At 41.0% G+C, this 277175-nt stretch overlaps 2 protein-coding genes across 3 annotated transcripts; both read left to right on the top strand.

Moving 5' to 3' along the window:
• Nucleotides 1-30100: 30100 nt before the first annotated feature.
• Nucleotides 30101-166234, top strand: PLCXD3 (phosphatidylinositol specific phospholipase C X domain containing 3). The gene is made up of 3 exons (XM_080677295.1): nucleotides 30101-30449; nucleotides 114403-115111; nucleotides 161545-166234. The coding sequence occupies exons 1-3, from the start codon at nucleotides 30347-30349 to the stop codon at nucleotides 161696-161698; spliced, it is 966 nt and encodes a 321-aa protein (XP_080533421.1). The 5' UTR covers nucleotides 30101-30346; the 3' UTR covers nucleotides 161699-166234.
• Nucleotides 166235-219393: 53159 nt separating this feature from the next.
• Nucleotides 219394-268941, top strand: C6 (complement C6). Of its 2 annotated transcripts, none has more exons than XM_080679927.1 (18): nucleotides 219394-219563; nucleotides 223749-223911; nucleotides 225253-225409; nucleotides 226850-226994; nucleotides 231733-231874; nucleotides 236246-236384; nucleotides 239759-239959; nucleotides 244282-244522; nucleotides 248811-248933; nucleotides 251992-252158; nucleotides 253892-254117; nucleotides 254970-255141; nucleotides 255393-255504; nucleotides 256580-256712; nucleotides 257578-257766; nucleotides 259181-259271; nucleotides 261915-262156; nucleotides 266704-268941. In XM_080679927.1, exons 2-18 carry the CDS (start codon nucleotides 223769-223771, stop codon nucleotides 266883-266885), a joined length of 2805 nt encoding a protein of 934 aa, XP_080536053.1. In that variant the 5' UTR covers nucleotides 219394-219563; nucleotides 223749-223768; the 3' UTR covers nucleotides 266886-268941. The 2 variants fall into 2 exon arrangements, with proteins under 2 accessions (XP_080536053.1, XP_080536052.1); XM_080679926.1 differs by lacking the exon at nucleotides 219394-219563 and adding an exon at nucleotides 219852-220288.
• The last annotated feature ends 8234 nt before the right edge of the window (nucleotides 268942-277175 follow it).

Here is a 277175-nt window from a genome sequence, read left to right on the forward strand (position 1 = left end):
CAACCAGGGCGAGTGCTGCATTGGCAACCATGATCTTGCCCCCCAGGGCCTCATTAACAAGGCCAACTGTGCCGCAATAGAGGAAAACAGGGCCCGCACTTGAAGGAGATCGCAGCATTTGGGGTGAACCCTTTGGCTGGAAGGGGCATGAACTGGGTGGGAAGGAAGCTCCAACAAGTAGCTGGAGGGAAAACCAGCGCCCAAGTGGCCCCTTTCCCATAAGTATCTCTGCGTATTTGGACATGAAGTTGGTGAGTTTTTACAAGTTGACTTTCGCAAGTGTGGCATTTGGGGCACTGACTACAAAGTGCCAGATGTGCTCTCCGGCTGCTCCTGGTTCTGACCTTAGTGGTGGAGGTCATTCTTCACTTCAGCTTTCCCACAGGTGGGATGGGATAGGAGTGTTGGGCAGGCCAGGCGGGGATGAGGTCATTGGAGTGGGCTCTAATTCACATGACTTGTGTCTTTATGAGAGGAGACAGAGACACACAGAGAGAATGCTATGTTGTGACAGAGGCAGAGATGGGAGTGATGTAGCTACAAGCCAAGTGTTGATGTCTACTACCAGATTCAAGGAAGGGTTCTCACCAGAGTTCTAGAGGGAGCATGGACCAACCAACATCTTGACTTTGGACTTCTAGCCTCCAGACTATGAAAAAAAAAATTCTTGTTGTTTTAAGCCACACAGTTTATGGCACATCATTATGGCAACTCTATCAAACTAATGTAGCATGTATCACACTGATGTGATTCTACATATTTATTGTGTTTATTGTCTGTCTCCCCAACACTGTAATGTAAGCTCCAAGAAAGATGGACCAGTCCTGACACTGTTCCACACTGTTCTACCTAATCTGACTTCTGCCTAAAGATTAATTGGCCCTAAAGCATCATGGGTGAACCTGCAAAGGAATCTCATGAAGATAAGAACTGAACTTAAAACAGGAAGTGGAAATCCTAGCTTCTATCTAAAGATAGTAGAAGAGTAATTTGGGATAAGATAGAATTTGGAGACTATACGGGCTATGATGCAACTATGTAGGAAATCATCTAGTTGATCTCCCATCTAATGTTGACCCTGTGTCCAGACTGTGTGATGAAAGGAGTTATGCAAGTGTCTGAATATTAGATGAAAAAAATGCTGGTGGATTGGTTGGACATAGAAGGACAGGTTCCTCAGATAATTCCTGGAAATTATGAAACTATTTTGTCAAATATTTGTCTTTATTTTTCCCTCGTACTGTTAGTTTTAACAGCTTTTAATTTTTTTTCACAGTCCTCAAAATGACTCAGTAACACTTTGCCCCAAAGGAAAATGTGTTACTTTTGGAATACAATATTATATGCATTATTGAATTCTGAAACTAAACATATTAGAAAACAATGCACAATGTACAAAGCATTAGAGCATTCAGACTGACACCAAACAGTTGTCCATCACCAAGAAGATGCCCTATATTTTGTCCCTGGTCTATATATATAAATAGAAAATATTAGGAGGGTAAAAGTAAGGAACTAAAAAAGAAAATGAGGACTCTCAGGGCAATATAGTGCAATAGTTGAGGGAATAGCCTATGGAGTTAGAGCTGGATTTGAATTCTAATTTCAAGACTCAATAGCTGGTCACTAACTATTAATCCTAAATTTCCCAGCAACAGCCCCTGTCTCCAAGTGTTGATTAGGGTTGTAAATAAAATACACATGGAAATTACTTAGCTCAGTTCTCAAAATTGTGCCCATTTTTGTTATGTCTCCCAATGCAATTACTACCTGCAGATGAGATGTATTTTAATATCTTGTGAAAGAATATCAGGTGAGAGAGAGAGCCTCAGCTCACTGATATAGGGAGAGAATCTTCTTCTAGTCAACAATCTGAATGTACTTGCTGACAATGACTATTATTGTGGGAAGGGAATCATTCACAGCCTCCTGATTAACTGCTATATCACCTCCCCTGATTACCCTTTTCATCTCACTTGACTATAAATGTATAATCCAATGATCCTTTCACTTAAATAGCTCCTTTGATGATAGTCTTCTTCAAAGTGCTTTCCAGCTATTCATTAATTAGGCAAATCCACCCATTATTTTCTAGAACCTATCATTGAGACACTTGAAGAACTTTGGGGAATAAGAAATCTCACAGCCGAAACCGGTTTGGCTCAGTGGATAGAGCGTCGGCCTGCGGACTGAAGGGTCCCAGGTTCGATTCCGGTCAAGGGCATGTACCTTGGTTGCGGGCACATCCCCAGTGGGAGGTGTGCAGGAGGCAGCTGATCGATGTTTCTCTCTCATCGATGTTTCTAGCTCTCTATCCCTCTCCCTTCCTCTCTGTAAAATATCAATAAAATATATTAAAAAAAAAAAAAGAAATCTCACAGATTTCACAGCATCATGCAGGAAGAGAAAGGTTATATTCCAATAGCTAACCTTATTACTGTTGCCTTAGTAATTTCGTCACTTTGCAAGTTTCCTTGAAAAGCTTTCACCTTAGGTGTGAATTGACCAGTCCTCCGTGACATGACAGGGCAGTAGGCCCTCCTGCAAACTTTGCCTCTCTAATCACATTCCTCTTGAAAGTCTGATATCAGGAATTCTGATACCCGAGCATTAGCTTCATCTCTCTTATTTCATACCATGGCAGATAAAAATTATACAGTGGTTTGTTCCATTTCCCCCGGGACTGGGTGAAACTGGCTGTTAGATACCGGATTTAAAACTGCCTGGCTAAAGTAATACCTCAAATTGTAAGTGACCCGGGAACCTGATTGGATCTGCGCTTTGGTTGGCCATCTGAGCAGGGAGCTTGGTTGTCAATAAATGAGGCATGTTTTAATTAAGAATTCTTATGTCATTACAGACAGTAACACCAGTGTGGTTCTGAGATTGCACCATAGATGCTTAAGTGGGCTCTCCTGCTGTGAGGCTCTGATCAGAATCTGACCTTTGCTATTCTAGAAGATGATGGAAAAGAAAATGTGCAATTTTCCTAGGCTTGCAAAGTGGTTAAGAAAATAACTAGATTCTTTGAAATTGCAGAAAAAGTGTCTCTCTTCAGAAATACTTATTTTAGAAAAGGAGTGTGAGATTATTACTTGCCCGCTGCAGAGAATCCATTCCCGAGGATTACGTGGAGTGCTCCTCATATTGCTTAGGTCTCTCTACTCAACTATCCCCTCTTTTATATATACTAGGGGCCCAGTGCATGAATTCATGTACCTTGAAAGGAACTGTGGGCTGAGAGGCTGTGGTGGGCACAGGGACGGGTCTCAGTCCATCCTCCAGGCCCCTGCCTGTCTCCTCCTGCTGTGGCCCCTGTTCCCCTCTCTGCCAGCAGCCCCGCTCCCACACGCCAACGGAGGCACTGGCCTCGCTCGCACTTGCTGAAGGCACAGAGCAATTGGGGTGTAAGCGGAGGCTGCTGCCCTGATCACCCCTCAGGAGCAGGGGGAAGTGGACAAGCCCTCAGGGGCGATTGGGGCTGGCAGCCACCTCTTGCACCTGCTGACGATGCTGAGAGATTGGGACCAGCACCGGCAGTGGGTGTGAGCAGCAGCTCTGGCGCCAGCTGTGGGTGCAAGCAGGGAAAGCACCAGCAGTGGGTGTGAGAGGCAGCTGCCAGCCCCAGTTGTCCCTCAGGAGCAGTGTGAGAAGCCCTGAGAGGCGATCGGGGCTGGCAGCTGGTGCAAGCGGGGCTGGCGCATGGGAGCAAAGAATTTTCAGTAACCACCAGAGGCTTGCCCCATGACAGCAACCGGTGCCCCACCTTGGTCTGGCAAACCCACTCACCTGCTCCACCATCCCGCCACAGCTGATGCCCGCGTACACCCCCTTGTGGTCAATGCACATCATAGTGACCAGTTGTTTGATTGTTCTGCCATTCGGTCTATTTGCCTATTAGGGAGATATATATATATATATATATATATATATATATATATATATATACATACACACATACATACATACATACATACATATATCACAACCTTCTCATTACATTTTATCAAAGTCTTTTGACTTTTACTCAACAATTATTGACTGGGATGTACTGGTGACTGACCACCTCCAGTTTCTCCTCTTATAGAATTCATGTTCCAGTGAGGAGACAGACAATTAAAAACCCCTACAAAAATATAAAATACAATGTGCATTCATATAATCTAGGAACTTTATTCTTAGTTACTCAAGGGATAGAAATGTATACATATGTTTACCAAAACCTCTACCAAATGCTAACATTATTATACATAAGAACAAAATGTCTATCTATAGTAGAATGGGTAAACAAGCATGGTGCATTTATACAAGGGAATGCTGCAGGCAATAAAAAAGAATCAACTACTGATTAATGGCATGCATGGATATCAAAATAATTATTCTCTAAGGAGCCAGAAAGAGAAAGAGTACATAGTTATGATTTTATTTAAATGAGTTTCCAGACAGGTAAAACCAATGTGTTTTTAACAGAAGTCGGAATAGTATTTATCTCAGGGGAAGTGTAATTATTGGGAGAAGGTATGAGAGAAATTCCTCATGTGCTGGTAATATTCTATGCCTTGATTCAGTGCTGGTTACACAGGTATATGCATATGTAAAAGGACACCCAGCTGTATGGTCAAAATTGCCGACACATATCCCTCCTTAGTAATATTATCTTACTAGAGGCCGGATGCATGAAATTCGTGTAAGGGGTTCGGCCCTCACAGCCCCAGCTTCATCCAGAAGGCCGTCCAACTGTCCGGTCTAATTAGCATATTATGTTTTTATTATTATAGATATTTATATGAGACTTAACAATTTAAGCATGTGTCTATTGTCTCAGCTGATCTCAATTTTTATAAAATAGGTACTGTGTCCATTGAAGGATCATTCAATGTCACCAAGTAAGGGGCAGAGCTGGGACTAGAACTCATATGTTTTAGTCATTACACGCTCCTTTCTGTGGTTGGCGAGGCAGGACTTGCACAAGTGAAACCTGCTGCTTTTTTTTTTCTGCAAAAAGCTTCATTGTTTAATTTTGTCCAATGCATGGGAGAAGGCTTCAGGGTGGTTAGAAGAATGGCAGTAGTTTGGGGGAGAGGCTCGGGTAAAAGCCAGACCCCAGGGGATGCAGAGGGGCCCCTCAAAGGCCTCTGGGCTCCGAGGGCTCCTGGTCCACTTGAGGGGCGCCTTTGGAAGAGATGCTCGCCCAGCCCAGCCCGGGCTGCAGCCTGCTGGGTGAGGCAGGTGGCGCCCCTCTTCTTGATGAGGGTCACCTGCTGCCCCAGAAGTGGTTCTGCTGGAAGTCACAGCGTGGAGGGCCTGCGCGGGAGAACCAGGGCCTGCAGCTCCGAGAGGGCCTGGGTCAGCTCCTCTCCGAGGCCAGGGCGGCTCCCTCACACCCGCGTTTGGCCCGCTCACCCGGGGAGGCTCAGCACGGCCTGCAGTGAAGGTGGCCACGGCTGCTTTCACCTCCAGGAGCTGCTCAGAACCTTCCAGCGTCTCCTCCAACTCGTGGAAGCAGCGCCCCGCCCCCAGAGCCACATCATCAGGTCCAAGTAGAAGCCCAGAGAGAGGTAGGTGTGGGGGCCGCAGGGGCGGGGGCCAGGCGGTTGACCACAGCCTCCACCCGGTGGTTGGAATAATTCTGACGAATTTGGGAGCTTATGGTTGTTCGGCAATATGGAAGTTAAGGTATAAAAAAAAACCCAAAATTGGTGTGTTGGCTGGTCCCGCAGGTGGTTCTGAAGGTGGTGACAGGATGACACGCAGGAGAGTGGCCTGAGGCTGGAAGAAGGGGCGTCCCTGGGTCTGTTCTGCCCAAACACTGTTGAAGCAGAAGACAGATCCGGCACCACCAAGGGCACTACCAAAACCTGTTGCTTTTGAGCTCTCAAATCTGAGAGCTTGAACCAGCAAGCATCCTTTTCTCCCATTTCGTACGGGCACAAAACTTTGCAATTTTTGACACTTATACAGGAGGTCTTCGTCACACCATGCCCTGAGGTAGGTCGTGCAAGGAACAGGGAGATCTTGTTATAGTTCCTCAAATTAATACATAAAAGTGGGGAGTTTGTTAAGAAAGATAAACAAAGCTCCACATTTTACTTTATGTTTAGAGAATGAGATGGTAACTCATTTCCAACACCTGGGAAGTGACTATAACTTTATAAAGTACAAAATATGGGATTTAAGTCTAAGAAGGAAAATATTTTAAAACACTAAGTTCTCTGTAAGTTCATTGAGCATCTGAAATAATGAATAACAGATATAATTAACTATCACTATTTCCTACACTCTCCACATTATCCTTCTCCATTGTTCTATTAAGACATGATTTATTGTCAGCAAAATTTCTCCTTTTTTAGTGTCCAGTTCTACAAATTTTGGTTAACACAGTTGTGTAACCACCATCCAAATCAAGATATAGATTTGCCCCACTCATCCTGGGATGGCTCCTGCACATCCCGGGAGAGAATGCGGCCACCACACTGGCTTTGTGTTCAGAGCCCTCTCACTTCTTCTCCAACTCCTATATCATCTCCAACTCCTATATCATCTCCAACTCCTATATCATCTATTTTATATGACTTTCTATAATTACCTAAAATGTTGACAGGCCATCACATCCCGGAACATAGAGGTTAAGATATGTATGTATATGCCCAAATATGTCTATATTTTAGCATTATTTGTCCTTAATTTACAGACTGGGAAATCAAGGCCCAGAGAGCTCAATAATTTTCCAAAGTGGTGAAGCTGGAGTTGAAACCGTACTCCCCAATTCACCCCTCTTCCAGGTACACACTTGAGAACTGCATAGACAAGGCTAAGGAGTACCTTAGCATATGTAGACGGACCTAAGAAAGACCCTCCATCAGGGAAGGAGACCTTCTGGAGTGAACTCCAACTTCTTGGCTACTTTGGGGGGGAAAAGTGTTTTTCTCTTGGAGAACAACACAACCTCTCCTTTGTCAATAATTTCTGATTGAGCCCAGTGTGAGACTTTTCTCCCCTGTATGAACACTGCTTGGCTTTTACAGTAGAAATCTGTTAGAGAACAGACTTCACAGGACTGTGCTGTACTTGCAGAAATGCTTCCTTCCGCAATTCTCTGATTCTAGTTGTGTCTTGGCCGTCAGGTAAGGGAGGGCTAGTTTATCAATGGGCAATGTTTCTGGACTGCACCCCCACCCGGAGGAAGGAGGGATGATTGTTCTGACATTAAAAATGTGCTGCTATGGCAGCCTCCAGCTGTGCATGTAGCAAGCATCATTATTTTCTAACATGCTGGGAACACTCGTCTTGATGGAAAGTTAGTCAATCAAAATTCCCTTTTAAGGATCGCTGCTGTGAGGTCTGTTCTTGATTCCTGAAGCGGCAGAGACACACCGAGAATGGAAAGTAAAGCATACTGTACAGTATTTCATAAAGCACTCTGAAGTGCCAAGGAGGCACAGCTCCTTGTCCATCAAAAATGCAGTAAATTTTCTGAAAATTAGATTTAATGTGATGTGTGCTTTTTCCTTCTTGGAACCACAGATGGCTCAAATGTTTCCTTTAGCTCCAAGACAGAGTGACATGAATGAAAAATTATTATCTATTGGCTATCAGAAGGAAAAGGAGCTAGGGAGGTTTATAATAAAAGTAAAACTCAAAGGAATTCAAGCTCATTCCATTTGCAATTAAAGCCCACGTTTACATCATGAAATTATGCAGCCCTGGCAGACTGAGCTGAGCTAATTTATAGGCATTTAATTAACTCCACAGGGGAGAGCCCCCTGTTGTTGCTGTGTGAATGTAATATTTATATTGATAATTATAAAACTAATTTAAAATATATTAAAGGAGACCTAGGTGAATACGGTACAGCCCATTCTCTCTGACACTCCACGTGGCCCATAACAGATGGAGAAAACTGACCCAAGGTCCAGCCATAGCTGTACTTGAGACCTCAGTGGCAGGGGAACAAGGATGAAGAAGGAGAGAAGATATGGCAATGCCACGGAAATGCCGTCTCTAAAAGACAGACCACTGACAAGCCAGTCAATATTTATTCAATGAATTTTTTTTTAAATTTCTCATGCATTTCTCCCACTCTCTACACAGGCAATTTTCTTTTCAAAGTTACAGGTCGTCACATGCCTTTTCCTTCCTCTTTAAGAACTGACTATTCCAGCTTTTGCTCAAGGATCAGCCCACACAAGCTATAGAACTCAGGGCACGGTGGGCATGCCCTGCTCTCTCCACAGCAGGGGACAGCATTGTTGAATTGAGTTTGGTGGGCAGAACTCCTCTGGGAAAAAATCCATTAAACTGCAACTTCTTAGAGGAAGTAATGGAAACGTAAAAAGAGGTATTAGTTGCCAATATTTACTGAGCACTTTATGGAGAGTGCCTTATAATTTTCTCTGAGCTTCTGTCTTTGGAGAGGAGAGTGGGAAGTGTTATTTTCTCAATTGTTTTGAGTTAAAGTTCTGATTGATAACAAAAAAATATTAAAGTGTATAACAAAAATCCAACATTATATCCACTCTGGAGCAGTAACTTTATTTTTAAATTTCTTTATTGATTAAGGTATTACATATGTGTCCTCATCCCTCCATTAACCCCCCAAACCCACCCCCCACCACTCGTGCCCTCACCCCCTGGTGTTCGTGTCCATTGGTTAGGCTTATATTCATGCATACAAGTCCTTTGGTTGATCTCTCCTCCTTTTCCCCACCCTCCCCTACCTTTCCTCTGAGGTCTGGCAGTTTGATCGATGCTTCTCTGCCTCTGGATCTGTCCCTGTTCATCAGTTTACGTTGTTCATTATATTCCACAAATGAGTGAGATCATGTGGTATTTGTCTTTCTCTGACTGGCTTACTTCACTTAGCATAATGCTCTCCAGTTCCATCCATGCTGTTGCAAATGGTAAGAACTCCTTCTTTTTTATTGCAGCGTAGTATTCCATTGTGTAGATGTACCACAGTTTTCTAATCCATTCATCTGCTGATGGGCATTTAGGCTGTTTCCAAATCTTAGCTATGGTGAACTGTGCTGCTATGAACATAGGGGTGCATATATCCTTTCTGATTCGTGTTTCTAGTTTCTTGGGATATATTCCTAGAAGTGGGATCACTGGGTCAAATGGGAGTTCCATTTTTAGTTTTTTGAGGAAACTCCATACCGTTCTCCACAGTGGCTGCACCAGTCTGCATTCCCACCAGCAGTGCAAAAGAGTTCCTTTTTCTCCACATCCTCGCCAACACTTCTTGTTTGTTGATTTGTTGATGATAGCCATTCTGACACGTGTGAGATGATACCGCATTGTTGTTTTGATTTGCATCTCTTGGATAATTAGTGACTTTGAGCATGTTTTCATATGTCTCTTAGCCTTCCTTCTGTCCTCCTTCGAAAAGTGTCTATTTAGGTCTGTTGCCCATTTTTTGATTAGATTGTTTATCTTCCTTTTGTTAAGTTGTATGAGTTCCCTGTAAATGTTGGGAGATTAAACCCTTATCAGTAATGACATTGGCAAATATGTTCTCCCAGGCAATGTGCTTTCTTGTTGTTTTGTTGATGGTTTCTTTTGCTGTGCAAAAGCTTTTTATTTTGATGTAGTCCCATTTGTTTATTTTCTCTTTAGTTTCCATCGTCCTAGGAGCAGTATCAGTGAAGAAGTTCCTTCGGCATATGTCTGAGATTTCTCTGCCTGTGGATTCCTCTAGTATTTTTATGGTTTCCTGTCTCATGTTTAAGTCCTTTATCCATTTTGAGTTTATTTTTGTGTATGGTGTAAGTTGGTGGTCTAGTTTCATTTTTTTGCATGTATCTGTCTAATTTTCCCAACACCATTTGTTGAAGAGACTATCTTGACTCCATTTTATGTTCATGCCTCCTTCATCAAATATTAATTGGGCATAGTGGTTTGGGTCAATTTCTGGGTCTTCTATTCTATTCCATTGATCTATATGTCTGTTCTGGTGCCAGTACCAGGCTGTTTTAAGAATAGTGGCTTTGTAATACAGCTTGATATCTGGTATTGAGATCCCACCTACTTTGTTCTTCTTTCTCAGGATTGCTGCAGCTATTCGGGGTCTTTTTTTATTCCAGATGAATTTTTGGAAAGTTCGTTGTAGGTCTGTGAAATATGCTGTTGGTATTTTAATGGGGATTGCATTGAATCTGTAGATTGCTTTGGGTAGTATGGACATTTTGATGATGTTGATTCTACCAATCCATGAACATGGTATGTTCTTCCATCTATTTATGTCTTCCTCTATCTCTGTTTTCAGTGTCTTGTAGTTTTTCGCATATTGGTCTTTTACCTCCTTAGTTAAGTTTATTCTTAGGTGTCTTAATTTTTTTGGTGTGATGATAAATGAAATTACTTTTTTAGTCTCTCTTTCTATAAGTTCACTATTGGTGTAAAGAAATGCCATAAATTTCTTGGCATTAATTTTGTATCCTGCTACATTGCCAAATTCATTTATTAAGTCTAATAATTTTTTGATGGAGTCTTTAGGGTTTTCTATGTACAGTATCATGTCATCTGCAAATAAGGACAGTTTTACTCCTTCTTTTCCAATTTGGATGCCTTTTATTTCTTCTTCTTGTCTGATCGCAATGGCTAGTACTTCCAGTACTATGTTGAACAGGAGTGGTGAGAGTGGGCATCCCTGTCTTGTTCCTGTTCTTAGGGGAAATGGTTTTCATTTTTGTCCATTGAGTATGATGTTGGCTGTGAGTTTTTCATATATGGCTTTTATTATGTTGAGGTATGATCCTTCTATTCGCACCTTGCTGAGTGTTTTGATCAAGAAGTGGTGTTGGATTTTGTCAAATGCTTTTTCTGCATCAATTGATATGATTATGTGAGTTCTATCTCTCAATTTGTTTATGTGCTGTATCACATTTATTGATTTGCAGATATTGTACCATCCTTGCATCCCTGGGATAAATCCTACTTGGTCATGGTGTATGATCTTTCTGATGTATTGCTGGATCCGATTTGCTAGAATTTTGTTGAGGATTTTGGCATCTATGTTCATGAGGGATATTGGCCTATAATTCTCTTTCATTGTGTTGTCTTTATCTGGTTTTGGTATTAGGGTGGCTGGCTTCACAGAATGAGCTTGGAAGTGTTCCTTCCTCTTGAATTTTTTGGAATAGTCTGAGGAGGATAGGTTTTAGTTCCTCCTTGAATGTTTGGTATAACTCCCCTGTGAAGCCATCTGGCTCAGGCTTTTGTTTTCTGGGAGTTTTTTGATGACTGCTTCAATTTCTTCCATAGTTATCAGCCTATTGAGATTTTTAGAATCTTCCTGATTGAGTTTTGGAAGATTGTATTTTTCTAGGAATATGTCCATTTCCTCTAGGTTGTCTAGTTTGTTGGAGTAGAGTTGTTCATAGTAGTTTTTAATAATCCTTTGTATTTCTGTAGGGTCTGTTGTTATTTTGCCTCTCTCATTTCTGATTTTGTTTATTTGAGTATTCTCACTTTGCTTCTTGGTGAGCCTGGCTAGAAGTTCATCAATCTTGTTTATCCTTTCAAAGAACCAGCTCTTAGTTTCATTGATCTTTTGTATTGTTTTTTTTTTTTTTTTGGTCTCTATATCATTTATTTCTGCTCTGATCTTTATTATCTCCTTCCTTCTGCTCATTCTGGGATTTTCTTGTTGCTCTCTTTCTAATTCTTTGAGTTGTAGAGTTAGATGATTTACTACCATTTTTTCTTGTTTTTTTGAGGTAGGCTTGTAGAGCTATAAACTTCCCTCTCAGGACTGCTTTCATTGTGTCCCATAGATTTTGGATTGTTGTGTTTTTGTTGTCATTAGTTTCCAGGATGCTTTTAATTTCTTCTTTGATCTCTTTGGTTACCCAGTCATTATTTAATAGCATGCTATTCAGCTTCCAAGTGTTTGAGATTTTTGTATTGTTTTTATTGTAGTTGATTTACAGTTTTATGCCACTGTGGTCTGAGAAGATGCTTGGTATGATTTCAATCTTCTTGAATTTGGGGAGACTTCACTTGTGACCCAATATGTGGTCTATTTTTGAACATGTCCCATGTGCACTTGAGAAGAACGTGTATTCCGTGGCTTTGGGGTGAAATGTTCTGAAGATGTCAGTTAAGTCCATCTGATCTAGTGATTCATTTAGGATTGCTGTGTCTTTGCTGATTTTTTGTCTAGAGGATTTATCCAGTGATGTCAGTGGTGTATTAAAGCCCCCTACTATGATTGTATTGTTGTCTATCTCTCCCTTGATATCTTCCAGGAGTTTTGTTATGTATTTGGGTGCTCATTCGTTGGGTACATATATGTTTATCAGGGTTATATCCTCTTGTTATATTGATCCCTTTAGTATTATGAAGTGGCCTTCCTTATCTCTTGTTATGGCATTTACTTTGAGGTCTATTTTGTCAGATATAAGTATTGCTACCCCAGCTTTTTTTTTATTTCCATTTGCCTGAAAGATATTTTCCCATCCCTTCACTTTCAGTCTGTGTGAGTCTCTTGTTCTGAGGTGGGTCTCTTGTAGACAGCATATATATGGGTTGTGTTTTTTTATCCATTCAGCCACTCGATGTCTTTTGATTGGAGCATTTAGTCCGTTTACATTTAAAGTTATTACTGAAAGGTATTTGTTTGTAGTCATATCTATTTTTGTGTCTGTGTTCCTTCTTACCTGTTTATTTCTTCTTTTTACAGTGTTCCCTTTAGCATTTCTTGCATTGCTGGTTTGGTGGTGATAAACTCCCTTAGCCTTTTTTTGTCTGCGAAGCTCCTGATTTCCCCTTCAATTTTGATTGATAGTCTTGCTGGATAGAGTATTCTTGGATTCAGTCCTTTGCTTAGCAACACTTTGTATACCTCCTTCCATTCTGTTCTAGCTCGATGTGTTTCTGTTGAGAAATCATTTGATAATCTGATGGGGGTTCCTTTGTAGGTAACTCTCTGTCTCTCTCTTGCCACCTTTAAGATTCTCTCCTTGTCATTGATATTTGCCATTGAAATTATGACGTGTCTTGTTGTGGGTCTTTTGGGGTTGATCCTGCTTGGGACTCTCTGTACTTGTGTAACTTTTTTCTTCCCCATATCCGGGAAGTTTTCTGTCATTATTTCTTCAAATAGGTTTTCTAATCCTTGCTGCTCTTCTTATCCTTCAGGCAGCCCTATTATACATATGTTACTTCATTTCATGTTGTCCCAAAGCTCCCTTAGGCTTTCCTCCTGCCTTTTAATTTTTTTCTCCAATAGCTGTTCATATTGAGCTTGTTTCTGTATCTGATCTTCTAACTCACTAATTCGGTCCTCTGCTTCTTCTAGTCTACTGTTGAAACTTTCCATGGTGTTTTTGATTGTAGCTATATCACTTTTCATTTCTTCCTGGTTCTTGCGTAGGTTGTTGATTTTCTCATCCATCTGATGTATAAATTCCATGACCATTACTCTGAATTCTTTTTTGGTCATGTTGCATGCTTCAATTTCACTAATTTCCTTTCTTGGCAACTCCTCATTTTCTTTCCTCTGGGGATTGTGTCATCTCCCCATTCTGACTATCACCAGAAAGTTCAAACTTCAAGTTGCGTGGACCTGAGCTGTGTGCCGTGGAAACTTCGAACCACCCGAGTGTCACTGAAGTGCTCTGACACTAGGACATGTGGCTACTGTGGGTTGGTGGGAACCAGGCTTGCCCAGGGTCAGTGTTCCCAGTGTTCAGTGTGGTCTCGTGTGTGCACCTAGAATCAGGGACCCCGCCTGCACTGCCCTGTTGGCGTGTGCCGAAAATGAGTCCCCTAGCACGTGCCAGGAGTCAGAGTTTCCCTGTGTCTGCGCCAAGAATCGAGTATCAGAGTCTCTGTTGCCTTGTGTGTCTTCTCACTGAGAATCAGGGTCCCCGTGTGCGCATGCACCAAGAATTGGAGTCACTGGCTCTTAGTGTTAATGCGCTGTGAGTCAGGGATCCCAGGTGCACACGGTAAGAAACAGTCAAGTCAGTGGTGCTCAGTGCTGCCTCTTGCCAGGAGAATTTTGGTCCCAGTCACCATGGGGGACTGGGTTGCATAATAGCTCTGTGGCATGCCTGCGCTGCAGAAAACTGACTTCCGTGTGTGCTTGCCCAGAATCCAAGTCAGGTGGCACTGCTGCCCTGTGTGGGCTTCGGATTTGGTCGCCCGATTGTGTTGCGGGGAGCAGATTCCAGTCTCTCAAATTCCAGTAGCAGAGCTGCGGCCCGCACGCGCTCTCTCAAGCTCAAATCCCCCATAGGGAAGCTACAGCCTGCTCATGCTCTCTCAAGCTCAAATCCCCCTTAGGGGCACTGTGGCTCGAGCGAGGGGCGGGTCTATCAGTTACTATGGCGAGCCTGTGGGGAGGGGGATAGGCTCTTTGACTCACAAAAATCTGCTGCCAGGAAGTCTGGATTCTTGTTGTCTGTTGGTCTGAAGCTGTGGTTGCAGTTCTCTGTCCCCAGTGGCTGCAGGGTCCTGGTTTGCACCTGAGACGTGACTGGGTGTTGCTGAGGGCAGGATCCTAGTCTCAAGCAGCTCTGTTTCTCAAGATGGCGTGGTCTCCATGCCTGCACCAGCCGCCCAGAAGTGTCCGCTTTGTGCACGGGGCTCCGCCATTTAAGACTGCCCAGTTTGGCAGCCCCTTGGAGGACCTGCAGAATCTAACTGTCCCTAGCTCATACACACACACACCACACACGTCTACACTCTCTTCTATGGGTTCCTTACTCTCTCACACTCTCTCCCTCCCTACCTTCCTGCCAGTCGCCATCTTCTTCGACTCTGGAGCAGTAACTTTAAACCCCTCTCTCTCTTCTCTTCTGTCCCCCCGCCCCCTACTCCTCCCCTGACTCTGACCCTCCTGCCCTCCTTCAGCCTCCCTCTTGTAAAGACTCTAGTAATTCCCTTGGATCCACCCAGATAATTCAGGATGATCTCCCTCTCTTGAGATTCCCTAACATATTTACATCTGAAAAACCTCTTTTTTCCACATAAGGTAATATATATACAACTTTCAGGGATTAGGATGTGGATAACACACAAGCCAGTTGCTAAGCTGTTTTTCCTTGGTGATAAATCCACTTTTCTTTATCTCTGATTTGAGATAAGGAAGTCTGCACAGTTTCTGCTTTAGTAGCTGGTTTTCTGCTAGATGATGCCAATAGGGGGCAGTAAAGGATACTGGAAAGCCGGATGACGTAGAAGGAAGTTAATCCTTTCTGTGCAGCTTGATGCACTTACTGGCATTGCCCTAGCAAGGGTCTTCACTGGCAGCAGGTCCCAGGTTTTTCCCACGTTCCAGAATGGCCACACTTCTGACATCAGTCTCATTGCCCTCAGAGGTACCCTCAACAGGTTGGACAATGGATTTCTTCAGAGGTCCGCATCTCGACTCATCAGAACCCCTGCTCCAAGCACCTGGGATCTGATAACCTCAAATTATTTTCCTTGTTTCTCCAACCCTAGGGATGACAGCAGCTTGTTAAATAATTGCTATAGTGATCATTTTTAGATTTGTCAGTTATGATCAGTTTTTAATTCCCTCAACAAATAAGTAAAAGATTAAAAAGTGATTGATAATACTCTTAGAAGAAATAGATAGGAATTAGTGATGAGGTTAGAGAAATTATCTCAAGCCTGTCTGATGCTGGTTGTTTTGCAGTGAACATGATGGTACAGAAAGACAAGTCTACCTTCCCAACAGAGTCATTTCAAAATTTTTTCTTAATGTGAAGCAACCATAATCCAAAAGACATTCACTGGCTTTGATTTTTTTGAAGCAGAAAATTTATTCAAAGGAATATAATACAGGATTATTAGAAAGTCTTAATCCATCTTAAAGTTAAAACTATTAGTTTGGCCAAGATTAATTCAATACATATATATTTTTTAATGCCAGTCATTTAATAGTCCAACACAGTGAAGATCTTAATAAAATTTTACACACACATAAGTGTGTACATGTGTGCAAGAGAGATAAATATTCAGAGATTTATAAATTTACAGTCTTCAAATAAGCTGCCAAAAGAAACTATCCATTTGAATTTCTAGATGTGTGCTGTAGTGAAACCACACTCGATTTATGACCTCATTAATACATGGTTGAACATTCTTTAGATTACACTCTTGCCAGAGATAAATGCACTTGGCATAATATAATAATGTTTCAATCATGGAAATGTGATCTTGATCACATTTAAATCTGCTCTTTATACTCTGACATTAATTACCAACCCAGAGCCCCTTCTAAAGCTGCACAGCCAGACTTTGAAGAGGTTGTTCATCAGATAGGAATGATGTTTGTCAAGCTGTGCACTCTTCTTAATGGACTTAATGTAATTATTGTTAAATGTCCAGATCCTCTTCCCCCCTCCCCCATCTCCCAGTCTCCCACCTTCTCAACTTAATGGCCTATATGGCTCTTTAAAGTCATTGAGACACTCAGAGGAGCTGATGTGATACAAATCTACCAGAAGTCAAAGCAATAAAGTATATTCTCATTAAAAAGATAACACCTGAGGTTTGAGTGGAAGAAGTTGCGGACACAGAGCAAATCAAACTAAAGCTTATCCTATCTAATAAAGAGGGAATATGCTAATTGACCATCACGCCCTCATAAAGATGACGGTGCCCACAGCCAATAAGGAGGGAATATGCTAATTGACTGTCACGCCCTCAAAGATGGTGGCACCCACAGCCACAAGATGGCGGTGCCCAGTCCCCTCAGCCCTGCTGGGGCGTCAGGCACATGGCATGGCCGGGCCTGCCCCCAGGTGGGCCCGGCCACTCCATGCACCTGCCTCCAGAGTCCCCCAGTCCCCTCAGCCCCCCAGCCGCCCAGGGCAGGCCCGAGGTGCAGGCAGCCTCGGATGGCGGCTGTCCAGCTGCCCAGGGCCGCCCGAGGCTCAGGTAACCAGGGCCAGCGAGGTTTGCACTGCCGGCAGTGGCAGCAGCAGGGCTGTGGTGGGGTGTTGTCTTCCCCTGATCACCAGGTCACCTCCCACCCCTGAGGGCTCCCGGACTGTGAGAGGGGACAGGCCGGGCTGAGGGAACCCCTCTCCAGTGCATGAATTTTCATGCACCGGGCCTCTAGTGATTTATATGTATGTCTGAAATTGGATTATGTAAATAGTGGAGTTTATAGGGGAAAATAATCCACAAAAGGCAAAACTGAAGTGGTGTGTGTGTGTGTGTGTGTGTGTGTGTGTGTGTGTTTAGAGTAGAAAGTGGATATTCTTGCATTCCAGTACAAGGTCTAGTGCTCACAGTAGGGAACCCAGGGAATGTAACAGAGGTTCAAGTGTGTAGATCCTTTTCTGATGGCTGCTTCTCTGAATTATTGCCCATCCTTCAGGGCACCCTGCTCCTCAAAGCACAGAGCCTCAGGATTACCACAGAGCTCTCCCTTTTCCTTAGAAAGGCATGTTTACTGAGAACTTAGTGAGCTCTGATAATGAGATTAGTTATGCCATTGTTTAATATGTTGACCCTTCATAGAAATGACCTGAACAGTCTGAATTATTGTACAATAAAAGAGATTCATAATGTATGCTAGTTAGAAAGGAAAGGAGAACTTCTATGGGAAAATATTAATATTGATTTGAAAATATAGAGGTAAGGACAAGGACTGTCCTTGGAATTTAAATTCTAGAGGGATAACATCAAACTTAAAGATATTTAGATTGAAAGGAAGATCATAGGAGGGATCAAGTGAAAGAAGAGCAAAAGCCACCTACAAGTTAATTTTGTTTATAAATCCGATTCATGATCAAAGCTATGAGCAAAGGGATAACAGACAATGTTGGTGTTATGTCCAGACTCCTATATACCTTCCCTTTAATATCATAGGAAAGTGGGCATGGGAAAAGTTAAATTATTGAAAAAACATAAGAAAGGGATATAGAGAGAAAGTTCGAGTATACTTAGTAAATCAGCAAAAGAAATATGGAATATGGCTACATGAGTCAAATGGCAAATAAGTTCAGGTGGATATATGCCGCAGTCTTTTTGCAGCAAGGGTTCAGGAATCTGGAGAAGGGGCTGACACATAAATATAAATTTGGAAGGCATGGGGGAAAGCCAGGCAGAGGCCTCACCCTCTAGTGAAGTGGGCTCACTCAATCTCTGGATCCATGGCTTTTTATTTACACATTTTTCCCTTTAGCAAAGCAAACATACAAATCAAAGGTAAGGTTTGGTAAACACTAGAAGGATTATCAGGTTAGGGAATTGCTTTCGGCCATTCAGCCAGCAGCAGGTAATAATATGCAGATTTTTAGCCCTGATGAATATCGAAGCCCATCAGCCTTCTGTTGAACTTCTCACATTTATTATGAGCTGCTGGTCTTAGCCTCCAGCAGATATATATCTATTATCATATCTATCATCAGGACCTTTTTCTTTTCCAATGACTCAACTGAAAGTTCAAGCCTGGATAGAGGACCTTGGCCACCAGTGTGTTAATGCATCTTAATTCCAGTGTGAGGTGATAGCATCATAGACCTAAAGGGTTGCTTATCCCAACGCTTACAGTATGTTCTAAGGCAGTGGTTCTCAACCTTTCCAATGCCGCGACCCTTTAATACAGTTCCTCATATTGTGGTGACCCCCAACCATAAAATTATTTTCGTTGCTACTTCATAACTGTAATTTTGCTACTGTTATGAATCATAATGTAAATATCTGTGTTTTCCGATGGTCTTAGGCGACCCACAGGTTGAGAACCGCTGTTCTAAGGACTCAGTAATGGCACCTAATATTATTAGTGGGCCTTCCTTCGTCCTTGGCAGTGCTTTTCAGATAATGTATGGTAGGAAGTCTGAATCACAGAGTGAAATATGGCTGATTAATGTTTCTTTTAATTTGTATGTCAGAAGAAGGTATATTTTCTGACAGTATTTTAAAAAATATTTAAAGTTTAAAAAAATGTTATTTTTTTCACCTTCCTTCAGCATAACATATACCCCTGAAGATCAAAGAAAAATGTATGGCTTGGGTCTAATTTCATTTGAAATTATATCGACTGCCAAAATATCTAAATGCAAAAAAAAAAAAAAAAAATCAAGCTTACTGAGACAGGCAAAACCCTTGAACAATTAATCACCCCATTTTCACCTGGGTGTTTTGTTAAAGGGTAGCTTTAGGCCCAGCTACATAGAAAGTGAAGTGAAGAGGAACAAGCTAATTAGTGATGTCAAATAAACAGGAGTCTAGAGGTGCCAAACTTGGTATCTTGATCCAAATTAGTCAGTCAAATTTTCTAGAGTAATTATAATAAGTGAAAAATTTCCATATTTCAGTTTCTCTTTTTGTTGTAAATATGGTCAAAAAAGCTCATGACGTATTTCATAGTTACTCTGTTTCACCCTTTACTGTGTTTTTCATCTTACTGGTTTTTGTTTCTTTTCTTGGCTCCTCTGACTTTCATTCCACGGTGGTTTTGGCATTTCTTCTCCTTCTGTGTATATTTTCTGCAGTGGAGATTCCACAGACTTTTGTATAGGCTAATCTTAAAGTGGTTGATACTTATCAATGACAGATACTTAAAATTCTCTTTCGTTGATCTGAAGCCATTGTGTCATATTACTAATGAGCTGACCTGCCAATATTTGTTTCACACAAAATCTGTTCACGTAATTTCCAAGTCGTTTGTAATATATTTTAATTACTCCTATAACTATTAACTTCAGCAGATTCCCTGACATCAAATCACATCTTTTTAAACACATTATATGTGGAAATATGCTTATTTTACATAGCCTTATAATTGTTTCCAACAGCTGTTTTGTATAGTTCATTTTAAAATTATTTTTAATTAGGTGATCGCCTCCCAATTCCCTTAGCACCACTGTGGTGAGCTGCAGTCAGTTCAAACCCATTTTTTTCAAACACTGAATGTTCTAAGCCCTCCGTCTCTTAGGTATAAGCCGGTAGCCACATCTCAGTTCTTTCAAGGTTTGTGAAAGAAGAGCTGCATGAATAATCATAATAGATGTATTCTCTCTTAATCTCACTAATCAAAGTTAATAATGAGGTATAATGGCTAATATCTTTATGGAAAATTATACCAACAATTGTCATGGATGAAGAATTCAAGTTTTCTAATTACACAAGGCATATGATAATGATGGATTATAATTATCTTGCTATAAATTATTTTAAATAGAAAATTACTTCCCTGTTATTAGCCAGGGAATACTGGGACATTCTACTGTTGCTCAAAGGTCCATAGATGACCATGTCACTTAACCATAACTTTAAGTACTGCATTTTTGAATTTCCATGTGAAATCAAGATCTGTCTTCTGACCCGCGTGTCTGCAAAGCAGCATCATTATTCACTTTGAGAAGTGTGTCCTTTTCAGCGCCCTGGCCACATTGGGTTTTCTGCCAATCTCATTAAAATGTAGAAGTTGCATGCTTATTAATTTTTCTGTTTTAGAAAGGAAGTTTCATGCTTTCCTAATCCCACAATGAATCTGTTCATGGTCAGTTAGAGTTGTGGGTAGCTACTCTGAGCATCTATAGTTCATGGCTTAGATGCAACATCCCCTAAGTCAGGGCTTGGGAACCTTTTTTTTCTGCCAAGGGCCATTTGAATATTAATAACATCATTCGAGGCCATACAAAATTACCAACTTAAAAATCAGCCTGCTCTATTTGGCCAAACATTTAATGAGCTCACCCCTAATGCCACGGCAGGATCAGACCCAATGATTTCTAGGGTCTTACATGGCTGCTGGGCTGGGCGTCCCCCACCTCTGCCCTAAATTTATGCATTTACTATGATAAATGCAGAGTCTGGACATTTTATTATATCTTTCTTTATTCTTATGTTTTTGAAAACATAAGTGATTCACAGATAACTTTATTCATGAAATGAAAATAAATAAATGCATTCTACTTTGTTTCCCCGCAATCCTATCCTCATCTTTATTTTATTTTATTTTTCTTCTTGTCTAGTGCATGGTTGTGACAGAACAGTGGTGAGCCAGGCTGAGTGGTTGATGAATTATTCTCGATCCCATGGGTTCTGAGGATCACTATTCAGAGAGAAATGAAGGTGGTGGTATTGTTGGTGCCACAGGCTAATTGGGGAAGAGGACAAAGTCAGGTGGCTGTGAGCCTGTGTGGGACTTAGCAGGATGGAGTTGTGCCTCTGCTCAGACCCAAGCCTGTTCCCCTGCTGCCTGAGGTCTATGGAAACCCTGATAGCAGGAGGTAAGGAATGAGGAATAGGGGAGGAGGTTAACATTTACTTAGCAACTCCTATTTGTCAGGCACTGTTAATAATTTTAAAAAGGTATCTTGTCCATAATAACCTTTGGAATACTATGCATTTTGCTTATTTAATGGCTTAAGTCCCAAGGATGAGGAGGGTTAAATAACTCATTCAACTACCCTCATCTTTATAATCTTTTTGACAATAGTGGTGTAGGCAAATATTACAATATTGATTTTAAAAAGTCAAGGCACTATATATGGTGTGAAATAAACCTTTTCAAATAAAGGGTATTTGGTGACATTTCTTATAATGAATGGTCACATTTGAGCCATTGAGCTGAAGCATCTAAGAGTATTTTCAATCTTTTCATTGTTTGTCTATGTGATAAAAACAAAAGGAAAAATTCAGGCTTAAGGAGTAGGGGTTACATAAAGTTGTAAAGAAAGATGTAGCACTGAATGAAGATGGCTGTCCAATCTTTAGAGTAAACATTTATTAGAAAGGTATAGTCTTAAATGCCTCTGGACTGGTAGCTAGGAAAACGAGTAAGTGCCATTTTTGCTGATTCAGTGTTATGCATTGCTTAGTGGTCCCTCAACAGCTAGACACGGGCCTCCTTTCACAGTGCCTAGATTTCTGACTCTTCCACAGCTGATCTGCAGTTCCAGGGCTAGGGTTAGACTGAGAACTCATTATCTGACTCTTCTCTCAGAATCCCTTTCTTTAAGGTGTTAGTGGTGTCCCACAGCATTCATTACCTGTGTCTGTCAGACAGCCCTAGATAGAGACAATTGCCTTTGTGGTTTGCAAGAAGAGACTGGAAAGAAATGCAAATTGAGTGATCCCTGCAGCAGGGATCATCTTTGCTTCTGTGTACCGTGTACCGGAGGTACCATCTGGAAGGGCAGGAGGATACAGCAGGTGTCCCAGGGTATACCTGTGCAGGAACACACATGAGCTTGTTATATATAAATTTGGCTTTATTGCATCAATCTGTCTGTGCCATAAAGCATAAAATCTTACTCGTGGGGAATCCATATCAAAGTTAACAATGACATCTGTCATTGACAGAGGTCTACTAGACAAGGACTTTTGGAACACCAGGTAATTACATTGGGCTTGTCCTTTTATTTACCGGTGAGAAGAGGAAACTAGTCCCTGACATCGAGGAGTTCCTGTGGAACTATCAGCCAGGCCTTGATGTTCACCTGCTGAACACCAGTATGTTCATGGAACATTAGACAAGACCATTCCATGACCTTTATGAATCATAAAAAAAGAACATAAGCCCTCTGTAATCAGGCCTGAAAATAGACAAAACATTAACATTGCCCATGCCCCCAGGTGATCTGACATCCCCCGCTCTCATGAGTAACTGCTGCTTCTTGACTATCACAGCTCTAGCTTTGGCCTAGTCTCTCCTGCTTCCAGATAAGATTTATGAAGATGCTCATTGAATTACCCTCCTCACCACTTCCTCACAGTATTCAAATCAGAACAAAGATCCATTTCCTAACTTCTTTTCGGCTTACCTAACATACCAGTAAGAGCAAATACCGTATGTTCTTACACCCCCAACTGAGATGGGTTTTCATGATATACATTCTCTCTCACTGCAAAAAGAAATAAACCAATTTATGTAATTTCAGGTGTGTTCCTGGTAGTCACTGGCTGGAGGATATAGAATTGCTGAATGGTTATGATGGGGGCTTTATAATTGATAAAATGAGTAGGGTACTTCTGTCAGAGTCATTGGTTATTTCGTTGTTTATACTGTAATAAAATATACACAACATAAAATTACCATTTTAATTTTTTAAGTATAGTTCAGTGGCATTAAGTACATTTACCTTGTTGTGCAGTCTTCACTATCAGTCCTCCTCCAGAACGTTTTCATGACCTTAAACTGAACCTCTGTACCCATTAAGTAAAGTCCTCATTCTCCACTCCCAGTCCGATCACCACTATTCTACTATCCCTATGAATTTGACTATTTAAGGTACCTCATATAAGTGGAATCATATGATATTTTCCTTTGTATCTGATTTTACTGAGCACATTGTCTTCCAAGTTCATCCATGATGTACAGGTATCAGAATTACCTTCCTTTTTAATGCTGAATAATATTCCATTATATGGTTATACCTCATTTTGTGTATTCACTCATCTGTTGATGGATATTTACCTTCTTTCCTTCCCTTCTGTCCTCCCCAAACCCCATGCTTGGAGAAATCAAACTTTTTCTAGGAATCTAGAAAAGCACGACATGATATGTCCAAGTGTCACCACTGACTTATCGACTTAGCCCTAGGGAGGGGGAGAATCATGGAAATATTAAGAGAGGCAAAACAATTCCGAACCAATTTTTCTTTTAAAATATATTTTCAAAACTGAATTATAAGTTTCTTGCTATTTTTTGAAAAGCTAAAAAATAGGCATGTTAAAGGAGAGTTTTGACACTGAAGTGAGAGATATAGCCAGATCATTGGTTTATTCAACCATTAAGCTATCATGTGTTGCTCTCTGCCTGAAACACAAGCCCAGTGAGTTCAGGGACTTACTGCTCCATCTTCTTTCACTGGAATAGGGCACATAATAGACACTCAATAGATATTTATGAACTAAGTAAATAAATTATTATAATAAGCCCTTGTATGTCTTAGATACTGCAAGAGGCATTAGGGGGTATTTACACTATTTCTGTCCACATAATGCTTTAAGACCAGCTAGGAAATTAGAAACATACTACAAGATAGCTATAAAAAAAACTGCAATGGGTGTGCCATGGGTGTACTTTTGGATAGTAAGGAAAATTGCAAAGATGAGTTAGAATAGAAAGAATTTTGATATATGAAAGCATCAAACTGCACTCCATGTGGCGTTAACGGCATAAGAAAAGGTTTGGTGGGAGCACGAAGCATAATGATGAATTGTAGTTTATTGTGCTTCCATTCTGTTCGATAAACTTTAAATTCTTCAATTCATTTAAGCTTCATAGTGCCTTCCATTTTCCCATGCCCATGAAGAAATAATTATTCTTCACACTCCAGTGAAGGGAACAAAAACACACACAGAAATTAACTGGAAAAACCTGGATTTGAATCCAAGTCTTCATATCCCATAACTTGTGATTGCAACCGCTAGATTGTATTCAGTGAGTGTTAGTTAGCTTATTTGGGGCTGGCATATAAGGAGTATATGTAGGAGAAGAGAAGAGGAGAAGGACTGAAAACCCTAAAGGGTTAATATGGTGGTGGGAAGTGGGGATTATCACTTTTAAAAATCTTTAATGTATTTTTGATTTCAGAGAGGAAGGGAGAGGGAAAGAAAGATAGCAACATAAATGATGAGAGAGAATCATTGATGGGCTGCCTCCTGCATGCCCCCCACTGGGGATCAAACCCGCAACCCGGGCATGTGCCCTTGACCTGAATCCTACCCAGGACTCTTCAGCCTGCAGGCTGACACTCTATCCACTGAGGCAAACCAGTTAGGGCTTAAATCTTGAATTTAAGTACAAAACCCATTTTTTATAGTTAAATATAGTACATTTCTTTGAATGAGATATCCAGGTAGAGGTTGTAGAGAATGGTAAAATGCATTAATTATTAATTTTTAATTTTACAAAGGTTCTTTATTGTCCCTCTTTATATATTTTAAGTTTGTGAGAGTATATTTCTGAACATTATATTTTTTTAATGATTTGGCTGAATTGTTTTAAACAAAGTTCCTTTTGTAAAATATTATTCAGCTGACCTGTAAGGAACATTGTTTTTCAGAATATAACTCAGCACAATTTAATTTGGAAAAAATATATATACTAGCTCCAACAATTAAAAAATATTATGAACTAATGAAAGGTAATACATACCAAAGAACCGTGTATTTTTTTTTTTTGAGTGGGAGAATACAAAGTAATAAAATATTCCAAATGAGTAGCAATGTTTATAAACTGCATTGTGTGATGTTGATGGACAGCTGAGGATTACATAAGCTTTAATAACAGCATGAAACCACTGTGATATGTCATTTTTCTCTTTCCATTTATGCTTATCAGAGTCTTTTTAAGAATGGTTGGCTCCTATTGCATCACAATGAAAACTCATTAGTATTTTGTGGTGATAAAACTGTTGATCTATACTTGATTTGGTTGGATAGAATAAAAAAATAAGCTATTTTTTTTTTTTTGCTACTTCCAGCAGCTATATGTGTGAAAAGTCATCACAAAGAAAACAGGATTTTAGAATAATAGAGTCAAAAGGAGCTCTAGAGATCAGTAACAAATTCTAGTTTAGTTTGTCAGTGGGTGTGATGGTTAATTATGTGTGTCAACTTGGCTAGGCTGTGATCCCCAGTAGTTTGGTCAAACACTAGTCTAGATGTTGTTGTGAAGGTATTTGTGGATATGATTAGCATACACAGTCATTTGACTTTGAGTAAAGCAGATTACACTCTTTAATATGGGTGGGCCTCATCCAAGCAGTTGAATGCCTTAGAGAAAAGACAGGTTTTCTGAAGAAGAATTCTGATTCAAGATTGAAACATAGAAATCCTACCTAAGCTACCAGTCTGCTGGCCTGCCATTCAGTTTCCAGTTCTCACAATCTCACAAATCAATTCCATAAAATCTCTCCTTGCTCATATATGTATACACTAGAGACCCGGTGCACGAAATTCGTGCACGGGGGTGTGTGTCCCTCAGCCCAGCCTGCACCCTTTCCAATCTGGGATCCCTCTCACAATCCAGGACTGCTGGCTCCCAACTGCTCACCTGCCTGCCTTCCTGATTGCCCCTAACCACTTCTGCCTGCCGGCCTGATCACCCCCTAACCACTCCCCTGCCAGCCTGATTGATGCCTAACTACTCCCCTGCCAGCCTGTTTGCCCCTAACTGCCCTCCCCTGCAGGCCTGGGCCCCCCCAACTGCCCGTCCCTGCAGGCCCAGTTGCCTCCAACTTCCCTCCTCTGCCAGCCTGGTCAACCCTAACTGCCCTCCCCTGGAGGCTTGATCGTCCCCAACTGCCCTCTCTTGCAGGCCTGGTCCCTCCCAACTGCCCTCCCCTGCTGGCCTGATTGCCCACAACTGCCCTCCCTTGCAGGCCTGGTTCCTCCCAACTGCCCTCCCCTGATGGCCATCTTGTGGCGGCCATCTTGTGTCCACATGGGGGCAGCCATCTTTGACCACATGGGGGCAGCCATCTTGTGTGTTGGAGTGATGGTCAATTTGCATATTACTCTTTTATTATATAGGATAGAGGCCTGGTGCATGGGTGGGGGCCAGCTGGTTTGCCCTGAAGGGTGTCCCAGATCAGGGTGGGGGTCCCCTTGGGGCATGGGGTGGCCTGGGAAAGGGGCCTGTGGTGGTTTGAAGGCCAGCCATGCCCCCTGGTGACCCAAGTGGAGGCCCTGGTATCTGGGATCTATTTATCTTCTATAATTGAAACTTTGTAGCCTTGCGCGGAGCCAAGCCTCCTGCTTGCTCCGTGGCCGCAGCCATTTTTGTTGGGATTTATTTATCTTCTGAAATTGAAACTTTGTAGCCTTGAGTAGAGGCCAAGGCAGGCCAGGGCTGCAGAAGCTTGGCTTCCTCCATCGCTGGGGGCAACTCAAGCCTCCTGCTCTCTCCAGCTCCATGGCTGCAGCCATTTTTGTTGGGATTTATTTATCTTCTATAATTGAAACTTTGTAGCCTTGAGTGCAGGCCTGGGCCCGCCAGGATGTGCGGAAAGCTTGGCTTCCTCCATTGCTGGGGAAACCCAAGCCTCGTGCTCACTCTGTGGCTGCAACCATCTTGGTTGGGTTAATTTGCATACTCGCTCCTGATTGGCTGGTGGGCGTGGCTTGTGGGTGTAGCGGAGTGATGGTTAATTTGCATATTACTCTTTTATTAGATAGGACATACACACACACACACACACACACACACACACACACACACACACACACACACTAGAGGCCCAGTGCATGAAATTCATGCATGGGTAGGGTCCCTAGGCCTGGCTGGCGATCAGGGCTGATCTGAGGAGAGACCAGCGGGGCTATCAGAGGGCAACTGGGGTGATCAGGGGGAGGCACCAGTCTGCTCACTGGCCGGCCCCAACCCCCCACCCCCAATTGCCCCGCCGCCAGTCACCTCCCTCTGTGGGAGGTGACTGGTGGGTGATCAGGGGATGGGGGAGCCCATGCTGGCACCCACCCTGGCTGGCCTGGGGCCTATGCACTGGGGGCAGCTCCTGCATTGAGAATCTGCCCCCTGGGGGTCAGTGTGTATTATAGGGACTAGTTGTTCCACCTGTCTGCCTTTTGGTCGATTTGCATATTAGGCTTTTATTATATAGGATTGCTCTCTCATAAAACTGATTCTGTTTCTCTGAAAAACTCTGATTAATACAGTGGGTAAACTAAAGCCAAGAGAAATTACATGCTTTTCCTAATATCACTTAATAAGTAGTGGCAGAGTTGATAATAGAAAGACTGGGTATTTAGGTCATAAAATTATCTTAAAAGTTGATTATAAGCCTGGCCAGTGTCACTTAGTGGTTGAGTGTCGACCTATGAACCAGGAGGTCATGGTTTGATTCCTGGTCAAGGCACATGCCTGGGTTGCAGGCTCAATACCCAGTGTGGGGTGTGCAGGAGGCAGCCAATCAATGATTCTCTCTCATCATTGATATTTTTGTCTCCCTCTCCCTCTCCCTTCCTCTCTGAAATCAATAAAAATATACTTAAAAATTGATTATAAGCCAAGAAAGAAATTCAGAACTATCGATTTCCAGCCCTCTCTTTTCTAGTGAGTTGCATGCAGAGAAATGTAAGGTTTTATGCAAAATCCAATACATTAAAAATTCTGACACTCAAAGAAGATAAAACAGGGGAGGGATTACTTGTTTTCTTTACCAAAAGTTATAGTTCTTCATAGAGGCAACTTTCCCCATCAGTTAAGGTGGTTTCATTTTTTAAGAAAATGCTTTGTAACCTTTTAGAAATTCCTAAGTTCACTCAAACAAGGTATGACATTAAAATGTCTCTTGAGAAAAATATTTCCAAGATTCAATAATTATTTCATCCTCTTGAAAACAAATATTTTATAAGGATAGAAAAGGCAACAAGAGGAAGAATATGCCTATGTCATTGTCTCAGTAAACATAAGTCTCATACTGTGTGTGATGATTTGCTCATAACAAGCTCTTACATTTTTTCCGGGAAGCATCACTGTGAATCTGAGTTACTATCATCATTCTCTAATGGAGACAACTAGGGCTGACAGAAACTCAAGGACCTGCCCAAACTCCTCAGAGCCAAAGCATTGGATTCCCAGGTCTGAGCTCTCCTCATTGCCCTCTGTGATGCCCACAGAGCACCAGCATTAGCCAGAAGGGTGGTGTTTGTAGGTTTTTTGACCAAGAATCCCACAGTGAGCTAAATTCTCACTCTCATCAAAAGCATATGTGGCTGCTAGCAAGAATATTAAGATTGACCTTAGAAAAAATCCCAGTACATCTCCTTTTCATTCTTAAAGATAACCCTACCATGACCTCTTTAAAAAAAAATTTCTTTATTGATTTCAGAGAGGAAGGGAGAGGGAAAGAGAGATAGAAACATCAACAGTGAGAAAGAATCATTGATTGGCTGCCTCCTGCACGTCTCCTACTGGGGATCAAGCCCACAACCTGGGCATGTGCCCTTGACTGGAACTGAACCTGGGACCCTTCAGTCCACAGGCAGATGCTCTATCCACTGAGCAAAACCAGCTAGGGCTACCATGACCTCCTGAAGCTGATGCTCTATCCACTGAGCAAAACCAGCTAGGGCTGCCATGACCTCTTGAAGCTATGCATTGATTCTATGGGACAATGGAAAATTTGACCACACGCATAAGGCATTAGCTCTCCTTTCTCCATGTTTTCAAAGAGCTCCCGTTGGGAAGTACTCTTTGGGTTCTACATCCGTGTATTATAAGCAAGCTTGAGTTGTTCTTGTTAATGTTAATGGTCTACTGAAGTGAAATAGTCATCCCCATGCTTTAGAGCAGCTCTCGTTCTTACCTTGGCTTTCATGTCCCCATCACATTTGTAAGACTTGATTTCTCTCCTTGTCTTGTCTGAGAGCAGGTGGACCAAGACAGTTCTTTGGAGGCACAGTGAGTGATTTCTCTTGAGAGAGGCACATCTCTCTAGTCTGCCAGGGAATGAAAATCTAGACAGTCACACAGATCATTTTGAATGGTGCCCAATAAATTTCACCAAATGCTCCTGTCAATAATTACAGCATGTCCCTGGGAAATGTGGTCATTTTCTTCTAGCATCTGGCTTTGGGCTTATCCTGGGTGGCTTGACAATGACAGAGAGAGGACACAGGTAGCTTTCTCCATAGAAAGCACAAAGAGGTCTCATGATCAGAGCAATGAAGGGGTCGAAGGGCTTCTTTATCTTGAAATGTTGGGAACAGGATGCCAGGCATTAAGTAGGAACCACCTAGAACTTACTGCCCTTTGCCAACAGCACACGCTCGTCAACTATTCCAAAAATTAGGCCAAGTGGTGATTGCAGACCACCATTTTGTTATAAGCAGACCTGCGGGCTCCATCAGGCTGGGGAAAACATCACCTGTTGTAGCTTACAGAACGGAAAGCTCTTTGGTAAGAATGCGAAGTCCTGAAAGCCGGTGTGTGAAGTCACCTCTTGGGGAGAAGATAGCAGCCCAAAGTCTACCAAGATTTTAGGCTCAACCACAAGACTGCTTTTTATATAAATAGGATCAGGTAGTCACATCAAAGGGCCGAGCAAGACCATGAACCACGATTTAAAAAAAAAAAAAAAGCCAAGAAGAGCTGCAGGATGGCTAGAAAAGGCAGAGACGCAGAGGAGGGACAGGGCGGGAGGAGGGAGCCTGCGAGGGAGGGGAGAGAGGAGAAAGCTGAGCGCGGACGTCAGGAGCCACAGCTTGGGCAGAGTCTGGCGGAGGCACTGGGGAGCATGGGGTGTTTGGAATAATTATTGAAACCCGCGTGTGTCTGCGCCATCCTGTGGGTGTGGCGCAGAGCAGAGTGTAAACTCTAGCGGGGCTGGAGCAAACACTGGATTAGCGGCAGCAGCCTGCCGAGCAGTGCGGGACCCGCAGCGCGCACGCCACCTGCACGATGGCCTCGTCTCAGGGGACAAACGAGCTCAAATTCGCCGACTGGATGGCAACTCTCCCGGAGAGCATCCACAGCATCCCCCTCACCAATTTAGCTATTCCAGGTAGGGCGCAAGGCGCGCGGCGCCGCCACCTGCCCCGCCCTGCTGATCTGCCACTAGGTGCTAAGTTGCCACGGAGCCCGCGGGAGGGAAACTGGTCCCAGGGGTGGGTCTGGGGCCAGGCTAGCGCTGCCCGGGGGCCTCCGGCCTCCTGGCCTTTTCCTGACCTCAGGGGACCCTGGTACGGGGACCAAGGTGACTGCTTTTCCGCTGGGCTTTTGAAGCAGGCTGTGGCAGAGGGCTGGAGCGGGGAAAGGCTCGGCTGTGGGTTGGCCCCTGGTGCCCCTTCCCTCGTTTTTCTCCGCGGACTTGGAGGCGGGGGGCGCATCTGGGTCTGTGGGGGACAGTGCGCGGTGAGCGCGAGCTGGTATCCTGAGGGCTCCGTCCAGCGCCTGGACCTCCGACCCCATCCCTGTCACAGAATCCAGAGGATCTGGTAGATTTCTCCGTTCGAACTACCTGAGCCATTTCTCTATTCGTGGTCCCCCCGTCTCCTTTAAAGAGACAAAGCGCTTCCCCGAGAGGGATGAAAGTTGCGGGACCAGCGGCAGCGTGATCGCTGCCCTTGACCCGAAAGCTGACAGGGACGAGGGGCGGCGGGCGCCGGGGTGTAGTCTGGGAGGACCCGAGGGCCTGGCCGGGTGGCCACCGTGTGCACCGTGATCCCAGCGCTGTTAGCGACAATCAGCTCCCGGGTCATGAAGACAAGCCTTTGCGGACCCTGCGTTGCTGCTCCGGAGGGAGCCCTGAGCGGCGGCGGCGGAGGGGTGGGATTCACAGGAGAGGTGACTGTCCTGGTGCCCGGGTGTCCCCGCAGCCAGGAGAAAGGGAGGGATCCAGAGGCTTCAGCATGGCGCGCGTCTGGGACCAGAGTCTGGGCAGGTCTCCGGTCGGTGCGCGCAGCAACCCCTGGCTCAGGTGTGCAGTGGGGAGGACACTCCAGGACAGTGGGCCACGGCGACAGCCCGGACACGGCCACACTTCCTTACCAATCTGACTTTCCACTTGGGCTGCCGGCGTGGATGCCTAACCCTTGCAGGGTCGGACCAGAGGACAAATTACAAATTACACACAGGTGGTCCACACCTGCCCCTAGTTGAGCCCGATTAGGTTCAACCTCTGTTCTACCTCTTCTTGATTTGCTCCACCCAGCGCCCTCTCAGCCCCTGAGGGGAAACATAATTTAAAACAAACAAACAAAAACAAAAGCAAAAGAAGGGTTCTCTTGAAAATCCCAAGAGGTTCTAACCAGCAGTGCTGGAATTAATGAGCAGCCCAAATCAATGGCCCTTAGTCAAGTGGATGTCTGGCTGCTCTGATAGGCACGGGCCACACTCTTAGCACCACTGGGGCGGGGAGAGTCTGTGTCCTTGTGTCCTTAACACCACTGGGGCGGGGAGAGTCTGTGTCCTTGTGTCCTTTGAGAGGTAGCTTCCCAAGAGCCTAGGCGTCTCCAACTTAAAGAACAACCCAGCCTCGCCACTCTACGGTGCCTGATACCTGGGCGAGCCTAGGGAGTGCTCTTCTGAAGGAAATGGTAGAAAGTACACAACTTTGTTGGCAAAATTCCACTCTCACTTCCACAGGAGTTCCTATCCTCGTTTTTTTTCTTCCTTTTTCTTTGGTTTTAAAGTTACTTTCACATGGCCTCTCCCTGAGCATTCTGCACACATGGAAGGGAAGAGGGGTGAGCAATGCTTGTCTTTGTCCGATGTGTGACTCTCTAGAGACCAAGGGGTTAAAAGCCTAAATTCACAGTGCTGGTTCTGAGGGAAGCTACGACACCCTGTCTGAATCTCTTACATTTCTGTAATACTTGACTTTTCAGAGCCCTGGTATGTATAACAGATCACATAACCCTTCCCCAGACCCCACGAAGCAGGCATTGCTGGGACTGTGAACTCCATTTCACAAATGTAAAGATTGCAGCTCAGTGAAGGCAAATGGCCTAATATCAGTTCAGAGATCTGACCCGAAAGTGGTCCTTAGGGAAGAGCTTCTAGGAATTTTGGAGCAAAATGCTTTGGCGTTTGTATCTGGATAATTCAGCAGCAACAAGTACTGACCGGGTTGAAGGGACAAGGAAACATGCATTAACAAGAACAGGGCAATTTTCCTTTTCTCCCCATGGGACAAAGTCTCTGACTTCGATGTTCTGGTATACTTAGAGACATAAGATGGCATTGGAGGCAATGGGAATGTCCACCCCTTTCCCAATCCCTGTTGATATTATATTCCAAATGGACCCCCTGCAGAGCTTCCCATTCTCATCTCCAATACATCTGAGAACTATTTCTTCAAATCTACCCCCCACCCCACAGTTTCCCATGAGTCTGTAATGTAGATTTGGTAGAACCATACACATAACCCCAGGCCTAAAAATGGATTACGGCACTTTTCTGCATTACTCAACTGTGAGAAGTTTTGGAGGAAAAAAAAAGACATTCAAACTTTGACAGTCAGAAAAGACTAATTGGAGACTATTAAACACTAATGGAATAATTGCCTTAAAATCATGCTAATAGCTTCCTGGCTGCTACATGTTTACTTGGCCGCTTGCTAGAGCTTGAATTAAGTAATTACCTCCACCATTTAAAGCCACTCCTGATGCCCCACACAAGTGTCCCTGTGGAAGGAACTGCTGCTCCGTCATCCTCAAAACTTCAGGTTTTCAGCAGGTGACAGAATTGGAGCGTGAAGAGCTCCCTAATTAGGAGGCCATCACTTGGGGCAGTTAAACCAGAGGACTGGGGAGGGGCCGTGCTAAGAACAGTCTGCGAATGTGAGATACTCCCCAGCATGAGTTCATTGCTGGCCTCTCTAAACATTTCTCAGGGTCTGCATCTGGAATGTTTTCATAACCAAATCCCTCAGTGGCTATTTTGCATCTAAATGGCCTCATGATTTGGTATAGACTGACCTAAGGAATCAAGTTAATAATTGGTGTTAGGAGTTTTACTGTCATGTATCTTTCAAAGGGATGGCACTGTCAGGACACAGGGACAGGTACTCAGATCTCAGTCTCATGTATCACTTATTCTTCTCTCTGATGACACCAAACAAGGTTTTCATTCATTCATACATGTTTGTTTAACAATCCCCTGGCAGTCTGGGTGATGAATGATGCTTCCTCCCACCACAAGCAGGTGAGAGAGGATAAACAGGATGGCAGCAGGAAGACAACGTATAAAATGCAGGTGAAGGGGAGTCAGATGAATTTCTGGTGGACCTCTGGCATCTCTGAAGCAGAATTTTTAATTCTATAGTCACGGTAGCTCCAGAACCATTGAGAAGAGATTCATCATGGGACAAGCAAGCTGCTGACTAAGGTGTTGGTGGTCGGGGTCTGTGACAGGGGGTCATTCTGTCCAAAACCTAAATGATCAGGAAGGGTTTCTTTCCCATGGGAAGGGTCTGTTATGCATTTTCTGATAAGTGCTGAAAGTCTTCTTGTTGTGTTTTCTTGATGTTGAAGGAGTTCATATAGAGGATGTGACTGTCAGTTGACCCATGAGTAGGACTCAGGCAAGGCAATTGGAGTCTCCTCCCCCCTCCCCTGTCCTTGGATATTCGTTCTGCCCATGTTCCGTTCCCACAGCCAGAGCCATTTTCAAGGTCATAGCCTTTGAAGAGCGATGTGTTGTTGGGCCGTCTGGATGGTATATGTGGCTGAACCCAGTTAAGTCCTCTGTACAAGCTTTTAAGAGTCTGGCAGGCTAGTGTGGAGACCTCACCATGTGGCTGCCCAAGACAAGCCTGGTCTATAAGTTCCTTGCTAATGAAAGCTGCCACCTACCAATCTGGAGTGACCTGCCTCTCTCTTCACTCTCTCCTTGCCCTCTGGGTTCCTTGGCCAATTTGTGAACCAGCATTTGAACAGGAATTATTGATTATACTTTACATAGAAACACAGAAACACTCCAGAAATCAATAATTGTACCTGTCAATTTTATTCATTTCTTACAGAAAATGCCAGCACTGATGAAAAAAGAACAGTGATACTTAGGCAGGGAAATTAGACATCCCTACAGCTTTGATTTCTATGTTCTTATGTTTGCTTTTATTAGCTTTAATTTCTTCCCTTGCAGCAATCTCTTCTCATCGTCAGTTTTCCTGGAGCCAACTGTCTTCTTCCTTTTCCGTGTAATTCACTATTTCTATTTTGATTGGAGTGAGACCATCTACAGACAAATCTGGAACTGGATCTGATTGTGCAAATTTCTTTTAAAAAGTCGGGTTTTGTGTTTTTTTTTCTTCCATCTTTTTCGTTAAGATGGTTATATGGAAGTTAATTTTTCAAAGCACTCACTAAGAAACAAAAATGTTTAGGATGAATACCTTTCTTCTTGGCCTTTCCAATTCCCAGTTTTGCTTTTGTTAAAGAGGAAAATTAGAAGAATATCCGGAACATAATTTATTCTACTAGGACTTTTTCCCTGAGCGGTTGAATTGAATCACCAACTATTTTTAATCAATGTAATAAGGTGATGCTTATGTCATTTTACATACAGCTCATGAGGAGTTTTCTCATGTACACATGTGCTTTGCTCATGTTCCGTCAATAATCAAAGGCCTTTGCTACTCAGATTTGGGCCAGGGCCAGCAGCATGGGAGCTTGGTAGAAATGCAGCCCCTTAGACCCCCTCCCCGCAGGATGATTTAATCATGATCTGCCTTCTAACAAGATCACCAGGTGATTTACATACACATTTAACATTCGGGAACTGCAGCTTTGAGGGATCTCTCAGGGAATCCTTGTTGTAAGTGGCAGAGCCAAATTTAAATATGCATCTTTGACGAAGCTCTTCCTGTTGGACCATGCAGTCTCTCTGTGAGTGTTCAAATTCACCACCAGGCTTAGAGCCAGAGCCCTCTGTTTGCTCAAGGCTAATGGCCCAGGTTGGGAACACTTCTGTTAACTGACATTACAGTTTATCATGAACCTTGAACAATAGATGTGATTCAGTTGCTACTTAAGTGTTCAAATTAGGTCCTGTGATAAATGTAAAACATTTCCCTTCATTTCCTTAGAGTCCTGCTGCTCATTGACATCAGCCATCAGCAGCACTTAAATCCTCCCACCTGGTGATGCTAGTGGTCACTAATGACATTTCAGAAAACATCTCAGATGGTTCTTCATCCATTTGGTTTCATTTTTTGTTGTGATACTTGAATTATATTTATAGGGTGCAGATTCAGTCACTTTATCTGTAAGCTAGAACTTCTCACTATTGCTCTTAAGCAATAGTGGCACCATGAATACAAAAGTTAATAATAAGTAAGCCATCAAAAACAATTAGTACATTTTGATGGAAAGAAAATGATCAATCTCATTTGTATTTGTCAACTGTGCCTCATTTATTTCAAGCATGGTGTACATGGAATGGAAAGATGCTTAAATATGGCTATAACTATAACTCACTTGTTTAAATTGTAATTATTTGTCATAATCAGTGTTCTAAAATAGTTTAAAAATTTTAAAAGTCATTTCAAATTGCTAAAATGGATATTGCCATGTTTATATGTTAAAGCTCACAGGCTTTGCTCATAGTAAAGTTTCTCATATTCTTACTTTGAGTTTATTTTCTCTTATTTAATTCCAATACCACCCAAACAAAATAGAAAGAGTAAGTTACAAATAAGATTGTTGAGTGCCATACATCAGCAATAACAACAGGGACTATTTGTGAAGACTAACCAATGAAAACACAAAATGTAAAATCTTCTAAATCCTGACAGCCCAAAGGTAAAATCAAAGTCATATTGTCAGTTTCCGCTACTCCGAGGCACCTTCTTAATGGACTTCCAAATAGTTCTAGAAATCTCTGGATAAATTCTTCAGTCTTTTATAAGCCAGTTGTGGGGGCTACCACATGGTATCTAGCATTTTCCTTCTTTCCTGTTTTGGACGGTTGTCACGTTTGCTCCTTTGACCTCCAGAGGGACTGTGCTTCCATAGTTTTATACCCAAAACATTACTGCTGCTGGCAGTCCCACCGGGGCCTGTACTGTGTCTGCAGATGCCCAACATTGTGGATGTTAATGTGTAACAAGGCCCTGCACTCCACTGTGGTCAGAAGGTCCCAGAGCTGGGTCCCTCACTGTAGAAGCTGCTGATGCAGCTCCTACTCCTGCTGACCCTATGTGTGTGCCATCACCACTGAGCCAGGAGTGCCAACAATGCCAAACTTGTAATCTATTGCCAAGCATAGATGCCAACAGAAGAACTCTTAGAACTTACATTGATTATTTTGTTGTTGGCCCCTTGCCCTAAGACTCAAGTATGAGTTTATGAGAGCTGGGTAGAGGTCAGTATATTGGATAGATTTTATTCTATACTCTGCATCATTCTCAATGTTAGCTCTGTGTGTATGTATGCTGACTTTCTCGTAAGATAACTCCTTTTCCCAAGAAGCTTCTTGATTTTTCCTGTAAGTAGACCTCTGGTGGGTGCTACCTCATTACTTCTCCAGACAGATCCAGAAGTAGGGATACAGCTGGGGTCCCTATTGTTCCCAGTGAGCCGCCTTGGAAAATGTAAATAGAGCCAACTAATCTGATATACTTAAAGTCATTCCTAATAGCTCCATTTTTTTTTAAAGCACATTAGTAGAGTAATTGCTCTGAGCCTTCAAGAAAAGGTTAAATTTTACACACATGTGCACACATATGCACACATTTTAATTGTTGTTGGTTAAAGGTGTCAGCTCTGATATAATGGAAATTTTACCAATTACCACCAATGAGGCTGGCCTCTTATCCACAAGCCTTAGCTTTTGGAAACAGAGGGCATGTCTCCTTGATTGGCACTCAAGGAACTCCTTGAACTCAAATCATGGGATTCATATCCTCAAGAATCCTATATATTCTCTCAGATCTCCTTGTCTAGGTAGCATTAGGATCAGTCTCAGAAGATGGGAGACTGAAAAAGTATCTAAATTATATATTCCAGAAGGCAGAGAAAAGTGAGAGAGAAATTTGCCATGGTTTAGACAGAATCAGAATTCTGCTACCAGAAGCTTTCTTCAGCACCATATGCTTTTATTATGCTCTATTAAGAGAGGAAGCCAGGTCAGGAAGAGGGGCAGGAGGCAATGATTAAGCATTCTTGAGAAGCAGCCAGGATTAGTCACCTCCAGGGATCAGGTACTGAAACAGATGGGCAGTGACTTGCTAGCTGTGCTCTTATGTCCCCATGTTCCATTACAGATCCTGGGAGTGGACAGCCTTATACCACTCTATCCTAAATACCAGCTAATAACCATGTTTCCCATAGAATTCGTTTTTATGAAGCAGCCATGTTTATCCTTAGTCAACATTATAAAGGATGGTTGGGTTCCTTCATTCACTTGGAGAATTTTTATTTCATGAAGGATTGCTGTGATGAATGGCAATCCTAGCTGCCTGCTAGGCTTTCCTGGAGCCCCTCTCTGGCTTGTTGGGGGTTGAAGTAGACACACTTGAAGGAGTCCTGATGGGCAAATGGGAACTTATCTCAATGCACATCTCAAGTCATACTTCCCTGTAGTCATAAGGAGGAGGGGGAGGGGGAGGACTGCCTTAGCACAGTTATTCCTAAACACATTCTTGCCAGGACCTGCCCTGAGTTTCTCCCAGAAAAGAAAGGTGGTCAGGGGATGTAAAGGTCCTACCTTAAAAGTTGCTAGAAGGGCCCTAACCGGTTTGGCTTAGTGGATAGAGCGTCAGCCTGCGGACTGAGGGGTCCCGGGTTCGATTCCGGTCAAGGGCATGTACCTTGGTTCCGGGCACATACCTTGGTTGCGGGCACATCCCCGGTGAAGGCTGTGCAGGAGGCAGCTGATTGATGTCTCTCTCTCATCGATGTTTCTGGCTCTCTATCCCTCTCCCTTCCTCTCTGTAAAAAATCAATAAAATATATTTTAAAAAAAAGTTGCTAGAAGGGAAGGCTGCAATTGTGAAATTTTGTTCAGTTTTTATTATTCACATCTTCCTTTCTCTTTATATCAGCTCAGATTCCTTGGGTCCAGCAGAAGAGTCTTACTTCTGAAAATGTCCTTAATTCTCTTGTCTCACTCTTTCTTCTTCTACTTACCTGGAAAAACTCCAACTCAGTCAAATTCAATTTTCTATCTATCCCAATCCCAGACAACTTCGGTGGCCAAACATTTCTGGAAAACATTACACAGCTGGATACCTTGGACTCACTAGAAATTTCTGATCATGAATCTTACTGCACATCCCTAGTAAATTTATTTTCCTATTTTCTGAGATGATAATTCCGTACCTCTTTTTGCTCCTTAAATCAACATCTTCTTCCCACCTCACTCTAAACTTATGACCTCACTTCTTATTTTATGTGGATGCAAATAGATAAGAACTTCCTGTTTCTCATCATTAACTCATCAATGCTCCTGCACCTGGATATTCTGCTTTATTTTATTTTATTTTATTTTTATTGTGCATTTTTTAAAAGCCTCCTTTGACTGCATAATGGCTCCCTATACATTGCACTATTTCTCTGAATTTTGTAGAACTATCTCCTCTCTTCAGGTTGTTATTCCCCTTTCGATCCCTAGCCCATGCTAATTACATTATTTTTTCACCACTGCACTAAAATTTTTTTTATCGAGGCTGCCAACGATCTATATTTTGCCAAAGCTAATGGCTCATTCTCTATTATTTTATTTCACCTTTCAGCATCATTTGATGTGGCTGACCACACTTCTTGAAACATGTTCTTCTTCTACCTCCTTAATGCACTTTTAATTTATTAGATAAAAAAAAAAATAACATGAGATTAATCCTCATAGCAATTTTTGAAGTGTATAGTATTGTTAGCTGTAAGCATAATGGTGTCAGCAGTTCTCTAGAGCTTTTCATCTTGGATGACTTAAACCTCATACCCATTAAATAGCCACTCATCATTTCCCTTTCCCATGAGCTCCTGGCAACCACCCTTCGACTTTTTAGTTTGATAAGTTTGACTACTTTAGATACCTCATATAAGTGGAATAATGAAGAATTTGTCCTTTTGTGACTAGTTCCATGTCCTCAAGTTTCATTCATGTTGTAGCATAAGACAATTTCCTTCTTTTTTTCGGGGATGTATAATATTCCATAAAAGCTTAAAACAGTAAAGTAGGAATAATTTATCCTCAGAGGTGAAAGATCTGTACACTGAAAACTACAAAGCTTTGATGAAAAATTTTAAAGAAGACATGAATAAATGTAAAGGTATCTTAAGTTTATGGATCAGAAGAATTAGTATTATTAAAATATTCATACTACCCAAAGCCATTGATAGATTCAGTGTAATCCCTATCAAAATTCTAATGACATTTTACACAGAAATAGAAAAAACAATCCCAAATTTTGTATGAAACCACAAAAGACCCTGAATAGCTAAAGCAATTTTGAGAAAGAAAAAGCTGTGATATCATAATTTGATTACAGTAGATTCATAATAACCATTAGAATGGTTATTATGAATCTATGGTAATCAAAATAGTGTGGTACTTGCATTAAAATAGGTACATTGACCAGTAGAACAGAACCAAGAACCCAGAAATAAGCCCATGTGTATATGGTCAAGTAATATTTGAGAAGGGAGCCAAGAATTCTCAGTGGGGATAAGACAGTCTTTTCAATAAATGGTGCTGGGAAAACTGGTTATTCACATGCAAAAGGATGAAATTGGGTCCATAGCTTATACCATATACAAATATCAGCTCAAAATGGATTTTCTTAAATATAGATCTGAAACTATAAAACTCCTAGGAGAAAACATAGGAAAAAAAGCTTCTCAATATTGGTTTTGGTAGTGACTTTTTGGATATGACACCAAAAGCACAAGCAACAAAAGCAGAAATAAATAAGTGGGACTATATCAGATTAAAAAAATTCTTGCACAGCAAAAATAAATAAATAGGTCAACAAAATGAAGAAGCAACTTAAAGAATGGTAGAAAAGATTTGCAAATCTGATAAGGTGTTAATTTCCAAAATATATGAGGAACTCCAACAACTTAACAGCAAAAAATTAATAATAGTAATCAGATTTTAAAATTGGCAAAGAGGACCTGAATAGACATTTCCCAAAGAACATATACAAAGAACAAATAAGTATATGAGAAGATGCACAAAATCACTCACCAGGGAAGTATAAATCAAAACCACAATGAGATACCACCTCACACATATTAGAGTGGTTATTATCAAAATGACATGATTGACCTGGCTACAGATTCTGGGGTCATCTCAAACCCCTGCTGGACTTGTGCGGGTGGACTCCTAATTAGAGGGCGTGGCCAGTTATTTCTTTAGGATCTTATAGCCTCTCACTCCCTCTGGTGTCTATCATCATGCCACGCATTTATGTTTGTTCTCAGCAGTTTCGTGGCATCGATGCCAGGTCTCATCAGAGCTCCAACACAGCAAGACTGCAGCCAGTTCCTTGGGCAGCCCCTGAAAAGCCAGAATGTTGGACACATGCCCTACTCTCTCTCCCCACCAAGGGACAGGCTGCCAAGCTCTACTGGCCTGTGTCTGGGGTACGGCAGGTCCTCTGGAGAAGCAACAGGCCACTCAGCGTTTCTGTCCCCCGTGGCCCCTGTCATCTGGAGGATGCTTGGTTTCATGTGTGCTCTAGACAGGCAAGACAGAAGCCAGTTCCTCAGGCAGTGCCACCCTCCCCTCCCCCTGCCAAATCACAGTATTACTAATATGGCCCAATCTTCCTCTCCAAAAAAGAAGCTGGGAGCTGGCACTGGGAGTTTCCTCCCAATCGTGTGGCTCTGGGCCAGGGGGAGGAACTCTGATGAGATCGTGCTGCAGGTTTTCCTCTCGGCTTCAATGTGGCTGGCTTCACACTTGTGTGGGTTTCTGGATCTCTCCTAAAAGGAAAGGTTCGTGTATTGTTGAAGCCGTGTCTCCGAGGGAGGAAGAAGGGTTTGGGGCGTTCTAGTCTGCCATCTTGCTAATGTCACTCCTTACTGAACTCTCTTGTGTTTCCAGCTTCACGTGTTGTTTCCTTTAGGCCATCTGTGCTAAGTATGTCTTCTTATCTTTACATATGAAGACATGTGGAGGACCCAGGGCTCAGGCCATGATCCCTTTTTCCTATAACTATACTTTTCCCTTAAGGGACAACATCTAAACCTATGGCTTGACATGATATCTCTATGTCCATGATTCCCAAGAGTATGCCATTGGCCAGACCTCTCTGCTGCACTCTATCCTCATATATCCCACTGCCTCCCCATCATTTGCATGTGGATGCCCTATAGAAATATCAGCTTTAACAGGACCCAAAAACTACTGAGTTCACCATTCATTGTCAAGTTTGTTTCTAATCAAGTTTCCCTCATCTAAGTATTTCGTATCACTATCCCTCAGTCTTTCAAGCCTGCGAATCCTTGGAGCCATTCTTCATTTCTTTATCCCCCCATCAGGCCTTCTAAAATCACCCTATCAGTAAATCTTATTGGATCTTTTTCCAAAATGTATACTAAATCCTTTTATTTCTCACTACTCCTCCATGACAACCCTAATCTAGTTACTGTCATCTCCCACATACATTACTCCAAAAGCATAGATTAGGGACATCACTCACCTGTTTAAACCCTCTGCATTTAGTCACTGAAATCGCTGTCTATCTCTGACCACAGCTCCTTCCCCCTTTTCTCACTCACTAATCGTAGCCATGCTTTCTGGCTTTCACACCCTCCATCCAGACTTCTAGGCTCACAGATCTGCTTGGACTCTTCCTCCAGAGCTTCGGCCGTCAGTCTCCCCCTCCTTCTGGCCTCCACTCTGATGCCTTCTCCTTGGGAGACACTCCCTGACTCTGTTAACCAGTGCAGTGTACGTTCATCTTCATCACTCCTTCTAACAATTGCTTCATTTATCTTCTTCATGGTGCTGGAGGAAGTAGCAACAACATTGTTTATATATTTATTATCTGTCAACTGAATAGACCATAAGCACCTTGAGTGCAGGACCTGGTCCCAGAATATGTGTCCTATAGTCAATGACTAACAGATGACAAGGCCCGTATAGAAGGACTCTGGTCTTGCTCAAAGGCCTTTCTTCTGTTGACTGAAAACAAGGCAATCCAAAGAAAGTGTTCCAAATCAGCTCCATTGTTTGATTTTTTAAAACAAGTCCTGACCAAAACCAAACTAATTTTAGCGAAGGGATGATCTCAAGGAGTTTTGATAGAGTAAACTGGACCCAATGTTTTTTGAATGAGACACGTGACAATTGAACAAAGTAAAACAGGAATATGTTTTATATAGCCGTTGTCATTATGGCACTACATGTTCAACCAATTTTCTTATAAATTCTTTATTTATATGCTTAATGGTTATTGATCATAGTAACAGCTTTGAAGAACTATCAGATTGGACTGTGTCTTCCAAAAAAAAATAATGATGCTATCTTTAACACTGCTTTATTTTTTAAAGTGTGTATTCTAATAATTTGTAAGCTGGTAATTCAACTTGGTGACTTATTTAGCCAAAATATTCAACCCAGCAATTATATTGAATAATGCTTTATTATTTTGTTAGCCTATGTATTGGAATATGGGAAATTCTGTTAAAATAGAACAAAACTGTACATGATAGCCAACAGGCAAAAAAAAAGATGATTTGTCTAAAGAAACCAATATAGTAGCTTTAAAGTGCCATTTACAAAAGATCCAAGAACTGGCATTTAATTTCAGAAATGTGTCAAGATGGCCGAAGTCAAGAAAGGGCTGGGGCTACAGCTAGGAAGAAAGTACCAAGGTCTCTCTCTTCACTCTGCTGGGAGCTAGTACAAGGAAGGGCTAGCACATGACCTGGAGCAGGTGGTGTGAAATTAATGGATGAGAAAAAGAAATAAGTACTCTCTAATTCAGGCAGAGGAGGCATAGTTTAAAAATGCAGGCTCTGGTTTCAGATACTGGAGCTTGAAGCCCGTTTTTGCCATTTGTTAGCTCTGTGACTCAGGGGAAATTACTGAACTCTCTCTGCGCTTCAGTTTTCTCAGCTGAAATGTGGGGATAATAATAGTACTTCTTAGGTGGTTGTGAGGATTAAACGAGGATACACGCCAAATGCCGAGCAGTGCCTGGCAGACACGATGCTCCCTATTCATATTTTATCTGTGATTTTTTTTATCAGGATGGATAATCTTTAGTAGAAAAGTGAGCTGATAGTAAGGAAGAATGTTTTCAAATGTGGTCAAACTTTCATGCCAAGGCAATATATATATCTTCAAATACTAAAGGAAAAAACTGATAAAATATCACAGAACCAAACAGCCATTTCTAGAGATTGTAAAAACAGATGTAAAGATATGTAAATATCACAAGGTCCAAAACAGGATACATGAATGCCAGCAACTTTATAAGAAGAAACATGAATGGTTTGTGAGTAATTATAAAAGGAAGTAAAGGTAATCTACATCCTTAGTAAGGGATCACCTTTTATTGTGAAAAGGATACAAGATATTCTTGGAAGATACAAGACCCCAATTGCAGTCCTGGATCTGCAACCAAGTCTTGAGCAAGTTACTTAATACACCAGTTCTCTGATGTTACATCTGAAAAACAGCTTAGCACTGGATGTTGTGGACAAATTTGGTTCAAGCCATGGTTCTGCTATCTACCAGCTGACTCAGGGGAGCCAAAAAACAAACAAATAAACACACAGAAAACCCCTCCCTGGGCTCAATTACCCCTCTCTAAAATGGAGATAGACAGTACCAACCTCACATCCTTTGCTAAGAGTACTCAATAGGATAGTATACCTGTCACAGAGTGAGTGGTCAATAAAAGTAGCTCTTCTCATCATTCCATCCTATCTAATTGGTCTCATTTACTTTGCCCCTGTTTTCTGCCTCTCTAAGCTCCTTTTTCCTTCATACTTTCAGTTAAAGCCTCTTAACTTTTCTCTCTTCCATTTTCAGACTCAGTACTGCCTTAGGCCCCAGAACCAGTCCAACCATAATCAAGAGAACGCGAAGAGGGCTATGCTAACAGTTCCCTTCCTGTGTCTAGCACTTGGCTCTCTGAAGCATCTGGGTACAGAAAGATGGGCTATCTTGCTACAGTGAGAGGGATGGATGTGAGTGGCCCAAAGAGGGAATGGATCTTCTTGTTGGTGGAGAAGATGCTGGCCAGGTAGACACAGTGATTTGGAGAATATCCATATTCATACAGGACAGTGACCAGCAATAATTCTGGTTCAGTAGAGGGAACAAGGTTCATTATATGGACAGAAATAATAGGAAATCTACAAGCAGATTTCCCAGAAACACAGGGAGCCTTCCACCATTTTGAACTTCCTTGTATGAAGTCTACTTGTCCAAGTCTGAGCTTTGGACACCACTTTAGATGACCAGACTTTTCTCTCTAAGATTAAGTTCTTCTGCCTGGACTATACCCACATCCTAGGATGAGAAGAGTTCTGTGAGATCCCTCCTGCACAGTCCCAGAATGCCTAACTGAATGCTCTCTCACTGTGATTTATGAGAAAACTCCAGTTTGTTACATTACTGATTGATTATGCTAACTACCTGCTTTCCAGGTTCTCTTCTAATGCCCAGGTTTTGAGATTTGTGGGTTGTGTTTTTTTTGTGTGTGTGTGTGTGTGCTTTCTTGATGGGGTCATATCAGGTTCCCTTTAATTGGAATCCTTTATGCTTTGAATGATATATGTAGAAACCGATCTTAAAATGAACTTGCCTAGTGGAGGAACCTTGAGATCATTAGGCTAAATGAAATAAACCAGTCACAAAAGGACAAATACTGCATGATTCCACTTATGTGATGTACCTACAGTCATTGAACTCATAGAGAGTGGAAATGGTGTATAGTTTCAGTTCTGCAAGATGAAAATGTTTTGTTGCACAGCAGTGTGAAACACTTAACACATTGAACTGTACACTTAAAAGTGGTTAAGGTGGTACATTTTTTGTTATGTTTGCCATTTTTTGTGTTGTTTTTTTTAAAAAATATATTTTATTGATTTTTTACAGAGAGGAAGGGAGAGGGATAGAGAGTTAGAAACATCGATGAGAGAGAAACATCGATCAGCTGCCGCCTGCACACCCGCCACCGGGGATGTGCCCGCAACCAAGGTACATGCCCTTGACTGGAATCGAACCCAGGACCCTTCAGTCTGCAGGCCGACGCTCTAAACACTGAGCCAAACTGGTCAGGGCTTGTTTTTGTTTTTAACCACAATTGAAAAAACAAACTTGCTCAGTCAGATCAATGTTTATGTCTTTAAAAAAAAAAAAAATATATATATATATATATGTATATATTTATGTAGAGAGTGAAAGAGGGAGAGAGAGAAACATTGATTTGTTGTTCCACTTATTTATGCATTCATGGGTTGATTCTTGTATGTGCCCTGACCATAGGATTGAACCCACAACCTTTGTATAACAGAAGGATGCTCTAATCAACTGACCTACCCAGCTAGAGCCTTTTTTTTTTTTTTTAAGATTTATGGTTTTTGACATAAGCACCTGGAGGCTTGCTTGTAGTTTTCCGTAGTGTTTGAATCCTTTGAGGCTCTAACGCTAAGAAAGGGCTGCTTCTTTAGCTTTACTCCCAGCTATCAGGCTAACAATCTTGTATTTCCTTCTTCTTACTTCATTCATGATCTTACTCATTGAAGATGGCAAAATCACATTACCTTCTTAGGTTTCTGTTTCTTTAATGTGACATCACTAACGTTCTTTGTCCTCTTAAGTATCCTGCTGGTAAGGGTTAATGCACTAATATGTGGAAGCTTTCAAATTCTTTATATTGGAAACATCTTCTGGGTTTGGATACATTTAGGATTCACATTGCCCATAATTACGTCCCAAAAAGACTTTCTTTTCTTGGGTGGAGTTGGTGGCACCCTACTGCAACTTGGACAAGATCAGAATTCATTCATTCAGAAATTACATACTAAACACTAAATATATTTCAGGCCGTCCTAGGGGTTGGGTGGAGGTAAAACAAGCTACATTAGACAATTTCTGTCACTAGCAGGAAGGAAACCATAAATAACTACGGAAAAACTACAACACAAACCTTTGGAAGAATTCACCTAAATCAGAGGGTCATGTTGATTTTCATTGAAATACCTGCGCTTCAGGTAAAACAAGTCCTTTGCATGGCTTTTCATTTCACATTCACATTTCGAACATGGGCACAGAGGCTGGGGCCTGGCACTCTTAAGTCGGTATCCATGTGGCTTGGGACCTGAATAGCCAATGAAACAGTGAAAATTGCAGTCTTTAGTCCCAATAATCCAGATGAAGGGCCTACCCTTCCACTTTCCCAGGGGAGTGTCTGTGGGCTCACTTCCTCTTCTTCCTGAAGGAAATTGGGAGAAGGGGAGCAGTGGCAGAGGTGCCAGCACTATCCCAGAAGCCTCCCGACCTTCTGCTGACCTTGTTCCACACATGACCTAGTTTCTTTCACAGTCTCCTCCCAGGCCCATTGACAGTTGCATGAAATCATAGGATACTCTTTGTCTACCTGCATCCTCAACTTCAGACCTGAGCCACGGTGATACCAAAAGCAAGTGTCTCTTCTTTTGCCTGGCCTTTTCAGAAGCTATCGATCTAGTTGGAGAGCACTTGCTGAGCTTTGTAGTTTTAAAGAGAGGGGGAGGGCTAAAAATAGCACTCTACTTCTAAATCATTTGAGTTACTTTTGGAAAAAGTGGTTTAATTCATAAGCAAATGGGCTTCTTAATAACAGACCTAGCATTCCACTGCCTTACCTTAGGGACTCTAATTGTCACCACCTGGCCTAGAGGAAAGCAAACAACACATTCTCTGGTGGGGCAGGATGCCTCTGAAGAGAGAGGCAAGTGATTCATTTTATAAAGTCATTCCTACACCCTTAGTGGAAAGAACCAAGGAAGTTGGCAGGGAGAGGCTAGGGACCTTAGAAGTAAGGAAGGAATTTTCTCCCCTCAGACACTCTCTACTCAAGTTTCTACAGGACTTCAGCTTTGTCTTTTTCCATAATCCTCTGAAGTACTTAAGTTATGCCTTGAGTCATAGTTCCCATGATCAATTCTACCATCTAATTGGACACAAGGATACTGCCCCTCCTCTCCTCTCTCCTCTCCTCTCCTATCCTCTCCTTCTCCCTTTCCTTCTCTCTCTCTTTTCCTTCCTTCCTTCCTTCCTTCCTTCCTTCCTTCCTTCCTTCCTTCCTTTCTCTCTCTCTCTTTCTTTCCCATCTCCTTCCTCCCTCCCTCCCTCCCTCCCTCCCTTCCTTCTTTCCTTCCTTCCTTCCTTCCTTCCTTTCTCTCTCTCTCTCTTTCTCTCCCATCTCCTTCCTCCCTCCCTCCCTCCCTTCCTTCTTTCCTTCCTTCCTTCCTTCCTTCCTTCCTTCCTTCCTTCCTTCCTTCCTTTCTCTCTCTCTCTCTCTCTCTCTCTCTCTCTCTCTCTCTCTCTCTCTCCCATCTCCTTCCTCCCTCCCTCCCTTCCTTCCTTCCTTCCTTCCTTCCTCTCTCTCTCTCTCTCTCTCTCTCTCTCTCTCTCTCTCTCTCTCCCATCTCCTTCCTCCCTCCCTCCCTCCCTTCCTTCCTTCCTTCCTTCCTTCCTTCCTTCCTTCCTTCCTTCCTTTCTCTCTCTCTCTCTTTCTTTCCCATCTCCTTCCTCCCTCCCTCCCTCCCTCCCTCCCTTCCTTCTTTCCTTCCTTCCTTCCTTCCTTCCTTTCTCTCTCTCTCTCTTTCTCTCCCATCTCCTTCCTCCCTCCCTCCCTCCCTTCCTTCTTTCCTTCCTTCCTTCCTTCCTTCCTTCCTTCCTTCCTTCCTTCCTTCCTTTCTCTCTCTCTCTCTCTCTCTCTCTCTCTCTCTCTCTCTCTCCCATCTCCTTCCTCCCTCCCTCCCTTCCTTCCTTCCTTCCTTCCTTCCTCTCTCTCTCTCTCTCTCTCTCTCTCTCTCTCTCTCTCTCTCTCTCCCATCTCCTTCCTCCCTCCCTCCCTTCCTTCCTTCCTTCCTTCCTTCCTTCCTTCCTTCCTTCCTTCCTTCCTTCCTTCCTTCCTTCCTTCAATTTAAACTATCTCTAATTGCCTTCTGGGTTTGTCTCAGCCCCATACCCTGTCAACAAAACTTCACAGCCAAGTATTATTTATGATGGGTAATTTCACTCAATATGTCTAAGCTCCTGTTCCTTTAGAGGGCCCATCATGGTGTATGTGACTCATCATGGTACAAAAATGGTTTTCTCTAGCTAGTTGTCATTTAACTTTTCTGGTACTCAGAGTCCTTTTCTTTAAAATTAAGGGATTGAACTGGTTGATCCCTGGATTCCTCTCTTACCCTATGACTCTGTAGTAAATTGAGATATTGGCCTGCATTATTTACCTCTTTATACATCCACTTGGCATACCCTCATGCTGACCAAAGGATACGTCTCTACTTCTTGACTTCGGAATTGGCCATATGACTTTCTGAGAATAGGACAGAAGGTCGAGTATGCCAGTTCTGAGCCTACGCCTTAAAGAGGCCGCCCTCTTATACTTCAGCCATTACTATTTGAGCAGCTTTCCCTGGGTATCCTGCCAGTCTAAGAGGTGGATGAGAGACATGTGGAGCAGAGCCATGCAAGTCACTGCTGCCTGAAGTCGGCTTTCTCCGCCTCTCAGATTCGTATGGTTGTTGTCACTGAGATTTTGAAGTTCTTTGTCTACCACATCATTATGGAAATACCTAACCGATATAGTCTCCATAGCGGGAGTGTTTTGCACTTCATAACACTTGATAAACATTGGTTGAATGATTTTATTATTGAACATTGTTTCACTGTACTGCTTTTGCATGAAGCACAATGGTCAAAATAAAATAATCCTCTGAATTTCTTGTCTTATTAATCGAAAGTACAGTGACTAGGGATGCTTAAAAAACTTTCTGTAAGGGAAAGGGGAGTTACCTAGTGTTATATTTTTCAGGCATTTCTTAAAGTACTTTCACCCCTACAACTATACCTAACCCCACTCCTAGCCAGGACATGCCTGCCACCAATCCTTAGAGACTCCACTCCCTGCGAGTTCCCTTGAGAAGGTTCTTGAGTGACTTTGTAATTTTGCCAGCTGGTTTTTTTTGAGCCATTCTGACCTAGATCATTTGGGGTAGAAAAGAGAGGCTGCTAAAGAAATGAAGACTTTTGATGAGACTATTTTCACTGGATTCTTTACAAATTAGGTCAGTTATAATCAGATAAGAGCAGGAGACTCTGTAGTGGATAAGTAGAAAATTAGGCTGTGATATAGAACAGCCTTTTCAAAATAACTTCTAATACCTAGATAAGTTTTTCTGGAGCAAGCCGCAATGCTGAGAAATCCAGACTTTGGAAGTGAATTATGATACAAGAGGGTTGGATCTTAAGGATCATGGAAGAGATATCTTGATCCTGAGTAGCACTGTAGACCAGCCATCTGAGAAAAGATGGACCTGATCCTTTGAAGTGCCTTTCAAGTAGAATCAGGTAATGAGGTTGCTGAAACTCAGAGAAGGTATGAAATTGGCCCAAATTTTCTCACCCACCCAGTGACATCCTAGTCAATGTCTATAATGCTGTGCTAATAAAGTATTTTTTTAATTGATCTGCCATAAGCTCTTCAGTGTATTAAGAGATACAAAAACAAAACAAAGCAAAACAGAAACGGTCTGACTGGTGTAGCTCAGTGGTTGATTCCTGATCAGGCCACATGCAAAGGTTGCGGACTCGATTCCCAGTGGGGGCCATGCAGGTGGCAGCCGATCAATGAGTCTCTCTCATCATTGATGTTTCTCTCTCTCTCTCTCCCTTCCTCTCTGAAACCAATAAAAATATTTTTATGGAAAAGAGATTTAAAAAGATAATCAGATATTATAGAAATGAGTTACTAGTAGTACAATTGCCATTTCCTGGGTTCCTACTTTGGACTAAATTATTTTTATCTATATAATTTAATTTTCATAATTATACTATAAAGTTAGTAATGTTATTCCCATTTTTCAGATGAGGAAACTGAAGCTTAGAGGAAAGAAGTGAATTTTTTTCTCTAAGTACATAGGATCAGATATATGAAACATGGACTCTGGCTTTGCGGAGGTTGAGGGAGTTTGCTCAGGATGACAGGTCTAGGAAAGTGAAGTGGGGGGGGGGGAGGGTATGAGCAGTACCAGTGACATGAGGTTGTCTAAGAGAGAAGGCCTTGAACATGAAAGATGTAGAGATGGGGTCTCAAGCTTGTCTGTAGATGGCTTTGAGGTCCATATAGTCTTTGCATCTGCTCAACTCTGCTGTTTTACATGAAAACAACCATGGAAATTGGTAGCTAATGAACATGGATGTGTTCCAATAAAGCATCATATAAGGTCACTGAAATTTGAATTTCTCAAAAATGTAAAGTCACAACGTATTCTTCTTTTGCCTTTTTTTCAGCTATCTAAGAATATAAATTCATTCTTAGCATGTAGATTGCCTAAAAACAGATGGTAGAGTGAATTTGGCTTGTGGTCTGTAGTTTGCTGACCCCTGGTCTAGTGTCCAGCAGGGCATTTTTGTAGCAGGAAATGGGAAGAGCATTGTCATTGAATACTATACAACAGGGAAATCTCTGGAAACTATATTGTATAATCTCAAAACAGTGGAAGACCGGAGAGTTAAACACTGCTGTGTCACCTAGAATAATGTTTTATCCTTTAAAAAGCCTGGATGAAAACTTTGGGATCTTTTAAACTTTCTGCCCTTCAGTTTCCTCCTCAGTGAAATGTGACCAATAAGACTGTTTATTCTCTGTGTCTGGTTTCCCAAGTTCAGCAATTCACCAGGCGGAATCCCAGCATTCAGCACATGGTCCTACTCAGAGTTATGACTTACCACAGTGAAAGGACACAAACCAAGACCAGTAAAGGGAAGAGGCACATGGGCCAAGTCTAGGAAAGTCAGGACAAGTTCCAATGGTCCTCTCCCAGGAACTCACATGGGATGTGCTCAATTCTCTTAGCAATGAGCATGACAACACATTTGAAATGTTGTACCTAGAGAAGCACATTACAGATTCAACACCTAGGCTTTCTATTGGGGGCAGATCACACAGGCATCCTCTGCCTGGCATGTATCAAATTCCAGATATAACACATAAACCACATGTCTGTACAAGTAGTTTAGGCAGAGTAAGCCACTCATCAGCTGAATTCTGCAAATGGTGGAAACCTTCCTGAAATCCAAGTTCCTAGATGCCAGCCATGAGGGAAACTTGTAAGAAGGTCTTTTAAAGGATAGCAGATAACACTTTTCTGCACACTCTCCCAAAGTGGTGAGGATTTAAGGGGATACCATATTATGCTTAATGCCTGGCAGAGAATGAACCCACAAAACTGTACATGTTACTCTCAGCAGACTAACCAAGAGGCAAGGAGGGATAAAGAGAAAATCTCAGAGGGCTGCAGATACGATGCATTATTTGGTAGATATATTTGTGTTATAAGTCTTCACACACTCATATAACTACCTGGTAAAATGTTATTATTTCACATGTCAAGCTGTGGCAATTAAGAATATGGTCTCTCTAGTAATTTCCTGAGTGTTCTGCCTTATTGGCCCAACAGATACTTAGAGCCACACACAGGGGACAATGATGGTCAGAATTCCCGTGATAAAGGAAGGATTCTCATGCTTATGGACTCCTGAAGATCTATTATTTCAAACCATCTATTATTGTTTGAAATTAGCAAAGAAGGGACCTTTTGCTGTAAGTTTCCAATGAAGGACCTGAGGAGACATCCAAGTCATTGTGCAATAGTAGTTGTTACCTCTGTGGACTGTTCCCCTATGTGTGTTTCTCTGTACTAAGGAAGCCCAAATATGGAATGGTTTGCCAGTTCAGTCATTGTAGTGCTCACAATTGGCACCAAGAAAGGAGAATAAATGTACTATCATTTTATATGAGGGAACAAGTCATTACTTGGCTTTGTGCTGTAAAAATCCCAGTGATCATAAATTGATTCATTAAAGGCCAAATATGTCAGAGTTCCTCTTTTATTCTGTTGAGATACTGTTAATCCTCAATTACCCATGAATGCATTTTCTACTTCATGGCTAATTTAGATGCTAATTTTTAATACCAGGCAGAATTTCCCCTGCCCTCTAGCATATTTTTCTTCATGTGCAGATTTTATTTTTACACAATAAAAAAATGCCTTATAAAGTGAAGTATTTCAAATAAATCTGCTGCATAAAGTATCATGTGAAATATTAAGGAGATAGGAGTAGCTTATAATTGTATTTAATATTTTAGATTATCCACCATCTTGATGCTGACTTTTGAGTTAACCACGAGTTTTCTTTTTCTAAAAAAAATGTGTTCTTAAATGGAAACCAAACATATTTTGTTATTTATGCATAATAAAAAAATTATTCTTTTGTAATGGAGATGTAATTTAAGATTTATATTAGTATCTACAAGGAGAACTTTTTTCCTTCTCTGGTCAGCTAATGAATCTCCTGAGTACTAAGAAATTAATACCAAGCTAGCCGAAACCGGTTTGGCTCAGTGGATAGAGCGTCAGCCTGCGGACTGAAAGGTCACGGGTTCGATTCTGGTCAAGGGCATGTACCTTGGTTGCGGGCACATCCCCAGTAGGAGGTGTGCAGGAGGCAGCTGATGGATGTTTCTCTCTCATTGATGTTTCTAACTCTCTATCCCTCTCCTTTCCTCTCTGTAAAATATCAATAAAATATATTTAAAAAAAATTAATACCAAGCTAAAGATAGTCCATTCTCTAATAATTCTGTGCCTTTTTGGCAAAACTATAACCTCAAACCATAAACACTTGCCCAACACTTAAGCCATTACAATGTCATCTCTGAATTCAGGCAACCTGGCGTGCTTATTCTGAGTTTCATGTTATCTTACTATATAGAAATTATGGTCTAGATTGTTTAATTATTTTCTTTTTATTGAATTTATTGGGGTGACATTGGTTAGTGAAATTATACAAGTTTCAGGGGTACAATTTTATAATACATTATCTGCATATTGTGTATTTACCACCCCAAGTCAATCTCCTTCGATTACCATTTATCCCCCATTTATCCTTTAATTTTTTAAGGGCCTGCTTTCATTATTCAAGGACTTTAACAGAAATCCACTTGGTTGAAAACTTAATAGTGCAGCCATCTTCAATTCTATCATGTGCAATTTAATATAGTTAAATTGTATGCTTCTTCATCACCTTGAATCCATTACTGAGTTTTGTAGTCCAGGACATCTTAAGTCATGAGAAAATGGTATTAAGGTAGACAATGAAGAGAAAGAATGGTTTACCAATTCTTAGTCTATAGTCTACTTAACAAATGGTCCAGAGACCAGGGGGGCAGATTGGATACAGCTACTGATGTTTACAGAATAAACAGCCTGTCCTGAAATGCATGAAATGGGAGAAGCATTGCAGTTTGAAAAATTAAGAAACACACTGCCTCAACAAAAACATTTTGTAACCACATTGAAAACAACCTAAATATCTATGAGTAGGAGTCTCGTGCAATGTAATACTTTATCAATTTGAAACTTTAAATTGTGAACTCATTACATTTAGCAACTTACCTTTTAAGTAAAAAATAGATCTAGATTTTAATTCTGTAGATTGTTCTGAGACTGGGGCAGAGGCTTAGAGTCTTCATTGTGTGAAGGAAATGTGATCATCATTAAAACCCAGCTACACAGAGAGGGCAACAGGAAGTAAAGCAGTATGTAAAGGGTAGTGTTGGATGTAAGCAAATAAATTACAGTCATTCCACATCATGTATTTATAAATGATGCCTTGGCTAGGAAAGCATTGGGCGGAGCTGAGGGTCTGGACCACACCAATGACGACTTTATTGAGCTCTTTCTAAACTTGCTCTTGTGGGCCCATTATCACCTTTGGTCCCACCATTCTCATTCTCTCTCTCATTCTCACCAAGAGAAACAAGATGTTTAAGAAGATAGAAACTGTGGATAAGCTCTGTTGGTATCTAAAACCTTTTGTTAGGGTAAAAAATACAGCCAGATGAATTTATGACTCACACCACTAAGAAAAGTAGTGAAAACAGCATATGTGCTGATACAGAAAGAACATTTTCCTACCAAAATGATATAAAAAAGCCACCCTTTTTTCTCATTCATTATTTCATTGATGGTAAGTTTAAAAAACAAAAGACTATTTCTGTCTTGCCCTGGCTGGGTGGCTCAATTGGAGCATTGTCCTGTATACCAAAAGGTTGCGGGTTCGATTTTAGGTGAGGGCATATACCTGGGTTGCAGGTTTGATCCCTAGTTAGGAGCACGTTCATGAGGCAACCAATCAATGTTTCTCTCTTCCTCTCTCTCCTTTTCACTTTCACTAAAATCAATAGAAACATATTCTTGGGTGAGGATTAAATAAATAGTAAATAAATTACTGCTGTCTTATATAAATGTTACCATGATATAATTTTTATAGTATCTGTGATTTTTCTCCCCATGTCACTAGGTTCAATGATTGACTTTATAAGCATTTTTAGACGTACTTTTTCTGTCCAGTGCTCAAATTTCTCACCATTTAAAGATAGTTTTCAATGAAATCTTAAAACAATTTCGTGACCCTTAACATTTGTTTTTATTAAGCACTTACATAGTATTTTAAGGTCAGATTCTTATCAGAATTATATTTGGGGACTCCAACACTTTCAGAGATTAGATACTATTTTTTAAGTGTTGGTTAATGAAATCTAAGGAGAAAGGAAGGTTTCCTTTTGTGCCTGCAGAAGGATAAGGGGGATAAAAAAAGACTTAATTGGGTAGGTTTTTTTTTTCTTATTCAAAATCTTGTTTTTGTCGGTTAGAAAAATTTGGGACTTAAAAACTCTCAGCTAATGTCATAGCAGAAGTTTATTTTCAAATTGAATTGAGGGGAATTCAATTTGAGAATAAATCTTTTGAGGTTAGTAAGAAGCGGGAGCTGAGACAGCAGCTTTTTCCTCAGACTATTTCAAAAGTCAAGCGCAGAGCTAAGAATAGATGTTTGCACTGGTCAGTCCAGTTTTCAGACCACAGACACATGTTTTCTGGTCCTCAGGCTTGCTTAGAGCATCAGTTTGGAATATGCACTGGTTGGCTATCTCTAAAGAGACTCTGAGTCACTTTCCTACTCAACCTCAATTTTTAAAAGACATTCTCCTGGTTGATTGTTGGATTGAAAGCAAAGGTGAGACAAGGACCAAGGACAAGGCTTCTGATTCCAGAGAATTCATTGAGATAGAGCACATGCTAAAGCCTCTCCCATCTGCTCCAAACTCATTTTAAAAAAACACTGGGTAAATACCTACACAAGAAAACACAAATATTTCAAATGATAGAAAAGGGGAATCTCTGGGGACCACAAATGAAAATGCTTTAGCCTGGCCAGTGTGGCTCAGTGGTTGAGCATTGACCTATGAATCAGGAGGTCACGACTCAAATCCCTGTCAGGGCACATGCCAGGATTGCAGCCTCCATCCCTAGTAGGGGCATGCAGGAGGCAGCCGATCAATGATTCTCTCTCATCATTGGTGTTTCTATCTTTTTCTCCCGTTCTCTTCCTTTCTGAAATTATATATATATATATATATATATATATATATATATATATATATATATATATATATATATATATTATATATATATATGCTTTAAAAAACAATCAAACAAACCAAAAACAAGAATCCACAGGGATAAGTAGGAACTGAAGATTAGGAATGTTCTTAAGTTGAGTTTCCTTAACAGGGTTTAAATTCTGGGCACGACACAATCAGTGCTGGAGGTCCTCCATGACACTACCATGGATTTACACAAAAGATGATCTCCCTAAGTATATGAGAAAGTCAACACCATGAAAAGCATGCAGTAAATTCAACAAGCTTGGGAATCTCCATCCCCCAAAATAGGGATCATTAAACAATCTGAAAATAATTTAAAATAAATACTTTTATATCCTTTAAGAGATAAAGAATGAAATGAAAACACCAATAAAAAATTATAGGGGATAATACAACAAGTGATCATAAAACAAGAAGTCACTGAAATAAAAAGGAAACATAATTTCATACATTGACTAGGAGACAGGAAAGAGCTGAGGAGAGAATAATGTACTAGAAGAACACAGCACAAAGATAAAGAAATGGAAAATATGAAAAAAGAGTTGGGAGACATGGAAGATTTAGAAAGTCCAACACTCCTGTGTTACAGACTCAGAAAGAAGAAAAGAGAATGGTATAGAAACAATGTTTAAAGACGATGGTTGAGAATTCCCCAGAATATAAAACATGTCTTCAATTTAGAAACACCTTTTGACTTTCTATTCATGTCCCTACTCAAATCTTTCTGACTGCTCACCATTCTACCAAAAATTCACCAATAACCTTAGGGTGGCGAAGCCAATGAATACTTTTTACCATCATTTCAGCATCACTTCACAGAGTTGAGCACATCCTTTCTTTCAGAAAATACTTCATCCTCAGGCTCTGGCACCCTCATGGATTATCCTTCCACCACTTGAGTCGCTTCCCCTCAGCCCTTCTCTATCAGATTTCTAAACATTTGATTTAGGCTCCTCTTCTCACTCCATATTCTCACTCTAGATCACTGAACACCACCTATATGCAAGTAACTCCCAAATTTATATTTCCAGTCAAGATCTCTCCTCTGAATTCTAGGACCACCCAGCTGACCACATGCCATCCCCATAGGACTGTCTCACATATGCAAATATATTCAAAACTGCACCTCTGCCCATACCCCATTTCCCTTGGTGTCAGAATCTGACCTTTGGTTAACCTGCCAGCTCTGTTGCCCTGGTAACCTGATCAGAGTAAAATATCAACCCTATTTTTAGGCAAAATTGCTCATGATGAAATGACCTGCATTTCTAAGCTGAATCGTGACTGGGAGCAACCCTATGTACCTGGGTGGACAGAATGGCTTGGGCTCTCCTGAAAACGGTGACTTTTGTAATTGAACCTGTCCATTGTGGGGGTGTGACAGCTACTTCCGGGCTGAATGTCCTGCTGAGGAACTAGCCTGAGTGCTTGTGTGACCCCGAGGTCCTCTTAGGCTACTGGGTGCAGGTTTGTAGACTTAGTTTCTCAGGGCTGCGGATAGGACAAAGTTGTTGATTATGAGCAACTTGCTTTCTCAACGGATTTTATACCTAAATTAAAATTGAGCTTGTTAATGGAAAACAGAAATATGGGATTATATTATCACAACTGAATTTCTAAAGAGTTATCCCTGTGGTCAGAGAGGGAGGCTGACATGTTGGTGTGGAACCAAGTTGGGTTCTGATCACTGCACTGACTGGTCTGCTGTGATTCCAGGGAGGAATAAGCTCCTTCATTCTCCCACATCCCAGCAATCGTGTGACTGGAGGTACCATCCCTTCCTCTTTCTCAATTGTCTTATCTCTTAATCATCTGAAAGATGATCAGACACCTCTGAAATACTGTAAAAAAGGCTGAAAGTAGAAGTATCAGTGTAGGTGTTTCAGTGAGTCAGTGATGGAAAATTCTCCTGTAATTCGTGTCTTAGGAAGAAAGCACCCCAGTTTTGCAGCATGCTTTATGGAAGAGGGAAAACAAAATTCTCAAGTGCATGTGAGACAGACTGCAGTGACTTGGTTGAGACTTATTACTTAAAAAAAAAATAATAATCACATGATTTCTTCCCTTTCGCAGGTTTTTGAGGTGGGAGGGATAATTTCCTGATCTTTTGTAGGCTACCAGGAAGAAAAGGAAATTGTTTTAGTCATGTGGTATCCACTGTTCCTGTAAGCTTCTCTAATTTAGGATTCCGTTCCCTTCATTCTCAATACATAACATACTAATGTACCCTTTTGGTTTTGTTTGTTGAGGAAGCTAATGGCTTATACAGGAAAGTCTGTTTCAATATCCAGAAGGAATATTTCGCTTCAGCTTATTTACCAATAAGCCAATATAATATCAAAGTGAATTGTGTAAGTGGATTATCCATTTCAGTTTCTAGATGTGGTCCAGATAACTTCTGGTCCTTTTCAGAAAATAACAAACTGATTGTTAGAGGATCAAGATTTGATGCTACAGGAATATTCTTAATGTATTTTCTAATAACATAGAAATAATTAACTTTGTGCCAAATTCAGAAGCTACAACTTATTATAATCCCTTTGATAAAAGACAAAATATTTAGGCAAGGGCAACAACAACACAAGAAAAAAACTGACAATTCCTAAACAATCAAGAATAGTTCTAATAACTTTACACATTCACAAACAAGAATTTGAAATTACTTACAGAATGCAAACTGTAAGCCACTTGTTAATGATTATACATGACATCTAATTTTCAAAGATTTCAAATGAAATTTCATTATATAAGTAGGTAACCTAGCTGTCATAAATAGAACAACGAGATCCTTCAATTCTTGCAGGGTGGTGAGGACCCACTAGGTAAAATTATTTGTGTGGAAACATGTTGAATTTCTTGGTTACCGAGTACAGTGGCACTAAAGTAGAAGTATATGTGAAGAGCTTGGTTTTTTAAAGAGTGCCAGGCACTCTGTTCTAAGTATTGATGAGCTGCAATGAACCCTGGAATTTGTACTCTGGGATTTGACAGCTTTTACCCCAAAATTTCTTTAACTTTAAAAAACCCCTGTAAATCTGATGATGTACATGTCTTAGTCTGTTGGGTTGCTCTAGACTGGGTGGCTTATAGACAACAGACATTTATTTCTCAGAGTTCTGGAGGTTGAGAAGTCCAAGATCAAGGTGATGGCAGATGGATGTCTGGTGAGAACCAGCTTCCTGGTTCATAGGTGCGTGTCTTTTCAGTGTCCTCACATGGAAGAAAGGGAAGGGAGCTCTCTGGGGCCTCTCTTGTAAGGGCACTAATCCCATTCATGGAGGCTCTGCACCTCCCCAATGTCCTATATGCAAGTGCTTCTCATTGGGGATTAGTTTTCAACATGTGAATTTTCGGGGGACACAAACAGTGGTCTATAGCAGCACAGATACCAACAGAAGATGAGGAACACATTTGTATTCCTTGTGCCTCTGAGCACTTCTATTAATCCACATTTTGAATGGTTTAATTACAGCTGAACAGGAGCAAAGACGAGGTATATTAAAATTTAGCCCATATGGTTGAGAACTAATAGTGTGGTCATTATTGCGGTAGGCACTGAAGTGCTAAAACTAAAAATTCCCTGTCTGTAAAGGTTTACCACCCAAGTGGGAATATAGAGCACCCATAAAAAGCACCTTTTAGAGGAGACTGGGGACCATTACATTATATTTTATACACATATATCTTTATGGAAAATCTAGGTTAAGTCTTCTGAATTGTAGTTCCTTTTTCTCTTTGCACTGCATAGTGAAGCTCTTACATCCTTGACCTGGGACTGTTTCCTGAAGCTATACCTTGACCTTGAGCATTAGCTCCTTGTAAGATTTGTGTGTATGTACAGTAGGTTCTCAGGTTACATCAGAGATCCATTCCTACAGCATGACGTAACGTGATTTTCGCCGTAAGTAGGAACCCTCCTACTTAAGCACCCACGTCACTCACATGGAGCACATACAGCAGTAATGAAGTGAAACAATAAAAAAAAAAAAAAAATTAAGAGATAACAATTCCTGACCTTTACTTGTGGTAAATACAGTAAATAATAAAAAACATAAAGCACATATGTACATATGTCAAAATGACGAAACTTTTTTTTAATAAATAAATGGGAGATGGCAATGTAACCACAAAACAATGTACGTCGAGTCCAACATAACCCAAGGACTGCGTGTATCTAATTATTCCTCCTTCCCTGCTCCTCCATGATACCTTAGCTTTAAAATAAACACAGGAAGGAAGGGAATAATGGCGGCGGAATAGACAGACGTGTTCCGAGCCTTGTCCCGGAGCAGAAAGAAAGAACAGCTGAGGGTCGCACAAGGAGTGTTTGTTGGCCGGTTGGGAGACAGCTGAATTCCAGAAGGAGGTGGGGGACTGCTGAACGGGGTTCCCCTGACCTGGCAGCACCAACTGCGGCTGGATCCCCTCCCGGAGCTGCGGGCTGGGACGCGGAGTCTGCGCCATCTTGATCTGGAAAGTGGAGCTTATCTGAAGCCTGAGAATCCACAACGGCGGCACCCCAGGAACAGCTGCAAGCCCCAGAACAACGCTCCCCAACTGGCGCAAGCACACGGGTTCAGAGGAGCTCTACACTCCACCATGGAAAGGTCAGATTTCGCCTGGGATAAGGTGAGGTCTCTGGTCCCGGAGGGAGAGAGGAACGCGCGTTTTGCGGGAGCTGGAGGACCAGGGAAGTCTGTGCCTAGAAAAATCCGTGGCTGTAGGGGCTGGCGTGATCTGTGATTGTGGAAAGGGGTCCTCAGAGCTGCTAAGAGAAGGGCACTCTAAAAAGCAACCCATTTTGATCTGAAGTGCAGGGACACCCTAAGAATTTCAGGCAGTCCAGACTTACGCGCAGCCCCCTGCGTTCCCTGGGTGCCTGGGCTTACGCGGAGTCCCGGAGTTCGCACAACTGAGCTTTTTCCTCTTGAAATTCTGGCCTCTGATTACTTAGCCCAATACATAGGATCACCCAGTTGGGGACACCCTGGGAGACTGCAGGGGAAGGTTGTTTTTCTGGAACCTGGGGATCGGAGCTGGGCGTGACCATCAGAGAGTCAGCTCTGAGGCAGACCACTCCCACAGGCCAGTGGCGAGTGCGGGAAAGAAGGCTCTAACACTGCCTAGAGAGGCCATAGATAGACCCGGAAGTTAATCCAGAAACACTGCCACCCAGGGGCTGAATCACAAATTGACTCTTGAGTAATCAAAAATAAAGGAATACGAGAAATTAAGACACACCGCCTGCTTAAAATCAGGACTGGCTTACAACACCGAAGAGCAGTGGATCACAGGGAACTGCAATACTGTCTGGACTGAGAAACAGGCGTGCCAAACAGTAAAACAGAGGAAGTGAATGACCTTCACTACTTCACATTTTATTTTTACCTTTTATTTTTTTATTCTTTTTTATTTTCATTTTTTGCATCTTTTAATCAAGAAATTTTTTTTTCTCTTTTTTCATCACTTGATTTTACCTTTTTAATTATTACATTTTTATTTTCAATCCGTATTATTACTACTGCTATTTTATCTTTTTTTTTTTTTTTTTTTAAGTGTCATTTTATTTTCTCTTCATTTTATTTTGGGATTAGGGTTCTACATTCTATTTTTATCTTTCCTTTAGCATCGTTTTACTCTATCTCAACTCTACCTTTAGGCCATCACTCTCTTCCTAACCTCCCCCTTTTCAGTGTCCTGTTTATCTTACCCTTTTACTGCTTTAGATTCTCCCTATTCTTTCTGTTTACCCCTTGTTAAAATTTCACCCTACTTACATATCTAATCTCCAATCCCCTGCTCCAAGTCCACATACACCTCTCCCTTCGCTGTCTGAGCTATCCATAAACTTGTCCTTCTCTCTGTCCTTTTGTTGTTGTTTGCTTTGAATGTAGATTATATCCAATTTTTATGCTTTTTTGTGAGATTGTTTTGCTTATTCTTCTTTTGTTTATTTTTTTGTTTGTTTTGTGCTTCAGCTTTCCCTTGCCTCACTCCATATTAGTTGGTGTTGTAGTTTGTACTAATCCCCAGGCACTTGTTGCTGGCATTTGCTGGGATTAGTGATTGTTCTATTGGAGTTTTATCCCCAATATATATAGTCTGTTCCCCTATCTCTCTTAGTCACTTTCTTGTCTCTCTTACTTTTTTTTTTTTCTTTTTTTTCTTCTCTTTACTTTCCCTTTTCCCAATTTCATTTTCACACTCCTTTTTCCTTATTTTCTTTCTTTCTTTCTTTTTTCCTCTTCTTCTTTCTCTCCTATCACCTAATTTGCCTTTTTCTGGTGGTCACCTTTATTGGAGGTTATTAATATCGTGAATACATTCCTGTTCAGTGCCTTGTGAGTTGTACCTGGTAGTGCTGTATTTTGTGCCTTTAAATCAACCCAGGAGAGAAAGAACTACATAACCAGACACCCAGAGAAGAGAGACCATGGGGAGACAAAGAGGCAGCCCGCATATGAAAGAAAAGCAGGCATCACCAGAAAAGGAAGTAAACGAAATGGAGGCAAGCAACCTTCCAGAAAAAGAATTCAGAGAAATGGTCATAAGGTGGCTGAAAAGAATGGAAGACAAATTCGACAATATGAGCAAGAACCAAGAGGAAATGAAGAAGAATCAAGAAGAAATGAAAAATGACATCGCTGCTGTAAAGAACTCAATAGAAAGCATCAAGAGTAGACTAGAAGAAGCAGAGGACCGCATCAGTGAGCTAGAAGACAAGATGGAAAAAAATACCCAAGAAAAGCAACTTCTAGAAAAAAAAATTAAAAGGCAAGAGGAGAGTCTAAGGGAACTTTGGGACAACACGAAACAAAACAACATCCGCATAATAGGGGTCCCAGAAGGAAAGGAAGCTGAGCAAGGAATAGAAAACCTCTTTGAAGAAATAATGACAGAAAATTTCCCAGATATAGGGAAGAAAAAACACACACAAATCCAAGAAGCTCACAGAGTCCCAAGCAAAATGAACCCCAAAAGACCGACGCCAAGGCACATTATAATTAAATTGGCAAACAACAACGACAAAGTAAGAATCTTAAAAGCAGCAAGAGAGAGACAGAAAGTTACATACAAAGGAACCCCCATCAGACTAGCAACTGATTTCTCAACAGAAACTCATCAAGCCAGAAGGGAATGGAATGAAATATACAAAGTCATGCAAAGGAAGGGGCTGAATCCAAGAATACTGTACCCAGCAAGGCTGTCAATCAAAATTGAAGGTGAAATCAGGAGCTTCACAGACAAAAAAGGACTAAGGGAATTTATTACCACCAAACCAGCAATGCAAGAAATGCTAAAGGGTCTGCTGTAAAAAAAAAGAAATAGGAAGTGAAGAAGTAACACAGGGGTAAAGAATAGGAATGGCGACAAATAAGTACCTATCAATAATAACTTTAAATGTAAATGGATTAAATGCCCCAATCAAAAGACATAGGGTAACGGATTGGATAAGAAAACACGACCCATATATCTGCTGTCTACAAGAAACCCACCTCAGAAAAAAAGACGCACACAGACTGAGGGTGAAGGGATGGAAAAAGGTTTTCCAGGCAAATGGAACTGAAAAAAAAGCTGGGGTAGCAATACTTATTTCTGACAAATTAGATCTCAAACTGAAGGACATAACAAGAGATAAGGAAGGCCATTTCATAATACTAAAGGGAGCAATCCAACAAGAAGAAATAACTCTGGTAAACATATATGCACCCAATACAGGAGCACCCAAATACATAAAAAAACTCCTGGAGGATATCAAGGGAGACATTGACAGCAATACAATCATAGTAGGAGACTTTAATACCCCACTATCACCATTGGACAAATCCTCTAAACAAAACATCAGCAAAGAAACATCAATCCCAAATGACTCACTAGACCAGATGGAATTAATTGACATCTTCAGAACATTTCACCCCAAAGCCACAGAATATACATTCTTCTCAAGTGCACATGGGTCATTTTCAAAGATAGACCATATGTTGGGACACAGGCAAAGTCTCTTCAAATTCAAGAAGATAGAAATCATATCAAGCATCTTCTCAGACCACAGTGGCATAAAACTGGAAATCAACTACAATAAAAACAACCCAAAGAAATCAAACACATGGAGACTAAACAGCATGCTATTAAACCATGACTGGGTTACCAGAGAGATCAAAGAAGAAATAAAAAACATCATGACAACAAATGACAATGAAAACACTATAATCCAAAATCTATGGGACACAGCGAAAGCAGTCTTGAGAGGGAAGTTCATAGCTCTACAAGCCTACTGCAAAAAACAAGAAACAGGGGTAATAAATTACCTAACCCAACAACTCAAAGAGTTAGAAAAAGAGCAACAAGAAAAGCCCAGGGTAAGCAGAAGGAAGGAAATAATAAAGATCAGAGCACAGATAAACGACATAGAGACCAAAGAAACAATTCAAAAGATCAACAAGACCAAGAGCTGGTTCTTTGAAAGGATAAACAAGATTGATGAACCTCTAGCCAGGCTCACCAAGAAGCAAAGAGAGAGGACCCAAATAAACAAGATCAGAAATGAAAGAGGTGAAATAACAACAGATCCCGCTGAAATACAAAGGATTGTTAAAAAATACTACGAACAACTCTATTCCAACAAACTGGACAATCTGGAGGAAATGGACATATTCCTAGAAAAATATAACCTTCCAAAACTCAATCAGGAAGAATCTAAACAGCTCAACATGCCAGTAACTATGGAAGAAATTGAAGCAGTCATCAAAGAGCTTCCGGCAAACAAAAGCCCGGGGCCAGACGGCTTCACAGGAGAGTTCTACCAAACATTCAAGGAAGAACTAAAACCTATCCTCCTCAGACTATTCCAAAAAATTCAAGAGGAAGGAACACTTCCAAGCTCCTTCTATGAAGCCAGCATCACCCTAATACCAAAACCAGATAAAGACAACACAATGAAGGAGAATTACAGGCCAATATCCCTCATGAATGTAGATGCCAAAATCCTCAATAAAATTCTAGCAAATAGGATCCAGCAGTACATCAGAAAGATCATACACCATGACCAAGTAGGATTTATCCCAGGAATGCAAGGATGGTTCAATATCCGCAAATCAATAAATGTGATACATCACATAAACAAATTGAGAGATAAAAATCACATAGTCATATCAATTGATGCAGAAAAAGCATTTGACAAAATCCAACACCCTTTCTTGATAAAAACTCTCAACAAGGTGGGAATAGAAGGATCATACCTCAACATAATAAAAGCTATATATGATAAACCCACAGCTAACATCATACTCAATGGGCAAAAACTAAAACCATTTCCCCTAAGAACAGGAACAAGACAGGGATGCCCACTCTCACCACTCCTGTTTGACATAGTACTGGAAGTATTAGCCACTGCAATTAGACAAGAAGAAGAAATAAAAGGCATCCAAATTGGAAAAGAAGAAGTAAAGCTGTCCTTATTTGCAGATGACATGATATTGTACATAAAAAACCCGAAAGACTCCATAAAAAAACTAACAGACTTAATAAATGAATTCGGCAATGTAGCAGGATACAAAATTAATGCCAAGAAATCTATGGCATTTCTATACACCAACAATGAACTTACAGAAAGAGAGACTAAAAAAGCAATCCCATTTTCCATTGCACCAAAAAAATTAAGATACTTAGGAATAAACCTAACCAAGGAGGTAAAAGACCTATATGCGGAAAACTACAGGACACTGAAAAAAGAGATAGAGGAAGATGTAAACAGATGGAAGAACATACCATGTTCATGGATTGGTAGAATCAACATCATTAAAATGTCCATACTACCCAAAGCAATCTATAGATTCAATGCACTCCCCATTAAAATACCAACGGCGTATTTCACAGACCTAGAAAGAACTCTCCAAAAATTCATCTGGAATAAAAAAAGACCCCGAATAGCCACAGCAATCCTGAGAAAGAAGAATAAAGTAGGAGGGATCTCAATACCAGATTTCAAGCTGTATTACAAAGCCACTGTCCTCAAAACAGCCTGGTACTGGCACAAGAACAGACATATAGATCAATGGAACAGAATAGAGAATCCAGATATCGATCCAAACCAATATGCGCATTTAATATTTGACAAAGGAGGCATGAGCATACAATGGAGTCAAGACAGTCTCTTTAATAAATGGTGTTGGGAAAATTGGACAGATACATGCAAAAAAATGAAACTAGATCACCAACTTACACCATACACAAAAATAAACTCAAAATGGGTACAGGACTTAAATATAAGACGGGAAACCATAAAAATACTAGAGGAATCCACAGGCAGCAAAATCTCAGACATATGCCAAAAGAACTTTTTCAGTGATACTGCCCCTAGGGCAATGGAAGCCAAACAGAAAATAAACAAATGGGACTACATCAAAATAAAAAGCTTTTGCACAGCAAAAGAAACCATCAACAAAACAACAAGAAACCCCACTGTATGGGAGAACATATTTGCAAATGGTATCACTGATAAAGGTTTAATTTCCAACATCTACAGGCAGCTTATACAACTTAATAAAAGGAAGATAAAGGATCCAATAAAAAAATGGGCAACGGACCTAAATAGAATCTTTTCGAAAGAAGACAGAAGGAAGGCCAAGAGACACATGAAAACATGCTCAAAGTCACTAATTATCCGAGAGATGCAAATCAAAACAACAATGCGATACCATCTCACACCTGTCAGAATGGCTATCATCAACAAATCAACAAACGACAAGTGTTGGCGAGGATGCGGAGAAAAAGGAACCCTCGTGCACTGCTGGTGGGAATGCAGACTGGTGCAGCCACTGTGGAGAACAGTATGGAGTTTCCTCAAAAAACTGAAAATGGAACTCCCATTTGACCCAGTAATCCCACTCCTAGGAATATATCCTAAGAAACCAGAAACACCAATCAGGAAGGATATATGCACCCCTATGTTCATAGCAGCACAATTTACAATAGCTAAGATTTGGAAACAGCCTAGGTGCCCATCAGCAGATGACTGGATCAGAAAACTATGGTACATCTACACAGTGGAATACTATGCTGCCGTAAAAAAGAAGGAATTACTACCATTTGTAGGCACTTGGATGGAATTAGAGAACATTATGCTAAGTGAAATAAGCCAGTCAATGAAAGAAAGGTACCACATGATCCCACTCATTTGGGGATAATGAAAAACATTATAAACTGATGAACAAAAAAATAGTTACAGAGGCAGTAAAGCATCAAACAGACTGTCAAATTACAGTGGTAAGGTTAGGGAGAGGTGGGGGAAATAAGAGATCAACTGAAGGACTTATATGCATGTATATAAGAGTAAGCAACGGATACAAAACATTGGGGGGTGAGGGCATGTATGGGAGTGGGGTGGGGGTGGTGGGCAATGGTAAGATATGTACACATATAATACCTTAATAAAAATTTGAAAAAAAAAAAAAAAAAAAATAAACACAGGATAGCCAGTTAATACTTGTCACTTGTTTGATTGTATGCGTGATAGAGGTAAACCTTTTGAGGCACAAAAGAAGTTGGTAAGAAGAGATCAGAGTCTGACAGGTAGATTGAGAGTGTTGACTAAAGATGTCAGCAGAGAAAGAACATAATGATAGACTGAGAAATTGTAGGGAAGTGTTTCTGATGAAATGAAGTGGACTGTGTTAGGAAGCAGTAAGAAGAGATAAGGCCATCTAACCAGTTGGCAGTCTTGAAGCCAGAGCTATGAAATGTTGTTATTGACCTTACAAATGTGGTATTTTAGGAATATTAATTTGACTAAGGGTGCCTAAAGGGACTTCAGAAGTGTGATCTTAGTTGGACATGCCCCAGTTATTCAAATGAGTTTACCATTCTTTCAAAATTATAGAGATTAAGCTGGACTTAGTGTATTTATTCATTGTGGTATTATTATTTTTCAAATACTAACTATAATTTATTATACAGTTCAAAGTCTATTACTTTTTAAAAAATTAATGAGAGAGAGAGAGAGAAACATTGATGTGAGAGAGAAACATCTATCGATTGGGCCTACCATAACCACCTCAACTAGGATCAAACCTACAACCTGACTGGGAATCGAACCCACCACCTTTTGGAGTACGGGGTGACACTTCACCAACTGAGCCACACCGACCAGGGTCTGTGGCACTATTTTTTGGTCCTGGGTTGTGATGATTGATTTGTCACCTCCACTTATAGCAATGGAATCTACTGGTAGGGCTTGGAAGCAAGCTACTCTGCCACAGTGATGTGGGTGATTTTTATAGCATTTCCGAAATCCTGGAGACTAATGGTTTTCCTTTTGTCTAGTCTGAATGCCATTTACATTGGGGAGAAGCAAGACATGAAACCCTCCTAACATGCTCAAACATGAAAGTGGCTAAAAACATATTTTTGTCATTTGTCTTCTTAAGCCACCTTTGTCTCTATAGTCTTGAACCTGAAGTGACTCAAAAAGAGAAGAGAATGTTTAATCAATAACTTTATTCTTTTATTTAATCATTTAAAAAGGTATTTAGTATTTAAGGGACATATTTTCCTTAGAAAACATAGATTAGAAAGAAAAAAAAGCACTATATTGAAATGGCTAAACAAAAAATGTTTTTCATAAAGAAATAAGTTGTAGGAACAGACACTATGAAAAAAATATATTTTTTTAAATATGAAAATTTACAGCTAAAATGTAGCATACGTTGCAAATGTTTGCAAAACACCACCCAATGTTTCTTTGTAAATTATCTAATAGGAAATTTCCTCATTAAATGTGAATGTAGTTCCTGAAATAAATGCAATTTCTGTAGATGTTTTTGAATGTTTTTTGCGAAATCTTTGTTTTTCACTTCACCCTGTTCTTCCTGCTTTAGCTTTCTTGGGCCTCACAGTGCAAAGACAAGCATTCAGATTTCCGGGAAATTTCACATCACTGTGAAATGGCCCAACCCTGCGCCCTAGCCCTTTGCTTTCAATCTACTGTTTTGTCCATCCTTTGTTCCCAGCACTTGGCACAGTGCCTGGCATAGGACTGGCATTCAATTAATGCTTATTGAATGAAATGCCTGAACTTCCTTTTATTTGCCTCAACTTTCCATGTCATTGATAAACGTTTGCTCTTCAAGGTAAATGATGGTTTATATTTCTTATTCTCCCTGGTCACGATTCTCCTTCCCTCTCGGGAATTATCTATATTTTTACTTCTGGGCTCATTTTGGGTTGTTTGTTTTCTTTCCGAGTTCATTTTGAACCTTTCCATTTCAGTGCCTAACCTTTCATTTCCACCGGAGATGCTCAGGCTGCAGGTCAGTGTGTTCTCTGTTCCTTCTCACTCCTTTAAACAGTAAAGCCCTAAAGCTTCATCCATTTGGGTCACACCTGAATATGTTTTCTAAAGCATGACACTGACCACCCTCTACCCTCTCACCTCTGACCCACTCATCATGGACATTATCTAGAATGGGGAGAGGGAGGAGGAGAAACAATGTACTAGTATGTGTGCTGGTTAAACATCTTCCCAGTGACAGCTCACATTTGTTCTATCCCTTTTAAAATGGTTGCATTTTAAACATTCTGTATAATGATGGTTGATTCTCCTGATTAAACGTGCTACTCCTATTGGTTATTTCCAGTCATATCTGCACACATTTTCTTTGCAGCCATCTACAAACAGCCCTATGTCTCTGTGGTTTATGAACTGTTTTCTTTCTTAGAATTAGAGAACATCATTTGTGGTGGGTGGGGGAGAGTGAGCTGGAACACAGTGGTCTGTGGAGGATGGGGGAAGACTAGTCTTCATCCATTTCCTCTGTGTTCTCCACCCACTGCCCTGTCCCAGTGGGTGACTTCTTCTAGTATGAGCGTTCATGCACCTTCAAAAAGACCTGGTCCCATGGGAATATCCTGAAACCAACGTAAGCAAAGGGAGTTTCCTTGTAAGACTGTAAAGGACAGCATTTTGAATACAGTCACACTTTCCTGGGAGCGAAGGTCACCTGAACACAGCCACCTGGGCATAAATGTCTTGCCAGCATCATATCTAAGGCAGTGGTCATAAGGTCAGGTTCCTCAGGAGTAGGTGGTGCTGGGAAAGGGGGCGCTTCTGGAGCCAACTACCTGAGAGGACAGTGACCCTCCCTGGACCAAGGCTAAGCACTGGAGTCTGTTTCTCTTAGTGACCTGCAGTCTCCAAGCTACGTGAGCTTCATGTAGAGAACTGACTGTGTCTACCCCAGTCACTTTAATGTGTGAATATCTCCCTCTATTATTAGTAGGCTCTTGTCACAGTTGTACTTAATTTTCTTATAATTTAAAATAAAACACAGTGTTTTGAGACAAAGATTTATGCCATTCACTGTTCAGTGGCTATCGATGGAGAGACAGGATGGCTATCAGGTGCTTAAATTGGTTATTCAATGCCATGAATTCTATGTTTCACGTGTTTGTGTTAGCTTGACTTTCTTTCATATTTATGATACAACAAAAGCATTCCTAAAACATGTTTTTGCAGAAAGCTCTTCCCATCAGGGCACATGTGTTCTCATAATACACCCAACACTAAACGAGAAAGTGAGCTTCCTTAATAAAACAGTAACTCCAGAGATTGAGAACGTGTATCCTTTTTTTCAACATGAATAGCCATTTTATTTTTTGTTCATTCTTATAAAGATGTTTTCATCTTGAACTTATCTGCCTTAGAAAAAAAATCAGTCATTGTATATACATATTTCATACTTAGAAACACATAGAATATTTTGGAACAACAGGTTTTAATGAAGTATGGTGGATATCTATATATTTGTGATGTGGTTTTACGAAAATCATATACAGGATTCAGGTAGCTTCCACAGAACTGGACAGAATTTGGGGTTCCAGAAGAATTCCAAAATTATCGAGGGTAACAATTGCCTATTATCTGTCTACATGAATAAATCCACACTTCCTTCAGATCTCTGCTCAAATGTCACTTTCATTAGAAGGCCTCTCTGACCTTCCCTTATGAAATTGAGCCACTCCCACTCAGCACTTACCAATCCCATTTGTCCTATTCTACATACCTTAGCAAGTGGACAGTAGGATTTGAATCTTGATTTCCCTGACTCCAGATTCCATGTACCATTTGCCATGCTGTCTGGTTACCTAGTGATACAGACTGGACAGTAGCAGTAGTAACATCTTATATTTTCAATCTCTTTATAGTTTGCAACACATTTTCACATTTCAGTAAGGAATGTAATTCTTATGAGAGGAAAGCAAGACTTGGCTGATGGTGTGGCATCCAAAATATCACTGTTTCTCAACACAGCCACACAATTGTCTTTCCGTGAGAGTTGGGTAAATATTATACTCCAAGTATCAGGCAGGCCTTGGGAAGCCTCCAAACCCACAAGAAAATGATATTTCATCTTACTGTTCAGTGAGTCAGTTGATTATATTGTTTACAGAAAATGACTACCTGAAAGCTCTAGAATAAAGTGACAAATGTGAAAAACGGAAGAGCCCCGGGGAGAGCAGGTTCTTAGGTCATAGTCTCTCTCCAGTGTCTTCCATTAGGTGAGTTCATCTGGTCCTTTGCTGATAACAAGGAGTAGGGGGTAGACGCCCAATGGGAAATAAGCAGAGCTCAGCTCGACTCTACAAAACAGTCACGGTCCCTCTTCGGAGGTGTTTCTCTCAAATGTTCTTGGCGGAGCAGTGCTTTTTCTCCCTGTGTAAGCATCTGGGGCACGTGACCTTTTTTTAAGTCATTGTGGTCTTTACACATCTTTCCTGCTAGACTGCGGCCTTGTTGACATCAGTGACAGTCTTGGGATCACAAATGTTGATCAAATTGAATTGTAAATACAATTGTGCCATTTCCCTCCTCAAGCGGAGATCCTTTATAACATTCCCCAAAGATTATCACATGGCAAATAGTCTATACATTACTTCTATCAAGGAATTTACTGGCTTATACAATATTCCACATGTGTATCTCAGGAACCAAAAATTACAACAAAACAAATTTAGATGTACATGTCTGCACTTACTTGAGATGTGTCAGGGTGCCTAAAGGTGGTTGGAACCCCTGAGCCTGCAATATCTTATGAAGTCTCCTCTTTGATCAACATGTCCCCAAAGAACAGCGTTTCCCAGATGCCATGTATTCCACTTGAAGTGTACCCCAGGAGAACCTGCTCCTGACTTGGAGGCTCCTGCAGTCCAGAGCTGCGGACCCAGTGCTGCACCCTGGGGTCTTATTCATTTGGCACAGAGACAGCAGTAGGATCCAGCTCCAGCTCCAGCTTCAACTCTAGCTCCAGGCCTGCTACTCCTCTTCTTTCATTTTTCGGCTTCTGTCCTTCCCACTTCCTATGCTGCAACCCATCTCCTCCTTTTCCCCTTCCTACCACCCCTCTTCTTTTTGTTATTCGCTGTCTGGGAAATCCATTGAAAGGAGAGGAGAGAAGGAGTTGATGCTGCTCCTCACATCCCTCAAGGAGGAGGACCAGCGTGTAGGTATTAGAGGCTGCCCAAGGATTCAGGAGACCTGCATTTAGAAAGTGTACCTCTGAAAAGGAACATCTAGAGAAAGTCTTACAAAGTAAAGCGTTCTTCCGAAGTTGTGAGTTAAATGTGGAAACAGTCAATTAGCTTCTCTCTTTGTTGCTGGAGAGACCTGAAGTCAGCTGTGTCTTTGCAAAAGACTGTCAACCTACTTGTGTGGATGGTGACAGTCTTGTAAATTGCGTGTAAACTATCAGCAGCTCTCACACGGCCACTTTTCCCAGGAAGTGCCCAGAACTTCCTCTTTAAAGTATTGATGAATAGGAGGTTGAATTTTAATTCTCTGTCAGTTGAAACTTGCTAATTAAAATTCCATGGTTCTTTTATCATAGAGACCTTTGAAAAATGGAGTATAGAAGCTTGTCTAGAGAGGACATAAGTACCACCTGGCTCGAAGCTTTGGTACCTAAAATGTTTTAGATATTAATTTCCTATCCATGGCAAGAAAATCTTCAGTTTTCTGCTTTGCTTGCCTCGGTCTTCTAGACAGCGTCTTCCCAGGCCTATCCTCTGCCCTCACCTTTACTGAGCTCCTCAAAATCTTGAGGCTGGGAGGGTAATCTTGGGAAGCTTGGAAGATGGAATAGAGAAGCAAGTCACTTTCTTTTCTTCAGTTTGTTTGCAGGGGACCATTTCTGTATGTAGACGTATTTACTGTACTATTGATCTCTTGTGTATTCCTCTAAAGAATGCCATTGGTATCTCCTTTAGAATTACATTTATCAAGTATTTGGTGTCAATACCATTTCTCTGGTAAGACTTATGCTTTAAGAATATGATCTAGCCAAAACCGGTTTGGCTCAGTGGATAGAGCGTCAGCCTGCGGACTGAAAGGTCCCAGGTTCGATTCCGGTCAAGGGCATGTAACTTGGTTGTGGGCACATCCCCAGTAGGAGGTGTGCAGGAGGCAGTTGATCGATGTTTCTCTCTCATCGATGTTTCTGACTATCTATCCCTCTTCCTTCCTCTCTGTAAAAAATCAATAAAATATATATAAAAAAATATTAAAAAAAAAAGAATATGATCTAGCAGAAATTATTTGTGTTCTGCCTTTATCCCCTTGGCACCCCCATTCTTGTGGCTTCCACATGCAAAGCTTCTTAATGCAAGGTGGATTGGAGGTGGGGTGCAGGCAGAGCCTTAACTGATGACAAAAGGAAGTTGGTAAATAGCCCAGCCTCCTGAACCCCCTAGTGAGACAGCTCTGAGGCATGTTATATTATATCCCAGACGTTCCTAGGTATTAAAATCCTAGGCTTAGCATCTGCTTTTGCACAATCCAAACTAAGCTACAAACTGAGGTTGTATTTTATTCTCTGAACATGAAAATCAGTGGTGTCACAGACAATAGTAGACAAATATGTAGTTCATTCATAAAATTAGGATGTTATCTTGAAATTATACCCGGGTCTATGTGCTAAGATTTCTGCTTTACAATCTCAGCACAATCATTAGTTACTCATTTAAAAAAGTTTTTCTGAGCCCTGATATAAAAGGCATTAATGCAAATTGCTAGGAGGACATCAATAAGTATTTCTGTTCCTGTTTATAAGAATATTAGATAGTACACTGGAGGAGAATAGGGGAAAACATAACAAGTTAAAAGATAATAGATAAAATAATATGCAGAATGTGAACGTGCGAATGTTAAAAGTAACATGAAAATTGAGACCAGGGTCCTCAAACTTTTTAAACAGGGGGCCAGTTCACTGTCTCTCAGACCGTTGGAGGGTCAGACTATAGTTTAAAAAAAACAACTATGAACAAATTCCTATGCGCACTGCGGGTCTGGGACGAGTCGGCTGCTAAGCAGGACAGGCAGTGGCACCCGGCGAGCCGGATAAATGTCCTCGGCGGGCCACATGTGGCCCGCGGGCCATAGTTTGAGGATGCCTGATTGAGACCCTACATCCTTCAGGAGTTCAGAGAGGAAGGCAAATGTAAGGTGGGAGATCTTCTGGAAAATACCATGGAAGAGAATCCCTGATGGGCTAGAGGATTTATAGGTAAGGAAGGAAAGTGCACGTGTGGCACTCTGGGTCTGGCTGAAATGGAAGGTTCTTTTAGGGAAGCGATGAAGTTAAAGATACATAGGTACATTGTCTCTTAAGTTATGAAGAACATGCATGTCAGGCTAGGAGTTTGGGAAGTGAATACAATGTTTGTTTTTCTTTGTTGTGGTGTTTGTGTGTTTTTGTTTTTTTTTTTTGAACAAAGTACAAGCATTCATTCATTTTCTCATTCATCTTTTCATTAAACAAATACTGAAGTTCTGCTCTACTTAAAGGCATACACTGGGTTTTGTTACCTGGTGAAAAGAAGAAGAGGCAGTAGAAAAGGGGATCAGAGCTTGGGTGCTTGGGAAGTTAGGAAAATTAAGGGAGAATTGAGTTTGGTTTTAGACAAGTTTTGTATTTATTTAGTTATTCACTAATTTTTCCAGATAGATTCAATGTAGGCCACACTGAACCTATGTACCAGTCCGGTGTGTTTTTGCAATGTGAAAAGCCTTGCCTATTTATCTTACTTTCTTATTCTACCCATTTTCTCAGTTACTTTTGGAAGACCTAATTGGCACCAATTCTCAAGGCACTTTTCAAAGGATTAAAGTGTTGGCTGGTGGCCAGTTTAGGATGTGGGAAGTAGGAAGGCTCCATCCAAAGTAAATCTGCCCTCAGCTTGACCCCAGACCTCTCCTCTTCAAGAGTAGGTGGCTTTCTCATCTTTCTCAGCTTGTTGAAGTCAACAGGGGTCCTGGCTTGGATCAGGTCTGCAGGCTCCAGGAGTAATGGGAGAAATGGGCTCCAGATACCAGTCAAGAGCACCTTATCAAATGCATTGATTTCACAAAGATTTTGATGTCCATTTGGTCTTGGAGATCTGGAGAAATATGATCTATGGAGTCGATGTTGCAATTCTTTATGGCATTTTAAGAGCTGTTATGAGGTTATCAGTTACAGCTGCACCAGCATCTGAGGGTAGGCTTCTCTCCTCCTTCTTTATCCCTCATAATGTTGGTGTGTGAATGCCGGGTGGTGTTTGTACTGTTGTATTGCATGTGAACCAACAGCAGCCATAATGCGTCTGAATCTGCATTTAATTTATCCACAGCACAGTGTGCAGCCAGATGATGATGGCAAGTTAATGGGCTTTGACTTAATGAGATAAATGTTAGCCTCCCAGGTTTGGAGATTTATGCTACTTTTATTTGTCAGCCTTACCTAAGTGGATACAAGAAGAGGTTATAGCTTTATGCTGACATATTATCAGGTCCATTTGCAGAGAGAGACAGATGTGATGACCTCCTCCTGCTGGTCTTTGAGCCATTTCAAGTCCCCCACTATTCTAGGAAATTATATGGGGCTCACCATGTCACTTAGATGGAGAAGCTATTCAAGTTCCACATTCCATGTAGTTGCATCTTAATTCCAATATGCTGTTACCACACAGGGTATATAAATGTACTGTCTTTCTCTTCCTCTTTGCTTCCTCCTTTCCTCTCTTTTAATCCAGCAGGATCTTGGATCCTGGAAATAACCTATATATATAAAAGGCTAAGTGTCCGTCGGTCTGTCTGACTGGTAGTTATGACACGCACTGATCACCAGGGGGCAGATGCTCAATGCAGGAGCTGCCATGATGCACACTGGCCATTTAAAAATAAATGGCATCACAGACCTGGTGCCAACAAACCAACACTCAGTTTCCCCCAAGTGGGACACAGGCCCCGCTACCACCCCAGAACAACACCCCACCAAATGGCAGCCAACACTGCCAAGACCCCATGGCGCAAAATGTGGCCAACAGCTCAGCCCAGCCTGGAAATGGTCGCTGTGGGCTCTGGATAATGATGTCATGTAGCAACGCCCAGCTTCCTCTCCCTAGCGACTAGCCTCCTTGGAGTTTCTTCAGCCCAGGAACTCAACTTGCTTTATTGCCAGGTGCAAACATTTCACAGATTTGTTTGTAAAGCGTTTTCCTGTGCCTCATCTTACTTGATCCTCACAGAAATCCTGGAGTAGGTAGATAGGAGACTCAGTAGAATCGTATTTTCTGTTCATTAGCAAGACATGAATAGCGATATTAAAATATTTCTTCTAATTAATCTCCTTTCAATGTGCATGAATCTGTGCACTGGGACACTAGTATTATATGAAGACCTAACACCTCCCAAGGGAAGAGAAATTGATGAGATTCTTGGCCTTAGCTTTTTCAATATTTTGGCCTTGTCCCTTTTTTCTCAAATTCTTTTTCTCCATTAATTGTAATTACTGAGTCTTTAACTCTACTAATGACCACATCTTGCCCATCCTGCCTTTTTGGTAATTTATTAATGTTTAGCAATGAGAAGAAAAGGGCAACAGCTCTGTTAACCCAACCAAATTGATTCATGGTCAGACATGAACGAGGAACTGGGCAGGAGTTTTATAAGCATTAAAGGTTAATGGCATAGTTCTCTAGCCTATTTTTCAAACCAACCTTCCTGAGTTTTTCTGACCTCCACCCCCTGTCACACAGCCATTGCATAAGAGCTTTTGGCGTGGGTGGCATGTAGGTGGAAGTTACTTATGAACATTAATAGCTTTTTCAACTATTGAACAATTATTAGAGTGCCCCTACAAGTAGCCTTAGTTAGGTTTAAAATAAAGCAATTTTATAGTTAATTTAGCATTTGTCTGAAAGAGTGGCTTCCAAATTAAAAAGCTTGTTCAATTGAAACCAGCACTTATTCATTCCATGGGGATTTTTAAGCAGGCTCTATTTGCCAGTATGAAACACTCATGCGAACCTTCTTTCAAATTGACTAGTTGAGTCAGATCACAGCCCAATCAATTTCAGAATGAACAGCCCACTGGATAGAAGCCATACTTTCCATTACTGGTTAATTGCTTTGGTATGGATGTGATTGACTAATCCATCCTCCAAAGCCAAAGAGGCTTTAAAATAGTTTGTATGTGGTAATTCACTGGTAGGAAGCCACCAACCAATGACACTCCTCCTCAACATTCCCCCATACATTGTTATCGGCTGGGTCTAAAAAATAGTTTCACTTTCCCCTCTCTCTCCCAAAATATGTTTTGTATTGCATTTTGGTTTTAGGAGACAAAATTTCATTGGTCTTTTCCCCAAAGAAGACTCTGCTACAGTTTCAGAGAGGGTCTCATGGATGTCTTTCCTCCCTGAATTTAATTCTCGCTTCCTCATGAGAGTCAGTGGTGTCATTGCCATATCCCCATTGAAGGAGTCTTGAAGACATTCATAATTCTTTACCTGCTTGGTGATGCTCTGGTTGAAATTCTGCCATGCATTTGAGATGTGCTATTAGTTTTCCTTTGACTCACTGTGTAAAAGGTGGCATAATAAGGACACCCTGGTCATCATAATTCCTGTATTGGGAGCCTGATGATCTGATTTATGTACGCTTCCTTAACAAGAGACCCTGAATACTTGGATATAAATAAATTGGTACTTAAAAATAGTCTGTCACCAGGAATTACTCCCCACAATGCCATATATCAGCTTTGTTATTAATTTTGTTGGCAGGATCCTCAAAGTCACAAATCAAAATTGACCTTACCTGGGTTGACTGTGCTCAGCACATTATTAGAAAGAAATAGATTTCTCCTCAGGGCCATGGACTTAGATTCTCATCAGTGGAGAATTTTTTCCTGAGCTGGGTCCAGGGAGAGCATGCTACATATTTGCACATTGTTATTAGCTGTCTATGTCACAAAAGCTTATTGGATAAACTCTTTTTCTTCCTTTACTTCAAGAATAGGAACCAATTATTACTTCCTTCTCTCCGTTTTCCTTTTCAAAAATATAATACCCAAAGCTACTCTAGTAATCCTATTGCCAAAATGAATACCCATAGTAACAGCAGACTCTTATATAGAGCTTACTCTCTGCTACCATAACCAGAAAGCTTACCAGGTGCTAATAAAATAATGTGCAGTTTTGCAATGAGTCATTTACTTGTGCCTGTTTGTTTAGATGCACAGTTATTGGGCATCAGCCTATTGTACGTATTTAAAATTGAATTGACCATTTGATGATTCATTTTTATTAATATGATTATCTGCAGCTATAAAACCATTGTTTAAAACATGTCCTCCTTTATTAATTCATGTGTTATTAATCACCCAGTGTGTATTGCAGCTTAACTGGTATTATAGGACCTGAGTCATTTGATTAAGTAATGAGGACAGAAAAAATTAGGCTTATATTTTAGCAGGAAGAATTTAGTTCAGTTATAGAAAAACTGGCTATTCTTGGCAAAGTGTATATGACTGCCCAGGTGGAAGCTATTGGCGAATGCTACCTGAGAAGCGCTGAATGAGGCCTTCTGACCCCACCCAAAACGAGACCCTTCTGTTTCTGCTGACACCGAAGTGCTGTCATTAGTATTTATTCCCTCTGCTTCTAACTCTGACATCCTCAGACAGAATGGCTACAGCATCGCCACTCCTTAGGAAGTTTGAGGAGTCTTGGGGACACATATGAAGAAACCTTAATCTTATTCATGGGTAGACGAGGGGACATAATATTTAAAATACCAGATAAATAACCAAATTGCTGTTATGTGAGAAATATGGTTGTCACCACTGTTCACTTTTTCTTAAGGCCATCAATTACAGGATGAAACTTTATTAAAGATTCTGGCCTAGAGACGAGTAACAAAACCTGAGAAGGAAAATATCCATGGGCTGAATTGTACCTCACTAATTTTCCCGTTTTACAGAATGGCTAAAATAATTTAACTAGGGGGAAAAAGCAGATTCCAGTTTTTACCAATAAAATAGTTCAGGAAAAGTATCAAGACAGAACAGGGTTTAAAAAACCAAAAGGTACGAAATAGTGTACATGGATTCTCAGACAAATTTGTTATTTTTTAGCACAATCATAGGCTGTCCTAGTACACCTAAGTCTGGTCTGTGTGTGCTTTACCCAGCCTGCCCTGAAATAATGTACAGTTTTACAATGTTATCGTATTTTATGTTATGTTATCATATGTTAACATATTTTATTGTTATGTTATCATATTTCTCACATAACAACAATTTGGTTATTTATCTGTGCCCTGAAATACTTGTCAAAAAAGGTAATCATTTTGTTTCATCAACACATCCCAAGTTTCCTAAGGGAAGACTCAGTTCAGATTTCTTCCTTCAGACTGCTAACTATTTCAGCATTCTTGGAAAAGGTCTGTACAACCTTACCACCCTCCACAACAATATCCTGAATGCTTACTAAGTCCAAGTAAGGGATGACTGCTTCTATCTATCTATCTATCTATCATCCACCTATCTATCCTGACAAATATTTATGTGTGTGGGTTCCCTGGACCTCCTCCTTCTTCACCTCCTCCTCCTCACAATAAGGAGAATTCTGTCTTTGCTTGTCTTTATTTTGTCACTTGTGCAGCTTGGAGTAAAGGGTGAAGGGACGGACTAAAACAAATCATGACAAGTTGATTGTCACATTGGATGATATAGAGAAGGTGAAAGAAGGAGGGACAAGAAAGAAAAGAGTCATGGGGTCAGGTTGGATTTGAGGTGTTTGAGTGCGGGAGGGGCAGCTGATAAGATTGTGAAAAATATGCAATTTTCTCCTGTGCAGTGAATGGATCTTCCCTTTGGCATTGTTTTGCCACTGCAAGACAGTTTTTAAAGTTTGCTTAATTATTTTTGGATGTTGAAAAAGTGTTACTTCTCAATGTGACTTTGTGCTCAGGCAAACCATAAAACCCTGCAATGATATACACTGAGTGGCCAGATTATTATGATCTCTGAACACATAATAATTTGGCTACTCAGTGCATATATATATATATATATATATATATATATATATATATATATGTGTGTGTGTGTGTATATATATATATGTGTGTGTATATATATATATATATATATATATATATATATATATTAGAGGCCCAGTGCATGAATTCGTGCATGGGTGGGATCCGGCCACCTGGCCAGAGGGAGGGGACATTGGCGGTTGGCTGGCCTGCCTGCTGGTCAAACTCCTGGTTGAGGGGACAATTTGCATATTAGCCTTTTATTATATAGGATATACACTGAGTGGCCAGATTATTATGCGTTCAGAGATCATAATAATCTGGCCACTCAGTGTATATGGTTTTCATATTCATGATCTCATTGAACCTTCACAATGTTGACTTGTTTTCCTTACACTTAACAGATGAGAAAACTGTGGCTTAGAAAGATGCTGACTTGGGCAGGTTGGCAATAGCTTAGTTCTCATGTATATTTATCATTATTTTAATGTGTGTCATGATATGTAAAGGGTTGAGATTCACTGACATACTAGAACATGCTTTGAACTATCTTAAGCAAAAAACAAAAGAAAGAGACAAAGGGAGGGAGGGAGGGAGGGAGAGAGGGAGGGAAGAAGGGAAGGAGTGAGGGAGGGCAAACCAATGAATAGAAAGATGGACAGAATTTAGCTAGTAAGTGGTGGAACTAGGACCTGGACCCAGGTGGTCTGGCTCCTAAATCCATACCTTAATCATCATCCTCAACTACTCTTTATAAATGGTCATCATGCAAGCCAAGCCCATGTCTCACCTGTGTATGAATCCTTCTTCTATCCCTGTCCCAATTGACTTCTCCTTTCTACTTCTGAAAAGCCATAGTCACTTCTATCCAATTTAACTAGTTACTGTTATTTTTAAAATCTTTTTTCCCCTCTAAATTCTGCCTGCCCAACTAGCCAGTCTGAATTTATGAAGAGAGATAATGTTTTATATTTTTTTGTGTGTGTCTTCATGGAGAATGTAGTACTTAATAAAGAACCAATGTACAGGTCAGTGTAAACTTGAGATACTGAAGGTTTTAGAAATTAGGTTTCAATATATGGGAGAATGTCAATTTAGGAGTAAGTTTCATCTCATATAACAGGGGAAAAATCCAAATAATAGTAGCTTAAACAAGTTTATTTTTGTTTCACCTGAAGGGAGTTTGGAGGAAGCTGTTCTAGGACTAAAATGGTAGCTCTAGGATATCTTCAGGGACCCAGGCTCCTATCTTTGTGCTCTGCCATCCTTAGTACTTGGTGCCCATCCTCAAGGCCACCTCTTGGTCAAATATTACAAATGTGTTACAGATTGCGGAGAAGAGGAAGAGTACTCCCTGGTGGGAAAACCTCTTTTAAGGGAACTTTCTGAAGGTCTCAAATAATATTTTAGCTTACATCATTGGATGAAACTCTTCATATGGCTACTACTAGCTGCAAGGGAGGCTGGGAAATGTAGTCTTTCATTTAGCCCATCAATATACTCACCTACAAATCAAGGTTTTAGTAATGAGTTGGAAGGAGAGAATGGGTGTTAATTAGTAAACTAGTAAGTTTTGCCACAAGAATAAAAACAATCTATCAGTTACTTCTTAGTTGCTTTTATGGAAAAATTTTCCACTCATGACCCATATAAGAAATTAAAGTGTATTCCCAGTGGCTACCGGGAGGTGCAGGAACCTGGAAAGCAGAACGGTCTCCTTTCTATGGAAATGGTATACCAGGAAGTATCCCTGAGCACCACTGTGGCTCACCAGCGATGCTGTTTTTGTTTGCTTAGCTTGTTAGAAACAGGGGTTTTCCTGCATTAAAACAAACAAAAAGCCTTGATATTTACTTTGATAAATGTACTTTTATAGTTTTAGGAATAAACACATGTAATGCTTGTTTTCTTTGGCTCTGTTCCAAGGAGAAAAACATTTGGCTGATCACTTAGATTTTTTATGCTCTGATTCCAGTTGATAAAAATAGCTTGTAAAGTTGCTTTTTCTAATCACAGGTTCAATACTAAACAGTCATTTCCAAAGCACGCGGCCCAGGTTAACAGCCTTGGCAATTTCTAATGGAGAGACTCTCTCATGTGTCAGTGGCTGCTCTCATTGCCTTGTGCATTAATTAAGTTAAAATGATTAAGCTGCTGAAATAAGCCCACCAATACCCTGAATTAAAAATGAGAAATTTAATTTCCCTCTCACATGAAAGCTGAATGTGATGGTTCTAAATTGGCGGCAGCTTTGCTCCATGTAGTCATTCAGGGACTCAGCAATGATTTGTCTAGTAGTCCCTTTCCCAGTCAACTTCAGGCAGAACAAACAGAAGCCTAGAACTAGGGGCTTCTTCCCAAACAAGTTATTTTCCTTACATTTCAATGATAAGCATTGCCCATGGCTTCAGAGAAGCTGGCAAATGTCCTACAGTCTGTGTCCAGGAAGAAGGAAAGACAGGATCTGGGTGCATGGCTAGCAGGATTTTTCAGACCTCAATGGACAGTCGTCTTCCTTCTTCTACTCTGAACCTCGTAAACCAGTTTTCCCCAATACCAAAGAGGGCTTTTGAAAAAGTAAATTATACCATACTCTTCTGATCCAATCTCCCCAATAACGGCTCTAACAAAAAGTCCAAACTTTTTGCCAATATCTACGAGACATGATATCACAGGGTCGACGACTCTTATTGACCCCATCCTTTCCATGTTTGCATCAGTTGGGTCACAACTTGGCCACATTGGCTTCTTTCTATTTTTGGACCTCACCAATCTCTTCCCACATTGAAGCTTGTGAGTGTTCTGTGTTGTGGGTCTGAGATGGAGCACCCTGAGAGGCTCACATTGCTGCTTCCTTTCATCACTCCAGCTTCTCTTCAAATGTCACCTCTGCAAGAAGGCCTTCCCCAACCACGTCCCACTGCCACCAGTTACCATCACAAGACTCTGTCATTATGGTCTTCTTTAATAAATATTTTCTGAAATTGTCTTCTTTTATGCATTTACTTATTTGTAGTATTTGTTTATTTGTGAAGTGTTTACCACCACTTAGTAGAATAGAAAGTTCACTGTGGCCAGAGTAGAATAGAAAATTTACTGTGTCTGTCTCATAGCCCTTTCCAGTGGGCCTGATGTTGCAGTTTCTCACATTTCTATTAGTTTCATGTATTCTGTGTTGTCATTGTAGTTAGATTATAAGCTCCATAGAGACAGGGGTGATAACTCCTGACTTAATTGTGTCTTTAAATTCCCACTGGAGTAAGTTTAGTAAATGAAAGATAAAAGGGTGAAAATACAAGGTGTTTGTTTGTTTTTTGTTTTTTGTTTTGTTTTGTTGTTTTTTTAAAGAAAATAAGCCGGGGCATAAGATTTCAATCAGAAGGTAAGAGTTAACCTATCTCCCCTTTCTAACCTCATGAAATTCTGTGCCAAGGCTGGCCCATATAATGCTTTAGTAAAAGAGCTTTCAGAAAGATTTAACGAGCCACTTTCTTTTAAATTCATACTTTTTTGGACTATGCTAAACATACAAAGGCACAGAATCCAGGAAATAAAAGAACTGAACTTTAGTTGAATTCTACAGATAAATTATTTTACTTTTCAGTACTTTAAGTTTGGTTTTGGAAAATCTGTTTTGAAGTAGGTTTTTATCTCTTGTCCATTGCAACCAACAGAAATGTGAAGTAGTTTGTTTTCTGCAAGTTCTGGATTTGACCCTCTGTACCCCCTTGCTGTGCACCTTCAAAGTAAGTGCTTAGGAAGTGGTGGTGGTGTTGAACTCAAAGGTTTCCTGGCTGCTTGTCATAATATTCGAGAGTCACAACTTTTGACACTTGAAATTTCTTAGCAGAGTGCCTGCTGGTGCTATTACAAAGAGATGCCTCATAAGAATTTTTCCATATAGCACAGCAAAAGTAATAGCTAACATTTATTGAACATATAAAGTAGCGAACTCTGAACTTGTGAGTGTAATTAACTGTTTAACCAAGTCTCTGCTTAGAGATGAGTCAGCCAAGGTTTAGAGACATTAAGTAACTTGCAAATGATCACACAGATGGTAAGAGATGAAGTCAGGATTTGAGTCCAACTTCATCTAATAACCAATTCCATTCTTTTAAACAAAGCGAACTTGCCTTGTATTTATGGGCATAGTGTTCAGTGATATATTTCTTAGGACATGCTATACTAGATCATTGCTAAGGCAGCTTTCAAGGTTGATATTTATGAGTCTCAGCAGTTGTAATGTTTAATATATGTATCAGGCATCCATTCAGAATGGATATCCAACTAATCTGAGTGGATGCCAGCACATCTTATCTGGTGAATGCTTCCTGACCGTCATTGCTGTTCCAACCACTCTTTCAATATCTACACCCTCCTCAGGAGAAACACCAACAACCTCTCATCCATGTGAGCCTCCAGCCAATGTGTTATGTTAGGACTCAGTGGTTTCCATAGCCCGGCTGCCAGGTGCAGAGATGCCATCCAACAGGTAGCACGGAGTGACTTCAAGGACCATGAGACCACAAGGTTCCTGTGCTGCATGATGCTGAATGGTGGTTCCTGTTTTTTCATGGGAGAGTTTCCTTTCTCTCCTAAATTCTAAATAAGGACCTCTACTCCTTTAACCAGTCTTCATAAATCTCATTTTCCCAGCTTTGTCCAGTATTTTGAAACTTATTTTACAATGGAACCACAATGTTTACCAAAGAACACCTATTGACTTTGCTCAGAATTAGTATTTTGGGAAGTTCTATATAAATGTCTTCTCCCACTACACATGCCCTCCCACCCCAACCACCCTCTGTCTCATTTACTTATGAAAATTTCAAATTCAGATAGGCCAGGGTGCTTTTCTAAGATTTCTCAGGCAAGAACTGAGACTTGAGTTATCAAAATATTTACCATCTAGTTCAGTGCACTTTCCACTATCTCTCTGCCTGCACAGCATAGCTGACCAGTGTTCATGTGAGTAACACCCAATGAAGCTCAACTATCTATATTATAAAAAGCCAGTGACCATAACACCGTAATGACCAAATGACTGGTCACCAGGAGGTACATTGATGGGTCTCGCAGCGCAGAGGGTCTGGGTCCCGCACGCGAAATCGCGTGCTGGGCCTCTAGTCTACACTAACAAAAGAGAAACATGCAAATTAACCATCACTCTGCTATGCCAAGCCACGCCCACCAGCCAATCAGGAGTGAGTATGGAAATTAACCCAACCAAGATGGCAGCCAGCCACAGAGCTAGAGCAAGCAGGAGGCTTGGTTTGCCTTGGCAATGGAGGAAGCCAAGCCTCCCGCCTGCCCTGGCTGGCCCTGGCCTCTGCTCAAGGCTACAAATTTCAATTATAGAAGATAAATAAATCCTAGATACTTGCTTCCAGCCAGCCCTGGCCTCTGCTCAAGGAGGCGCTGAAAAAAATTTTAAAAAAGAAAAAGAAAAAACGGAGAGGCTGGGACCTTGGGTTGCTGGGGGGTGATCAGGCCAGGATGGGATGGGAGGGGCTGTTGGGGGTAAGCAGACCAGCAGGAGGGCCAGTTGGGGGTGAGCAGGCTGTCAGTGGGGGTCAGTTGGAGGTGATCAGGACAACGGGGGGGGGCAGTTTGGAGTGAGCAGGCCAGCAGGGGAGCAGTTGGGGGTGAGCAGGCCAGTGGGGAGGGGAGGTGGGGGTGATCAGGCTGGCGGGGGGGCATTTGGGGGCAAGCAGACTGGTGGTGGGGGGCAGTTGGGGGTGAGCAGGCTGGCAGGCAGAGTGGTTAGGGGCAATCAGGCAGGCAGGCAGGCAGGTAAGCGGCTGGAGCCAGCAGTCCCGGATTGTGAGAAGGATGTCTGACTGCCAGTTTAGGCCCGATCCCTGTAAACCAGCAGTAGGACATCCTTTGAGGGGTCCCAGATTGGAGAGGGTACAGGCCGGGCTGAGGAAATCCCCCCCCCCGCATGCATGAATTTCGTGCACCGAGCCACTAGTTAGATAATAAAGACACTAATCTGGGTTTTCAAAGGCAAGTTGACTTTTTTTTGTTGCATATTCTGTCTTCTCTAAGGATACTTATCAGAAGGTTATTTACAATAGTCAAAACTTGGAAAATAATATCCTTCAACATGGGACTAGTTGTGTGCATTGCCATACAATCATATAGTGGCATCTACCATCTTCATAAAAATGATGAGAAAGTTATATATCTGCTGAATTAAAGAAATGCCCCGGACATATAAAAAAAGTGAAAAAGGCAGTTTACAAATTAGTATTCTCAATATGAGACCGTTTAAAATCATATGAGCCTTGTCTGTATGTATTGATACACATGTTTATGAAAAGAAATTATCTAAAATTCTATATGCCAAAATACTAATAGGCAATTCTTTGAATAGTAGAATTATATGTAATTTTTGTTTTCATGTACTTTTTGCACACCTGGACCTGTTTTATAATGAGTGTGTACTGCCATTACAATTAAGAGGAAAAAGCTATGAAGACATTGCCATTAAAAAAAAACAAGACCTACGACCCCTTGCCTCCCCTGTCTATCAATTCCAGCCTACCTGCTTTTTCCTAATCCTCCACTGGACCTGCGAATACCAGCAACAGGCACACCCCAGGGGCCTCCCCAGACAATTCCTCTGACTTCACTCTCTCTGGGCTCACTTCCACCAGGTTCTTAATAATTCGTTTTCCACTATTTTTTTTTTTTTTACACAATGCCCGTCTTTTCCCCTTTCACCATAATATCCCCATCCACCAAAATTCTATGTACCTTTCAAAGCCCATTTCAAGATTCACCTCTGGATAATTCGGACTCTTGGTGCCTTTGAAATCATTGCATCAATTGTTTTCTTATTCTGCTTTGAGAAGATTTGGTCTCACAGGTCTGGGTAGAGGGCCTGTGGGTTCACTGTACCCTGCAGAAACGCACATGACTGAGTGGAGAACAAAATCCAGGCAGCAGTCATATCACCTGGCTGGGCTCTCTGACCTCTTAACCAGGTCAGATCCTTCTGTCATTAACCATTGTCTCCACTGCAATTATGAATTATCAATACCCATCTCTTCATGACTTGGTGAGAAGAGGTTCACCGTGTCAAGTGACTTGTCCAAAATCACACACAGAAATCAAACGTGGAATGCTTTGTAATATAGTACCTTGGATAGCAGCCACCAGGGCTCCTGGAGGTAAGCAAAGAAAGATAATTAGAAAATCAACCCAGGACCTTCCTCAAGGGCTGTGTGAGCGCCCCCTGCTGGCTCCTGTGCAGTGGGAGAGGAGTCAATGGCTCTGGTGCTGCTGCTGTTTGCAATGTGTGCCCTCACCCTACCCCCCTGCCCCCCATACAAACGCTCTATCCAATGGCTCCAGTCAGATCCTATCACATCACAGCTACATCAGTGACCCATCCTCTTCCCCTTTTCACCTCGGGCTTGTGATGGAAGGAGATTAGAAGACATAGAAAATGATTTCACCTCAAGGGAGAGGAGTCATTTTATGTTTTGTTTCTGTGCATGAAAGAATTCTCAAGGCTTGAATGCATGATCTGATATCGCGACAATGTTCTCCCCTACTGTGAGCGCACCTGTTAGATCATCTGAGACAGCAAGGCTGCGTTCACACCCCTTCAATCATTCTTAGGAGGAGCATTTTATGTCCTAATTCCTACTGTCATCTCTGTGCGTCAGTAATCGAAGAAAAACACCTCGGCACTGGGAGCTCAGGTCTCATCTCTCCTGCATCTGAGCAAACATGGAAAAATCTATAACCTTGTCCTCAGAGGTTACTGAGAAATGAATCTGGCTGCCTCTGCCTGGGGACTGAGGAAAGGGGTGTGTTTGGCTATGGTAGAGTGGGGTGCTTTGCAATTGGGAGGTTTTTGATAGCCAACATCAATCCATTTTTTGACTTTCTTAAACCAGCAGTAGGACATCCTTTGAGGGGATGTCCTACTGCTGGTTTAAGAAAGTCAAAAAAATGGATTGCACTTCTTTAACCCCCTACTCTGCACTTCTTAGAACAGAGTAGGGGATTAAAGGGAGCAAACGAAGAGAGGTGTCTCACTTCCAGACCACTGGGCATGTCCCGGGTTATGAGCATGAGGGACAGACTATCATGCAATCCTCCACAGGACGATGAGGCCGGTTGGATGAGGGAGTGGATTCTGAGGCTCAGAGAGGCAAAGATCTGCCCAAGGTTACCCGGCTGGGAAGTAGCAGCGTCCAAATTCTCATCCTGGGCTGATTCTAGCGGAGGAGCAGCCGCAGAGAAGGCAGGTTGGCATGTGCCCTTCACTTCCAAACTCCAGGTCAGTGAAGGGGAGAGCTCTGCTATGGACACTGGGCAGAGCAGGCCAGGCTGGCCCAGAGTGCCCTCAGCACCAGCTCACTGCCTTGGACTTTGAAAACAAGGTCAAGTTCCATGACATAAAAAACAAACAAACAGTTTTGGGCTAAAAGAGAACTACAGGCAAGACAACTGTGCTGTGGACAGAGTAGGCAGAGCCCTTTCTTCTTTCACTGGCAAAGAAAAGCAGCATCCACTCCACCTGTGAGCAGGTCGGCTCCGCAAAAATATCAAGAAAGCCACTGGAGCCCGGGCAGCTATTTGTTTGAGACAAAACAACTGGTTGATGGCATTTTTTCCTCCTTTTCTCTGTTCATTGCATTTATATGAAAATAAACAGGATCTTCTTGCCCCCATTGATTTACTCAGCAGAGGTTGGTTATGACCGTTGCCCATTCTGCTGGGTGCTCAGGCTTCACAGACACGGTCCCGACCCTGTGGAACTGGGCTCTCTCACTTGCTTTTCTCAGGTAGGCTGGGCTTGGAAAGGGGCTGTTTTAAAGTATTTTCTGGAGTAGACATTTAAAAGATGGCATGCACAGAAAACTGTGGTACATCTACACAATGGAATACTATGCTGCCATAAAAAAGAAGGAATTACTACCATTTGTAGGCACCTGGATGGAATTAGAGAACATTATGCTAAGTGAAATAAGCCAGTCAATGAAAGAAAAATACCACATGATCTCACTCATTTAGGGATAATGAAAAACATTATAAACTGATGAACAAAAAGATAGTTACAGAGGCAGTAAAGCATCAAACAGACTGTCTAATTACAGCGGTAAGGTTAGGGAGAGGTGGGGGAAATAAGAGATCAACTGAAGGACTTGTATGCATGCATATAAGAGTAACCAATGGATGCAAGACATTGGGGGGTGAGGGCATGTATGGGAGTGAGGTGGGGGGGGCAATGGTAAGATATGTACACATATAATACCTTAATAAAAATTTGAAAAAAAAATTAAAAAAATAAAAGATGGCATGCAGTTTATCACTGAAAATTTTAAGACCTCCTCAAATAGGTAAGGAATAAGCAATCTCAGTTCAGGTCATCTTCCTCATCTTCCTTCTGTTCCTCCCCTCCTCTCCTCTCCTCTTCCCTCCCGTGCCCACCCCTCCCCTCCCTTCTCTCCTTCTTACTTCCCTTCATCTTTTGAATAAATCCATGACAGCCACCAGAAAAGCAGCTGGAGCAAAGAGAGTTTTCAGCTTTGATAAACGTATTCAAATTTCACAACTGGAACATTTAGAAAGAAACTCCTCAACTTTAAGCACCAGCATGAAAATTGCAATTTGTACATTAAAATTGTTTTTGTTTTGAGTGACATAGTAGGGGGAGAGGGACTTGTAATATTGTTCAGGCTGTGGGGGATTGCTCTAAAAGTGGTAATCTGCTCTGGAGTATGAAGTCAATACAAACAATTTTACAGCCTCCAAAGACAGGAAACCAGGGAACATTGGGTCCTTCCTGGGTGGACACTGGCTTGTTGGGAGAAGTCCCTATTGTCTGCCCCACAGGAATCAGTCAGCTCTGCTTGTCTTTCTGTCCCCTCCCATCTCCTCCTCCCCTGACCAGATCCTCTTCTCACTCATCCTGCTCCACGTCCCATGTGACTGCCTTGGGTTCCTCATGCACAACAAACCTCATGGACCCCACACCCATCAGGCCACTTAGAAGACAGTGATTTGAAATTGGAGGTAATCATATTACTTTTCCCCTCCTAAATTTCTGAAAACAGTGTCCTCTGAATTCTGAAACTATCTGCTTCTCACCATCAAAAACCTTGTTTCTATTAGAGATTTGTAAGTCTCAGCCAGTTAGCCAGGTCAATGAGACCTCCCTCCGTGGATAAAGTACTCCACACGTTGTCTGAAAAACAATCTAACAAAAAGGATGATTGGATTTTGCTCTGCTAGTTTTCTTTCTGCGTGGAGAATACGAAGGTGAAATATAAAGGCAGGCAGCCATTTAATGCAATGCCTAGTGAATAGTTCCCTCCTAATTCATGTTGTATAATTTCTAGGACCTCCCATTAAAATTATCCATCTTGACAATGAAATTTAGGGTACACTTGTTAGGAAAATGATGGTGAGATATGAATAAATCTGTAACTTAATACAAAGTTACCACCAAGTAATGTATGAGAATTTATAAGTCTAAATATCAAAAAATGTTATGGATATGCTTATGGCATAGATTGTGGTGATGGTTTCATGGATGTATCCTGATCTCCAAACTCATCTGGTTGTATACATTAAATATGGATGGCATTTTGTATGTCAATCAGACCTTAATAAAATGGTATGAAAAAGATACATTAAGAATTTTATATACCTTTACAAACTCTCAGTGAAGTGTCTCATATACTCACAGGAATATACATAAATAATGATTTTTCTCATTCCTATTCTACTCAGAGACTAAGCCAGTAGTTCCATCTATGGCTACTTTTTAATTCAATAAACATTTTTGTAATAACTCCAAATCTACCCAATCAAAAAATGGGCAAAGGACCTAAATAGACACTTTTCAAAAGAGGACATACAGAAGGCCAAGAGACATATGAAAACATGCTCAAAGTCACTAATCCTTCAAGAGATGCAAATCAAAACAACAATGAGGTACCATCTCACGCCTGTCAGAATAGCTATCACCAACAAATCAACAAATGACAAGTGCTGGTGAGGATGTGGAGAAAAAGGAACCCTCATGCACTGCTGGTGGGAATGCAGACTGGTGCAGCTACTGTGGAGAACAGTATGGAGTTTCCTCAAAAAATTAAAAATGGAACTTCCATTCAACCCAGTAATCCAACTTCTAGGAATACATCTTAAGAAATCAGAAACTTGCCCTAACTGGTTTGGCTCAGTGGATAGAGCGTCGGCCTGCGGACTGAAGGGTCCCAGGTTCGATTCCAGTCGGGGGCATGTACCTTGGTTGCGGGCACATCCCCAGTGGGGGGTGTGCAGGAGGCAGCTGATCGATGTTCCTCTCTCATCGATGTTTCTAACTCTCTCTCTCTCTCTCCCTTCCTCTCTGTAAAAATCAATAAAATATATATTAAAAAAAAAAAGAAATCAGAAACACCAATAAGAAAGGACATATGCACCCCTATGTTCATAGCAGCACAATTGACAATAGCTATGATTTGGAAACAGCCTAAGTGCCCAACAGCAGATGAGTAGATTAGAAAACTGTGGTACATCTACACAATGGAATACTATGCTGCTATAAAAAAGAAGGAACTTTTACCATTTGCAACAACATGGAGAGCATTATGCTAAGCGAAATAAGCCAGTCCAAGAAAGTTGAATATCACATGATCTCACTCATTTGTGGAATATAATAAACAACATAAACTGATGAACAAAAACAGATCCAGAGACAGAGAAACACCAAACGGACTGTCAAACCTCAGAGGGAAGGCAGGGGAGGGCATGGGGGGGAGGGTGTAAGAGATCAACCAAAGGACTTGTATGCATGTACATTAGCATAACCAATGGACAGGGACACTGGGGCGGTGAGGGCTTGTCCTGGGGAGTGGCCAGGGAGGGCTTGATGGGGGGAAAAAAGAGACATATGTAATACTTTAAACCAGGCGTCCTCAAACTACGGCCCGCGGGCCACATGCGGCCTGCTGAGGACATTTATCCAGCCCGCCGGGTGCCGCTGCCTGTCCTGCTTAGCAGCTGACTCATCCCAGGCCCGCAGTGCGCATAGGAATTTGTTCATAGTTATTTTTTTAAACTATAGTCCGGCCCTCCAACAGTCTGAGGGACAGTGAACTGGCCCCCTGTTTAAAAAGTTTGAGGACCCCTGCAAGTTTAAACAATAAAAAAAAGAAAAAAATTAAATAAAAAAATAAATAACCCCAAATCTAGTGCTTGGAACTCAACATCTTGCCAGGAGAGATGAAATTTCTACATGGAAATAGATGGGTGATTTCCAGCCGGGAGCTGGCGTGGGTTTCCTCTCGCTGTTGTTTCTGTGCACCTGCTCGCTGATTCTTGCCCACGGTCTAATGAGCTCCTCAGTAGAGAATGCCTTTTTTGCTTAGTTCCAAGTGAAGGCAATTTGGTCAAATACCCATCAGAGGACACCCAACTGGTGAGCCAAAGCTGAGGGGAAGAGAATTGTCCCTAGAGCCAGCTTGGATAAGCAGCAGATGGGAACTGTGTGTTGGGCTGGGGGACAGGCTCAGAGGTGCCAACATTTCCTCCATCTTTCATGATAACTTCTATTTCCTTTACACTAGACAACACTATTTTAAGGCTGATTTCATTTAAACATCTTATTTCCCCTTCCAAAGCTTTTGGGTAATTTATAGCTTCAAATTATGTGAGCCCCACATACTGTGAGCACCCTTGAAGGCATCGTAAAGAGAAACAAGCGTAGGTCACTCAACAAATACCTGAGTCTTTGCCTCCACATGCAGCACGCACCAGGCCAGACGATTCTCTCGCTGGCTGGCCAAGGTAATTTTGGACAAGTGATGGCCCCAGCAGAGAGGCAGGTGAAAAGCCAGCCATGCTTGTGAAGCATTTTTTATCTTTCCTAAATATTCCTGCCTCACAAAATCCCATTATCAGAGGAGGATGTGGAAATTTTTGCTGCTTCAAGCTGCAGCTATTTTCAATAAATTGAATTACTGCTGTTTCCATATTTAACCTTGGAAAACTACAGACAGTCCAATTCTTTATGAGTTCACTATTTGGGTTTTATAATCTAATCCCACTGGAGTTCCAAGCAACTGTTTGGTTCACTTCAATTCAGCAAAACTTCCTTGGGTTTATTGCTTTCTTATGGAAAACAAATTAATTAAATATGTGTACTTACTTTATTGACAAGCATGTATACAGCATTTGCTGTATGCGTGGAACTGCTAAAGTCCTTTATAAATATTAACTCATTTAATTCATAACAACTCTATAAGGTAAGTACTATTATTATTCCTATAATGTAAATGAGGCAACTAAAGCACAGGCAGGTTAAGGAACATGCTCAAGGCTGCACAGCTAGCAAGTGGCAAAGCTAGGATTCAAACTCAGACTTGCTTGCTCTAGAGTTTGCTCCCTTGCTTTGAGTCACTGTCACTGGGAGGTGCCTTGCCAAATTGGCATTAGGCCCCATCTTGACATTTGCTTTCTTCTGCTATATAAAAGTGTTTCCAGAGGCATCAAGGTTACTGAGAAGCTAAATATTTTTCTAACATTATGATACTTGTAATTAATTGGTGCTGAATAAGGACATTGAGCAGAAGTTAACTTTAATAGATTTTTGGATCAATTTGGATATGAATAGATGTTATCTATTACAGAAAGGTCTCAGAACTTCTTCCTTCCTCAATTTCTTTTTTTCCATCCTCCCTCCTTATCACATTTTCTGTTTCTCTTTTTCAAGGACATTTATTTTCCAAAGCACCCACATAGTCACGGCATCCATTCACAATAATGTGCTTCCTTTTATTTGAAGTCATATTAACACATTCATGTTCAAAATGGTTGGGAGCCCAAATTCAGTGCAATAGAAGTACCAGTCCTGTAAGATATAAGTCCACATACTCTTTCTTAAGTCATTTGGCATATATTACCATTAAATCAATCTGCAATTCAATTTGACCAAGTAGTTGCTAAGGTCACACAAGATAAATCATTAATGTTTTCTCTCATTCTCCCTTCCTCCCTCCCCCTTTTATGCCTCCTGGTAGATTATCTTCAGATATTAAATGTGTCCATTCCCCCAAACACACATACCCAGTAGGAGTGTCTTCTTTGTCCTATTCCACTGAGATTTCAGTGTCATCCATTCCTGACTTCATTGGAGGATCACTTGGTCTTTCTTAAACAAGTCCTAGTAGAAAACAGGCCCTATGTCCAGTGGCTTCTCTGAGTGGTGAAAGTTTTCACTAGATAACCTTGCAAGTTTTATTTTGGTAATTGACAGTATACCTAATGTGATAGACAGAATGAGTTATTTCCCCATTGAGGAAAATCCCATTTGGGCTGATTTGAGAGAGAGAGAAACATCAATGATGAGAGAGAATCACTGATCAGCTGCTTCCTGCAGGCCCCACATTGGGGATCAAGCCCACAACCCGGGTATGTGCCCCGACCAGGAATCAAACCGTGACCTCCTGGTTCATAGGTTGATGTTCAACCACTGAGCCATGCCAGCCTGGCAGCCAAGGCAATTTAACAAAGAAAGGGTAGACAGGTGAGACCCATCCTACCCAGATATGCAAAGAAAGTAGTTGATAAAATTGGCAAGGCCCTGGAGTTTAGTAAAAGGCAAGTGCTAGGGTTAAACGCTGGTCCATACTGCTGCCAAGTTCACACTCTGACCTTCACATAGTGCTCCTCAAGGACATTTAAGTCATAATTTAAAGCCATTTCTGGGATTGATAAAATGGAAGGTGGGCCAATAAAGGAACAATCAGGGACAGGCAATTGTTTATAAGAAAGAGCAAGCTGATAAATTTGGCTGTTAACCAGATTGAACCTACATTATGAATAATAATTCTGAGGTGGAGTTCTAAAAGTCTTTAAATAAAAATATGTGCTTTCTTATGGAATAAGAATAAAAATACTATATGCATGTTAAAAAGAATACATATATAAGTAACTCTTAAAGCAAGGTTGGTAACTTTTATGTGCATTAGGAAAATATATTTGAAACATATATTAGAAAATAACATAAAATATATTGTGTATTTCTTCATGAGTGATACTGAGAATGACAGTAAATATGTGAAGAAAAGTATGTCATTACATCAAACTTGTTTTATTAATGGGTAGCTAGGACATGAGAACTCAGTGCCAGGACACCTGAGTTGACTTGAGTCTGAATTTTTGTTAAAGTCAGGTGACATTAGTATGTGCATACACAGGGTGTCCCCAAAAATGTATATACACTTTGAATAATTATTAATTCCAATGGGTTAAATCTGGAAAGAAAGAAACATCAACTGATCTATCAGATGTTAAGTGTTAAGTGTGTATATACATTTTGGGGGGGAATACCCTATATTTAAGTTTTTCTTCCATCTGGTTTCTGCCAACTAGTTTTTGTTTTAAATATCTGCTAAACATCCCACCCTATAAATCCCTAGACCAGTGGTTGGCAAACTCATTAGTCAACAGAGCCAAATATCAACAGTACAACGATTGAAATTTCTTTTGAGAGCCAAATTTTTTAAACTTAAACTTCTTCCAATGCCACTTCTTCAAAATAGACTAGCCCAGGCCATGGTATTTTGTGGAAGAGCCACACTCAAGAGGCCAGAGAGGATATATACAGAGAATGCAGGGGAAATGTCTCAATCTGTGAACTTAATGGCTAGTATGACTTGATTACCTGTAGCCTCACATAATGGACTTAAATGGTCACATGATTGCAGAGAAGCTGCCTGAGTTAATATAGTGGAAACAACCAATAACTTGCTGACAATGTAGAGGTGGTGTGACAAAATTAGGGGGTGGGGGCAAGACTAACAAGACAAATAATGTCATTTTGTATCTGGGTTCCATGGCCTGGCCTGTTGTCTGTAGTTATCCTGCTGTGTAAATATAAATTCTCTCCTGAGAACTGCAGGGGCCGCTTGCCACAGAGGAGCAGCAGGGATTGGATTGCTAAGCACTGTAGGTTTGGCAGAAGCCCAGCCCAAGAGATCTAACCTGTTGGCTGACTAGCAAGGGAAGGAATTTGGTAGGTAGGCACAGCCAAGTTAATTCCTTTGCATCTTTTCTTGTTACCCTTTACGTTCTAAAAGAAAATGTGATTATCATAACCTTGAAGTTGGCTGTTTAAGAGGATGAGGAACACTGAATTTGTGCCAATAGATCTGTAGATTGTTGCATAGCTTGGGCTAGGATTTCCATAGTAGCTATACCACTCTAAAAGATGTGTACATTTTCCTTGGCTGGTGTGGCTCAGTTGGTTGGAGCATTGTCCTGTACACCAAAAGGTGCTGGGTTCCATCCCCAGTTGGATCATGTGCAGGAGGCAACCAACTAATGTTTCTCTCCCTTTCTCCTTTCCTTTTTCTAAAAATCAATTAAAAACATAAATAAAAGATGTGTACGTTGGGGCTGAGGAAGACTCAAACAGACAATGGATTAAGTATGTCACATTTAGTGATGCACATGTTTTCTTCTATTCCCTTTTGTTATAACCTCTAATTAATATACATCCAAAAGTTTCTTCTTGTTCTGTGGATAGGAATTAGATATAAAGAGAAGTCCATTTAAAAGCTCACAAATGAAATAATCTACACTAATAAAAGAGTAAGATGCAAATTGACTGTACCTTCACAATGCCACCAGCCAATCAGGAGTGAGTATGCAAATTAACCCAACAAAGCTGTTGGGTTAATTTGCATACGCAGGCACTGCGCGGCTGGGGGCGGGACGGGATGCTTGCATCATCGCCATGGTGATGATGCAGGCTTTCCGCACCGCCCCAGGCGCTCCCAACCTCTGGGCAGTGTGGGAAGGCAGAAAGGCAGCTCCAGCCAGAGCAAAGGCGGTGCCCGGCAGCCAGGGGAAGGAAGGCCCATTCTTGCGTGAATCTTCGTGCATCGGGCCTCTAGTATAGGCATAATCATAGTCTTTATTTTTATTTATAATTTATACCCCCCACACTTTTTGAAAAAATTTGAGCATATTATAGCAACTACACATTTGACACAGAATAATTAAAAGAAATAATTAAGGGAACAATAAAAAAGGAAGAACAGTTCCAGGTACCACTAACTTGGAATATTTAGCTTCTAAAGGGGTGTGCTAAGGAAGAGCAGAGAAATAATTTCCTGACTATAATCACAATAGTGGATTCTTTTGGCATGTTAGCACTGTGCCACATACTTTATAAGCATTACCACATTTAATTGAGTGAGGTTGGTTAATGGTATCTTCCCCATTTCACAGCGAAGGAAACTGAGGCACAACACGATGAAGTCATTTAACCTGTTGTTACTTAGCTGAGAAGTAGTGGAACAGGGCAATTGAATTCAGGAATCCATGTCATTCTCTCCAGATGACTGTCGATGTTGAATGATTTTGTGGGTAATAAGATTATATTATTTTTTAAAAAAAGTGAGGATTTTGCTCTGGCTCTTTGATTCTAATATTCTAGGAAATTATTCTAAACAATGAATGCACTGTATAGGACATAGGCCCTAATTTTTTGTGTTATTCTTTTGTTATCATTAAACCTGACAGTAGGGAATTTTATCCCTGAGGACAGGGAGTTTTATCTGATTTGGGGGAGACTTGTGGCTATAGAATCTTGAGCAGACTCTGGCAGGGAGGGACCCTTGCTGCCAGCTGCATTTCCCCATTGTTTCTCTCCCTGAGGACCCATCAGGGCATTTCTCTCAAAATGGTTACTTCCCAACTCTTCTCCTGCCAAACTTCCAACTTTTCTGTTTCTAGTCTACACAGGAGAGAAGAAGGAACTGATCATGACATTAAGATCTACTGTCCACCCATCAAGGACTGCAGCCTGAGTCATTCCTCTGAGGCAGCAGGACCTAGAACTCTGTTGCCTGTGGCTCAACCTTGGCCTCCTTCTGACTCTATTGCTCTCCTCACAGAAGGAGTCTTTTATGACAAACAAACAGTGTAATCTTTGGGGGTGTAATGGTTTACTGTTTCATGATGAATCATAGGGAATGACAAAATATTTGGGGGTCATATGCTTTTAGAAAAGGATGGCTGATTCATTGTCACTGCTGGAGTAACAAAAGGTTCGGATAATTTATGAGGGGATGGTTTTTAGTTGGAAGCTGGGGTGGAAGATGTGTTTGGAGGGGAGGGGTGGCAGGAAGAACAAGGGGAATAAGAAGATATTGCTTCTACTTTAGGAACCATTAATCTAGTTTAATTCATAACATGGAGGACTTGTGAATGAGGTTATGTAGTATTCAACTTTGTGTTTGGCTCTGTGTCTAGGATGTTGCCTGGCGCATGTTAAATATTGAGTAAATTTTACCAAAAAAAAAAAATTAATGTAACACATGTATTTTTTGTCTTCAGCTTCTAGGTTTATAAAAGACCTTCCAAGTTCTTTTCACTGCCTGCTCCTTTGCTTCCACATAGGGCTGTACATAACCAGAATTCCTTAGAATTTTCTACCCAAGTAATAATAATGACTGTTTTTGCAGCACCCAAGCAGGGGTGCATGGGTCTGTCCAGAGTCGCTTGCCACAGGGAGAAAGTCTTTGACTCCTCATGTTTTATCTTAAAATCAAAAGAAAAATTTGTCCTCTTCTCCTTTGTGTGTGTGGTACAAAAATAATTTCTTCCTCCTTCATATATCAAATAAAATTGATGTCCTAGAAACACATACCGTGCTTAAGAATTGGCTTGTAGAACACCACACTGTCATCTACCTACATTTCAGTTTGAAAAAGACTATTTCAAGCCATTCTGGACAATTTTCTTTTTTCATAATAAAGAGGCAATTACATTTATTGTCTAATTGTTTGATAGGGCTTAGATTCGGACACCTTACCGTGCCATTTGAATTCTGAAAACCAATACACAGATATAGCAAACTATTAGTAAGCAGTGAGCTGAAACAACACCTGAGGATATTCTCTTTCCTCAGTCCCACATATCCTGATCTCCAAAAACCTTCTCAGCCTGCTCAGCCAGTCTGACGTGTGCACAAGATGAGGCTGCACTGTGCGCACGTTTCCTTGGCTGTGCTTTCCAAGTATCCATGGTTACCTTACCCAGGTAGCCATGGCCTCCTCGGAGAAGTCCAGTCATTGCAGGCTTATACAGTACAGGTCTGTTCCACAGCCTGACAGTTCCCCTAACTGTCAGGGAAAAGGTCGGTAAACTCTTTTGCAACAATTAGCTGCTAATTAGAGAATAGTTCATATTAATGTGTTACTCTATTCCAAGATTTTTTTTCCCCCCTTCTCTTGGGATGTCTCCAAGGATTTCTCAGAGACCTGATTGCCCCTCTCCTATTGATTCTTCAGCCACCAGCTCTGTCTTCTTGCCTCACCAGATAGAACAAAAGACAAGGGAGTACTTTTTCACAGTCTGATCAAACAGTACCCTGAGCCCCTCGCTTGGTATTGAGCCAAGTGTCATCACCAGGTTTTAGGTACTGTTTCCTGGTTTGGGAAGGAGGAACCTGACCCAGGAATTCAGTGGGAGGTCTTGAGAAGACACACTCTATGACCTTATCCACTCACTGCAACGGGAAACTCTTTTTGTAATGCAGGCATAAGCCATGAAACCATCTCCCTGGATGGTAACCACCCTAAGTGGTGGAAATGGGTATTTCTTCCTGGGACCCTTAGGTAGCCCACGGTGGGTAATAATAACTGCCATATGTAGAGAGCCCTAGAGTTTATAAAGTGCCATTTCACTGTTTCACTTGATTATCATAATTGCCCAGCAAGGTATATCCACAAAGGAAAATGGACACCATTAGTGTTAACTACAGATTTGAGAAGGAAAGAGAGAAGTCTAGAAAACATCTCCTATGTCATCCTGAAATGTCCCCACCTTTGTTCTTGTCCTGTACATGCATGTCAGTGTTCTCTGTCTGATGATTGGTCCAAGGAAGTGGCAGTTGTTCATATTGGATTAATTGGTATTTGGGGGATTTTGCTATAGTGAAGATTTAGAAGAGCTGCCTTCAAGCCCACAAAGAGGTGTGCATCTACTCTTTTCTTCTAGAGTTCAGTTCTACCGCTTACTGAGGCAGGGATCTTAGGTATGGACCAAAATACACCAACAGTTCTTGAACTTCTTCACCTACCAGATATCGCCTGACATGGAGATATGCTTCACAGAGTTAACTAAAAAATTCTGAAAATTAGCACGTCTCTTTTAAACAAGACCAAATCTGCCTTTGGCTATGGTCCTACACTTCACAGAGTATCTGGTCTGCCATATGCTTGGTCATGTCACTGTTTAGCAAAAGAGGATGCTGAATGGATCTTGTTGTTTGGAACATTCTACTCACTTGGCCCTGGGCACTACTCTGGCTTCCCATCTGCTTCTGAGTACAGCTCTTGGATCTGATTCTAATTCTGAAAGGTCTGAGAACCACCCTCTTTGGGCCCTGACTCAACATTAGGTGCCCAGAGATTCCTTCTTGTTGAGGAGTTTTCATTCAATTCAGTTAAACTCAACTCATTAGGTGTTTTGAGCAATATGAGAAGAGTTATATTTTGGTTGATAGTGGACTTAGAAACAGGAGAACTCAACTCCAGCCAAAGCTATATGTCCTAGATATTATTTCTTTTCCCTCCATATTTTCCCACTGTCCTTTACCTTGCCCTTGGCTCCAGGTGGCTGACTATTATAGAATTCACTAACGGGGTTCTGTGTTCTCAAACTTACAAATGGGTTTGACCAATGGAGGTACCTTGAGTGGATATAGGAAAGTGATGTTGGAGTATATTGCCCGGGATCTCTCTCTGAGCTTGTTTTGGGATGGGTGAGTCCTTTCACAGAAGCTTCTTTCTGTATCCTTATCCTTTGTTGTTACTGGGCTTGAGACACTGTATTATAATTTATGGTCCCTCTATACCCCATCCACATGGTCTCATTAGAAATAAACTCTCCTTGAATTATCCCAATTGGATTGTGACAATGGTTTTCTGTTGATACTCTGACAGATAGTCACTTCATATGACTAGTTGCCTCAAATGTAAACTGACAGCTTTAAAGCAGATAATATTCCTTCCAGCTGCAAATGTGCTTGACAGTGTAGCGACTGCAAAAACAAATCTCTTCTTTGGAAGCTTTGGGTCTCGTTGAAGTGCTACTCTACATACCTATCAAATGCAGAATAGAAATAAGTGTGTGATTACGGAGTATACATGCTCTAAGAATTCAGAGATGGGCATGGTCAGTACGAATGGAATGGTCGAAGGAAATATGGATCTGCCAATAAGTTCTGCCCCAACTCCAAAGAACCACTTGTTGATGGGTTTTCTGATTTTAGATCCCAGATGGATGTTGTCTTCAAGGTTGTATCAAGTGGTCGGCATGGCTCAGTGGTTGAGCATCGACCTATGAATCAGGAGTTCATGGTGGTTTGATTCCCGGTCAGGGCACATGCCTGGGTTGCAGGCTCAATCCCCAGTGTGGGGTGTACAGGAGGCAGCCAATCAATGATACTCTCTCATCATTGATGTTTCTATCTCTCTCTCCCTCTCCCTTCCTCTCTGAAATCAATAAAAATATATTTTTAAAAAATGAAGAACATTTTTAAAAAAAGGCTTATTAAGTGGAAAGCCTGCTTTGGAGGTATTCCAAGGAGCCACACAATATTGGTTAATCTTAGGCAAAGCATCCTGGGAATGATTTTCTGAACTCAGCCACCTGCCATGATGAAATATATAACTTCTAGGATTTCTTGAATTGAAATATTCTTTTTTTTAAGTGTAGAAAAAACAGGATTATAGTTCAATATGAGAGGTTGGAGATCTTAATTGGCATTAATTAGCCATACCTTAAATGTTTTATAATCTGAAGGTAAATATTTTATTTGTTATAGGCTACTTCTGTTTTTTCCCTTTGACTCAGAAATGTGAAGGACATAAACACTGACAGAATAAAAATATAACAATCACCCTCATAACCACCATACAGATTTCTTAAATCCGCCAAACAATTGAGTCACAGTGCACCCTTTCCCAGTTGGATACTTCTTTCCCCACCAAAGGTAATTCCTACTCCCTCTTTCTACCTACCAGCCCCAATCTAGAGCCAGGCCAAGACAGAAAAATTGCTTTCCAACTCCCTTGGTGTAGAGAAGCTTCACTTTTATTGAGAGTAGGAGGTTATACTATAGCCCTTGGGGAGGTCTTAGCTTTATGTGAACACTGCTTGTTCAGGCCGAAAAAATCCAAAGCCCTAGGTTTTTATATTGTTTACTATCCTCATGACATCCAAGGTTTCAGGGCTAACTTAGCATACTGGATTCTGTCTGCTCTTTGGTTAGGTTTTGCATGTTGGAGATCTTCCTTATATTCTTACTAGCTCATCTGTGCATTTTTTAAATAAAATATTTTAAAGATATATGTTCATGTATTTTTTTTGTAGCAGGAGACTTTTTAAAAAAAATCTGTTTACCGTGTTGTGAAGTGCAGAAGCAAATGCACTCTACTTAGACTCAAAGACTACTCATAGTGATGCTTATATTCTCCCACCCCAAAGGCAAGATGACTATTGCCTGAACTAATTATAAAAATAGAAAGACTTTTATAGCCAAGAAGCTAATTCAGCTGGCCCACTAAGAATTTTTTAAAGAAGTAAAACTGCGTTGCTGCCCGAGCACAAGAGTCAGTCCAGCTGCGGCTCTTCCAACAGACAATAGTGTCATCACATTTAATAGAGCAGTTGCCACCCCTGTGAGGAAGGGGCACAGCCTTGACCCCGCCAGCTGACCTCACCATGAGCAGCAACAATGGCAATGATCCTGGCAATGGGGGGAAAGGGAGGGGCTGAAACAGCTCTGTTACTCATCCTCTATCCACTTGGAGACACAGAGAAGATTCTTTTGGATGCACAACAAGAATCAGGAAGATTAGTTCACAAGACAGTTCTCACGGCGACAGCCCTTCCCCAGAGGAGCATGGCAAATTATGTTTGATGTGGAAATGCACAGTAGCAGGGACCACAGCTCCATCAGAAGACATTCCAGAAGGAGAGAAAGAAGATGATGCTTTGAAGAAAAGTGTAGACAGGGTGTCTGACGGGTCCAGTGAGCCTGGATATGTTCTACCTAAGGAGTTCCACTGCAGGCCCCCTCAATGTTATTTCTTTCAGCCCGAGCAAAAGAGGAGCCATGAGAAAGGGGATTTTCTCTGCAGAATTGCTTAAGGTTTCCTCTATCTCTCTTCCTCTCATGTTCTGGCTCTGGGAATAGGCATCTACTTTGGAAAATGATGGCATGCACTTCTGTTAGCACCTACTGAAGGAACGAGAGTCCCTGGAAGAGCATGTGACCCTAGAAGTGGTGTGCTGTCATTGTAGTTGATTTAAACTTGGGACCATTGTAAGCATGATCCACCGTACAACACTATTTTTACATATCCAAGTTCCAGTAACTCAAATCCAGGACTTTATTCAAACCTCATTCCCTTTTTGGCCTATAAGACACTTTAACAGAATTTAGTGTTGTTTAGACATTTGCAAGGGCTTCTTCTCAGCAAATGGCACCAGCAGATAATAATTCTTCCCACAATGCTATTGTCTCCTTTTACTCTCACCAGATTTAGACCTGCACCATTCATGGTATAACTATTGCTCTTGCAAGATAACTACATCTCTGTCTTAAAACAAGGTCAGGTTAGCAAATGATATGAAAACTTTGCTATTTTGTTTTGTTTTTCAAGACAAAGGCAAGCTTCCCTAAGCTTAAATCTATAGTTATTAAAAAATAAAACAAGGAAAAAAACATAAGACACAACAATGGAATCATTGAAGAATTTATTAGCCTATACAATATAATGCAGTCATTTAAACTGCAGACTGTAATATTATAGAAAATCATTGATGATATAATTTAATGTGTTTGGTATATACTGATCTAACTATGTAAAATATGAGTGCATATGGACCCAAACTCAAAGGATGTGTGGGTAAATGGATAGAGGGTATGAAAATTGCACATTTTTTATTTTTAAACTATCCCTTAATATTATCACATTTGTTTTGCAGCTAATAAAAACAACATATATTTTGTCGTGTAGAAAAGGGGGTAGGGTAAAGTTGGTGGAGAGCAAGACCACCAGCCCTGAATGAGTCTGTGGTATCATTGCTCCCAACATTTCCTTTGCTGTCTTGTTTGTACCATGAGAGACTAAAGAATGTCTTAAATATCAGAGAATCACTGTCTTCTCTAACATCCAGGACTAGCATAGGGCAGGACATCAACTAGGTACTATTAAATACTTAATTAATTCTTACTCAAGTATTCAATTAATATATTTTAATGTCAACGCATAACTTTTTATTTTCACAAACAACAGCCATTACCCCTTCTAGATACAATGTAGATGCATGTGTTTTTCATTTTAAAGTAAGAGAAATGAGAGAGAGAGAGAGAGAGAACCTCCATGATTGATGCTCTGTATCACCAACATAACTGCAAGAAGCAATGCTTTATATAAATGTGTACTTTGAGGTGAGTGGTTTGGGAATGTTTGTTTGGAATGTAATACATGTGCATGTTCTTGGATTTATGGGACACAATTTCCTGTAGTGTTAAGGTGATGCTATTCAGAATCTTTTTAGGTCTAATAATTCTATTTTTTAGAAATGAGTCTGTATATGTGCCCCTGATCCACAGATATTGCTTATTATCCCAGCTTTGCCATGAGATTGAAAGCAAGAGGAGATAAGCTGTTCTCAACATATACAGATCTCAAGTCCCAAGGCTGGAGGAAGTGAAAGAGAGATTGGAAGAAAGACCAAAGGGAGAAATAATCCCCATGCTGCAAACATTTGTTTGATAAAAAAAAGATCCAGCTGTTGGCAAGAAGTGGTGTTTTGTGAGGGCATCATAGAATCAAAGGCTTATATTTCAAGTAGATGTTCTTTCTGTAGCACAAACATGATTAAGGGTAATGTAGTGTTATTTCAGATTTTCATTATTTATAAAAGGAAAGCCAATAGTGCCAGACATGCAAGAACAAAGCTAAATCGGCTTCTGAAGCCTTCTGGCTCTTGAATTTAAAAGAATATAATAATTGGACTGTTTATTTGCCATGTTTCATATGTTTCCTTCTTAGAGGAAAAACACAATAGAGGTTTTCTTTTCTTCTTTCAGAATAGTTGGTTTTAGTGATATGGATTTGGTTTTATCTAAGCTGCTCCTTCTCTTCCGCAGGCCATTCATTCTGTCTGCCCAGAGAATCAGAGCTGCTCCTGTTTTTACAGATATTCAAGGCTGCCCCAAGCTTTGCATGCTGCCCCTACAGAGAGGTTCTAGTGGAGAAACCAGGGGAAGGAGGTGACATTTACAAAATAATAAAATATATCAGCACCTTAAATACCATGTGATTTTACTTACATGTGAAATCTAAAGAATAAATGAACAGAAAAAATAGAAACAGATTCATAATACAAAGAACAGATTGATGGATGCCAAAGGGAAAGGAGGTTGGGGGCTGGATGGAAAAGGTGAAGGAATAAAGAAGTACAAATTAGCAGTTACAAAACAGTCACAGGGATGTAAAGTACAGCATAGGCAATCCTATATAATAAAAGCCTAGTGACCAAAACAGTGGAATGACCAGAAAGACCAGAGACCAGAATGACCACGGCCCCTCACCCTGGCCAGCTGTCCCCCTCCCCCAGTGAGTTGTTAGGGGCAATCAGTCAGGCAGACAAGCAGTTAGGAATGATCAGGGAGGCAGGCAGATACGGTTAGGGGCAATCAGACAGGCAGGCAGAGTGGTTAGGGGTGATCAGGCAAGCAGGCAAGCAGTTAGGGGCCAGTGGTCCTGGATTGTGAGAGGGATGTCCGATTGCCGATTTAGGCCTGATCTTCAATGTGCTCAGGCCTAAACCGGCAGTCAGACATCCCCCGAGGGGTCCCGGATTTCAAGAGGGTGCAGGCTGGGCTGAGGGGACCCCCCCCTTTTGGTGCACAAATTTCATGCACCGGGCCTCTAGTATAGTCAATAATATTGTAATAACTATGTGTGTTGCCAGGTGGGTACTGGATATATTAAAGGGAACACCTTGTAACCTATATGATTGTCTATCCACTGTGTGTTACACCTGAAAGTAATACAAAATAGTGTTGAATGCAAACTGTAATACTAATAATAAAATATCAGAGTCTTAAACCACAAGCTTCTAAAGAGGGGTAGGAAAGAATGGGCTGTGTGAAAACCACATCTCTTTAGTCAACTTTTTTCCTTTCTCTCTGAGGTACATTGCCTCGACATGATTGAGTCTACTTGGCTTGTCACTGGCTGCCCTTGATGCTCACTTTTAAGTAACCTGTCCCAGGTATAAAACTACCAAGGGAAGAGCTGTCCTACACTTTCACCCCCTACAGGTGTCCTGGGTTGAGGGAAAGCTGTGGTAGTCTGTCTGTCTCTGGATATCAGGACACCCTATACTTGTGCTAAGAATCTGGAGTGACATGTGCATAAGGAGCAAAGCCTTCCAGAGATGGTGGGTCTTGGTGTTGTTGCATCTGGTACAGAAGAGGCAACTTAGAGCCAGGGAATCAAAAAGAAAGAGACTTCAAAACACTTTATCTATCTAAAGCACTGTTGGATACTATGGCAATATTTTCACTGAGTAATTCTCAGAAATTATGGAAACTATAGTGTTTATAACTTTCATTAATTCATTCAGCCAATATTTGGTGATAACCTACTTTGTGTCAGGCAATTAGTTCTCAGAGTTAATAATGCAAAAATAATAATAGTGATAATAAAAGCTAATATTTATCAAGTATTTTCTGTGAAACTTGTTTAGTGTTTATTATAGATTTTATTTTATAATCTTTATATGTAGATAGCATTATCACACCCATTTACAGATGAGGATATTGAGGTTTAGAGAGATGAAAAGATATTATGTCCTACAGCAATATTTATTGAGCATCTTTTATATGCCAATCATTGTGCCTTTTGTTGGGAGTATGGTGGGGAGCAATAATTTGATTCTCATTCTCATGGAATTTAAATTCTAGTGAGAATAGATAGACAATAAGCAAATAAGCAATTCAATAAAATGAAAGTTGAAGCTAGAGATACATACCATGAAAAAAAATAAAACTTGATCATGTGATAGGGACTGATAGACAGCCAGGGAGGGTGGGATGGATTAGCTACTTTAGCTACAGGGAGATTTACTTAAGAAGGTGACATTCAAGCTGACACTTGAACGAAAAGCTGCCAGCCATGCAAACCACTAGGGGCAGAGCGTTGCTGGCAATGGGAATAGCAAGCACAGGGCTGTGTTGGGGTGAGCTTGGTGTATTTGATAAGCAGAAAGAAGGCTGGTGTAGCTGCAGTCCAGCAAGCAAAGGGAGAGTGATACATTTTGAGCAGCTGTAGGACCCTGGGCCACACGCTACTAAAGACTCTGGCGAGTCCTCTTCTTTCAAGCTCATTGAGCATCTTTGGGGGCAGCAAATGGGGAAGAACCAGACAGTCTGCTGTGCACATCAGATTCTTTTGTTTTCTCCTATACAAAGCACAATTCTCTCTTAGGTCCAGACTTGTCCTTTGCGTCTTGGGCTGTCCTGGGCCATTGGAAGTTGAGGCAGAGCCGAGTACCAGGAGGAGCATGGTCTTCTTCTGGTTCTCTTCTGGATTATTCGTCAATACACATGTCCCTTTTGAGTTTCTCTCTAGGCTCTACTGAAACAGCCCAGGCCAACGTCGCTGACAAAATATGGCATCTTCTCCCTAATCTTTGCCACATTGCTTTCAGGGGCACCACCTTTCATTTTTCTTACTCAGCCATCCTTGATTCATCTTCTCTCTGACTCACTGCCTTTGGTAGAATGGTCATTACGAATATGGAAACACAGAGATCTGAAAGGTCCTCAAGTGATCCATAGGCACCTTCACATTAAAAAGGAATAAACAAACGTAATGATTACATGTGTTTGGGCTTTTATTCTTGCTCTTCAGCTTTGGTTATTGATGATCGCTAGATCTTATAGCGCAGGACTGAACTACTGTTTTATCAAAAGGTATCACATACAATTTATCATAGCATTTACCACGCGTTCTGAGAGTGGTGGTTTTTCTTGCCTATTTTTCTCCACTATGATATGAACTCCACAACGACAGAGCCTAGATGAGTCTTGTATACTGTTTTGTTTCCATATTCCTGACCCATATAATAGATACTCCATAAATACTTACCAAATGCTTATTACTACAGAGAAGGAGGTAAGGCCTAAGAAATATTGACAGAAGGAACCCACCTTCCCTTCCCTTACCTGGTAAGTGCTGTTATCTCAACCTCCCTAACCCCCATCTCTTCTCACCATATACACATCTTTCATCACAGTCCTTTGCACACAGTCAGTTTATTTAATAAATGAAAGCTAGATAAATCTTGTCCCCGTAAAACCTGTGCCACACAGGGGCTTCTGGAGTAGAGTGGGAGATCAATGAATAGAAGGTACCTATCTGGATGGTTTAATTTTAGCCTGAAAGATTTATCTTGAGAACTTCTTAGAACCAATGAAAGACATTTTAAAGTGAAAATAAAGAGATTAGTAAAAACCAGTACCAAAGCCACATATTCCGTTGGGTTTCAAGCAAACTCAGAAGCAGTGCTTCATGTGTGATAATTTTCAGCTGCTATAAGTGTTTAAAACAGCTTCAGAGGAGAATGGCGCCATGGGAAGTGTGAGAGGTGATTATAGGTGTGAGAAATGTGTGTACTACAGGCAGAGGGCGGCAATTCAGAGTGTGTGGTTTCTACCTTTGGAAATGACTTTATCTGCCTGCATAGTTTCCACTAGAACAGACTTTCTCAACCTTGTTCCCATGGATATTTGGGGCCGGTTGGCTCTTCACTGTGGGAGCTGCCTGGTGCATTGTAGGATATTCACCAGCATCCCTGGCCTCTACCCACTAGCTGCCAGCAGCCATTCAGTGATAACAACACAAACAGTGTCCATATGTTGTCAAATGTCCCCTGGGTCAGAATTACCACTGGTTCAGTACCCCTGCTCTAGGGAAGCAGCGGGGTTTGCTGCTCTTTCTAATTACCCGACAACTGTTGCTGACCAACCGATGGTCCTCTTAAATCTTCACATTTTGGATATAGATTCTTCCTAGTTTCAGAACCTTTTGTTTTTGGAAGCTGCCCTCTCTGATGTTGTGTTGCCATCAGAAGGCTCTGATGGTGCTGTCGTTGGTTTAGCAGCATGGTGTGTACAATCTCAGATTCCACGTGACTATGCTGAGAAGGGTCCAATCGGACAGATGCTCAGAGGAGAGGGAGAATGCACAGTGAGCTGGTTTATACAGTCATTTAGGACTGCTCCACTTCTTGGGGTCTCTTTTAATTATTATTTTTTTTCTGGCATGCATATTGATCATCCTTGAAAAGAAGGCTTAATAGTTTCAACAAGGGTGGCCCTTGGAGTGAGCTCTCTTTTCTGCCCTCCTTGATGGGAACACCCATCGCTGCTCTTAAACTATTCACTGACAGCTTATCCATTGGTCTAAGGAATCCACCCAGGAAATTTAAAGAAATTGTGGTGAATATTGAGCTTCTATACCCCTGGGATGCATCGATGTAATAGGGCTTCTCAAATTTAGCCTCTGGGATCCCTGATCAAAAGACTTAAGCAAGGAAACCAACCTGCTTTCCTTCCTCTCACTGCTTCTGAGATGGGCTGAGGGAGAAGGTTATTTATAATATGAAAGACACAGATTTACCCAAAGAGAAACCACAGCATGACTATTTTGACTTTTTTCTTTACAAAAGGATTCATCTCAGTGCTCCAATATAGTGAAGTATATTGGGATTATTTAATATTTGATAATGTATTTTCTACATGTTTTTTATGTCAAGAGAAGTATACACATTAAATTACAAGTGTGTGGTTTTTAATGATCTGTTCAATTCTACAAGTGTTTTGGCTTGTGGTGCATTGCGTGCATTTTCTCTGATGACACAAAATTTTCTTTTTTTTAAGTTCTTTTTAAAAATATATATTTTCTTATTGATTTTAGAGAGAAAGGGAGAGGGATATAGAGATAGAAACATCAATGATGAGAGAGAATCATTGATTGGCTGCCTCCTGCATGCCTCCTACTGGGGATCAAGCCACAACCCAGGCATGTGCCCTTGGCCGGAATCAAACCTGGGACCCTTCAGTCCACAGGCCGACACTCTAGCCACTGAGCCAAACTGGCTAGGGCCACAAAATTTCTTATATTGTCCATAAAGACACGGTCATGCCCTGGAGACTGAGGCAAGATTATGTACAAGGAATAAGGTTTGGTCTTTGTCTCAAAAAAAAATCCAAATAGCTGATCAGTTTAGTCAGTGGGGTAAACAAAAATTAATGAGATTAATTGTATATTGTCACGTAAGAACTAAGTAATTAATTTTAAAGTTTTTTTTCCCTGTCAGATTCAACACTATGTGTTTACAATTAGAAAGAACTTATTGACTTCCAAACCAAATAAAAGTGATTTGATAGGTCATTTCAAAGACGGCTGTGGGACTAAAGCCAGTAGCTCTCAATGCTATGACCTAAGATTGACCTAGGATGTAATAGACACTCAATTGTGCTGTGCTTTCCCAAAAAGATATAAGATTTAGCTACTCATATCAGTGATTGGTAATGTGGAAAAGTAAATAAAATGTTTCCTAAGTCTTTTAAAAAAGTGATTTGAGAATTAATACTGTTTCCATAATTTGGGTATTTTCTCTCCTCCATGACAGTTAGAAACTAAGAGTGGATTTCATTTATTTTCAGTGTGATCTGGAATGGGCCTGTTGGACTGAGGCCTCAGTTCCTAGCTTGCTGGTGGTGGGACGCCATTCCCAGTTCTTTGCTACATGGGCCTCGCCAACATGGCACTTTGCTTTGTCAAAGCCAGCAAGGCAGCCTTAGCCCATTTGGCTCAGTGGATAGAGCATAAGCCTGTGGACCAAAAGGTCCCAGGTTGGATTCCGGTCAAGGGTACGAACCTTGGTTGCAGGCTCCTCCCCAGCCTGGGCCCTGGTCAGGGTACGTGCAGAAGGCAACCAATCTATGTGATCTGTGTTTCTCTCACTTCGATATTTCTCTTTGTCTTTCCCTCGCCCACAAAAACAAAACAAAACAAAACAAAAAAACAGCAAGGCAGAGAGTAGCAAGATGGAGGCGACAATCATTTGTTATTTAATCTCAGAAATGGTGTCCCATTGTGTTGGTGTTATTTAATTCATTAGAAGCAAGCCACTAGATTGAGCCCACACTCCAGGAGGGATTGAATGCCAGGAGGCAAGATTGTTGGGGTCCATCTTAGATGTGTGCCTGTTGCCTCAGTGAGGGAAGAATCTAGCATACTGAGAAGAAACTAATAAAAGTGCCTGTTTCTAAGAAATGAAAGACAAGAACCTTCTCCATTCCATTTGGTCATTCAGAGCCAAAACAAATGAACTTGATTGGGCTGGGTTCACAAGGGGAGTGGTCAGCTCTATTCTGAGCAGAGGTGCAAATCAAGCTCAAAGTTGAGAGGCTCAGTTCAGAATCAGAGGAACAACATTAAGTAGTGGGTCCAAGGTATGCCTTTGGGGCTATGGATAAGAGAAGGATAAGAGGTCAGAAGCCCAGTAATACTCAACCAGTGTAGAAGCAAAATATTAGGCCAGATAATCAGAGAGGTTGTGGATGTAGCAAAGAACAGTAAAAATGATACTTAGCACTGTCTTGCTGGTGGTCAGGGCTCCATGGTTTTAAGGACACAGGGCTGGACCAGACTTTTTCTCTCTGTTATTGAAAGGTCATAAAGTACTGCTGTATTTTTGGTTTAAGTTCAAATAGAAAATTTAATGTTTTAGTAAAAATGATAAAATTAGGGAGGAAGTACTATTTCAAATGAAATTAAAAGTCATGAAAATACTACTTTTTGGGCCAACATTAGATATGTATTTTGTCCTAAAATGCATAGTGTTTTGTATTGATTGATGATTTAATGTTCCTCTCCAAATACTGTTTGTATCTGGATACATAATATTGCCCCAAACACTGTACATGCACCTCAGAGTCATCTAGCTTAGAACAAATATTGATGGGGATACCAATGTCTTCTCCTGACCATTGGTTATTTTTAATTTTTATTTTGACACTACCTTATTTTGACCTTAATAACAACACATTTTCCTTAAATGTCAACAAGTAATTTAATTTAGAAACTATAATATCCTTTTACAGGATTTTCAAGTGATGAATTTCCTAGGCTTTGAAAAAATTGTCATATAGCCATATGATAGAATGTTGAAATTAAAGTCATATAGAAACAAAAACCCACTCATTTATGGAAAAAGAAATCTAGTTATATTTAATTCCATATCTACTTGCTTCCAGTGATATCTTCTATTAGATTACAGAAGTAACCAATTACTCTCAAACACCCTTTTTCACATACCTGGAAATTAACTTAAATTTAAATTTTTTTAAATTAGCTCTTATATTGAGTGTTCATTTATTTATTTATACCTAGATTATTTAGTTATAACACTTCTTAAACTCACCTTTGTATTCCTTTCTTTACACAGACTCTCTTTTATATTTAGCCATAGTACAGATTGTTTAGTTTCTCAATTTATATTAGCAATTAACTGAATAGCAAATATTAATATATAGCAATTTCAACCCCTATTAAAATTTGCCAATGCCAGATCCAAACTGCCAGTTTTGCATATTTAGAAAGTGCTGACATTTTCTCCCCATACCATCTACTAAAGATAACTGTATCAGACAGTTCCAGATTAAATTAAACATGACATTTCTGTATTTGGGGGTTACCTTTCATTATTTGAAAAAATCTTATAATTCTAAGGAGTTATCTGTTCCAAATCTTAAAGGTTATGATTGGCAAGGCATCAAACTATTTTTCAAAATATTTTCTCTAACAACCTACCATGGTGCCTAAAATCCATATTCTTATGATTTCTATGGACCATTTAATGCTTGACATAGGTATATACATATATAGATATAGATATAAATTAACATAGATATGGAATAAAATCAAAGGTAAATATTGCATCATTGAAAAAATCACTTCATATAGCTTATCAGACAAAAGCCATAAGGTGATAGATGATAAATTTAAAGGGCCATGAGTGTGCATGTGTGTGTGTATTTCTGCCAGAAATAAATAAATAGGTTGTCCTTGTTCTTCCTAGGAAGAAATTCTTTTAAATTGGGAAGCCAACTCCCAAAAGAGACTTTGCTGTTAAGAGGAAGTATCTGAAGAAAATGGCCTCTTAGTTAATTTTTTAATATGCTCAGTTGTGGTAACTTGCAGCCTTATCTAAGATGACAGGTGCCCAAATGCAGGGTCAGAAATGATGTTAAACATGTCAGCATTGGACTGTCCTCTTCCCTTATTTCTCCATTCTTCTGCCCTTTGACCTCTTGTGTTTTCCAAAGGGTATGAGGTTGCCATTCTCTCACTGACCATCTGTTGGTGGAAAGGGCTTCTTTATTCATTGAAATAAGCAGAGCTTCTTTATTCATTGAAACAAGGCTTCTAGGCTTCAAAACAACCCAAAATGAAGAACAGGGGCAACATTATAGTCAAAGTATTTGGGAACTGGTAGGTCCCCATAAATCCCATGTTTGAATGGTCAGTATATGGAAAACCAATCCTAATGAATACATTAAATTCTTTGTTGACAGAAGTAGAAGATGATGGTTTGAATTTTAAAACGTTGATCAGAAGGAATTTTTTATCACTTCACAACCAATTTGCTCTGTTATTATACTAGGCTATAAAAAAACTCCCCAAGGCATGAGAATGAACTTAGTAAATATTGCTTAGTGCTTCCTTTGGCTCATTTGAGGGAGAGATATAGACATTGCAAGAGGGAAAGAGGTTGGGGAGGATGAAGGACTGAAATGTAACCACACTGTGCCTTGTTGTTCTTCTAGGATCTCATGATTCTTTCAGCTTCTACATCGACGAAGCCTCTCCAGTAGGGCCTGAACAGCCAGAAACTGTCCAGAATTTTGTCTCTGTTTTTGGAACTGTGGCCAAAAAGCTGATGCGGAAATGGTTAGCCACTCAAACGATGAACTTTACTGGTCAGCTAGGAGCTGGGATCCGTTATTTTGATCTTCGAATTTCCACCAAGCCCAGAGACCCCGACAATGAACTCTACTTTGCTCATGGTTTGTTCAGTGCCAAAGTCAATGAGGGCCTTGAGGAGATCAACGCATTCCTCACAGATCACCATAAGGAGGTCGTGTTCTTGGACTTCAATCATTTTTATGGAATGCAGAAATATCACCATGAAAAATTGGTCCAAATGCTGAAAGACATCTATGGAAATAAAATGTGCCCAGCGATTTTTGCGCAGGAAGTGAGTCTAAAGTACCTGTGGGAGAAGGACTACCAGGTGCTCGTCTTCTACCACAGTCCCGTGGCTCTGGAGGTGCCCTTCCTCTGGCCTGGGCAGATGATGCCAGCACCCTGGGCCAACACCACAGACCCGGAAAAACTGATTCAGTTCCTTCAGGCGTCCATCACTGAGAGAAGAAAGAAGGGCTCGTTTTTTATATCTCAGGTGGTGCTGACGCCCAAAGCCAGCACTGTGGTCAAAGGGGTGGCCAGTGGCCTCAGAGAAACAATCACAGAAAGGTAAGTGCCCTTAAAGTATCAGGGGGAGAATATTTAAATAATTCATAGAGTTAGTAAGTGACAGAGCTAAAATTCACATCTAGATTTATTAATGTCCTGCAGCCACCATAACTAAGTACCACAAATTGAGTGGCTTAAAACTTATGCTCTAGTAGGACTAAAGTAGGACTTGCGGAGGAAAAATCAAATAAGTTAGGGAAGTGTGGAAAATGTTTTTATATATTATATTTACACAGCTCTGCCAAGAGATTCACATTGCACATTAGCATATAAAAGGCACTAACAAGTATTTTAATGGTGAATCTTGTTTAAAGTTAACTAATTTAATGTTTTCTAAGCACATAATTTTTTTAGACCACACTTATTAACAGCCCATGAAATTAATTTTGAAAACTGTCCTCAGCCCTAGCCAGTTTGACTCAGTGGATAGAATGTCAGCCTGGGGACTGAAAGGTACCAGGTTTAATTCCCATCAAGGGCACATGCCCAGGTTGTGGGTTCCATCACTAGGAGGCGCGTGTAGGAGGCAGCCAATCAGTGATTTTCTCTCATCATTGATGTTTCTCTCTCTCTCTCCCTCTCCCTGCCTCTCTGAAATCAATAGAAGTGTATTAAAAAAACAAAAAACAAAAACCATCCTCAGCCATCTGCTCTCATTGAGAACTTCCCACTGGCCTCTGGCTTTTATAGCTGGAATAGCAGAGCTATATCACTGAAAAGAGAAAGAGAAGTGGGTAACAAGAAAATGTTAAAAGCAGAAACAAAGACCCTCTCTGTAGAATCAACTTTCTTCTCTCTAGGCTTATGTGAAATCCTTCCAGATATATCTAAATATGGCCGTGATGCTTGTGCTATAAGCATTCTAGAATGAAGTTTAGTCTCAGAAGAACTAGAAAGACCTCTTTTTAAACCTGTTGCAAAGCCTATATCTGAGTAGAGTGTTGATGTGAAACTCAAAGGTGTTGTTTCGTCCTGTGTCCATGTATTTCAGCTTTCTGGATGAGGTCTAGAGGGAAAGATCATCGTTAGTGTTGCCTAGTGTTTTGCAAAGGTAATCAACTTACCTCTGAGACAGTCAGTGAAAGAACTTTTATTTCCCCAAGACCACATTACCTCTCTTCCCTCCTCAAGTGAAGAGGCCCACAAAGGAGACTCTGCCATTTTCCTCCTGAGGTTGTCCCACAGCTACCCATTCAGAAATCCTATGTTAACACCAAAGAGTGTCATGAAATTCTCCTTTGCTACCAAAGGAGAAGCTGCTGGGCAATATGAAGTCCTTTCTGGGCCTTAAGAATTTTCATCTGCAAAACTGGAAGTTTGAACTAGATCATTTCCAAGGTCCTTTTCTGTTCCTAATTCCTACAGTCCTAAAATCCTGCATTTGACTAGCTTCTCTATAATTGTTTGATGATGTCTAACAGGGTTAGGAAAATTCTGAGGGCATGCATTTAGAAAACAGTGTTTGCAGGTGTGGGTGGCTCTCAGGGAAACTGATTTAGGTACCATAGCTTTCAATCTGGCCACTAGTTCCAAATACTGCAGATGCGTTTTCTACATTTGAGCAATGCCAAAAGACACATGATTTTATTTCCTAAAGACCTATTTTTAATTTCTTTTTCATACACCAGTTTTTGCACCTCACCCCCACAGAATTCACACATTCTTAAAAAGAAGGTGTGCAACTTGAGTCAAGTCCTTCCCCAATTTCTGGAAGTTTATACATTATAGGTGTTTGAGTGGGCTTTTTGTTGTTGTTGTTGTTGTTGTTTAAAAAAATTGTCAACCCACCTGTCAGAATTTTTAAGGAGCAATGCATCTTTGCAAATAAATTGATATTAAATTAATCTAGACAATATTTATATAGGTCAACAATGTAGATGATGATGATGATAACAACAACGAGCTATTTTAAAGTGTTCTCTATCTGTTCAATTCTGTGCTAACTGCTTTATATGCATTGATTGATTTAATATTCCCAAAACTCCCCCCAAATAGCATTGCCATCCCTTCATAAATGAAAATATGGACCCTTAGGAATTTAAGCAATTTACCCAGATAACACAGTTCAGGAAAGGTGAATTCAAGATTTAAATCCAGGTTGCTCCATTTTGTGTTTATTTATAAAACAAACATGTCTGGATGCCTACTCTTTTCAACACCCTGTATTCAGTGGTGCTTCACCATGTGACTTTGGATATGGAGTTTTAAAACCATCGCATCATTCTATCTCCCAGCTACCTGTGAGCACCTCTATTGGTGACTGCACATTTGTTTTCATCTTATTATATGACAACATCTAGATCAATGGTTCCCAACCTTCTTTTGGCCATGCCCCACCTAACCATTCTAAAATCCTGATGCCCCTTTTCCCCCGTGATATATACTTATTATTTGAAAAGTGAACTGCTATTAACATAGAGGAAGCCTAAAAGGCCATTAACTTGGTCTAAACAAGCTTCCAAAGAACATGTCATCCATGAGAGAGAAAAATAAAAGAACGAAAGGACAGTTGTACTGAGAAAGAAATCACTAAGGAGGAGAAACCAAGATGGCGGCATAGGTAAACACCTAAACTGCTGCCTCACACAACAATTTCAAAACTACAGCTAAAAGACAAAACAGTCATCATCCAGAACCACAGGAAGGCTGGCTGAGTGGAAATTCTACAATTAGAAGGAAAGAGAAAAGCACACTGAGACTCAGAGAAGCTGCAGAAGGCAGAGGTACTAAGGCGCAGTGCGGAGAGGGCTGGCAACTGAGTACGCGGCTGGCTTTCTCAAGCGGGAGGGAGACAAAAGCTCCTGACTGCTCTGAACTCCAGTTCCAGGCAAGACTCTGGGGACTCAGACTCATTGGGGAGAAACTGGACTGTCTGGCAGCAGGCGGAATTTGAGGGCAGCTTTCTCTCAGAGGTGCTTGCAGCAATTACCATGCGACACTGAGACACAGGGGCCTATTAGGACAGGGCTGACAGGGAAACCAATGCTGTCTGCTCCGCCCTGAGACTCTGCCCCATCCAAGCTGAGTACAGAGGCTTTTGCAAGTCTTGTCTCATAGGAGTGTCTCCAACACAGAAGTTCTCCTAGCATAGACACAGCTGATCTTCCCAGCCAATTGGCCTGGAGCTCAATTCCTCCCAGTGATACCAACAACAATTAAGGCTTAACTACAACAAGACTGTGCACACAGCCCACAAAGGTGTGCACCAAGAGTGTCCACCTCAGGTAACTAGGGAGGCTTAGCCACTGGGACCTATAGGACACCTAGCACACAAAGCCACTCTATCAACTCAGGGAAGCAGCCAAAATGCGGAGACAAAGAAACAGATCACAAATGAAAGAAATGGAGGGAAGCAAATGACTGGATATAGAGTTCAAAACCACGGTTAAAAGGTTTTTCAAGAATTTTCTAGAAAAGGCCGATAAATTTAGCGAGACCCTCAAGGATATGAAAAAGGACCAACTAGAAATTAAGCATACACTGACTGAAATAAAAAATACTGTACAGGATCTAACAGCAGACTAGAGGATCACAAGAATCAAATCAAAGATTTGAAATACAAAGAAGCAAAAAACAACTGGAAAAGCAAAAAGAAAAAAAGAATCCAAAAATATGAAGATAGTGTAAGGAGCCTCTGGCACAACTTCAAGCGTACCAACATCAGAATTATGGGGGTGCCAGAAGAAGAGAGAGAGCAAGATACTGAAAACCTATTGGAAGAAATAATGACCGAAAACTTCCCCCACCTGGTGAAAGAAATAGACTTACAAGTCCAGGAAGCGCACAGAACCCCAAACAAAAGGAATCCAAAGAGGAGGACCACACCAAGACACATCATAATTAAAATGCCAAGAGCAAAAGACAAAGAGAGAATATTAAAAGCAGCAAGAGAAAAACAGTTAGTTACCTACAAGGGAGCACCCATACGACTGTCAGCTGATTTCTCATCAGAAACTATGCAGGCCAAATGGGAGTGGCAAGAAATATTCAAAGTGATGAATAGCAAGAACCTACAACCAAGATTACTCTACCCAGCAAAGCTATCATTCAGAATTGAAGGTCAGATAAAGAGCTTCACAGATAAGAAAAAGCTAAAGGAGTTCATCACCACCAAACCAGTATTATATGAAATGCTGAAGGGTATTCTTTAAGAAGAGGAAGAAGAAAAAGGTAAAGATAAAAATTATGAACAGCAAATACCTATCTATCAACAAGTGAATCTAAAAATCAAGTGAATAAAAAAATCTGATGAACAGAATAAACTGGTGAATATAATAGAATCAGGGGCGTAGAAAGGGAGTGGACTGACAATTCTCAGGGGGAAAGGGGTGTGGGGGGTGTAGGAAGAGACTGGACAAAAATCATACACCTATGGATGAGGACAGTGGAGGGGGGGATAAGGACAGAGGGTGGGGTGGGAACCAGGTGGAGGGGAGCTATGGGGGAAAAAAGAGGAACAATTGTAATAATCTGAACAATAAAGATTTATTAAATTAAAAAAAAATAAAAATTATATTCATTTCTTTGATGCAATAAATTCACAAAAATTAGAAAAAAAAGAAATCACTAAGAAATTGTTAAAAATAATAATATGAAGTGATATGAAAAATAGCAAATAAAGTTTCAAAACATAATAGAGAACTGAAATGCATAAATATGCCACAATGTATATTTATATACTGTATATGAGGCCCCTAGAACAATAAGAAATGCAAAAAAATTCACTGTTAATAACTCATTCTCGAATTGCCCCCCTTAAAAATCAAATTGCCCCCCTGTGGGGTGTGTGCCCACGTTGGGAACCACTGATCTAGGTGAAGTTGGCAGTATATTCAGCTAGAGGGTTTGATTTAGTATGCACCTGTCGAGTAGCTCCTGTGAGTGGAGCTCTTTATTAAGTGCTGTGAACATATTAAAATTAGTAAGATGCTATTGTTCTCCTCAGGCATCAAGGATGTTTGAAAAGACAAGATCATATATGACCTAAATACAAATTGAAAAAAAAAAGAGAAACATTAAAGGCCAACATCCATAGTGATTTAAAAGCAAGAGATACCTGGAAAGATTTTGGTCAGCTTTGAAGAGAGGACAGGCTTGTGATGGGCAGAAATGGGCAGTGTGGCTTCCCACACTGAGGGAACAGCAAGAGAAAAACATGGAATTAGGAAATCTGGAGGAACGGAAGTCAGGGTTGGCCAGAGCAGAGTGAGATGTAAAGGAACATGAGAGATGAGCTTAGGAAAGGCCAAGGGGAAGATTATGCAGGACTTTAAATGTAGTCTAGGGACTGTGAGTTTAAGTGCATATGTGCTAGATGTACTAGGAAGCTATTGAAGGGGACCAATCAGAACTGGACCTCAGGGAATGACACTGAACAGACTGCATAGGTCGAATAAGGATAGAAGATATAGAAGATAACTCACCAGTCCAAGGTTGAAAACAAAGTGAGACATCAGGAAGTGGTTGGGAGGCGTGAAAGGTAGAAGATGTGGACATCTCAGCACCACTGACACGCTCCCCATTGGAGCCCTGGGGGTACATTCTGTTGAATGACATCCTTGGAGGTGAACAATATGCAGCTTTACCCATTGACTCTCAGGACTAGTCACTGCCTTGGAGGAAAGGCAGAATTTTCAGGGTGTGATTGGTTGTAAAGAAGCACCAATATGACCCAGATGGGAAAGGAAGGCAACCACAGTTGTCGAGCTCACATTATGTGCCAGGCACTGTGCTTTATAGGAGCTGTGTTCGTTTAATCCTCCCCACAGCCTGACAAAGTGGGTATTAGCAGATCCATTGTAGGTGGAAATGGATCTGATAATACTAGAAGTTGAACATATCTAGTACCCTGCTCAAAATAAAACCATGTTAATTTAGCAAAGCCAAGATTATAATTTGGGTCTGTTTGACTCCATGTCTCATGCTTACTCCTGCAAATTAGGGAAAAATTTACATTTTCTAGGAGTGGGTGCATGTTAAACAGTATCTCTCATCTTAGAGGGGAGAGTCACTCTAAGGATTTGGGAAGGTAAGTATGCTGGGCTGGGCGGGGTGCAGGGGGGGGGCGAGTTAGGGGATCTGGGGAGTGGGAAGGCTGTGAGAAGAGCAGGTCATGGAGTGTATGGCTTTGTCTCAAGAAAGCAAACCAAGGTAGGATGCTGGCATGGGGCCCCCAGGGCAGCACTGCCACAGAATATGGATAGGAAGGGAACTTAGAGGTGATGGGGCTCAATTCCCCCCACCGTGTGCTTGTTGCCCATTTAACTATTTTTTATTTAGTAAGAAAATTGGGCCAAAGGAATGCTAAATGATCACCCAAGTTACAGAGCTAACTGGCAGCAAAAATGGGATTAAAATCTAAGTCTCCTGGCGTAAAGCCAGAATTTTGTCCTCCACACCCCAGGGAGGGATGAGGACAGAGGACAGGATGGACAGGAAGACCAAACAGGGTCATAGAATAGGCTCAGAGACAAATATGGAAGGTCTGCACCGTGCACAACATACCGTGGTACCTGGGGCCCTGACTGAGGGTCAGAGGTCAGGCCTGGGGTTGGGCCATGGATTTTGTGCAGGGCCAACCTTCTCTGGGTTGTCTCTCTTTCTGCCTCACAAACACAATGGACTCTATTTTTTTCCATTTAATCAGGATACACCGCAGCTCACACCAACACCCCAAACAACATCACTGCTGCCCAATTTACCTGTCATTGCCTGGGCCCAGCCGGTACGGGGCTGGCCTCTGGGAAGTTGTTTACCTGCAACATCAGTCATCTCAACAGCTGTGGGGAGCCAAGAGCAACTCACTGAGAGGTGGGTTGAAAGGCAGGGTGACATGAGAGAGTGCCAGTCTCCACGACCAGCGGCTTTCTGCCTGTGTCCTCCCAGGCCCTGTCCCCAGGGACGTCAGCACTAGAGCAGCTGATTGTGGACCAGCCTATTCAGTAAAATGGGAGGCTGTCTCCTTGGGCTCCATATGCCTGTAGAGAAACCAGCATTAGAATAATCATTGTTTACCAGGCACTTACATCGTAAGATTGTTTCTTCAGCATATGTTTATCTGAGGCCTCGTTTGTTCAATAGGTGTTATTTCTAATATGCAGTTTAAGAAACTGACGATCAGAAAAGCTAAATAATGTGTTTAGTGGTGCTATGAGCCAGTGCTGGGATCAATTCAGAATCTAGGTTTTGGAACCTCTAGAAAGAGGAGTCTGGCTTGGAAATGGAAAGGAAACTCCAGAAAGCAACCCTTTTCCTAGCCCGAGGCTTGGCCAGGTGGAAAGTGCGTATGGAGACTTTGTTAAAATGTGAGTTCCTAAATGCTGCTCCCCAGAGGTTCTGATTCAGGAGTCTGTGGCAGTAGTGCACATAAAAGCGTTCTCTCTCCTTGATTGTGCTGAAGTTGTAAGGTTAAAGTGCAGGCAAATCCTGGTAGGTACCTTTTATTATCTACATCAGGAGAATTGAAGATTGGAGAGAGTTCTAAGCTGTTGGGAGGTCAGATACCCATTCAGTTCGAGAGAGAGAGAGAGAGAGAGAGAGAGAGAGAGAGAGAGAGAGAGAGAGAATGAATGCCTATTTTAGTGACTCTGGGTATCAGTTGTCTTTTGTGGAATTACTGGGCAGATTGAATTTAATGTCTGGAAAGGAACTAGCCTAGTCTGTAGCCAGCACTCACAGAAAGATGAGAGCAGGTGGTTGATGGGGGTGGGAGGAGACAGAGAGAATAAGGATGGAGTGCCCATGAAGCAGGGATGTTTAGTCAATCAGGTTGCGGCACAATAGTCTGGGGGCATCAGCCAGCAAGTGAGGGGAGAAGAGGCTTGTTTGGGGTTGGAAATGAGCCAAAACATGAATTGTCAGTAGATACGTAAGAGGTATCTGAGTCTAGAAGTAAAATGGGCCGGATCTGGACAGCTCAGGCCTTGTGCCATCCACCCTCTGTAGACAGGGCTCCTTGGCGTGGAGAGCAAGGACATTTATCCAAGGAGGAATAGCTCCACTCTGCAGAGACCCTCTGACTTTACAGTGGGGAGAAGGGTATAAATGTTCTGTGGCCGCCAAATCATCAGACACAAGTGTATAATTGAACACCCTGAGTTTATTACCTGCTGCAGTGAGGTTGGACCCACACCATGGGAACCATGAGACGCCTAGTGAGCAGGTGATGGAAAGGACCTCTTGTGGAACTGGGGCTTGGGGGACCACTTGGGGAGGCTCAAGGAGGCAGAGATTCTCTGTAGATTGGATGTAGTCAGAAAGCAAGGACAATTCTATAACTGGGTCTCTCAACGGGTCTTACCTATAGGGCTTAAGGGAGAATCCTATATAATAAAAGGCTAATATGCAAATAGACCAAATGGTGGAAAGACCGGTCGTTATGACATGCACTGGCCACCAGGGAGCAGACACTCAACACAGGAGCTGCCCCATGGTAGTCAGAGCGCTCCCACAGGGGGAGCACTGGTCAGCCAGAAGCCGGGCTCAAGGCTGGGGAGTGCAGCGGCGGAGACAGGAGCCTCTCCTGCCTCCGTGGCAGCTGGACAGGCCCCCAAGGGCTCCCGGACTGCAAGAGGGCACAGGCCAGGCTGAGGGGACCCCCCCCCCCAAGTGCATGAATTTCATGCACAGGGACTCTAGTAAACTATAATTGGTTAAAAAAAAAAAAGTCCCAGTCATTCATTTAGTCTAGACAGATAAATGTTTGGCTATTCTGAGGGTGATTTTGTTGCTGTGCCTAGACAAAATTACCAAGTTTTTGTTTTTATCTTACTTTCCCCATGATTTTGAGTAACCTCATAGGAAGGTTGGTGTTCTGGGAGATTATTTATCTGCAACCAGAGAATAACATGGCCTATTTGTGAGTGTCAGGGTAGCTTCCAGATGTCAGGGGTTGCTTTTTAATTTCTTTCCCCCCTTTCAGTGCAATGTGAAGGAAGAAATAGCACTTATTTCCATTTGGTTTGAAAGCCTCTGATGTGAATTAAGCTTTCCATATGCTTTTTCTTTGTGATTCTTTTTCTCATTGAAACAGTAGAGGCTATGCCGAAGCCCAGACCATTGTGATAATGAGGCAAATCAAAGAGTTGGTGATACCCTAGTTCAGGGCTTGTCTACTGAAAATGTAGTCTTCCAATTGAGTCACATTGATCATTAGCTTCACATTTTTTTTCTCTGTGATCCTAAGTTTCTTCCTGTGTCATGGGGCAAGGATTGGACGTGACTAACAAGTATAAAGAATCCCTGGTGGTGGAGGCTGAAAGGGTTGAAGGTGTGAGAGAAATGTGAGAACACAGCATTTTGTAAAGGGAATTAATTGCTTATTCTTTAATATCTGTGAGCATCCCGACATCTTTCCCAAGGTCTTACAACTCAGGGCACAGAGGAGCAGAAGGTGAGATGGCCAGTGGTCCCACTTGCAACTGAATTGTTCTCTTGCCCTTTGTGTCAGGGGAGGCATTTTTTTCTTGGCTTTGTTTGAACGGGCACCTTGAATGCTATTTGTGTGGGGTGTACTTGGTAGACACGGCTTTGGGTGACTGACCTATTGATTAACAAAGTTGACTCTGACCGGTATAAATGCTTATTTAACTGAGATGATGTAAGCCAAACCCTCTCTATCAAAGGATAAAAGGGCAAGGAGTTGCTTTCAGTGTGCCCCACCTAACAACATTGTAACAAAAATCTTCAATAATGTACACGCACCGCTCTAGATCATGACATTTCAGCTTTTAATATATCACATTCAGTTGATAAAAAATGTTTGCTTCCATAACATTTTCAGTATAACAACAACAATAACAAAAGCTGTGAATATGACATTTTCTCTGAATATCTGGCCTTGGAGGATTTCAGAAGGAAATACTACATGCCCTGCCTGATATCTGGCTTCACTGTGCAGGGCACAGGTCTCCTGGCTCTTGCTCTATTGTCTAGGATTGTAGCCTTTTGCTAATGAACTTATTGGAAAGTACGAAATATAATTAGACAGGAATAGCTAGAGACTTGCCTGTCATCATTGATTTTTATCTGCAGAAATCACAAGTGTAGCTGGAATTTTTTGTTTTAAAGTATCCCTGCCTCTCACCCCCTCATCACTCACTTTCCTGTGACCTCGGCTATTAAGAGAAGAATCTTGTGAGCTGTTTCTGGATCTGTGACATCCTGTCCCGATGTCTGTGGCAGTGAGACAGGAATGTGTGACTTCATTAGTGAAGGCTAAAAGCACAGGCTGCCCTTTGGAAATGTATGTGAGATTTGGCCAGGAGAAAACTGAGTGAATTCACCATGGAGTGACTGCTTATCTGAATACTAAACAGAAAAGCCAATGTGATTTAGCTCAGGTTCAAAAGTGAACCAGTCATGACATAATTAACACAATAATGATATAAAGGGTTACTTGTGAAAAGGCATCCTTAAGATTTGGGGGGTATATTTTTGGAGGGTTTAATTTATATTGCCTATTTCTCCCAATAAACTACTTGTAATTTGGATAGCTTATCATGAATAGATGTAAAGAAACTTGGTTGAGTATATAGTTTAGTCTAAGTTTGTCTGTTAACAGAGACTATACATGGATTCAGAGGAGACATGCTTAATCTATGGCTAAAAAGCAAAACCTGGAAACTTTGTTTTATTCTAGTCTCCATTATACATTTACTGGTGAGCAGTTAAGGGCTATTGAATAAACTTGACTCATGGTCATTCACAAGGAGAGCAGGCTGCCACATGCATTTCTACATGGTTTTCTATGACATAAGGAGAATTGAACACTTTTGCAATAACACATAGCTTGTTGCTGCTGGCTATGTGCTTACACTTCACCCCTGTGTTCCAGCAACCCCCAAACAGGACATGGCAGAGGATCTTGTATCTGAGAGGCTCCTTGATGCCACAAATCATGAGCAGGGACATTTCAATGTCTCCATAGCATGGGCTGTGCATATAAAGGTTGTTTCAATGGTCCACCATTTCTGCTCCAAAGGAGCCAGCTTTAAATTGAAAATGTATATGTGGCCGAAACCAGTTTGGCTCAGTGGATAGAGCGTCGGCCTGCGGACTGAAAGGTCCCGGGTTCGATTCTGGTCAAGGGCATGTAACTTGGTTGTGGGCACATCCCCAGTAGGAGGTGAGCAGGAGGCAGCTGATCGATGTCTCTCTCTCATCAATGTTTCTGACTATCTATCCTTCTTCCTTCCTCTCTGTAAAAAATAAATAAAATATATTAAAAAAAAAAGAAAATGTATATGTGCCTGCCTGCTGTGTGTGTGTGTGTGTGTGTGTGTGTGTGTGTGTGTGTGTGTGTTTGAAAGGGGTGGAAGAAGTAAAGAAGTTAAGTAGGAACCTAGTCTTCACTCAGTGCCTGGGAGAGTACATTGTTTTGCTCCTGCTCATGAAGGAGTGTGTCTTTATCTTCCAATTGAGGGTAGAGGAAAAAGTGCTCATCTACCCAATGTGGTACTTTCTCACCTAGTTTCATGCATTTACTTTCTTTTTGCTTTCTCTAGACCTCATACTTTCTTTGGTGTTTTTCTTGAGGCCATTGTAGTTATGAAAGTGATGTGTGTGTGTGTGTGTGTGTGTGTGTGTGTGTGTGTTTTCTGTCCCAATGTTGCATGACTTATCTCTGAGATATTTTGGGCTTTTGTCCCTCTGTAGCTCTTGATAAAAATTCAGACAGAACTTAGATATGATGGGGTGGAGAGAGGAAGAAAGGAATATAACCCACTTTGTGTCTAGGATGTCACTTATGTTATAACTTCAGAGAATTTTAATTTCTCTTCAACAAAGTAGACCAAAGTAGTTTTCCCCAGTGTCTCATCATGAGAATTCATCCATGTATTGAGTCAGCCAGTCCCTCAATCATGAGACTCTGAAGACCATGCTGTGGGCTTTGAGTGGGGACAGGAGAGGGATGGTGTAGTGTCTTACAAGATCTTGCCTCATGACCCTTGTCCTGGGGTTATAGGGCAGTCTCCCTGAAATGTGAGGTTTATGTATGAGACAGGAATGGTACAAGATGGAATTTTTAACTGAGCAGTAACATGTTGACCCATAGTGGCTCAAAGGAAAGAAAGATGACAAAAGTTACTTCTCCAATATCTCAGGACAACAATGCACTCATCTTGGCCACCCTTTCTTTCCTCACTACATTGTAATGTTTGGCTCAAATATCAAGAGCACGTCTTATTTTCTCTACTCAAACAAGATCTATTTTTGTGGTTGTCCAACCATTGGCCACTGAAAATGATAAACAGCATATTTGCTAAGGTAGAAAATTATGCTTGGTTTGGGGAAGCTTTCCAGACAATCAGGTTCAGATGAGGCCAACAAGTGAGAGTTCCGTGGAGGTTTGAAGGACCAGCCACAGACACTCCACACTCTATGAGCTTATTGGTATTGTTGATAGCTATTTAGGTGGGGGGCAAAACCATTATGTGAAAGGGTTCTCTTTTGAACACAAAATTCAGCAAGTCCTCTGAGAAAATTTAATAACTGCATGGTACATATATTATTTTAAAAGTTTGAGGTGGAAAAGAAATGCTTTTAGGCTTGACATTCTCTCCTACACAGTTTATATGCCAAGATCTATTCCTCTATTATCAAAAGTGCATATCGAATGAAGTACATTCCTTCCTTTATTGAATTAACTTCACAACAAGGGAGCCATGTTGGGGGCTCCTGAAGGACATGGAGGAGCAGCAACCTTTAGACAAGTGTAGTTGGCCTTGATACTGTTTTTCCCTCTCTTCTTTCTCAGTTTTGTAGTGAGAAGGGACAAATTTATAGCAACATGCCAAAACGATAATGCAGGAAGTCCCAGCTGCTCTCGCCCCAGCTGTCTCTGTGATATAATAATATGGAGTGGGAATAGCACATCGCCCCGAAGAGCACACACATTTTAAGTTGCTTTAATTTTCCTGCTAATTAGACTTTTAAGATGCCAAATGCATCTCCAGGCAACCTCTGTGACCGTTTAGTATCCTTTGGTAAAGGAGCCTAGGGCAAAGGGAGATATTCAAGTGGCAAAAATAGCATGGAAAAACTTTACTCTTTCATTCCCAAAGAAAAATACATGTGGAAGCATTTACTTTCGGAAACGCAAGGACACAGGGATAGTCACACTGACCTGAGTGAGGGCAACTAAACACACTGGGAGTCAGAATTCTCAGCCTAGGACAGAGTTTCTCACCTCAGAATAACTGGCATTTTGGACAGGATATTTCCTCATTGTTGGACGTTGCCCTGTACATGGTAGGATGTTCAGCAGCATCCCTGGTCTCTACCACATAATTCCAGTAGCACGTACCCCTCCTTGAGTCCTGACAGTCAAAAGTGTCTCCAGCCTAACTGATGTGACTCAGTGGTTGAGTGTCAACCTATGAACCAGGAGGTCAGGGTTCAATTCCCAGTCAGGGCACATGTCTGGGTTGTGTGCAAGAGGCAGCCAATCAATGATTCTCTTTCATCATTGATGTTTCTATCTCTCTCTCCCTCTCACTTCCTCTCTAAAATCAATAAAAATATATATTTTTAAAAAGTGTCTCCAGATATTGTCAAATTGTCACCCCTGGGTGTGTGTGTGTGAGAGAGAGAGAGAGAAAAAAAAAATGCCCCTGGTTGAAAACCACTGGCCTAGGGCAGCCACTGCATAGAAGATCCCGTGACAGTTGCTTTTCCTGGATCCTCATTTGTTTTCTTGTTAAACAGATGATACCAACTGCCCAGGGATTAGGAAAACATGAAATGTTTAGTTATAGGGCTTGTTTTTTGGTTTAAATGAAGATGCCAAAATGTATACATTCCAGTGTCTGCTGCCTTCAGATTAGTCTCTTTGGGGATTTCTTTATCTAGCCAAGTGATGCTGAAGCAATTGTAGGATAATTTGAACAACCTGCACTCATTCAGAGCCAAGTTTAGTAAACAAGGTGGGGGAGCCAAGCTTATGAATGTTGTTTTGGAGTCAAAATCCAACTGGAACGATAATGAGATCGCTTTTCTTATGTGTCTCATGAGCATGCTCTGAAGGCAGTTTCAATAGAGGAGCCCTACAGAGATTTGGAGTCAGCCTACCATTGACGGGATGAGTGGACAGTCATCCCCACAGCAACAGTTCTGAGGGATAGCGCACTTTCAGCTTCTAAGTCCTGGGATGTTTGTTATAAAAAGAACCCCCCCTACTTTAGAGTCATAGAATAACATAATCTATGAGAAAATATTATTGACTAGAGGCCCAGTGAACAAATTCGTGCATGGGTGGGTTCCCTCCGGGTGGCCTGCGGAAATCCGGCCCCAGCTTGTGCCCCCAGCCTCGCAACCCCACAGCCCTGCCTGGCCCTCTGCCTTGGCCTGGCGCCGCCCGCTCACATGTTCCACCATTCAGCCTGTGGGGCGATTGATCGGGGCTGGGGCGGGAGGGCCCGCCTGGCTCCCTCAGCACCTGGGAGCCAGGAGGCAGCCTCACCCCCCACCGCCACTGCTGGGCGCCATGTGCAGGGCAATCGAGCCCCCACTCACACCTGCCTTGGCCTGGCGCCATCCACTCACCTGCTCCACCATCCCGCTGTGGTCCCACTCTTGTCGGGGCCTATTGGGGCCCATCAGGGCCAACAGTGCCTCCACTGCCACCCACGACATAGTGAATGGTCGAACTCTCAGTCTCCCAGTCGAACTCCTGGTCAGACGACTGACTGAGGGGACAATTTGCATATTAGGCTTCTATTACATAGGATTCTTGGAAAAACACGGGATATTTTCACTTCTATTTTATATGTAGAAAAACTGGTTAACAAAGGAAACCCACTGGCTCAGATTTACACAGCTTCTATGGTTTCTAGCGTCTAGTTTCAGAGTGTGTTGCTTTTTCTTACCCCCTACACATCGCCCCTCCTTTAGAGTTGTATATGGTTAAGTTCTGAAATTAGATGATTCTTTTCAAAGCTAACCCAAAGCAGTAATATAAAAGTATCACATATTTACGAACATCTGCAAAATCAAAGAGAAGAAAATGTTTATATCTACTTCCAAATTGAGGGATTTTAAATGACAAACAACTTCAGCTTCTATCAGAAGAGCAGCTTTCCCCAAAGTGTGAAGACAGCTTCCAAGGCCTGTCACTGATTCTCACCCAGAATATTTTCATTCCCAGCATTTCAGTGATGGAGGAAAAGGCAATCCCATTTTCAGACAATCGCCCTTGTTGAGGCACTAACATGCTAACATAAAAATAAGTGTGGTGTTTGGTGGCTGGACCAAAGAGCAGCCTCCTTCATCCAGCTTTTAAACTTCAGCTGGGAGAGCTTTGGTGATTCAAGGGTTTGCATATTATAATTGTGACTAGAGGCCCAGTGCATGAAAATTCATGCACTGGAAGAGGGGGTCCCTCAGCCCAGCCTGCCCCCTCTCACAGTCCAGGAGCCCTCAGGGGCTGAGGCGACCCAGTGATCAGGGGAAGGTGACACCCCATCACACTTCTGCTGCTGCCACTGCCGGCAGCGCAAGCCTCAGCCAGCCCTGGTTACCTGAGCATTGGGCGGCTCTGGGCGGCTGGGCAGCCACCATCTGAGGATTGCCTGCACCTCGGGCCGGCCCTGGGCAGCTGGGCAGCTGACATCTGAGGCTTGCCTGCACCTCAGGCCGGCCCTGGGTGGCTGGGGGGCTGAGGGGACTGGGGACTCCAGAGGCAGGTGCACAGAGCAGCTGGGCCCACCTGGGGGTGGGCCTGGCCTTGCCACATGTCTGCTGCCTTGGCAGGGCTGAGGGGACTGGGTGCCACCATCTTGTGGCTGTGGGCACCGCCATATTTAAGGGTGGGCCAGTCAATTAGTATATTCCCTCATTATTGGCTGTAGGTGCCGCCATCTTTGAGGGCAGGGCAGTCAACTAGCATATTCCCTCCTTATTGGCTATAAGGGCACTGCCATCTTTGTGATGGCATGAGGGTCAATTAGCATATTCCCTCTTTATTAGATAGGATAATTAGTTTAATATTAAAACAGCCAATTAATGCCAAAACCGGTTTGGCTCAGTGGATAGAGCGTCGGCCTGCGGACTGAAAGGTCCCAGGTTCGATTCCGGTCAAGGGCATGTACCTTGGTTGCGGGCATGTCCCCAGTGGGGGGTGTGCAGGAGGCAGCTGATCGATGTTTCTCTCTCTCATCGATGTTTCTAACTCTCTATCCCTCTTCCTTCCTCTCTGTAAAAAATCAATAAAATATATAAAAAAAAATAAAAATAAAACAGCCAATTAAGTGAAATATCCATTTTAACTGTATTACTTTTGTATCTTGTAGTTCTTTTAAACAAAATTGTAGTGAATCATAGAGCTAAAATGAACAGCTGAGATGTGGCCTCCAGCAGAGTGGTAAAGCAGTCTCTCCACTCATTTCTTCATTCCTTTACTTAGTCACCATCCTGGGTGTGAATGAGGTAGATCCTCTTATTCAGAATCTGTTAGGCATCTTGTTCATGATTCTAGTAGAGTTTTAGTGGCTCAAGCATTCACTTTGGAGACAGAGCTGGGCTTGTCCTGATTCTGCCACTGGCCATTGTGTGATCTTGGGCAAGTTCCTTAAACTCTCTGAGCTTCAGTTCCTCCTCCATAAAATGCGAATAAAAATGCACGGATAGGGCTGCTGTGAAGCATAAGTGTGATAGTCACACAAGGTGTTTAGCTTGGTGTTTGGTCCATAGTGAATGATCAATAAATGTTGACTTTCATTATTATTATTAACAACAACCATTTTGTGAAGACACTCAATGGTACTCTGTAAAATTAAAAGAGTAAATAATCCTCTTCAATAAACTAATTTCCTAGGAAATTATTGAGACCAATTACATTTACTTTACATAGAACCCTATTGTAATAAAGCTTATTATGATAATTTAAATTTTTTAATAGATGTAGTCACACATAACCATTCCATACACTAATTGCCAAAAGTTATATGGCCATCTTGCAACAGATATCTTGGGGTTTTGTTTTTCCTATAACACTAATATTATAGATTTCTATTGTGTTTACTGTTATTTTCATTTTGTTGTAATCATTTTTAGAACTAAGCTTAAATTGGTTACAATGATTCTGGGCATCAGAATTATGAGGGGAACTTTACAATCGACATGTATTCAAGCCCCATCTCTGGATCCCAAGGTTATTTTGGTGTTGGGTCAGGATTGAAAACCACTGATTGACTTATACCACAAGCTCTTTGCAAACAAGGACCACCAGCTCTTCAGTTTTGTATCCACTAAAATGCCTTATAATAGCTTGTAAGTATTTACTGAGTAGTTTTGGGAGTCAGATACCCTGGAAGATAATAAAAGAAAAATAAATTCCCTATTCAAACAGAAATCAAGTCTTGCATGTTTTAAGAAATGAATTCATATCAGACAATTTCATAATTGGCCAATGCCACCTTAAAATATGACAATAACAATTTTTAAATAAGATTGTTTTCTAAAATTCAACCTCTAGTATTTTTCTGACATCTATATTGGTTTATACCAAGGAGCAAAGACTAGCCACAATTAACAAATAGTTTAAATACTGTCCCTCAGGGATCTATCAACAAGATAGGCTACCTGGATAAGGTTAGCAAGGCACTGTTCTGAGATAGACGTGTGGTTGTCATTATTCACATTTTCATTATTTGAATACATCAACGAACCCAGCAGATTTTGTTGCAAATAAACATGTATCCATCTCAGGGTGAGGTCATGCATGTCTGTATATGCATGGTTGTTGTAGTAAAACTAAAAATGGTTCATTAAGTTGCTTCTAGGATCTCTGTCATCCTTATTGTGACTGGGGTAATTGTGCAGCTAACTGCAGGAACTAATGGTGACCCCTGGGACGCAAGTTTCCCACACCCCATGCAGCCCTCCTTGTTTGCCAGATAACTTGTGATAACAACATGCAAACCTCCAGATGGGCATGGCCTACTGAATCTTTCCCACTTTGGCTCCATCAGCAGAGAGAAAGGAAGGGAGAAAGCAAGGGTTCCTAGCATATGTTTCAAAATCTTATATAATAAAAGCCTAATATGCTAAGTGTCTGGTCATCCAGTTGACTATTCAACCAATCAAAGCATAATATGCTAATGATATGCTAAGGCTGCTCAACTGCTCACTATGACGAGCACTGACTACCAGGGGGCAGACGCTCCAATTGGTAGGTTAGCTTGCTGCTGGGGTCCAGCCAATTGGGATTGAGTGAGACGGGCCAGAAATGCCCTGGAGCCCTCCTGCAGCCCCTCCCCAGCTAGCCAAACTCTGGCATCCCTCCCCGGCCCCATGCAAGAGCTGCCTCCTGGTGGTCAGTGCACTCCCACGAGGGAGCACCACTTAGCCAGGAGCCGGGCTCACGGCTGGCAAGCACAGCGGCAGTGGCAGGAACCTCTCCTGCCTCAGCTGCAGGCAGGTGGTAAGGAGCAAGGGGTCCCAGACTTCGAGAGCCCAGGACCGCAAGAGGGATGTCTGACTGCCGGCTTAGGCCTGATGCCCAGAAGTATCAGGCATAAACCAGCAGGTGGACATCCCCCGAGGGGTTCTGGACCGGGAGAGGGAGCAGGCCAGGCTGAGGGATGTGAATTTCCCACGTCCCACGTGGTTCAGGGTTCTGGCTCTGGAAGAGGGGCCGCACGCAAATGAAAGAGATGAGACAAGAAACAATAATTGGGAAATATTGGGGGACCAGGCGGGAGCCCAGCTCAAGAGGAAGGACTTCACTTGGGCTCCAGTCTTGCCATCCTTTTATTCAATTTGGGTTACACCTATAGCCCTTAGGCAATTTCCAGTAACAGGCAGAGACTATATTATCAGTAAGGATTTACATGACTGTCTGGTAGGGAAGTTGCTTCAGCTACCATTGTCTGGACTAAACAGTGGGTGTACAGCCCTGACCTTTGCCAGAGCTCAAGGGTCACCAGCCTTCCGAGTTCCTTGTCTACACCTCTCTGATAGTGAAGACAATGGGCGGCTTCTTGCAGAGGGACCGCCCCCCCCTCCCCCCCTAGTACATCATTTTCATGCACCGGGCTCTAGTAGCTTAATAACAGAAAGGTTTGGTCAGGCATGGTACTCTGTAAACTGGGCTATATGTAAGCTGAATTAAAATGAGAGGCCATTTTCATTTTTAAAATCAGGGATCAACATAGTTTGGGAGTTGCTGTTACTCCTGATGATAATAAGCTTAACGCTTGTATTAATGAGGGAACAATGACAAGGAGTCACCCAAAAGTGAGTTGATAATCATAGCATTCTACAATTTCTGGTGCCTATGCTCTTATATCCACACACCTGAAATGACTTGCCCAAAATCACTAGCTGATTTTTACCCAGGTCAAAATCTCCTATTATCATGCCAGTTCTCTCTCCACTAATGTAAGGCCATCTCTGGGTGGTAATGCTCATCACTGTAGTAAGTTTCTCAGGAGCATCAAGCTGCTCAGTAATTTTTGAAGGAGAAGGGGCTGGGTAGTAAAAATAAATGGCCTGGTTTTGCAAACAGTCATTTCATATAAGTTAAAAATTGAAGCCAAAGGAAACCACTTGGTGTCCAGAGGAAAAAGAGACACCAGTGGGAAGGAAATAAATTCTGAAGCATAGTGAGCAGGGGTTATTTTCTTCTCCTCCTGATATTATCCTCACTTATCCCAATCCAAACTTAAGCTTGACCAACACTCTGCCATGCCCACTCTCCATGTCTTACATACAACCTACTCTTGTGGCTAGGGCAACGTGGATAGGGAGACTCATTTGGTGAATGAAAACAACTCAAAGATACCCATTTCCTTTAAATGTACATAATATGTCTCAAAGCAATTATAGATAAATCCCTAGGTACATTCTTCTAGCCGGAATCAACATCCTCTCCAGGGGAGGCAGGGAAAGAGTTTGGAAGAAGTGTTAAATGGACATTGACAGTCATGGCTCTGGTAAGAGTTCAGAATAAGGTGGGGCTTCCAGCTGAAGCAGGAGCATGTAGGTTGAAGGAGATGTGGATTGTGATGTTATTACTGCAGACAAGTACCTTGCTGCCTAGAAAGATTATTATGCAACTGAAAAGTGTTCGAGAGAGCATCTTTCCTGTTCTGGTTTGGAAAGTGTTGCTACAGGTGATATGTGGCTCTTTGTAGCTCTGTAGCTTTTAAAATATGATCTCCAAAGACAGAAGAATCATTGGCATCACATAAGCAAATGTTGGGTTAGGAGCTGTGGTACCTAGAACTCCAAGGGCATTTTCTAGGTCTAAGGGGCTGCCTTTTTGTACACTGTTAGTAGATGGATGCCTGGTGCCAGTGTTAGGGGAGGGAAGAAATGATAGTACAATGAGGTTTGTCTTGGAGTAAATATGGACACAGTTGGGGTATCAGAAGCTTGGTATGTGTCTGTCTATATTTCGTTGGGAGATTTTTCTTTAGACACATTGAACTGCATGCTTCTGGATGTAAGAGAAAATACACACTGCATTAGGGAAATTGCAAGGGGTTCTGTGTGCTGTAATACAGCATTTGGAAATAGAGTAAGAGATAAATCTGGGAAAGAAAAACAGTGCCCCTTACGAAGGACATTCCTTGTATTTCATGCTAAGAAATTTGAGGGATCTTTGAGAACTGATTGAACTAAGGGAAGTAATATGATCAGAATTGGATTTAGACAAATCACTCTCTCTACAGCAGAGGAAACGGATGTGAGTGGGACAATACTATAGGCAGGGAGGCCAGAGAGGAGTTACAAGACCATAATTACAATGGAGCAGGGACTTTGTCTATTTTTGCTCCTCAGGATCTAGGTATATAATAGGTACTCAATAAATGTTTGTTGTTGAAGCTATAGTAGGAATTTAGATACTTATGGTGATGGACTAATCTGATGGCTGTAGGGAATAAAAGAGAAGAGGTGGACAGAGATTCTAAAAGTGTTAGTGAGGTAGAATCTACAGGATTTGGACAACTGACTTATCATAGGGAGAGAAGGGAGGGGAGTTGGAGGAATAAAAATAAAAACACAGGGTTCTTGGCTTGCGTCACTCAGGATCCCATTCAGTGAGGTCCAAAACATTGGATGTAGAACAGGCAGAAGAAGGGACAATGACAGTTTGTTTCAAATGTGTAGACTTTGAGAGGTCTGTGTCCAGCTGACCGAAAGGCAGCCTGGATTGAAGGGTCTAGCGCTTTGAAGAGTGATCTGGGTGCAAAAGTATTTGGGAGGTTACCATCATATTGGAAATAAAGCTATGGAAATAATGAATCATTGAGAGACGGGATGAAAACCCAAAAGAACTGGGCAAAACTCTTAAGAACCACCAACATTTTAGGCTTGGGCAGAAAAAAAGTGGTTGCAGGAAAACTGAAGAAGGACCAAAAGTTGGAAAAGAAGACCTCATAGGGTAGAGCATCCAGAGGCTGAACAAGGAAATTTCCAGTAGGAGGGCACATATTCTAGCACTGAAGACACGAGGATAGAAAACAAAACAAACATTCTTCTTTGGACAACTTCAAATTCTGGTGAAGGAGGAGACAATTAAGTAGATAATTCAGAGCCACTAATCCTCACAGTAGAGAAATAGGAGCCCAGAGGAAAGTTCTTCCACCAATCTCTTTGCTCCTAAGTCTACAACCAAAACAGACCCAGAAACAGAAGAATCATGAACAATTGCTCACCTGGTGCGTGGTTTCATAGCACAGCATAACTCTATACGTTACCTAATAATTTTCAGTAAAATTGAAACTCAACAAAGGCATGGATTCTTATTTCTTTTGCTCACTTCTGTGTCCCCAGCATCTAGAACAGTGACTGGCATGTAGTAGATGCTCAATAAATATTTGTTGAATAAATAAAATGTCTATCATATATATGAACCAGATGTGTACTGACCTAGACCATATCCAGGAAAGCCTATTTATATAGAGTTCCCAGTATGAATTCATTTTCTTGTGTTTGGCTTTTTCTCTTAAAAGCTAAGACTCAAAATATTGGTTCTGGCTGAAGTTTTCAGTGTGCCGTGGTTCAGTTAACCAAGAAATCACTGTCATAAGAACTAGTAAACACTGCTAGTAAAATTCCTTAGCGTGATGTGCACAGTCTTTGATTCACATGAGAAAATCCTCATTATTTTCTTGTTCTTTACAGGTGTTTTTGTTTGTTTGTTTGTTTTTGTTTTTTTCTGAGAGGTTCTCTTACAGATAGGTTCAACTCTGGGAAGTATTCTCTGGCCGGTGATGAGTATGGGGACTTTTTTTCAAATTAATTTCATTTACGTAGAAGTGAAATTAGAAAATTACCTGAAACCTAAAAAAAATTCTCATGGCTCCAAAAGAATGACTTGCTACAAAACCATTTGTCTCATTTTAAGCTCTCTCTCTTAAAAAAAGGGGGGGAGGGCTTAAAAAAAAAAGACAACAGCAAAACAATAACAAAAAAAGCATTTTTTAGCTGTTAAGAATTGTTCAGATGTATGTTTGCTTTTTGCTTGAATAACTGAAAGAAAACTAGGTCTTAAAATTTTCAGACTTCCTAGTGCAGAATGCTGAGTAGAGAAAGGGGGTTTGTATAATAGATTGCTACCTTCATTTCAACCAAGTACATGAAGAAAAACAGGTAGAGATTTAAGAGTAGGCTAATCAGCATTCATTCATATCTCAAGCACCTGCTTTTGCCAGCATTTGCTCACTATTGTTCATTTAAAGTTAAATAAGATGCTGTCACTGCCCTCATGAACCCAGAGGTTTCCAGGTAAACTACAGAGAAAGTGATTTTTGATCTTAGCATTATAATGAGTAGGAATTTGCCAGATGAGTCTGGAGAGAAAGAACTTTTGAGGCAGGAGGAATACTAATACAAATCATGGGAGGTGTAAAATAGGCAAGGATGTTTATGTTCAAGATGGACAAGGTCTTTAATGGGTCTTGAACCTGAGTTCATGTGGGAGAGAGCCAGAGAAAATAACCCAGAGGCCAGACAATGGGGTGAGTCCCTTATGTGCAGAGCCTTTTAATTGATAAAGGAGACAGGGTCCTTTATTTTATAATTTTAAGCACATATATGTGTAGGGAGACTGTATGGCTACAGTCCACACTGTGACCAGTTTTATCATCAGCCAAGCTCATTGGTTAAAATTATCAGGATCTGGCCATTCTTGGGAACAGGCTATTTCTGGCCTCATTAAGCCCACATGACTTAATGCTGCAGTAAATAGGTTAGGAAAAAATGACCGAGTTCTGAAATATAATAATCACCATGAAATTTAATATTCACCAGGCCAGAATGCTGCATTTATTTTGTTCGCTTTTTCAAGTACCTTCAAAAAATAATAAATGACATATTTTCACGTTTCAAAGCAACCAAGTGAAGCGAGGAAGTTGAGTGATATAATTTAAATGAAAAATAATATAGACTCAACATCTTGAGACCAAGATCTGTTTAGTCCTTCAAGTGTAATGGGCAGTAGTAACATTGACATTGTTTATTCATTGAATGAATGAAGAACCATTTATTACGCGGGCAGCAGTGAGAACCTGGAATTTAAAAACTGGAAGGATCTTTACCGTTCTCCTTATCTCAGCTTCACTTCAAATATGAAAACGGAGGGCTACAAGTCAAAGAGAGTTGGGTTTGACTCAGAGTTGGCCCTAAAATCCAGGCTCTTGGGCTGGGAGTCCAGTGGTTCCTTTATACTATTTGTGTCCCCTCATCACCGAGGTGATGTTTGACCTGTCTCTGTTCTGCAAGGGGCCCATGTAGGAAGCTGGGTGAGAACCTCACTTCCCTCGTATGCTTTGAAGTCCATGCTATGCTCAGACCTCTTGCCAGGTGCTGGGGAAACAGGATGGGTAAGAGGAAACAGGGTCCCTACTAGTCCATAGCTCATGCTTCAGTGAGAATAAATATTAGTGTGGTATTAATCAAGTCACATTGGTGTGAAATGACATGCTGGAAGGAATGCTAAGTGGGAAGGTATATGGTCCAATGTAAGCACAATATCAGAGGGACCTAGTGATCAGGGTATTTGCTGATATTTTTATTTCTTAAAAATCCTAGCAATCCAGCTCAGTCCATTGAGCATCATTGACCTATGAAGTCCGAGGTCATGGTTCGAGTCCCTGTCTGGGAACATGCCTAGGTTGCAGGCTCAACTCTCCCCAGAAGGGGGCGTGCAGGAGGTAGCTGATCAATGATTCTCATCATGATGTTTCCCTCTCACCCTCTCCCTTCCTCTCTGAAATCAATAAAAATAAATTATTTTTTAAATTCTAGCAAAGGTTAGAGCAAGTTTGCCTCGAAAAAGTATCTGCTCTGAGGACTTGGAATTTCTTTTATAGTGATGAAACAGATCATCACTTAATTTAAAATTTTTCTAGTCCTTGCCATAATGTTATGAAGTGTAGTCTGGTGAACTCTGTCCACTGTAAGAACAGAAACCAGTTCTTTGCAGAGCTTTTTATTTCAAGGTGCTGGTAAAGGCATAAAATTGTCTAAACTAGTCACCAGTCCCAAATTCCAAAACCCAAAAAGCAAAGAAGATCTAACAAGAACTTCTAGTAACAAATAAGAGATTTTTATTTGTTTGTACAATATAGTTGTCAGATTTTAAGAGGCAATTTTCTGGCTGAAATAATATTGTCTATAATTGATCTGCTTTATGAATATCCGGGAAAATTTTCTTGACCTTGTTTTGGGATAAGATTGTGCACCTGATTTTTCTGATCTATGTTACCTGCTTAGATCAGCCTTATTGTGTCTCTTTAAGCATGGTTTAAGAGAGAAGAGCTTTTATCTTAGTTACCCAGTTCTCCATTCCCTGACAGTGCTTCTAATGGAATGCATATGTAAGTCCTAAGATGAGAGATGGAAACGCATGAAAATTCATAGTACCCTCTGCATAATGGAGATAGGACCTAATATGCTGAGATTCATTCCCTTACTTAAGCATCAGGTGCAGATAAAGAGAAAAATGGAGTAAAAGAGCAAGTGAAGAGGGAGTCTCAAAAAGAGATGGGGTGAGCAGTGGCCGAGGGGTCAGGTGGTGGGAACCGTAGCAAAGAGAGCTCACCCAGGGCTTCTGTTATGAAGTCTGCTGTTGATTGGGCTGAAGTCAAACACACCCCCTTCATTTTCAGTGAGCAAACAGAGAGAAGAAACTAAAAAGTCAAGAGAATTGGGCTCTTGCTGGTTGGGGGGCAGTGGGGGAGAGCCTCGGCCAGGTTTAGGATGCTTCAAGCGCAGTCATTTCTAGGATCCTCACTGTGGAAATGACCTTGAATCTTTTAAAGCAAGGGTACTCAACCAGCATGTTGCAAACTGCACACTGAGCTGTCAAATTGTGATCAATGTGCAGAATGCATTTAGACTTTGTTGGGAACACGAAGAAGCAGGCTGCCCGGGATGTTTACCACATGAAGAAAAGACGGCGGGTATTTAGCTCAGAGGAGAATGATTCGGCTCCCCCAGCTTTTTGGTCCCTTGAGGTTAAAGCTGTTCTATGCGACCACTGCCTTAGACCATTTATGTAGGAAAGGTGACAACCCCTCACCTCCATCTATCCTCCCACCCCCAGGGACTCAGGACATGCTCTAGTTGTCACAGTTTAAGGGAATGTTGATTGCTCAGGTATAATGTACTTTTAACACCCTCTGTGGCAGAATTTAATATAAAGACTGCGTACACTTTCCCCAACATGAGTACTTGACTTCCCTGAATTTGGGAGGAGTTATTTGCCTGAGAATGACAGTCCTTCATAGAATAGAAGCTCTTTGATTATCAGGTTGACATTTTTCATCCAGACCTAGCACTTTGAACTTCTGATTGCTCCTTTGTTGCTGGCGTCATGCTTAGTACCCTAACAGTCTCCAGTGAGCCCAGCCATCCTTTTAAAAAGTAGATCTTGAATTGCAGACAAAAGAACAAACATGAGAACAATGTTCTGGGCACACGAACAATTCCTGGGTAGAACTTGGGACTTCATCTCACACATGTAGAACTGGTACATATCGGTGTGCAAATGAAATCTTTCTCATATTTTTGCACTAATAGCCATCATGGATGTTGTTAATAAATCATAGGAAAGATTAGCAAATCATGTTACAATCAGCCTAGGGATTTTGCATTATGTGTTTTAGATAAAGTTACTGGATAATTCAAGCAAGTCCTGGGATGTATGATTAGTACTTGACCTTGTTCATTACCCTTGGCTCAGTATGTCCATATCTCTCTGGCAGTGGTGGCCTGTTCTCATTCTCAGGCAGTTTAAAAGTCACCCTTCTTCTTTGGTAAGTGTCATGGGCCACCACAGGTCTTGCTCTTTCCCAAAGCCGTTTACTTAGCGAGCCTGCATTTTCGAGCTGGCCAAGCACCGAATGTATTCAGTGTTGCCTCTGGCCCAGTGCTCTGGGGATCTAACACAAAACCAAGACCCCAGTCATTTGCTCTATTTGTAAGTTGTCATTTTGTATGATGGTTATGGCATTTCTGAGGGACTATCTGTTACAAAGTTGGAAGACCTTTTGCCATAATATTTGCAAAAGCCTCTTTGTCTTGCCCTGGCCAGTTTCTCAGTGGTTAGAGCGTCGGCCCTCAGACCAAAGGGTCTCAGGTTTGATTCTTGTCAAGGGCACATACCTCAGTTGCAGGTTCAATCCCTGCCCCAGTCAGGATGCAAGTCAGGGCACAAGTGGGAGGCAACTAATGGATGTGTCTCTCTCACATCGATGTCTCTTTCTCTCTCTCTCTCTCTCTCTCTCTCTCTCTCTCTCTCTCTCTCTTTCTCTCTTCTCTCTCTCTCCCCCTCCCCTTCTTTTCCACTCTCTCTAAAAAGCAATGGAAAAATATCCTCACTTTTTTTTAAAGCCTCTTTGTCTTGTTAATTAACTAATTAAACTATAGGGATAGATGGTGACATTGCAAAAGATTCCCAGGAATGGCTGGATCCCACTCTTCCCCGGTTTCTCACACCAACTCATTCTTGTGACAACAGATGAAAAGATACAAAAAGCTGAGTTTCCGGTAGGATTTCTTAGCCATCCTGTGATTAGATTATTATCTCTTTTCATCCTCCTGCGTGTATTTAAGGTGATGGGACACCGGGGTCCCTTTGGCACCCTCATTAGGCCATAATATCACACAAGCAGTCGTGCCTTTGTTTTGAAAATGGTACCCACAACAGCAGCTCCCTTAACTCATTTAGGAAATGAGGCTGATGCTATTAAGGTACCTCGCAAAGAGAGAAGCACTTTACAATAGAGAATCCCATGACGTGTTAAACAGCCATTTGGGGAAAGTATTTGTTTCTCCAAATACCCAACCGAGCTGCCAGAGAGCATTTCTAAATATCTCCAGGGCACGAGTTCTGCTTAGGGCTTCCGGGGAACTCTGCATAGTACTGGCAGGGTCCCCACCGGCAGGGTCCCCACCATCCCTGACAGGGCGATGTCCACAACAGAGGCTGTGTCCTCACCACCAGGGGGTGGAAGCAAAGAGTGATAAAGCCAGCTACTTCCATTTTTATGGACTAGTTACTCATTTGGGGACGATTTGTTTTTCTCTCTCAGTGTTTTCTTTCTTGCCCCTACTTGGTGATTCTTTCAGTCGATGTGATGTTAGAACAGGGAAAGCCTGGGATGACTGCAGCTCAGGGTAAGATGAGTAGAGAGAACACAGTGAACCTGAGGCCAGGATGACTTTGAGGTGGTCTCGCATGTCCTCTACCCACACCTGTCCTAACCAGGAGCGACTCTCAGCTGCTCACTGGTCACTGCTGCATAGACTCTGTGCTAGGCCCAGGATGTAGGGCCAGAGACATTGAGCTTCCTGCCTTTAGGACCTCGAAGTCCAATGAGAAAGCCTGGCAGAGCAGTAAACTGTTAGAGTGATACGTAAGCAATATAAATATGATCAATAATGTTGCCTTGGAGTGAACAGTTCAACTATGCAGAGCACAGGGCAAGCTTTGCTAACAGTGGACCAGAGATCATTGGAATAGTGAAGCTTTTCTTTTCCTGTGCTGAGGCACCTCTTCAACCTTTTAATTTGGAAAGTTCTGGAATACCCATTCAGTAACACAATGAGATACCACTACTCACATATTGGAATGACTAAAATCCGAAACAATGACACCACCAAATGTCCCACCAAATATCCCACCAAATATAAAGCAACAGGAACCCTCCTTCTTTCCTGGTGGGAATGCAAAATGGAACGGCTATTTGGAAAGAGAGTTTGGCCGTTTCTTAGAAAGCTAGACCTTGTCTTAATGTATGATCCATCAGTCTCACTCTTAGATAGTTACTTAAATGAGTGGAAAGCTTATGTTCACACAAAAACCTGCACACGGATATTTATAGAAGTTTTATTCATAATTGGCAACCACCAGCAGAATGCCCTTCAATAGGGGAATGGATAAGCAATTTGTAATTATACTTGCTTTTATAATTACCTTGATACATCCATACCAGGTAATATTATTCAGAGATAAAAAGGAATGAGCCCTGAAAAGGAATGGAGGAAGCATGCATGCATGTTTATACGTGAAAGAGGCCATTCTGAAAAGGCTGCATATTCTATAATTTCAACAACACGACATTCTGGGAAAGGCCAAACTATAGACAGTTGGATAGTAGTGATGGTTGCATAACTATGTGAAGGTATTAATGTCCACTGAGCTGTACACTTAAAATGATTAAAATTGAAAATGTTATGGTATGCGTATTTTCACACACACACAACTATAGGGACAGTAAAAGATCAGTGGTTGCACGGGGTTTAGGGGAAAGAAAGGTGGGTTGAATAGGTGGAGCACAGAGCATGTTTAGGGCAGTGAAACTGTAACTATGACATTGTAATGATGGCTTCAGGACATTGCGCATTAGTCAAAACCCATAGAACTGTACAGCACAAAGAATGGGTCAATGTAAACTATGGACTTGAGTCAGTAATAATGTATCACTATTGGTTCAATGATTATAACAAACGTACCATGCTCATTTAAGATGTTAATAATAAGATAATCTGTATGTGGGAAGGTAGGAAAGAGTGCATATATGGGGACTCTGTCCTTTCTGTGTAATTTTTCTGTAAACTTAAAGCTTCTCTAAAAAATAGTCATTAGAAAATATTTCACATGGATAAAGTCAAATATAAGTATACAGCAAAAATTAAATATGGAGTTGGCCATGAGTTGAAGGCAATTTTGATTTAAACGAAAGTGTCGAAATCTATAAAAGTTAGTGTCTTTAAAACTGAGTATATGTTCACTACTCATATACAGTTGAGGGAAAATAATGAAACATGGTATTTGGTGTGTGCATTGTTATTTTTTTCTTTCACAAGTGACTTGAGCTGAATGTCAGGTTGTGTTTGGAAAACAATAGTTGCTTTATGAATATTCTCATTCTCTAGTGCATCAGAGTAGATAACATCAGATAAAGCAGGCCCAGATGGTATGGTGAGAGGCATGCACTGTGGACAGGATTTTAGCATCACGGGGCTACCATTTCATCTCTGCTGCTGAGTGGGAACAATGCAAGGGCAGGCTGCTCCCCCTCCGCCTGCTACGTTTCCAATAGCAGGGTTGACCTATGCAATGTCCAAGCTTCATTCTTTCTGGCAAGTTCTTTTGTCTTGTCTGATTAAATTGAAAGAAGACATAATTTGGAAAATCTCAAAGAAAACCTATGTCTAGAGAGATCACTTTATTTTGAAACAAATCTAACATTAACTTACTTCATCAATTACTATCTAAACTTCTAAAAAGAAATTTCCCACATTGGTACATTGACTACCCTGATTGGGTCACTATATACTTTTATAGGACCATTTAACTTCCTTTCGTATCTATCACTGACTTGTAATTACACTTATTTTTATGATTACCTTGTTAATTGCTGAGTGTGCGTACACACACACACACACACACACAAACACACAAACACACACACATCACTACATTGTGAGCTATGTGAGAGCAGGGGATGCATTTATTTTATTCACCATTAACTCTCCAGTAACTATAGCCCAGAGTAGGTGGGCAATACATGTGTCTTGAATTGAATGAATGAATTAATTATTACATTAATTTAATGCAACACAAATGTAATTTTAATATGAAGTAAAAGAGAATGTGTGGCTTACTCTGCATGAATCAGAAAGTTTTTCCTAAATGATAGCTAACATAGGTTGCAATTGAGCTGAAATTTTTCTAATAGAAACTTAGGAAGTTTAAGTTTTAGTAATCAATACTAATTTCTTTTACATAAATGACCTGCTATTAATGGATGTGACCCACAGGCATCAGTCGCATTTACATATTTCTCATCTAAAATAATTTCTAGGCAAACTAATGAATTTAAATAAACTTACAAGAGAAAATTAACAGGAGCTATGCTGAGCATGAAACTTGTAACAAAAATAGCTATTTCCTTAAGTGGCAAAATGGAAATAGATTTTTCAGTTTAGATTCAAGTATTTCTTCAATTAATCATTTGGAGTTCGTATTTTCATTTTGCTGTGGAAAAAGAAACAAAAATGTAAAATATTTTACATATTCAATCAAAAGCTGAAGAAATCTGAAGCCTTCATTATTGAGCCTATTCTTTTTAAAAATAAGTTACATTTCTGGATAGTTGACTTGGCATTTATTTTTTTAGTCAAATATGTCCATAAACTATTGGGCACATTTGCCTTCTTCTATCCTTGTTCATGGAGATGATTCTAAATGCCAGCTTAATGCTTGTCCTTTATGACCAATTTATTATTCATGTTTTAGAAGTCCATCTGAAATCATTCCTTTTAAACATGCCCATTAATTCAGAGCATCAGTTTAGAAAGATTATTTCTTCAGTCCAAGATAATGTTTTATGGCAAATGGAGAATCATAGAAGCCATTTAAGACTTAGAGCAAATACAAGATGGTGAAAAAGCAATAGTTTTTTTGTTACTTATATGATATTGAAAGATTTGCCTAAGGTGTAAAGGAGAAATTTTCTTTTCAAACAAATGAGCCATCCAGTTCAGCTTAAGCAAGTAAATAACACAATTCATGAAAATGTTTGCCTTGTATATAGCAAATATATGGTTGGGCTTTAGGGGAAAATGTTTTAACATGACTGTAACTTGACATTGAAAAACATTTTCATTAAGATCAAGAAAATGTCAGAATTCACTATTAGCTGATGTCATTCTTTATTTTCTCCAGGTTTAAGCATATTGGATTTTCATTGTGACTAAAAATATTCTTAGTCTAGACTTGTGTTATGTTTTTAAATTATTTAAATCCAGTGCTCAGGGTTGTAGATACATACCGAGTTTAGTGATATTTGAGATTTTACAAACATGAAGCCTCCTACTGGGATTAGAAATTTTGACTTTAGAACTGAATTGACCATTTATTTCAGCCAAAAGGAAGGCATGTACTTTGCATATAAACAAAACTAATTTTCCTTTTGCCTAATAGCAATTCATTTTTAAAATATTCATTGGGTACTTGGAAATATTTTGTTTGGGCTTTGAACTGCTTTTTCTATTTATGTAAAAGATTTTGAACCAAAATAACTAGTAAACAAAAATGTTCAGATTGTGTAATAAAGGATGATTCCTTTATGTGAAGGGGAAAACGTGCTCTTAATATCTTTAGTTCAATTTCCCTATATCACTGTGGTATATAAAATGGTCTCCACATACTCATACCCTTAGAGGCCAGTTAGTAGGTAAGGATAGGGAAGGTAGAGCTACCTGGGCCTGAGGACCCTATGGTTTGTGTGAAGTGGGAGTGGCTTGGACAGTACTGGTGTGTTGAAGGTAATGAATTCATTATCATTAAACTTTTCCATGCTTCTGATGAAGAGAAAATCTATCCTCAGTCTGTAATTACATTCAGGTAAATATAGCTTTTTGAAGCTGCTGATTTTTCACTTTTGAGGACATGCAGACTTCTAGGACCCATCCAGCCATCCACCATTACTTTTACTTTTTGTCCAGAAATCATCCTTCTTAGTAAAAAACAAAAACGGAAGCACCATTGCTCATGATTTTCTATATCTGAAGCAAGGATTTTAGCTTATTGAAATAGCTAAGTACATTACAAAATCTTGTATATTCGAATTTTAAAATCAATCATCTCCTTTTTTTCTATTGATTTACATTTATTTTTATGCCACACTTGGGAGTTTTGCTTCTGCTTTGAAATTTTTCCTACAACAGTTGCTATTGATATATTAAGTCAATATAGAGAATGAAATGCTAGAGCTGATAATAGAATATCCACATTAAATATTCAAACACAAAGCATTCTGGACATCTTATTTTGTATGTTCAATAAGACAGAGTGAGTGAACCTTTATCTTAATCATCAAACAGCCTTTTGGCATCAGCTCTTTGGGGCCCAAACATCCTATACCATTGATAAGAGCGTTTGGTGGACAGAGTCAATAACATCTAGCTACGGCACACCTGGTGAAACTGAGGGCATTTCCTGAGTACATGCTTAGGTTTTCTGGTTTAAACTAGAAACTTTAAGGTCTCATTTTTACATACTTTTCTGAGCTCTCTGTTCACACCTGGGACAGCGCCTCCATTGCCTAGCACAGTGCCTGACACACAGTAGTGTTTGGTTTAACGGGATCAAATGGAAGCTACGGCATCACTCACCAGAAGGATTCCAGAGTAGGATGCTCTGCGTGAGCTGTTGCTACCATGGCTTGATTCATTTGAGAATGTATGCAACACCCTGTCGGGGACAGTGCTCTCAAAATCACAGCCACATGCTGCTGTGCTCATTTCCAAAAGGGGCAGGTCCCTTGTTGGCTTCCCAGATTTATTACTGAGTAGATAGATGAGAAGACCAGGGCTCACCAGACCTCAGCCCATAATCAAGTCCCTTTTACTACAGTGATTGGAACAAAGCCCTCTTGTGGATGGTGGAAACGCCAACCAGAGAGGGCTGTGAACTCTCTTGGTCAAGAAAACATGTCTAAAATCAGCTCCTTTGCAACTTAGTCAAGCTGTTTGGTCCCAAAGCAGTATGCTGGCATCTCAATTCATAATCTACTAGATTATAAATGGGCAGTCGGACATCCCTCTCACAATCCAGAACTGCTGGCTCCCAACTGCTCACCTGCCTGCCTTCCTGATTGCTCCTAACCGCTTCTGCCTGCCAGCCTGATCACTCCCTTGCCAGCCTGATTGATGCCTAACTGCTCCCCTGCCAGCCCAATTGCCCCTAACTGCCCTCCCCTGCCGGCCTGGTCACCCCTAATTGCCCTCCCCTGCTGGCCTGGTCCCCCTCCAACTGTCCTCCCCTGCAGGCCTGGTCCCCCCCAACTGCCCTTCCCTGCAGGCCCGGTTGCCCCCAACTTCCCTCCTCTGCTGGCCTGGTCACCCCTAATTGCCCTCCCCTGCAGGCTTGATCACCCCTAACTGCCCTCCCTTGCAAGCCTGGTCCCTCTCAACTGCCCTTCCCTGCTGGCCTGATTGCCCACAACTGCCCTCCCTTGAAGGCCTAGTCCCTCCCAACTGCCCTCTCCTGCTGGCCATCTTGTGGCAGCCATCTTGTGTCCAAATGGGGGCAGCCATCTTGTGTGTTGGAGTGACAGTCAATTTACATATTACTCTTTTATTAGATAGGATAGGTGCATAGTAACTAGATGGCTTCCATTAATTTTAGATTCAAGTTATTGGAGATTAGTAACATGCAGGAGATTCTAAAAGAAATGGAAACAGAAAGTGTGCTAGAAACTCTTTTCTACCATGACCTTGACTCTTTCTCCACCACCCTCCCTGGCCTCAGAATAAGGTCAGAGAACTGGTGCTCAGCCAAGGCAGGTTGCGTACACAAACATGGAAAAGCCAAAGGCAGTCCAACCCTTTTACAAGTGAAGAGTTCAGCTGAGGGCCAGGAGGAGTTCCAGTTTACATAATTCCAAATAATTTATTTAACAACTCAAATTGGCAGGGCACTTTGCAATTCTCAAGGGTGTTCACAGTCGTGATTGTATCGGAGCTTCCTAATAACCCTGAGTGGGAGTAATGCGTTTTCATCCTGCACTTTGCACAGAGCCAGTGCCTTGCAGACATGGTTCAAGTGGGGTCACAGTACGGTTTCAAGAATGACTATAGTCATGAAGGAAGCTGCTCGTTTGGATGTAGCCATGTAGAAATGGGGTATCGATGGTCTTGTCCTCTATGGACAGCTTGTTAGGAGCAGAGCCAGCTGGAGAGTCAAGGATTCATGATTCTGAAGCCAACCTTACTGATTCTGTTGTCCATGCAGTTCCACTAGATGTAACAGTATAATGTTGCTAAGAAAAGCACTATGAACCTTTCTTTATTTGCCAACAGAAGTAGTAACGAGCCACATTCAAACATGGTATTTTCACAGCAACATCTTTTACATGTACTTAAAATACTTTACTTCAGTGGCATGTTCCCAAGATTTTTGTTTGTTTGTTTAATGCCAAACCCTTTTTACCCCCTTAAAATGAAACTGTGCACCAGGAATAAGACCTATTATAAAACACATGCTATTACCAGTAGCTAAGAGAGCCACACTTTCAAACGATTTCTGGTTAACGACTTCCAGTGGGACACGGGTTCCTAATAAAATGAGCAGTAGCGTTGTTGAAGTTCCCTCTGGCTGAGTAGTTGAAAAGAGCACTGTCCCTCTGAAACAGGGCCCTGTCTGCGACTGGCACCTGGGAGAAGCTTCCTCCGTGGCCTCACCTCTCCCAGGAGCATCGGCCCGCACCGTCCAGAGATGGTGCCCATCACCAGTGCTACTGTCTGATTCACCAGCCACTTCCCTTTGTCAGTTCCTTTTCAAATGTGAACTGGGCTTGTTTGAGGTTTTCCAGTCCACAATGATGAAGGAGAGATGAGATCTCTGTCATTGTACTTCTGGTCTAGAGCAGAGGAACTGCGAACCCCTGGCCTTCATGTCATTTAACAACTTTGGTTTAATGAACATAGTGTGTCAATTATATTGAAAATACATTTTGTTGCCTCTAGGATAGTTTTGATATGTTAGTATTTTAGTTATTTCCTTTCTTAGTGTCATATTCCAAGTTTTTCAGAGACACTGTGTGCAGTCAAGTTCAAATTCAGTTATAGACAAGTGCGCTGGTATAAGGCAGATTGTGGTGTGCACTGGTCACCCCATCCCCTGCATGAAACTGCGGCTTCATTGTCTCACAGCGGTGCTGTGGAGGGAAGGGCCCAGGAGAGCAGCATCTCTGTAAAACCAGGCAGTTAATGCGATTGTAGGTGTGACTATGGAACTCTGGGAGTTAATTAAGATTCCAACACACACACACACACACACACACACACACACACGACCCTCTTTTCTGAATTTTCAACAACTCTTTATGTCACCACCAGAAGGCTCCTCTGCCTTCTCTATGCCAGTGTCTTCTTCCAGCTTGAATAAATTCTGTAACAACTTTCAAACACTCAGCCCTGCAGACCTCCCCTGAGATAGCCCAGAACTGGTCTCTCACGAGAAAGCATTTTATTTTACATTTTTTTGTTCTGTGGTGGAGCAATTATTTTTCTTTTTACTTAATTTATTGGTGTGACACTGATTAACAAAATTATACAGGTTGCAGGTGCACAGTTCTACAACATATCATCTATACACTGTATTGTGTGTTCACCACCCCAAGTCTAGTCTCCACCCATCACCATTTATTCCCCCAATACCCTCCTCCACCTCCTCCTACCCCAGCAATCACCACACTGTTGTCCATGTCTGTGAGTTTTTTCTCCTTTTTCCCTTTTTTCCTCAATCTCTATACCCACCCCCCATGGAGGGACACTTTTATAGCATTATAGATTAATGTAAAGGAGGTTGGGTGAAAAACATGAAGAGATTAAGCAAAACAAAAAACAAAAACTAAAAGACAAAAGTATGGTGATTGGCAGAGGGAAAGGGGAGGGAGAGGAAGAAAAGGGGAAAGGGGGATGAAAGGTGACAGAAGGAGACTTGACTTTGGGTGGTGAATGCACGATGCAGTACACATATGATGTATTATAGAGCTGGACACTTGAAACCTGTATAATTTTAGTAACCAATGTCATCCCAATAAACTCAACAATAGAGAGATAAATAAATAGAAAAAAGTGTAGCAAGGGTTCTTTTAGGACCACATTTTCAAACCCTTCCCTAAAACACAACCAGACACAGTTACTAACAATGCTCCTCTTTCATATAGCACATTCTAGGTTCAGGGACTCTTAGACTCAATAGCTAGTTAATTAATGACTTAATTAAAGCCAGAGTGAGCACCAGCCCTGAGGAAGGACAGCATTATTGTCATTATGTCACCTCACCAAACCCTGCTTCTGCAACATGCTAAGTGCAAACTCAATCAAGTCGGCAGATAATTCACATGACCAAGTATTCACATGCATATGAGATTACAGATGTTGAGGGGGGAATTATATTACTTAAAACATTTCTTTGTATCTGCACAGTTGTTCTGATGTTAAGATCTTAACTCTAAAACAACCCAGCAGAGACTTACCTGAATGGCTAACATCCCCTGACAATACCGTTGCTTTGCCTCCTGAAGCATCAAAACTTCCATGTTTCTCATCTGCTCCCACTTCCCAATCTTCAGCCCCTCTCCAGCCTCAGGCCACTCTCAAGAGCTGTGCTACACGGAGCATGCAGGGACCTCAGCTCCTGCATGCTCTGTGTCTTCTTGGGCAGCAGAGAGAAGATTCCCTAAGCTGGAAGGAAAAGACAAGTGTGTTGACTCTTGTAGAAATAGACTTGCTTTTCCTCCACGGCTCCTGCTTCCTTCAGAAGAAGCTGTTAAAGAATTTCAGGGGAAAGGTGACGATGGAATGACTTTGGTGGTAACAACAGAGAAATAGTCAGAATGCTCTTTGGCCATAATAAGAGAACAACAGTATCCAGAATGAGGGTGGAGATACTCTTATACTCTGCACCCAGGTTAGAAAAGTGCATTATTTTTCAGGCACTCTTTTGGAAGAAGCATAGACAAAGTGGAGTGTTTAGAAGAGAGTGACAAGGACAGTAAGAGGGTTCCAAACAGAATGATCTAAGGAAAGGAAATGGGTATTTGAGATGGAGAAGGGGTGATGCAGATGGTGGGGTAGGAGAGTCCCAATTATTGTCAAATATTTAAGGGAATATCATGTTGAAGAGGGATAGACTAGTGTGTGGTCAGAAAACTTCTAGTAGTGGGGACAGTTCAAAGATGAGAGGGTCTGCCTCACGGGGCTTGTGAGAACTTCAAATCCCTGAAACAAATGGCAGAGTTGACCCCTTGAAAAGGTCCCTGAATGACAATAGTTCCAGACAGCATTCTGTAGAACATTAGGTCCTCCACATATCTATTGGTCTCTAAGAAGAAATAAGAAGGGTGTGTGTGTGTGTGTGTGTGTGTGTGTGTGTGTGTGTGTGTTTACATGTGTTGGTGGTTGTGAGACTATTCTTGGGAACAGGTAAGTTTTAACTCAGGGAAATACTAGTAAGTTCTTAACTTATTCCAATAACATCTCAATGTCCTTAATATGATAATATGCTATCATAAATATTGTGAACATCAAAGAGGCTTCAACATTACCTAAATGTATTTGACCAAAGGAATATTTATTTGTTTTGAGAATATCTTCCAATATCCCATGTGGTATTATTCCATGGAAACATTTTTACATAGAATGTGATGACTATTTATAAACATCTGAAGGGCATTTTCAAACATGATGTCCTTTGACACTTTTGTAAAGGTGGCAAGGAGGACACATACAAGGAAGAGGGAGGATGTATTAACAAATAAGATACACACAGGGCACCTATATGGTTTGGCAATATATGTTGCATGTTATTAAGTTCCTAGGAATTTTCTCTGTTGTCAAAGCATGCTGAAGTGGGCAATTTAAATAAGTGTCAGGTAACATGATTTCCCAAAGATAAAAGCAACAGATAACACAATGGAAAACACTCTTCTCAGACTAATTGACTTAAAATTTTGTACTCTTTTAGGACTAATAAAAGACGCTGGCTTTGTAAGACCACTGTCAGGAGGAAATTACAGAATTAAGAGCTTAATGAGTATTATCATCTTACAGAGCAGATGTCATACTCCTCTACCCTTTGCACCTGCTGTTGTCACTGATTAAAGGGGAAAAGGCCAAAGAAATCACCTCTGATGACTCTGCAGGATTACTTTGGCCCACAGACACAGGCACACATTCGCACCTGGGATACTGTGATCAAATTAAATTCTGTTTGTGTTCATTCTGCCTGTTAGCATTTTCTCTAAGAAATGTGAAATTTCTGAATCTGGCTCTTTGGAAATTGAACATCTACTTTGGATGCTATAGCCACACTCTCTTTGAAAGCACACGTCACAGACATGGAAGTGCGCAAAGTACTATACGCCAAAGGCTGCTATGAGAAAATACATACCCGCAGCTTCTGCGGGGCAGCTGGGACTGGAAAAGTCTCCCATCAGAGTGACCATGATTTCTTTAGAAGTAGGTGTAGGCCTTCGTGAGCCTCTGATCCATGATTCAAAGCCTCCTTATGGAGGAAGACTGTGTGGTCACTGTTTCTAGGTAGTCCTGTTTGGGTGGCCTTTCTGCTTTGCCAGAGGAGGTGGAGGCCCCCAGTGAGTCTGCACAGTGCATAGCACTGAACATAAGTGCGGTTTTTCTCAGGTGATTCCTCTCTCCACCCTTAACAGCAACAAGGAAAACACCCTCAAACCAGCCTACAACCTACCTTACATTTTTGAAATGGAAATATGGTTTTAGTTTTCTAATCTCATTAAGGTTGCCAAAGGCCACTTTTGATTTTCAGGGCAGGGAGAGGGAGGCAGGTGGGGTGGGGGGTGGACATAGAGGGTGGGGCTGGGGGATAAAAGAGAATCTACTGATCATAATTTCCTGCCATCAGATAATAAACTTGGCCCAGCCGGTGTGGCTCAGAGGTTAAGGGGCAACCTATAACCAAGAAGTCATGGTTTGATTCCCAATCAGGCCACATGCCTCATTGTGGGCTCGATCCCCAGTAGGGGGTGTGCAGAAGGTAGCCAACCAATGATTCTCTCTCATCATTGATGTTTCTATCTCTCTCTTCCTCTTCTTTCCTTTCCTCTCTGAAATCAATAAAAATATATTTTTTAAATGGTACACTTGTAGGTTGGGTTTCCCCAAAAGCAGACTCTGGGATGCTGAGATTTGTATGCAGAGTTTTATTCTGAGTTCCCTTGGGATCAGGGTCTAACGGGAGAGAGAAGAAAACAGGGCAACAGGCTGCAATACAGTCACTACAAAGGTTTTGCCCAGGCCTACAGGACTAACTTTGTAGTCACTTAAAGTAATAGAAAACTAGGAAAAATGAAGGCAACTAACATTTACTGTCTACTATATGATAATCACTTTAAGCATTAACACTAAAAAGAGAGTAGCAGCTAGGATCTATTGAGTTCTTATCTCTCAGGTAGTGTGTTACATTTTATATGCATGTTATTCCATTTAATCTTCACATGAATTTACTCTTTTTATTCTCTTTCACGAGTAAGGAAACTGAATCTAAAAGAAGTTAAGTGACTTCCTAAAGTCACACAGGTCCATAGAACTGAGTGCAGGGATCTGAACTCCAACAGTCTGCCCCAAAGTCCTTATTCCTAACTTTTATGTTGTACTACCTACCTCTGCGTGCTGTTCTATTTCATTCTTGCAAGAACACTATGAAACGTATACCATTATCATCCCCATTTACAATGAGGAAAATGAGCAGCAAGGGGGAGAAGTACCCTTCCGGGGATCACACATTGTTAGTATCCCAAACAAGGCCCTCCCACTGCTCCTGTATCGATTGTAGACAGTCCATTAAAACCAATAAACACTCATTAACTTAAGAGTCCTTGGAGAATAGACTTTATTTAGCCTCATGAATTTATAAAAGTCCATGGAATCTTTCCATAGGAATTGGAGCGTATGCTAGGAAAGAGGCCAGCACCTAGTGCATGACCCAAAGGAGGCTTCATGGACATCATTTTTCAATGTTTCCAGGCAAAGCTATTCTGAGCAGTCCAGCAGTTTCTATTTGCAACAGTTCAGGTAATTCTGGAATTAGTCCCATCATCAAGGCAATAACCATGTCTGATTCATCTCTGTGTCTGCCCCAGCCACTGCCCCCTGGTAGGTGCTCAGTAAATATTTGTTGACATTATGAGGGAACAGATGAATGTGATAGAGAACAATAGTTCCCAGGATTTCACCATCCAGGACCATTTTTCTTACACCATTTCCCCTCACAGAGCCCTTCTCCTCTTCATAAATGTACATAAGCAATAACTCATTTCCCCGTGGTTACAGTTAAAGGCATACAGAATTCCACTTGAACCTCACATAAGCAATAGGTAGTCAGCACTAAAACTGAACTGATAAAATGATCCTGCCAGCTGTAAACAAAAGTGGCATTTCAGTTAACTGGTGTGACCACACTTCATGGGTGACTGATTTCTGTAGTGGCTTCCAACACGACTACCTCTGACAGCCAGGTCCAGGGCCCCCAAGCTGGGAACCACTGCAAGCCAAGGGACACAGCTCGATTGTCCTCCAGATGTTCGTCCCACGCAGAAACAGATGTGCAAACTTTCAGCCCAGTTTAGCAGCAGCTCCAAAGAGGAGGAGGGCAGGGCCGGTGCCAGCAGACAGAAACTTTAGGATTTAAATAAAGTAAATTGCTTCTGAACTTTAAATACCCAAACTCCCTGAGCATCTGTGCTGAGTGGGGGCTATTTTACTGAGGAAGAGACTGAGGTAGGGATCCCTGATCTCACACCGGAAGTGTTCATTGTATTGAGACTTGACTCTGGAGAAAACCCATTGACTGCCTCCAGGAAATCTAAATCCGAATGTACTGAAGGGTCTCTTTGTCTAGAATTTGCAAAGCTTCCTTTCTTCCTGGGTTCCCTTAGAAATTAGCAGACAGAACTGTCTGCACTGCTGGAGGCCGTGGGAGGGCTGGCTCAGCACACAGACCGTCTCCTCGTCTCCTCACCGTTCTGCAGCCTTGGCTGGGAGCACAGGATGTGCGCTAGGACACAGGACATCTCATGAACTCTAAACACCATTTTTCCTGGAGGTGATCTTATTTTAATTGAAAGTGGATTTTTAACGGTTTTCTTCCATGCCTCAGTCAAAAGGGCTCGTGTTGCCAACACCAAAGGAAAGGGACAGTGTCTTTTGCTTCCGTTTTGATTTGACTGCATTGCTTTTTGTTAAACAAACACAGAAATAAAATAGGCTAACAGCCTGCCAGGCATGGGAAGGAGGTGAAGCAACTCCTGTGGACTCCTGAGGACTTGATATGTATCCCTTTGACAACTTAAAGCAGCTGGCATGGTGAGGGTGATGGCGAAGGTTAGTCATTCCCGTGCCCAGTATTCCTGGTGGGACAGCAGCTCCTGTGACTCCCGGGCGTTTCTGCACTCATGGCTGTGGCCAATATGGTGAACTCCGGACCCCACATGTGAATAATACCCAGAATACCCAGGTATCAGTGCCTTCTGTGCGGCCATGTCCACCTCTGAGTGTTTATTCCTAATTTTACCGTTAGGGGACATTGGGACTCAGGATTACAAATAAAACCCATTGCTACAGTCGGGACCAGATTCTCCCTCAGTGCCAATAAAGTTGAAGTGATCGTTTTGGTTTTAATAAATTCCTCTCTCCCCTCCTGGACTGCAGGTACCAGGAGGGCAAGGGCTTCATCCGTTTCTGAGCTCCATTGTGTCCTCAGCACACAGATTACTGTGCAGCACAGAGAGGTGCCTTACACATACGTGTTAAATAGATGTCTCTATCAAGCTACACATGGAGTTTGAACTTCATTTGAGCAGAGAATCTGGGAAAGTCAAGCAGAGAAAGATTTCTTTCTCTCACAGCTACAGAGTGAAAATTCAGATTGACTGCAGGGTCACCGGTGCCTTTAATTCTTTTCTGTTTTACACCTAAATAGTTGTAGTGATTTAGTTTTGAAAGCATACGGCACAGGTTATAGGCAGTCTTGGGAGGGCTTTAGTGTCCTTTCAGGAGAGCGCAGGTCTTCTAAAATCTCCACAGTTGCTGATTAAGCCATTGTTTTGCAGATATTTCATGACTTAATTCTTTGTCTAAGTGCAATTTGAGAGGAAAATATATATTTTTTAAATGAGCTTTTTTTTTCATCAGACATGAATCAGATATGCTGCTTTCTGAACAGAAACAGTGTTAGCAAAACTTGATAGGCTATGACCATGGTCGGCAAACTGCGGCTCGTGAGCCACATGCGACTCTTTGGCCCCTTGAGTGTGGCTCTTCCACAAAATACCACGGCCTGGGCGAGTCTATTTTGAAGAAGTGGCGTTAGAAGAAGTTTAAGTTTAAAAAATTTGGCTCTCAAAAAAAATTTCAATCGTTGTCCTGTTGATATTTGGCTGTGTTGACTAATGAGTTTGCTGACCAATGGGCTATGTTTACAGAAGTTATGATTTATGACATACCTGTGCCTGTCTGTCTACCTGAGGTTATTGTGAAGCCCCTCCTGGGGTTTCAACCTACAGGTGCAAAGGCGCTGCTTTTTGTTGCTGGGTGCGTCAGTGCATGAAATGCCAATCTTTGGTGCAAGAGTTCCTCCTTTTCATCTTGTCTTTTTCTTCATTTTCTGGTGAAAGTTCCCATCTTTCAGAAATGGCCAGATTGACAGGAAATCACATTTTAAAATATGTCAGATTTGATTTCAATTAGTTGCTCCTGGCTGACTCAGTTGTTCAGGGTAAGAAAGATCTGTTGTCATTATTTTAAACTTTGTTGATCAATGAAGTCTCCATTTCTCAGGAGAGGCTGGGTTCAGGACAAGCAGTAATAAGGCTCGGATGCTTTCATAGTCATCTTTATCCCCAGTGCATCAAAGAGGTCGGTAAAAATTAATGCGTTGGTTTTGAAGATTCTATTTCATTCACTAAAAAAAAATCCATTTCAATTAAAAAAAAAAAAAAAAGAATGCGTTCAGCCCGGGTGTGGCTCAGTGGTTGAGTGTCAACCTATGAACCAAGAGGTCACTGGTTCAATTCCCTGTCAGGGCATATGCCTGGATTTTGAGCTCGATCCCCAGTAGGGGGTGTGTAGGAGGCAGCAAATCAATGTTCCCCTCTTGCATCAATGTTTCTATCTCTCTCTCCTTCTCCTTCCCCTCTCTATCTCTCAAAAAATCAATTTTAAAAACAAAGAAGTGTGTTCAAATAAAACTTGCTAAAAGATGTTTTATTATCTACAATTGTTTATTTATTACTATGAAACACAAGTGTAAGGAAGTTAGAAAGGTAGCACATATAAAATGCATTCATTGTAAAAGTGTTATGTATATACACAGGCACACCTAAATATGAATTTCACATGGATTCCTCATTAATGTCTAATACATGTAAATATTAAATTATGTAATGATATTTAATAATTAAAATTAATAATACATTGATAACAACTAAATTAAATAATTCTGATGAATTAAGTTTAATTCTAATAAACTTTATTTTTATGAAGGTGATGAAAATGCTATCATTATCATTAACACATAATCTCATAGCACTAGATGTATAATGTGGGGAAAGTTGCTTTGCAAATTGTTTGGTGAATTCAAAAATTTGCAAGTGAGACCTGCCGAATATAGAAAGTTAAAGTTCTTCAAGTTAGTTTAAGAAAAACTTTTTTTTTTTTCCAAACAAATAGCAGTGAATTCACAAACAGAAATCTATGGCAGTAGCCAAAGTAAGGAAAACAGAGTAGCCTTTTCATGAATTATATTACTGCATATATTCTATTTTAAAAATAAAGTTTTTGTCTCTAAAAGTAAACCCTATTCATGTATTCAACATGTATTTATTGAGTGCATAGTCTATGAGGCACTACGCTAAGGACTGGGAAACCCTGTTCATGTATTCAACATGTATTTATTGAGTACTAAGTCTGCCAGGCACTATGCTAAGGACTGGGAAACCCTGTTCATGTATTCAACATGTATTTATTGAGTACTAAGTCTGCCAGGCACTGTGCTAAGGACTGGGAATACACCAGTGAGAAAGTACACAGCCTGGTGCTCAAAGAGATTGCAATCTAGTTGAGGAACAGATATCTGTCAAACACATCAATATAATTATAATTCTGACTAGTGTTTTGAAGAAGTGACATTTAAAATATCACCTGAAAGATGAGTGAGTGGTCCAGTGAAGGGGCGGGAAAGAAAACCACTCTTTATAAATAAACAAAAAGCAAAGCAAACAAATAACAGCAGCATTTACAAAGTTCCCTGAGGAAAATTAGGCTGCTCCAGAGGAGCAAGATTGGGGTGTGACTAGAACTTGGTGATGGAGAGAGTGACTGGAGATGACATGACACAAGAGAAGCCCCTGGTAGCCATTGTTCAGGGCCCTATAGGTTAGTTAACACTTTTTGTTTTCATCCTAAAAGCACTGAGAGGTGATTGAAGTATTCTGGGTAGGAGACTGAATTAATCTCATGACCCTGACATGAATTAATCAGTCAAGGTCAGCACACTGAGGGCTACTGATCTCAGCACTTCCAACTCCTAAATCTTTTCAAAGCCAGTTCTCAAAGCCAGAACATTGAAAGTTCTCTGGCTTCCACCTCTCTCACCTCCTGTTGCTTTCTTGGAAGGAGATTTTCTGACTCCTGTAGACTTACTTGTTTCTCTTCTAAGAGACCTGGAATCTATTTGAAGATGCCTTTCCTCAGGAGAGTTCCACATTCCAGAGGAGGGCTTTGAGGCTTTGTGTACCAAGTTTATTCCCCAGCCCCCTTTCTGACTTTGATTGGAATTGTGAAAGCTGGATAGAAAAACATCACAACTAAGTATAATTTCAACTTGTCAGTTTGCTATAAATCATGCATTCTCAATGTCAATGTTGCCCCCAAGAGGGCAAAACTTGTGAGGGCAAATAAAAAATTTACATTCAGCCAGCATGGCTCAGTGGTTGAACATCAACCTATGAACCAGGGAACATGCCCAGGTTGTAGGCTCCATCCCCTGTTGTGGGGCATGCAGGAGGAAGCCGGTCAATGATTCTTATCATTGATGTTTTTATTTTCCTCTCCCTCTCCCTCTCCCTCTCCCTTCCTCTCTGAAATCAATAGCCATTGTTCAGGGCCCTATAAGTTAATTAAGGATTTTTATTTTCATCTTAAAAGCACTGAGAGGTGATTGAAGCATTCTTGGTAGGAGATATTTTATTGCTGATATTACAGATGTCTCCCACCCCCACCCCCCTTTACCCTCTTCCAAAATAAGATCTGAAGCAAGGAGGCATGGAACAGACCGACATACCTTGATGTGGGGTAGAGGGAATGAGAAGAGATAAACCAAATAACTTATATACTTATATGCATAGCCCATGGACACGGGCAATAGGGTGGTGAAGAGAAATGGTATTTTAAATGTAATACTTGTATTTCATGTGAGGACTACAAGCTATTCCAAAAGGATGTTTTATCAATCCTCAAAGCAATTTATTTTATCCAGAAACACAGACAAGCACTCTTGTGTTCTCCTAATATCTCTTCATGGGGATAACAATTAGTTGTTTTCAATCCAGGCCCAGGAACCCTAATCTTTGAGTAGCAGAGAAATCTGAGGTGTTTCTGTGATGATCATGGTTCTAAGGTGGGAGTGTGGTTGCTCAGGAACCTCCCATGGCCTGGTACCCCAGAACCTAAGGAACTGATGAGCCAGACACTCAGTTAAGGTTAATACAGAATCAGCATTGGCCTCAGCATCACTCCTATCCACCCCTTCCTCTCACCTCTCAACCTGAGCATATCTATTGAACAACCATCCTTCCCAGGAAATGCACTGGTTCTTTCCAAAACTATCTGCCTTTCCTAAAACACCAACATCATGCTACATTGGCAATAGGAATATGTCATCTGCTCTAGCAAATCCAGAAAGTAATGGACTTCAAACCCAAGTGGCTGCACACACATTGCCACAACATCTGTCTTTCTAATGACTTGAATATGCTTGTGTCTCTGCTCTAAGGATCCAGATTTTTCATTTTAATAGAATTCTCTTCTGAAACTATTGCCATGAGGGACCAAATTTCTCCACCTGCCAGTCTATTTTCTGAAGGCATTGAACACTTTAGATCCATTATATGCTCCTTTAGAAGGAGCTGGATCCTTCTCTATGTGTATAACAGAAAAAATGTGTATGCTGAAAAATATGGATCAGAATTTTTATGGTATTTTACTCATAAGATTAATGTAGTTCAAGGCCGTTGACCCACTTTTGCCTCAGTGGGTTGAGTTTATAGACTAGATATACTTTCTGAGACCCAGGGAAATACACATGTATTTCATTCCATGCTTTAACTTCAAGAACCCACAACTTCTTTTTTTCTTTCCTTTCTCAGGGCTCTTCCCGCCATGATGCAGTGGGTCAGCACGCAGAAACCAGGAGAGAGCGGCATCAATATTGTCACTGCCGATTTTGTAGAACTTGGTGATTTCATCAGCACTGTCATAAAGCTCAACTATGTCTTTGATGAAGGAGAAGCCAACACTTGATAGTACCATTTTGAGCATTCATGAATAAGATAGAGAAGACTCATTGTATTAGGCATATTATCTAGAAACACTCTGATCTTCCTATTCCACTGAGTCTCTGAGGGAATTAGGGCTGGCAGTGGGTGGGAAAAGGGGAAATCCAATTCTTGAGTGGTTATTATCATAGTCTGCATTAGTATAAATATTTCATTTCCCATTTGATGAGCAAAATCTTCTTCTAGTGTTAGAGATTTTAAAAAAGACCAGTGAAATTTGTTTTTCAGAATTAGTCTTTGTAATATATAACTCACAAGTGTTTACTTGATTGTGTTTCTGATTTCAACCTAGATCTGCTATGCTCTCTGTATCCTCTAACTGAACCTTTCACCCTGCCCCCTTCGCTCGCTCTTCTTAATCAGATGCTGTATGGGACTCAAAACAATTGACTGTCCCAACAGAATGTGTATTACATTGTTGTAGTGAAATTTATTTGTTGTGTGGGACATGGTATAATATTCTGTTGTCATCTGCAATTGGGCAATCATTGCTAACTCTTTGTCATAGAAAATATGCATTAAAACAGTTTCCCTGCATCAGTAATATTGAAGGCCATAATCAGTGATTTTTTGTGTCATACAAAAATAATAGTGTTTCACTGTATTTCTATTTAAGGCAGCTATAAATATAGAGTAAACAATTCTTTGGAAGAATTACTTGTGCCAACTTTAAATGGGGGGACTGGAAGAGATGGATGCTAATTTAATTCAAGAATCTCCTAATAACATTGCCCTACAAATGCCCAGTAAATGAAAAATTATGACTGAAGAGTGTGTTAAAATCAGAGAACTCTGCAAAGAACTCTTACAAAAGCTCTCCTAACAATTCTCTTGATTGAAAAGGGGTTGGGGGGTGAGGGGGAAGAAAAGAAAAAAGAAAGAAATGAAAGATGGTGCAAGCTTTTGATAGGATTTGATAGGATTTCTAATTTGATACGATTTCTAAACATGTAATTTTAAATCCCAGATTTTGAGGAACATATTTCAAGAAGCTTTACTTGGAGTTTTTTTTACTTAAAGTTGAAAAAGGAGGAAGGGTGGCAGAAGGAGTCAAAGCAATGCTTTTGAAACTCTGTCCATGAAGTTTCAAGAATCCATTAACCATCTTTAGCAGATGCTCAAATATGTGTGACCTGAGCAGACTCTACTGAAAACTGACACAGACTTACCCCTCTGGGTCCCATCTTCCCAAGGGTCAAAAATGAGACAGAGGTGAAAGTTTCTGTGTCCAGCATTTGACTGTCCATGTCTACAGTGAAGAAAAAAGATAATGCAACTATGAGTATTGCTTCCTCCTTGTTGTCTTTATGATATTTGACAACACTAAAATAGTCTTAAAAGAGCACAATAATCTTTACCTATATGCCTCACAGGAATATAGTGAGGCATTTATAAAAAATTATAAAATTTGCTGAAATTCTTAAGAATTATTGTATCTTAATGTTTAGAAATAATCATGCATCAATCATTTCCTGGGAAAACACAGCCCACAGAAATAGAAGCGTGCTCTCAGCTTCTAATTAATCTAAATGTAGGGCATGTGGTTAAATCTCTGAGACCTAGGTAAGGGAGTTGATTCTAGGATTATGTGTGTCCAGATTATAAATAATCAAGAGTTGTTTACATGGTTATAAATAATCATTATCAGAAAATAGTATTTATTGGCAATTGCAGGAAAGATAAATTGTTTGTACTGAAGAGAATGATTATGAAAAGTATATAAGTAGATCTGATAGACCAAGTACCATGCAAATACACGCAGCAGATCTGATCTACATTCCACTTGTGTATGTTTTGCCCTACACAATATATCAATACATACCCACTCCTATGCAGAGAGATTAAAATACACACAAACACAGACATGGACAGACACAATCCAATTCTTTTTTTTTTTCAAGTGAAAATATTGATAATATAAAATAATTTAAAGACTGTGAAACCCTTAACAATGTATAAAAAAGAATGATAAGACCTTTGAAAGTAGAGTAGCTGATCATATCCAAATATTTTTGTAAAGATAATCCAGCTTGGGACTTAATCATTTGCAAATATGGTTTGCTGTCTGCTTTGCAGTTGTATTGTCTTCCTGTGTCTTTCACGTGTTCCTTACGTGCAATTGAATATGAATCCTTTTTAAAGGACTATGGATTATTGAAATTTATGTCCTGTAAATTCGCTTTTTGGGCAAGTTTTCTTGCTGACTATCCATTGTTCATCCCTCAGGAAGATCTTTAGCCAAGCACACTTGAAATGACACAGGATTTAACTTATCAATATGACAGGAAACAGATCTTTCAACATATTCATGAAAATTAGTGAAATAGAGGTAACTATGTTGTATTTTCTTGAATTTAGAAGCTTTCCTATAAAGTTTGCTTAGAGTATTGCTTTGCTGTATTTGTCCTTTCAGTGCTGGGAAAAAAAAAAAAAAACCTGCTGAAGGATTAGACTAATTGTGCAATTTCTTAACTAGAGAAAGTTTTCTATTGCTACTAATGATATACTTGACAGAAGGTCTCTTCAAGCCACTGTTACTGTTTCCACGTGGACACAATGCTATGTAGCAGGCACTGAGAGAAAAGGGACTTGCCTTAATTTCTAATGGAGAGAGCAGATAGAAGTGAACTGTGGGTCTTCCAACTAGGTAGAGAGTCCACTAGAAGGGATTCCTTTGAAAGGGGAGAAAAGAGAAGGTGCCTTTGGCTGTCTTCCCTTTGTTGGCCCTGCCCTGAGCACTTAGGGAGCATGCTGGGCGGTGGGGGGTGGACAGGCGGTGAGGGCTAGTAATATGCAATCAGAACTTACCCTCAGCCTGTGCTTCTTTGTCTTAGCTGGGCAGTGTCTTTCCAGACAAGCTAGGAGTAAAGGGCTACAAAGAGGCCCCAAGAGGGTAGAAGATACATCTTGGTGTACTTTTTGTTCTGCTTGTTTCTTAAGACTTTATGTCACAAATTCTGCAAGGCAAAAAATAAAGAAACAAATGCAACTTCCATCTAATCTACAGCAGGAAGTCAAAGGGGTAGGTGGGATGGATGAGGGAACTTAGGCAAAGAGAGTCATTTTTGGTTTGCTGTCCTGTCTGTAATTTTGAAGGACTCAAATGGAATGCTCCTGCCATTATCATTTATGTCTCCCTTATTACTACACAATCATGTGAATGCAGAGAATGAGGAGGCATTGTTTCAAGGCCTTAGGATATTCTGTATGATGACCTCAATATTCACTTTCAGCCATATTGGGAAAAGTCACTTTCATGAAGTGCCACCTAACAGTGAATGTATTAGCGCATAAAACGTTTGGCATGTATATGCTGTGTGTCTTCACACATGCAAACACACACACAAACACACGCACACACACACACACACACGTTATTCAAATTGAAACTGTACTCTAATCACTCAACCTAATTCTGTTGCCATTTTAACTCTTAAAATCAATATTTCCTATGTGAGTAGGCATAAACATAATTCAAATATTTAAATATTCAAGAGAAAAATCACTAGGAAACCAATGAAAAATGAGAAGATCATAAATAAGAAATGCCCAGCAGTCATAGTCTAACTACACTGTCAATTATACTTCAAGCTAGAGAATGGAACAGGAATTTGAATATAAATTACAAACAAGTCCTCATCTTCACTTAAAGTTGTTTTGAGCTCTTTGAGGTTCTGATCTGTTCAGGTTCTCCCCTGTTAGAATTTTAGTCTGGAAAGTTGGAAGCCTCAGGAAATGCATGTTTTCGTGAGTTTTTCAGTTCTACAGTTTTTCGGATCCAATGACACAATCTTCTAACCTTTGGCCACTCAACTCAATAAGAGCTCCGTAGGTAGAATGCTCGCCCTCTGAACTGCTCATAGAAAATGATGCACAGTGTCCCTCAGGATATGCTAAACAAGGTTTTTAAAAAGTATTTTATTTCACAGCATTTTAGTCTTTTCAACTAGACTTCAGTGACACAATGGTGTAAATGCTCTATTTGCCATAACTCATTGGTGGCTCCTGTGTTACATGCGGTTTTAAATAATGCTCTAAATTGTTTGTTTCCCCAATGACAATGATAAAGTGTTCTGTAGAATTTGTAAAATGTGTTGATTGAGTCTGTTGATAATTGTGTAATTTTTATTTCATTTGTGGGACTATTTTTAGGTATTAGTTCTAAATATATATTTGTATGAGTCAAAAGTATTTGCTGGTATGTGGTATGTGTGTGGAAGTGTATTATTATATCTTATTTAAAAAAAATCAAAGTTATCCTGAAGAAAAGGGCGCATTATGACCAGCCTTAATCCATTGCCATTTTGTTGTTGTTGTTGTTGCAATTTGGGATTAAAATTTAAAGAGAAATTATGTCTTTGTTAAAAATGGCTTTTTAACAAAATGATACGAGAAATGTACTTTAGAACTCACCTGAGTTCCCGCCACTTGTGGAACACCTGATGCTTCTCAAGAGTTGCAAACGTCCATTAACTTATTAAACTCATAGTCATACAATGAGACTAAATTCCCATTTGTTTCTATCACCAACAGAACCGGTTCACCTCTAAAGCTGTTCTATGCATCGAACCCATTTTGCTTATACGTTTCCCATGAAAAAATGTTTCTCCAAAGCTTTACTTTTTAAAATGGGAGCTATGGGGGGGGGAAAGGAGAAACAATTGTAATAATCTGAATAAAGATTTATTTAAAAATAAATAAATAAAAGATATCGGTATAAAATGGGATCTTCTCAAGTAAGATGAACTGCCTTGGCTCCCTGAGGGTCGCTCAAGACCCATCAGCATTCAGTGATCCCAACGTGGTTTCCTTTTCAAAAAACAAGCATGCGACACTCTCACCCTTTTGCTATCTACCTACGTGTGGTCTCACAATAGGAAACTCATGTCTAATCCCAGAATCTGCACAGGTTCTCATGCTCAAAGCAAAAAATTCCTAATCTTCCTTTGGCTGGGATATGGATATGGAATATTAATCTTCTTATTTCCTCTCTTTCTTCATCCTCAATTACCTTTATTTTTCATATTTAGGGTTGCCAGATAAAATGCAGAACACCCAAAGTTTCTTTATAGCCAGTGGAAAACCCAATAAAGTTCTGGTACCAGGACGTAGGAGATAGTGATTTTCAGATAAACAATAATTATTTTTAGTATAAGAATGTCCCAAATATTTCATGAGACATACTTAAAAATTATTCACTGTTTATCTGAAATTGAAATTTAACTGGGTGTCCTGTAATTTTTTCCCCCTTATCTAGTAACACCATCTATCCTGGCTCTCTTTTTCAGCTGGGCTACCTAAAAGGGGTGAGATCCTACCTCCTTCCACACCCCCATGTTAAGATACCTCATGAAAATCAGTAGTCCTAATGCCCTCCATTAAGGAAAATCTTGATTCATGCCAAGTCCCACAAATACTTCATGAAGGACCAACTCAAAAATAGATAAAATAATCAAGTATGTACCTTTATAAGTTTAATCCCACCACATTCAAAATTTCCCTTCACTGGCCTGTTGTGAGGTGCAGAGTGTCCCCTTAAATAACATTCCCCAGTAATTGGGATAACAACACCCACACAGGAAAATGCCTCTGGAAAGTGGTGTCATCTTCTAACTCAGTATCAGGATTTCTTTGAAAATTCAATCTCTCACTCCTCTTTTTTTTTTTTTTAAAGATAGAGAGAGGTAACACTTTCTTGACTGTTGGAAGAAGAGAGAGGGTCTGAGAGATGGACACAGTCCTGTTGGCGCCTCCTCGGGAGATTGGGTGGGAGTTGGGCAGCAGATGGGTGACCAGGACAATGAAGTTAGCACTCAACAAAGAGACTTGCCAAACCAAAGTATAACAACCAGCACTTTTTTTCTGAGGAATTGAAAACCCAAGACACTTCAGAGTAAGAACAGGGAGATCTTGGGCCCATTGCAGAGAATAAAACCATGGTGGAATTCCTAAAATAGAATTTTCAAATACTGTTGTATCCAACAGCAAATCTTTGACATGTTCTGAAAGTGGATGGAATTTTGGAACAGTTTTAGTACCTACCTCCTCTCTTGAAATTCCCATAAGTGGTAAGAAAATTCCAATCCTATAATACAACATTTGCACCCCATGGCCCCACTTGCACACCTTTGTGTGGGTTTGCTTCATTTCCAAAGGACGGAGATTTGCAGAGCTGGTGACATTTCCTTCACTGGATACCGGAAATTCACCAGAGGGAGACGGATCTGTGCCTTCTCTTTTTAGGATCTGGTCATTGATACTTTGATAAATGTGGTATAAAGAAACTACATGCCAACAATTCTGTTTAGCAAATGTGATTTTTAAAAATAAGATCATGTTCTTAATGTAAGAAAAAGTTTCTTTGTATCTAGTGAAATGCTGAATAAAGTCCTGGTACCAGTTCTACTTATATTTTTATTTCATATTGATCAGTGCTTCATCATAAGCACAAGTGTGATCTCTTAGGTAAGACATGACTCAGAACAGAAAATATAATCCTGTTTTAGAAATTATGAGTCACTGTACTAGGATTTCCTCAGTGAAAGAATACATTCTCCACCAACAGAAGCAAGGCCATGAGCATTTTCATTACATCAAAGTCAGGTGTGTCTGAACTCTGATGCTCTTAGATTCTAACATTGCCACAAGAAAGCCAATGTCAATATAGCAATATTATATTTATACTAGAGCCCGGTGAACAGATTCGTGCACATTGAAAGGAAATGAATTAGAAGGTGGCTGGTGAGATGGGACTGGATGAGATGGGCCCGACACGCCCTGTAGCCAAACTCCCGCAGTCCCTCCCCAGCCGGCAGCACCTGGGGCGGCACCACGGCTCGGTTAGAAGGGCATCTGCGGGGTCCCTCTGAGCAGGTGGGGTCCCTCGGCCTGGCCTGCGGGGATCAGGCCAAAACCAGCTCTCTGACATCCCCAAAGGGTCCCGGATTACAAGAGGGTGGTTCTCGGATGATGCACCCCGGAATCAGGCTCCCTCCTCTCTGTTTCTGGGGTGCATCACTCAAGAACTGCCGCTGCCAAGTCACCACAGCTTTGCAGCTCCTGCGTTGAGCGTCTGCCCCCTAGTGGTCAGTGTGCATCATAGCTACCAGTTGGATGGTTGGACAGTCGCTTAGCCATAGATAGATAGATAGATAGATAGATAGATAGATAGATAGATAGATAGTCTTGATATTATAAAACACCATCTTGAGGAAAAGCTTAAGGTGAAGAAGTCAACTTTTGCTGAACCTCAATCATGCCCAGTACATGAGACTTCTCAGGAGTAAAGTTGCCTCTGTATTTCACCAAATAAGTCCTATGTTCAAATCATTCTTAAAACAAGCAAAAGCATTGTGATAGTATTATAAAAATAATCCAACAAGAAAAGGTGTGGTCCAAGGTTATATTTGAAGTTGAACTTGGACATAAATCCTCCAAAAGGCTTTGTTTATTATATGCACTAGTAGGTTTATGACATTAGAGGATTTTTATTTATAAAGCTGTAATGATCTTACATTTATGAAAAAGTCTATATCTATAAATAATGCTCCACATAATCATATTTTTCCTTAAGATAACATTGCTATCATTTCTTCAGAGCTATTATGTATTTCTTCATTCATTCAGCAAAAATTTGTCGAATGCCTGCTAAGTACTACAGATATTTCTAAAATGGTTGAAGTTTCTCACTAGAGCTAATAGTTGGCACCATTTTGTCCTCAACCAAATAAACATAAATTCATTCTCAATGACCTTTATCCCCAGATAGTAAAACTGAACAGTTTTCCCAAAAGCCTGAGAAGGAAGGAACAATTTCTACTGTTTGAAGAATAATTGGGAAAAGTTTGTTCGTGGCCACATAATGGTATAATGCAGAGTAGGTCCCGCCCCTCTTCAGGCCACAATCCGGGCACTGTAGGCAGGACACGAGTGAAGGACACTGTGCAAGCTCAGATGCCACATGCTATTGGAGCTCACCTCCAGGGCTTCTGATGAAACTGCTTTTCCTTGACAGGAAAGGCTGCCCTCACACAGGAAAGCAGACCCCATACAATAGAGCAGAGTCTCCCCGACCCAGGGTAAACATGATCCAATTGGGCATCCCAGATTGAGAGGGAAAACATCATCTGGAACTGGAGGAAATAGTTCTTTTGAAGTGAAAGTGATACTGTGGCTTACTGTGATGTGATGGGAGGTTTTGACATTGGCTCTCTACATGTGGGCCAATACATGACCTTGGTAATGTACCCTAATATTGGCTGCACTGGAGTCAAGAGGCAGAAAGTGAACTTAAATGTAACGAGGCACCTTCTACCATATTCAGCCTTTAGTCCTGTGGATAGAAGTGTTTCTAGAACCATGTGGAGCCATTTAGCAAGGTGAACCACATCACATTCTAGAATCTAGATGGTGGGATTGAGTGCCCTCAGTGCCAGGGAGACGGGGTGAGAGTTTCAGGTTGGCAGTGCCTGAAACATTTCTTGGAAGAGTGCTATTCTCCACTCACACTCTCTTCCCCATAGGAATGTGTAAGCTTGACCGCCTGGGGTTTGCTGAGAAATAATTAAAAAGAAAATCTTTGCCTCAACACAAATGCTCACTACTGTTAAATTGTATTCTTTTATTTAGGGGAAAATGTGCCTACAGACTGGTCTCTATTTTGGCATGGGGAAAAGGCAGAAAATAATAATTTAGAACCAATGATTATTTTTTAATTGGACTATAAGATTACTCAACTCTTAAGCTTTGAAGGTAAGAAGCACATCTTAGCAATTTCTATATTCCTGGGGCATGGCAATTATTAAAACATGTTCAGAAACAATGAAATGCAAGTGTGACTGCTTGTGACTCAATCAAATGGTAGACAAGGGCTTAATAAGGGCCATGAATATGGTAAGCACCAGGTGGTGATGAAGGTTCAGAAAGTCCCCAGTCCTCCACCTCCTGTGTTCCGTGGAGAAATACAACACCGAGAGAATTAAGGGGAAATGCACTGCATGATGTTCTCCCCAAGAGCAGAAAGACCCGGTTTCTTAGCTATAAAATCAACACAAACTCTGCAAAGAGTATTTACCCAGGGGAACTTGGCTTCTGGTGCTACTTAAAAGGAGCTGAGAAAGGGAGTGGGAAGGTATTATAGTTTGAGATTCAACACAATCTCTTGTTGAATTTTTCATTCCTCATCTACTCCACGGCCCTGCCCACTGGCTACTGTTATTTTCTCATGTCGATGTCCACACAGTCTCCGGCCTGGGTACCCCTTCTCCATCAGACTCAGCTGCCGGCCCAGTTGGCACTGCTCATCCCAGCTCAGCATCACTGCAAAGGGCAATCCTCATGAAAGGGGTAAGTGTTCTGTGGGCACGTGAAGGTGCGGAGGAAATGTTTCTCCTCCCTCCATGATACATTCTAATAGAAGGGCTCTTGGGTCCCAATAATTACCCAAGATCAAGGGCTAAAACTAAGTCAACTTTTAAATACAGCCCCGTCCCCTTCCTATCTCTCTCTCTCTCTTATCTATGAGCTCAGGGCAGAAGTTAATTCCAGGGAAAGCCACCATGTTGTCCTCAGAGTCACTGCTCCCCTCTAAAGACTGAGGCTTTCTTCCTGGTCAAATTTATCTTCCTGAATTTTTCTTCTTTCATGAAATTATCAAATAGGCCTCTGATGGACCCACCTCTAATTTTGTTACTGAGGCCCATTCTAGAATCCCAGATGCATGGGCCTAAAGGAATGAGCATCCCCTGCCAGCAGCCATCTTCACGCATGGACAAATGACAAAACTGGGGAGGGGACTTTGTGTTCAAGTTTCCAACTTCTCCTTAGTAGGAGTCTCCCTTCCCCTACCCACCCCAAATAAAACCTGATCCCTCACAAACAATGGGATGAGCTTAGTCACAATGAAGTACTCATGGGGCTATGATAGTGGTTTTCCAATGTTTCTTCCTTTAAAGGAGCATTTGCAGAAAACTGAAACTCACAGAACAATATATTACAGGAAGGCTTTCATAAGGGGAAAGCCAGTAGCTTTGTGTCCCCCTTCCCTACCGTGACACTTTCCTGGGGAGCCCTATGGAAACACCTTGGACTTCCTGGAGCTCACTTTTTAAACTTATTGTGAACACAGTTATCAGAATCTACTAAAATGCAGATTCTGATCCGGCAAGTCAGGGATGAGGCCCCACATTCTGCCTTTCAGACAAGCTCCCAAATGATGCTACTGCTTGCTGCACAGGCTTCCCACTCTGCGTAGCTAGGCTACACAGCCCCGCCTTAATGCAACTGCTTCAAACTACTGACTTTCCCACGAGACATTTGGTAGGGGAAAGAGAATAAATGAGAAGATCTCTCATTATGAACCAATTTGCGTGGTGGGGTTATTATAGGAAAGAAAGCTATAATAATTAAAACATTTTTGTTTCCCGAACCTCGTCGACCTAAAACCACCAGCAACTACTCGTGGCCTGATGAAGTCAGGTGTATGAGAGGTCACCCAGCAGATGAAATGCAGGTCACCTCACCAAACAAAGGAAAGCCTAGAGTCGCCATTGAGTTCTGTGAACAGGTAAGTCTGGATGAAATGCAATCTCAACGCTGTTTTGATGGGCTCGAAGCAAGCTAGGACTGTCAGGGTCTGGACTGCAAAGCAGGCCCAAGGGCCTGTTTCCTTTGGCCCCACAAAGTTGACGCAGCTGTGGAGGGCTGCAGGCAGAGACCCCTCATCTGAAGCTCTGCTGCCGGGTTGTGAATTGAGGCTGCTTTCCTGGGTCAAAGTGACTTAGATCCTGTGTGTAGAGTGGAATGTCTCCTTCTTACCCGTCTCCTTTCAAACAGCCGTAGCCACTCAAGACAGGGTTATGATGACACAGAGCTGCAGCGCGTCCTTGGGAGAAAGAGCGTTTCCTGTTCACTGTGCAGAGCTGCCTTTGTTTGTGCTGTTATTCCAGCCTGGTGCATGGCCAGGCAGATTTCACTCTCTCAGTCCAGGTTCACTTTACCTTCTTAGTAAGTGATAGAAATCCAACCCAAATTAATTTAAGCCCAACATTGGCGACATATTTTACAAGCTGATTGAATCTAAAAAAGAAGTAGCTTTGGGGATGACAGGATCTGGGATCTCACATAATATCATCGGGGCTGGATTTCCGCCATCTCTCAGTTTTACTCTCTTCTGTGGGGAGTATATGTAAGTAGGATTTTCCCACACTGAGTCAAGATGACCAAAGAGTACTTCTTTTCCCAATAGTTTCAACCAAGAAAAAAGATTTGAGTCTCTGTGATCTGAGTTGGGCCTGAACTCAATTTCCCAAGCAAACACCGCCCCCATGAGAATGGCCTGAGAATGGGGAATGGTGATTTACAAGGAGAAGCAAAGCTCTGCTATTGAAAGATGTAAGAAGGTGCACAAGTACAGATGTCCGCCACAAAGGCTTCCCAACACCCCTGAATTCGCACCCTGGAGGGCCATTGCCTTTATTTACCCATCAGGTTGGCTTGACTGCTTTGACGTCAGTTCTGAATCCCAAGGATGAGAAAGAATTCAGGGAGGGGCATCACAGTGGGCAGAACCTGGTGAGGTGAGCCACTCTGCCTGGTCAGTTCCTCTATTTTCCCTGGGTCCCTTGGGAGGGGGCTAAGAGTGGGATCTGTCTTTATCACTTAAAATCTTTTTAGCAACAATTCCTCCATCTTCATGTCCAGTCCCTGGTCCAGATCAGTTCTGTGTGTGAGTCAGGCAAACCTTCTTTTCTTACTTAGCATGCCTGTCTGAGAAAAAGTGGGACCAATTTGCTCTGGTAGGCATCAGGAGATTCTGGATATTTCCATGATGCAGGAGGAGTCCAAGGAGTTCTTCCTCCCCTCCAGGGCACCTACCAGAAAAGTATGGTTAGAACTTCTATGCCCCAGGAAATCCTAAGGCTTGAACAAATATTGATCTCTCTCCCCTCCCTCTGCTTCCATGGGCTGGCCTTCACGACATTCTTTCCCAGATACACAGTCTGTACCTCTTCCGCGGGTGCCAAAGAAGGCCTTCTATTGGGAACCACACTTTGCCTTCTCTTATGAAAAAAAACAAAAACAAAACAAACAAAAAAAAACACACTTACAATGCTTTCCCTGTTAAATAAACTTTACACATGCTTGCTCTCATTTAATACGCACAAAACCCTACCAGAAAATATCTCATTTTATAAATGAAGGAAGTGGATTCAGAGATGTTAAATGACCTATTCAGGTTTACATGGCTGTTGAGCAGAGGATGATTCTTACCCATATTCTCTTACTACAGATCTCATGGTTTTTCACTAGACTATGTTTACTTTCTGGCATTTACTTTCCTCCCTACCACAATTATACCAACTATACCAACCCAATGAGGTTCTAGGTGAACTCAGCTAATTTAAGCTGACACTCCCCAACAATAAATTGATTAACTGTGGACATAGCACATCGTGAAGAAAAATCCTAAACTCTTCAGTCGATGTAAACAGATACTTTGTCAGAAAAAATGGAGAAGTAGAATTTTTCACTAGTTACCAAATGTGCTTAAGGAAGGCTTAAATTTCCCTAAACTCACAGGATTCTGGAGACTCTGAAAGCTAATATTCTAGCTAGCCAATATCCTGGAGATTAAAGAAAGTCACCATGCCTGGTTGGTATGGCTCAGTGGGTGAGCATTGACTTAAGCACCAAGAGGTACTGGTTCGATCCCCAATGAGGGTACATGTCCCGGTTGTGAAAGAGAGAAAGACTTCACTGAAGGTCTGAACTAGGGCCATGTCCATGGGCTGGAGTAGTTTAATCAAGAAAGGGGGAAGATGATATGATGCCAGTGTGGTTGAGCGAAATGACAGGGTCATTTGCAGGACGGGTAAAATTTAGCTTGATGGTGAGGAATAGGGAAGGGACTCTAGATTGGTGAAAGGGCAGCAGATTTGGCAAACTCCCGAGCCTGAACCCATCTGGTACTTTGCTACTCACCCCTGGTGCCGGGTATTAGTTCCACCTCCTGGAAAGAATTATAAGTGAGCCTCAGCACCAGATTACTTACTATCCTGTGTTTCCTATGTCAGTGCCTTCCAGAAGTTTCAGCACAAATGCCTATAGTTGGAAACAAAAACAATCAGAGCTAGTCCGTGGGCTTGCATTTGTTTGCGTCTACTGAGAAATTTCCAAAGGCCCTCCACTGTCCATTCCCACCACGTTCACAGGATATGAACGCTCCTCAGATGTGGCTGACCTTTGAAACAGGGTTATGTGCCATGATTTAGTGAAAGAAAACCTTGAGCCTTGGCCCCATATTAGCTAAACGATTGATGAAAATTACCTTTCAATAGAAAAAGATGGCTGTCTGTCAAAAAGAAAAATGATATGTCTTTAGTATCTGCACATTGAGCTTCAACCGCTTCCCCGGAGACATTCTGCAGACCGGTCACTGCTTTTTAATGATTCCATTGACGTCAGACAGTGTCTAGTGCAACCAGCTATTTTTATATATCAATTGAAAATGCAGCAGCTATCTCTCCTCAGAATTAAATCACAGAGCAGCAATGAAGCATGGGCCTCAGCCACAAGGTAGATGAACAGGCACTTCTGGGTTATGTTAGAGAGAATATGAGTTTTTCTCAATCTGCCCTGAAGCCATGGCTGCACTTGTCAATTGTACAAATCACTGGGTGCTTTTCCTTGAAGTGTCTATAAGGAAGGAAGAAAGGGAATGTTTTGCTCTGCTGATCATCTGCAAGAAAGTTGAGCACAGTACACCGAGGAAACCAGCTGCAAGATTTTCAGGACGAGACAAGGAGAGGAGAGAGCATAAAATGGGTGGTGTACTTTGCTCCATCTTAATGGTGATTCCTTTCATGAAAAAGAAAGTGGCTACTTAGGTACAGGGCCAGGGAGATTATCTGGGCCTCGGGGCACCTTCTGTGACATTTGAGGCTATGGTTGCCTAAGAATGTCTCCAACTGGATGTATTCTGATGCAGATGTTACTGAAAATACTTCCTGATGTTACCAGAAAGAAATCTCTGGACTAGAAAACCTTATGCATAAGCACACAACAGCATCAAGACTGTGATTGATATTCTGAGCAGAATCCCCAGAGTAGCTTTGAAAACATTTTCACGTGCTTTCACATTTTGATTAAAAATAAAGCAAACAAATGATCAACCAACAGCACATGATACACGTTCAAGAAACATTTCCTAACTGTGATGGCAAAGGCCATTTCGTAGATTTTTAAATCCCCCTATATAAAGTCAGTTTCTTGTACATACAATTTTGTTTGCTGCAAATTCAAAACCATCAGCTCTTTGTGACTCCCTGTTGTCTTCCCAGGTAAGTACAGAGGTTTCAGCGCGACCCTTTGTTTGCTGGGCTGTGTTATGTGACTGCACTTTATAAATTCTGAATTTTAAATCGCAGACAATATCAGCTCCCAAATGTCATATCATAATGAATTGGCGTTTCAGCTTTTCAAGACATTTGCTTTCCTTGCTTTTGAAATGTCAAAGGTAAGGCTCCTGATAACAAAGCTGTGCAAACCGTGTTATATTTTTTTGCAACAATCATAATACTTAATGGACAATTCTTCCGAAGCTTGTTTGGTATGTAAAAGCCTGTGTTCTTTGTTTGATATTCTAATTGTTCAGACCGAATTAGCTTTTAAGTAATTAATCAATTAAATCAAAACCTCCCAGTATAGCACATTTGACATGATTGATTTCACTACTTCTAGTACTGAAATTTGTGGTTTTAAAAAAATATCAATTTAATGCTTAATTAATCTCTTATTTTTAATTTGTCTTTTGTTCCAGACACACAGCTGTACAGTTGCCCTTTTGAAAGTGAAGGTTCAGTAGCTAAAAAAAGCATTTCAAGGCTCATTGAATTTTTCTTCATTAACATCTTAATCTAGCACAACTGACATAAGAATTGCACCTTGTGTCTCATGCAATGTTGCTATAAAGCAGTATTAAAAATGGACTGTTATGCCTTTTTTCTATGTTCATCAACACTCAAATGGAAATACTCATTATTGAAAGTACAGAAATTAAACCATAGATTGTTTAATGGCTTGGTTGGTTTATTTATACATGTACTCACTTACTCACTTATTCACTACATATTTATAGAGTACCTACCTGGTAAGACCAAGCTTGGTAGGAAATAAAAGAATAAATAAAGCTCAGTTTCTGGCTTCAAACGATTAGAATTTAAGGTGGGAAGAGACTATACCATAGCCATAGATAATAATTCAATAGGCCAAAGACTATTCATTTCTTCTTTCTGGACATGCCTTTGAAGTTAAGTTTCTAAAATTCTGAAAATGAATATTACAGGGTAATTCTTGAAAAACTTATCTAAACTATGATCTAACATAGATCTACCAGGATATGCCTCCTTTGCTCAGGTCACCTTACCATTCAGCTTTCATCCTGTAGCCCACCGTCTCCTCTATTGTAATGTATGTCCAATAACATGAGGCAGGCACAATGCCTTAATATGTCCCATAATACACACAAATACAGATTTCTAAGTGACCGTCATCAAAATAGCTGTATGTATTGCTCTATTTTTAGCAAATTATTTATCAGTTTTCTTTTTTATCTCTCAGGAAAGCGAGTTGGCTTCTAGTGCATTCTGATGACCATGAGCTAGCCTTCTATTACAGAGGAACACATAGTTTTCAGGTGGCTTAACTGATAATCAACGCTGTTCACTCAGACTCAAAACCCCTTCCTCCATATTGACAAAGGAAGTCAGTAAATATAGTCATGGGACACAGGCAACAAATATCCCTGGAAGGATGCTCAAGAAGCTGGTCACCTTGGTTGCCTCCCAGATTGAGCTATGGGTGGCTTAGAGAAAGTGATTGCCGGAACATTTTCACTGTATGTCTTTGTGAGCCTTTTGAACATCTATAATGTGCATATATTACCTATTTAAGCACACATATGCACATATACTTATGCAACTATGCTTGAGATTTGAAACTTCTCAGACCCACTAAATAGTAGACTCACACTTTGCTTCAAGTCCCTTCCATGATCTGCTCTTCTATAAACCAGAGGTCCTGAAATTCTATTTCCCCTCCCCATCTATTCCTCATTTTATTTATTTATTTATTTTTATTTTTTTTTCACCATTTTTCTCAGCATCTTTTTTTTATTAATTTCTTTATTGATTAAGGTATCACATATTTGTCCTCATCCCCCCATTCTCATCCCAAACCCCTCCCCACGCATGCCCCCACCCCCCTGTTGTCCATGACCACTGGTTAGGCTTATATGCATGCATACAAGTCCTTTGGTTGATCTCTCCCGCTTACCCACACCCTCCCCTACCTTCGCTCTGAGGTTACCACCTCCAGCTCTCCATTTACCTCACCCTACTGCTTCCCTCTCTCCTTATGGTCAAGGTAGCTCAAAGTCTCTGGAAAACTACCTTTGTTAAGTAAGTCAGAGGAACAATCTTTTTGAGAACCTGCAGGTTAGGGCCACGAACATTGATTTCCCCTACCCTGTACTTCTGCCCCTGCTCACCATGAAGAAATAAATCTTTTTATAAAATTAATGAATATCCAAGTGAATATCCAAAAACCATATGAAACATGATCTATTCCTATCTGTCTCTCTCCACACTGACCTGTGATCTCAGGTGAGGCCAGATCCGTGAGTGTCTCAGATGCAAAGATGACATTAAAAACACATATTGTTGCCCTAGCTGGTTTGGCTCAGTGAATAGACCATCGGCCTGCAGACTGAAGGGTCCCAGGTTTGATTCCAGTCAAGGGCACATGCCCAAGTTATAGGTTTGATCCATAGTGGAGCGTATGCAGGAGGCAGCCAATCAATGATTCTCTCTCATCATTGACTAGAGGCCTGGTGCACGAATTTGTGCATGGGTAGGATTACTCAGCCTGGCTGGTGATTGGGGCTGATTGGGGCTGATCTGGCTGATCGAGGCCAGCCTGCTGTGGGGGAAGGACCGTGGGAGGTTGGCCAGCCAGCCCCAATCAGGGCCCATTGGGGCCAGCCGGCCTGGGAGAGGGACAGGGGGAGGTTGGCCAGCCACAGGAGGTTGGCTGTGGGAGTGAACTGACCACCAGGGGGCAGCTCCTGCATTGAGCGTCTGCCCCCTGGTGGTCAGTGCACATCATAGCGACCAGTTGACCAGTCATTCGGTTGTTCTGTTGCTTAGGCTTTTATATATATATGTTTCTATCTCTCTCTCCCTCTCCCTTCTGCTCTGAAATCAATAAAAATATATTTAAAAAAAAATAATAAAAACACATATTGTCTTAGCACTGAAGATGGTCAGCCTCTCTCACCTGTCCCAGAGATGTCAATAAGAAAGGATCTCTCTTTTTCCTGGTTAAGGACTTCTTGGACCACACAGTTTCTTCCCCATCTCAGACAATCAGTAAGTAATCTAAGAAAGTATTTTTTTCCTTCTGACTTTAAAAAAAAGTAGCTACTTTTTTTTTTTTTTTTTTTACCTGAAATTTCTTTCATAGAGAATGCTGCTATCTTTGCCTGATTGAGTCCAGGGACTGAACTATTACATCTAAAATGACGTTTTAAATGAAATATTAGTCATATATTTTAGGAGAGAAGTGCCTTTCTTTTAAGTGGTACTCTATTTTGAGTGAGTTCCAGAGATAATGATTCTAGGATATGGAGTAAATCTATTGTAATAATCTTAGGAAAGATAAAATAACACTGCTTAATAGAATCCATGACTGTATTACCTTTTCAGATCTCATTCTAAAAGAAAATAAGCATACTTATTTATTTCCTTTAAAAGAGATTTGGGAGATGTCTTTTATTAGGAACTAATCTGCTGCTAGGAAATTAAGAACAATATCATTATATCATTAAATTGGGTCTGTTGTATTTGACTTTTAAACCTCTCCACAGAACACACAGTAGGAACTCACTTGAATTATATATTGTGTAGCTTTATGTCTTGTCTTTTCAAATACAATGCTTGATCTTTGAGAAAAGGAACCAAATATTATTTAATCCACAGCATCAGTCTCCGTGTTTGACAGATGCTAAATCTGCAAGAAATGGTTGTTAAATAACTTGACTAGAGTTCAGAAGCTGTAGGGAGTTAGCAATAGATATAGCCTGGAGGAGAAACAGTGGGACCAGTAAGAATAAGCCATTTCCTTAAGGAGTAGTATTTGTCAAAGAAAATCAATTGAGTGTAAAAAAATAACAAGGTTTGCTTTGTTTACAAAGGAAAATATTCAATCTACAAGCTTTAAAAGTGAAAATGGTTATTTATTAAATGTGTAATACACTCTAAGGAAAAGTAAGCTACTATATATAATTCTCAAAACATGATCAATTAAAGCAAGAGGTCTAGGGAAGCAGAAGAATAAAAAAAAAATAGAAGATGGGGAAAAGTAGGGCAGGTTAAGGGAGGAAATTAATGATGAAAGTAAGAGGCAGGAGTGTGCAGGGCAGAAATCATGGTACAAAGAGATGGAGATTTCCAAGATGTTGGTTGATTGCACATTTTTATTGTTTATTTGGGTTGTGAAGCTCAGAAGAACTATCATTAATCAGCTTAGTCGAGTACTTAATATTTTACAAAATAGTTATTACATCTCCTTATTGAAGAATTAGTTAATTAACCACTGTTCAGCACTCACTTACTTGAATCTGGAATAACTGTCTGCTGCATTCCACCACTGCATTAGGGTAATAGAGAAATAGCAGCCCGTGTTCCCACTAAATCGCCCTAGAACCAACCTTTCCTGAGAACTGGCTGGCCATCACCCCTGACTCATTCCCCAAATTCAGATTCTGGAGGCCTCTCTAAACTATTCTGCACCAGAAGAACAGAAAGACTCAACATTTTCCTCAGTGAGAATAGCAGTATCAGTCGAAGATTGTTAGTCTGATAGTTACCACTCATTAAATGATGACCAGATTACAATGTACTTACTTCCAGGTTCTGTGATTTGCCTTTTGCATTCATCATCTAATTTCATCCTCAGAAGGGCTCTCATTTTCATTGCTACAATGCTAAACATAATGCCATGGGCCAAAGGTGCCGGATGAAGGTATGCCGTCCACAAAGCTGTTAAATGTAGTCCTTGTGGGAAGTAATGACTCTTGCCCTTGGCTGGTGATATAATTATTTCCATCCCTTCCCCCACCCCCAACCTGACCCATTCCCACATCTTCTGGTAGGTTACCTCCATTTGAATAGTCCCATTCCAGAAAGCATACATATCCATCCATGGGATTTAGTATAATCTGCTAATTAGGGGATTTATTGCATTTTAGAAAAAAATAGTACAGAAAAAGGGAACTGTGACTTAAATCACTGACATTTACATCCTACAATGGCTAGTCCCCCTTCATGGAAGGAGAGTCTGCTCATCAAACAAAGTCAAATGAGGCCCATGTACATTCATAAAAACAGTTCAGATCACAAATCAATAGAGTTCTTGTGCTGTTGCTTCCTTTATATACACAGAACTCGGGAACCTAAAACATGACTATTTACAGGGACAAATTAATCGGTTTTGGATAATGACTTTTTTATGATAACAGCAAGTGGCAGAGTCAGGATACTGACTCTGAGATGCAGAAAATAATTATTTATAAAGCACAGTCAAAATAAAACAAACAAAACAAAACAAAAAGCTAATCTGCTAACAGCCATTATCTCCTCTCCCCTTCAGATATTTTTTAATTAGAAAGAATAGATAACATAAAATAAATTTATACAAGTTCTACAGTTGCACCTCCCCCTCCTGGTCTCAGGTGCTGGCATCTTGAAATCCGTGACCTCATATTGATTTGCCTCCCCTACCTGTTCTCCTTTTGATTCCTCCAAGACTGGAAGCTTCCCAGGTCTTCAGGGACTTGCTATAGGTGTAAGTATATTAGAGAAGAGTGTGGGGTGATTTTTACCATCTTATACAAATATTTGTGATCTCTGTGAGTGGATAAAGTTGTGCTCACAGGAGAGGATTTTGCTAAACCTGCTGCCAATAGAAGAATAAATTTCTATTTCCTTCAGGCAATCTCCTACTTAAACACAAAGATTTTCTTAAGCAGATTATTTGGAAAACAAAACTCAATAGAGCAATGAAGAATATTTTTTCCCTAAGAAATATCCTCAAAGCCCAGAGTGAGAAATGGCCTAACTTTTGGACATAGTTCCAGTTTCCAGAACTGTGTTGGCCCCTCTGCCCACGTCTCAGGCAGCACTTGCCTTGGGTGATGATGTTACGTTTGTATCAGTATCCCCCACTGTTGACTCTCTAGGGTAGGAACTGCAGCCCAGTGCCAGGGCACACATGTATAGAGAGGACTCAGCAAATGCCAAAATGACACGAGTTTCTAATTTAAGTCCCTCTTGCCAGTTCCCCGTTCTTCACAGAGAGAGCTCTTGTACCTATACTAAATCTATTCTATTACTTGAAGATTTACAATCCCATGTGCATTCTCCTCTCCTAGCCGCTCATGTTTATTTAATTATGTTATACTATCCTAGTTTGATGTGGTTCTTGGTTTTTGATTGCCCCCCTCCCTTTGTATGAGTGGGAAACTAAATTACTCCTTTATTGACAAACTAAAAGTAGTTCCAACAGCAATAAAAATAGGGCATGCTACCATGAATACAGACAATAGAGTGGTGAAGGCCTGGGAGGGGTGTATGGGGGTAGAGGGAGTCAATGGGGAAAACAAACAAAGGGGACATCTGTAATACTTCCAATAATAAAGATAATTTTATTTAAAAAAAATAGGGCATGTTAATTAAATATTGAAGATTCCACAGGCTGGTGTGAATGGCTGTCTCCCATAAGACCTGGTCTCATCACTGAGCCTTCAGGGCCTAAAAAATCAATTCATGAGTTTTTGTTATTAATCTATTATTCTAATTAAGAAAGATTAGTCTAATTAGTCTTTAAATAGATTGCCAATTTCAAAAGAATTTAAACACAATAAAAAATACATTGTGCAAATATTTTCTTCAAAATTTGGAAAGTATTTCCTGATTGCATGTAGATCATTTTGCCCATCCCTGGAACATAATATTTTCAACTTTAACTGGAATCACTTTTACATTATAATGAGAATTATGTTCAGACGAACCAGTAAACAAAGACATACAGATAAAGAACTCAATGTATTTATCCAGTCTTAAAAAATGTAAATATAAGTATATATATGTAAGGAAGAGGCTGAGGAATGAATGACTAAAGCATGATGAGGTAGGTATCTATGTTTAAGGCCTTCATTCAATAACAATTTATTCATAATAAACTATTAGGACACCCAAGTAGAGGCTCTGCAGGAACAACAAGATATAATATCTAAATTCTACCCTAAAAAGTCTTGAGTGATAAGCAACTTACAAAAGAACAGTTAATTATCAAAATAAGACAAAACATACAAGCAAAATTATAGCAACAACCAGAAACTCTGTAGTTCAGATGCAGGAGAGGCTTCTTCTCAGAGCAAAGCTCATAGGCCACCAAGGAAGATTAAATAATTCTCACTAAAGCCAAAGCTTCGAGGAGTCAGTCCATCCTCTAACTCAAGTTACAGTTCCCACCTCCATCCCCAAATCCAATCTTACTCCCTTACTGTGCTCACTAGACCAACCACATTTAATTTCCCAAGTACTATCCAGAACCCAGTGGATAACAGAGCAATCAAATTGATTTCCCAGCCTGATATAGAGGGCTTATGCCACAGAATCTGAGATGAGATTAATAGGTTGGAAGTTTATTAGGGAGTGTTCCTGGGATCAACAGTGGGAGAAGGAATCAGTATTGGATAGAGGGAGAATTGGGGCCCTGATACATTCAATTCAAGGTCTCGGCCAGTTCAATTTAGCTAGGAGTCCTTAAGAGTTATTTCAAGTTGGTTCAAAAAGCCTGGGCCATTCTTTCCCAATTCAACTAGTCAGTGGGTCAAGCTGCCCTGGGAAAGGGCTGTCACCTTGGGTGAGGTTGGCTCTCTTGAGTCAAGGGCAGACAGCTCTCCACATCTGGGGTATTACCAAACCAAAGTCCATGTGCCCAGCACTTCAAAAGGCCAGGACTCAAAACATTGGGGTTTGAAATAAGGAAATGATTATTGATGGAGAAGGCACCAATTGAGAATATGGGAGACCTAATGGTGCCTCAGATCTATCTTGCTTGCTGGACCAGGCCAAGAGTTTTAAAGGGGCTGCGGGAACAGGTATGCGGAAGTGCTGGTGGGCAAGTTTTATTTTTATTTTTTTATTGTTTAAAGTATTACATGTAGTAGTACATATATCTCCTTTCTTTTCCCCCATAGAACTTCCCCCAGCCTCCCCTACCCCCTGTCACATGCCCTCATCCCACCCCCCCCAGTGTCTTGTGTCCATTGGTTGTGCTTATATGCATGCATACAAGTCCTTTGGTTGATCTTTCCCCCCTTCCCCAACACTCCCCAGCTTTCCCGCTGTAATTTGACAGTCTGTTCGGTGCTTTACTGTCTCTGTGTCTATCTCTTTGTTCATCAGGTTATAATGTTCTTTATTTTCCATAAATGAGTGAGATCATGTGGTATTTTTCTTATATTGCCTGGCTTATTTCACTTAACATAATGCTCTCCAGGTCCATCCATGCTGCTGCAAATGGTAAGAATTCCTTCTTTTTTATAGCAGCATATTTTAATTGGAGGATCTTGGAACTAGGCTATATATGGCAAAGGGACATCAACACCAGATCTTCCTAGACAAGACAAGAGGCCCTTGGCTTCTAAAAGGGTTCCAGTGTTCAAGTTCCAGTTATGTCCTGGTTCCTTGGTTCCCTGGGGTTGGAGGTGTGGGCTAGGGCGAGACTTTAGTTCTGATGCAGCTGGAGGTCAAAGTTCTCTCCTCTGGGTATGCTTTGGCTGCATGACTTACGGTTGGGTCTGTGGTCTTTGGAAATCAATTCAGCATTTCATCAAACTGAACTGGTTTTGCAGTTACAGGGGGAATCAGTCTTTTATTCCTGGAGGGGGATCAGTGTGGCACAGACCAACATTCAAATCAGTTACACATTTTTCCATTTAAGTTTCCCCAAGTTGATCAGTACTTTTAGAATTGTCTTTACTCACTTTATGCTCAATATATTGATGTCTCCTAATCCTATATAATAAAGGGCTAATATGCAAATTGTCCCCACAGGAAGGCGTTCCACCGACTGAGAGTTAGACATGCGCTGACCACCATGGGTTGGAAGGGAGGCCCCGGCTGGCAGCCAGGAGCTGCTAGGGACCCTACCCATGCACAAATTTTGTGCACTGGGCCTCTAGTTAGTATTATAATTAACAATTCTAAGTAATAAAGAAATACTATAACTTTGTAGATGATAAAACTTGAAAGCACTGAATTGTTATGCTCAGACCTTCTTTTTTTCCAATAGAATAGCTCTTCCTTCTCTGTTGCCCAGCTGTTGTTAAGTAATTTACAACTAAAGGCTAATGGTGGTATAAACAATGCACAGATGTCTCTGATTCCTTTATTGTGCTCCTCTGGGAGATGTTATGAAAATCATTCCTCAGCTTTGCCAGAGTTCCTGGAGGAGGTGGATGGTGATGGAAATGAACAAGCTCGTGGGAACAGAGAGCAGTCCTGCCCTTCCCGCCAGGGAAGGCGATCAGAGGTGCTATGCCCAGATGCCATCAGAAGCTGACTTCTAGAAAATTGTCTCATAGAGAATTTAACTGTGACATATAAGCAACCATTTGTACCATAGAATACGCAGAAATATGAGAGTAGCTGGTTGAGTTTCTCACTTACTAGCTTTATTCTTTCATCAACAGTTTGACTAAGAAAATACAAGTGAGTCCAAAGTGTCACAGGAGCATATGCAGAGCTTCTAATTTCCAAAGGAAATGACATTTACTAATAAACTGAAACCTGAAAAATGAGTTGGATTTCGACCTTCAAAGAGGTCAGGGGAAAATGCTCTACGTGTGCAAAGGTCAGAGGAAACAATGAGGACAGTATAGTTTAAAAAATGACCAAGAGAACATTGCTTGTCCAAGGACAACAGTGGAGGGGGGAGGAGTTGGAAGTCAATGGGGAGAGAGGGATAAATCATGAAGGACACTCCAAACCATAGTAAGGGATCTGGACTTTATTGTCTGAGGAACAGAGAAAAGCCATCAAAAGAATTAAAGCAGAGAAAAGACGTAACCATACTTTAATTTTATAAAAATTACTTTGGTACCAGTGTAGAGAGTAAACTAGGGAGAGCAAAACCATGAGTAGAAATCAGGAAGGAGGAAAGAGATGATGATGGACTTTACTAGGGTAGGATATTGGAGATGGAGAGGAATGATTATAGTTAAGAGATATCTGGCAATTGCAATCATGAGTGCTTAATGATTGATGGAATGGTGAGGAGAAAGGGAGGGAAGTGAGGGTGCGCTCCGGGTTTTGATGAGGTAATTTGGTGGAGATTAGTGCCTGCTGCTGTGTCAGGGAAGGCTGCAAAGAGAAAGGATGCAGGATGGAGCTGACAAGTTCACTTTTGACATTTGAGGCTGAGATACCTTGAGACATCGAGGGGTAGCTTTTCAGTAGCAATTGGACATTGCTTTGGGGACTCCCTGGACTAAAGATGCACAGGAAGACCATGTGAAAGAATGAAACTGACCAGGGAAAGTTTGAAAACCAAAAAGAGTAGCAGACTTAGAACAGATCCATGAAGAAAACCAATGTTCTAAGATTAGGTAGAGAACCAAGAGTCACAAATGCAACTGAGAAAGAGCATGCAAAGAGGTAGGAAGAACATGAGGAGAGTTAATTTGGCAGACATTATTAGCTGAGCACCAACCTGCTTCTTTTTTTCTAATTTTTTTCCAACCTCTCAGGCAGTTCAGTATTGCCTAATGACTGAGTTCTAACTAATGCAATGGGAGCAAAAGTGATGAAGGCCGCTTTCAAAGCTGACACATAAAAATCTCCCATAATGATCTGTCTCTTTTCCATCAAGTGGCTCAGTGCTAACTCTTAGAGGAAGCCAGAAACCTTCCTCACCCCCTGGGAGAAAACATTGGACTTTACATGAGTGAGAAATCAACTTTTGTGTTAAGCCACCAAGATTTGGGGGGTTATCTGCTACAAGAAAAACAACCTTCATTTATACAGTGTGGAATCACAGAAGACAAGAAAAGAGACTATTTCAAAAAGGAGGAAGTATTCAACAATCAAATGACTGCTGAGAAGTCAAGCAATTGAGTACCGAGAAGAGTCTCTTAGGTTTAGCAACACATAGGTCCTGAGTGACCTGCATGTATCAATATTTGCAACTGAAGAATTTTAGGATAAACTGAAACATTTCTATGATCTTGATGGTGGTGGTTGTTTTAAGGCTGTTTCTGCATTCGTAAATTAGTTTGACTATTTTGACAAACTTTGTGTATGGGATGATTTAAATGTCATCTTTCAGTCAAATAAGACTTCTGAGATTGGTTACCCAACTGGATTTCTGTTCATTGACTTGGTCCTCAGTTTTTTACTGACCAAGTATATTATTTAACTCTTTTGAGTCAACTGGATGGAAGAAACAAAGCCTATTCAATCTGGCAGAGAAAACTCTGAAATCTATAGTAATTGATCAATCAATCAATCAATGGCTGGTGTGCCTGACTACAACCACCACACCTATTGTGGATTCTCTGAATTTTCTAAATCAGTGATTTAAACCTAAATTTAACACACACCAAACCTTAGTGTGTTTAGCAGACATAGGGACCTGTTAAAAATGTAGAGAACTAGACTCCCACATCCAAATATTCTAATTCAATAAATAGACCTGGGTTTGAGAATTCACATTTTTTAACAAGCACTTCAGCTCATTCTGATTGGCATAGGCCTTAGCCCCCGCTTTGCTAATCACTGATCTGCATCTATTGGAATGCTTTAAAATCCAAATTTGTTCTCAAAAGAGAAACTATCACTAAGCCTCAGGTACCTGGCACCAAAATGGAAAATTTGAAAAAAAAAAATCAGAAAAGCATTTTTGTTATAATAAATGGAAGGGAGAATTGTAAAAGGCAATGTCACATCTTCTGCCCTTATGCATTCACAGCATTATTTTCTCCATTCTTATACATCATTCCCTCATTGTAAAATTGTAAAGTGTTAATTCCATGATGACACTTCCTTTTTTCAGAGTCCAGAGTACAATTAGCAGGTGATGCAACAAGCTTCTTATTACTTGATGCACTATGTGCTCAGTGTGAAAACAAGGATGGGTTTTACTAATCTTCAGATGTACAGAAAGGCAGCTGAGGACAATATCCCCTATCACGTACTCCTGGTGCAAGAAGCCTGTGCCTTAGGCAACTCACGCAATGCCTGTTTACCATGAAAGCTTCATTTATTCCCATTAAATCAATTTCTGAAAGAATTTCTCTACCCACAGAAATGTCATAGGTAGAGAAGTAAGCAACTGAGCCTTTTAGAATCTTGTATACAAAAGGTTTATGCAAAAAGTGTCCATAGTCCATGCCTGGCCTGATTTTGTGCAGAATTTAGCTCAATAGCTAATCCAATCTGGAAAAGAAAGGAAGGCAGGAAGTGAAGAGAGGGAGGAAGGGAGGGAGGTTTCAGTTAATCAATTTCAAGTGACCAGAATAACCAGGTTTAGTGACATGAATCAGTGCAATGACTACAATGCATCACATTCAGCCTTGCTTCATAGACTATCTATTGACGACTTCAACAAATGCTTGAAAATAGTATAAGTACCTGATTAAATTGGAAAGGGGAATTGGCCATGAATTTAAACGTATGTGGCAAAACCTGAAATCCAGTTTTTATCAAGTGAAGTCATATGCTCCCTTTTACATGATAGCCTCATTCTTTTTTTAAATTAAATCTTTGTTGTTGAAAGTACTACATAGGTCCCCCTATTTCCCTTATTGACCCCTTCTAGCCTGCCCCCCGCCCCCCCCCTCTTCCCCAACCCATCCTGCCCCAGGCCTTCACCACCCTATTGTCTGTGCCCATGGGTTATGCATATATGCATACAAGTTCTTTGGTTGATCTATGATAGCCTCATTCGAACAGAATCTTACTTCTCAGCAAACTCGCCTTTTAAGATAGTCCTCGCTCTGGTATGACTTAGGGTAGGACCTCCCCCTCCCACACCATCCAAATGGGTCTCCCCTTGAAGCCCTGCTGCCCTGCTCTCCATTAGTCTCTCTGGCTCCTGGTTCCCTCGTTTGTAAAACGGGATAGGAATAGAACCAACTTTCACTAAGTTCTGAGAATTAAATGAGACGATGTATGTAAAATGTGTAGGAAAGTGCCTGGCAATCTGTAAGTCTCACACAATTGTTGCTCAAGAGAAATAAATCCTAGGCATGGGGGTTTCTGCCTACCACTGTGCGGATGCGCATTCTTAACTGTTTGCAAAATCATACACTGAACACAACAGCACTCATGGGGAAAACAGCGTCAGGAGCAGATCCCTCAAAACCTATGGCACCTTTTAACCAGGGCACTAACAAAGCAATGAGAACCCCGAAGACGATGCTAGCAGAATGAATCTCCGCTGGCCTTTGCCCTGAGAACCTGAGTTTTCTACCCTGGGATGTCTCACAGCCTGAGACTCACTCAGACTCCCCCTTTGGAGATAGAGGTCTTTAGCATCAGTCACTTTAATAAAGACAGTTACATCCAGAATAAAAATAGAATTCAGAAGTTTGTTCTTTTTTGTTGTTATTGTCATCCCCTAATTACCAATTGTATATGAGTTGATTTGCATTTAAAATACATGCAAATAGTGGAACAGACTGTAGGCGTAATGTTAAAAATACAGAGGACGTGAGAATTGTGCTACAATAAACAGTGTATCAGAGGTCCAAGCCTCCCCTCTCCCCCGTGCCATCAGTATTCTTTTAAAAGTGACTTGGTTGAGCTCCATTATTAAGTGCTAAAAACGCTGATCTTGTTAGGCGTTTGGAATAGTGTGTGTATGAGTGCACCCTGGTGGTAAGCAAATGACGGTCAGACTTGATGTATTTGGCAAATACATTAACCAGAGAAAGCAGCTCTATTGTTTTAGCTCCCTTGACTTCTCAGCCAGTAATACAGTAATAAACACAGGAAACTCAGCTCTGAGCTTTCTCAAAGGACATTCTTTCACTGTTGTGGGTTTTTTCTTTTCCTTTGGTCCTCACTCGTTGCCTGTTTTTTTCTCTTTTCATTTCTCCTATAAAACTGGGTAAATAAACAAATAAAGATTTCTACTGTTTTAAAAGCAAGAGCTGTTTCCTGAAAGATTTTACGTCCAAGATACTTTGAGGGAACCAGTGGGAATGTGATAATACAACAAACAACAGTTTCAAGTAGCTTGTAGTCCCTCTCTTTTTTTTTTTTTTTTTAAGTCAACTTTTTTTAATCTTCACTGGAGACCCGGATGGAACCCACAAGCTTTTTGGTGTACAGGACGACACTCAACCAACTGAGCCACCTAGCCAGGCTTCAGTTAAATTTTTATTGAAGCATAACATACATATAAAAAAGTGCACATATCCAATGAGTATAACTCCATACATTTCCACAAGCTAAATGCACCTGCATAACCAGCGCCCAGAGGAAGACATAGAATATTACCAGCTCTCAGAGCTCCCTAGGCCCCCTACCAGCCACTCCCACACCCTAAATGTGATGACATTCTGACTTCTCACAGCACACCATGAGTGTAATTGTTAGTGCCTTTGCATAGTCTATGAATAGACCATATTTTATGCAACCACTCCCCATCTTTCTAATATAGGACCTTGAAGATGCTTTTATATTTCTAACTGTGAAACCTTTTGCTCATATATCTTTGTTGTGGACTCTCTTAAACATAACGGATGCGCCTATAGACCACTTGTCATTTCCACGCTTCCTGCTCTTCATTGGGAAGTCATATCACCAAATAAAAGAGAAACCAAGGACTGCTGTGAGTAAGGCCTCAACTGCTGCTAAAATAGGTCTCGTTATGTTTTTGATGTTTTTTTCTGCTTCCTGTGCAGCCACAGCCTACATGGAGCTTAGCCACACTCTGAGGGTCCCATGGTAGAAAAGTCGCAATGCAAAACCTAGCTCACCTCACTCCCTCCATCTCTCCTCAGCCGGAGGCTACACACGTTTCTTTGAAAGGGACAGTTTTCTGAGGTCCTGCATCCAATCTTTCAGTATGCAGGGCGGGGCAAAAGTAGGTTTGCAGTTGTTAATATGGAAAATAAAACAATAATTAATAAATAATAGTACAACAATAAACTCTGCTTTGTGAACTCACAACTGTAAACCTACTTTTGCCCCACCCTGTGTGAATAGTATGTAGTTAGATTAAGTGGGGACTTGCTGAGTTGTACGTGGGTGAACTCGATGGGACATTACCAATGTTAGTTGTGATCATTAATGAAAGGGAAGGTAACAGATCTCAAAAGGATACAGAGTTCAATTCCTCCTCAAATTAGGGGAAATCGAGGAAAGGAGAGATCATCCCGCCTTAATATCATAATATACTCAGAGGGGGATGGCCCGTTTGAACACGTTTTGAATCCTCTCATCCTTGCAACCATTTGCTATGGCCTCACCACTTGACAGGCAAAGTCGTCACATCCAGATTTCATTTGCCTTTTGTCACAGACACTCAAGTGCACTCAGACTCCGAATAATCGTGTCAAGACTCTGGCCACATGTGCCCCAAGACTGCATTCTTTTTGAGGTCACTTATAATTGTAAGATCTAATGGATTAGACCAAGTCCTCATCCTCATCTAGCTGATGGCTCTACTACATTTGGCCTAATTGTCTACTCGCACACGCTCCTCTCAGAAACAATCCCCTTGCATTTCTTTCTGTGGCTCTCCATCTACACTTCTCTCTCTCTCTCTCTCTCTCTCTCTCTCTCTCTCTCTCTCTCACACACACACACACACACACACATTTGCACTCTGATTTTGTGTTCCTTCATTGCTGCTTCTCTCAGCACAACAGCTCTGTTTTCTTGTCCACAGACTGCAAGGCCCATAGCATTTCTGCTGCTCTGTAGCATTCACTTGCTTGTGGCTTTGGCCTGCCATGAGGTCAGAGTTGACCCCATGTTGGCATGACCATGTGGTCCAGCCTACAATACTATGTGGTCAGACAGTCACCAACCATACCTCTTAAGGCAACCATACCTCTTAAGATAGAAAATCTGGCTGTTCACAATCAAACCAAAAGATGGGGTGACTTTGGGCCAGGTATACACCTCTGGTCTAATCAGTTGTAGATGGCGGGGGGCATGCTACCCAATCAGTATGCCCCACGGGGAGCATTGAGAGAAGGCCAATTGACTGTAAGCTTATGGTAGAGTTCTTCCCTCTGTGCCCCCAACCCCATCTCTACCATAACCATTATTTATCCCTTGTTAGTCTCCTGTCCTTCCCTTTGCTACGTCCACAATGGAAGTTTTGCCATTTTTTCCCTTACCTTTTAATGTCTTTGCTAATGTCCTTCTCTCTGTCTGAAGTGTCCTTTACCATGTCTTTGTCTGCAAAATTTATCTGTTAAGATCTAACTTCACCTTCTCTGGAATAACTTTCCCTACTTTTATAAGCACAGTTTGCTCACCTCTAAGTTCCCATTCTCCTTTGTACTCACTTTCATTCTAGTAGTTACTACACCCTATGGGCCCTATCTTTTCATACAGCTACCACAGACATATGATTTTGTCACTTTTAAGAAGAAAATTTGATTCAGGTTTAAGTCAACTGCTGAACAGTTATTGAGTATTTCCTGGGTGCTTCACTGTCTGCTCAGTTGTATTTGCCTGCCTTAACATCCTCCGAAGCCTGTGTGCATGAGAAAGATGCCCTTGCTGATGACTTTTTTTACTGAAAAATGATCTCAATGTGGCCTTAAAGAAGAACCATCCCTCCCTGGTTGGGGTTCCTGGTGGGGGAGTGGGGGGTGGGGGGCAAAAGCTCCATTCCAGCTGCTTGTATGGCTTTGAGCAGCTTAGCTGGCCTTCTCAGGGTTTTTGTTTTTTTAGCTGCAACATTTATTGAGTTCATGTTTACTTAATACCTACTCTATATCTGCACTGGTCTGAGTACTATGATTCAAAAGCACAGAAGACTGTTTATGCCCTGAAAGAACTCACAAATAAAAGGGGACATTCACAAGTAACTAGGATGCAGTTTTATAACAGTTAGTACTGATTGCTAAGGTCTCTTTCATGTCTAAAGATATTCGACTCGGTGAGTTTTAATTAACTTATAAATAATTGATATGTAAATGAGTGTCTTTGAAGAACTTATTCTCTTAAGGATTTAAAATATGCATCTGTACAATTTGTTTACATTTTCAATTTGTAATTGACTGTATTAGAATTTCTTCTTACAGAGTCATAAGGCTCCAAAACTGTAAGTGATTAGGAATGCATCCACTCCAATCCCTTCTTCTACAGACAAGGAAACTGAGACACAGAGAAGCTAAGGGACCCGCCTTATACCACACAGCTTGTTACTGGCAAGTCAGACCAGGCTGAGGTGTCCCTCACCTCAACACACAGGTTTGCCTATAAAGACATTTAGTCCAATGTCTCTTTGCCCACTGAGGTGCTCAATTCCTGAGCCCTGTCAGTTCTGTTGCATCTTGTTTGCCTTCTCCAGAATTATTGTGCTGTTCTGAGGGATAGAACTTTCAGCCCAGCCGGTGGGGGTCAGCAGTTGAGCATAGACCTATAAACCAGAAGGTCACAGTTCAGTTCCTGGTCAGGGCACATTCCCAGGCTTCAGGCTCGATCCCCAGTAGAGGGTGTGCAGGAGGCAGCCAATCAATGATTCTCTCTCATCATTGATGTTTCTCTCTCTCTCTCCTTCCTTTCTGAAATTAATAAAAATATATTTAAAAGAAAAAAAGAACTCTTTCATCTCTCTACTTCCCAACCTTAGAAAATTATATAGTGATATGTTGACACATACTTCTTTAGCTATGGAGGAAGGTCCGCAACTATATACACACTGAGACATACAGTTACAAATTCCATTTCCATTGGCTCTATAATTCCTCATTGGAGTGAGCTTAGAAAACATGGTTATTCCCAAATACAAAAATTTCTTTGTTACTCAACCCATAGTGTTAGCCTAATTTTTTTATTCCTCATAATCAAGGCGTACTAGAGACATAGTTTCCATGAGTCCTTTTTCTGAGCTGTCAGGGAGAAGTGTAGATTTCCGGAGTATTGGCACTGGAAGGGATCTTAGAAAACAATGTAGGTTAATCTCCATATTTTACAGATGTGAAAGCTGCAGCCAGGGGGTCAGCAGCCTTCTCTAAGCTCCCATAGACAATCACCAAAGCTTAAGCCAGAGCCCAGTTTTCTGATTCCCAGGCAGAGCCCGTGTCTGAATGGAAGAGTGCTGCTGGAACCCTCTCAGAAAACTGTGTTCTCATTTTGGATGAATGCAAACATGCAATTAAAGCTATTTTCTCCAGCAGCAACACAAGTGCTCCTATCTGCTATGCATCAGAGACAAGCTTTGGAAAGAAACCTCTCCTGCCCTCTCAGTCACAGCCATTTCCTTCCCAAGTGCTTCAGTTGGTCAATATAGACTTGCCCTGGATAACAGATAAACACTCCATGGGCCTTGATGAAAGTAGGAGAAAAAGGATGGAACTTCCACTTGCCTGAAAGATTGTTTTTGTTGATATCGAAATGGTTTGTTGTAGGAAATTCCTTGAGCCATTGTTTTCTGCCCACAGATGGTTTCCTCAAATTTTCCCACACGAAGGAATTGTTGACAGCGTATCTTAAGGATAAATATTTGTACAAATTAGATCTTCCGTTAACTTCAGCCAAGACCCGTGAGGACATGCCATGAACCAGAGCAGTCTCGTGGGAGACAGCCCTCATCCCAGTAGGTGTGAGTACTTTTGTGCTCAGACCTGGCCTATTTGGTCTTTTTGCTGTTTCTCTTCATTTAGCCCCAAAAGACCATCACATCTGCCTATCTAAGTTTTCTTCCTCTTGTTCACTCTTCTCTGTAACATCTTCCCCTCATCCTACTGTGGTCTTTCTCATGTTCTCTTTTTCACAGGTATCAGCACATACCTATCCCCCAAGTATTTATGTCACATAAACGAATCATCTCTATGTATTAATGTTAGACATAACCTGGATGTCCCTGTATTTTGAGTTGGATAGTAAGCCTTTATTTTAAAAAGAGGATCCCAGCTCAGCTGGTGTTGCTCAGTGATTGTCAATCCATGAACCAGTAGGGCAGGGTTTGATTTCTGGTCTGGACACATGCCTGGGTTGCGGGCTCATTTCCCAGTGGGGGGCATGCAGAAGGCAGCCAAATGATGATTCTCTCTCATCATTTGTTTCTAACTCTCTCTCCCTCCCTTCCTCTCTCTGAAATCAATAAAAAATCATCTTATAAAAAAAAAAAAGAGGGTTCCAGCGGCCCTGACCAGGTGTTCAGTGGTTACAGCATCATCCTGCTAAGCCAAGGTTGCAGGTTTGATCCCAGGTTTCGGTCAGGGCACATGTAGGAAGCTACCAATGAATGCATAAATATGCGGAACAACAAATCGATGTTTCTCTCTCCCTGCCTCTCTCTCTCTAAGTAAGCAATAATCATTTAAAAAGTTAAAAATCGGCTCTCTGTGAGTGGGCTTTTTTCTTTAGACCTAACCATGAAGAAAACACCTAGCCCTTCCAACAATATCCTGCTTCTGACTCCCAGACAGAAATGCTATTGGCTTCGATCCGATCTTTGGGCACAAACCCCTGAGGCTGTTCACTTAGTCTCCTCGGTGGGATTTTATTTGCTGATATTTTCCTCTGGTTCTGATGTAGCCTGAAGTCCTACCTTTAAGACAGCTCTTAAAACATTAGAGACAGAAAGCAAAAAGCTAGCCTGTAGGACACAGGCAAACAGAGGCCAGACCCCCTGCTGGCAGGCTGAGGAGTCTCCACTTGGTTGTGGCAGCAAGCCTAATGAGAAGAAAACCTTTAAGGAAATAAAACACTTCTGCTTGACCAGGGGAGGCAATATGGGCAGCAGCACATTCGCCAACTCCTGGCCCTTTTCTAGAAGAGAACTACATGTGTTCCAAGGAGTTGGTTTGGTTTGATCTACTTATGATCCCTTCCAGAAAAAGCACTTCAGGGTATATGCCCATGAACGTCAAGTTCATCCTGCATTTTGCCTTTACCTTAGAGGTTCAAAAGTAACTCGACTATCTTGGTTGCATCCCTCCCACGTGAGGAGAGACTAAAAGACAGACCAATCCCAGTTTTCAGGTGTTAGGAGATACCTGAGCCAGCAAGTTATTGTGCTTCTTTTCTTAGATAACTTCACTTGCTGGCTCCCATACCCCGGGTGTCCCAGGACCGACCTTGGGAAGTTGGGACCACCTCACTTTGGCTCCTATCTTCTCTCCACTGCACTATTCCTGGTGGAGATGGATGGTGTGAAAAGCCCCGAGTGCTGTTCTTTGTCTAGTCTCTGGTCCCGAGCACAGCTGTGGTACCTCACTGGAACCTGGCCTAATGGTTTTATGCAGTCAGATAATCACTCACCGCCTATCTTCATTGAGCACATGCTGGGGAGAAAAATAATAGCAGGATACAGAAAACATTATCCGCTCAGATTCAAAATTGGCTTCCAACGACGTGGTTCTGGTTCATGTTATGAAAGGAAAATGAATAGTCTGCCTTTTATTGCTGTGAATGCTTTTGCTGAGCCCTTCCCCCATAACTTCACAATCACACATCAGAGAATGCAGGTGTTTTATGGTCTTTTCCAGGAATGAGGGCGGATAATAGAACCATCTGTATTGCTTCTGTTGGCCCTTGTTGAGACCAATAACATGTATTGTGCCATGATATTGGAAGAGAGGAGTCCCATCTGTATTTGAGTTTCTGTGTCACGGCTCCAGGTAACTTTTGTTAAGACATAGGAATGACACCTGGAAAATGATGCAGATCCACTGAGCACTTTAGCAGGATTGGTTAAGATTAAGTAGCTTAAGCCCAGCCTGTGTGGCTCAGTGGTTGCGCGTTGGCCCATGTACCAAGAGGTTGCTGGTTCTATTCCAGGTCAGGGCACATGCCCAGGCTGTGGGCTCACTCCCCAGTAGGGGGCATGTAGGAGGTAGCCAATCAATGATTTTCTCATCATTTATGTTTCTCTCTCTCTCTCTCTGTCTCTCTGTCTCTCTCTCTCTCTCTCTCTCTCTCCCCCCTCCCTTCCTCTCTGAAATTAATAAAAACATATTTTTAATAAAAGATTAGGTAGGTTGAATATTCAAAGCTCTAAAAAGAAGCAAGATTTTATGAGAGAGGAGGAAGTTAAAAGATTTCTTGGAAGTTTAGATCTTCATAGGTTGTAAAAATAAGGACACTATACACTAAGTGGCCAGATTATTATGATCTCTGAACACATAATAATCTGGCCACTCAGTGTATATCCTATATAATAAAAGGCTAAAATGCAAATTGTCCCCTCAACCAGGAGTTCGACCAGTAGGCAAGCCGGCCAACCGCCCATGTCCCCTCCCCCTGGCCAGGCTGGCCGGACCCCACCCATGCACGAATTCATGCACCAGGCCTCGAATATATATATATACTGAGTGGCCAGATTATTATGCATTCAGAGATCATAATAATCTGGCCACTCAGTTTATATCTAGGGGCCAACACACAAGGTCTGGGCACCTAGGCAATTTTTAGAGAGAACAACTGAGAGGTCCAGGAGGAGGGATACTGTGGGGAAAGTTGGAAGGGATGGTGGTGATGAGAGAGAAGGTAAAATAGCCCCAAAGGAAAGTCCTGAGGAAGCTCACCTTTTATTGAATATGAACTTTGAGGAGTAAATATTATTCAGGTATACTACTTGAAATTTGTAGTTAGACTTTTTTAAAATGCCAAATAAACTTAGAACAGCAAATACCTTGGCAGCCGACTTGCCTGAAGCTTCGATTCATCCTTTTCACATGAAACAGTAGGTCTGTTGGCCATGAATGACCAGCACGTGGCCGCTTCGATTGGTCACTATGAGAAATGTCAGCACTTCCCATGGTCGATGTTGGCGAGCCACCTCCCTTGAAGAGCCTCCTGCTGCACTGCTAACTGTCCAGACTGGTCACTGTGCACCCTTAGTCATGATTTCATGCCTCAGTCCAATCCCCATTATAAAAACAAAAGCAAAAGACCCACCAACAATGACTCATATACTCTGGCATTTTATATTGCAACTAGAGGCCCAGTGCATGAATTTGTGCACGGGTGGGTCCCTCGGCCTGGCCAGTGATCGAGGCCTATTGGGGGGCTGGCTGGCCAGGGGAAGGGGCCGAGGGTGGTTGGCAGGCCAGCCCTGCCCCCAATTGGGGTGGGGCAGCCTGATCGGGAGTGGGGACAGCCTGGGGTTGGGGGGAGCTGATCTGGCCCAGATCCGCCAGTTGGCAGCCACAGTGCAGTCATAGGGACAGGTCGAGCTCCCAGGCTGTGGAACTCCCACCTGGGGAACAATTTGCATATTAGCCTTTGATTATATAGGATCACGTCTTCCTGAGGAGCCAAGAAAGGATGAAGACACTTTAGCCAACGTGATCTGAAGAGTAAAACCTGTTCTTTTGCCTCCTGATCCCTGGGTAAAGGTTTACGAACTCAGCAAATCCCTCTGTTTGAAGGGAGGCTTTTGAGATAGCAAGTTAAACTAAATTGCTTTGTGTTTGTACCTGCTACTGGAGGTTCAAACACATTACCCAGTTAATTAAGTCTTTTCATAATATTCTAATGGCTGTTTTCAGAGTGACTCCAAACAGCAGGCACATGAGAGGCTCAGTCATGACCGTACACAGAAAAGTGAAATTTCTAATAACCTCCATTTTCTTAAATCCAAGAATGCCTTCCAACCCTTTTGGTGATTACTAAGAATGGAAAAATTTTAAAAATAAATTTTTATCTTCACACCGGCACATGCGTTATGCAGGCCCTATCCACACACATGCACAGTCTTAAATGGTGTTTTACACGATCCTAGGAAAACAAGAACTTCCCTGCCGGCTCTCCCCGCCTAGAAGGCCTCCAGGGGAGGGAAGTAATGGACAGAGCCCCTCCCTGCTCGGAACTAGCCCGAAGCAGAATGTGGGAGGGGAAGGCCAATTGGCTTCAGGTGGCGATTTCTCCCCACCCTCACACCACACTGTGCGCCTGAGCTCCGGCTTCCTTTTAAATGGCTTTCAGCAGCTTCTCCCTCCTGGAGTTGACTATGGACTTTGTAAATTGTCTGTTGGCTACAATTTTATCTCTGTATTTTCTGTTTGAATTTTCCCCCTCCTCCCTGCCCACCTTAGTTCTTCAGTTCCAATTTTGAGAAGAAAACAAAAGTGGATTTTGCAAGGAAGGAAGGATAAAAGAAGAAAAAAAGGAAGGGAGGAAAGAAGAAAAGAGGTACTGAGGGAGGAAGGGGTGGAGGGAGGGAAAGAAAAAGAAAAGGGAGGGAAAGAAAGAATTTACTTGCTCACTTACATAGTGACAAGATGTTTTAATCACAAGTTTTTCTCCCTACAAAAGAATGTCCATATTGGCCACTGTACACCCTTGTACAGCATTGAGCTTATTTCATTCAATAGAAGGTTTTTAATTCCATTCCTGTGTATTCTAAAAGCCTGTCAGAAACGTAGAATTTGAAACGTATTTTGAAAGCAGGAAAAACCACCTTCTGGTGTAGGGATATTGCTATTTTTAAAATCTCATTAAATATGAAATGAGTACACATATAATACCTTAATTAAAAAAATCTAAAAAAAAAACTAAAAAAATATGAAATGAAAGATGATAATTTGTGGGTTGACGAATGATCATTAAGCAATGTAAAAATGACTGCTTTCGCCAGTTGAATGTTTTATTAAATTTATTGGGGTGACATTGTTCAAATGAACATATAAGTTGCAGGTGTGGATTTCTGTTACAAGATCTGTATATTGCACCACAACTCAAAGTAAAATCTCCTGTCACCATATATTAGGACCATCACCCCCCCCACCCTTCCATCTGGCAACCCTTAATGGTAGATTTTAAATGTTCAGATGCAACTCCAATATTATTTTTCCTGGATTCGTGATTTTTAAAAATAAAAAATAGAAAGTTATTTCATTTTTAATTGATACTTTATTTTAAAATAATGGGAAGAAGAAACTTAACAACATAGTTATGTCTCTGTTTTGCTCTGCCAATTTCTTTTGGGGGGAAAAATGTAAAAATTTAGTTTAAATTCAATTTAGAATATATAGAAATTTCTCCCTAAAATATATTTGAGTTTCTCTTCATTTTATCTGCAGTTTAACACTTACTAAATTTTATTCTGAAACTAAGACTTAAAATCTAGAATGCTTTTGCAATGCTCCTGACCTCAATATTTCAGTACAGGCTGAGATTCCTGGGGGGAGCCCATAAGAAGAAATACGCAGTCAGCTACTCTGGGCCTGGCTGGTGTGCTGCAGTGACTGCTGGGATTTCTTCCAGTCAGAGGTATGTTTTCCACTTTTTTATTATTTTCTTTCCTTTGTTGGTGAGCATGCTTGTGAGGTTTGTGTTTCTGGTTTTGAAAAGATTTCTAGATGAAAGTTGGCTAAGTTGTATAGACCATGTTTTATAAATACAAAGTATCCTGTATGATATGTGATTGCTAGGTGACAAGGTCAGTGTGAGGTGATGGATATTTCATTTGCTCATTTGAAAAGCAAACTTCTGTGTAGTGTGTTACTAATTGAAGTGCAACCTTGTCAGATCTAACTGGTTAATGTTTCCATTTATTAATTCTGTTCTTCCTACTCAATCTTCATCTTTAAGACTAGCGTTTGAGCCCTAACCAGTGTGCTCAATGGTTAGAGCGTTGGCCCGAGGACTGAAGGGTTGTGGGTTCGATTCCAATCAAGGGCACGTGTCCTTCGTTTTCAGGCTTAATCCACGGCCCTGGTCGGGGCATGTGCAGGAAGCAACTAATCAATGTGTCTCTCTCACATTGATGTTTCTCTCTTTCCCCTTCTCTCCCCGCTCCTTCCCTTCTACTCTCTCTAAAAAAAAAAAAAATCAATGGGGAAAAAAATCTCCTGTGAGGATTAACCAAAAAACAAACAAACAGGACTAGTGTTTGAGTGTCCCAAGTGGATCCTGGGAAAGGATCTGGGGTGTTTATCTAAGGCGTCCCTTGAGATAAACTTTAACAGTGCAGGTGTTGCTAGCAAAGAGGCTACTCTACACAAGCAGGACCACGGGTAGGCTGAGGACCAAAAAGACCAGAAGCTTTAATTTAAATTTTAAGCCTACGCAAAATAATTCGATTAACTGCTGGAGGAATTACATCACATGAAACATATACAGTTGCAAATCACACAGCACTTTATTACTCACACAATTCCTGGTGCTGTGGGTACAGGCTTATTGGGGATCCTGGTGGTGCGACAGCTGGGCTGGTCTGATCCAGATGCAGGGGGCCCGTGTTCCTCACCCGAGAGCTCGGTCGCCTCTCAATCTGGAGTTACTAGCCATTCTTCTTCTTCTGTCGTCTGACAGGAGAGGAGCATGGAGCAGCATCACTTGCCAGACTGACAAAAGGATGTGCCTTTGTGGCTGTCTTGACAGGTGAGCCCTGGGCTGGTCAGGATCTCAATTTTTAAAGCCTGTACCCCATTTGCAGCCGTCCAGGTGGCTATCGATGAATTACGTCAATGCACACATGTTTATCTCAAACAGGGCGAGGGGCTACATGTGGTTATCTAGAGAGAGTACATCACTCACCCAAATGGTTATCTTGACAAGTCACTTTGAGTTATTTACTGAATTTCAAATACTTATCTATGAGGTACACACGATTCAGGGCAGTGGGGAATGTGTCCTTAATATCACACTTTAAGTTTCAAGGAAAGTTAAACATTTTAAAACCTTCTTAATACTTTTTAGGCATTTTTAAAGCACTTTTAAACATTTCTATATATTACTACAACATTGAGACTAGAGAAGTTGTGGGATTATTGCTTCGTTTTAGGGAAGAACTCGGGAAGTCTAGAAGTACTGTTGAGGTTAGACATTTTATGTTTGAAACTCAGCTTCTCCACAGTTTGCAGTGTGTGCTTTCCCTGCTCAGTTATGCAGCTGAATCACAGCTGCTCTGAGCGTCTGCCAGCTCAGTTCACCACTAGGCAACCACTTCATTTGCCCAGACTGAGGAGTTAAAAGATATTTGAGTTTTGGAGCTTATATGAAGTTGGTGGTGGAATAAAAACGAAATGTGGGCCTGAATAACTTTTGAAAAAAATTGGCCGATAGGAAACTTTGGCTATAATTGGTGAATAATCTAGAAGTCATTATCTGCACATGAATAATAAACACATACATTAAAAAATAAATGAGTTCTTCCTGCTCTGCGGTTTAGCATTCCAGCTGGGGGTGGTTTGCTCCCGAGGGGACTTTTGGAAAGGTGAGGAGGAGGTTTTAGATTGTCACAATGACTGGGGACAGCCCCAGGCAGTTAGTGTGCAGGTGGAAATACCAAGAAACCCTCCATGCACACAAGGCGTTCTGGCTTCATGAAGAACTGTCACAGCCTAACACCAAGCACCCCTGTTGAGGACTGATGGTGGCCCTAGTCTTAACAGGTATCACATGTGAGGAGACACTAGGAAACGAGAATGGATCTTATCCTCTTTCTTCTTCTCCTTCTTTTTTTTTTTTTAATATATTTTATTGATATTTTACAGAGAGGAAGGAAGAGGGATAGAGAGCCAGAAACATCGATGAGAGAGAAACATCGATCAGCCGCCTCCTGCACACCTCCCACTGGGGATGTGCCTGCAACTAATGTACATGCCCTTGACCGGAATCGAACCGGGACCCCTCAGTCCGCAGGCCGACGCTCTATCCACTGAGCCAAACCGGTTTTGGCTCCTTCTTCTTTTTCAGTGCAGCCTCAGGCCAACAATATAAACTAATCAGGAAACAAAAACTCCCCTCTCCCAGTTAACATCCACTGTAAGCAATTGGCAATTGAAATTCTCAGTGGTTGTGCCAAGGGGGTTGATGGTTTTATGTAAGGTGGTAATGTGCTGGAAAGGGTTTAAATCTCACTATAGAAGAATAGTGCTATTGTCTCAGAAAACAAAAGATTTCCTGTCATTTCAAGTGCTCAAAATTGGGACAACTGTGGAGGTTTGATAGCATTGGACCTGAAAAACAGGATTTAAAATTCAAGTGAGCCCTTTTAAGAGCGCAGACATCATTGCTTACATTGACATGAAAGAAACAAGAGACTCTAGAAACCCACCCGTATATCCAGGACCTGAGGGTAAAATAAGCTATGTATTTGGTTCATCCTTGGCCAATTAACATTTTTTTAAATTTTTATCTTTATTGTTGGAAGTTACACAGATATACTCTTTTTTCCCCCCCCATTTACCCCCTCCCGCCCCCAGGCCTTCACCACACTATTGTCTGTGTCCATGGTTTATGTATATATGCATACAAGTTCTTTGGCTAATCTCTTTTCTCCCAACCACCCACGCCTTCCCTTTGAGATTCATCGGTCTGTTCCATGTTTCTATGTTTTTTTTATTTATGTTCTTTTTTTATTTTATTGATTTTTTTACAGAGAGGAAGGGAGAAGGACAGAGAGTCAGAAACATCGATGAGAGAGAAACATCAATCAGCTGCCTCCTGCACACCCCCTACTGGGGATGTGCCCGCAGCCAAGGCACATGCCCTTGACTGGAATCGAACCTGGGACCTTCCAGTCCGCAGGCCGACGCTCTATCCACTGAGCCAAACCAGTTAGGGCTGTTACTATGTTTTTATAATGCTCATCAAATGTTTGACTATAGTGATTTTTAAGTTGAGGAAATATTTCTTTCAAGTCCATTAGACTAGAGCAATATCCCCTAAAGATAACACCAACTTATCACATCAGTTTTAATTAAGCTCTTAAGATGTGACTTCGCATCTGTGCTTGTGACCCAGAGTTCAGTTCTTTGTAACTGAACTCTGAGTAGCTCTGGGTCACATGGACATCTTGATTAATCTCATTGTATACATGGAGATGCAGTTACTTTCATTCAACAAGTCTCTGCCTTTAAAACCCGTTTACTATAAAGAGATCCCCTGTGAGCTCCCAAAACCATTTTTGTAATCTTTTATAGTAAAGTTGAGTTTCAGCTATGTATATCTCTGTTCTCCATTTTTTGAGCTATTGCTGAAAAATAAAGTGGATAATAAAAAAATCATTTGACTTGGAACTGAGTTTAGGCTGTTACATTACAATTAGTTGAACTGTGCTTTAGTTGTATGTTAGAAAACTGCCATTATCCTAAATCAGTGGTCGGCAAACTCATTAGCCAACAGAGCCAAATATCAACAGTACAACGACTGAAATTTCTTTTGAGAGCCCAATTTTTTAAACTTAAACTTCTTCTAACGCCACTTCTTCAAAATAGACTCTCCCAGGCCATGGTATTTTGTGGAAGCGCCACACTCAAGGGGCCAAAGAGCCGCATGTGGCTCGCGAGCCGCAGTTTGCCGACCACGGGCCTAAATTATCTTCACAACAACCATCCGGGTTCAGTGGTATTACCACCAAACCACCGCATCAGAGCACCTAAGTGACTGGGTCCTGAGGTGTGAGGTTTGGAAAGGGGCAGATCAGCCTTCCAGCTTGCGGCTTTTCCTGTAATATTATATAACCTTCCCATTTTTATTTAAGTGAGATTGCCTAATGATTTAGCTAATAAAAACGTGCAATAAAACCATGAAAGTACTACAGTGCAGGCACCTCAACCTAAAAAGGAAATTATCTTTGTTGTCTTCCATGTGGCTAAGCCTGAGAGAACACTGGTTTTATTCAAATAGACCACTTCAGCCTACCTATCAGAGAAGTCTGAGCCAACGCAGTCACACAAAAGGTCAATGCGGTATCTTCTATGGTGTCAAGAAAGGGTATTTTGAGCTTTCTTTTCCTGAAGGGTAGGGCTATGGAAGTACCATGTCCATGCCACCTTGAGTGTTTTGCTTGGTGACTTGGCATCTGAGGTTGCTCATTCACCCAACCTGTTGTGTAATTGTTGTTCCCCACTGATTTTCTCTACAATCACGGAAAAATAGAGCAGGAAAAGCACTTGAATTCAAGCACAGTTTCATTCAATCATCTAGTCCCTTGTAGAATAATGAATTCATCACAATTTCATGACTAATTCGCTGCTGCTCTATTTGTTTTCTTGCCTCCTCTGATATGTATTTCCCAAGTACCCTTTTGGAGTAACAATACCTATTAATTCAAATGTCAGAAATAGGACAAACCATAAAAATCAAAGCTTTTGTTTATTTCAATAGTACCTGAGGCAAGTTCAGCTTTGAGCTGAATATACATCTCTCCCTCTCATTCTCATGAATGATATTCTTTATATCTGTGGTAGAAATGGATCAAAAAGCACAATTTTCAATAGAATACCAAAAGGACTTATGCATATTCAAGTTTCTGAAGATGAGGGGAAATAATAGGGAAAGTAACTAATTAAATGAATATGGTTAAGAGATTAAGTTTATTCCCATTTAAAAGGCTACATGAATTTCAATTGAACAAAGCCACTGGTCATAATGGGGTCATTTCAACAATCTCTCATTATAATAGGAAAGAAATAAAGTGTTGTAAACCCAAAAAGGACAAGGAGACTAGAGGAGGTGTCAGTAGACATACTGGGTATTTGAACAAGGTTTGGAAGACAGAAAGCAGGGGGAGCCATGTGTTGAAAGGCACACGGAGGTGAATAACAGGGAAGAGAGTGGGTTTCCATCTGCAGCCCCTGTGCAGGCAAAGGACTTCGAGGCATCCGGTCACCTCTCTCAGGATAAGCAACCACCTCCCACTTTTCCCCAGAGAGAGACTCTTCCACATGGAATGGAGAACGTCAGAAGTAACACATATGTGGACATACGTAAACATAAACTCTTTCTTTCTCTTCAATTCTCTGAAATACATGTGATAGTTTAAAGTACGTTTTCAAACTTTTTTTCATAATCTCCCCCTAAAACCTTTTTAGACTTTTTTCTCCCTAACCACTCACTCCCAAACCAAATAAAATTTTAATATTTGAGATATATTGAATATTTGCTTATATGTTGTATGTATATCTGTCCTTTATACATAAAAAGAAAAAATATAGTTTATTCTTTTTGCTTAATGCCGTGTTCAGAGTTACTAAACTTTTGCAAATTAAAAGTTAAATTTAAAAATTAAAAGGCTATTAATATGTAATTTTACAACTGCGTGAATTTTGCTAAGTAATTTTTCATGTAATTATTTAGTTCTTTAAATTGTAATTTATAAAGTTAGTAGCAAATTAGCAACAGAGGTAATAAATAGCAAGAAGAGCTTATTTAACTATTAATTGTTGAGAAAGTAATATAATTTAAACATTAGATTCTTAAAATTTATTTTTAATGAACTTAATTTTTAACCTTGGATTGATATGAGAAAATAAATAGCTAAAGATGTTCATTTGGATACAGTCAACATTTTTTTCAGCACTTGATCTGATGGCTTGAATCATTTTTATAGAATTAATAATAAAATATGAATTATTTTGATTTAATTCTCAAAGTCTAAGTCACAAACAAAAAACAATGAGGACCAAGCAAACAATATCTATGAGGCAGCCAACAGCAGCCAATAGACATGAGTAGGTCACCTCTTGCCTCAAAATAGACCAATCAAAAGAAAGAAACCATCTACTCACCAGAGTTAATTAGCACTGATCTTGTATACATTATGTCTATCTTCCACGAACTCAGTGTCAGTGCTGCTTATGTGACATGCAAGAAAACCCCAGAAAATAAATTAAATTCTTAGGAAAAAGGTTCTGTTGGGTAGCATTAAGCTTTGTAGGGCCACAGACTACTGTAATACTTAAGAATCTTTCATCACCCAGCAACAGCTAGTTTTCATCCTCATGAGGGCGATGTTATCCCTATGGTAAATGCATAGTTTAAAGCCAATAGAACAGTATATTATGGGGTTTACATGAAAACTATAGCATAAAGACCTGGGATCAGGATAAATGGAGTTACAGAGGTACTAGTACTAAGAAATATGGAGATAAAAACAGAACAAAACAAAACCCCCGCTCTAAATTGAAGTTGACTGGTACTGGAGAGAAGACTGAAGAAGTGGGAAAAGGTGAAGTCATGGCTTTGGTTTCTCAGTTTAAGACTTTTGTTTCTATTTTTCAATGATGTAAATTATAAAATGTTCAAATTAAACTACCAAGAATGTTTATTATATCCTTGCCCTTTTTTAAAAATTTAGTTTATGAAAATGTCTTTTTTTTCCTATTTACACTCAACACATAAGTCTATTAGAGGTAAAAAGGCATAGCAGAATGATTCGGCTGGCCATGGGAATATTGAAGGACAACAGAAAACAAAGTAAACCAAGTTCCACTAGAGAGCAGCAGACCTCTAATTCCCCTTCCACCATTTAATTTTTGCATTAACTTGGATAATCACTAAAGTACCCAGTTCTCCTTTATTAATAATACTTTACTTGCATAAAAATGAGGGCTATCCAAATGGCCAACAGGCACAGGAAAAGGTGCTCCGTATCACTAATCATAAGTAACAGGTGAATTGAAACCACAGTGAGATATCACCTCACGCCCGTTAGAATGGCTGTCATAAAGAAAGTGAGATAGCAAGTGTTGACAAGAATGTGGAGAAAGCACTGTTGGTGGGGAAGGTAAACTGGAGCAGCATTATGAAAAACAATATGGAGGTTCCTCAAAAAATTAAAAATAGAATTACCATATAATCCAACAGTCTCACTTCTGGATTTATCCAAGAGAAATGAAAGCAGGATATTGAAGAGATAGATGCATTCTCATGTTCATTGCAGCATTATTCACGACAGCCAATACATGGAAACAATTTGTGTCCCTCAAAGGATGAATGGACAAAGATGTAGTATAGATGCAATGGAATTATTAATCAGCTGTGAGAAAGAAGGGAAACCTGCCATTTGTAACAACATAGATGAACCCTGAAGGCATTGTGCAAGTGAAATAAGCCAAAGAGAAGTACTGTATGAGGGTGTCACTTATCTAAAGTAGATCTAAAAATAAAAAAATAATAATAGAGTCTAACTCTTAGAAACAGAAAGTAGAAGAGTGTAGCTTGGAGCTGGGGGGTTAGGGAAATATGGAGAGATTGGTAAAAGGGTACAAACTTCCAGCTAGAAGATGAATAAGGCCTGAGGATCTAAGGTAAAATATGCTAACTACAGTTGATAACACTGAATTATATAACTGAAATTTCCTAAGAGAGGAAATGCCTCACCAAAAAAAATAAATATAGGAGGTGATGAATGTGTTCATTAACTAGATGTTGGGAATCCTTTCACGATGTATATGTATATCATCAAACCACCATAATTAATACTTAAAATAGCTTACAATTTAATTTGTTGGTTGTACCTCAGTAAGGCTGATAAAAAGAGGGCTGATACAGTGAAGATTACAACCTCTTTTTAAGTCTGAAGGAAAAAAATTCTGCAACTCTTTCTCTGTTTTTCTCTGTTCTACTTACTAAATTCTTTTCATCTAATAAAATCTCAGCTCAAATGTTTGTCCTCCATCCTTTCCTGACCTCCAAATCTAAATTCCATATTCTTTATATTTTCTTATAACATCCCATTATTTTTATGGCTCTTACCATATTTTATTATATACTTTTAAAGTTATTACTTAAAAGTTATATACTTCAAGATATTATATACTTTTTGTGTGTGTTCATTTTTTATATCACTTTTACTTAATATACTATAAGTAAGTTCATGAGAGCAAGGATCATATCTGTTTTATTCATAGTTAATTGGAATTCACACTAAATTAAGGATTTAATCAAGTCCTTCATGTAGAGGAGAACCTCCATGAATATTTCAAAAATGAACCTGGAGCCAGCCAGCATGTCCCAGGGGTTGAGTGTCGACCAGGAGGTCATGGTTCAACTCTTGGTCAGGGCACATGCCTGGGTTGCAGGCTCAATCCCCAGTGGGGGGCATGAAGGAGTCAGCCAATCAATGATTCTCTCTCATCACTGATATTTCTATCTCTCCGTCTCCCTTCCTCTCCAAAATCAATAAAAATATTTTGTTTTTAAAAATGAACCTGGAACAGGCTTTTAAAATAATTTCAACTAAAGGGTGGGTTGGGAAATGGTTTGAGTTCATTACGAACTCTCTTAAGAAAACATTTTTATAGATTTATAAGAAAAAGTAGCTTTTTATCAAGTCATAAAAAGAATAAACACAGCTAAATAATCAATCCCATTTTTTGCAAATGTTTAAAAAACATGTCAAGAAATCAAGAAACTCTGTCCATGTCAACAGAAGTTGAGTTTTTCATTAACTGTAAGACTGTCTCATCATCATTTATAGAAAATACAGCTATTCATCAGAGTTTGGTTATTTTAAAATGTGACCTCACCAAACACTTCAATTTGTTCCATTCCTTCTGTTTTTCTCTGTGTTGGCCACAGACCTAGGGGTACATAGAGGATGATTGGGAACTTCTGTCTTCCACTGTGGGTTAAATAGGCTGGCCATGTGCTGTTCATCGGCTTGTTAGGCTTCCAAGAATTTAACTGAAACAACTTTCTCCTTGCAGAACTTGGAAAAAATTGATATTTATGTATGTAAGCCAAGTCTCACTGCCTTTTAGTCTCAGACTGTTGTTAAAACTTGGACTTGTTTACATGCTTCAGCACAGCATTTCCTTCTTTGCCTCCTAGCCACAAACCTACCCATGACCCCAGTGATATCGGACCTGGACCTATTTCTCCCTTTGTTCCATGCTTCAGGTAGTGCCCTTTGCCCAGAGGATCAAATCACTGTTATCGTTAGCTTTGCAGTAGTTTCCCCCAGCCTAGAATTCAGAATAAATGTTTTTCCTCCAGGTGCTTTGCCAGACCTATCTCAAGGACCTCCCAGCTGCCTTCATTGCTTTATTGCCTCATGTATTACCTATTCACATCCCAGAAAATAAACAGAGCTTAATGCAGCCCACTCAAAGCTCTCTCAACGGCCATACCTGAACTTGGGATGACCTTCCTTTCCCAACCTCTTCCCATCCATCTTATCAACTGATCTCAATGACCTACCTCCAGGAAGCTGTCCTGAAGTGGAAGCACGATTTCTACCTTCCACTTTCCACGCTGTCTTAGGAGACAGGATAAAGCATTTTCAGTCAATATTTAACTGATTTATTCATTTTTACAATTGCTGGTGGTTGCATGTAGCTCAGAGAAAGCAGGCACTATGCACCATTCACTTCATTGTGGACAGGGCTTAGGGCTGACATCAGCTGGGACACAGGGCTTGGATGAATTGGAGAGCCTCATTCTGATTGAGCAGTGTCGTATCATACCACTGTGAAGGTGTTTGAATATCTCATTTGAAATTGTTTGAAATTGCAACTATTTGAAAATCACAAAATGTATCTTAGTTAAGGATCATTTGTTTGTAAGTAACATTCAAAGTATCATAAGCAAAAAAAGAAGAAGAAAATTTATCCACAGGAAGTGGTGTACTTTATGAAAATCAAGGAAAGTGCACTGGGTCTTATGAGGAACAACATTGACACTCTCTGGGGCCACATGACCTCACATCTATACATTTCTTTAAGTTTCCAGCTTGCTCTTCTTTCTGCAGAAAGGCATCCCCCCCTTTGCCTGGCATATAAGTAAGCTTCACATCAAATCTAACTAGAACCTCTGAGTCCCCATCCCCAGCCTTGGCACATGCAATCCAATTGGCTCATATCCAATCCTGGCCCACAGCCTTGTCCAACAGGCAGAATCATGAGACCTGCAGCCAACTCAGCAGGCTCCATAGGATTAGATTTTCTGAGACAAGACTGGACACATTTTTCTCCAAGAAAGCCAAGGAGCATGAAAAAATAGAGACAAAAAGAACGACCTGAATTTTTAGAAGATACAATATTTTAATAAATATTAAATAAATGCTCCTAAAAAGCTATGTAACTTGCATATTTATTTTGTTTTCTCTCTCCTATGTCCAATAGATTGTAAATTCCACAAAGGCAGGCTATTTTTCTCTGCTTTATTCACTGTTCAAGTGCCTAGAACAGTGCCTTGCAGTAAACTTTTGCTGAATGAGTGAATAAAAGGCCTTGGGTAATGATACTGGTGGTAGTTATAGTGAAGATGACCCAAAGACAAGAGAGTAAGTGACTGCATACACAAGAGAGCTTATGATTTCTGTGATAGACATAATTTTCAGTTCTTCTCATATTCACTTTTTTCTTTCTATCAATCATTACCTTTTAAATAAAGTTCTCAAAAGAACTAACCAAACTTATTTATCTTTTTATCTTTAAGTTTCAACATAATGTCTGATGCTCAGTGAATAATTACAAATTGATCAGAATGGGTAAATATATACTATTGCTCCTTTGAACAGTATATTGCATGCCATAAAATGCTACCCAAATATTAAATTGTCATCATAGTGAGTTTAGGAAAATGCTATATGTTAAATGTTTATGTCCCCTCAAAATGTAAATGTTGAAACTAGTCCCCAGTGTGATGGTACTTGGAAGTGATTAGCTGGTGAGAGTGGAGCCCTCATGAATGGGATTTGTGCCTTTTCATAAAATAGACCTCAGAGAGCACTCTGGCCCTTTCCACCATGTGAAGTTATAGAGAGAAAACAGCTGTCTATGAATGAGGGGGTGGGCTCTCACCCAACACTGAATCTGCCAGCACCTTGATCTTGGACTTCCTAGCCTCCAAGACTGTGAGAAATAAATTTCTGTTGTTGATAGGCCACCCAGTTTATGGAACTTCTGATTCAGCAGCCTGAGTGAGACAGAAAATTACCTTGGTAACAGTGGTCAAGATGCATGGGACAATTAGAGGTTCAAAAGCAAACTAGGAATTTGACTCAAGAGTTTAGGTAAGCCCTAGTTGGTTTGGATCAGTGGACAGAGTGTTGGCCTGGGGACTGATGGGTCCCCGGTCCGATTCCAGTCAAGGCACATGCCCAGGTTGTGGGCTTGATCCCCAGTAGGGGCCATGCAGGAGGCAGCCAATCAATGATTCTCATCATTGATGTTTCTATCTCTCTCTCCCTCTGCCTTCCCCTCTGAAATCAATACATATATATATTTTTAAAAAAGAGTTTAGGTAAGACCCATTTGACCTCAATCAATGTGGTTTTGTTTGTTTTTGTTGTTGCTTTTTCCTAGAAGGCCCTTAGTTACAATCTCATCCAGGTTTCTCTATCATCTTAGAAGGGGCAAAACCTTGCAGCAGTTGGACTTGTTTTTATCACAGAGTAGATTGTTATGGCACAGATGTTTCTGTTAACTCAGTTTTAGATCAGGAGCCTAAGTACCAGAGCATTCTCTTTTCCTTACAATCACCAAAGGGTTTATTCAATTTAATATCATCTTTATGCATTACTCAACAATTCAGCTAATATCTAAATATAAACAATTCTTGGAGCACTTTGCTAAAGGAAAAATTGTTGCCTCTTATGCCAAATTAGTGAGAAACTACATGAAATTTTAGCTACGGGCATGTGTGTAAAGGCATATGTAAAATTCAGCAATTTTCTTGTAAATTTATCATGTGTACACAACTCAATTCAATCACCATTTATTTAACTTCTATGTTAATTAATTATAAAAATGAATATTATTTAGGTTCTGTCATTAGGAACTTTGAATATATTAAATATAGTAAGAGATAGTAGGTAATAATATAACATACCAATAATCATAATACATGGCAATTTCATGTGAGCTCCATGTAAGAGGTAAAAGCTATGTAAGCTTCAAGGATGGGTGAATCATATAGTGTCTGATCTTAAGAGTGAAAGTGTTTGTTTATAAAATACAGGGAGATTTAAGAAGGAAATACATTTGGAATGGCCCTTGAAGAACAGATATACAATGCACTAATATTTCCAAATCTGAAATTAGGGGAGAAGCAGTTTTAGGAAAGAAATACATTGGCAGGAGAAACAGTAGCCCATTTTGATGAACAGCAAGTTGTCCAATTTGGCTGGATGATGAATTATGCAAAAGGAAGGAGAGAAAATAAGTGTCAAGAGGTCATATAGGATCAGATTGCTCAGTTTCAAATATCAGATAATTGAATTCTGGTCCTAATTGGATGGTGTTCTGAAAAGAGCAACATTGAGATTTTGAGTAAAGTTATATCACTGAGAAGTAAGCTCTAGAAGGAGTAACCTGACAGAATATTTCAGGAGGAATTCTAGGACTGGTGAAGTCATTGATGCAATCTTTAACTTGTGAGTTCATTGGGGCTGGAAAGGGAGCTGTAGCTGTAGACGGGGTGAAGAGGTGGAGAAGATGAGACATACAGAGGCAAGAGACACTTCAGAGATAAGAGCCACAGGATGTAGCAGCTAGGAGAATAGAGGACATGTGGGAGAGAGTATGCCACCACTGGAGATGGTGTTCTATTTGGACCCTATTAATAAACAATGAAGATAGGGGTTGGTGGAGTAGGAAACAATGAACACAAATGTGATGGATAAGTCCATGGTAGTAGATAAAATATCTGATGAAAGGAAAGAGGCCGAGGATAGACTTTCAGATGGGAAGAGAATCGTAGTGGGAGAAAAGAGAAATTTCCTGAGAGCCCTAGCTGGTTTGGCTCAGTGGATAGAGCATCAGCCTGCAGACTCAAGGGTCCTGGGTTTGATTCTGGTCAAGGTCACATGCCCGGGTTGCAGGCTAGCTCCCCAGTGGGATACGTGTAGGAGGCAGCTGATCAATGATTCTCTCTCACCATTAATGTTTCTATCTCTCTCTCTCCCTCTCCTTTTTTCTCTGAAATCAATAAAAATATGTATTTTTTAAAATTTTCCTGAGAGTTCAGGAAAAAGAAACAAAAGCATGCTTCCTCTGTGCAAGAAGCCAATAGTGGATTGAGAAGAAGCCATTCCATTTGGTAATTAAATCATTGGTGGTCATTGAGAAAATAGGGCTCATAGGCTGGTTGTATTTATAACCCAGATGGCAAAGAGTGATGTTAATGAGGAGTGGATTGTAAGAAATCAAATGCAGCCAATTTAGACTATCCTAACAATTTTAGTAGTAAAAGAAAAGGGGAACAGAGCATGATATCCTGAGATCCAATGCAACCTTCTATTTCCTCCATTTGAGAGTTTTGATCTATGAATCACCATGTGAAAAAATTCAATTTGCAATTTGATCTACTCACCCATTGACAAAGTACACGCTAAAGGACTTGTAAAATAGATGGGGTCATTAGCCTTGGCTCTAATGAGAAATACAGTATTTTTGCTGTAATGATCAGTTGGCATGTGAATACTTAAGCATATGAAAAAGCCTTCAGGTAATCAGCAGCTTCCACTATTCATTATCTTATGTTTGGGGTCGTTTTCTTGGCAGAAAATACCATTTAGCTGTAAATCTATCATCATTCGGAGAGGAATAAAGATTTTGAACAAAATACATATTCTCCTTATGGAAAAATTATAATTGCTCCATCTTAACTTTCCATGTCCTAGCTCTAATTGCCTCCTACACCCTTCTGTTCCTTTGCAATAAAGGCTCTTTTCTACTGGTCAGTCTACATGTAAGCTCACTAGAAGCTTTCTACATTATGAAAATGTAGAGCATTTTGTGTAAAAATTGCATTGCATGTCACCAGCCAAGGTTTTAGAAGGCCTGCCATTGCTGAAACAGCTCAGCTGGTGAACTTCATAGTATGCTTTGTTTCTCAGTGGCATGCATCCAAATATTACTTAGGGAGCTTCATCTTCTTGCCCAGAGGCATACCTGAGCATAACTGCACACAAGCCTTCGATTGCTAGCTCTGCAACAATCACCCATTCATCCGTCCCAAGTAAGACTACTTTTACCTCCTAGAACTGGACACGGGTTATATTGCTTAGAGAATCTCCCCTCTATGTTGCAGGGTTAAGAAAATTTTTCCTTTAAAGAGCCAAATAGTAAATATTTTTGCCTTTGCAGGCCATACAATCTCTGTTACAACTACTCAACTCTACTGTCCTATAAAATAAAGGGCTAATATGCAAATCGAGCAAACAGTGGAACAACCGGTTGCTATGATGCACACTGACCACCAGGGGGCAGATGCTCAATGCAGGAGCTGGCCCTTGGTGGTCACTGTGCTCCCACAGGGGGAGCGCCGCTCAGCCAGAAGCCCTGAGCCGGGCTCATGGCTGGCGAGTGCAGCGGTGGTGGCGGGAGCCTCTCCCGACTCTGCGGCAGCACTAAGGACCCCTCTGGGGATGTCTGACTGTCAGCTTAGGCCTGCTCCCCTGGCCTCTAGATGTAATATAAAAGCTGTAGTTTGCCAACCCCTGCTCTAGAAAAGGACCCTGAGTGGATATGTTGTTTGATCATCCATAAGGACCCAAAATGGGGAACCCAAACATACATGATTGAAAAGATGCTCGATTCTCAGTTGATACCAGATCAGTTCTGGTATTTGGATCGCAGACATTTGCACTCCATCTAAAGATTTCCTCCATACCACCTTCACCTCTCTCCACCTGTGTTCTTCCTGTGCCATGGCACATGGCCTTCTCACTCTGTCCTGTAGTCCATATTGCTTAACAATCCTATTTAAGTTAACTTATTGGCTCCTGACTTTTATCTCTTTAGGTATGACTTCTAAGAATTTGCCTTTAGTTCCAAACACCATGACCTATAAAAAATGTATTTAATTTTAGGGCCTCAAACAACCAACTAAAAAAGAAGTGTAGCCCTAACCGGCTTGGCTCAGTGGATAGAGCGTCTGCCTGCGGACTGAAAGGTTCAGTTCCGGTCAAGGACATGTACCTTGGTTGCAGGCACATCCCCAGTAGCGGGTGTGCAGGAGGCAGCTGATTGATATTTCTCTCACATCGATGTTTCTAACTCTCTATCCCTCCCCCTTCCTCTCTGTAAAAATCAATAAAATATATTTTAGAAAGAAAGAAAGAAAGAAAGAAAGAGAGAGAGAGAGAGAGAGAGAGAGAGAGAGAGAGAGAGAGGGAGGGAGGGAGGGAGGGAGGGAGGGAGGGAGGGAGGAAAGAAAAGAAAGAAAGAAAGAAAGAAAGAAAGAAAGAAAGAAAGAAAGAAAGAAAGAAAGAAAGAGAAAGAAAGAAAGAAAGAAAGAAAGAAAGAAAGAAAGAAAGAAAGAAAGAAAGAGTATATGTTTAAATGATGTATTTTATTTCTAGTCACCAAATATTTTCCCTTCTATTTATCATGTCATACACTCACGGTGACACTGCTACACCAGCCTAAAGTATCTTCAACACACCGCTCGCTCTGCTTTCCTTCTTGGCCTGAAATTTCAATCTTTAAAGTTTCCATGTAGTGTAGGAGAAAGAAAACATACTAAAATCAGACACCTGTTTTCTGGTTCTGACTTACACTGGTTTGGGGCACATTACTACCCCGCATGTGAAGTGTGTTGCTTCAGAGGATCTGCTGAGATCATCGTTCCCCTCCACATGGTAAACATGTAAGTTATTTGAGGAATATTTTTAGCTCTATTCCATATTGAGAATATAATTAATATTTTTAAAGAAGCTTTCTACTGTTTTGAAAAAAGTGTGAAAAACATTTATTTTACAAACGAGGAAACTGTTTCAATGAAGTAAAGTGACTTATTGAAGATCACATAACTGGTTATTGCAGAATCAAAAGTAAAATATAAGCCTTCATGTTCTCAATCCCTATAGTTTGTTTTTTCTATTGTATTATTTTGTTCCACTTTACCTTAGTGTAATATCTATGTTAGCCAGTCTCAAGCTATACTGTGAGCCTTTCATAGAAGCATAATCATCATTAGATGTTAAAAAACACCTGCTTTACCATTATTTAAACCTTTCCAAATTAAACAGCCTATTTGGTTTTGCTGGTATGTAGAAACAAATTTTTCTACAATAAACTTATATCCAGCCATCTTACTAAAATCTTACTAAATTAATTTATAATTGTAATATGTGTCTGTGAATTCTTTGGGATTTTCTACATACACAATCTAGTTGTCTCCAAGAAATATCACTTCCTTTCTTTTCAGTGCTATGCCTTTTATTTCTCTTCTTTCCTATTGCACTGGATAGGAACTCCAGTACAGGACTGAATAAAAAGGGAGATAGCAGGCATTCTTATCTCTCTTCTGATCTTAAGAGGAAAGGGCTCAATTTTTTCCATTAACTATGAGGGTAGCCTCAAATTTTGGGTAGATAATCTGTCAGATTAAAAAAGTTGTCATCTATTCCTAATTTGATGAAAGGTCTTATCAGGAATACGTGTTGAGTTTTAATAAATGCCTTCCTGCATTTATTAATTGATAGGTTTTGGAGTTTTATTTACTTTGTTCTACCTCACACCATTTATAAAACAGTATAACAGCCAAGGATTAAAGAACACCTTATAAAATATGAAACGATAATTTCTTAAACAAAATAATTTCATAAGGAAAAGAAAAACTATCCAAAGCAAAAACTATCAGAGGAAAATAAACATATTAGATTACATTAAAATTAAGATTTTTCTCTTCAGTCATAGACACCACAGATGAAATTAACACATGGGTAAGAAAAGAAATCTGCAAAATCCAAAGCTTATAAGACATTAGCATCTAGAATGTATGGGGCATACCTGAAAATCAGATAACAAAAATAAGAAATACAGTAGAAAACTAATCAGGAAATATGAGTTCTTAATTTACAGATAGAAAATTAGAATGTCTGGAGAGAATAAAAGGATGCTGAAGTTCACTACTGATCACAGACAAGCTATTTAAACAACCATGAGATACCACTTTGCACAGATGTAACATCAGTAGGTTGGCTAACAGCAAAGGCTACTAAGAACTCACTAGTGAGAAGCCCCCATAGGTGCTGGTAAGAGTGTAAAGGTATGTAGTTTTCTAGAGCAACCCGGAAGTCTTTAGACATTTTCTCACAGGTCCATAAGGAAAGGGTTTCTGGTTGCGGGAGCTGAACGCAAGAGAAGTGCACACTAAGAGAGTGGGTGAGTAAAATATGGTTGGCACGATGAATATCTGTGCTCCTGTAGGTTTACATCCCCTAAGGCTCAGAATCATAACGTGGAATGAAGAAAGAAATCGAATAAGACTTTTAGCAAAATGCCATTTCTGTAAATTATAAAATATACGCATGGGAAATGAGACTTTGTAGTTCTGAAGGATACACATATATCTAACCATGTGAGGACAAACACCAAATACATTAATACATGTAACTAATCTGGGGAAAGAAATGACACAAAATCTTGGAGATAAATAGTGAAATAAAATAAAATAGAAGATTTTGCACAGGCCAATGATGATGGTTCTATAAGCTGTGAAATGGGATCAATTCTGTACATTTAAATCTTTAAATAAGTGTGTGATTGCATTTAAAAATTATATATGTGTATTCATGTGTATACTTATACAGAGACACATACACTTACACTTTATATGGCCAGAAATATATATATATACTAGAGGCCTGGTGCATGAAATTCATGTGGCGGGGGGGAGGGGTGGTGTCCCTCAGCCCAGCCTGCACCCTCTCCAATCTGGGACCCCTCGAGGGATGTCCGACTGCCCGTTTAGGCCCGATCCCACCGGGATCCCTCTCACAATCCAGGACTGCTGGCTCCCAACCACTCGCCTGCCTACCTGACTGATTGCCCCTAACCACTTCTGCCTGCCAGCCTGATCACCCCCTAACCACTCCCCCTGCCAGCCTGATCAACACCTAACTGCTCCCCTGCCGGCCCGATTGCCCCTAACTGCCCTCCCCTGCCAGCCTGGTCACCCCTAACTGCCCTCCCCTGCTGGCCTGGTCACCCCTAACTGTCCTCCCCTGCAGCCTGGTTGCCCCTAACTGCCCTCCCCTGCTGGTCCAGTCACCCCTAACTTCCCTCCCCTGCCAGCCTGGTCACCCCCAACTTCCCTCCCCTGCAGGCCCAGTCACCCCCCACTGCCATCCCCTGCCGGCCATCTTGTGGCAACCATCTTGTGTCCACATGGGAGCAGCAATCTTTGACCACATGGGGGCGGCCATCTTGTGTGATGGTCAATTTGCATATTACCTCTTTATTATATAGGATATATATATATGCTCATGTGTATACTTCCATAGAGAGAGAATACACTTATACATTATATATGACCAGAAATATTTATTTCAAATATTAATAGTGGTTTTGTCTAGTTATTAAAAATGATTTTCCTTTTCACTCTTTTTCATGTTTTCTAAATCTCCCTCAACAAATATTCTATAATCAGAAAAAAAGTAAAAATCTATACATATTTTAGTGAAATGAACATTCCTAAAGGAGAAGGGAAAGGAAATTTTAAGCAATTTATTCTCAAGAGTTTTTAAAATAGAGTCAGAGATTTCTTTTCTCTGCAGTAGCAATACTTACTGCAATATCCCTTGACTGGGAAAACCATTGAAAATTCAAGTCCCTGTGGGATATCTCACTCTTAAGTTTCCAGGTAACTGCTGACTGAAGCAATCATTTACAAAGTCCAGAGTCTCCACGGGATGTTTGTGTAACACACTGTAGGTGAGTTAGGTCCCTGTGATATGACGGCATTCCCTCCTACTGGCTGGCACTCGGCGGGAAAGGCTTGTCTGGATTACCATTTCAACCCTTTTTGTTGTGAGCACCTATTGTCTCCTCGGGCAATTAAGATTCGATCCCTGGCCACCACAAACTCTGTTTAAAGGTGAGTGCTATAATGACTTTATTTGTAATCTTAATATTTCAGCATTGTAGATTGTGTTTCCAACAAACTTATCCTTTCATGTGTAAAAATTACATAAATCAGATTGTGGGCATTTCTCTTTCTTTTTAAAGCATAAGCAATAGCTACTTTGCTTAAATATCAAAAGAACCAAAGGTTCGTGTTTCTTAAGGAAATTTTCTTCCAGAAACTACCTTGTGGTTTGCGATTAAAAGCAAAGCAAACATACCCTTTGGCTGAATGATCAGTCTTGTGCCTGGACTCCCGGGTCTGCACTAGTGATGGTAAATAGCATGTCTTGAGCCCCTGCGGTACACACAGAAGAAAGAAAAACAAGAAATAAGAGATTTTAAAAGTTTACATGGAGCTGGAAAGGAAGAAGCTGTACTTGAGAGCAAACTAGCTCATCCTCTGAACCTGTTGGGTAAGATGCACTGAGCTGCCTCACAGACAAATCAGTCAAGGGAGGGTCAACAGGTCAAAATCAGATGGACTTCACGCTACACTAAAATGCTCACAAAGCCATTTCCATGGATGCAATGGGATCACAGATTTTGAGAGTTCAGGCGTGGATGCCAGTTGTGAGAAACCTGTGGAATCGCTGCCCTTCTCCCAGGGTCCTGCAGTGGAAGATTTTTCCTCACTGTCTTCCTCTGCCTCTGAGCATTCTTTTGTTCTGTGTTTATATGACCATCGTGTGGTAATGGGTAAGTGAAATGTCCTTATATCATTTTAGTTAGCCCCCAAGTGCCTAGAGGTATTGAAAGTTAACAAATAAGGAAGCATTGGATATTATATGCTGGGCCATAAATAAAAATAATTCGTAAAATAATTTTCTTTCTTTGAATCAAAAGGATATTTTTAACATAAAGTAATTTCTCTTCATAACAGTAGAATGTTATAAAAGGAGATACTACCAATTAGCTCTTTTATGAGCATCTCCTCAAATAAGAAGCTCTTTTTTAAAAAATCCTCATCCAAAGAGTGAGGATATTTTTTTCATTAATTTTTAGAGAGAGTGGAAGGGAAGGAGGAGAGGGAGAAAAAGAATGAGTCATTCATGTGAGAGACTCATCGATTGGTTGCCTCCCACATGTGCCCTGACTGGGGGGTAGGAATCGAACCTGCAACCCAGATAGGTGACATTGATCGGGAATCGAATCCACAAGCCGTGCAGAGGCCAATGCTCTAACCACTGAGCTTGCCGGCCAGGGCTCAAATAAGAGGCTTTGACATACCATCTTAATTTAGAGCAGTTTCCAAATTGCTTCAGAACCGTTACAGCCAAAGAGGAGATAAGAATATTTTTTTATCTTTGTGCAGCTTTCAATGAGAATTGACATGAAATCCACCTATACTTTTCCAGCTTTGGAAAGTTCAAACAGTGGGTGCTGCAGATGGAGAATTGGAAACCTCTTGTACATCAGCTTCTCCCAATCACGCGCTGATCACACAAAATGCTTTAAGAAGCTCCCCTCTGTACAGTTAAGAGAATTATTCTGGAAGAAATTTATTTCTTCCAAATCCAGTAAGAAAAACAAATAAAAAACCACAGCAACAGCAGCCAACCCCTGTGTGTAGGTTTCCGTGTTGAAGCAGTCCTGTGTAAGAAGACCCCAAACTGGGGATGGGCTGGGGATGGGGTGGTGGTCTGTCGAGTGGTTACACAGGGAAACTTCATATTGTTTAGAAACCTCAGCTCCCCAGAGCCTTTATTTATTTATTTTAAAACATTTCTCTTTATTGTTGAAAGTATTACAGATGTCCTCTTTCCTCCCCCCATTGGCCCCTCCGCCTGGCACCCGGTCTGGAGCTCGGGCTGATGTGTAGGCCTCACACCATTCTGTCTGATCACAGCCTAAATTCTGTCTGAGCACTCCACTGTCCCCTGGTTCTGTGCTGCTGAGGAAAACCAGGAAAGCCGAGCTACTTACTCTACCAGTGAACTAAAGTTGGCAGGCAAGTGCAGGGACCAGCTTAGTTATCGACATCCTGGGCCTGCAGCCCCTTCCCTAAGAGTTAGATACAAAAGCTTAGGTAAAAATCGTGGGAAGCATCTCCAATCCCTGTCTACTGTACCCAGACAGTGACCGTGAATTCTATTTCTTTGTCTCTCATTCAGAGCCCAGCAGCACACAATGGATACTCAAATGTGCGCAGATTCCATTTGAAATTGAAGGACGTATTTAGTCACACGCCAGTGAATTTGGTTGTTTTTATTCCAGCATTCTTCTCTGAGCTTGCAGGAAAGTTCAAAAGCTTACTGATACATTAAGAAGAAATGTTCTCATTTTTTAACATATTGGAGACACAATTTTTTTATATCTGATCTCAAGCTTTTGGCTTGAACAAAATTTATAAAGTGACGAGCCCCATTTTTTTTAACTGACACATGCTTTCATCACAACTAAGAAAGATAAAATAACCTGGCTAATGTGGCTCAGTGGCTGAGCATCGGCCTATGAACCAGGATGCCATGGTTCGATTCCTAATCAGGGCACATGCCCAGGTTGGGGGCTCAGTCCCCAGTAGGAGGCATATAGGAGGCAGCTGCTCTCATCATTGATGTTTATATCTCTCTATCCTTCTCCCTTCCTCTCTCTGAAATCAACAAAAACAATTTTTAAAAATTGGAGTTAAAAACAAACTAATGTCTAAATCACTTTGAATATTTAATATCAAAACATATTTTAATCTTCACATGATCCTTGATGTAATTCAAAGAGCCCCTAGTTTTGAAAAATACATGACTAACAGCTACAATAAAATTTGCAACACTCGTAAGTATTATTACTAATTTTAAAAGGCAATACTGAGTGGTGATCCTATGCCAAGGGTTGTTTGAAGCACTTTACATTAATTTCCTTACTGAATCCTAACAAAAGCCTTATGAAGAAGGTAAAAATATTATTTCTATTTTCTAGATAATAAAACTAAGGCAGAGAAATGAAGTGAAGGGGATTTTATTTCTTTAAATGCGAGTCACTATATTAATTACAGCAGTATTTTCTCTATATTTAATCATGTTGCATGTTTTGTTAGAGATATAGATGGCAATATTGGAGGACAGAAATGGTTTTCAATAATTCACAGATCCTCAGCACACTGGTGGGAACTACTGGTCAAGGTTTTCTCCGACATTCAGCCACATCTGGATTCATCCTCTCATGGTCTGGGTGGTAGAGCTCCAGGCATCAAGAGATGCTCCAGTAACACAATGATTAGCGTTACTACAAATTCAGTGAGGAATGCATCTCATTGAAGAATGAAGAGTTTTGGGCTCTTACTTGTCATGTAGCCTCAATGTTAATGCACCTCTTTAAGCTTCAGTTTCATCACCTATAAAATGAGGGTGTTTAAGCTGCAGATTTCAAAGATCTGTTTCCGCTCTAACTTCTATGGCTCTAAGGGTAGAGGTAATTGGACAGTGAACTCTCTCTCTTAATATCTCTAGCTATTCTTATTGAATATATTGGGGTGACATTGGTTAATAAAATTATATAGGTTTCAGACGTACAATTATATAACACATCATCTGTATTTGTATTGTATTCACCACCCCAAGTCAAGCCTCCTTCCATCACCATTTATCCCCACTTTACTCTCTTCTACTTCCCCCACCCCCTTTCCCTCTGGTAATTAACATACTGTTGTCTGTGTCTATGAGATTTTTTGTGGGTTTTCCTTAAGGGGGGACTTGCTTTAGCAGGTTTCCAGGATGTCAGGAAACTGAATAGAACTTCCAGCAGAAAGGTCCTAACTCATTCCCCAGATCCAGAAAAGTAGGAAAAACTGAAATGTACTTGAGGGTCCTGCCCACACAACATGAGCAGTTGTTTTGAAAAGGTTAAGTTTTAAACAAGAATTCCCATTTTGGAATGGGAATAGGTTACAGATATATACTACATACTTTGCTTTGTAGCCTACCACTAACAATTCAGAGAAACTTCCTCCTATTGGGGATTGTAACCACAGGACTATATACCTTAAAAATCTTTAGAAATAGGATTTATACTCATGAACATGTAAATTTATGTGTTAACTTGCCTAAAGCAAGACAGGGAGACACCAGTGTTTTCTAAGATAATATCTGAGTCTCTAACAGAATGATTTGTAAAGGTTTGCCTCCAACAAGTCTTTGATGTGCATCCTATCGCTGCTTTCCAGGGCCTGGAGGCTCTCGGAGCATGGCCAGACACTCCGTGTTGTGTTTCGTCCTGCTAAGTGCCCTGATTGACAAGAGCCACGCCTGCTTCTGTGATCATTTCCCATGGATGGAGTGGTCCAGCTGCACCAAAACCTGCAATACTGGAATCCAAACCAGATCAAGGTGGGTGTGAGCTGTGCAGCTTTGCTGTGTGCCCTGGGAAACCTCGAGGGCAGACTTAGCAATAGCCAAAAGGGCCACACTAAGCAATGGGACAAAACAAGATGTCTCAAAGTAAGAACTCGTGAACTTGGAAGGAGCTTGCGGTCTTTTCCACATAAGGTTGAATGGAAGTCTACTTTAGTTCTCTCCATAATATCAGGAGTTTCAAAGAAATTTAATTAAGAATCTGTGGAATATTTTCAGTTGACTATTTACTTAGAATCGCTACTCAAGCTTTTTATTCAATCAGCATATAACTGCTCACCACCAGTCAGTTAATTACAGAGAATTTCCTGCTCATTAAACGGTCTACCAGGAGCTCAACTGCACAGCGAAGCTAGCTGCTGCCTTGATTGTTGGCGTGTACAAGAAGCAAGAGAACTGTGTCACATTTGGTAATTCAGTCTTTCACCAATTCAGACTACTTGTCCCAGTGGTTTTTTAAAAATCTAGGTGTTTCTGTTCCATGCCGATGCTCACGTGACTTGAGGGAGAAAGGCATGTGTTTAATGTGCTTTAGTTATGATAACACTTTTTAGAAACTTACTTTAGAAAGTGTGAATCTCATTAAAAATAACCAGTTGGCTTCCACAATAAACCATCCACCAAGTATGTAAAAACAGATTGGTTTAGAATATTCTTCTACGGAAGAGTCCCTCGGTAGCTCTCTCACTGTCCACCTGGTAAAGTTCAACAATAAATCCCGTTCTCCCCAACTGTGCCCTTCTCAAGCCTGTGTCACAGGCTCCTCCATCTGTTCTCTTTGCACAGCCCTTCCCTCCACATGCTCTTCCCTTCGTTGCCAGGAGAATTCACATGAGCTTTTCAAGATGTCTCTCTCCTGTCCCTTCCTCTTTGACTGATTGGCCCCACACCACTCTGATTCCACCTCGATCATTGTACTTATTACATTGAGATCTTTTAAGCAATTTTCAGGAACTTTCTCTTTTCCTTTCTTTCCCAATCAGTCTCTTCCAGGAATCCCATCAGGGCCAGCTCCATAGTGAGTGACCTAACACTTAAAAGGACTTCGTGTTTGGCTTAATGCTCTATCATCACTGTTTTAAATTCTTAATTTTTTAATAAGAGCAGTCTCCTCCGCCCCGGGCCCCATAAATTATGTACCTGGTCCTGAGTTCCCTGAAGTGGTAAGAACTGTACTTATGCCAGCTTACCTGAGTTTTCATGAAAACTTTCTTCTCTTCTATCCACTGCAGTCATTTCTCAGTGATATTTTCCTTATTGGGCTGGAGCCACCGTGATTATACCCATTTTAAGCAGGTTTTTCCCTCACTATTACAGACAAGTAGTAATAAATGAATACTATCTGAAGAACTCCTGTAAGCAGCTTTGTACCTTCGTGGAGATCAGAGAGTGTAACTGGCAAGCTTGTCCGATCAACTGCCTCCTGGGGGATTATGGACCATGGTCAGACTGTGACCCTTGTGCCAAAAAGCAGGTAGGTGACACGTGAACATATACGGGAAATCGGAATCACAATAAAACGACTCGGGTTCCCAAAGGCTCAACCATCGCAGAAATGCTGAATTTCTTCAAATAAACTTTCCCACCTTCTATTGAGGAAAACATTTCATTGAGCAATTTTTAAGGGCCAGGGGGTTCATTTTACATGTTTCACTGTTGTATGACCACCAGAAGGAAACTCTGGCCCCAGTACCTGTGTCACAACTGCCCAGTTCTGTGCCTTCTGAGAACACGGGAAGCAAAAGCAGGCTCTAGAAAATGAGGATTTCAGTCCAAGGTTTAAAATCAGACCGAAATCTGGAACATTAGCCAGAAGCCTGGTTCCTTGCCCTTCCTCTTAATTGCCTCTCCCTATGGGAAAGTCCCTCCATTTGTTTACTGTTCCTGCTGCAATATTTACCCTCCATGAGCTTGTTCCTGTAAGGACATTGCCCGTGTGGACCCGTCAGGACAGATGCTGAGCATTCACATGTTAGGGAAGAAAAAGAAACTCAGCCCCCTCTCTGAGCTGAACTGTTCTAGGTCCTTTCCATGGATCACCCTATTCAAACTCCACACCACATTGTGCTTTTCTGCCCATGTTACAGATGAGGAAGTTGTGGCTCATTAGGAGCTAAGTAATTTGCTGAAGAACACATCACTAATGGATATAGGAGCCGCATTCTGAACTCAAACTTTTCTGACATCAAAGTCAGTACTTTTCAATGCTGTCATAATTCTGTCCTTCCCTGACTCTGTTCTACTACTCACCATTTAAAATTGTTTAAAGTGTAGCCCAGCCAGTGTGGCTCAGTTGGTTGAATGCATCTCATGCTCAGGAGTTTGCCAGTTTGATTTCGGGTCAGGGCATATGCCCAGGTTGCAGGCTCAGTCCCTAGTAGGGGTCTTGCAAGAGGCAGCTGATTGATGTTTCTATCTTTCCCTCTCCCTTCCTCTCTCTGAAATCAATAAAACATCTATCTACTTTAAATCTTTTAAAGTGTAGAGAATGTGTCACCCTTGGTTTCCATGGTGACTTCCTTGTGCAAAAGAACCCCCAAATCCTTTCTCATTTATCACTCACGTCACACTGTCTTTGAGATATTGAAGGACTATTATTATTTCCTGGGAGAATCTGCTCTCAGGAGACACTCAGTAAATATTTGTGCATTGAGTTTCTATTTAACTTAGAATCATATGACTTTAGAGTTAGAAGTCTTAGAAACCTTTTTGCCCACTTCCTCCTTTTAGGAAACTGGGGCCCAGAGACTTCCTGAAGGACACACAATAATGGAATAAGAAAAATCATTAGCTAATTCGGGCAGCACCACCATAATAACAATCACTACTGTGATTGAGAAGCCTAGATTTCTGAGATACATTTTGGCTTCAACCCTGCCTCATAATTACTTAGCCTTCTCTCCTTTTCTTTCAGTTTAAGGTTAGATCTGTTTTGCGCCCCAGTCAGTTTGGAGGACAAAAGTGTACGGAGCCCCTGGTGAATTTTCAACCATGCATTCCAACTAAACTCTGCAAAATCGAAGAGATTGACTGCAAGAATAAATTCCGTTGTGACAGTGGTAATGTACTTTTGGAAATATGTTCCTCTTCCTCTAAAAATGACTTGACTAGCACAAAATCATCCCAATTGACTCCAGTAAATGCCGTGATAGAGGAATCCCACCATATTTTAAGCATGGGGAGATGGAGGGGTTATGCTACCAATTACCAAGCTATTTACATGTGAAGTTATTGCTCTTAAACTATAACCATCTTGACCACCTACCTGATTCATTTGCTTATCAAGTATTCATGCCCTGTTATAAAGGATGAGGAAGAAAAAGAAGGATGAGGAAAAGAGAAGGAGACAGATACTTTTAAAAGTTAACTATTAATAAGCACAAGTCTATAATCAGAATAAGCAATAGAAAAGGAGCAATAGATTTAAAAGGTTTTCATATAGTTTATTACACCAAGAATATTAATATTAAGATATGTCAGGGAGGGGGATGATTAGAGATAATGTGACAAATTTTCTGGGTGGTCCATTGATTGCCTCCAAAGGAAATTCCAAAAGAGGCAACTCAAAATGATTTAAACAATGGTAACATTCTCTCCAAGCCCAGTACTCATTCAGATTTATAAATTTGGTTAAATTTCACTAGGTATAATCAAGCCTTGGATTATTTAATCTGTGTATTGTCTTGCATAATTAATAGCTCTTCAACACTCAACCATTTTTGAATAGTCTAGATCAGATTTCTGCTAACTTTTTTCAGTAAAATTCCAGATAGTAAATACCTTAGGCTTTGCAGGTCATGGGTCTATGTTGTAACTAATCAGCTCTGGCATCTTAGCATCAAAACTGCCATAGATATATCAATATAGACAAATGAGCATGGCAGTGTTCCAATACAGTTTTATTTATGAAAACAAGCAGCAGGTCAGTTTTAGTCCAAGGGCCATCATTCACTAAATAGTTTATCTAAATCGTCCATTTGAAGTTAAATTTAGAGTTCAGATGAATACAACTTACATCATTTCTGTGTACTCTGGAATGCACTGGAAAGTAAAGTATTTATAACTAGATAGCAGATTTCAAATTCCATAGAAAATTGACCCCAGACCTTGGACCTAAGATTTTTCTCCTTTTAATCCTTGCTTCCTGCCTTTAGCTTTGCCAATCTTTTCCAAGTGTCAGACAGAATTGTTGGTGTCAGGGTTTTCCCACTGCGCCCTGCTCCCCAAACCTGGAATAAGAGGGTGGGATGCGGGCAGGTAGATACACAGCATACCTATATGAATAAGGTCCTGTGAGCTATTGACAAAGGAGGGAGTAGGAGAAAAATCTAAGCATTATATCCAGAATATTAAGATAAAGATTTTGAAGTGAAGTGTAATTATATGAAGCTTGAAGGAGAGCTTTCATAACAAATTACCAGAAAAAAAACCTCCTATTTAATAGATGATAAATTCTATAAAATTTATTACAAAGAGATTTCTTTAGGCCAAAAATATTCACAAGTTTAAGAGGTCTTTAAATACATCTATAGGCCACCAATTCATAATGAGTGATTTCAGGAAAGTTAGTGGTATTAGACATAGCTGATCACTAGTTCATCAGCAATATGGCCACAGCCATTGATAAAATCTAAACTATTAAAATGCATCTGCAATGGTTAGTAAGCAGCTACTTCATGAGTGCCCCCTGCCCTGTTGTCCATATTCCTTTACAGGAAACCCTAGATTTTCCCAAGATTCAGCCATTCACTGGTTAATCCCTGGCATGGATTTGGTTGGCAACCATTTTGATTGGGTAGTGCCATGGCCTATTGGTTAAATATTCTACCAAAGATGCTATACTACTATGGTCTCCTAAAAACATCCACTAGTGTCACTCTCGAAGAGAATAAAATGTTGGATGGATCATCTTTTGTCTGACTTAGGATGATATTTGGCCCTCAGTTATCAAAGAACTGTCTATCCTAAAGAGAGCTTCCTTCTTTTCTTCCTCCCTCATAGTTTCTGTTCAGAGTCCCCCAAGAGTCCCCAAGACTAAGTATATTCATTTAATGAGTCTTTGAGAATTACCCATGAGGCTAACCTTCATGCACTGTGCCAACTCCTCTATCAAAGTCCTCATTTTAAGCATAGAAGACTAAAGAATTTGCAGCTGGTTATAAAAATAAATAGAGGCCCGGCAGTGGTGGGGTCCCTCAGCCTGGCCTGCACCCTCTCGCAATCCAGGACCCATTGGGGGATGTCGGACTGCTGGTTTCGGCCCAATCCCCTCAGGCCAGGCCGAGGGAACCCACTGGTGCATGAATCTGTGCACTGGGCCTCTAGTATGCATATAAGATCTTTGGTTAATCTCTTCCCGCCCTCCCTCTCCCACCTTTCCTCTGAGATTCGTCAGTCTGTTCCATGCCTGTGTGTTGAGCATCTGACCCCTGGTGGCCCTCTGGTGGTCAGTGCACATCATAACTACTGGTCAAATGGTTGAATGGTCGCTTAGGCCATATATATAGTAGATATGTCATTGCAATATATACAGTAGATATGTCATTGCAATAACAAAAATCAGTTCAAGTACATAGGAAAAACATGTACAATTTCTAAATGACTACATGGCTTCAGGTGTGAGTGTATATGTATTATGTATATGTGCTGGCTAGTTGCTGACTTCTGCAAAGTCTGCACTATCCAAATTGCCCTTCATTTTCCCCACCCCTTCTTTAGTAGAGGATATACAGTGTGTGTGGCTTAGTAGAGGATATACAGTGTGTGTGGCTCCTCTGGTGCTTCCTACTCCATTGAGTTTTTGTGGCCTGGAACCATGTGACTTAGCTGTGTCTCATCAGAGCTATATTGCACCTGCCACTCACTCCTAAACATCACTCGAGGGATGTCCTTTTGCTTTCATTCCTACCCTTGTTAATAGTCTTCTCCAATATCCCTAGAAGTACATATGGATAGAATTTCTTGTGTTCTAATAAATCTGGTACCCTGCTCACAACTAATAAGAACTGTATCCTGCATGTGTAGCCTTACCTCGGTTCAATAAAATAGAATTTTTTAGTGTAACCATGCCAAAAATTAGCGTTTACTCAAATTTGTAAGTACCAGGTTCAAAACATTAAAAAATATAATATTTGGGGGGTTTTCCTTTAGTAAAAGCATATCTATTTAAAACTAAATTACCTACTCTGTTCTGCCCTAAAAATAAACAAACAAATAAAAAACTAGAAATGTGCTCTTTTAAAACCAGAGTATCTGTCAAGTTATATCCTGGGGTTAATAGAAATTCTGTTCTCTCTATATTTTCACTCTTGTATGATGCTGGGGTGTGTAGCCATAATTCTTTATAATGTTGGTCTAGATATAATACAGGGTTTTGAATAATCAAAGAAGGACTTAATTACTTTCTCACATTCTACCTTCTAGTGAAACTCTCCATTAATAACAAAAAAAATATATATATTCAGCAGAATACCCAATTTCCCCAAGCATTTCAGTGAGTCCAAATAGTCACACATAGCAATGGTGAGATGCTGATCACAACCTAGAATAGTTAACTAGGTAACCTTGAGTAAAACAATGAATCGTTGTCAGTGAGCCTGTAGGACGCCAGTGCCCCTGGTTATAGGCAAGAGGGAGAGGGCAGGAGAGGGGCTGTGTATAAGACATTTCAATTTCTGTAATATATGCTTCCAGAAATTGAAATGCCTTATGTATAAGGATCCTCATGAAATTCAGCTAGTTTAAAAGGGAAAGGAAGTACATGAAGCTTGTCCCATTTCCTAAGCTCACTAATTTAACCTGCTACCGAATGCTATAGCACCTAGCCATTTAACTTGTCCAAAAATAATTAGATTGAATAAATTATATGTAGTAAAGCAATTAAATTATGTAGTTATATATACTACATAATAAAAATATACTACTTATGTATAGCAAAATAATTACATAGTGTAAAATGCACAGTTAATAGGTGTGTAATTTTATTTTGATGAGTGTATACATACATGTACATGACCCCCAATCAACATATAGAAAATATCCATAAACCTGAAGGAGTTTCTATTCTCCTCTTTCCAGTTAATTCCTATCCTTATTTTTCTTCTTTTTTTTAGTTTGTTTTTCCTCTCCTTATTCTTGAATATAATGTGAAGGAATCCCACTCTTGTGTGTCTGGCTTTGTTTGCTCAACAAATAAAATTTTGGAGATTCAGCCATGTTACCATACTTACGTGTGTGTGTGTATAATTAGTTTTTAACAATAAAACAGTGACCTTGGGTCTGCTATCCTGAGTCAGAACAAAATTCTAAACCTACAATTCATTTTCTGCTACAGAGCAGGATTTCTGTAGAAAGCTTACTGAAATGGGAATGGGATTCTAGATCTCATTATCTTATTTAAGCCAATCAGCCCCATGGTGACTAAATAATCTATGGTGAGTATTTTAATCCTAAAAAGAAATGGGAGAAAATATGTTTATCATCCTATTCCCATATGTTCCTAAATCTTTATTAAAAAAATAATGAAAACTTAGGTGGGTACTAGACTTATTGGGCAATCACTTCGTGAATTATATAAATGTGTAACCACTATGCTGTATACCTAAAACTAATATAATATTAAATATCACTGTAATTGAAAATTTTTTAAAATTTAAAAGAGTAAAACATGATCTTGGATGAGTCATTGTTAGAAAACCTGCCGTTAACTTTTTCTTGAGATTTAAATCACAAGCGTTTCAGATTAATAAATACCTTAAATAATCATCTGTGGTCAATGTTGTTTGCTTTCCTTGATAGGTCGTTGTATTGCCAGAAAATTAGAATGCAATGGAGAAAATGACTGTGGAGACAACTCAGATGAAAGGGATTGTGGGAGGAAAAAATCTGTATGCTTACGGAAGTACAACCCCATCCCTAATGTAAACAGAATGAGCACTGGGTATGTAACAGCTTTTTATCATTTGGGGGAAGAACAGCGTCTCAGAACTGAGTTGGAAGCAGCGATGAAGCAATGATACACCTTGTCTGCTTCCTCATTCACCTCTTTCTACTCTTACCAGCCCTGCCTCTGGCCCTTGGCTACCATTCTCAGGTAGCATGTGGCCACGATCATCACTCCTAGGGAATGAAATTATTTAGCGTTTTCACATTTACCTTGTGCCAGGCAATGTTATGGGCCCTTCATACTTGTGGTTTGCTTTCATTCTCATACATCCTTTCGACAGTTCTGGAGCAGATCAGGGCAAGCTGGTGGGAGGCCAACCACGCTGGGTGGTGCTGAGGTGGATTTGGGGGGCTAGGTCTTGAGTGGGTGAGTAACCACTAAGAAATGCCAGGAGCAAATGGAGAATGAGGGTATCAGAACAGTATGCCCACGACTATGTCGAAAAAGAGAATACTAGAGAATTAAAACCAGTCTTCAAAGGTTATAGTCAAGCCCTGAGTCAATAATAGGAGACCAAGCTGGAGGAAAGGGCTTAGCCAAACATAGAAAAAAGGGGTGATAAAAACAATGGTGGGGAAAAGTTAAGAGAGTTAGAGGTGAAATGAACATGACTAGGGTGTCCAAACTTTTCTCACATAAACTATATGATGCATGGGAAGGCCAGTACAGTTTAAAAGCCAAAGGTCAGACCTGCATTAATAGGTGGTTCGTGTTCAAGTCATGAGGTCATTGGAGGTTTGGCAAGGGATTCTAAATTCATGACACTGAGCCAATGACTTAGAAAACTTTAGAAAATGTAAGTGAAGTCAGTGGAAAGAGAAGAACTGAGCCTTAGTTAGAAGTGTAAGAAAACTCAGTACAGATAATCTCCTGTTCCCATAATAAAGAAATCTCCCTTCAATTTTTTTGGCCAGAAGGCAAATAGTTTGCTATAGACTTTTATTGCTTTGTATTGAACTTTTTTTTTAAGTTTTCACTTACACTGCCAGACTTACATAATATGAAGCCTTGAGGCATCAAAGACAAACAGCAGTCACTGCAAATACAACCTCATTTGATTAGAATGGATACCAGAAGCTATTGAGCCGGACTCAAGGACAGCAGTGAAATGGAACGGCCATTAGCTTGGAAGTCAGGGAGCCCGATGCAGGACGGCGTTCTGCATTGACTCGCTACACCGTAGCCAAGTTATTGAATGTCTCTCGGCGGCAGTTTTCTCACTGGTGTGTCCAATGACTACAGGCTTTTCTGAGGTTCTGTCCTAAGAATTTCTAACTTGAGTTGATTTCAATGAGAGCATTTCAACAGCATCTTCTTATCCATGTGCAAAAATGGTTTCCTTTTTAATTTTCCTCTCCCTGGGAGAAAAACCTCAGCCAAAACTCCCACTTAGTAATCATGTTTTCTAATGTTCTGATTGATGAAGGGTGACATTCCAGTCTCACCCCTGGCTCAGTTGGTCTTGATCTCGAGTGCAGATGGGGAGGGCCACACGCTATGTGTGCTTTGACAGAAGGCCTATGTGGCCTCTGCCAAGCACAGCTGCTGTCCTAAGGATTCTCAGAAAACAGCCAGTCCTCTTCTCGCTCCCCAAAAACTGAGAGTTTTGAGAGCTGCTTATTGGAATCTCGTTCTGCTGGCCTGAGAATCTCTGCCCCCTCTCTCACACATTTCTCCCCACAAAAAGTAGCTTCCTGGATGCCTGGACCTCTTTTTAAATGGCATCTCCCCAAGGAAGAATTTAGCAAGACAGAACAACATCCTGTCATTGCTAACATCAGTCACCCGGTCTTAAACCTGAAGCAAGAATCAGACAATATTATCATGCTATTTATTTCTTTCATAGGTTCAGCCAAGGCACAAATACACACGCACATGCACACACGCATGCACGCACGTACGCACACATGCCCATATAAGCATATATACATAATTTTAAAATATTAAAAGTTACAAAATATGACACACTAATCCAAGTAAGATAAAATTCCTTTAAGTAACTACAATATAAGACCCCGTGACATATTTGAAACACCAAAATAGTTAAAGTCAATTTAAATACCACAGAGGGGAGGAGAAAGGATAGGGCTGAAAATGGCTGCACAGTTGACTTAACTCATAAAAGGTTCCTCAAGCCTGAGAGAGTCACCTCCATGGAAGTCCTATCTTCAGGCTCTCTGCAAGCAGCGGCCATCTTCAGAGCTTCCTCGTGACTTAGGAGCCACTTTTGTTAAGCCCTTTGTGACAAACTTACAAGTACATAGCATAAGGCATTATAAGGTGAGCAGTTCCTTTTTCCTCCTTGATCCCTCTTAAGTCAGAAACTGAAAATGAATGAGTCTCAAACACCTATGTTTGTCATGCTAACTTGAGTAGTTCAGAAATTTCTTCCCAGACCAGCTCCTCATACTTCCTCCCTCAAGTACCCATTTTGATAGAACTTCAAATATGAATGAGGGCACACCTCAAATTGTGCTCACAGCTATTGGGGTATGAGAAGCCATAGGAACCACTCCATTTTTTTAACAACTTCATGTACCAGCCCTCCTCCTGTGTACCTGCTTTACTCTCACGCCACTACCACACTCACACTTCTGACACCAGATGTGTGGGTGCTCTCCCCCATGAAGCAATTCTCTGTGACACCAGTTGGGTGACCTACAATTTAATTCAATTATGACACTATCTACCTGGATTTAGTGCCGATGCCACAGGTTAAGGACTCAGTCCCACAAGACTGCCCCCCTCTTCCCATGCCACTTTACCCATGCTTCTGATACACTGAAGGTTCCCACTGATCCACTCCTTGGGTTTGATTAATTTGCTGGAGGGGCTCGCAGAACCCAGGAAAACAATCTAGTTACTGTTTACCAGCTTATTATAAGCGCACATCTTAAAAGATGCAGATGAACATCCACTTGGGAGGCATGAGTAGAGCAAGGTATGTGGGAAGGGGCTCTGAGCTCTCATGTCCTGTCTGGGTGCACCACTCTACCTGCAACTACATGTATTCACCAAAACGGGAGCTCTCTGAACCCTATCCTTTGGGGAGTTTTTGTGGGGAAGCTTCATCATGTAGGCATGATTGATCCTTAACTCCATTCCCAGCCCCTCTCCTCTCTCTGGAGAATGAAAGGTGAAGCTAAAAATTCTAAGTTTCTAATAAAGGTTTGATTTTTTGGTTACCAGTCCCCATTCAGGTGCCCACCAAGATTTACCCAGTTAGAAAAAAAGACACTGCACAAATAGATACCAGAGTTGTTGGGGTGATCACTTTGTAAGTTTTATAAACGCCTAATCACTATGTTGTATGCCTGAAACTAATATAATATTGTATGTCAACTGTAATTGAAACATAAATATTGAAACAAGAAAACAGTCAAAAAACACCGCTATCACCCAGGAAATGCTAAGGGATTTGGGAGCCCTGTGTCATAATCAGGGGTCAAAGACTAAATACTAGAACAAAAGATGCTTTTAGTGCTCTTATCACTTAGGAGATTACAAGGACTTTAGGAGCCCTGTGCCAGGAATCAGGGACAAAGACCATTATATATATTTTCTATTATTTCACCATATGTAATCCATAAATACCAAACTTTTTGACACAAAGCTTCTTCTTTTCCCACAAAACACATATTAATATCTATAAGAATTTGGAAAACTATTAGCACCTTGGAGGACTTTTTCATCTCCCAGAAAACTATTTCTTAAATACTTGATTTGTGCTAAACTAACTAATCTCTATGTTTCAATTTCTTCATTTGTAAAATGGTTATAATAATTATATCCATATCACATGCTTATCGTAAGTATTAAATAAATATAATATTAAACATAGATCAAACAGTGCTTGACTTATAGTACATAATATGCAAGCATTTGTTAAATAAATTTTAAATATTATTGCTTGATAAAACAATGTTACTAGAATTCTATTAAAATATTGCTATTACTATTTTAGTATTTAACTCTCTGTAAGAATTCCTTTACTGTATCCTTCTGAAAGAAGTGGCCCTAGATTGGCATTAGTTATGTAATAATTTATCTCATAATCGGCTTCTAAAATTTGTGCTGGTTTCCTAAGTCATGAAATAATTATCAACCCGAATTTTATTTCATGTTGAAAGCCCAAAACAACTATGTGAGTAGAATAAGGAAACCCTGACAGAACCCGAGGGGCTGAGTCTTGGTTTCTAGCCCTTTCTGGATGTTTCACCACAGACTAGAAAAAAATGGGCTTTCCTTCAAGTCATTTGTCATGAGTCAAAAATGTCCACGAGAGGAATTTCTTTCATATAAGTAAGGTAAATTTTCAAGATTGCTCTGCATCTATTGAATTCTTGAAAACTACTTTATTTCTAGGTTTAATTTTCTGGCAGGAGAACCCAGAGGAGAAGTCCTTGATAACTCTTTCACTGGAGGAATATGTAAAACTGTCAAAAGCATTAATGCAAGTAATCCTTACCGGGTTCCAGCCAATCTGGAAGATGTCAACTTTGAGGTATGACAGCCTATCATAGTGGCAGGCCAGTGCCAAAGGTGATTTAAATAAATTCCCAATGAAAGATTAGTGACGAATGAAGGGACAGAATAAAAAGGTAATGAACATTTTTAATGACCTGTTAGGTGTTAGTGTTTAATCCTTCCACAACCCAGTAAGGTCAGTGTTATTATCATCAATTTATAGATTTTAAAAAAAAACTAAGGTAATTAATTTGCCCAAAGTCAAACAGCTAGTATGTGGCAGATTAGAGATTTGATCCCAGGTTTCCCAAACTCCAGAGTTCATGCTGTCCCCAATGAACATACAGCTGTAACATATCCCCACACAGCAAAGTGGCGATTTATTCAGAATTTTCTCCTACCATAGTTCTCTCCTTCAAGTAACCACAAAATTTAGACATAAAAAAGTGATTGCCTCCTGAAAAAAAATCAAATAAACCTAAGTATAATAGGGGCAGATCTGCTCCTTTCTTTTCTATGTTATTAGTTGATTTGGTTTTCTGTGTGTGTCCCTAAGTGGTAATGAACATCATACTACATACTCCCAGAATCTGGCCCAGTGCCTTACACATGATAAGTGCTCCATACTTGTTAAACAAAATAATCTATTTCTTTTAATTTATGATAAGAGAAACAGAAAAGACATTTTTTTAATGGTAACATCCACTTTCTTGGAGTTGTGCGGCAAGTAAAAGGCAGAGCAAATTAGAATCCTGGCTCCTGCTTCAGTGCTGCCTGTACTAGATGAGACCTTGATGGTTATATCAAGAAAGACATTAATAGCCTAGCCAGTGTTGCTCAATGGTTAAGTGTCGACCTAGGAACCAAGAGCTCACAGTTCAATTCCTGGTCAGAGCTCCATCCCCAGTAGGGGGCATGTAGAAGGCAGCCAATCAATGATTCTCATCATTGATGTTTCTCTCTCTCCCTCTCGCTTCCTTTCTCTGAAATCAATGAAATCATATTTTAAAATAAACCAGAATTTAGTTAACATCTCTTCCTGGGAAGATGTAGAAAAATAAAGTTTATCAGAGCCTACCCAGCTGTTCCTCACACACCACTAAAAGAACTCATCTTCCTCCTTCCAAAAGCTGCTTTGGCTTTCTACATTCCCTTCTATATTCCCTTTCCCAGAACAGCATTCCTGTTCTCCCCCCACCCTCCCATCAGCTTGGTCTACAATTTCTGTTGACATACATACTACATATCTTTTCAATCCACCAGTTTTCCTCTACCCAACCACCACTCACCTAGACCTGGCCATTATCCTATCCCACTTGGCTTATTATAATAGTTTTTAAACCACTCTCCTTGCCTCCACTTTAGTTAACTATAGTTCATATGATCTTGGCAAAACACAAATGTGATGGTAACACGCCCAATGTTTCATTCATTTGGTTAATATTTTTAAAGATCTTACATGCAAAAGCTTGCCTTTAGAATCTAATCCAAGTATTTTAGCAGGGCCTACAAGATCTGGCTGTTTCCCAGTTCCATCTAATTTTTCAGCACTGCTTGTCTGTGAGCCTACCCTCCCCTCAAGCCAGGGGTGGGCAAACTTTTTGACTCGAGGGCCACAATGGGTTCTTAAACTGGACCGGAGGGCCGGAACAAAAGCATGTTTGGAGTGTTTGTGTGAACTAATATAAATTCAAAGTAAAGGAGCGGAGGAGAGAGCAAGAGAACCGGATAGAACAGCCGGATCCGGCCCTCGGGCCGTAGTTTGCCCAAGGCTGCCTCAAGCTAATGAATGTGGTCAGATTTTCTCTGAACTTCTGCCAGGATACCCACGGCCCCTTCCTTACCTGACAATATCTTTTTCTTTAAGCTGACACATCTTTTCTTGTGTGAGAGCTAGTTCATGAAATAAAATATTTGTGATCTAAGTTTTTTAGAGGAATGGTGCAGAAATGTCAGCAACTGTAGCTAAATATGATTGCATTGCTTCAGCGTTAAGAGCTTTATTCCTGGACATTTTATTTTATTTTTTAATATATTTTATTGATTCTTTTACAGAGAGGAAGGGAAAGGGATAGAGAGTCAGAAACATTGATGAGAGAGAAACATTGATTAGCTGCCTCCTGCACACCCCCTACTGGGGATGTGCCCGCAACCAAGGTACATGCCCTTGACTGGAATCGAACCTGGGACCCTTCAGTCTGCAGGCCGACACTCTATCCACTGAGCCAAACCGGTTAGGGCTATTCCTGGACATTTTAAATGCTAAGTGGTGTTCAATGCAATATCTGAAAGTAACATTGAACTTTTGACCATATTTTACTGTTGAGCAAGACCTTTTTGCAACAGAGTTATTTTATCTTTGCTTGACTAATTGTGCAAGCTATTTAATTGTGACATATGGTTTGTCTCACAGTGTATTTGAATACTGAATATTTTAAAGCAAGAATAAATTTTTCCATTGCAAACCAGACAAGCATCTTTCACATAAACAAGTACTCTTCAATTTGCTTTGCAACCTTTTTTTAAAAAAAATTTATCTATTATTCTCTTCTTACTGGTATAACCATAACAAGTACATAACTATTTTTAAAATCAGGTCCATAAGAGATTAACCAAAGGACTTGTATGCATGCATATAAGCATAACCCATGGACACAGACAGTTGGGGGTGAGGGCATGTGTTAGGAGGTGGGAGCAGCCGGGGAAAGGACAATGGGGAGAAAAGAAAACATATGTAATACTTTAAACAATAAAGAATAAATAAATAAATAAATAAATAAATAAATAAATAAATATCAGCTCCACTAGCTTTTTCCCTTCTTCTCAGACCACGCTAGTGAAGACTGATAACCACCCACCAGGCAGAACCAATTGATCATTTGTCCTCTGCCTTGCAGACATGGCCAGTAGAGTGCTGATGCCCAACTCTGAATAGGGCTTTAAGGGATAGGGATGATTCCAGAGCATGATCACACAGGATCTGCCCTCTCCTTTTCTAGGCCTTAATATTCTGAAAGATATATGAAATTAGATTGCAAACTACATCAAATTCATAGGCAGAATGAAAATAGTCCTTGTTGCTTATTAGCCCATTACATCTCAGTTTGAGAGTCATTTCCGTAAGCTAGACTTTCCTGCTATTATCTCTCTGGATTTTATAGTTATTTGTGACAATTCCCTGGGCAGCACAATGCTTCATATATTGAATTAAGTATTTGTGATGGTCTTTCTCCCTAAATAAACTACTGACTCCCTGCGGGCAGGAGCTAATATTATTCCATGTTCTCTAACAAAATGAGTCCTCAATAAAGATTCATTGAATGCATAAATGAATGATTATTGCATTAGATCTTTACAAGTAGCTCCAGCATTTCTTAAATTCTGTTATATTTTATATGGACTTTTATCCAGGTGGAAATTAAAGAAGATGATTTGAAAACAGACTTCTATACAGATTTAACTCCTCTTGGAAAAAATAAAGATCAAAAAAGCTCAGCTTCGGGCAAAGAGGAGAGCGGTATTCGTGTGCCAATTTTTTATTCTTCAACGCGAAGTCAAACCACCACCCAAAATTCTGCTTTCAAGGAAGCCATTCAAGCTTCCCACAAAAAGGTAAAAAAATGGTTCCTGGCCTTTTTATTCTTTCCTGAAAATCAGTGCCAATTCCAGCAATCATGCGACAAGAAGGGGGGAGTTTTGCTCTCCAATCAGTAGGATGTCTAACTCATATTCAAACAGCTTTAGTGTTTTTTCATGGTTGTTTTATCCCCTTCAAAAATTATAGAGGTCATATGTATAATGATGCTTCCTTTTTGCATGTTTGGCTATGTTTATGGTTGTATTCTTGGTCTTACTGGTATAAGTGTATGTATTTCTTACAAACCACATGTCACAGAATTTTGCTTTTTGAATGTAATCTGGTGGTCTCAGGCTTTTGCTAGGGAAATTCAGCCAACTTACATTCAGTGTTCTCACTGAGATACTTGCTTGCTTTCCTCCCATTTTTCTTTTTCTTTTTTTTCTTTTTCTTTTTTTATTTTTTATAAATCTTTATTCAGATTATTACAATTGTTTCTCCTTTTTCCCCCCATAGCTCCCCTCCACCCGGTTCCCACCCCACCTTCTGCCCTTACCTCCCCCGCACTGTCCTCATCCATAGGTATATGATTTTTGTCCAGTCTCTTCCTGAACCCCCCATTCCCCTTTCCCCTCGAGAATTGTCAGTCCACTCCCTTTCTATGCCCCTGATTCTATTATATTCACCAGATTATTCTGTTCCTCAGGTTTTTAATTCACTTGATTTTTAGGTTCACTTGTTGATAGATATGTATTTGTTGTTCATAATTTTTCTCTTTACGTTTTTCTTCTTCCTCTTCTTTAAGAATACCTTTCAGCATTTCATATAATACTGGTTTGGTGGTGATGAACTCCTTTAGCTTTTTCTTATCTGTGAAGCTCTTTATCTGCCCTTCAATTCTGAATGATAACTTTGCTGGGTAGAGTAATCTTGGTTGTAGGTTCTTGCTATTCATCACTTTGAAAATTTCTTGCCACTCCTGTCTGGCCTGCATAGTTTCTATTGAGAAATCAGCTGACAATTGTATGGGTGCTCCCTTGTAGGTAATTAACTGTTTTTCTCTTGCTACTTTTAATATTCTCTCTTTGTCTTTTGCTCTTGGCATTTTAATTATGATGTGTCTTGGTGTGGTCCTCTTTGGATTCCTTTTGTTTGGGGTTCTGTGGGCTTCCTGGACTTGTAAGTCTATTTCTTTCACCAGTTGGGGGAAGTTTTCAGTCATTATTTCTTCAAATAGGTTTTCAGTATCTTGCTCTCTCTCTTCTTCTGGCACCCCCATAATTCTGATGTTGGTACGCTTGAAGTTGTCCCAGAGTCTTCTTACACTATCTTCAACTTTTTGGATTTTTTTTTCTTTTTTCTTTTTCGGTTGAGTGTTTTTTGCTTCTTTGTTTTTCAATTCTTTGACTTGATTCTTGTGTTCCTCTAGTCTGTTGTTGGGTCTCTGTATAATGTATAATATTTTTTATTTCAGTCAGTGTATGTTTAATTTCTAGTTGGTCCTTTTTCATATCTTCGAGGGTCTCGTTATATTTATCGGCCTTTTCTAGGATATTCTTGAAAAGCCTTATAACCATGGTTTTGAATTCTATATCCAGTCGTTTGTTTTCCTCCATTTCTTTCGTTTGTGATCTGTTTCTTTGACGTTGCATTTTCACTGCTTCCCTGAGTTGGTAGGGTAGATTTGTGTGCTAGGTTTCCTATATGGCCCAGTGGGTCTGCCTCCCCAGTTAACCTGAGGTGGACACTCTTGGTGCACCCCTTTGTGGACTGTGTGTACAGCCTTGTTGTAATTAAGTCTTGATTGTTGTTGGTATCACTGGGAGGAATTGACCTCCAGGCCAGTTGGCTGTAAGGATCAGCTGTGTCTACGCTGGGAGAAGTTTGGTGCTGGAGACAGCCTTATAGGATTAGACTTGCCAAATTGCAATAGCCTCTGTGCTCAGCTTGGATGGGGTGGAGTCTCAGGGCGGAGCAGACAGTCTTGGCTTCCCGTCAGCCTTGCCCTCGTGTACACGCGCGTGCCTTCAGATTTCTGCCTTCCTCGGCTCCCGAGTCTCCGCCCGAGAGTCCAGATTCCCCCCACAAGAGCGTGGGTCCCCAGGGGCTCACCTGGAACTGGGGTTCAGTGCAGTCAGAACTGGGGCTCAGTGCAGTCAGGAGCTTCTGACTCCCTTCCACTAGGGAAAGCCTGTGGCAACCTCTGCAGCCTTTGTGAGCACTGGCACGCGCGCGCCTTCAGACCTCTGCCTTCCCCGGCTCCCAAGTCTCCGCCCAAGAGTCCAGATTCCCCCCGTAAGAGCGTGGGTCCCCAGGGGCTCGCCTGGAACTGGGGTTCAGTGCAGTCAGAACTGGGGTTCAGTGCGGTCGGGGGCTTCCTTCCCCCTTCCGCCAGAGAAAGTCAGCCAGGCTCTCAGCCGCCCTTCCTCGCTGCGCGCACAAAGACCCTTTGCCGTACCTCCAATTCTCTGTGAGCTTTTCTCTTTCCTTCTAGTTGTAGAATTTTCACTCAGCCAGCTTTCCTGTGGTTCTGGATTGTGTCCGTTCTGTCTTTTAGTTGTAGTTTTGAAATTGTTGTGCGAGGCAGCAGTTTAGGTGCTTACCTATGCCGCCATCTTGGTTTCTCTCAGTCCCTGTTCTTTAATTTTTCTTATTCGTTTCTGCTGGCTGCTGTTTCCTGTTTCCTCTGCCATCTTTGTCACAATTGCGCTTATAGTCTGTTTCAAAGTCATAATGCTGTTCATAATGAGTTTTCTCAGTAAGAGTTATTGCTTTTCTAATTTGCTTCACAAAAAAGATCTCACCGAATGTTGAACTAGATCGTATGTGGTTAATACCTCACTGTCATGTCGTCTTTTGGCCTATGACAGCCAATTCAAGCCACCAGGACTGACGAATGCACTGACAGGTGGAGCGTCCTGGAGGTGCTCGTGCTCAGCTGAATTACCAGTTTCACTTATATTTCCCACGATTTAGTTCTTAAAGCTGCCTGGAAATTTTGAACCATTCCTTTCAATGCCCAAATCTCAACAGGCATTTCAGATCTCTGGAGAGTGAGTACGCTCCTTAGTAAAAGCACAATGCCCCTCCTACTTTCAAAAGCCAGGTTCTATGACAAAAATCAGGTTTTTAACTTTAAAAATAGAATTAATGCACCTACAAAATGAAAGCTCCACAAAGGCAGGACCTTGGCCTTGTTCACTTCCGTGGTCTTAGCGCCAGAGGCAAGAAGGTAGAGAGGGGGGAGGAAAAGGGAAAGGAAGTGAGGAAGGGGATGATGACTCCTTTTCAATCCTTGGGATTCTTGTTTTACTTTTGTGTTAGCAGTCATTGTGTGCCATAATTACAGCACACAGGAAGATAGCTGTTTAATAATTTACGGTTATTATGAAGTTCTTTTACTAAAATATGCTCTTCTTTCTGTGTGTGTGTGTGTGTGTGTGTGTGTGTGTGTGTGTGTGTGTTTTGTTTTTGTTTTTGTTTTTGTTTTTTTTGCTCAAACACTACAATTTGTTAAAAGTGGGAAATTAGATAAAGTGTATAAAAATGTTTAAAAGGAGCAGTTACGTGAATACACTTATAAAACTCAGTGGCTGTGTAGAAGAACAATGTAATGGAATGAGGTCTGGGGCATAATAACTAACCACCTAATTCTAAACCAACCTGACATAACAAGAAATGATTTTTTTTTTTAAATCTTCAAACAAAATTTTTTGCTTATGGGTGGAGGAGAGAGAATATAGATAATTTGGGTTAATTTTGCCGCTCAGCAATTTGTAATCATAGCATTTGGGTGGATATTATGCTGAAGGGTGTGAAAAGTCACAGTGCACAGCCCTCATCTGTGCACCAGAAGACATTTTGTGGGTAACTGAGGTGTGGAGACTTTAAAAGCTTTTTCCCAGTTAGTGACAAAGCTGGGATTTGAGTCTCAGTTGCATAACTTGCAATTGAAAATTCGTTGCATAATCCTTTTTCAATTATTTGCACTGGCAAGGCTTTCTAAATAAAAACTCAGTAGGGATGCAGCCATGATTGACGATCAAGAGAAAAAGATTTGCTTTTCTGAGAATTGATCTCTCTTTGGTAGGGAACATAAGCCTTAGTCACACAGTGTACATCATTGAGATCATCTCGTTTAGCGCTTTCAACATCTCAGGAAAAGGAACTGGACAATAAAGTGACAATTATGATTGTGCATGTGAGAACATGCAATGGCGAGTTAAAATTGTTGTGATACTAGACTGAAATGAAGCGAATGATAAATAGATGACAGTTAAGTGCTTGATACCTAAAGACAAGCTTTCATTATGTTTAATCATCTTTCCTTTTCACTCCTTTCTCCTCTTCCATTTAGGATTCCAGTTTTATTAGGATCCATATGGTTATAAAAGTCTTAAACTTCACAATGAAAAGTAAAGACCTGCAGCTTTCAAATGTCTTTTTAGAAGCCCTTAACCAACTGCCTCTGGACTACAACTATGCCCTGTACAGCCGGATATTTGAGAACTTTGGGACTCACTACTTCACCTCTGGCTCCCTAGGAGGCGTGTATGACCTCCTCTACCAGTACAGCCGCGAGGAACTGAAGAACTCAGGTATGCTTACCTCGGCCCCCCTTTTCATTAGCTGATCTGGTCACAGGTGATGTCTTTTTCTCTTATTGTATCATTTTAATTCTTTTCTATTAACCTTAATTAGACTCTCCTTTATTTTCAAAATGATATGAAGAGCAATCAAAAGTACAAAGTCAAGGAAATAAAACAAAAATAGTAAGTTAGGACCAACAAAGAAGGAAAAATAAATATGTGTGACATCTTTGATGGGGCATCAGATTTGTCTCTTAATTTTCTGACATTTAGGAAGATCATAAGCGACTCAGTAGCGGTGACCTAAAGAGCATGGCCCTTTCCTCAAGGTCAACACGATTTGTCCTGGAACTAAATCCTAAAGGATCATTGACTTACAGCATTTTTATAGGCGATAATAATTTTATAGAACAGTAAGTTCTATAAATAAGTGCAAATTCACTAGCAGCCAGTGGTGTTTTCCTGCCCACCTATAAAATAATAATATACATCTTAGCCTATAAATAAATCTTGGTTTCTTAAGTATTATCTTAAATTGCAAATATTAATTATTAGTACAGCTTAAGCACCTTTGAAATAATTTGTTTTCAGACCCCTGTGGGAAATGGCACAGGGTCCTGTGATGATTCTACCATGTGTCTCTTGAGAACATGGTTAAGAAACTGGTAACAAGAATTCAACTGACCAATTCCCCCAAATAAGTCACAATCCTTGATCATGCAACTTTATACAAAAGGAACAAGGGAGTTGTTGAAAAATACAGCACTGGTGTCAATGGAGTGTCAATTTCTCCGTTCTTACATCTCATATCGCAAATACTAATGTTTCCTGGGGCTGCCCTGAGTTCTTTCAAACCTTAGATAACCAGAGATCCCCCCTGATCAGCTTCCTAAGAGAGGAGATCGGAACAAATGTCTTTGAGAAATACTTTCACTAAGAGGGTCTCTAAAAAATTTCAACTGATGGAGTTACTGAAATCGAAGAGGTTTATGCTGTGATATGCTCTCCACACTGCCTAGCCCTCCTGTTTTGTCAGCTCTCCTTCCCACCGGAGCGATGCTTGCATGATGAAGGTGGTGTCTCCTGCCACAGAGACTCGCATCAACACTAATGCTGGGCAAAAATCGTGGGGGGGAATCTCTGGCCCTTGACTTGTTTTCGTTCACCCTTGAGATAATATTATTCTAGTTACCACGGCTATGGCTCAGAGAATAATTTCTCACTTGATGAGCTGTACTCATCACCCATTCAGAGCAAAGCCTCCAAAGGCTTAGAGATCAGGGCAGCTAAAGAACGATGTGAATCTTTAATCAACCTTCCAGTGTTTTAATAGCTGAAGCCCCATAACCAAAATGAAGAGTGATGAACTGTCCTTCCCTATTGGAACATTCTCGCCTTCCGTCTCTTTCTCTGTAAATGGAGATAGAGAGTGACACATAATAAGGGAAAGAAAGGGAGTTTGAGATGTGATAAGAAACTGGAAATATATAATCATACACACCTGTGTACACATACACAAACACGTACCTACACACACTATATCTATGTATGTATATGTATATTTAATATAGTCAATAAAATGTATTCTTATATTCAATGTTCTTAAACATAATATATATTCTTATGTTCAATGAGTATAGATACTTATTTATTTCTCTAAGTCACAATAACACTATTGGTGCACAATTTTAATTGTGGTTAAGTTGAAGTACACCAAGACAGAAACAAAATTTAATGAAATGGAATTCTCTAGGGGTTGTGCTTACCTGTTTTTGCCCACTCTCTAGATGAATATCTATTCTGGCATCTTCCCTTTCATCTCTTTCTATTTGTTCTCCCTTGTGTTAGCCATGACATGATACTAGAGTACAGGCTTAGTTTTTGTTTGCTTTATTTAATAAGAATCATAACCCTTGTCATTCATTTCAAAACACCATGACTTGAATATTTCATAGCACTTTGTCTCCCTCAGGAAAAATAAACAAAATTCAATTGCTTTTTAGTTGCATCCTTTGATTTATTCCCCTATTGTTCAGGGTCCCATAGTCAATTTAAAACCTTGAATAAAAGTTGACATTGCTTCAGTGTGCAAGGTGAAAAGAATTTCAGGAATTCCGTGAAACATTAAACAATTAAAATATCATAATATGCAAGATGGTAATTTTAAACTCCTTTTGTTAAGAAGTCATTTTCTGCTTTTAATTTGAGCAGAAAAATTAACTGCCTCACTACTTATCAGTGTGACCTTTTCAACTAGCACTATTGGCCTTTGTCCAGTCAAAGTAGCTGAGGACATTTCTAAAATACTCATCCCCACGCCCCAGCAGAGGGACACTGGGGTTTGAGAGGCCAAGAGCTACAGCATCAAGTTGCCTCTTGGTCATTGTGGGTAGAGGTCAGGCAGCAAGCTCTAGGATCTGCTACAGGGAAGAAAAAGCTTATACAGAAATTCCCTGATGAAACCTTGATGTTTTAATCACTGTATGACCAACACCCTGGCTCATAAGAGGGATTCTTCATTCAAATCTTCAAGGATTCTCCTCTAACCCTCAGAAAATGGATTTAACTAAGCTTATGGTTAATTAATTTTATCATTAATGAATTGTACACATAACATTTAATTTTAACTTACAAATAATCAAAACCTAAGAAAAGATGGGAGTTGTTGCTATAGGGGCGTGAAATTCCTAACGTGGCCTAAACATTTGACTCACCCACTTGTAGGAACAATACTATCAGGAGAAAAGTGACTTATGTTTATTCAGCTCGATCAAAATAGCAGTCTTTTCTTTCTAAAGTTAAAGATACAAGGTAAGCATGGGGACTTCAAACCAAGAACTTCTTACAACTTACAATGCATCTCTTCCAATGTGACACGCCACTGAGAAAACTACGGAGAAAACTGCGAGGTGGGCACTCCCCATGCTCCTCCACTCAGCCTCATTTCTCAGTGATCTCGGCTGAACTTCAGGTTTCAGGTTTAGCATCTCACCAACCTGTGCCTCGAGCTCTAAACACACTTCTTCCTGCCTATGGTGACCTGCAACCCTCAATATCAGTATTTGATAAACTACTTGGCTTTAAGGTGCTTTAGGGCTGATATTAACAGCTCTATCGCTCATGTGCTTGTGTTTTGCAAGGCAATGTTTAACTAAACATCAAAAAACCTGGACTCTAAAACTGATGTTTCGGGTAGCAGGTCAAGTGGCTTGGGAAGCAGTTAACAAAACGGAAACATGGATTCTCCTCAAATGACCCCAGGTAGGCAGTACCACCTAAGCGTACAAACAGCAAGATCGGTTTCCCTGCACTGTGCCCCAGTCAACCCCTGATATCCACATAGAAGGTGAAGACATTGAGCATAATGGCAAGCATTGTGGTGGCAAAGAATGATTCAGGTGACACAACCTTCAATTAATGATGCTTGGAAGTTTAGTGAAAGACAAGGACCATGAGGACTAAGGGTATTAGAACTGGGTGGCCTCAGCCTCAGAGACCGGAATTTTTATAAGACATAGACAACTGTGGGGAGGCATTCCGTGGAAGCAGCAGTGGGGAGTGAGGAAGATGTGGTCAACCCCAGCTCCCACAGCTGAAGGGGCTGGGAATGGGGCAGTACCAGCCTCCCTTAGAGACAACGAGAAACATATCCAACCAGGCTTGAGTTCAGACAAGGAGAGCAAGAGAATAGTCAGGGAGGACATTGACAAGAGTTCCTAGGTCAGAAGTCAGAATTTCTGAGAGCTAACAGAAAGGTTTTGGAGGTGGAGGTGAAGCAAGAAGCCAAGTCGGGGAGAGGACGCGCAGGTGAGTATGAGAACGGGCATCCAGGGAAGGAGAGATGACCAACAGGATTCACATTTTTGATGATGAACAAGGAAAAGTGAAGTGGACAGAGGTTTCACAGAGTCAGCCATGGCCCCGCAAAATCTGACAGCAGGGCATGACACAGTGTGTGTTTATCTTCTGATGTCCAGGGCTGCACAGTGGCAGCGGCCACTAGGATGGGCAAGCTTAGAGGTTCATTCTATGTAAGCAACAGGGAGAGGCCAGCATGGTCCCCTGGGCTGGGCCACACTGACCCCATCTGTGCTTCTTCAGGCCAGCATGGAAGGGAGAGGTATCAGGGACTCATAAATACCTCTTCTGTTCAGGTTCCTCTCAGGGTCTGTGAAGGACTGAATCTGTCATTCATTCGCACTCACGGGAATTACTAGTAGAGATGATGGTGGCTGAGGCAGAGCCTCATGCTCTTCTCTGAATTCTCAGGAGGTTTTGTTTGTGCTCCATTTCCTAGGCTTAACGGAGTCAGAAGTTCAAAATTGTATCCGGATTGAAACAACAAAACGCTTTCTTTTCTTTAAAAAAAAATCAGTGGAACACCGGTGCACCACCAACAAGATGTCAGAGAAATATGAAGGTGACAGCCCTCTCCCTTTGCTGCCCAGTGCACCCCGCGGCTGACAGTAACTAGGACCATGTTGCCCAGGACTGCGGGATTGTTCAGTTTGCACTTATTTCAGTTATCTACCTCAGAGCCCTGTGTGTGGTGGGGAGAGAGTGCAAATACAGCATCATTAGCACTACTTACAGGGGGAAATGGCTAAGGTTTTCTTTATCTTATACTTAAGTTGTTTAATTTAATTAATATTTATTGATTCTTCCCATGGGCTGAACCCAATATTAGTCATTGTGATGTAAAGATGGGTGTGAATCAGGCATTCTATCAAGAAGCTTACAAAGTAATGATATGTATAACCTGCCATTAAAAATACAGAGGGATATGCCATGGTGGCTCCATTGTTCGGGGCATCATCCCATATACCAGAAAGGTTGCGGGTTCAATTCTCATCAGGGCACATACCTAGGTTGAGGGTTCCATCCCCAGTGGGGGCACATACAGGAAGCAACCTATCAATGTTTCTCTCACATCAATGTTCCTCTCTCTCTCTCTCTCTCTCTTTCTCTCCTCTCTCTCTCTTCTCTCTCTCTCTCTCTCTCTCTCTCTCTCTCTCTCTCCTCTCTCTCTCTATCTCTCTCTCTCTTTCTCTCCTCTCTCTCTCTTTCTCTCTCTCTCTCTCTCTCTCTCTCTCTCTCTCCTCTCTCTCTCTCTCTCTCTCTCTCTCTCTCTCTCCCTCTCTCCCCTCACTGTAAAACATATCCTCAGTTGAGGATTTTTTAAAAAGGCTCAGACAGCCAAGCCAGACCCCTGAGTGCTGAGTGCTATATCTTGTAGGGGTTCTGTTCAGCTAGTCTTCAGGTGGTTCCCCAGGTTGATTGTTCTGCACTTAGTTGTAATTTTGATGTGGTCCTGGGAGGGGTGAGTACAGTGTTCACCTCTGCCCTCTTGCCCTCTTAACTTTCATTTCTCCTCTTTCTAGCCTCTGCATCCACTGAGTGATCACTCTACCTCCTTGATATTTCTCCTAGTTATCCCATCTCTTTATTTCCATGGCACACACTCCGTTCGTTTACAACCTGGATCACCAGAGAAGCCTCCTAACTAGCCCCCGGCCTCTAGTCTTGCCTTCTTTCAATCTGTCCACACATTTTCTGAAAGGAATCTTCTCTGAGGCAATTCCTATCATGAAGCTCTCATGCCTTAAGCTTGTCATGCTTTCACAAAGCCTGCAAGGGAAGTCCCTGCCTCTCTGTCTTTGACTAGCTGAAGTGTGAGCAGTCCCCTGACTCAGGCATGCTCTCTTCTGTGCTGTGCCGTTGTAAAGAACTCCTTTCTCCATGTAACATTCTCCCATTCCCTTACTTCCCCTGACAGGGTGCTACTCATTCTGCTCAGAACAAGGGGAAGCAAAATCACAGGAACTTCCAAAATGTGAAGCTTATCTTCTCATGGGGAGACCAATAGAGAACAAATAAAAATATAATATGTACTATAATAACCAGATAATTTAAAACATCAGCGTATAGATGGTCTCCTTGCAGATGCCCATGTGAAGCATGAGCAAAATGAGAACTGGTTTGACAACTGTGCATTCATATTATATCAGAAGAAAAGAAAAAAGAGAGCAGCATGCATAACCCAGTAAAAGAAGGGATGCAGTTGCTATGCCAGTTTTTCATGCAATAGGATAACTTAATCAGAAAGTAAATTCAATAAATTAAAAGATCAGAAACAAAAAGACTAAATATAAGAATTGACTAAAAAGGGAAATGTCAAAACTAAGCTGTAAAAACAAATAAACACTGAAAACTATCACCATTGTAGTTTGAAATAAATGACACACTGCAAAGACAAAATATAACTGCCTATTTTCAAGGACACTATTCTCACATCTTAAATTCTATTTGTCATTCCATTTCCATTCAGTTTTCTGTAATAATTATTAAGGTTTGGATGTTTTTCTCTGCATTTATTAGGAATTACTTTAAATATTTTCTGTATATAATTAACTTTATTAATTTTATTTTCTGACAATTATATTTTGTCACTGTCAATTGGTATAAGATATATTGGCAAATACTGATATCTTAACCATTCTTTATATGAAATATAAATATAAAAATTCTAAAATTTTCTTTTTATACCCTTCTGTATTATTTCACATGCCTCACTTTGAAAAAGATCAGACTACTCTTTGTAGGGAGAGTATTTCCCCCATTGTTCTAGTCATTCTAGACTATTTACAGTGGGGGCAAGGCTAATCCTTCCTGGCCCTGAAGAATCAACATCAAATTAATGGCATTAACTCTCACACATATCACAGGCCTCCTTTTCATTTGATTGTATTTCTTTCTACAATTTCCTATTCCTCAGTTCCGATTCTTATGAGTTAGAGACACCATTAGTTAATAGAGATTGTTTTGCAAATTTATATAGAAATCTGTGCTATGTGTAGTAAATATCATCGCCTCTAAAGAAACACTGTGCCAACTCTTCACTTGAAGTTTAATTTCTTTTTCTTTTCCTTTGGATAGTTGTGATTTTACTCCTGTCTTTACGCTTAAAAGCACTCTGTCAACTTTGTTCTGTAGTCAGAAGTCTCCAGTGTGGCCGTCAACACATTGGATGGCAGAAGCCAGGGGTCTATATCATCCCGGGGGCCAGACATATACTAATACATATCAAAAGTGGGGGTTTGGCATCAGAGAGCAGGGAGCAGAGTAGTCAGGACTTGGGCTGCATTTGCATCCCAGCCCCCCAGTCCTCCCTAGTAACCACACTTTGGGGCCAATTCACTTCTAGCTTTATTGTCCAGGTTTACAACAGCACCTGTTTCTCAGGATTGTGAGAATTGCATGAGATAATGTGTGCAGATTACATACAAGCTGCTTAATACATGGAAACTGTTGGCACTGCTATTCCTAAACTGCCTGTGGGGATCAGGAGCGGTGCTCTCTCGCTCTTCACTTAGCTTACTTAATGCCTCTACCATCCACTTTTGTGCAAGCAGGCTCTTCTTTAAAGGTTCAATTTGCAATAAAATTAAATGGGCAATCATTTTTAAAACACCTTGCAGGCTCGATGATGCAGGGAGCAGAGAAATCCATCTCCTTGGTCCAAGGCGGGAGGAGTGAGTACTCCGCAGCTTTGGTGTGGGAGAAGGGGACCTCGGGTCCTGACAAGAACATCTTTTCTCAGTGGGTAGAATCGCTGAAGGATAATCCTGTTGTGGTTGACTTTAAGGTAAGAATAAAAAGTGTGCTGGGTGAGAGAGCTAAAGTAGTTCCCTGGCAGCCCAAAGGAATTGCCACCCAACGCCTTTTCCATTTTGTTCCGAGATGATAAAGGAAATGTCTTTCTTTAGTGTGCGTGCACAATGGGCCTCTTTTTCAGTGTTAAATTACACGTCTATTGCTTTTGCTATTCAAGCAGGCATTCTCTAATACATGGTTAGAATTTGCAGCATACGTGGAATATCAGGAAAGGGGATTTAGTGAATAAAACTGCTCAGACTTGCCTTGAGTAGTATTCTTTATCTCTCCAAGGTGTGCAAAGAATTTGGTCTCCGTAATTGCTTGCAACTCTTTATTTGGTGAGCTCTCCTAAGCCTTCGTGGATAGCTCTGTGGGATAAGTGGGATTTTATGTCCATGTGGCTCTCTGGTTCTATGAACTTTGATTACATGTACCAGTCTTATATGTGTTGTCATTACATAAGAAGGTGATTTTTATTATCCATGGAACACTTTGCCCACATATCAGTCCTACTGCATTTGGAACCAGCCTCAAACATAAGCACAATTTTATTTTTTTATTTTTTTTATTTCTTTATTGATTAAGGTATTACATATGTGTCCTTATTCCCCCATTACCCCCCAACACCCCCCCCATTCATGCGCTTACCCCCCTATTGTCTGTGTCCATTGGTTAGGCTTATATGCATGCATACAAGTCCTTTGGTTGATCTCTCCCCTTTACCCCCACCGTCCCCTACCTTCCCTGAGGTTTGACGTTCTGATCTATGTTACTCTGTCTCTGGATCTGTTTTTGTTCATCAGTTTATGTTGTTCATTATATTCCACAAATGAGGGAGATCATGTGATATTTATCTTTCTCTGCCTGGCTTATTTCACTTAGCATAATGCTCCATACGCAATTTTTTAAATGCCCACTAACAGGCTGTCCTGCTCATTTGGTTCAAATGAAGGCAGGAGTGCAGTCCCTATGAACGTAGATTAATGCACACGCAGCCTGACAATGCAGCACACTCTCCAGGTTGTGGTAGGAAAGTGAGATCCGGCCACCCGCCTGGGCACCTGTGAGTCACCTATGGTACTAGATAGTCATTCCTTTGGGGTTTTAAAATATTAATAAAATGAGCCCTGTTTTTGTGTAAGCCCCATTATTTCTTGCTGCAATTCTTTACTCATCCTACCAGCAGGTTCATTTCTCCATTTTCTCCCATTCTGCACTTCCTCCTCCGGTTCCCCCAAATGCCAGGATTGCCTCTGGGAGAACAAAGAACCCAGAGAGGCTCTCTTCATCCTCTGGACCTTTCACCTGGGGCCAAACTCAGTGAGCTTTCAGCAGGCCATTCCTGCGCTGCCTAACTCCTGCTCCCCTAGCTCAGTATTTTGACGCATGCATTTGCCGCTTAACACGTAACATGATGCAAGTCCAGGGAAGGGACATCTCCAGAGCAGAATTTCCAGGGAACCTAAGCTCCCGGCACATCACACCGGCCATGCTTTAGGGACAACAGAAGCAAAGGAATCTTGCTGAGAGCTGCTGTGAGAAAGAAACGGAAAGAAATCCATCCCTCTCTCCATGGTGCAACTGGCATAGATACTCTATTCTGCAATAACCCCTTTGCCGTGTGGGATTGTCCATGCCTGGGGAACTGGGTGGTGATGGCAACCTAGGCAAAGGGACGTGACCGTGACCGTGACCGTGACCATGACCAAACCTCCTCTCTAGCTCGCTCCCATCACAGACTTGGTAAGAAACATCTCCTGTGCGGTGACCCGGCGGAACAACCTCAGGAGGGCTCTCCAGGAATACGCAGCCAAGTTCGACCCTTGCCAGTGTGCTCCGTGCCCTAACAACGGCCGCCCCACTCTCTCCGGGACCGAATGTATATGCGTGTGCCAGAGCGGCACCTACGGCGAGAACTGCGAGAGACGCGCCCCGGATTTTAAATCGGGTAAGTGTCAGCAACTCATGGTGAGGGAGGCGTCTTTTCCCCTCCAAAAGGGGTGCCAGGTGGGTCAATGAAAACAAAGACAAACTGCCACTAGCACCTCCCACCTTACGCTAACTCCCAAGGAAGATAAGCCTGTAAAAAGTTCGACTCCAAAGTCCAACAGCCCTGGCATAAGCCTGCTGTGACCCACCAGCTCTGTGGCCTTGGGAAAGTCGCCTGGCCTCTCTGTACCTCCATCTGTTCATCCAGAGAATGGGATGATGTCAGCTTGTATCCAAAGATTAATGTATACAGAAAGGATACACAGCACAATGCCTGCAATATGACATAAATAAAACAATAGAAAATACTATAACATATAATGTGTGTTATAAGCCTTTTGTATGTTGTAATGTAGAATGGAGATGGCTTTGTGATAGGGATACATTAAACCATAGCTGAAGTGTTCATACAGGGCTAAGTAATATTCCTGGTTACCTGATCCTCCTGAGAAAGGGGATGTGTCATAGGAGTAGGAGAATATTCTATTACCTGTAAACACACGGTTTGATATATAGTCCACTCAGAAGAAGTTCACATTTATCATGTGTGTACACATATACATATGTGTGAGGTAGGTTGCAGGTCGTTGAAAATGATTCGCAACTGTGGCCATTTCATCCAGCTGTGGGGACCGGGAAAGGAAATCAGGCAGGGTGTCAGGCCCTAACTTCCCCTTATCCTCTCAACAACCCTGTGATAGTCCACAAAGGACCACACAGCAGAAAAGTGGGGACCCCAGGTTGGCCTGGCTTCAAAGCCCACATTCCCTGGGCTACACCATCACTGTGGGCGGGTCTGCCTGCCTTCCAGATGCGGTGGACGGGAACTGGGGCTGCTGGTCTTCCTGGAGCCAGTGCGACCTCACCTACAAGAGATCGAGAACCCGAGTGTGCAACAACCCGGGCCCACTGCGAGGAGGGAAGCCTTGCGAGGGGGAGAGTCGGCAGGAGGAGCATTGCTCCATCTCAATCATGCAGAACGAGTAAGGAGTGCAGCGGGTGGGGCGGGTCTGGGACCCGCCGGCACAGTGAAGGCATCACTACCTTACTGCTAAGCAAAGAAATAACTGGAATCTTCCCTCTTCCAACACAGCATGTTAGGGAGGCATTACACCTGCTGCTACCCTTTTATATAAACATGTACAGGCCACTCTATGTATACATATCCATTAAATATATGTGTGTATGTACATGTTTATTCTATTATATGCACATATTTATTGTTCCCTTTTAGTGGACAAGCATGTATCAATGACGACGAATATGTAAAAGAAGAAGACCTCCCTGACCTGGAATCAGACACAGGGTGTCCTCGTCCAGTTCCTCCGGAAAATGGATTTATCCGAGTAAGCATCCTGACCTTCCCTTCAGGGTTGGGGTTTAAAAAAAAGATAGAAGTTAAAAAGTATGTTTTTGAACGTTAGACTTATTGTGTTCCTAGTTTAATAATCTTCTGTTGACCTAAAAAGTGAAAAAAGTGATATTTAGAAACATGTTGCCACTCTCCCACCCTGAATTCCCTGGAGATGTCACCCTGAATTCCCTGATTGTTGGACCAAAGGATAGCGGGTTCCTTGTGTTACTTGGTTCCACCAATTCACCTGCTACCCGTGCATTTATGTGGGTGGACAATGGCACTTGAGCATCATGAGGGTTGGGTGGCTGGTAAGAACCTGCACCCATGTCATTATGATTTGTGAAGTGGAGACCCGGTAATGGACGTGCCACCCAGGGGTCCGGGTGGGGCTGGTAGACGTGATGTCACTATGGAAACAGAGCTTTGTGCATGTTTCCCCCGGAACTGAAAGGCGCGCTCCTCGTCAAGCTGGGAAATGCAGGACCTTTGCATGGAAGACTTTCTACTTGAGTTGGGTCTTGAGAGAAGGGAAGAAGGTGTTGGGCATAGAGAGGCATTAGCCAGGTGGCCAGGTAAAGGCATAGAGACATGAAAGAGAATAAATGTTATGTTCAAAGAACAGCAGATGTTTTGTTTTGCTAGGGGACAGGTTTTACAGGAAGAAATGGCAAGAGGTGAGGAGGGTAATATTCCAAAGCAAGTAAGACCCATTTTAACTTGAAAATTTTAGTGACTCTCCCTCCAACACACACACACACACACACACACACACACACACACACACACACACATATATACAGACACACACACACACACACACACACATGGAAAAGGGACCAGTTAGAAAGTTGTCCTTGTAAGAGATTATAAATGCCATAAACCAAGGCAGTGGTGATGGCAAAGGAAAGGGGGACTTGGAGAGAGATTTAAAAGGTGAAATTGAAAGGACTCTGTAACTAAGTAGATACAGGAGTGAAGGAATCGAAAGAAACCAGATGACCCCGAGGTGTTGAGAAATATTATTCATAGCGCTAATAATTTGCTGGTTTCGATGTTAATTCTAGAATGAGAAGAAACTGTACTCCGTTGGGGAAGATGCTGAAATCGCATGCTATACTGGATTCAAGCTTGTTGGGTACCAGTACTTCAGCTGCTTGCCAGACAGGACCTGGAGACAGCTCGATGTGGAATGCCAGCGTGAGGCTCGCCCTTTCTCGTGACTGCTCTAAAGAATAAATGCGCCCAAAATAAATAAAGCTAAGTCACCATAGACCAGGACATTTTACTACTTTTTATTAACTCTGGTGGAAAGGTTTAGTGAAGCAGAAAATAGGACTCATCTGCTAACACTAGATTTCAAAGCATCTTCAGGTGTCAGTTCTGGCCCTGCATGTTTGCCTCATACACACAGGATGGTGAAACATGTGCTTAAAGAGAAACCCGGGAGGTCTGCTCACTGCTTCTAACCACAGACATCGGCCTAGTCCGATGTCCAAACTGATGCAGATTGCTGAGTCCCAGGAAGATGCTGCTTACACCCTTAGCATATCGGCGATGGAGCTGCATGGGGAAGGCTGTTTCCTCCTTAGAGCACTTCATATCCTTTCCTGAGGAGGAGTGTGAAGGCTCCATGCATAGCTGTGCTCCAGTAAAGTCAAAATGAGAATCAGACAAGGCTCATGGGGACTCCAAAGAGCTTTCATGAGACCCCGTGAGGCAGAATTGAGACCAGCATCGGTTAGAATGTCTTGCCTCTATCACTCACAATGTGGTGACTTGCTTTTGGGCAAAGGAGAGGGAAGAAGAAGAGGTTCCTGTAATATAATGAAAGGTGGAAGTGCCTGGAGCCTACCTTAGACGGGAACCTCAGACAGTGGAGCTAAAGGAGGGTCTCGGGGAAAGCCTGGGATCCTCAACCCCCAGGTTCTCTGATGACAAGGGGGCATTAAAACAGAGTGAATGGAATGAATCACATTAAAATCACCTCTTGTGTTGTATAAAATCGGCCTACATCTGGTGTGTATTCCACTCCACTGACGCCTCTAAAATTTTTCTGCTGCAGTGACACAGTGCCTCAAGCCAGTTGTGCAGGACGTTCTGAGGATCTCGCCGTTTCAGAGATCGTATGAAATTGGAAAATCTGTTGAGCTAACCTGTCCCAAAGGCTTTGTGGTTTCTGGGCCATCGAGGTACACATGCACTGAGGATTCCTGGACACCGCCCATTTCAAACTCACTCACCTGTGAGAATGGTGAGTAGCAGCTCAGGATTCCCTTTTCTCTCATCTACACACATGTATGCATATGTACACATTAAATATACGTGTGTGCCTAGGGGAGGGGTCTCCCAAGGTTGGTAGCATAGCATCTACCATGGTGCTATTTCTTGAGTGTGTTCTGGGAGGGCAAAGCGGGTTGTGTAGAGGAGGAGGTCAGGCAGAAATGAGAAGTTATTGGTCGAGTGGATATCTTCAAATTTTAGAGATCGAGGTTATGTTTCTTTTTCAATATACTTCAACATTTTGAGAGAGTGCAAACTCGCCCATAAAATCAGAATTGATAGCTAACTGAAAATTGGGTTAAAGTGGGAGGTCATTAAAAAAACAGTACATATTACTTTTTAATAATTTAAGCATTTTATTTTAACTTGAAACATAGGAATACACATTCACCAATTTTCTGATATACAACCAATTTTTATTTTTAATGAGTCATCTATTTTATCTGCTAACTATGCCTCAAGTGCATCCACTTCTCTCCATTTCTACCTTGGGGACTGATCAAAATCACCATCTTCTTTCACCCAAACTACTACAATAACCCCCTAGATTGTCTACCCACAGCTCTCTTGACCACTCTCCACACAGAAGCCAGAATTAATTTCTATTCCAAAATCCAGACCTGATTTTGTCACACCACTGCTGCTTAAAACCCTTCAAAGACTTTTCACTGCTTATAAAGTAAGGATGAAAGTCCTTCCATAAGCCCTCAAGGACCCTGTACCAGGTCATACCTTGTTCCATGCGCTTGTTTTTGTGCTCTTCAATTACCCTGGTCTTCAGCTCCAGGAAAGTCACATGCTGCCTCATTTTTTAGCACTTTCATGCCTGATATTTCCTTTCCTGCTGTTTCCTTCCCCTTTTCTCTTCTCATTTCACCATTTCTAACCTTCCCAGCTATATCCATTTCCTTGTTTATATGCTTTCTCTTTAATAGAACTAAGAAGGACGGCAATTCTATTTGTATGGATGTTTTTCTTTGATTCATGTCTGTCTGCCTCCATAAGACTATAAGCTCTGTGAGCATAGGATCTGGGTCAAATTTTGCTCAATACACTACCCCCAAAACCTAATGCGGTGCTGGGAATACCATAGTTTTCTCAATAAATATTTAAGAAACAAGTGAACAGAAATTTCACCAATTCTATTTTCTTTAGTTATCTGAAGTTAACAGCAATTTTAGGTTGGAAAATGACAGCGCATGAGAGCTGGAAATGACCTTTGCAATGGAATATTTCACGACAGCTTATTTGGAAAAGCCAAAATGAATGTTCTAACTGTAAGAGATAAATGAGAATCTTTTACCATTGCCTTTGCTCCTAAATCCAAGTTTTCACTTGGAATCTATTCCATGCACTGGACTTTACTCCTTTTTCTCTTCTTTCAGATTTTATGGACAAATTAAAGGGCCGTTGTCAACTAGGACAAAAGGAATCAGGATCTGAATGCATCTGTATGTCTCCAGAAGAAGATTGTAGGTAAGAGGCACTCTGTGAAGCGTGTTTGGGAATTGGGAAGACCAGTCTAGTATAGCCAGCTTGATGGAGGGACTGAGCTTCTTTTTAATTTTATTTTATTGTTTAAAGTATTATAAATAGTAGTACATATGTCTCCTTTTTTTCCCCCATTGACCTTCCCCCGGCCTCCCCTACCCACCCCCCCACACACATGCTCTCACCCTACCCCACCCCAGTGTCTTGCATCCATTGGTTATGCTTATACGCATGCATACAAGTCCTTCAGTTGATCTCTTACCTCCCCCCGCCCCCAGCCCTCCCGCTGTAATTTTACAGGCAGAGGCTTCTCTGCCTCTGTATCTATCTTTTTGTTCACCAGGTTATAATGTTCTTTATTATCCATAAATGAGTGGGATCATGTGGTATTTTTCTTTCAATGACTGGCTTATTTCATGGGGCTGAGCTTCTTGAAGCACAAACATGAAACATACTAATTTTTCAAATAACTGATCCCGCCTGTGCTCAACTGAATTCCTCCTTTCCTACTGGTTGCAAGCTTTCTCATCATCTCTCAGCCCAGTTCCCAAGTTTTCATGGCTTTTGTTTATTAAAACAGTCTCATTTTTATTATAATACTTATTCCTGTCTATTTTTAAACTTCAGATTCAGTTATCTCAAAGCTTTCCTCTTTCCCGAAGTATAGGGCAAAGTTGTGACTCCCAAAGTTTAGAGTAGAGAAAGTGGTGTGAGTATGGAGTTCACACTCACATACAAATACACACACACACACACACACCTTTGTCAGTCTATCTTTTCATGTAGGGGAAGGGCATAAACATTATACATCTTCATGTGACTGCCATGAATAGTTAGCTATCTCCTCTTTGTTGTTATAACTGTCTTTTCTTTGCATGAAAAAAAAAAAAACCAGGAGTGTCGAGGTCACTTATTATTGAAGGTCTACTTTCAGCTGAAATTAATGCAAAGTAGCATTGGTTTCAGATAAAATTTTGTTTCTCTGTCTCACACAATAAATCCAGAGGTAGGCAATCTAGAACCAGTGCATTGACTTGCCTATTTCAGATAGCACCAAGGTCCCTTCTGCTCTCTGCTCTGCCCTCCTCAAGCTGCCTTGTGGTCTGAAATTGCTCTGCTGGAACAGGACGAAAGGAAAGCTGAAAACACACACATTCCCTCCTCTGAAGGAGAGTTCCTGAAAGACCCATCATTTGCTTTCATCTCCTTAATCTTCTCTTACTCACATGGCCACATGTCTCTGCAAGGGAGGCTGAAAATGCCATTCTTTGGCTGGATGTGCAGGCATTTTTTAATAAAATTAGATCACCAGGGAGGAAAAAGAATGAATGCTGGGGTAAGAAGCCAGCAGACTGTGCCCAACTGTTAACACTTTAAACACTGAATAGCTCTCATGTTCCTCTGTGCTGCAGGTGCACAAATGCTTATTCATTCATTCATTCATTCATTCATTCATTCATTCATTCAAACACTACAGCATCTTTTTCTGTATAATTCAGCCCAAAGGTGGCTCTATCTACCCTCCTCAGTGTCCACCACAGTGGTCCACCACGCAGCTTCTCGCTGCTGGAGTCCCCTCTGGGTGGTACTTAAAGCATTCATACTGCCCATTGAATCCAGGGGAAAATTCTTTCTCTATCTTTGTAATACCAAACCATGAGAGTACAGACTGTCCTCTGGAACTGTCTGAAGTTCTTCCCTACCTCTCTAGCCTCTTTCTGTAGTCTCAGTTCTCTTTTCTATGGCATTGAAGGTGTCTGGGAGAGTGGCTGGCCCCAGCCGAGGTGTTTCAAACTTAGTGAGTGGCCTTTTCTTCCCAGCTATGGGCTCTAGTTCCTGGAAACAGTCTTACATGCTGGTGAACTGATTGTTAATTCTAAAATTGATATCGGAATAGAGGCTCTGATTTGGAGTGACCAAGGAGTTCTTGTCCTCTCCGTGAGTCAAGGGCTATGGCCACTGGTTACTTCTCAATAGCAGGATCCATCACCTATTCAGAGAGATTACACAAGTTAACAACGAATAACTTAGAAGTGCATGCTCTTAATCATAATACAAACCCACTTGCAAAGCCATGTAATGATATACAATTCTGGTGCTGCAATTAATGAGTGTTACTGAGCTCAGAAGAGGTACAGGTGGACTATCGTGGGCTAGGTCAATCAAGGTTAGCTTCAAAGTATAGGCAGGAATTGAGCTGGACACAGATGGACAGAGAGGAGAGACAACGCAATGCTAATTGAGCAGGGCATGGGATGATAGCAAATGAAGAATAATCTTATCAATTTAGAAAATGATCAATACAATTTTCAGGTGATATAGAAGGATTAAGGGGATGGGAAAATAATTCCAGAAAGGCAAATTGATTTGAATAAAAATATGAAAGATCTTTTTAAGAATTTAAAATTCACTTAATTCAAAGGCAATTGAGAGTAATACCAAGATTAAGATAAAAGTTTTGAAAGATGAATCCCAGAGCATGCAAGGGGATGAAAAGAAGAGAAATTAGAGGGTGGGGAGAGCAGGGGAAAGATAACTGGGTAGTAAGTTACCATATTAAATTGGCTGGATGCCATTTCTTGTCTTCTGGTCTTCATGTGTAAATGCTTGCTTTCCTCTCTTGGGCAGCCAATATTCAGAAGATCTCTGTGTGTTTGACTCAGACTCCAACAGTCACTTTACTTCACCAGCTTGCAAATTTATGGCCAAGAAATGTTTAAATAATCAGCAATTCCATTTTCTACATATTGGTTCCTGCCAAGATAGTCTACAGTTAGAATGGGGTCTTGAAAGAACAAAGCTTTCATTCAACAGCACCAAGAGGGAATCCTGTGGCTATGACACCTGCTATGACTGGGAAAAATGTCCAGGTAAGTGCCGATGGTGACCACATACTAGAAATGCTCTCGCCAAAAATTCATCTCAGCTAATATATCTTGTTTACATTCATACACTCTCTCTTAAAATGAACCTTGCCTTAATAAGAAATAATTCCATTTTGTTGTAAAAATATTTATAAACAGAAAAGAAAAACATAACCCACCCACAATTAGAAATAACTGCTTTAACAGTTCTGGTGTAAATCTTTCTCATCTTTTTGCTATGCATATATAATCAGCACCACCCTCAGACCCCAGTAAGAAGAGTACACATCCTGATTTCGTGCTTCAGGCACCCGTCCCCTCTCCCAGCTTTAGAGGGCGTATATCTGAATTGTCTAAGATTTCCTTTGGCATTTGGGACCAGCTGGGGCCAGCAGAGGTAGAGTGCTCTGTGCCTGGACTGGGCTCCTTGTGGACACCAATTGCTGAAGCAGATTCCTCAAATTTTTTTATGTCCAATTGTAGTGCCTGGAACCAGCCAAGCCTGGCTGTATTATTCGGGCAGGATTCCCTGAACCCAGACAAGGACCCTCATAGACTCAGGCACTGTTTCTCTGACCCTCTCTTCCACCATGCATGGGGTCAACCAGATGTTCTAAGACTATAGCATCATCTCTGGTTCAAAGCTAGACCCATTCCCAGAGCAGGCTGATGAGCCAGCAGGGTAGTCTCTCTCAAGATTGCTTGGAATTGGACTGCTGGTATGGTGCTGACACTGATTTGGAGTGATTTTAATAATTTATATAGAGAAGCATTCCATAAAAAATTTTTTCTCCAGGGGTTGCCCTGATTATATTACAAATTTTAAAAAATAAGATCATACTCTAAATCTTATTTTACATATTGCTGCTTTTCACTGATATCATAAAACTATTTCCATGTCATCATATATTATTCTGCTACATAATTTTTAATGTCTGCAAAAGCCTATATGGACATTTTGTGATTCATTTAACCAATCTTCTGTTAGGCATTTAGATTTTTCCCAATGTTTTGCTATTACAGACAATGCTCTGGTAAATCTATCACAGATAAATCTATAATGTTGAATTATTTTCTTAGGTTATACCTTAGAAAATGGAATTTCTAGTTAAATATTATTTTAAATTATTAAGTTTCTTGTATCACCTTGCTTTCCAGAAATGTTTTTACCATATTGTATTCCTATCTACAATGTATGATAAAGACTGTCCTCCCACACTTTCATCAAACCTGAAGTTAACACTCCTTTATATCTTTGCCAATTTGATGTTTAAGACGTGGTGTTACATTTCTATTTTCTTTAAAGTGTATTGACTATTGGCATTTTATGTGTTAATTGCTTGGAAGCAGAATTTCACAGCAGTTCCTATGCTCTAAGATGAAGTTTGACCCTGAAATAGCTCACCTGAGCTTCACGTAATCTATATATATAAAAGCCTAAGCAATCATCTGAGTGTTTGACTGTTCGTCTGGAAGCTATGATGCGCAATGACCACTAGGGGGCGGATGCTCCAACCAGTAGAGGAGGGAGCCTCACGGTTGCTGCAGGGGCATTGTCACCCTGAATCTGCTTCACCCACACCTCGGACCCAGAGAGGAGGGAGCCCAATTCCAGGATTTCACCGGAGAACTGCCCTCTCACAATCTGGGACCCCTTGGGGGATGTCAGAGAGCCCGTTTTGGCCCAATCCCCGCAGGCCAGGCCGAGGGAACCCACTGGTGCACCAATTCGTGCACTGGGCCTCTAGTATACCTATAAATATAGGATTTGAAGAATAGGATTTAACAGAACTCAAAAAGCAGCCAGATATCACACGTGTCACTCTTCAAAAGCTTATTTTAAAATGAGGCATAAAGTATGCAATAGAAAGTTGTTGAATTGTTGCATCTAATTTTTACTAAAACCACCTTACTTTTGGAAAAATGTTACTGTTCCCATTGACTCCTCTTTCGCTTTCCAGTCCAATGTTCTTCAAATCAGTCCTAGAAAAGGGGAGAGGCCTTATTTCCTAAATAAAGTTTCATCCTGTTCTACTTAAAGCTGATTGTCAAGGTCCAGCTCCCTTGATAGGATGGTACTCATGACAAAGGGTAGACACAGGAGCCATGGTCAATGGACCATCCGATGGTAGCAACTCAGGAAATCAATGTCTGGGGCTCCAACCTTTCAGCCATCTTGGAACAAGGCAATTCACTGTGAGAGACAGCAAACCAAGGCCCCATATGTACACTGCCTAATTCTAAACACTATTAAGTCATCTTCTAGATGAACACTGTTATTCATTCTTTCACTGCCCGACCAACACCATTATCCAACTGACATCTCTCTCAGAAACAATAATTTGTGGTAGAAAAAAAAGCTGCCAGTGTTATGCAACATCATTTTAAAATCTAAACATTTTCTTTGAAATTTGTAGTGTAAGAACATTATTGTCAAAAGTACATACAGAAAATAAAAGGATTTTGGACAGAAAATCAAATCAAAATGGTAGCTCAGGCATGCTACCAGGTAGCTCAGGGATGTGTTTAGTGCTTTCATCCCTCCTTATCTATCATGGAGAAGAGGTCTTCATCAAATTCTGCTATTGCAAAGAACTGGGGGGGGGGGGTGATACTTTTCCACAAATTATTATTTTTAAATCAGTCTGAGTAACAAATAAGCTGCAGCTTACAGTTTCATAAAAATCGGTCTTTATTGTTAGGTCTTTGTTGTACATATATCCAAATTCCATGGTCCCCAGGAGTCAAAGATTATCAAACAAGAAAAAAACAAACAGTAAAATATTTGAATACATGAATGTTGCTCAAGTTAATCACACTAAAACATAAATATTTCTTAGTAAGAGATTGACATTGTTTAAAGTATTATTTGGTCCTGCACACAATCAGAAAAACGGAAGCACGTCCTCCCCAGTAGATATGGTCTGCCTCTGGCAGCCTCTTTAATTGCTAAGCAAAAGTCAATGTCACAGAGAATTCGAGTCAAAAAGCACTATAGACCAGCATCATTGTATAAACCACAGCGTTTATAAAGAAAGAGAAAGTCAAACATTGTATTTTATACCCGCCCCACTCACGGCAAGGTGGGAGATTATTAATCCTGAGTTGAATTGAATGTCACTGTGATTAAATTGTGTACTTTGCTACTCATTTCCTTCTCTTTCTAAAACAAAACAAGGAAAAGTTTAAAATGGAACTTCAAAGTGACATGAAGTTCACTTTTCAAAAGTTAGAACACAAACGATTTTGCAATGAGCCGGTTTTTATGCATATTAAGTGTTTTGCCTGAACTTCAAAAATATCCCACCTTAACTAACAGGAGGGGGAGACTTATTCAGCAAACAGCCCTTTGGTATCTAATAGAAGGAAGTCACTGTACAAAGTACGATGAGATAGATGTCTGAAGAGAAAAGGCCTTTGTACACTTGCACCGTTCGCCGTAATTGGAGGAATGACTTTACACAATGCTTGCCTGAATCATTTCAATGCAAGGCCGTAGGTGATGAGAGTTGTAGGGGTGATAAGTATCTTCGGGTCTGGGGGCGTTTCATAAGGTTGAAAGCATGAGAACTGAGTGTTGAAGGATGGATTGAGGGAGGTGATGGGAAAGGGCTCTGGTACTGGTGCTCTGAAAACAACCTTGCAAAGAGCGTTTCAGCCACAACTAGACTGAGTGGTGATGGTGGCCTTTCCAGAAGCCCAGGAACTGGCTTTCTCTTCAGAGATGGAACAGCCTGCTGTCCTTCACCAGACCCCATCCTTCCCGACAATGGACAAGACTTTCCACAACTGGAATCTTCTCCAGCGGGTTGACAGGAGGCATAGGGGGGAAAGTGTGCTTTTTCATGAAATGTTCCTACCAAGGGCAGAAAGCTTGAACTTCCTTGCCCTGTTTTCTCCCATCAGTTGAGACACACGGGACAGAATTGACATCTGCCTTACAAACACTGCTCTGTTAATGAAACCGCTGCTGGGTGTCAGGCTGACCTCAGATATGGTGACAGCAGTCATTTAGGTTTTAAAACCTGCCTTCGCCACTTACTAATTGTGGGACCATGGACAAATCACTAACTCCTCTGAGTTTCATTTTCTCATCTGTATAATTAGTATGCTAACAGATATTTCATGTTTGTTGTAAAGATTAAATGAAATAAAGCATGTAAAGTGCTTGGCCTATTAAATGGGTTTTATAGTACATGCTCAATAAATTGTAAAGCTAAACGTACATAGGCAGTGCCGATGAGAAAAGAACGGAAAGGACTAACTGATGACACTATGGAAATGGACTGGCAGGATGGAACTGACTGTGTGGGAACGGTGAGCAAGAAGGAGGTGTCAGAGATGACCCAATGCTGCGTCTTGTCTTACTGGCTTACTATGCATTCTGCTCTCTTATACGCAGGCACACCCTTCAGCACAGTTGCGTATTGGGTCATTGCCTTTGTTTCAGCGTTCTCAATTATTGCTAACCAAGGAGCTCGCCACTCTGGGGACAAGTTAGGTAAAATCCCACCCTGAGAACCGTGGTGATCACATTGTCTCTCTCATTGCAGCCTCTGCTTCCAAGTGTGTCTGCATGTTGCCCAACCAGTGCATCAAGGGTGGGGACCAACTCTACTGCGTCAGGATGGGGTCATCAACGAGTAGCAAGACAGTGAACATCTGTGAAATAGGAACTGTAAGATGTGCCAACAGGAAAGTGGAAATACTGCATCCTGGAAAGTGTTTGGCCTAACACAGTTACCGATGAACAGATTGACTGTCCAAAAATAACCCCTACAAAAGGGCATTCTGGTACAAACAGCCGACTGGCATGCTCAGAAGTTATTGACAAACTCTTTTGTATTAGTTTCTTATAATTATTCTCCCTGTCTTTCCTGTCTTGGCTTCCCCTCCAGCCCAAGACACCCTGCAGCATAGCCCTAGAAAATACCTTGCATATCAATCTAGTAAACTCTTCTGTTCATGTTGTATTAAAATGATGAAATTTCAGAGGACCTTTGAAGCCTGTGGTATTAAGCACCCTCACAAGTAGAGATAAGAACAAAAGCCATCATTTTCTTCTATGAATCAATAAACATAGAAATCTACAACTTGTAAAACACATTTTTTAATTGTTTTTATAGAGGAAGGGAGAGGGAGAGCGAGATAGAAACATCAATGCTGAGAGAGAATCATTGATCTGCTGCCTCCTGCTCGCCCCCCACCAGAGATCGAGTCCACAACCCAGGCATATGCCCTGACCGAGAATTGAACCATGACCCCCAGTTCATAGGTTGACACTCAGCCACGGAGCCGCATCAGCCAGGCGTAAGACACATTCTTGAAAACCAACCTTCATGCATCCATTCAAAAAATAGTTCTGAATGGCTACACGGTACCAAGTACTGGGAGGCAGCCTGCCGGAGGAGATCCTGGGAAGCGTGGGTCCACACTGGGGAGTTCTCCCTTGACAGGCACACAAGACCGCTTCCTGCTCAGAGTGTCCTGAGCGCAGGGTGCTTGCAAGAGCAGCCAGCGCTCTTGGCAGAGTGAGAAGGAGAAAGATAGGTGCAGCACTTTCTCCATCTGAGTCCCAAGGCATAGGGGAGAAATAACGTTTCTGGTTCTCCTGGCTCCGCAGGAAGGAGCACAGAGAAGAGGAGAGGCAGGCGCTCTGAGGCCATCCTGAATCTTGGATGTGAACCTATAGAAAACACCAGAAGGAGACTCAGCTGCCTCTCTGAGGAAGTTCTGGGGCAGAGCGAGTAGGAGAAAAGCAAAGCATCACCCCAAGGAAACACACAGACCACCAGTAACATGAAACTAGATTTAGTAAGAACAAGGCCAGAAGTGACCCCCATCATGGACTGTCTATCAGACAACTCTGGGCATCTCGCCTAGTCCACTTCCTTGCTTCCAACACCAGAGGACCAGGCCCAGCAGCTGCAGGCGAGGGCAGTGTCCTGGAATGAGACCTGCCCCTCCTCCTCACTTCCATGAGGCTGGAGGGCTTGGAAACTTGTCAGAGCAACCCTCCTCCCTCCCCAAATCCTCTGATCCACACACCTCATTGATGCTGGAGGCGGGGAAGGTGATGAGGTATAAATTGGAAATGCAAGTGGAGCCTTAAACTGAACCAAGTTCTAAAAACAGAAACTGGCCAGAAATGTACATGATGTGTCCCAGATTTATTTGAGGCAAGAGGAAAATGGAAGTGGGCAGAGCATAGAAAGCTGTGTTTGTTTGCTAGGGTTGCCATAACAAAGTACCACAAACTGGGTGGCTTAAATAATGAAAATATATAGTCTCACAGTTCTGGAGGCCAGGAATCTGAAATCAATGTCTCAGCAGTTCCTCCGGACACTGTAGGACAGAACTCTTCCTGGCCTTTCCTGGCTTTTGGTGTTTGCAGAAACCCTCGGCACTCCTTGGCTTGTAGGTGCATCCATCACTGAGTCTCTGCCTCCATCATGACGTGGCGGTCCTCTTTGTCTTCCTTCTGAGCGTGACTGTCTACCACGTTTGCATAGTCTTAGGAGGATGGCAGTCCTGTTGGGTTAGGCCCACTCTAATGACCCTATCTTATTTAGATCACAACTGCAAAGACCCTATTTCTAAATAGGGCCACATTCACAGGCACCAGGGGTTGGACTTTATTTAACATGTCCTTTTTTGCAAGCACCATTCAATCCATAGCACTGTGATTGAAAAAAAAGAAAATGTTTTCTCTTTGTGCCCCATAATATAATCAAAGGCTTACACGAGCTATTACATTCATATTGGTTGATTAAAGTACATTGCCTTAAAGTATTTTATTCTTTTACTTGTAGCAATCTTCCTTAAGGATATTTTTAGTGCATTAATCCATTAAAGTTTACATTAGGTTACTTTGCATACACCACTTACCAGTTGAATTTTTCACACTTTACTATTAATATTAATATAGCAATTTAGTACAAGAAGTGTTAAGAGCTAGTGATAAAACCATCATCATGAAGCAAAGAGCAAAAGTGAACATATTAAATACCTGGAATTTGGGCCTAAAATCTCCACCACTATCCTAGAAGATTAAATAAATTCCAGATCAAAGGTAAAAGCTTTATTCTCTTAGGCTACTAGAAATGAATATGAAGTATTCATGCTTGTTAAGTAACAGGAAACCAATTCAGGACCTGTTTTCAATATGGATTTTAATTTTTGTTTATTCTGCAAGATATTGACAAAATAAAGGAGACCCAAGTTTAAAGAACTTTATAAATCATCATGCTCTACGTCTCAGATGTCCTGGAAGCAGAATCCTAAGACTATGAGTGAGTTCCTCTTTGTGGCAGTCTTCAACAAAGCTCACTGAATTTTAGAATATTTCACTGTTTTTTCTCTTTCTACAAAAACCTACAACTCGCACAACCAAGATTCCTTCCGTTTAAAGAGTGTGTCTCTCCTGCAATTTGCAGAAGAGCACCCAAGAGCTAACCCTAATCCACACCTTCCTAAGTTCCATTTCTGAGTAGCAAGAGTCTGACAGGTCCTGGTGTGTCTGGTTGGCGTCGGACACCACATCCCTGCAGCTTGATTAATTGGATTCTAAATGGCTGGCTGTCTCTGAGGTCACCTTCATTCTTTTGGAATATCTCATCTGTGGAATCAATGAGGCATCAAGCTTCTAACCAAACAAGTGGCCTGCAAAATTAGAGCTGTATCTATTTTATGTTATGGGAGTGAGGCAGCCACTGCCGCTCTATTTGTCTTCTTGACAAGTTCTAGCTGTACAGCTTCAGTTCCACCTGTCAAACGTCAATTAGTCTAGGTGTGTGTCACCAACTAAGGGATTCCAAGGAATAGATGGTGCCTTGAAAGTCATGCTCACAGTGATTTATGGAGAAAGATGATCAGGACAACATTATTTATAATGGCAAAAAATGACACAGCCTAAATATCCAGTGATAAATTATGGCCCCTCCATATGGAAATAGTACACGACCATTGACCAGCACCTCTTTTAAAAGATACTTAAAGGACATAATAAAGGGTGGAAAAAAAAACAGGCTATCATACTGTATATGCTTAAACTATGTAAACTGTGTGTGTAATGCCTTTAAAAACAACAACTGGGAGAACAAATCACTGGGATTTGGGGTTATGTTAATTTTCTTCATTTTCTAGAATTAAACACGTAAGATAACATCTTTTGGGAATTAAAAACTGGACAATTAATAAAATCAAGCCTAAATTCTCAAAGACTGATAACAGTTGGAGATACTCAGTAGCTGTTTGAACTCAGAAAAACCCTTCTGAGACTCAGTTTCCTCATGTGAAAATGGAGACAGTACCAGCCAACTCACTCTATTTGTTCTGAGCATCGGTTGGAGTGTATGTGTATTACAGCTACTGAGTCTAAAGTGAATTGTGCATTCAACTATCTTGGTTTATTATTATTATTATTATTATTATTATTAATTATTTAGCATCAGTGGAGAAAATGCTTGGACTTCATCCTTTATTTCCTATCACACAAGACACTTTTACTGCCAACCTTGCCTTTGAAGCCTGATTTATTAAGGAGACCACAGGCTTACTTAGAATGTTACTTGGAGAAATGGCTGGAGAATTCAGACATTATATCTACCTAAGCTGATGAAAGGTGTTTGTTCACTGTGCTCATACAGGCATGACGATGATGATTAATTTCAGCAAGGAAGGTTGAAAGTTCTCTTTGGAATGAATCACCCTTGATCTCAAATCAGTGGAAAGATCAAAATAATCCAATTTTCATTTGAAAAAGCAGAATCAAGGACACTATTAAAGCAGCTATAACTCTAATCCAGGTGAGAGATAATAGTAGTTTGGACTGAGGTTATTATAGAGCATATGGGGAGAGGAAGCTATATTCAAGCTATGTTTTAGAGGTGGAATCAATAGGACTTGCTGATGGTATGAATATAATTGATCATAGAAAGATAACTCAGGTTTCTGACTTGAGCAAAATTGGGTAGAATGACAGTAGGATGGGTTAGGGAGCTGAGGGAAGTCCCAGGGAGTTGAGAAGCTTTCCTGAGATCAACAACTAGATAGTAGCAAAACAAGGACTAGGATCCAAGTCTCCTGATTCTTATTGAATTGCTCTCTTCCATATTAAATTAACTTTCCTTGGGGATTTTTTTCAGTAGCATTATGCCATTTACTGCACAGAAAAATTTTGTGTTTACAAGTTCAGTTTCCAGGAGTAGTCAGATATTAATTTTGAGGCTTTAGACATGGGTGTCAAATGCACATGTCTTCAGAGCCAGGAAACATAGACAGGTGACTATCAGGTTGATGGTTACAGAGAATGGGAAAAGGGGTGTTCTTTTTTTTTCCATCTGGCTTCATCTTTTTTTTTTAATTTCTTTATTGATTAAGGTATCACATATTTGTCCTCATTCCCCCATTCCCATCCCAAACCCCTCCCCATGCATGCCCCCACCCCCCTGTTGTCCATGACCACTGGTTAGGCTTATATGCATGCATACAAGTCCTTTGGTTGATCTCTCCCCCTTACTCCCACCCTCCCCTACCTTCCCTCTGAGGTTTGACAGTCTGATCGATGCTTCCCTGTCTCCAGGTCTGTTTTTATTCATCAGTTTATGTTGTTCATTATTTCCCCTAGATGAGTGAGATCATGTGATACTAGAAATACCCGTATAAGAACCGAAAATGAGACAAGCAATAATGGTTATGCTGAGAGGCAAATGAATCAGTCTGTAGTGAGTTTCTTTCTGGGCCAACAGTTCTTTTGAGTCCCAATTTCAATGTCAAACAGTTCCTTATGTGTACATGTCAGCAATGATATTTCAGTTCTGGATGGTGGACAAATGGTGGTAATGCAGGTCCGACCCTCTCTGGTTTGGTCCTGGGCAACCTGCCGTGATGCAAAGCTGCTGACTGCTAGTATGGCAAGACGTTGTCAGTGTCTTCCATCTCTGGACTGTTTCTCTTCTGTCTTCATGGCTGGAGCAGTCCTGTCAATTCCTCTCTGTTGCAGGAATCCACATGGTCTTGGAGGTGTTTTCTGAAAATATACAAACATATTCTCGACCAGAAGTTAATAAAGGAATCTTTTCTATAAATTTGACTTGGGATCCTTTTTCATTTTTTGCCCAAACGATTTTCCTAAAGGGTGTTCTTTTGATGAACCTGCAGCATATATACCACATAACAGCATTCAAATCAAATTCAAATTAAAAAGTATTTCTAATCACTCTCCTGCCAATTAAAACAGATTTATATGCAGTGTACCAACTCCTGCTAATTAAATGCAAATATGTTTGGTAACACCTTATTTTGTCTTTGAACACAAGGAAAAAAGAAATAAGTTCTGTTCAAGGACACAACTCTTGTTCGGCCACTTATTGGAAATAACATTGTGTTTCTAACTGCGTGAATATTTATATGTAAAACAGAAATATAAATTTTATTCCATTTACAAAGAACTAAAAGAAAGACATGCCCAAACCAATGAGGATAATGAATTGTGATCCAGTGATTACGGTTAATCCAACCTTTCACAACTAAAATTCAAATAAATTAATTGGATTATTTTGCCTGATGCATTTATTGTTCCCTTGAAATATGATGCCAAGAACCCTCAACCTCATCATTGAGAAATAGATGACAGAAAGAGGAAGAAAAGAGCAATTCAACGTAGAAGCTATCATACAAAGTGATGTATGATCATATGGGTATTCAACAAGAAACCAATGGGAAAAAAATGTGGCATAGAAAGAACTGTTTTCCACCTGCCTCATGAAATAGCTTAATGTTTAGAAAAATGTTTGTATATTTTTAAATTGGGAATCCATGTTTCTTGCCAGTTTTGCAATTTCTAAATGCATTAATATAGAACCAAATTTGGCAGAATATCAGTGTAGTGTACCTTTGACAAGATGCCTGAATGTCTTTTGTAGGCTTAATTTTTGAAAATATACTTAATGAAAGGTCAAAAATTTAATCCATTGTGTAGCTCACAAAACAAAATAATTAAATAGCAATGAAATAACTTGAAAGCATATGACTCAAGGATTGTCGCTATCAAGTTAACATTTTAGAATTTTTATTATCACTTTGTATCTGGGGGTTTTTTTCATAACATTTATTTATTTATTTACTTTTGACTCTCAAAATATCTGTTCTGACTTTGTTTCCTTTCCTACTCCTTATAAAAGGTGGACAATTGATCGATTTCTTCTGCTAGTAGGTTATAAACAAGGAGGATAATGAATTGTGATCCAGTGATTACAGTTAATCCAACCTTTCACAAGTAAAATCAACCTTTCACAAATATCCTTCACAACTGTGACTATATGAACATGACTATTTCCTTTCCTCTGCTTACAAACACATATGCATGGAAAGCCCAGGTGCCTAGCACAGAACAATTGTAGGGTGGGACCTCGCCCCCAGGGTGACTTTTCCTCCCCTAGCATATCACCGGTCTTGCAATTTGGACCCCCTGGCCTTTCCTCTCTAGAGGTAACACTAGGCCTCAGTTGTATTTCAGCTCCAGGCCCAGATAAGCAACAAAACCAGCCACAGCTGACATCAGGACCAGCTGCATTAAATAATGACCCCCTGCTCTGAAGCTGGCCAATCAATCAATGGAGACCACAACCCTAAAAAGACACACCTGGAAAACTGCTGAATATTCCATTGAGATCTTCCCCTGGGACCTCCCCTAAAATCTCCACCCTTAAGACCCTTAGGAGGCAGGACCCAGTGCGATCCTCCTGCCTTTCCCTTGCCCCAACCTGTCCCAGGCACTTTACCATTAGCTTCCTCACTCCCAAGCTCCAAGGGCCCTTCCTTTACCTCTATAACTTGTTTCCTTAGCCCATTTCTTCTAGAAATTACTTCTACCTCTGTTCTTTACAGTTTGGGTCTTGGCTTTAAATTCTTTCCTAGCCAGAACCCAGGTACTGAGATTGCTGAACCCAGGTTTGGTTTGACCCCACCCATGAGTCAGACACCTGGTGCCATTCCCTCTGCCCTCAACAAGTGCATGTGAATTTATAAGAAAATCTGTGTCTATGTATGCTTCTTTAATAAAAACTATCTTTCCCCCTTACTTTTATTATGTAAACATTGAAGAAAGATAGTTAAAGAAATAAATTTAAAACAGGATCATACCTGGGAAGGGGGTGGAGAGGGTCAATGGGGGGAAAATGTGGACATCTGTAATACTTTCAACAATAAAGATAAATTAAAAAAAAAAAACAGGACCATAAATTTTGCTCAGCAGATTAAATCTAGCCTTTTCCTTGTTTAGCACAGGATTGACATGGAGTAAACTTCATTCTGAAATGAAAGGGGTGGATTTCACAAAGGATACTCCGCCGGTGACCTGTATTTGTTCATTGGTGGTTTAGATTATATATTTATTGAGAGACAACATGCCAATGCACTTTGCTGGGCATGGGGGATACAAATGGATGGCAAAGCACACATGGTCTTTTGTCTTCATGGAGAGAAGATAGACATCAATTACATCCTCACACAAATATTAGCATGATTACCAACTGCAAGTGCAATTAAAGACCATACAGAGTGCAGGGCAGTATGTAGGCAACCGGGACATGAAGACAAACCCTTAGAGAACACAGAATGCTTCTCCTCTCACGTTCAGGCACCAGTTCTAGTTCTCTGTGTGTCTTTGGTTTTAAAGGGAAACCTAAGGGATTCCTTAAGAATATGCCACCCAGAGATTAGGAGAGCTCTATTGATGTAGCAGTTAATTTTTACTCTAGTTTTCTATTCCTCCAAAAAAAACTTAGTAGTCTGTATAAATAATAAATAATAGCTCAGGGATATGGTTGTCCCAAGCCATATTCTCTTCTTCTCTCACAGAAGTCTTGTGAAGCTGCTAAAATGATAATCGACCTCATTAAAATCATCCCAACAGTCAGTGCTCCCGCAGAAATTGAGGAGGATGCTGGGAAATTACCAATGCCCTGCCAAGATGCTGAGTCTCAATTAAAAGGAGCAGGTTTTCCCTGACAGGAGAGTAAGGTCCAAAATAAAGTAGTGCCTTCGAGATTACATGTTATCCGGGATATTTTAGAGATCCGTGGTTTTTATTGTTAGGGATTTTTGTTGTGCATTCTAATCTTTTTTATTTTATTATTACTGTCTTATGACTATTGCTCATACAAAATCCCACCAATAGCCCTGCCTCCTGAGCTGGTTGCCCCCTCTCTGCACTGCTGCCTCCTCATGACATTCACTCAACTCTCATCTCTGCCTGAAAGCTCAGAAGTGCCCTGATCCTGTTTAGCCAAATAACAACATTTCAAAATACTCAGTAATTCCATTTTCCAGCACACATCGAGCATCTGCTGCTTCAACAAGGAAAACAGGAAAGGGACTCATTCCTGATGTCAGGAGACATGAGCAAGTTGCCAGGTTAGGGGAAGCCTTGGCCGCCTCAACAATATTATGCAGTTATGAATCGCTGCCCTCCTTTACCTGTGGGGCTTTGATGAGATGAAATATATGCAAATTTGAAAGAAAGCATACTCCTTCCCAAACCCAAGGTAATATAAACAAAGCTTGACGAAGGCCTGAGGTTCGTGAGTGCACACTTTCTCCTCCCAAGGCACCATCGGGCCTTGGCGATGTACTGATAGGGAAATGAGACACAGAAGTCTACATCCCTGGGTTCTGGCCCTCCTGGGCCTGACAGGTGCGGGTCTGAGGCTCCAGAGGCTGGACTTCCGCAGCCAGACGGAGCTGAGCCACCTGGTCGTGGGTGAGACATCAGGCAACTGGGAGCAGTCCTTTGTTTTCGCTCCAATAAATCTTGCCAGGGTTGCTCACATCCTCGTATGCGTGAGTCCCCAAAATGCTTTTCTCAGGACTCCGTGGAAGAATCCTATTTCCACCCACAGCAGAATGGCCCCTGTGAGAATTGCTAATTCAGTTACTTAAATAAAACTGTCTAAATTTAGATGTGCATATGGTACTCATTGAATAAATCTTAAAGGTGACACTTCTTGACAGGCAAAGGAAATATTTGAGTGCCAACTACAGAACCACAAACCTGTCTAAATACTATAATTTGTGAGATACTTTGCCAATTTGTAATGCAAATATATACGCAGACATACACACACACACTCACACACACTTTTCAAAGTATTCCTTCGTATATTGTATATGTTTGTCTTTGCAGGGCAAAGTTTATAGCTGAAATTGGATAGTATTGCTGTTTTTAAGTTTATTTTCTCTTTATTTCCTTAATAATGTTTTTTCTACTACACCGGTGTTTTGTAAATAGAAAAAACAATTACTCTGATACTAGAGGCCCGAAATTCACGCATGGGTAGGGTCCCTAGACCTGGCCGGTAATCAGGGCTGATCGGGGCCTTCAGGCTCCTGGCCAGAGCCTTCCTTCCCTGGCTGCAGGCTACTGGCTAGGGCCTTCCTTCGTTCCACGCCACTCCCTGGTGGTCAGTGCACATCATAGCAAGTGATCGAACTCCAGGTCTCCCAGATGAACTCCTGTGGAGACAATTTGCACATTAGCCTTTTATATATACAGATAGCCCACATGTTAAGCCACAGTAAGCAGTGAAACATTTTGTTCATGTTAACCTTACAGACATGACATATTGCTATTTCTGTATAAAGTTGGTCTTCATCCAGGGTTATTGGCTCACAGCTTCCAAAACACTCATAATGTCCTTCAGTGTTGAGAGTGATAAATATGTCTTCCGTTAAGTTAATAAGGTGACTTTTGGAAGACTCTAAAGAATGGAAGGCTGGTTGCCAGGGGACCCAACTATGTGACTAGGGAATTGGAACTTTCATTCCTAGCCCCTGACCTTCACCTGAGAGAAGGGGAGAGGGCTGGAGATTGAGCTCAATCACCAATGGTCAATGATTTAATTATCCATGCCTGTGTCATGCAGCCTTCATAAAAACCCAAAATAGCAGGTGCAGAGAGCTTCCAGGTGGTGTGTGTGGAGACTGGGAGAGTGGTGGGTGTGTCTAAGGTCTTGGCAGCTCCTTG

The sequence above is a fragment of the Plecotus auritus genome (genome assembly GCF_963455305.1).
Source record: "Plecotus auritus genome assembly, chromosome: 7".
Lineage (NCBI taxonomy): Eukaryota > Metazoa > Chordata > Mammalia > Chiroptera > Vespertilionidae > Plecotus > Plecotus auritus.

Coding starts and splice junctions, on each gene's coding strand:
- PLCXD3 (XM_080677295.1), top strand. CDS start 30,347: ATGGCCTCGTCTCAGGGGACAAACGAGCTCAAATTCGCCGACTGGATG. Junction 30,450..114,402: donor CACCAATTTAGCTATTCCAG/GTAGGGCGCAAG, acceptor TTGTTCTTCTAG/GATCTCATGATTCTTTCAGC. Junction 115,112..161,544: donor AGAGAAACAATCACAGAAAG/GTAAGTGCCCTT, acceptor TTCCTTTCTCAG/GGCTCTTCCCGCCATGATGC.
- C6 (XM_080679926.1), top strand. Junction 223,912..225,252: donor GGAATCCAAACCAGATCAAG/GTGGGTGTGAGC, acceptor TCACTATTACAG/ACAAGTAGTAATAAATGAAT. Junction 256,713..257,577: donor GCTCGATGTGGAATGCCAGC/GTGAGGCTCGCC, acceptor TTTCTGCTGCAG/TGACACAGTGCCTCAAGCCA.